The sequence below is a fragment of the Pleurodeles waltl genome, chromosome 7, assembly GCF_031143425.1.
Source record: "Pleurodeles waltl isolate 20211129_DDA chromosome 7, aPleWal1.hap1.20221129, whole genome shotgun sequence".
NCBI lineage: Eukaryota > Metazoa > Chordata > Amphibia > Caudata > Salamandridae > Pleurodeles > Pleurodeles waltl.
This window is the reverse complement of record NC_090446.1, coordinates 1,380,906,993-1,381,195,350: the sequence shown is the minus strand read 5'-3', so window position 1 is coordinate 1,381,195,350 and position 288,358 is coordinate 1,380,906,993. Positions and strand designations below refer to the sequence as shown.

General features: G+C 45.5%; 2 protein-coding genes across 9 annotated transcripts in view; both read left to right on the top strand.

Moving 5' to 3' along the window:
* LOC138246366 (testicular acid phosphatase homolog) overlaps nucleotides 1-1,469 on the top strand; it is an 82,325-nt gene extending 80,856 nt beyond the window's left edge. Inside the window, exon 11 of the mRNA XM_069200912.1 lies at nucleotides 1-1,469. This exon is cut by the window's left edge and continues 831 nt beyond it. The gene's annotated coding sequence lies outside the window, so the exon portion shown is untranslated.
* Nucleotides 1,470-138,141: 136,672 nt separating this feature from the next.
* Nucleotides 138,142-278,288, top strand: LOC138246364 (protein kinase C and casein kinase II substrate protein 3-like). Of its 8 annotated transcripts, none has more exons than XM_069200905.1 (10): nucleotides 138,142-138,285; nucleotides 231,756-231,841; nucleotides 232,551-232,707; nucleotides 251,519-251,754; nucleotides 258,327-258,482; nucleotides 262,452-262,627; nucleotides 263,927-264,047; nucleotides 265,274-265,371; nucleotides 268,531-268,625; nucleotides 276,574-278,288. In XM_069200905.1, the coding sequence occupies exons 2-10, from the start codon at nucleotides 231,782-231,784 to the stop codon at nucleotides 276,687-276,689; spliced, it is 1,215 nt and encodes a 404-aa protein (XP_069057006.1). In that variant the 5' UTR covers nucleotides 138,142-138,285; nucleotides 231,756-231,781; the 3' UTR covers nucleotides 276,690-278,288. The 8 variants fall into 8 exon arrangements, 7 of the variants coding, with proteins under 7 accessions (XP_069057006.1, XP_069057012.1, XP_069057010.1 ...); XR_011194268.1 differs by having other exon boundaries at nucleotides 138,176-138,289; nucleotides 265,274-265,336; nucleotides 276,574-276,627; XM_069200904.1 differs by having other exon boundaries at nucleotides 138,177-138,289.
* Nucleotides 278,289-288,358: the final 10,070 nt, after the last annotated feature.

Genomic DNA, 288,358 nt, shown 5'->3' with positions numbered 1-288,358 from the left:
TATAATAGGATCATAATATGGCAGATGGGAAACCCGTCATGTTTGTGACGAAGTAACCCCATCTGCCAGACTCTAAATCAGGCCCTTAGTTAAAAATGTCAGGACATGTTTTAAACCAGTGGTTCTTAACATTTTGACTTGGGAGGACCTCCTTGAATCATCAATGTGTGCCGGGGACTCCCAAGCCATTTCTGCAATTTGTACACATGGTATGAACTCAACGTATCCACGTTCCTCTGCCACTGCATGTTTTAATGTGAGAGAGATTACACAACAGTGCAAAATCCATCCATATTCATAAATCAGCAGGAAATTATGTGAAATCAGCAGAAGTGGCGTGGCAGAGGTAGTGACGGGATTGGCAGTGGCCTCGGACAGACACAGGGCACCAATCGAGCTTGGTATGGTTAGAGCTGAAGACCATTCAGGGTCTTTGTATTAAAAGCTAGAAGACTAGGTGCTCAGCATGCATTAGTACATGGTGCCTACTGGGAAATGGCTGTGGAAATACTTCTGCTGTGCCGAAAAGTGTAGGCATGCCTCTTTCCAATACAAGAATTGTAAGTGCTTGAGGTCTGTAAGTGCCTGACCATGTCAAGCACTGGGTGGGAGAACATGCAGCATGGAAGGACCCTTTGGGCAGCCTACCTCTCTGTGCATGCATAGACCACTGGGCAGGTAGAACTTTGGCTCTCTACGTCAGAAGATGCATATAATTTTCTAGAAAATCATAAGCAATTCAAAATAATTTTAGTCAGAAGCTGACTGCTAGTTCTGGTCAGAGCCTGTTTAAATTGAACCAGCAATCATCTTCTGACTACAAAGGTATGATTTTATAAAACTTATTTTTTATTGATTTTATTAATAAACATAACAAATACATTGGAGACACCGTGCATTAGACCTAAAGTAATTATTATTGTGACTTCATGAAACTAATATGCTTGTAGGAATATCCATCTTAGTACAGCTAATTAGCTGACAATGCTTATGATTATTGATAGTAAATAATGATTACAGATATAGGTCCTTGGCCCCACTCAGTAGTTACTGCTGACCCCAGGGGCTGCAGACCTCAGGTTAAAAACACTATTTTAAACTCTCACAGATATGGCTTTTTCAACAGTGTGTACATTTTACGCTAACTTAATGGAACAGAATACAAAACTAAAGTCTGTTTTTATTTTTTAATACTGTAAATGAATTGTATGTGGATATTTATTGTATGCTATGGCTTTGTAAATATCACTGGATTATACAAATAAATAAATTGATTACATTTGGGAGCCAAATCAAACTTTTAAAAAGGTATTATTTTTATTCTGTTTCTAAACATCACTCTAAACATGCCACTCTTGTCAATCTAAACATGCCACTCTTGTCAATCTAAACATTCCACTCTGAGCCGGCACTCAGCTTGGGCTACCGTCAACTAAAATGATGCTAGCAGGGTGGCGGTGGCGGTAGGGAAGGAGGAGACTGTGCCCCCAAAAATGATGCTAGACTGGTTAGTGTCAGAAAAAATGCCTCTAACCAGGCTAGTGCCATTTCCTGAGTAGTCCCATATTTATCTATTTGTTTTTACCCACCTGTGTAGGCCCTGTGTTGATCTCTCTGACCAATTGCAAAATGACCTACCATATTCATGGTTCATATTTTAGAAATGATTGTTGCATACTAGTGGCTGGTTATGCTGTATGAACATTATATGAAGTTGTTGAAAGCAGATGTTTACCACAGGCACTTTCCACTCAAGTGGCTGAATTGGTCACTCTTGTGCAAGTATACTTTCTGCTGGAAAGTTTGTTACCATATTTACTGACCTGCTTTTGGAGTGGTTCATGACTTTGGGATCCTGGATGCACCTGGGTTTCCTCACGTATGCAGGAACTCCCATTAGGAAGGACGTATGTCAAGGGTTTGCACAATCTGCTTGTGCTACCTCTCAAACTTGCTATCGATCAGTGTGCTGCTCATCAGCCTTCCCAAAATCAAGGGCTTAGGGTGGGGCGTTTTAAACTGGGGGGCGGCCCCCTTAGATATTTTAACTGCAATGTGTAAATAAGTCTATACATGTTCTCAATAGAATAATTGCAAACAAATTCTGAGGGGGGCCCGATGATTTTGATTTTTTAACTGGAGGGGGCGGGGCATTAAAACATTTGAAAACCACTGGATTAGTGTAATACTTTTGCTGCTCAGGGTGCTAAGAAAGCGGTACATATGCCACACTGCTGAATATATTGTACCAACTCTCAAAGACCTATCTGAAGCTGAGAAGCTGGCAATGATAAAACAAAACCGTAAAAAGGGCCCATATCGGAGTGTGGAGAGACACTACTGGAACAGATGCCTGTACAGAAATTTCAACTTCCTAACCTTGCCACGTTGTAAGATGGTATGGCCCACATCTGCAGATATGGCCACTTCCATAATTAGCTTCCACCACCTGTTTATTTGTTTACAGTTTCGTACAGCACAAACCAGGCCTCAAGGGCTTTGGAGCACTTAGGAGTAGGTTGAGTTACAGTGTTAGTTAAGATTAAATCAAAGAGAGGCACAACAGGATTCTGGTCTGATCTTGGGGACGTGCAGATCTACGATAAAAGGAGTACCACTTTGGGTGGTCCACAATACATCGAAAGAGTTGTGCACTCTGCTGGCGAGTAAGACACCAAAATCATGTGGAGCACTGGCAAAGACACTTTACACATGGAACATGTGCACCAGGGCCTTGACTACAGCCCACCAAGCCACCTGTCAAAGGCCACGTATTGCTGGAACATTCACAAGCTTCAGTGCCAATTGAATGGAAGTGGATTCGCCTCCAATCCCAATATAAGAATCTCACTTTAAACTTTAATTTTAATTTTAGACTGATGGACTTAATCTATCTTCACTGAGAAGATAAAATCAGATCTTGACACAAGAATCAGAGAGCCACCCTGTCGCCAATCCCTCCACACTCCATCCCTAAGCAGTAGTGTAGCAAGGGTGCCATTAAACCTAATTCAGGCACAGAATTTGCACCATCCCTTCCTGCTGTAGCAAAAACACCTATTAATTGGGGGTAAAGAGTACCACTCGCCACCCTCAGGAACTGGTGCCACTGCACCTGTTACACTACTGATATCAATACCCCGGTTTCCCAGTATAAACCTTCAACCTCCTCTCCCACCATGAACCTACCATGAAGACATTGTGCTTTCGTCCTTATTGACATCTTTTCTTTGGTGATGACCTCGTTTGGGCATGATGGTGAATCTCCATTTCCAGAGGTCTGGTCGCAAAATGAGGTGTCTGCTTGTATTGCAGTAAGGCTGACAGTGTGCCACGGAAATACTATTGTACTTTTAACCTCTGCAAAAGTAAACTATGTGCAAAAATCACTTCTTCCCTTGAAGCTAGCTTATCGGCATGCTAATAGTGCCCAAGTTTTCATTTGGCCTTGATAGGAATCATTCATCCTAGACTGCAGACCCTACCAGCAAAGTGAGCCCCATTAACAAGATTCATCTGCGTGGTAGGACCGCACAGAACTGAAATAGATCCTCTGAACAGACCGCTACACAAAGGGAGATTTTACGTACCTAATACTCCAGGTATTTTTCAAAGTTAGTACATGGAGTACGGTACTGAACAGTACTGAAAAGTGAATACTGAATAGTACTGAACGACAAGAGCGTAGAGGCATCTACATAAAACACATGACCTGCCACTAGGCCGGTATTCCCAGAGATACTCAAACTAAGAGATGAGCCACAGGTGATATCTACATAGACCATGTGGATAAAGGCTGCAGGTGCAGTGATGCCGGGCATAGCTCGAGTGCTGAAACATTTCAACACTAACCTCTAGTCACAGATCTGGGTTTAATCCATCGTTCTTTTGCTCACCATGACCCCAGTTTGGACCCAGCTATATGCCAATAAGTCTCAACCCTGCTCCCCATGGGAACAATCCAGCCCTAACTGCCAGATCCTCCTTGGACCAGGAACAAGCATCCTGGGACCAGTTTCAAGGTATCACCCCTCATCAGCCTAACTTGAATCGAGTGGCACAGTGAGCAAGGGACCCATGTCGGGCATACCCTGGCTACTTAGGGTAACTTTAGCAACACAAAAAGATGATGGATGGAGTGCTGAAGCACTCAGCCCCTGCCACAGATCTGGGTTTAATCCATCATTCTTTTGCTCACCGTGCGACCCCAGTTTGGACCCAGCCATATGCAAATCAGTCTTGACCCTGTTCTCCATGGGAACAGTCCAGCCTGAACTATCAGGCTAGGACCTCCCTGGACCAGATGCAAGCCATCTAGGACAAGTTTCAGGGTATCACCCCTCATCAGGCAGGTTAGCTTGAATCCAATGGCACAGTGAGCAAGGGACCCACGTCTGGGCATGCACTGGCCACTTAGGGCAACTTTAGTAACACAAAAGGATGATGGACGGAATTCAGGCTGGACATTTAAAGGAAAATGGGGTGCATTTAAAAAGGAAAAAATGAAACTTTGAAGTTTCATTTTGCACTTAAAAATATATTTTTTTCATTCTCAAAGGGGAAGGGGTGCTCTTTGGACCCCTTCCCATTTGCAAATGGATTACCAATTCTTTCAAGGAGTCGCTTAAGTATTAAAGTTTTGCAACCGGAATTCGGTCACAAAACATTAATACATCCCATTCAGAGTCAGTATTTGGAAGGGACGCCTAAAACACGCTCCTTCCAAATACCAAATCACAAACACAAATTGGGATTCAGTAACGTGTTACTGAATCAAAATTTGTGCTTGGAATGTATACAAAAGCATGTTTGCCTTCGGAAACGGCTGGAAACATTTTTGCCGTGGGAAATGGCTCTATTCCGACTGCAAAAATACTTTGTACATATGGCCCTAGATAAGAGGTCTTCAATGTGTGGGGTGCGACCTGAGGGGGGAGGAGTCCTAAGAGGCGTGGAGTCCTGGGAAGGGGGGCGCACATTTCCCCAGTCTTTCATCATTTTGAAAAAAATACATCCAACCGTCTGATCGTTAAAATGCATCAGCTGAACTTTCATTCATTGAGTCTCCTGTGTTTGGAAACGAAGCCGCTCAGACAGCTGAAGAAGCCTTTGTGCCAGGGTACCTGCTTCCTGAATGAACTGCACATGTGCGCTACAAGTTAATCTGCAAATGTAAAGAGTAAAATATGCAGATAGAAAGGATGTTTGGGAGCTGGTTCTGGCTTTAATTGCTCAAATCACACGTAGCTTTGAGATGACAAAGATTTGTTCTATTTGAGTGGTAGTGCAAAGAGTTAACTGGGCTGTGAAGTGCATGCTTTTATTTGTAACTGTATTTACTTTTTGCTTACTACCCCCGAGGCAGTGCTGAAGGGACAGCTATTAAAAACATTGTATTACATATGGTGTGGTTTTTATCGTAAAATTGTTTGCACATTTTATAGCAGTCTATCTGTGTGCAATGCAAGTACAAAATAATGACGTACATATTCACAGTGCTTTCTTTCACAGGCTGTGACCTCGTAGCACTAAAAATACACGTCACTATTCACCACTGCACCAACCAAGATTTAATTCTGTGGCTCTCTGGATACACACAGACCTCTGCAGTGTATTAACTAATAGAGGTTCCATAATGTACTACAGTGCATTTCCCACTGAGTAACAACTTTCTTTTATTTTTCATTTAAGCTGGCTGTTATTGTATATGTAGCTACCTGATGGTGTACATAAACGTACAGAATATTTTGGGGTTCATTTATGGGAGGCTTGCGCCACCGGAGCATCACTTTTTTTGATGCTCCGCGGCAAAAGCCTATCAATCATACCTATGAGGTGACGCAAAGCCATCCTGCGTGGCTTTGCATGGCGTCATAGATATGGAGTAAGGCAAAGCCGCACAAGCCGCTGTGTTGCCTTACTCTGCGTCAAGAAGGCGTTCCATAGGCGTTGCAGTGGGTGTTCCCAAGCAACACCCATGGATTTTGACGCTGCCTCAGATTTACAAAATCACGTAAACTGGGGCAGTGGCAAAACCTTATGCCGCCCCAGAGCAGGTGTAATGAGAAATGCCTACCCACATATTCCATTTCTCCTCATTTTTTTCTCTTTCCATGTGTGGTGCGTTCTGCAGCACACGCAGAAAGAAGAAAAAACCTCTCAGATTTGTTTTTGTGCAGGAAGGATAACCTTCCTGCACAAAAACAATCCTGCCTATGTTGGCGCTAGTCAGTGATTTTTGCGCCAGCACATGGGAAAAGGCACTGTATTTCATAAATACAGTGTATTCCTGCCCTTTTTTTATTTTGGCATGGGGCAGTGTAGCAAGAAGACTTGTGGCGCTGCCCTGCGTCAATTCCTCATAAATGAGCACCTTTGTTTTTAACTACACCTTTGACCATGGCCCCACATTCAGTGACCTTCAGTAAGCTAAACATTGTTTAGTATTTCCTCACTGTAAAAATGATTTTGCTGTGGGAATTGGGGACGTTTATGGTTGTCATGATGATGAGTACCAGAATCTAGAATTTTTTGTCAGGAGGGGGGTCTCGGCATCAAAAAGTTTGAAGACCTCTGCCCTAGATCTACCAATAGACTCTTTGCACCCCTGGCAAATATACTTCATCCTTTTACCCTCACATTAACACTTGGGAGACAGCAGGTGGCGCTGCCGACTCGTATTCTGTCAGGAGGAATTACAGCGCTCATCCCTGGGAGAAAGGCCCATTGCAGACGTGTCCCATCTCCCTGCATTGAGACCACGTGAGCAGTGGCTGGTGGAAAGCCAGCAGCACAAGGAACTCTAAGCAGGAACCTTACATTGGCCGATATGATCTCCAGCTCTACCAGCCCTTCCGAGGCACAGACCTTGAATGTAGCAGTCACTGCCTCAGACCTGGCTGTACATCTATTTTCCCAATTAAATCATTTCATCCTACTATGAATGCTTTATTATCGATGCGCCTAGTTTTCAAAAACTATGAGGGATAAGCAAGCTTAGGCCTGCTGTTGAATCTATATTGCAGACTTCAGAAAAATAGACAACGCTTCTGAGCCTCAGTCCTTAATTTTAATGCAAAAGATTCAGGCCCAGATTTACAAGAGGTCTGCGTCGCCGGTGCGCCACTTTTTTGACGCATGGGCGGCGCCGAATGTTGACCCATATCTTCTGGCAGCATCAATTATGTACTCGGTGACAGCGAAGGGCATGTTTTAAGTGTGCTAACAGGGAAATAAGATGCTTGTTTTAAATTGAAGTCACTTGAATACGTTTTAAACAAAAAAAAAATCCCTTAATTGTGATGTATTGCATTTGTAAAATGTGAAAATGCCATTAGATTTGTTTGTGTCGTTTGCAAGAATATAAGGGGTGCCAGTAAGTGTAAGGGGGTGTGCTGGGTTAATTTTGGCCAAGGAGTCAAATATTGCATTTGGAAAATGTGCAAAATGTAAAAATAGCATTAGATTTGTTTGGGTGTTTTGCAAGAGTATATGGGGTGCCAGTAAGTGTAAGGGGGTGTGCTGGGCAATTTTGCCTAAGGCTGCAAACACGCTAGGAGTGGCTCAGAGGGCACCTACCTTCTTAACATGTGACTTTACCCTGCCCCGCTTTATGGACAATTTAGAGGTACTGTCCTACTGTATGACTAGATGTATACGCAGCCACCAGCGGCCTTTCAGATGCACTAGCCTCAGTGCTTAATTTATGCTTGTTGTTTCCGGTGCTGAGCACTGTAGGAAAGTACCATCTTGCCTGGCATGTTACCCCCATATTTCACTGTATATATGTTGTTTCAGTGTATGTATCACTGGGACCCTGCCAGCCAGGGCCCCCAGTGCTCATAAGTGTGCCCTGTATATGTTCCCTGTGTGATGACTAACTGTCTCACTGAGGCTCTGCTAACCAGAACCTCAGTGGTTATGCTCTCTCTTTACTTTCCAAATTGTCACTAACAGGCTAGTGACCAATTTCACCAATTCACATTGGCATATTGGAACACCCTTATAATTCCCTAGTATATGGTACTGAGGTACCCAGGGTATTGGGGTTCCAGGAGATCCCTGTGGGCTGCAGCATTTCTTTTGCCACCCATAGGGAGCTCTGACAATTCTTACAAAGGCCTGCCACTGCAGCCTGAGTGAAATAACGTCCACGGTATTTCACAGCCATTTACCACTGCACTTAAGTAACTTATAAGTCACCTATATGTCTAAACCTTTACCTGGTGAAGGTTGGGTGCTAAGTTACTTAGTGTGTGGGCACCCTGGCACTAGCCAAGGTGCCCCCACAACGTTCAGGGCAAATTCCCCGGACTTTGTGAGTGCGGGGACACCATTACACGCGTGCACTATACATAGGTCACTACCTATGTATAGCGTCACAATGGTAACTCCGAACATGGCCATGTAACATGTCTAAGATCATGGAATTGTCACCCCAAAGCCATTCTGGCATTGGGGAGACAATTCCATGATCCCCTGAATCTGTTGATTATGCAGCAGATAATCGGTTATGTGGCAAATCCTTAACTATGCGAAAAAAGCCACAGAATCACATAATTCCAGTAGCCCTGGCAATAGGCCAAAAGAGAACATTGAGCAAAATCATCAAAAACAGGGGTGTCGCAAACCGCCTGCTTTAGCAGCTACAGTGAGGTTGGTGTTCTTTTTTAGGCCTCTGTGTCTGCGACTCAGAAGACAAATGCTCATCATAAACGCTGGAAACCAGCGTCAGTAGAAGAGCAAGCAGGAGCAAGGAAAAGGATGGCTGAGTAGAGGGATGGAAGAGCAGATGAAAAGATCAGTGACTGGCTAGCTGGATGGATGGATGGATGGCAGAGTGGATGAATGGATGGTACAGTGGATGGTTTGCTGAATGGCATAGTGGATGGATAGATGGCAGAGTTGACGAATGGATGGATGGCAGAGTGGATGGATGAAGGATGGTTGGCTGAGTAGATGGCAGAGCAGATGGATGGATGACAGAGTGGATGTATGAATGGATGGATAGATGGGAGATTGGATGGATGGCAGAGTGTAGAGATGGATAGATGGATGGTAGAATGACTGGATGGATGGCAGATTGTATGGATGGATGGGTGACGGATGGCAGATTACAGGGATGGATGGATAGATGGATGAATGGATGGAACGGGAGACTGAATGATGGATTGAATAATAAATGGATGACAGACAGCAAAGATGAAATACTGGATATCAGCAGGCGAATGGAACAGTGAAAGAATGAAAGGGTCGATGCATGGCTGGAAGAGACAAGGAAGCTGTTGTAACGAGGGTTCGACTCCATTGGTTCGTTTGCTTGGTGGCATCAGTGCTTTAGTTCAAAGTGGTAATTATTTTAATTTTCTGACTACTCCTTTGATCAAGAATATTCTATGTTCCAAATGAGCAGCAAAATCAGTAACAAAACAGACATTATCCATGGTAGGAAATCTTCTCACAGAAAAGAATTAAAACTGCAGATTCATCATAGTGTGGGCAAAGGAATTACAATTTTAGCCAATCAGAGCATAGAAGTAATAAACATCCCATTGCCATCCCACCTAAGCACTATAGCACTACATGAATATTGATTCAGCTCTCTCTTTGCTAATGTCATCCAGAAATGGCAGAACAAACTAGTTACAAAACAAAAATAAACAACTGTGAAAAATGCAATAGAGTGATCAGGCAGAAGAAACCTTGATGGTTGAAACATTATTGAGCCCGTGTTAGAGAGTTTTTTTGAGTACAGCATACACACCATTAGACCTGATTCAAGCGTGAGACTTCCCATTTTTGGAGAAAAAAATGGCTTTCTTTTGAATGCCTCCGGGTGAACTTGTCCCTGCTTTAATAGAAGTCAACAGGGGAAATACATTCTTCAGATTATTTTGTTTAAATCACCCACTTTCCTTTTCTAAAATGTTGGTACATAAGGTACAGCATCATTCAGAAATACACAAACATGGCTAGCATGAATACGTACAGCAGAAATAATAAACAGTGAATGTGCAGGGTGAGACATCCACTCTAAACACGATGGTGTAGAGTGCTAGCTGAGGCCTGGTTAGCATAAGCCAATAAAAGCCATTTTAACAGGTCATATCACAATTGTTTCAAAGGTAACAGCATCATGTAAGTGTGCACATGTAAACTCAAATGTAGATCCTTATTATGCACAGTGTTAATAATGCACAAATAATAATGATCCAGGGTCCCCCTAAACACAGTACACCGTGCACAGGAGGCAGCACATGACTGGGTCAAGTGGGAAGGGGGCCCCCTACAGGTACTTTGTGGGGGGGCCTCTTCAAGTTTTGTTACGCCACTGACCCATAGCAAATAAGTGCCTGAGTTGTCAAAGAGGGGCCATCAGTCAGTCCTTGCTTGTTAGTAAACAGCACTTTGCATAATTGAATTTTTAAGGCAATACTTTTAATAGTAAAAGTGAAACTCAGAGTCCCAGTATGCAAAGTGTGTTCAGCTACAATGTCAGCAGTGGCTGAAGGAGTCACAAGTGACATGGGCCACTCGGAGATATGGGGGTCACTTGGCAACTATGCAAATGAACTGGGCTAACGTGAGGCTTAGTCTGCCCTACCCTACCATCTATTTTTAAAGGCATTGGCCTTTTCTGGCATCTCCAAGATCCCCCACGCAGGGCCAGATTACCAGTTTGTCACACAGTGCAGTGCATCAGCCGCAAATGCTGGGCCGCGCTGCATGAGGAGGCGAGAGCAGGAGATCACTATATTCACAGAAATATGCATTTGTCTCCCCGCACCCTGATGCTGGTGCAGAAATGTGTGGCCAAGAGCCATGGACACACCTTTGCACCATAGTACAAGGGGGTCTCCGTGAGTCTAGCATAGGTTTTGTACAGGATCGATATCCTTCCAGTACAAAATACTATGCTTAGACTAACTTTACACATGTTCCCACTTTGTATGTATGCTGTACAGTGAGGAACACACGCATCGTGGGAAAATAAAATAGAATAAAGCATTTCCCCTTCATAGCGCCTATCTGAAATGGGCACTATTTTCTGACACTAAAACTTGCCTACTTTAAGTAAATAGGGCTTACCATCAGAAACCTGGGGTGATTGCATGAGGACACCCATGCACCACTCATGGTACGCCCCCTTGGCGCTAAGTAATGCAAAGCAGCTCTATGTGCTGCTTTTGGCTACTTTTGAGTGAATTTCCAGCACTAAACAAGTTTAGCACTGGAGAGTAACTTAGTGAAAAAAGATTTAGCATCGTTTTGTGTCACTTTTGTGAAACAAACACAGCGCTAAAACTTAGTAAATAGACCCCCCCAAGTGTCAAAGGACTGACAGTCAGGGAGGCAGAGTTGGTCGCTGTACTCTGCACAGGGTTGGATTGGCAGGCGGGAAATCAGCCAGTGCCCGAGGGGCCAGTGGCAGAGGCCAGCTAGTGGGACATTTTTTGCATCTGTGGATAAAGCAGCTCCACATACTAGGGCTGATGTTTCTAACAACAGGCTGCTGAAGATAAAGGCGAGAGTGAGTCTGAGTGAGCTACGAATTAGGCCTATTAATTGCTATTTGCTGTATGCATTGGGCACGGAGGATGCACATCGTGTGATGCTCCTTCTTCCATCCCTGGGTTCAGAGGTTGACAGTAAGCCTTTGAGGGAGGGTGGAAATTGAGGTGGGGGAAATATAGGGGGCGCTTTGAGTTTGCGCAAGGCGCTACTCGAGCAGACGCCGGCCTTGGAGAGATCTGTACTGGAATAATGGGGTTTCCAGTCTTAGATGATGCTATTGCCCTTTGAAACTTTAAAAAGAAAAATTCACCACACTTTTCTCCCCAAAATAGGCCCCTGATGCTAACCACACAATGATTCATGAAAGGTTGCGAAAACTTGCGATCCATAAATGTGGGCCACTTTTTTTTCTTGGGTGCCCAGGAAAATGTTTCCTCCCAATCCGACCCTGAGCGTCATCAGTTGTGTTTGCCCTCCTGTCTTCCCGCTCTCACGCAGCCCCCGCCGCTGCTGCCAGGGAACCCGACCGGAGGGCGGCACCTGAAACCCGAGAACGGTCTCGGGGCCCCCGAAATAACCCGCGTGGGACCCGCAGCGCAGCCCGGGCAGAGGCGGCGAGAATGAAGCGTAGCACCCGGTCACTCCCTCGGGCGGGGCAGGTCGGCTATTCTGGGGCCTGCAGCTGTCCGGTCAGAGCCCGCCTGGCACGGAATGTGCCCAGCGCCCTCCGCTCTGCTGTGCCTATATAAACCTATAGGCACTGTTGGGTGTACCTATACCGGCCGCAGAGGGAGCCGCCCTGCGTCTTTACGAATCTTAGTAAAAGGGACGAGACTGTGCGGCTATGGGCAACTCTTTTGTTATTTTTTGTGATGTTATTTAAAAACAAATATTATCTTTTATTTTTTCGATTCCTCTCATGATATTTTGTATAACCCTGTACCAGTGTTTCCCTCTTCTGTGTGGAGTACCATGTAAAACAGCAGAGCTGTTACAAGAATTTGAAAGCTCCAAGGGCAAAGTACATATTTTTGTGCGTGACTCCGAACCGATTTTACTCGGCATACTGAAAGGTCAGTTTTAGGTGGGCCCCTCGCACTCGGCCCCCCTTGTGTCCTAATGGTTGGCATTACCTCCCGCTCTGCGTCTTTGCACTTTAAATTCACGGGGGCGCTCTCTCCTGCGTCTCCAGCCCGCTCTGTGGCTGTATCCCTCCATCCCTCACTCTAGAATTATTGCTGCCCGCCGCCATTTTACGACGTTTATGACACATCAAACCCCCATCGATCAGACGTCACCTACGGCTTTTCGCCTCTTATGGATGCCATGCCTAACCGCTGTGCCATTCACCACAGGCCAATACCCTATTCAGGCCGCTTTATTTTGTCTGTCTCCTGCCTGAAATTGCCTTTGCTCCAAAGTCAGTGGAGGAAATACATTCTCCAGATTAATTTAAAAAAAAAATCTCCCTCAGAAATCCCATGGGGCAGATTTAAGAGGGGGCACACTATTATTTTTAATGGGCTTCTATGTACTTTGCAGGATTAGCGCCAACATTTTTGGTGCTAATCCTGCAAAGTACAACAATAGCGTCAAAAATTATGACATGAAGCTCCACTTTTCTTAAATCTGGGCCCAAATGTTATAGGGACAGGGGAGGGCAGGAGCAAAACGTGTGACTTTCACAAATAACATGGAGTGTCAATAGTAATGTTTCTCTGAAACCGCTGAATGAAGGTGTTCCAAATTTTAATGGCACAGATGCCTTCCCGTCATTCGGTACCGTTTCTTCTTTTTTTGCAGATTTTCTTCCAGCCTTTTTTGACCTAAAAACAGAAATGTGATTTCCAGTTTGCATATAGTAGGCAGAAGCATTCACCAAAAATGTCTGCAGTCAATTGTGATTGTGAACACCAAAGAATATACAAAACTGCGCATGTGCCATTTAGTACATGTGCACTGGGACTCACCTGATCCCTCACAATTTTCATAAATATTTAGGTTTCATATAAAGCAGCACTGGACAGCCGATGCTGTATAATGCAAAAGTAGGCAGGTCGCCCGTCCATTCATGGATTTCTCTCTTCAGTATGTGATATAGGTCTGGAGACATAGAAAACAACAAGCATTGGCAAAGCCAACAGGTTTCGCCTATGCAAATTCTATTGAGTTTGCAAATGTTTTTTATTTTACATATTGCAGAGCAGTTGAACTGCTCCGCAATATAACTTAAAGTTAAACAAGAAAAAAGCACCATGACATGAACAATAGGCAAAACCAAACCTATTGGCTTTTGTGCAGTAGTTTTGCTAATGAATTCTCGCTGAACTTTCAGCTTCTTGCAGCAGTTTTAAGATACATACGTGCAGCTTACAAAAGTAAAGTAGCAGCAGATAAGTGTATATGCAAGAAAGATGCTTCAGTGAAAGCAAGTCCACGAAAAATCGGGATGGGTGGGATTAGAATGAAGAAAGCAGCTAAGTGGGGAGTGGGCACAAGCAGCGATGGGATGGGTGGGGGAATGCAATAAAGGAATGTGTGCACTCACTGCACGTCTTCACTTATCGAGGAAGGTAGAGCTAAAACCAGCTGCATTTGAAATGGCCATAATAAATATGCTTTAAAAAAATGTTATCTCCTCTGTGAAGTAGCCAGCAGTACAGCTCACGCTCGGAAATGCGGCATGAATGCTTGCTATCGAACACCGGTGTGCATTAAGCAAGTCTGAGCAGGACAGTGCGATTTTGACTGGCTATTATTATTTTTTTAACCTTAACAACAAGAGTACCCTGTCTTCTCTTACCATGTCTTATCTGTCACCCCCAACTCACACCTGGAAAAAAAAACAGAACTGCGCACCACTGGCAGTTAAGAAGCTCCTCTGGTATGGACAGTTGTGTTTTTTCCTCGGTCTGAGCCATTAGTCCCCCCTTGGACGCACCGGTTGTATTGAGTGCAGAATGAGGTCTCTCCCGACTCCGTGCAGCATGCCAGTCCGACTTGGAGCACGGGGCTGCAGCCAGCTATGTGTTCTCTCACATCACTTAATGGTTGGGGGATGTGAGACTGCACCCCAGGGCCAGAAGTGCAACAGCTGAGAGTGTATATCGCAGCGGGTGGGCCACGGACGGAGATGGTGGTTGCATCATCTCCCTGCCCAACTCTGAGATTGGGGGAGGGAGGGGCAGTGGATTGAGGGAGTGGTCAGAGGGAGGAAGCAATTAATAGCAAGGATAGCACAAGGAGGGTGGGAGGCAAATGGAGTTAACTGTGACACCAACTGAGGGTGGGAGAAAGCAAACCATAGTATGGAAAGTTGGAGGAGAGAAACACACGCACTCCTGTGGAGTACAAGGAAAGTAATACGAGGTGGGTGGGGGAGGGAGGTTTGGGCAAACACAGGGTTTTAAAGGAGTTCGAAAAGCAAATACAGAGTGTGTGAGCAGACGGACTGCAAACACGTGCATTCTTAGAGAGTGCATTTGTAAAAGTTTAAAAAAAGTACCTTGGGAAGTATATGGTCAGTGGAAGGACACTGGCCAGTAGCGAGTGGCCAGTGACCAGAAGGACTACTTGGCCCAGGCTCCACACAATAGTATGGACAGCAAAGCAAACAGCAGGAAGTGAAAGTAGAAAACATGCTGGCCAATCAGAACCACAAAAATTTGAGCAACGTTGAACCAAGGCAGTGTTAAGTTCAGGATAATAAGAAGTAGGTTCTAAGCCCCTTTTAAGATTTTGTTTTTACTCACAAAAGATTTTGTAAGCACAGTGCGGAAGCGAATCCTAAAAAAGGGCCTTCCTTCCATGAGGGAGTTACAAATACCCTCCAGTCACAGTGGCAGCCGGCAGCTTTAGGAGGGAGGGGGCGGGCGGAACACACACACACACACACACTCATTCTTTCACTCACAGACACGCACGAACGCACATCCATTAACAACACTCATACCATTCAAACATGCAAGCACGCACCAAACATTCATTTTAAAAGATCGCAAACACTCATTCTTTCACACACACATGCACGCACACACGCACATCCATTAACAACACTCATAACACTCAAACATGCACGCGCGCACCAAACATTCAATTTAAAACATCACACACATACACACACACACACACACTTACCTTCAGCCTCCAGGTCCCAGGAGGGTTAGGACTGCTGCCTTCCCTCATTGGCTGACCTTAGTTCAGCCAATGAGGGAAGGCAGCAGTCCCAGCATCGTCACAGAGTGGGATGGGGTCAGTGAGACTGCTGACCCCACCCCACTCTGTGACGAAGTGTCACTGATTGACACTCGCCCTGAGCACTTCAGGGCTTAAACTGAAGCGCCCAGGGAGAGTGTCAATTGGTTACGCTTTCCTCGTCACCCAGGGGAGGGCCTCAAGGCACCTTTGCTGAGCTGAGGAGGTCACGCCCATAGGAGCTGTGACCTCCTCAGCCCAGAAAAGTTCAGCTCAGGCAGCCAGGAGTGTGCGCAAATCGCGCATGTCTGCTCCTGGCTGCCTGAGCTGAACATGGAGAGTGTCTGTCAGGCTGACCTTTGTTCAGCCTGACAGACACTCTTCATGAGGGGCAAAGGTGGGGGGCATGGCCCCTCCGCCCTAAAGGACGGGCCACCACTGTCCAGTCATCCTTTGTAGATAGGAGAGAAAAAAATTCTTAGACTTTTGTGATCAGTCTGTGAGGAGTAAGGTCCCACTTTTTTCTTTTGTAGCCCTCAGTCATTTCCAGGCATTTTCAAATATGTTATAACACTAGATTTTGTGAGAGGGTTAGCTATGTAGGTGTATGCGCTAATGTATATGTTGTGTATGGTCACTTGCACGGCTCATTTTTTTTTTAGCCCGCTTGAACTTTAATGTATTTATCACATCTGTTGTAAGGACTACAGGTTTGCAGCCCTAAGAGGAGGCAGGCTTATTTTTTTCAGTGCTATTTAGCGCAGCTTCAGAGACCACAACGTGAGACACACCCAAGCGAAGGTCAGGCCGTAATGGGCCTATCTACGCCTGTCAGAGCCAGGAAGAGGCTAGGCCACCCTCCTTGGTTCTACCAGGAACTTTGTGTTTTTTAAATGGGCAAGAGGAAGGCCCCCAGTTATAAAAGGGGGAAGGGACAAACTCGTCATGCCAACTACATCTATTGCTTCATGTCTTACCACTGCTGTAGATGCCATTACCTCTGAAATTGGGACAGTGGAAGAGCGACTTTCTTCTCTCCATCGAGAGCTGACCATGGTTACGTGTGATGGAAATATACTGATGAAAGAAAGAGTAACTCTGCAGCTCATAGAAAGGTCACCTCCACTTTCTGCCCTGTTCGACCCTGGCTGGAAGAAGGTGTGGCTCGGCCAATTTCAGGAGCTAATCCATGCATTCTAAATACCTCACAACTGGCTATCAAGGAAACTGATTCCCCCATAGCAACCCTGCAATCCTCCTGGTGAGGAAGAAAAGCATTGGCAAAGCCAATAGATCTTGGCAATGCGAGAGCTATTGCCTTTTTTCAATGTATGTGTATTTTAGCAGTCTACCTGGAGCTTCCCTTTACAGCTAAATATAAATCACAAGTGTGAGAAAATAGCCTCTTTCTAGCATGGTTACCCCCATTTTTGGCCTGTTTGTCAGTGTGTTTGACTATGTCACTGGGATCCTTCTAACCAGGACCCCAGTGCTTAGGCTCTCTCCCCTTTAAATTTGGTTGTTGGATACTGTTAACACAGTATTCCACTCATAATTGGCATACTGGTTCCCCCTTATAAGTCCCTAGTATGTGGTACTTAGGTACCCAGGGCATTGGGGTTCCAGTGGATCCCTATAAACTGCAGCATTACTTTTGCCACCCATAGGGAGCCCATGCAAAGGTTTCTACAGGACTGCCATTGCTGCCTGTGTGAAATGGTGCATGCACCATTTCCAAGCCATTTACACTGCACCAGGTCACTTATAAGTCCCCCATATACCAGGCCTTTCAACCCTGAAGGCTGGATGCAGAGTACCTGTGTGTGAGGGCACCCCTGCACTAGCAGAGGTGCCCCCACGTTGTCCAGGACCATTTTCCGGGACTTAGTGAGTGCGGGGATGCCATTTTACGTGTGCACTGGACATAGGTCAATACCTATGTCCAGCTTCAAAATGGTAACTCCGAATATGGCCATGTAAGGTGTCTAACATCTTGGAATTATACCACAATGCTGATTCTAACATTGGTTGTATAATTCCATGCACTTTGTGGGCTCCACAGTGGACCCCCAGTACTGCCATACCAGCCTTATGGGGTTTGCCAGGCAGCCCCAGCTGCTGCCACCTCACAGACAGGTTTCTGGCCTCCTGTTGCTCAAGCAGCTAGAGCCCAGAAAGGCAGAACAAATAAGTGCCTTTGGGAGAGTGGTGTTAAACCCTCTCCCTTTGGAAATAGGTGTTACAGGCATGGGAGGGGTAGCCTCCTATAGCCTCTGGAAATGCTTTGAAGAGCACAGATGGTACCTTCCTTGCGTAATCCAGTCTACATCGGTTGAGGGACCCCGAGTCCCTGCTCTGGCATGAAACTGGACAAAGGAAAGGGGAGTGACCACTCCCCTGTCCATCACCGCCCCAGGGGTGGTGCCCAGAGCTCCTCCAAAGTGTCCCTGGGTTTTGCCATCTTGGATTCCAAGGTGGTGGGGCACCCTGGGAGCAACTGAGTGGCCAGTGCCAGCAGATGATGTCAGATCCCTCCCCTGATAGGTGCTTACCTGTGTAGCTGACAAACCCCCCTTTCAGGGCTATTTAGGGTCTCTCCTCTGGGTGTTCCCTCAGATTCAGATTGCAAGACTCCAGCAAGAATCTTCTGCATCCTTTACTTCACCTTCTACAGACGAAACTACATCTGGACCCTCCAGGAACTCTACAAACTGCAACAAAGATGCAAAGACAACTTCTGCAACATTGTATCTTCAGCTCCTGCCAGCAACTGCAACTGTTTCCAGGTCGTGCATCCTCCGAGGACTGCCTGTCTTCAACCTGCACAAGAAGAACGAAGGAAGCCTCCTTGAAGGGAAGGAGTCACTTCCCGGCTGCAGCAGGCACCCATTTGCAGCGACGACCGGTGGCGTGGGTCCCCTCTCCTGAAGAAGTGCGTGGATCCAGCAACACAGGTGGTTAGCTGAAGTGGTTCCGATGGTCCTAAGGTCCAGTTGTCCAACTTTGGTGGAGGTAAGAACTTGCCTCCCTACGCAAGACAGTACCCCCATGCACCGCATGTTTTGCAGTTGCCAAGGCTTGTTGGCATCCTTCCACAAAGTTCTTTGTGCACCTTGCAGCTCCAGCTTCCTGAGTGGTTTTCTGGCAGCGTGGGACCACTTTGTGTAGTGCTGCATGGGCCTCCTTTTGCACCTTCTTTGTCCCCATGCAGTGGGACCCCTGTCGGTGCTGCCTGGTCTTCTGAGGGCTCTCTGAGTTGCTGAGAGCCACCAGGTCCCTCTTGGTCCCGGGCAGCGCCATTTTCCTCTAACCGCATGCTTTGCATGTGCCAAGGCTTGTTGGCGAAATCCAGTGATGCAAACCAGACTGCAATCATCCATCCGGCATGGGACATCATCTGCACCAACCAGGAACCCGCATCTGTCTTCTTGGGTGCAGTACTGACTGTTCTTCTTCACTGGTGGTTCTTCTTTTGCACCTTCATCTGGGTTAGTAGGGGCTCCTGTTCTCCCTGAACTGTTCAGTGGTCCTTGGACTTGGTCCCCTTCTTCCACAGGTCTTCAGATCCAGGAATCCATCGTTGGTGTCTTGCAGTCTCTTCTGGTTATTTCACAATCGTCTATCCCATGTTTTGTGTGTCCTAGGAAACTTACTGTGATTTACTCCAGCTTTCCTGGGCTCTGGGGTGGGTTCTATTACTTACCTTTGGTCTTTTCTTACACTCCCAGCACCCCTCTATACACTACACTTGCCTAGGTGGGAAACCGACTTTCGCATTCCACTATTTTAGTATATGGTTTGTGTTCACCCTAGGCGCATTTCTAACTGATGTGATTTTCACTACTTGCACTGTTTTCTAACTGTTTTTACAGCTAATTCTGCATTCTAGTGTGTATATACTGTGTATATTACTTACCTTCTAAGGGAGTATAGTTTCTAAGGTATTTTTGGCATTTGTGTCACCAAAATAAAGTACCTTTATTTTTGTAACACTGAGGGGCATATTTATACTCCGTTTGCGCCGAATTTGTGTCGTTTTTTTCAACGCAAATTCGACGCAAAACTAACTCCATATTTATACTTTGGCGTTAGACGCGTCTAGCGCCAAAGTTCATGGAGTTAGCGTCATTTTTTTGCGTGAACACCTTCCTTGCGTTAATGATATGCAAGGTAGGCGTTCCCGTCTTTAAAAATGACTCCGATGCATATGCGTCGTATTTATACTCCCGGGCAAAAATGACGCCCGGGAGTGGGCGGGTCTAAAAAACCCGCATTAGCGCCGGATTTTAGCGCCTGGGTCAGGGCAGGCGTTAAGGGACCTGTGGGCTCAGAATGAGCCCAGAGGTGCCCTCCCCTGCCCCCAGGGACACCCCCTGCCACCCTTGCCCACCCCAGGAGGACACCCAAGGATGGAGGGACCCACCCCAGGGACATTAAGGTAAGTTCAGGTAAGTATTTAAAAAAAAAAAAAATTGTGGCATGGGGGGCCTGATTTGTGCCCCCCTACATGCCACTATGCCCAATGACCATGCCCAGGGGACAGAAGTCCCCTGGGCATGGCCATTGGGCAAGGGGGCATGACTCCTGTCTTTGCTAAGACAGGAGTCATTTCAATGGGGGTTGGGCGTCGTAAAAAAATGGCGCAAATCGGGTTGAGGCGATTTTTTTGCCTCAGCCTGACTTGCACCATTTGTGGACGCCCATACGCCATTTTCCCCCTACGCCGGCGCTGCCTGGTGTACGTCGTTTTTTTAAACGCACACCAGACAGCGCCGGCGGCTAACGCCGGCTAACGTCATTGAATAAATACGGCGCCCGCATGGTGCTTCAGAATGGCGTTAGCCGGCGCTAATTTTTTTGGCGCAAAACTGCGTTAGCGCAGTTTTGCGTCAAAAAGTATAAATATGGCCCTGAGTATTTTCTTCCATGTGTGTAAATACTGTGTGACTACAGTGGTATTGCATGATCTTTTCATGACTCCTAGTTAGGCCTTGGCTGCTCGTCCACACTACCCCTAGAGTGCCTAGCTTCTAGACACTGACTACATTTAACTAATAAGGGATAACTGGACCTGGTATAAGGTGTAAGTACCTTTGGTACCCACTACAAACCAGGCCAGCCTCCTACAACAGGCCAAAGCATCGCAGAATCAAGGGGTCTATCTATATGAGAAGAAAGGGGAAAGGAGGAGGAGAGTGGAGAAGGAAAACTGAAGGAAGTGGGAGAGGACTGGGGAAGGTTAGGAAAGAACGATGGGGTGAGAAGAGATAATGAAGCCTGAGAAGAGTTATTGTTGAGGGGTAGGAGGTAGAGTAGCGGGTTGAATGGAATCACAAATGAAAGAAGAAACAGGGTAGAAATTAGTTGAGGGGAGAGGAAATGATCAGGGGAGATGTGGGTAGCAAAAGACAAGGGGAATTAAAGAGTTGGAATTAAAAGAAAATGAGTAGAAGGGATGAGAAAGAGGGGAGGAAGGGGAGATAGGTAGAGCGAGGTATAATCGAGGGTGGGTGGAAGAGGGAGGAAGGCTTCAAAAAACGAGAGAAGAAAATGGACAATGCGGTGCAGGCGGGAAGTAGTTTATGTGGTGGTCTCAATACGAGAGGAAGTGAGAGAAAAGAGGGGTATGGACACGGGGAGACAGAAAAGTGAGAGAGGAACAAAGGGGAAAGTATATAGAGGGAGAGCAGTGAATACGGAAGCAGTGGAAGCACGAGAGTGGCGTAGAGGGCAGATGGAGAAGAGAAAATGAAGGGGGGAGTTGCGACAGTAAACTGGAGATATTGGAGATGAGAGAGGGAGGTAATTGAGAAGAAAATTCAGTTGAGAAAAAGGATGGAGGGCAACAGAGTTTGTGAGTGAGGAATGGTGAAGCAGAGAAGGTGAGCAGAGGTCCAGACAGAAAATGGTAGAAGATAGAGGAGAGAGTAGGAAAGGAGGGAAGTCGATCAACTGGGTGGCTGAGGGATATGGAGGAAAGGAGATGAAGAGGGAAGGAAGAGGAGGGCTGCAGGGTAGTTGCGATGAATGGGCAAGATGGAAATATGGGACGTTTCCAAAAAAGATGACAGTAAGGGAAAGGATGGTGGGACGAGGGGCGATGGGTAGAGTGAGGTGGGATAATGCAGAAGGGAGATGGGAGACTAGTGGAGCAGGAGGAGGAATGGTAAGCAGGACAGGAAAAAGTTGGAAAGAAAGAGGGATGCGGGGAGAGGGGACAGACCTGGAGGTTACAAGAATGGAGGGAGGAAGAGATCAGCAGGGGAAAGGAAGGCGAAGAGCTGAGCACAGGAAAGACAGAACGGATGACAAGTGGAAGAAGTGAAGGTGACAGTGGTGGAGTAGAAAGGACGATGATAGTGGAGGTGGCGCAAGGCGAAAGTACACCAGAGAAGAAAGAAGTGGAGGAGGTATAAGACTGGGTAGTAACTAGAAAAGAATGTGTTAAAGTGGGGGGAGAAAGGAGGTTGACAAGGGTCGGGGAGTAGAATAAGCGAGGTGTAAATGAAGGAGGGATGAGAGATGTTGGGTAGAGAGGAGCTAGAGAAGACCAAAGGGAGATGGGGGTCGGACAGAGGAGGTGAAAGAAATTGTACAAAAATTGAAAAAAACAGAGAAAGAATGTTATGTTACATTTAACACATTTATTTCTTGCTCAATCGGCTTTGAAAGGGCCTCTTGGTGCTAGAGGCTGAATTGCAGTTCAAGGAAATATTTTTACTATTAAGAGCCAGATCAGAAGGAGGAGCGGTGAGTAATGCCAGATGAAAAGTGGGCGGGGTCAAGGGAAGCAGAGGGGCAAGGGGCAACACAAGGAACGACATAAGAAAAGTAAAGAAGAGGGGGTATAGACAGTTCCTGAGAGGAGTCTGGGAGGGAGAGTAAGAGGGTGTGGTGTGACAGGAAAGGTGACAAGAAAAAATAAGGGGTATGGAACAGACAGGAAGGGGAAGCTAAAAAAAAAAAGCACTATGATGCGGCCAGTACTGGCTATGCTATAGTGTTTTTTGCCTTATGATAGGTAGGGGAGGGGGCAGAACAGGCAACAGGAGTGTGTGGGGTGGGAGGGAAAAGACAGCAGATACAATTACAATGGGAGCGCAGGGTTGAGAGGGAAAAGGCTTCACGGATAGAGGGAAGATGCATACCAGTGCAAAGTTTCTGATACAAGGCCATGGGTTTGAGTGGTTGTTTCCTTACTTCACAGAAATATGTAGGCTCTGCCATTGAGAGCACCACTTAAATGTAAGAGAAGGATTATAAATAGCTGCGGGATGTTCACAACAGAGCACAACACGCACCAGCCTTAAACTGGTATTTAAGCTAAAACGTTGATCATCTCACATCATGATACTCCAAGATGAATTTATGCACTGATGGTACATCTTTCCTCGGGAGACTTTACCCAGTTACTATGTGCAAGTCAACCCGCCAAACCACAAAGGCACATTTTTTCCAGGTTTATGAGGTTTCAATACTGTTTCCACGTTATACCAAGAAATGATAGAGGAAGTGGGCAAGCAGCGATAGGGATGGGATGGGAGGACAGGTCAAGCAGCTAAGCAGGAGGGGGTTAAGAGATGGGCAAGCAACACCAGGACATTAAAAAAAAAATCCTCTAACTTTGAAGTCAGATAAATAAAAGTAAACAAGCGCCCTTGGAAAACAGCGTCTGACATTTGATCTCGGTATTTGAATGCACAGCAATTGTAATGAGAAAAGAACAAGATTTACAGACCCGTTTACGGAAATGTAGCTCGGAGCAAGTGAAAACACAAGCGCTCCTGTGAAGTGCTCAAAAACAAATAAAAAAGTAGTTCCTAAAACAGTTCCTAAAATGGGAGCAGTGGATGGATAGTAGTAATTGGTCCATGCTCTCCGGGAGGGCTAAACACAGGAAGAGGCATGATGATGCAATCCATGGACAAATGGGGTAAAAGAATATGATGGCGACAATGGATCCAGCAAATGGGAAGCCTATGGGTGGGCTGAAGCCCATATATTGAATACAACATGTGTCTTCGAGACAGCGCATGTGCTGTCTAGCCGAGTCCTAAAAAGAAGGGGCCTGCCAGGGGCACATGTGGTAAGAAGTTAACCTCGGAGCACATCCTCTCAGGAACGGCTCCGACCCCCTCAAGCCCCCCAAATCACGTTCAACTGCAGTTAAAATTTGTGATTTACATAGCTTGAAACAAAATGTAAGAGTTTTCTTTCAAAATCATTTTTGAAGTTAGAAGCCTTATTGATGGATTCACACACCATTATTGGACAAACCAAGGGTCTTGGAAAACAGGACCTTGAAACGCTTGATTTCAGAGAATATGGCACCAATCGAATGGAGGAGCAACTTCATTGGCCAAGGTAATGTAGCAAATGGAACAGACTTGCTTACCCTCCATCCACCCTGGCCGGATAATACCACACAGCGACCAGTTACTTTAGCAGGTAAAGGTTGCTGATCAGAACTGTTAGGGAACGCTTCAGAGTCTATAATCAAGGCCAACAGCAGCAAATTGAAAGTGCCCTGCATTAGATGGGTACCTCAGGATGTTGGTCTGAACTGCTTACAATTCCCCCCTGAATGCGCTCCCTACTTTATAGTTCTGAAAAACTCCTCGGTCCTTTCTTAAGTGCAGCAGGAGGGGTGGTTTGAGCTAAGAAATAAGGCGGCACATTGGCTCAAAAGGAACTCTGTTTGGCATAGAGACTTTTGTGACGAAGTAATCATGGTAAGAAGGATCCTGTAGACTGGTATTGGAACGAAAGTCTCTCCACGAAATTTGTAGTTAATTAAAAAAATGCCATGTTGGTTGAAAAGTTTCTCTTTAGATTGCAAGTTGGGGGCAATGTGGACAAAAACAATAGAGCCATGCCATAAGGCTATTTTTATAAGTGCATCAAAGGCCAATTAACAGCTATTAAAACAAATGGGTGAACGTTCCCTATTTGAGCGATTTAGATGACTGCTGTAACACCCCCATTAGAAATACCCTCGGACTGCTCCAAGATCGAATGAAATTGATTGACTCCTTTCACCTATGAAGGAAAGGTAGGAAAATCCAATTATGAGGGGTGGACGCATTCAGAAATCTAATAACAGTGGTAGTGGTAATTATATAAGTGCTGCCGGTTGCATGATAAGAATTGCCACAATGAAAGAGAATATCAATTTACTATCCTGGAACATAGCTGGAGAGCGTGCACAGTTCGGCAGCCAAGGCTGGCTTTCAGCCATGCACAGCTTTGACTTGATTTGCTGTCAAGAGACATGATGTAAAGATGACTTTCATATTAATGTATTTTATTCTATCTGCGCTCATGCAGTACAATTCAGTACAGGATACCTAAAGAGGGATTGGTGGTCCTACTGTCTGTAAATTGCTCTAGCCAAATTATGAGTTTTTTGTCCACCCCACCACACTATCAAAAATTGCTGTTAAAAGTCTGGTGGTATGAAAAAATGAGAAAAATGTTTAGTTAATCTTTATCATATTTCGATCACTCAAATACTTTTGTAGTCAAGAGTTTTGAGCACGATCTAGACAAACAGGTGAAATAATTCCATATACCCCGCCAATCTTATGAGTTACTGTGTGTAAACACCCTAGTAAGAGAGTCTGGGGGTTATTACAACTTTGGAGGAGGTGTTAATCCGTCCCAAAATTTACGGTACAGTGACAGATATACCACCAGCTGTATTACGAGTTCCATAGGATATAATGGACTCGTAATACGGCTGGTGGTATATCCGTCACTTTACCGTCACTTTTGGGACGGATTAACACCTCCTCCAAAGTTGTAATAACCCCCTCTGTGTTTTTTTTAGCGATGGACGGGCAGGGCCTGCTTAGTTTTAAACATGATCCATATAGCAAATCTTTAAATAATTTAATTATGAAAAATAATTTAATCAACAAATCCAACAATTCATGTTCGAGGGAAACGCAAATGGAAGAATGGACTGGAGGTCAAGTATTCTAAAAATCGAAATGTCTGGCTAAAATGGAATAAAATAGACCCTGTCAGTTTTCCGACAGACCTTTTGTCAGACAAAGGTAATCCCATAAGAATATGCCTGCATCCTAATGGCGATCCCTCTGAAATTATATGCGCCTTACCATCCCTTTGTGAGTCCATCGGCCATAGGTTGACTAGTAAATATCAGAGTTCTCGTAAATACAGGATGAGATGTATTAACCAATCGTGCTGTAGTGCTCATAAACAGCTCTTCTTTGCCCTTGAAAAAGTATCTCTGTTTAGGGTGGAAATCAGGTTTTATAGAAAGAATTATCATCAGGTGCTAAGAAAAAATAGAGGAAGGAAATTAAGGAAAGCATGGGATGATCTGGATGTGTCTGGCAAATGCAAAGATACTGGATCTTTTTGGAGGGTGGCAAATGCACCTTATTTTAATAATAACACCACGAGCTCCCCAGAAACTTTAATTCCTGTTGATAAATGAGTTGATCTTTTTTCACATTTTCAACTCTGTTGAGGATAATGACGTGATGGAACCCTATAAACATGTGGTTGAAGGGGAGAAGTCGTTGCAGTTTTCCCACTCTATCCAGGTTCCAGGTTTCGGAGGTAACTAACACATTGTTGACCTGCTTATCAGGTGAAGCCCCTTGCCCAAGCAGTGTACCAGTAGACGTTTTTAAAAGCAGTATTTATTTGTGGGTCCGTTGTTGGCAAATGTAATTTGGGAGGCCATTATTGGAGCATCCCTCCCCCACCTGGTCAGAAGCAGTTGTAGTTCCTGTCTTCAAAAAGGGAGAGAGCAACCGCCCCATCTCGTTGCTTGAATCAACGACAAAAAGAGTTCTACTCACAAGGTTGGAGGGCTGCGTGGAGGAAAATGGGACTCTCTGTGGGATCCAATATGGTTTCTGCCCAGGCCTGGGCATGGCGGAGATACACTAAGGATAAGAAGGAATCGATCCACATGGGATAAAATTGACTTGACAGGCACTTTTGACTCTGAATCGGTCTAAGCTGTGGTTGATGATGGAATCCTTGGCAATGGAGAAGCCTTTAATCTCCCTTTTAAGGAAATTACATCAGGAAATATAAGCAAGGGTACACTACTTTACTGATGGGACTTGCACTGGGAAAATAGGATTGTCCAAAGGGGCGAGACAGGGGTGTGTTTGATGCCTTTACTATTTTCTATCTATATTAATGATTTTGAAAAGTTCCTGATTCATCAAGGGAAAGATTGTCCACAGCTTGGGAGATGTCCCACCCCGGTATTACTCTACGTGGACAATGCTGTGTTGTTATCAAGGTCGGCTAATGGACTAAATTCCTGTTCGATTATTTCACTCTTTTTATGAACGACTTGGATTTGAGTTTAAATCTTTCCAAATCTTATGTTTTGACTTGTGGATATGGGAACTAAGATCAGACCCCACTCCAATGCTCATAAAAAACTAGAGAAAGTAGCCCATTTTACTTATTTGGGTTTACAATTTGCCTCGTCCCTAGACTGGAGATATCTTTAAGCCATTAGAACTCAACAATTCCTGAGATCAAACGAGGCAGTGTATAGATTTGCTACCAAGTTAGGAAAAGGCCTATTAAGCCCACACTTGAGATATATGTCTAAATTTACACTTCTGTGGGTTCCTGTGGGGCCAGAGACATTGATGTTGACGGAGTGGAGACATCCAGTTTTACCATGAGTGGAGTAGCATCTGTATGCATTTGAAAACTGACACCAAAAGACCAAATCAATCTTTTCAATGGACTCATAGATTTTTACAATGTTGGGCTCAAAGATGAGCCCGGTGGAACTCCTGACATAATGGTATTAAATTATTACATGAAAGTTGGAAAGATAACGTCTTGAGATCTATTTAATAGATAATTTCTGACCCGCTTAGTGCAGCGTCTCTTACCCATCCTTCATGTAGACGATCTAATAATATATAGTGGGAGATGGTGTCAAATGTGGGTGACAGATCGAGAAGGGAGAGCCATTGACTTCCTCCAGGCCGCCAACAATTGTGCATTATCACATACTGCCATTAGAACCGATTCTGAGCTGTAATTGGCTCGAAAACCTCATTGGCTGAGGTCCAGTATGTTTGACGACTCCAGCTATTCACTGAGTTGGGAGTTTACTACTTTTTCGATAATTGTTACTTTGAATGGTAGTTGTGAAATTCGTCTATAGTTGCTTGGATGGATTAGCAATTGTTTTGTTCAGCAAAGGCTTTACCAGTGCTTCCTTGCAATTTTGGAACAGTTCAAAAGATCTATTGCAGAGATACTGGATCAATGATGGTACAGTTTGCTTTAGTATGTTGAAATATGGATGAGGCAAGGATCTAAAGAGCAGCCTAGTTTAATTGATTGTATAACTGTTGAGTTTTGCTTTTGGTGATGGGCTTGAATTTCACAAGCTTAGACTTAGGTGAAAAATTCGAGCATGCCGAAAATGCATTCTCTAAACTGTTGGGTTTTAAAAGTCAAGTATTATTCTCTCTGAAAGTAACATCCAATAGTATCTCACGATTGCTGAGATGAGTTTATGATGTTTTGACAAAAGTTGGGTTTCGCCAACAAATGTATAACCTTACAATCTCTATTGCTGAGTGTTGATCATTAATTGTTTTGGCTGTGTAGGAGCATGATTTCTTTTTAACTTGGAAGTGGTAATGATCAACGTAGTACTTGGAATGCGGATTGAATATCTGGGGCATAAAACGTTCTCTAGAATCTCATTTACATTTAAGTTTGAAATCTCTCAATTCTTTGGAGTACCAGGGAGCTGGTTAGTGATGCGGTATGTTCCCTTTTGTGAAAGGTACTGGCGTTGTGCTAGTGGTTGTTAGCCAATTGTTAGATTGCTGGATTGCAATTGATGGATTTTCACAGAAAAGAAGTACAATTTGAGCTAATTGGCCAGGCAGTTCTCTGTGGACTCATTTACACCAACTGCTAGGTTACGTTTCTCAATAAATAGTTTTCTGGGTGCTGGTAAGATGAACTCAATTAGTGCTGATATGTCCAAGGAAGGGACATTACTTTGGAGACTGAGGCTGATTTATTATTACTAAACATCAGATGGATTGTGTGTCCTGCTTGATTAGTGGGGCTCTCTACTAGGTTCTTGAAACCTAAAGATTCCCAGGATTCTAGGCGATCTCTGGAATGGGTTGGCAACTCTGACATTAAAGTCCCTAATATAGATGTATTTTTTGAAAACTGAATATGTGGCATCAACAAGTCTTTAAAGTTTGAACCAAAGTGTATTGGATAGTCAGGAGGTTGCTAAATCATTATAAATTTAGTTGAAAAAGTAGAAGAAAATTCAGCTGTTATTCTAATGATTCCACATGGGTAATGGTTTTCGGGCTGATGTTGGTTAGATCTTAAGATCTTGTTTAAACCACACATACTCCCCGCGCTTCCCCCATGTCCATATACATGAGCCCTCCCTTCATATTGTTCCTGAATTTATTCTCTACCATTGAAGTAGCCTACATGTCTTGCTTTTACCTTACCTCTGTCGTTCCTCTACTCCCTCAATCCTCCTTCTACCTCCACACATCACTCCAGTCCCTGTTGCCCTGCCCTTCAGTACTCTGCTAGACTAGTATCCTTCCCATATTTCTACACATAATTAAATTATTTAAAGATTTGCCATATGGATCATGTTTAAAACTAAGCAGGCCCTGCCCGTCCATCGCAAAAAAAAACACAGAGGGGGTTATTACAACTTTGCCCTCCCCAATTGTGACATCCATATTGGGCAGTATGGATCCAGCTGCGTTTATATGCAGGGCAGTGGAATCGTATGAAATATCTACCTGTCCATGGAACAAGATACTTAAAAAATCTGTTTCTGTAAATAATCCAGTGCTCCCATTTGGTGCCATTCAGTGAAGTGACAGATTGTGCCATTGTACTCATTTTATCCAAACTACAATAATTCCTACTATAATTGTGGTGAATGCAAGGTGAGCCTCCTTTCACTACAGTGTCTCTTTTTAAGTCTATAATAACCCTACTTATAATGAATGTGGAAATTGTCTGGAAGGACAATCCAGACAGGCCGGATGATGCCGCCTCATGCAAGCTAGGAAATACAAGGCTCTCTGGGATCCCAGAAAAAGTACTCTGGTTGCATGGAGGGGTGAAGCCAGAAGGGTAGAACGCACCAGGCCAATTCATTCTTGGCATGTCAGAACCTCACATGTGTAGGGTGCCAGACTGGATAGGATCTCAGCCATGTCCTGACTAGAGCTTGTATGACTGATGCTCACCCACATTTGGGAGCCTTTGATGGCATGACAAGGGTTTTGGGTGCAAACCAACTCTTCAAAACTTTGTGCTGTTTCAGCCGAGCAGCAGTAGGTGAAATGTGGGCCTCTAAAGAGGGTATAGTTTCTGCACAGGTTTCCAACCATGATTACTCTTCTAGTTTGTTCCTTTCTCATGAGGTGTATTTGTACAGCAATAGGTGGCTTCCCTGCCTTGTAAATGGTGCATGGTTATCCTTATCACACCAACCAACATTTTGCCCATTAAGAATCATATTATTCATGTATTTGTCATTTTACAGGACCTAATTCTTGCACATTGCCAAATGGATTACTGGAACTACTCAGTTTACCATACCTTTTGATCTACATGCACACAGCACTCTTCTGACCCTCTGTCTATGTATATGCTGTGCAGATGCCAATTATATTTTGTGTGCCTGTCCCTCGGTCCTTGTCCTCCATCACACTGCTAGCTGCCGCACCCCAAGACAAGATAATGTCAAGTACTGAATGGTGAAAAGGCCCATGGTCAATTTAGTCACCTTCTTACTTGCTTGAGGAAAGGGTGGCGCCTCCCAGTAGCTGCAGTACCATGCACAGAATAGTCTAAATAAAAGGTGTCAACTATCTCTTTAAGAGAGTCCCAGCTATGAAGGAACAACCACAAAGGGTAAAAAAGCTCCTTGGTAATCTTGTAGCTCTTGATGGAAGATAAAGATAAACACAAAGGGGATTAGCAAGGCATCAAACTCCTCCTGACATCAGGGGTGAGAAAAAAGCCAGACATAATATTAATAAGTAGAATCCAGTACAAGTTCCAAGTGCAAGAACAAAAATGAGGTACAAAAATCGTTTACCATAAAAAAAATCAGGGAAGAAATGCATTGCAACACATGATCTTCTTGTGATTGCTTTCTTTATCTGTGCTTCTGACAGGACCTGGAATCGTAGGAAAGGACTCTACAACATCTTGGATTTGGACCCCCAGAAAACATGAAATTCACAGACCGCCATCTTTGAAGGGGCCGTTAATAAGGCCTGCTCACATCCCTTTGCAGGAATTTATTGCGTTCGTGTGGCAAGTGAAGAAGGACAAGGTTAACATCCTTTGCACTTTGTTGAATATTATAGTTGCGCTGCCGGTCTTCATGGTCTGCACTTCAGGTAGCTCCTGTAACAGTCCTCCTGGAGCGTGAAAACTCCACAACAATTTAGAGGGTAAGGACGCCCGGCCGGGTGCAGTGTGTGGCGTTCCACAACACTGCTGGGTGGGGTCTGGAGTATTTCTTGCTCCTCTGAATGAGTTATGCCCCTGGTAAACTGTTCTCAGCACTACTCTTGGTACAGATGTAACAGATAAAGGCATCGCTCTTGTCTCTAACACACAGCACCAAAATGCTTACTACATGGAAGAAATGCAATTTTCAATCACTCACTCCACCACAGTGTGGCATACTATGCGGGTCATTCCGACCCTGGCGGTCGGTGGCCGCCAGGGCCACCGACCACGGGAGCACCGCCAACAGGCTGGCGGTGCTCCTACGAGCATTCTGACCGCGGCGGTTTAGCCGCGGTCAGACGCGGAAAGCCAGCGGTCTCCCGCTGACTTTCCGCCGCTCGTAGGAATCCTCCATGGCTGCGGAGCGCGCTCCGCAGCCATGGAGGATTCCGACTCCCCCTCCCGCCATCCAGTTCCTGCCGGTTCTCCCGCCGGGAACCGGATGGCGGGAGGGGGAGTCGCGGGGCCCCCGTAAGAGGGCCCCTAAAAGTATTTCAGTGTCTGCAAAGCAGACACTGAAATACGCGACGGGTGCAACTGCACCCGTCGCACCTTCCCACTCCGCCGGCTCTATTACGAGCCGGCGTCATCGTGGGAAGGGAGTTTTCCCCTGGGCTGGCGGGCGGTCTTGCGAAGACCGCCCGCCAGCCCAGGGGAAAACTCGGAATACCCTCCGCGGTCTTTCGACCGCGGAGCGGTATTTCGGAGGGGGGAAGTCTGGCAGGCGGCCTCCGCCGCCCGTCAGACTCAGAATTAGGGCCTATGTGTCTGAAAATGTGCTTGTGCCCCCCACAAGTGGTATAAAGTGCTATATAAATGCTACATTACAATGTAACTCAATTATTCCAAGGCTTAACTCAATTATTCCAAGGCAGATGTTGTGGCACGCTCTGAGTCTCAGGGACACCAAAGACTTCAGTTTCCTCAACTGCAGCCCTGAGAACTGTGTGTTCTGGGCTGTAAAAGAAGAAAAACCACTGCGACGCAGTCAACAAAGCCACTGGCCTGCACCGCGACCTGCCGACGCCGCTCAGAGCTGCACTGCCCCACTTCACACCGCGACCCTGGTCTCACCGACGTCGTAATCGGATGACTTCACCAAGCCGCTGCTCGCACCGCGACCTGTGGGCCCCGCACTCCAACACCACCTGCTCACACCACAGCTTGGGCATCCCCGACACTGCCGCTCCTGTTGACACCAATGCCACTGCCTGCACCGTGGACTGTGGACACCGCTTGTGAGGAGCACGAAGCACAGCCCCGTCCCGCATCGCAGCCCCGGTCCACCGGGGCCAGCACCATCGACTCCAGTGTCGTCAACAGATATCTCTGTCTGCACCGCGACCCGTAGATGCCGCCCGGAGCCGTCCTGTGCCGCACCGCTGACTTGGGCCTACCAACGACAGCGCATCAGCAACAACGAAGCCATGGCCTGCACCATGACCTGGTGACACAGCAAGTCGCACCGCCCTGCTTTACACTGCAGCCCTGGTCTGACCTACGCTACTGGAAGCCGACACCGAGTCGCTGCCTGCACCGTGACCTGTGGGCACTGTACATCGCATCGTCCCGCTTCGCACCGCAGCCCCAATGCCATCCACGCCAGCGCTCCTGAATTCATCAGCCCGGAGTTCGATCGGCAACGTGTGTGACTTCAAGGGCTTGACGACTCCTGCACCGACTCCAGAACCGACACCGCGACGCCAGCAACACCGCTTTCCGGGGCTCACTGAGACGATCATGACACCCTGCAAATCCAAGTTACTGTTTGCGTGTCTTTCCAACACCGTAGTTGGCCTGCGATGCCACAGCCGGCCTGAACTGTTGGTTGTGTTGATCACAACGCTTTGATAGACCCAGGTGGAGCTATCGACTTCAAGGATCTGTATTTTTAAGTTAATTCTTGCAAAATTAATATCTTTATTACTGTATGTTGGATCTTTATCGTATTTGGTCTTGTTCTATGTAGATAAATATTGGCTATTTTTCTAAAACCCATGTGGTTTCCTTTTGTAGTGTTTTCACTTATTACTGTGTGTTATGTGCAAATGCTTTACACATTGCTTCTGAGATAAGCCTGACTGCTTGTACCAAGCTACCAAGGGGGTGAGCAGGGGTTATCTGAGCAGGTACATCCCTTATCCTGACTAGAGTGAGGGTCCCTACTTGGACAGGGTTCAAACCGACTGTCAACTAGAGATGCCATTTCTAACAGATCCCTTCTCAGAAGACAAAATTGAACCTGCACAAAACAAATAGGGATTTATCCATGGTGTTCTGCTCCCGACCTCCTCACCCCCTTCAAATCCTCCGGTTGCCACTGCCAAGTTAGATTTACAGTTAAATACTCATGCGGTCTTACAATATGACAAAACGCTTTTACAGTGCCTTTACAGTTTCCGTACTCGGATCCAAGCAACCTTACCTGAGTATATGACACAGGCATGCCACTCTTTCCAGGCCAGGGATTAGATTTATATTCAGTCTATTGATTTCTAAAGTGCTTGCTAACTTACATGGCTCTAGTAGGCCCAGAAGCCACGCTATTCGAGGTTGTATTGTACTGTATTGAAACATTTACATTTTGTCTCCTACCCCTATATGGGGCACTGAAGCACTTGCGTACATGGGTAGCAAGCTACACTGTGTAGGGTGTATGATTGGAAATGTGTTGTCTTTGTTTGATTTCTAATTAGGAAGTGTGTCCATGTTGTGTGTAATGACAACCGAGGTGTGGTTATCGTGTGATGGGATGTAGCAGTATGATAGAAGAAGAAGTGTAAGAGAAAGGTGTGCAGTGTATAGTTTTCCGTAAGCTGACAGCTTTGAACAGGTCTCTTTACTGTATTTCTTATGATCATAGTCTACTTAGCAGGTTACTCCACTGCATTATTCATTCTGGGACATTTTGTTTAAAGTTTATAATCTCAGACAGGCATACGTTGAAGGAAAACAGTGGAGAGATCTGCTGGGATTGACTTAGTTAATATCGTCCCCTATCTGAGTGTAATTGTGACCAATCAAAAAGCGGTCATATTATGTAGCTCATTGGGACCTACAGTGAGGGAATAGTTTAAAGTCCTTATTTGGCCTGCAGCATGTGGCAGATTTCTACAGTTTTCTCTGCCTGTCCAATGGGTGATGGACTTGATCTGTAGCTGTTTTATCTTAAGAGAGTGTGAGAGTGTCAGTCAGTATGAGGGAATTATTATGCATTCTGGGTGAGCTGCAATCAGCTGCCTGTTATGGTACTATTATTGGTGTGGGCCAGGAGTTTTTTATATTTTGGATTGTATAGCATTTATATAGTGCTCACTACTCCTGACAAGGCATATTTAATCAAACAAAACAAAGTTTACAACTTAGTTATAATTAGGAAAACTTAATATATTATGTCTTCACAAACCAAACTTAAACTACACATACATTAGAAATTCCAAAGTTATAGTTATACCTTACATTTATAATTTATGCACTACATTTAAATTACTGTAACTTTATTTCTTCTTTCTAATCAATCAATCAATCAATCAATAATTTATAAAGCGCGCTATGTACCCGTTAGGGTTTCGAGGCGCTGGGGGGGGGTTGCTGCTATTGTTCGAAGAGCCATGTTCTTGAGGAGTCTCCTGAAGGTGAGGAAGTCCTGGGTCTGGCGTAGTGAGGTTGGGAGTGCGTTCCAGGTCTTGGCGGCGAGGTAGGAGAAGGATCTGCCGCCAGAGGTCTTGCGCTGGATTCGGGGGACGATGGCGAGGGCAAGGTTGGCAGAGCGTAGTTGAGGGAGCGTAGAAGTTGAGTCTGGTGTTCAGGTAGGTGGGTCCGGTGTCGTGTAGAGCCTTGTGTGCATGGGTGAGGAGTTTAAAGGTGATCCTCTTGTCCACGGGGAGCCAGTGGAGGTCCCTCAGGTGAGGGGAGATGTGACATCGGCGGGGTATGTTGAGGATCAGGCGGGCGGATGCGTTCTGGATGCATTGGAGTCGTTTGATGTCTTTTGTTGGGATGCCTGTGTAGAGTGCGTTGCTGTAGTCGAGTCTGCTACTGACGAGGGCTTGGGTTACCGTCTTTCTGGTTCCTGTTGGAATCCATTTGAAGATCCTGCGGAGCATACGGAGGGTGTTAAAACAGGAGGATGAGACTGCGTTGACCTGTTTGGACATGGTGAGGGCGGAGTCGAGGATGAAGCCGAGATTTCGTGCGTGGTTGGCTGGGGTGGGTGGAGGGCCCAGGGCGGTGGGCCACCACGAGTCGTTCCAGGCCGAGGGGGTGCGCCCGAGGATGAGGACTTCCGTCTTGTCAGAGTTAAGTTTTAGGCGGCTGTTGCTCATCCATTCGGCGATGGATTTCAGTCCCTTGTGAAGGTTGGCTTTGGCGGTGTGAGGATCTTTGGTCAGGGAGAGGACGAGCTGGGTGTCGTCGGCGTAGGAGAGGATGCTGAGGTTGTGCTGGCGGGCCAGTTGTGCGAGGGGGGCCATGTAGACGTTGAATAGCGTTGGGCTTAGTGAGGAGCCTTGGGGGACGCCGCAGATGAGGTTGGTGGCTTTGGAGTGGAAAGGTGAGAGTCAGACCCTCTGGGTTCTGCCGGAGAGAAAGGAGGAGATCCAGTTGAGGGCTTTGTCTTGGATGCCGGCTTCGTGTAGACGGGTTAGTAGGGTGCGGTGGCAGACTGTATCGAAGGCGGCTGATAGGTCTAAGAGGATCAGGGCTGAGGTTTCGCCGTTGTCCATTTGTAGTCTGATGTCATCTGTGGCGGCGAGGAGAGCAGTCTCTGTGCTGTGGTTTGTCTGAACCCGGATTGGGAGGGGTCTAGGATGGAGTTGTCTTCAAGGTAGTGGGCGAGCTGTGTGTTGACGATCTTCTCAATGACTTTCGCTGGGAAAGGGAGGAGGGAGATTGGTCGGAAGTTTTTGAGATCATTGAGGTCAGCCTTAGGTTTCTTGAGGAGAGGTTGGATTTCTGCGTGCTTCCAGCTGTCCGGGAAGGTAGCGGTGTTGAAGGAAAGGTTGATGATCTTGCGGAGTATGAGGGCAATGGCGACGTCGGCTTTGTTGAAAACGTGATGTGGGCAGGGGTCAGAGGGAGATCCTGAGTGGATGGAGTTCATTTGGCGTCGTCTACTTGGGTCCAGGTGGTGATGTGGTCGGCGTGGGAGGAGTTGTTGGGGGTGGGGTCTGGCGGAGGTGAGGTGTTGAAGCTGTCGTGGATGGCTGCGATTTTCTGGTAGAAGAAGGTTGAGAGATCGTCGCAGAGTTTCTGGGATGGAGGGATGTCGTTGACGTTGGCGTTGGGGTTGGAGAGTTCCTTCACGATGCTGAAGAGTTCCTTGCAGTCGTGAGCGTTGTTGTTAAGGCGTTCTGTGAAGTGGGAGCGCTTGGCGAGTCGGATCAGTTGGTGGTGTTTACGGTTGGCTTCCTTGAGGGTAGCAAGGTTCTCGGGTGTGCGCTCGAGGATCCATTTTTTCTTGAGTTTCTGGCAGGTGCGTTTGGAGGTGGTTAGTTTGTCTGTGAACCAGGTTGTTTTTTTCTTTTCTTGGTTGGCGGTGGGTCTCTTGAGTGGGGCTAGGATGTTGGCGCAGTTGAGGATCCATTGTTGGAGGTTGATGGCGGCGGAGTCCGGGTCGGTGGGGTCTGGTGGTGGGTTTTTGGCGAAGGTGTTGGTGAGTTGGTCTTCGGTAACTTTTCCCCAGCGGCGGTTTGGCGGCAGAGGGGTGCGGTGGTGTTCGGTGTTTTTCTTGAAGGAGAAATGGACGCAGTGATGGTCGGTCCAGTGGAGTTCGGAGGTGTGGCTGAAAGAGATGTGGTTGCTTGAAGTGAAGAGTGGGTCAAGGGTGTGGCCGGCGATGTGGGTGGGAGTGTTGACCAGTTGACGGAGTCCGAGGTTGGAGAGGTTGGTGGTCAGTGATGCGGTGTTGACGTCATTGTTGTTCTCCAGGTGGAAGTTTAGGTCTCCCAGGAGGATGTAGTCTGAAGAGGCGAGGGCGTGGGTGCTTGCGAGGTCAGAGACGGTGTTGCTGAAGAGGGCTCTTGGTCCTGGAGGACGGTATATGAGGGTTCCTCTTAGGGTAGTGTTGGGGTCCGTGTGAATCTGGAAGTGGAGGTGATTCGGCTGTTTTGAGGGTGTCGCCCGTGTGGGTATGGATCTTGAGGGTAGCTTTGTGGGCGATGGCTATTCCTCTGCCGATTCCGTTGGTGCGATCTCTTCTGGTGATCTTGTAGCCGTCAGGGATGGCGATGGCGATGTCAGGGGCCGAGGAGTCGTTCCACCAGGTTTCAGTCAGGAAGGCTACGTCTGGGGCAGTGCTGTCGAGCAGGTCCCAGAGTTCGATGGCGTGCTTTCGTTCGGAGCGTGTGTTGAGGAGGATGCAGTGCAGGTGGTTTGTGTTGGTTGTTGCTGGCTTCGTTGTTCTGTTGCAGGTGAAGTTGCAGGTGCGGCAGGAAAAAGGTCCTTTGGTGTGCTTCGGGCTGGCCTGGAAGCACTCTGTGGAGGGTTGAAGGCGAGGAGTTCGCTGGCCGAGTAACGAAGGCATGGGGCGCGGGGGCGCGAGGACCAGGGGGGGTGGCGCTAGGCGCGGTCCAGGCACAGACGGGCGCAGACGGGCGCAGACGGGCGCAGACGGGCTTGCCGCCAGCGGCGCGCCGGCTGCGCGGACGCGCAGCGCCAGCCATTAAGAAGGGAGGGGGAGGGAGGAGCAGCTGGGAGGCGGGAAGCGGGAGGGAGCGGCGAATGGGGGCGCGAGGGGGGCGGGGCCGCAGGGAGGCAGCGGCAGGGAGAGAACTGCAAGGGGGAGCGCCCAAGGGGCGAAAACAAGAAAAACAAGGCACAAAAAAGTCGGGCACAATTTGAAAAACAGTCACAAAAATACACTAATGGCACAAAATACGGGGTACAGCAATCAGAGGGGCACAACGGGGGCAGATGCGCAAGAGGCAAGGCGCTTGAAAAAACAATAGAAAAGCACTTACAGGACGGCGAAAAGTGGCACAATCAGAAGGGGCACGACGGGGGCAGAAGCGCAAGGAGGCAAGGCGCTGAAAATATAGAAAACACTTACAGGACGGCGGAAAGCGGCACACGGGTCAAGTGAAGCCAGGACATCCTCGGCTTCATCCTCGACTCCGCCCTCACCATGTCTAACGAAACCAAACTTAAATTACACAAACATTAGAACTTGCAAAGTTACAATTATGCCTTAAATTTGTGTACATCCTTCACATTATTATTGCAAGCACACCTGCATACATACCAGTGGCTTTAGAAGGGAGGGGGGCGGGCGGGGCACACACACACACACACACTCATTCTTTCACACACAGACATGCACGGACATCCATTAACAACACTCATACCATTCAAACATGCACGCACGCACCAAACATTCATTTTAAAACATCACACACACTCAGTTTTTCACACACACACGCAAGCACGCACATCTATTAACAACATTCATACCATTCAAACATGCACGCACGCACCAAACATCCAATTTGAAACATCACACACATACACACACACACTTACCTTTGGCCTCCAGGTCCCAAGAGGGTTGGGACTGCTGCCTTCCCTCATTGGCTGACCTCAGGTCAGCCAATGAGGGAAGGCAGCAGTCCCAGCATCATCACAGAGTGGGATGGGGTCAGTGAGACTGCTGACCCCACCCCACTCTGTGACGAAGTGTCACTGATTGACACCTGCCCTGGGCACTTCAGGGCTTAAACTGAAGCGCCCAGGGAGAGTGTCAGTTGGTGACGCTTTCCTCGTCACCCAGGGGAGGGCCTCGAGGCACCTTTGCTGGGCTGAGGAGGTCACGCTCATAGCTGTGATCTCCTCAGCCCAGCAAAGTTCAGCTCAGGCAGCCAGGAGTCTGCGCAAATCGCGCATGTCTGCTCCTGGCTGCTTGATCTGAACATGAAGAGTGTCTGTCAGGCTGACCTTTGTTCAGCCTGACAGACACTCTTCATGGGGGGCAAAAGGTGGGGGAGCGTGGCCCCTCCGCCCTAAAGGACGGGTTGCCACTGATACATACTGTTTTCAGCACACTAACCACGCAACTGGAACTATAACGTGCTCGTTCTCCATTCACTGCTTATACCCTTTCATATTACCTTACTTATACCATATGAAATCATACCATTTATAACAACACTTCTAACATCTCAAATCACATCATTTGGGACAACACAGTGCATTGTAAAATGGCAAGTTATTCTTATAGTTGTATGGTTAGTGAGCTGAAATCAGTATGTATGAGAGTACAATAGTGAAGCAGTGAAGTGGAGTGCAGTAGTGTGTCAGAGTAGAATGGAGTAAATTGGGGTGGATTGACGTAGAGGGAGTTGCGTAGAAAGGAGTAGAGTGTCGTAGAGTGGCATAGACTGTATACTAGAGTGCTGTACAGTGAAGTAGACTGTAATACAGTGTTGTACAGTGGAGTGGCATAGAGTGTATTAGATTTGGTTAGAGTGGAGGAGAGTAGAGTGTCCTAGATTTGAATACACTATTGTAGAGCAGAGTAGACCACAGTGTTATACACTGGACTAACGTGCAGTGCAGTGTCATACAGAGTTGTGTAAATGAGTGTCGTATCGAGGAGTATTGTGGTGTAGAGTGTCATGGGATAGAGTGTCATGGCATACAGTGATGTAAAGAGTGTTGCGGCTTACAATGTGGTGGTGTAGAGTGGAGCGGCCTAAACTGGAATAGCTTAGAGTGATGTAGAGTGGCCTGGTATTCAGTAGGCCTGGACGGAGTTCATGGAGTCTGACTCCATGGAATTCCACGGAGTTGAAAAAAAACTCCATGGAATTCTGTGGAGTTCCATGACTGGTCAGCCAGGCCCGACCCTGCTTAGCGCTTCTGAGGCCAGGCGCATTCAGGAGGGCCATAGGCAGTGAAAGCTGCTGTTTCAGGCTTCTTGTGCACCTGCCTGTTCCATGTGCACTGCACATGCCGCAGGCCGGTGCACAAAAGGCAGGAAATGGCAGCTTTCTTTTGCTGTCTAAGGCACAGGCCTGAATTCAGGCCATGGCCGTAGGCAGCAAAAGCTGCCAGGCCTGTTGTGCACCGGCCATGCTCTGTGTGCGGTGCACAAAGGACATGCCAGTGTGCAAGAAGCCTGAAACGACAGCTTTCACTGCCTACGGCCCTGGCCTGAATTCATGGCCTTAGGCAGCAAAAGCTGCAGTTTCAGTCCTTGTTTGTGTGCCAGTCTGCACAAACAACGATAAAAGAGACGAGGACTTACCTGGGACTTACCGGGGGTCCTTCTCTCCTTGTCGTCCGATGGCGACGAGTCTCTCCCTGCAGTGGCTGCCTCCCTCTGTGCTCCGGTGCGTGCTGCAACCCAGTTATGGGCTTCCATTGTGCAGTCCATAGTGGGCTGCGGCACGCACAGGATGAGCTCTGCTCCGCTGGCGAGGTTAGCAGAGTTTTTGGACTTACTGCACACTCAAAGTGGAGCACGGAGTTCCAAAAACTCTGAGCTCTGCCAGTGGAGCGGAGCTCCCCATAGAACCTTAGTGTTCAGTGGAATAGCGTAGAGTAGAGTGGTGCATAGTGGAGTGGTGTAGAGTGGAGATGCACACAGTGGAATAGGGTAGAGTGGAGTGGTGTAGTCAGGAGATGTGTACAGTGGAATAGCATAGAGTGGAGTGACATAGAGTGGAGTACAATAGACTGGAGTGGCGTACACTGGAATAGCGTACCGTGCAGTGATGACCTGCATTGCCTTGCGTTTCTCCATATTTACCTAGCAACACAGGGTGACGCATAGTGGCCTTGCTTTACTTGGTAAATCTGACTTAAGTATTACGTTGCCCTTGTAACACCATGTGTGACGCAAGGATAACAACATACAATGATAAATGTGTCTCTTCAGGATATATTGTGACACGTGTAAAGCAGTAATTTCGCAGTATATCACCATCACATTCCAATGACAACTCAGAATATAATTGGCTTATGAGTTGCCTTTACAAAATAAAAAAACAGGCTTATTTTTTACAACACTTTAGCTGCGTTCTGGGCTAGGGCCTTAACTATTGTAGTAGTAGGTTTTATTGTTGTTTCCTACCTATTACCACTTTATTAAAGTGTTATTAGGTAGGAAAATATATTGACATGTTTCTAATTGTTTTTAAAAAGTTTACAGAGTATTACACTAGTACCTAGGAAGTACCATGATTTTTAACAAATGTACCTTTAAAAAAAAGATTTTGGTATTTTGTTGGTCCTCCGTACATTAAATATGTAAAAAATAAATAATGCATTGTAATACACTCATGTTATGAAATAGAGTGTATTACGGTGTTTTAAAAAAATGTTTACATGTATTTTTTTTAAGTACCACAGTACTTTCTCGGTAGTACTGACTTACTCTGTGATTTTTTTTTAAAGATATATAAACCATATATAATTCTTCCCTACCTGTTACCAGTTTAATTGAGTGGTAGTAGGTAGAGAATATTTTAAAGCATAAAACTTCCCTATATCTCAATCAATCAATCAATCAATCATTTGTAAAGCGCAGCTTATCACCCATGGGGTCTCAAGGTGCTATACCTAAGCCCCTAAATCAGAACCCAGGGAAAGTGGCTTTAAAACAACATGGCTGCCATTACCTTTTGTAAAGGCAGCCATTAGCCAATCACATAATTACCCGTCATGGCTGTGTACTGCAGTAGTTTGGCGAAATTACTTGGCCACAGATATCACTAAGTTTAAATGCCTTATAAGGTTAAAAATACTTACCCTACTTACCTGTAATATTAAAAAGGATCATCTGCACACCATAATATACAATTCTGCCAAATTTCATGCAAAACCAACTGGGCGTTTGGCCACTACTTATGAGTACAAAGTCTATCGAAAATGCTTTGGTGACAAAACACATTTTGCCCCCCTCCCTTTTTTTCTTTGCACCTCCTTGACCAGCCACCTCAAAGGTTTGCATCATCCGCCAATGTAGAAAAAAGAGTAAGGGGCTAAATATGAGTTTGGAGGATGGAAACATCTGTCTGCCATACTCCCGAGGTGGAGGTCGTTGTGGTGCTGGCTGCCTCCCCAACGGCTTCATTACAACTTTCCCACTGTGCTGACCGTCAGCACAGTAGGAAAGGTGCGGCAGCATTGTTCCCGGCTCATAATAGATCCGGCGGCAGTGCTCCTGCATGCAGGGGGCACCAGCACCCTCAAAATGCTCACTGTCTGCCCAACAGACAGTGCGCTTTTCGAGGGTGCTCGGCAGGCGGACACCTGCACTGCCCATGTCATGGGCATGGGCAGTGCCCCCGTGTGGCCCCTTGCACTTGTTCTCCGCCAGCCATTTCATGGGGGTCAGACCGCCAGGAAAAGGCTGGCGGAAAAGAAGGATGTAATCAGCAGGGCGGCACTGAGTTCTGCGCCGCTCTGGCTGATTACAACCAGCACCACTGTCAGCCCGTCAGCATCACCGATCCTGGCGCGGAGGACGGTAGGTTGGCGTGTCTGCCCGCCAACCTCGTAATGTGGCGGTTGGACTGCCACAGCTGTGGCGGTCTGACCTCCACCGCGAGGCTGGCAGTCTTCAGATTGTCAGCCTCGTAATAAGGCCCTAGGTCTGCAAAATTTCATGAGATTTGTCAAACAGGCACAATATTATTAATGGTCAAAATTTGAGGAATTCCCATCTCTGGCAACTCTAAATAACTATAACTACAGACTGACTACCGCCACTCTGTAAAAAAAAAAACGATATATATATATATATATATATATATGTTTCTTTTAGGGCTTAGGGGTGAGAAAGGGTATAGGTGGTAAAGATATTTTTAGGGTTTAGGAGTGGAAGGGGTGTGGGGTGGTAAGGGTATTTTCAGGGTTTAGGAGTCAGTAAGGGCATAGGATGGTAAGGGTATTTTCAGCATTTAGGGATGGATAAGGGTATAGGTGGTAAGGGTATTTTTAGGGTTTGGGGAGGTTAAGTGTGTAGGGTGGTAAGTGTATTTTTAGTTTTAGGAGGGTGCGTAAGGGTATATGGTGGTATGGGTATCCTGTTTTTAGGATTTAGGATTGTGTAGGGGTATAAGGTTGGTAACAGTAATTTTTTTTTAATGGGGGTCATGGAGGTTCTCGCAATAAAGAAAGAAAATATAATTATTTGTTAAAAAACAGTGTGGAAGGCGATTTTGGCACTTCCGCCCCCAAAAACTAAAAATAAATATATATATTTCACTGAAAAAACAAAGGTTACAGGCATGTTATAGTTAGGAGATAGAATTAAAAAACTAGAAATTCACTTAAAAAAACAAAGGTTACAGGGGCGTTATAGTTAGTCTCTCATTTTAAATGTACAAAGCCATAGAAATTCACCAGTTATAGTTGGAGGTATTTCAAGTAACTATTACTCTCACCCTAAGGTAACTATAACTTGCACCCCCGCCATGCACAGTTTTTTCCTCAAGTTTTACTGCAAATATTACACTCATATTATCAATGATGTTATCAAACATGTCATGAGTGTTGCAATGTGTGGGGTAATTAGCAGCGCATGGCGAGGGAACGAGTTATAATTAACTTAGAGCATGTGAACTGGAATCGCCAACTCACTTGGGAGGTGAAAATCCAACCACACATTGGGAAGTAGTAGAACCAAAATCTCCATCAGGAAGAATATTTATTGTTCCAAATACGGAAAAAATAGCGTTCCTCCAGATGGCGAGTTTAAGTAGTTGACACAAGAATCAAGAACGCCTCTAGTAAGGGGTCCTAAATCCTAGACTGGTAGAAAAAGACCCAAACAAAGATGGGTAAAAAGCAAAGAGGCAACAGAAAGTTTTGCTATTGAAGTGTCCACACCCCATCTCCCTGAATGCATGAGTAGTACCTGCCTGGACAGTGAAACTTGTAAGTAAAGAGGTGCATGCTCACCATTTGGATCATAAAACCCCTGAACACCCCTGAATTGGGTTCATGCGGCGAAAACAGGAACCGTGTGCCCCTTGGCAAAATGAGGTGGCATACAGGTGTAATCTGTTCATTGCAGCTAGGCTATGCACAGTAAAGAGAGAGCCCAGAAACAGAGGGCGTGGTGGGTTCTGTAATATTACATGCAACTGAAGCAAATACCGGAATGTCCATGTTGTCACTGCACGGATGTTAGTTTTATGCCTTTGCAATCGTGACTATTAAAGTGAAAATGCAAACAGCGGAAGCCTTTTCTGTACCAAAGAGGCCTTGGAGAACTGACATTAGGCACCGGCAACACTTTTGTTCATATGGTCCCACGTTGAAAAAGTATTCCAGTCTTTGTTAAAAGATCATTACAGGAAGGATGCCCGCACTGTGGGGTGCACGTGCAACCTCTTTCCTCTTTCGACAGCCTAATAATTTACCGACAGCTCTCAAACACAAATATCGAGTGGACAGAATATCGTGTCACAAATATCGAGGACAAGAATAACGAGAAGGTAAGTGCAAATAGGTAAGTATAGATTTACTATTCTTAACTCCAGATATACGTACTTTGGTCGATATATATATATATATATATATATATATATATATATATATATATATATATATATACATATATATATACACATATATATACATATGTATATATATATCATCATCAAGGTGCATAATATGTGGAGTTATATATAATAAAACTCTACTTACCCATAGAAAATGACGTTCACGATAATCTTGTCCTCAATATTTTTGACACGATATCCTGTCCCACGATATTTGTGTTTCCTATATTTTGTCCAAACACAGTCAGACTGGAATATGCTCATGGGTCAGTGGGTGACCCCAGATATTCCTTCCAGAATGGGAATTATGGGTGGGTGTACCCAGATGTATCTTCTATAAGAGGAATTATGGGTGACTGGGAGAGAAGCAGAATCCTCTCAGGTACCCCAACCAGTCCACCAACTAGCTCTAAAGGGGGATCCATTTTAAACTATTTCAATCCTGGAATAGGTGACAATGAGAAATGGGCCTGGGCAGCGGCACAAAACTGAAATTCAAAGTCCTGAAAGAGGTGCAGTTACAAGATGCCACCAGGAAGTGCTTCAACCCCACAAAAGCCGATGTGGTGGTGGACTCAAGGCCCCGTGGGTTGTAAACTATCCTTTCCCGAGAAGAAGAGACTGAGGTGAGCACCCATTGATCTTGTCAAAAGAGCTCTGACTTGGATTAATGAAGGATGTGATCGCCATCAAATAGAGCTGTCAACATTTCCAGCTCTGCCGGTGTGGACAAGTAATCAGAGTGATGATAGAGGGCAAGCTGCTCACCCTGCTAATTTCTATCTTAGTCCCCCGTCGTCCTCGTCAGATTGAGAAATGGGGTTTGCAGCACCAAGAACATGGCGAGATGTGCTGTCAATCAGCGACCTCACTGTTTATCCATTACAGCTTCCAGGGGCCCATCCTTGAGTGTGAGGTACCAAGAACACGTGGAAGACATTAATGTGAGCCTGACATGAGTTGTGCTTGACAGAAGGTTTTCTACTGCTGAGAGTTGACCGGATTATAATAACCATCATACTGCACATGCAGGTCATCACAGATGGCAAAGGCAAAGACTGGCCAAAGAGGCAGTTTCTCAGCATCACTTCTGCCAGGCTTTAGGCAATGCAGATCCCCAGGGTATTAAAGAAGGTACTATTCTGTGGTCACACCTAAGTGCACATTTCTCAAGACTATTAATGGCTCACAGCTAGCTGCTTGTGTTAGCTGATGCTTGGGCTGAGCATGTGAGGTTGATTGAAATCAAAAACATAATTTGAGATAATCTCAAACTGGCAAAGATTCCGGCCACCCATGCGATACTAGAAGAAATCAAGGCCTTCCTTTTAGCACACACAGCTTCAACATCAAACAGAGATGCATCATTGATGCATCAGATGATGAAGCCAGTGGCAAGGTGGAGCAGTTCATGCAGACACTCAGAATATGTGGAGAATAAACATTGATCTTGTGTGAACCACATTTAACTTTATGAGTGAGTACTGAAACTCTCCCCACTCCACCACCAACCAAATTCAAGCAACTGAAAATAGTGAAAAGTCTGCACGGATCCCATGTTCCTTGCATACCCTATTAGACCACCAGGTTTGACCCTGTAGATCCAAACACTAGGCACTTTCATACATATAAAGCTGCTGAAGATGAACCTTATAAAAACCTAGAAATTCCTGTAGGATTTCAAGAACACCAAGCTTGGTTTGGTGGACATTTATCACATGGAGTGCTGGTGGTTAGAATATCCCCTTTGGAAATACAGGGGCTACCTAGGCGAGTTGGCTAGTTTTACTGGGCATCCAGATGCCGCAAATATAACTGCTCTGTAATTAATATATATATATATATTTTAAATGTATTGAATTTTTTTAACATTTTATAAACAATGAAGTCAGACAATGTCATCAAACAAGAAGCAAGTTCAGCAGAGACCAGCATAAGAATGCTGGTGAGGGTGGGGGTGAGCATACAAATATCCAGGCTCAGACAAATGGGAGAGTGATCAGAGTATGTACATGGTAGGATCTCACAGTCCTATATACGAGGGGCTAACTGCTGGGAAAGCAGCCAATATTGTATACAAGTGTGTAAGTCGTGCACTGATGAGTAGTGGGTGTAACCAGGGATTCCCGGGTATTTGTGGGGACAGGCATCCAGCAGCCCCTCATACTGTATAATCTTATTACTGGGTCGGCCTGCTGCAGAGAGCCGCCTATGGGGGGCCTTCGACCTGTCCTGTTCAGGGTTGAGTATGCAGTTAACATCTCCACCTCATATCTGTGGAAAGTCACCCCATTGCCATAGTCTGGTGTTGAGGGAATGATAAAAGTTCGGATCATCATAATTGGGGCCATATATGCCCACTAATCTAATCATGAGAGTTTCTGAAAAGCATTTAGCAACTACCTGTAGTCAAAGGATTGCGCCTTTCCTGGGCCAAACCCCTGGCGTGTGTCGTGAATCGGGTCACACAAATATGTCACTGCATTCTACACTGTATCAGATTGAGCCTTTCTGGGGCTAGGTGCATCTACCTGCCCAGGTAGGCTACCAACATCCTAATTTTCCGATGGTCGTTAAGTCCTCGGACATTCCAAATGATCAGTCTTAAAAGTCTAGATTCTGTGTGACGGCCGATAAATGCTGGGCGAAAGTTGGACATCCGTCTGTTTAATGAGCGCTGGATGCCAATAAGTGTACAATGTGTGATTAAAATAGTACATCTGCCCTACACCGCTGAAAGCTCCGCTAACCCTAACAGCCTCCCCCTTCCCACACTGCGCTGCCCCAACCTGCGCAAGTTGCAGAATACCCCCCAAGACCCTCTCTTAAATAATTAGTGACTATATTTAGATGACCTCAAAAGCACGTTCTACAGATTGTAGGGACTGGATATTTGGTTTTTGGTGCTATACAAGAACTGTATCCTGTGTCAACAGACTATTAACGTGATCATACACAAAGCCCCCATAAAGCAAGACAAGATTTCATTTTGGATTGCTCGCAAAACCAATCAGTTGGAAGTGGTCTAGCCTCACACTACACCGCAAGACAGGATGCTAACTATGTGTGTTCCACATGCTATGGTACCACCCATAAAGGAGTGTACTACATTAGCAACAATATTCACTGGTGTTTACACTATTATACATGGACCACACACATTGGCAATGTTACCAAAGGGGGTTAGACAAATACAGACCAAGCATGGAGCTGCTCCGGCTGCTGTTTTAGATATGAAATTAATAGATGATTTTGAGACAGTCTCTTCATTAGTTCTTAGCAACATTCAATTAGAAAGCAGTGGCTCTGGCAGTGCACTAGCTCTTGACTGCTGTTTTGGTTAAAGATTATGAACAAGAGCTTCCTAAAAATTATCTAGGAAATATACACCATCCACCTTCCATTCAAGGTCACAATACTTTAGGTACTTGAGCCTCAAAACTGCAGCTGGAAACGGAAAACAAGTCTGGGGGTACCGGTAAAGTAAAAGCAAAAAACTAAACAAAAGTCTAGAACTGGATCTCTGCCACAGCAGGAGCCCACTAGGGGTGGCTACAACTTGAGGGATCATGGAAAAAGTGAAAGAGGTGGATAGGTACCAGTATTTTGTTCTTTACAGGACCCTTGGGAAGGTAAAAGGACAGAAAGGAGCAGGCAGACTGAGTAGCGCAGAAAATACCAATACGCCAGTTAAAAAAGAACCAGGACTTGATATTGAGTTTAGCACTAAGAAAGAAAACGAAAGCTCAGATTCAAAAGCTCATTTTAAGGAAAAGAAAGTAGCTGGATTAACAAAACAATCCATGCCTCAGAAACTGTACATCCTTCTGCAGAACTGGACTTGGATAGCAATGCTTCTGGACAGCTCAGAGGAAGTAACCCTACTTCGCCAGTCTGTCAAAGGTCCACCTGAAGAATACATATAGATAGAAATAACAGATGGACTCATAAACCCTCCTGATTGGATATATGGTGCAGTAATACAAACTGAAAGGGATATATTGTACAAGAATAAGATGTTATTCTGGTCACATCTATTGGATGTCTACAGCCTCATACTCATAGGGGATGATTGGCATCCTTCATTTATAAGAGACGCAAGTTGGGGAAAGGAGGTAATAATGCAAGCATTTTCCTCCACCGTATACCTGTATATCTGAAGAACTCAGGGAAACATATGCACACCAGTGGGCTTTAAAACAGGCTTCTGAGTTTTAAAGAAAACAAGTGGTATGGGACAAAGAATCTGCACCACATGTGATTTATTTACGGAGTGAGACGCAAGTCTAGGCTTAATATCCATTAAAGCCAGAAGTGTAGTGCAATTTAAGGGCTATCCTAGATCAACAACAGAAGCACTGTGTAATAGTGCTTTGTCAGTTAACCGTGTACACTCCTTTTTTCCTGGTGTTAGAGTCAGGCAAGTCATATGAGATAGTTTTATATTATAGAAATTTAGATGCAGACACACAATGCTCAAAATGCTCTCAGTACTGGACTCATGATGAATTTAGTCAAAATTACACTATAACGCTAGATCTTTCAGAAGAGTTCCTAGGCCAAAATATAGCACCTTAATTGCAGTTTCCACTTTCTTGTTCAATAGATTTCAGTAAGCTTATACAAGATTATCTCAGTGATATACGAACAGCTGTGGACATTTTGCTGCAAAAATTATGGATATCTTACAGGAAGAGAGCCACAGGTGTGATCATACATTAATGACATGTACACCAGAGATGATGATTTAACAGAACATATAGGTAGGGTGGACCAAACAGTGACTCTTTAAGGTGGGCATGGGTATAAAATAAACATCAAAAAAACCTAGAAAACAAGAAAGTGGGAATTGGGCGATATAGTTATTATACACCTCTTTGGTGCTCCCCCACGTTACCAGCTATCTTTCAAGATGAATACAGTATCAGGTGGGAATCGTTTGGAGTTGAGAAGATTGGGGATCTTTTTAATTTAATTCAGCTGAAATCATTTGAGGAACTATGGCCGAAATACAGTTTAGAAAATAGGGATTTTTTTAAGTACCTCAAGATTAGGGATTTTGTGCGTAAAACGGGATAGGGGAACTATGTTAGCAGCGAAGGAGCGCATATTGGAGCGGCTCAGTGGTGCATAAGGCTGCAAGATAAGGCAGATTTATGTGGAATTAATTCAACTAATGCCAGATGATCCGGAAAAACAATCTGAGAATTGGGATAGGAGGTTGGGGACCGAGGGGGCTAGCTTTTTGGAATCACTGTAGTTGGGGTAGTTAGTACTGTTGTAAGCCATCTTGCAAACCCAGCATTACAAGACACTGTTTAACCTCTATTACAACCTGGCTAAACTAGCTAGTCTGGGCTAGAAGTTCTGGGAATAGCTGTCCGGTCTGTGGCAGCCTTGAGGCAGATCTAGGGCACATATTCTGTAACTGCACAAAGCTGGAATTATTTAAGCAAGGGATTACCCATTTTTTAGGGGTGTCTCTTCAAACGCAGATAGTATTGATTACCCATCTTATGCTTTTAGGTGTAGATAACAAGGCTGTGGGCAGGGGAGAAAAATACATTGTACATGTTGATATGGCGACAGTCCAAGTTAGCATCATCACAGCATGGCTTGATGCAGACCCTCTCACTTACAATCAATGGCTTGCAAGACTGCTCTCAATATTTTATCTGAAGATTATTCTGTATCAGCCTAAGAGGCAGAAGGTAGAGAAGAGGGGAGTTCAGATATGGGCCCTGGAAGCAGAGTGGCTGGAAAAAAGGATTTTTTATTCATTTGTATTGTTATGTTAGAAATATTCTCTGGAAATTGTTTTTTTCTTGAAAGACGGAAGTGTTCTTGAAATTAATTATAAGTAGTGTTTGGGGACAGTGAGGAATGAATTCAGAGAGTTGTCATAGGATGTCATGAACAATTAATTATTTTTTTATTATTGTTTGTACTTGATTAATGCTACTCTTGTGAACATTTTTTTTAAAAATCCTAAAACTGTTTATACTAAAAAAAAATTTTGTATACCCTGGTAGGGGTAAGGGCTAGCACTGGATTTCCTGCAAAATTCTGCTACTTTACAACCTCCATATGCATTAACAATTTTGCAAGCTCTGATGAAGTTGCTGAATTTCGGAAGCGATTACTTGCCACATTATGCTGACGAGGTTAAGCCCGCATATGAGATAATTACTCCTATATTGTCTGAGCAAAATTGGACAAAGGCACACAGTACTGTCTTACGCGGACTGCAAGCAGACATGTTGGAGACTAAATACTTGCAAAGGTGGGACAAAAAGACAAACCTAGTAATTAGGGTTATTCCTAACACTTCTGGCTACCTGTAGGTAGTTAGCATTGAAGAACAAATGACCCCACACAGCACACAAATCACATTTATCTTCAAATGCTAAAGAAAGATTTCCTTCTACTGGGAAAAGACTCACTGCGGTACAGACCGCCATTCTGAAGGAGTTTTTGTGGCGCAGGGAAAGTCAATTGTTATAATTACCCCTATGTATACCCTTGACGTGGTTACAAAAGGTAGTATCCCCAATGGATGTTCTCTACACCTTCATTGGGTCGCATCACAAAAATGACTAACATAAAGTTTGAATATGATCCAGCACTTCGAACTCAAGAATTTCTACAGTACACACAAACTGTCCCACAAATTCCAAACGTCTTACGCATAGATGAGTACAAGAGTGTGTTCTACACAGATGGGTCTGCAAAGCCCATGATGGCTGTAAATAAAAATGATATGCAGATTGCGCTACAGTGCAGGGAATCTTTGAAGACTGCAACTTCAAGGCGGTGTGTAAATACACCAAATTTTTTGCTGACTCCACTGCATAAATAGGAAAAATACATGCCCTTTTGCTTGCTCTTCAGAAAGATGATCCATCGGTTTCCAGACGAATAGTTTCAGATTCAGCATTCTGTGTACATGGTTATACTACATGGGATTCTGAAAGCCCTGTTTAAAAACCATTCTCTAATTTCTTTATACTAGGCAACTTGTGACACACCCAGTCATCTAGTGTAATGAACAGATGTCAGAACTCAACTGTTATAACTTACTACATTTGTGTTCTGACTTCATAATGTTTGCTGCCAACGCCAGCAGCTGAGGAGAAAGGCAGGTCAGGTAATTGTGTATTATTAAAGCAGCTGTTTTAAGAAAAATAAAACATTGCCTTTCTTTCTTCTACTCTGTTTTTCTAACTTACAGTGACAAGACGAAATAAGCTATTTATGGCAACATGTTTATTTTTCGCACTACTAAGGTAGTTATAAAAAAGTTTGAATCTTTTCCAAGATTTTTCTTAAAAATTGACTTGTATTAAGCCGTTTCTAATATTAAAACATCTAGCAGCTTTTTTTATTTAAAATTTTGCACAAAGATTCTATTTTCCTTATATTTGCAAACATGCTTTCTCTTTCATATGAAAGAGCTATGCACCAATGATTTAAGTGGTTTGTGGGAAAGGCAATGGTGTGACCATGTACTATATGGGTTAAAGTACCCCTGGCTGTACATGATAAGGATATTGCAAGGCACTTCGGAGTTCCATAATCTTATAAAGAAACTTGGCCTTCGGCCTTGTTCCTCCTTATGGTAATGGAACTCCTCATGGACTTGCAATATCCTTATAATGTACAATAATGTAAGGCAGATGGTACCTTATTCCTTATGTAATGTGGACTTACCTCTTTGTTGCCTAAACGGAATCTAAGATTCAGAAGGCGAATTGTTAAAAGCAAAGTAGCTTTGTGGAAGGTTAGCAGTTCTATAGGAAAAGCTTCATTTGGAATTCACAACAAAGGGAACTGTGTGGCTGATATAACTGAGAGTAGTGAAAACCTAAAAACAATAGCTTCAGTGACTCAATTTCAAACTAAGATAAATCAAACATTATAATGGCAATACAATCAACATTGAGTGGCATAAAGCCTCATTCCAACTACTCTTACCGCCTCATTCTGAGGATCGATAATCCTATTGTGTCTCCAGCTTTACACCTATCCTCAGTACTGACCCGGACGAGATGCAAGCATCATTTTGATCAAGTAACCCTACTTCAGCCATAATGACAATCGCTGCTTTTGAATCTGTAATCTTATGTACACCTCCAAAAGATTCCACATCAATTGAAATTATATCGATGCAAGACACTGTCATTGTCATAAAATGAGCTAGATTTAGACCCTGAAATGGGACTGTCTTTCTTCTGTGATTAGCTGATGCTACCGATGGAATCTTACCTATTGCTGGTGCCATGACGGTTATATCCAGCCACAATGGTCCTAAATTTTGATCTTTGCCGCAATATTAGCATTGTAATCCACAAAAGGAATGATGTGCATGGGCACATCTTCCTGGGAGCTTACCACTGTCTCCTGTGGATCATGAATTCTAGACACATTTTACTTGTTGCAGAGCTAAAAGGGATAATCATGCTGTTAACATCACTGCTTACCCTTTACTTGATACTGAGTTATGGGAAAATGTCCCTAATTCAATGTAGGCCCTTCAGAAATTATTCAAGTTTATTATGTTTTAAAATCTCATTAGATGGTATTGTCACTCAAGGTCATTTTGCAAGTTCATGAGACATCAATACTGTTAAACAACAGATGACTGAGTTGAGTTCATATGCTTCTTTGGACAATGAACATCCCTATCTCGATGCAGAGAATAATCAGGAGCTTTCCCTTCTCTATCATTAAAGACGCCACTATATTTATTGATATAACACAGTTAAAGAATTAGAACAATGTTCACATATTTGTTTTAATAGTTTTAACGAACATATGTACAGTTTTAAAATATTAGATAATGTGTTTTGTAAATAGGAGATAACTTGAAATATCATTTAAAAATTAATAATATATAATAAATACTGTTAATAAAATATTTACTCATGTACTAAGTAGCATTAATAAATTTTATAATTGTACATGTTTTATTAAACTTTCTAAACATTTAATATACAATATTTATAAATTATAAAACATTTGTCTTTTAATAAACATTTGAAATAACTTTCAACATTCAGATCAATGTGAAGAAAGTATTTTGTGTATATTTCACCGTCATTTAATACTAACTGTATTTTTTAGTTTTTTGGGGCTACATGTACGAAGCATTTTGCACTCCACAAACGGCGAATCGGGCCATTTGCGACATGCTAAGTGCAATTTGGGATGTACAGACCCATTTTTGCGATTCGGTTATGTATTTACCGAATCGCAGAAAGGGTTTGTGAGTCACAATTAGGAAGGGGTGTTCCCTTCCTAATTACGAGTCGTAGTACCATGTATGATTGTTTTGTGACCACGAATGCGGTCGCAAATCAATCACAGTTAGCACCAGTTTCAAACTGGTGCCAACCCATTTGCAAACGGGAAGGGGTCCCCATGGGATCCCTCCCCCTTTGTGAATGGCAGCGAAAACATTTTTTCATTTTTTGTTTTTGAAATGCATCTCGTTTTCCTTTAAGGAAAACAGGCTCCTTTAAAAAAAAAAAAAAACTGCTGTATTTAAAACAGTCACAGACATGGTGGGCTGCTGTCTCCAGCAGGCCACCATCCCTGTGAGGGCGGCCATTCCCAATGGGGTCGCAAATTGCGACCTACCTCATGAATATTCATGAAGTAGGTCATTTGCAACCCCCTTGCGTATCGCAAACAGTGTCATTGACACTGTTGTTCATAAGGTTTTGTGACTCGCAAATTGCAAGTCGCAAAACCTGAATTTCGTACACATGGCCCTTAATTCTTTAATATGCAGAAGAATTTAGTATGGTAGGTGTTTTCAGGTAATTGGCATTTCGTTTTTGCGATCTTTTAATTGATAGTACTTTGGGAAGTGGATCAGAACTAAAGTTAGTGTTTGTTAGTTTAGTTAAAGTGGACAGGTTAGCTGAGGTAAGGAAATTGTTGTAATAAGTTTGGTAAGTACGTCAGGTCTATTTTTTCGCATATTGATTATTTAAAGTTATTTCTTCCTAAATAGACTGTTGAACATGTCTTATGTTGATGTCTATGGTAATTGTGTTTTTTTTTGCTTCAAGAATTGTTTGTTTTGTGGGTAGGAATGTATGTTTTGTTTATTTTCCAAAGAAAGTGGTTTGGATTTTGTTTTATATCCAAAGATTAACATTAATTTTCCTTTTTTTCAGTTTGGTGCATGTATGTTTTTTAAATATCGTTTTCTGGTTTTGGAAGGATTTAACTGATTTTATATGGATATGTTTGAAGGATTATTTTTTATCATGGAGTATATTTTTGCATTTATCCTTGTGGAGGGATTTCTCTTTACTTTGCATTTATACTTGTGGTTAAACATTCTGTTTGGATGGGTTTCAGCTTCTAAACTGTAAGTAAATGTTTATTATTTTATTAAAAATGAAATGTTGGGTGAGATAGATTTAAGTTTTCAAATTAAATTACAATGTATGTTGATGCTTCTTCCTTCTCTTGCAATAGTAAGGTAGCTAGTATAGTGGCTTTAACTGTTATATATTTTGTATATTATTTTCTACACTAATGTTGGCATTTTTTAGTTATGGTTTAAGTGACGAAGTTGTTAAGAATTGGTAATGTTTTTAATGTTCTAAAAATATTGCACGTACTAATTTGAATTCAGTTGGATTATTATATTTTGTAAAATTATTAAGAAATTGTTGTGCTAGGGTTTGTCTTTGGTGTAATCCTTGATAGAAATGTCCTTATTTTAAAATTTTTGTGAACTGTTAGGGTGGCACCTTCCAAGTTATGCTACTCTTCTACAGCGTTTTTAGTTTTGACTTTTGGGGCTAATATACTGTTGTACACATTTCATTTAGTCTAAGAAAGATGTTGTTTTTCCTTGTTTGCTTGAAAGAACGTTGATTCTAGTAGTCATTACTGATGTTGTGTTGTGTAACCTCTGTTCGTGGAACGTATGCTAGGGCATTTCGATTTTGAGTTCAAAGGGGAACTGAGTATTGCTAGAGTAGTCTATATTTCATGTTGATTTTCTGGAGATGACTCCATAAGACTTGAATTAAATGATAAAAACAGCCTTGCTTGTTGTGTAAGGATGTATTTTAAAGACTACTTGAATTATTGGCTGTTAAAAATCCATAATTTTTTGTATGTAGTAGCTAATAATCTACTTCTCTATCACTGTCAGTAATTCCTGTTGTGGTGCTTTGCTTTTTCTGTGATAGTGCATACATCAGTGGGATATTAATGTTTTGTTGCAGCCTGACAGATTGTATATATTGTTAAAGAGTGGTGGGCAAGATTTAAAAGTGTCATCCATTAACCAGGTAGTGAACTGTGTCAGGGTTAGCCTGTTGTTAAAACATCATTCTTTCTCATTATTCTCACCATCACTGAGAATGAAGATCTCCTTTTTGTGAGTTATTTTAGGTGGCCAGGAATATATTTTCTCCTAAAATCTTCGTCAGGCACTTTTCTGCCATTTGGGACCACCAAGGAAACTCTGGCATTTCTAAACATAAAAAATAAAAATGACCACAATATCCTTGGAGAAAACTCCTAGGGTGTCAGGGCATTTTTTTAGATTAAAAAAACACATTTGGGGTCTTGTTTTTAGAAAACAAAAATCTGCTGAGCACCTGCATTAAACGTGGTGGCCTCAGAAGGCATACATTCCCTTCAGTGGAGCCACTGTGGTGGCAACTCTTCTGCAGGCACAGAGATCTATGCCACACGGGTGGAGATCTCTGAATATGGCGAGCTGTGGACTACCAGGAGAGAAGAGTACTGCTTCAGCTGTCTTTGAGGAATGAAGTACAAACCACCAAACTCTAAATTACCCCCAAAGTATTTTAAAATCGTGGCATTTTTGCAGCAAGTTGTTACAAGGATCTACATGAAGTTGCAGCAAGACTGTGCTGGCAGATGAGAGCCACGCCTGGCAAACGCCGAGATCTGTTGTGAGAAAGAAAATGGCTCTGTCGACATGGAAGAGTAGTCTGGGGCCACCCACCCTGAAATCCACCAGCAAGTGTTGTTAGCTCTGGCTGCTGGGCAGAAGAGCCCTGTGAGGAGAGAGGAAAGATTAATGTAGTTAACTGATCTGAGTGAAGTGATCAGAGCAGAGACCATGTGACAAAGCTCGTGAAATTTTTAGGTAAAAAGAAAGTTTATGGCGGCTTGTGAACTAGATAAAAGGATCAAGAGCTGGAAGTGCTGCAACCTCATCAGATGGAGGATAAACCAGGAGGGAAGGGCTGAAGGAAGGATTCCTGTTGTACTCTTGTTTTGGGATTTAATGAGTGGCAGAACTGCAGTTACAGCTGCTGTAATTGTTAATTACTGTCAATATCCTATCATGGGCACTTGGAGACTCTCTGTTATTGCAGTTTGTGTTTTGGAAGTAAACTAGTGCACGAAGGCAGCGCATGGTACCACAGTGTATGTTGTCACTCTCTGCTCGCACAAGATGGTAGACTTGCCAGTGGGTGGCCCGGTAAAGCGCTGAAGCTAAGTTGCTCGCAACAGCGCTGGGCACCTGTGACCATAGATGTTAATGCACTTGCTGCTGCTGTGATGGTATTCACCTTGCATGAACAGCAATTACAGCAGGAGTCTGCAGTGACTGCATAATCTTACATGTCCAGTGCAAACAGAGGATGGCTCCTGTGTGGTCTACGAGCACCATGGGTGAAGATCTGGATCATAAGGTAATGAACAGCACCTCAATGTAGAGGACCTCCTAGCCTGTCTTCAGCTTGAGTCAGTCAGCTCTGTAAGCAGTAGCAATGACGTTTGAATCAGGGTGTGCGCTTGTATAGCAGCATGACCTGCTCTTTAAAGAGGGTCACCAATGTTTGGTATTTCAAGTCCTGCATGTTGGAGAGGAAGAGCATAGCCAACTTAAGTTGTTGTCTGCGGTGTACTGGAGACAATGGGCGAGCTACAGAGGAGTGCTGTGTACAAGTGCTGAGGATGATTGTGGTGTCATTGGTGGAGCCTGCTGACACTGAGAAATGTAAATAGGACTATCATCCAAGTGTCTAGTGACAATGAATAAAGAGTCCTATACCAGCTTAAAAAAAGAAATAAAAACTGTGTTTCATTGTTTTATGCATATTTGCTTGCATTAGGATGTGGGGCAGTTTTTGGTAACTGTTACATGATCATGGTATTACATCATTATGGTTGTAAGTTGTGTTACTTTGAGTTCCTTTGTTTTGACAATTCTATTGTTTCATAAAACAAGGGATGTGCATGCCACAGGTTGCACACTGTTTGGAGAAGTTTATGTACCAACTTATAGGTTGTGTAGGAAGTGGTATTACTGCATCTATTTTTTTATGCTGTAGGTTTTTATGCATTGAATTTGGTGTCTGCAATTGGGGTAGAACAGTACCGTTCATGTGTGGTTATGCGAGAGAATATCCTGTGGTGTTTGAAATAGGGATAGGGTATTACCCTGTTATGAGTGGCTTCACTGAAGAAGTACACCCTGGTGTTTAAAACTGAGGAAAAGTGGTATCCTGTCACGTAACCTTTAATCACGGAGTACCACATGGTGTGCAAAATTGGGAAAGAGTGGTACCCTGTTGTAAAAGGTTGCTTGGAAGAGTACTCTGTAGTGCGTAAAGTTGGGGAAGAGTAGTACGTTATTGTTGTAGGTTGCATTACCCTGTGGTGAACGATGTTGGAGAAGAGGGATATCTTATTCTAAAATGTTACATGGGAAAGTGCCCCACGGAGTGAGAACGTGGTGATGTGCACCACCCTGTGGTGTTGCAGATGGTAGCCACAAGTTTTGCCTAAGTAGGCTCTGGGACTAGTTGTCACTGTGTATGAATAGGAATCTTTGATAGGTGTCTGGTACTGGAGGTCATCATGTGAGTGTAGTGAGTCTTGGTTTTCTGTTGTGTTTTTGTTTCACCTATCTGTGCTCTGGAACCAGTCATGAATCTAGTACAAATAGGAAGATTTGGTTGGTGTGTAGTACTGGAGGCACAGTATGCTGGTGACGGTCTTGGGGTGTATTTTATTCAGTTTGCATGTAATAGAGTCAGTCAGTGTTGTGTTGCGATGGTGCTGTTTATGTATCTCTGGTGTGTTGTAGGGGAGTTCTTCCGTACACTAGTGCCAGAAGACGTTGGTCCATTTTGCTAACATGGACTGGGGTTAGGATTGCGATTTGTGGAACTGTTCTGGTGTTTGATTATTGTGTTCTGTCAGTTGTTTCCAAAAATGTGTGTACTGGAGGCTGTCATTATTATGTTCATAAGATGTTCCAACTATTACTTCTACAGTTTCCAGAGGGTGCTCTGTGTGCAGAATACATGCTTTCTTCGGTCTGGAACTTGGTCATGTTGGCTTGGTGAACTAATCTAACTGGGTATTGACCTTGTTGAAGTGCTGGGCTGCACTTTTGTGTGCCTAAGCATGTGTTGAAGTGTGTGTCCTTGTGGGAATGTGCACATTGGCTGTGAAAGATTAATAAGATGTGAGAGTTTGTTGTGTTTGTGTCACCAATGTAATTTGAATGTGAATGTTTGGTGACATTGTGTTTGAGTGTTCTTGTGATTACAGGTTTTGTGTTCGAGTATGGTCAAGGGAGTTTTGAGAGCAGGTAATGTATAGTTCAACTTTCCGTTTTCTGAGTTGTTGGTACCTTTAGACTTGAGGATGACTAGGGAACAATTTGTTGAAGGAGGCCTGAGGGTTCTGTGCCCTGTCGGGTGACTGGGCGTCCATGACTGCATATCCTGTGGATATAAATGTTGTATGGCATCTTTGTGAGTATGAAGACATGTGATGATAGGGTCTGATGTCTGAGGAGGTTGCAGGATTTTGCAAGTATTAGATCATTGTGCAATGTTAGTCACAACCTAGTTGTCTTTATTTTTTGTTTAACATGAGGTGTGTAGGAGATTGCAAGGTTTTCTTCTGCCCATCGCAGAGGAACTGTGAGTGCTATTTGTTGTCTTTGGGTGTCTGCATAGGGGTTGGAGAGGTTAACAGGTTATTGGGTGACTGTGTAAACTAGACATGCTCGAAATTGAGTTATTGTGAATGATTGTACCTGTTCTGTACGTGCAAGGGAATTACTTTTCTTTTTGTTGATGCAAGGAAGGGAGGTGCTTCTCAATTTCCTGTATGTCTGAGCTGGTATCTGAAATGCTGAGAGTGAATTGTGTATATGAATATGCTGAATATGTGTTGTATAAGCTGTTCGATGTTTACAGTTGGAGGGATAATGAAATCTTAAGAGGCACTATCAAGCTGTGACTGTAACCTGAAGGCCTACCATGAAGGAATTAACTTATCTACTCACTGAATGGCTCCAAACACTTGGGTGACCTCTAACCAAAACAGTCTGTTTGTTCTTGTTTTGCATTCAGGAGTTTGGTTTCTCCCCAGTTCCTGTCAGAGAAGATATGATGGGCTAAGAGCTGGATCTCCCTTCTCAGTTGCCTATTGGCTAGGGCCAAAGATTTAGGTCCATTAGCTGATCCCCATATATAGGATGTCCCCACCACCCTTCCTTCTCAGGTTTCTGTTATGGTAGAGTCTGCATCCAGTTCTATATTCTGCCCATTTGTCTTGTTGGCTCCTTAACCAACTGGAGTATGCTGCCCTAACTGCCGTAGTAGCCGACAAAACTCGATTCCTCTATGGCAGCATCTGAGTATGCAGTGGACTCAGCCATCTGTTGAGTCTCTGGAGGTCCCAGCAGTCGCTCTGAGCTTACCTCTTGCTCTGACTGCATCTCTTTACACTGCACATCTTTTTAATTTTCTACAAAGTTGGAAGCATTGGGCATTACATACATATTGCAGTCATTTGCTAAAAATATTAAGGAACATTGGGACTCATGTACAAAGCAATTTTATGGTTGCAAAGGTCAAATCACAAGGTTCAAACGTGCTATTAAGACGCCTACTAGATTTTGTGATTACCTGTTGAATTGAATTTTGTTTCATTTTGTTAGGAAGGGAGGTGATGTAACATACCTTGTTATCATGTTGTTACTATTTCTTTTATTATGCATACGTTTCTTGTTTTCCTTTAGCTTTGTGTTCTCGGGTCACGTAGCGTAGTCAAACACTCCGTTTTCGAGTGTTCGGGTCTGGTGTCAGTTGGTGACAGACTCTCGACTCGGATGGTTGTGGCTTTCGCTGTTGTGGGTCCCATTCCTTGGAATAAACATTCTTCTACGGTATTTGTGTCCTGGAGCATTTTTCTATTGGGCAAGTATAACCACCCATCTCGAACAGTGTTGTATCCATCATGTCGTCCCAGATAAATTTCTGACCCTTCTTGAGCATGGATCTCAAAGGTTGGACTATTAGTGCATACCCGGGCACACACCGTGCATAGTATCCGCACAGATCCATGAACGAACGCAAAGCATCCTTATCTGAAGGAGCAGGATAATTTTTGATGGCTTCTAAATTGCAGAGTTTAGGTTTTATTCCTTCTGCTGAAATAGTATGACCAAGGTACTCTACTTGTTCAGCCAGAATTTTACACTTTTCTGCTTTGATTGTCATACCATATGATTGTAGTATGCCAAAAACTTTGCTCAAAAGAGCAATATGCTCCTCTGTTGTAACTGTGTGAACCAAGATATCATCTTGGAAGGCTACAATATTGTCCAAACCACTAAACAAAGTGTCCATCATTTTATGAAAGACACTGGCTGCAGAGGCAAACTAAAATGGAAGCCTACGATATTTATACGCCCCAAAAGGGGTTACAAAAGTGGTAAGAGACTGAGAGTCTTCGCTCAAAGGTATCTGATGGTGTGCTGAGTGTAGGTCAATGGTAGAAAAGTATCTGGAGTTACCTATGCTAGTAATTAACTCCAATATGTGAGGGAGGGGATGGCAGTCAATTAGTATGTTTTTATTTAGTGACCTCAAATCCACGCATAATCTCAAGTCCCCTGATCTTTTCTTAGTAAGGACAATGAGTGAGACATCCTCAGAGGAATCTGTGGGGGCAATTATACCTTCACCAATCAATTTATCCAATAACTCTTTCAACTTTTGCCTGATACTCAGGGGTACTGGCCTAACTTTGTGAACTATGGGTGATGCCCCCTTCTTGAGCTTGATACTATGTTCAAAACCTTTAACGTTTCCAACTTTGTCCTGGAATACCTTAGGAAATTGAAGTTTCAGATCGCAAAAGACTGACTCGGAAGACAACACCAACAAAACAGGGTCACCACTCACCGGTAAAACAGCTAATATAATGGGCGTGTGATGGCCAGGACGTAAAATAATCCTGAGTTTGGCCAAATCCCTTCAACCAACGATATTTCTCCCATTGACAGCTACGTAGACTTTGGTATGCACACGTCTCTCTAAAAGTTATAAATCTGACAAGAAAAATCCTAACAAGTCTATATCTTGATCACCAAAAGCTTTTGGATTGATGTCGGGACACTGCAACCCAGATGACTCTGGCCATAATGTAAAATATGTTTTATCCGCTATTATGGTCCCTGGGGCTCCAGAATCTGCTATGACCATTAGTCGTTTCCCACCAATACTTGCCTCACATAGGGGTCCTTTGATGTTGGCCTCATTGGTGTCCGAATCTTTGTACGGTCAGTACAACATTAGAAAGTCTACTCATGCATTCAGAAACATCATTTTGAGGCTCTGTGGTATATACGTTGCTAATGCGCACTTTGGATACATTGTTGCTCGAACCTGGCTTGAACTTGCCCATTCTGCACATTTTTTGGAAATGACCTACTTTGCGACATTTCAAGCATTTTTTGTTTAAGGCAGGACAAGATGGCAATTTCCAATGTGGCTGTAAGAGCCACACCTGAAACAAACAGACATGCCCATACTCTGACCACGATTCCTCTTACCTTTCTGGAATTTGTCACTGATTGTGCAAACAGAATCTTCTTCTGACACTGTTAGAGTCACCAGATCCTCGGGGTCTGTGCACGTTCCCAACACGTCCACCACTGAACAGCTCCAAGACTCTGATAGATAAATCACAGAGACTGAGAGAGTTCAAGAGGGGAAGAGGGGATTAGGAAGGGAACAGCTGGGAAGGAGACCTGTAGTAAGAAAAAGGTTAGAACACACGATATGAAAATTATATCTCCTGTAATCAATACTAGACTATGATTCTAAGCCTAGTCACTCTGAAAACATGAACAATCTAAGAGTTAAGTTTAAAATGACTAAGTTTTAAGATGGCCGGATACCTGTAAGGGAATCAAGATGAATTAAATGAAAACTTTCTTATTGAAGTACTTTCCTTTACATGAGAATCAGAACAAACATTCTGACTACATCTTAAACCAGTCATATATATCCTGTTTTGAGAATGTATACTAGGACCATACAATATTGCATCTAGAAACTCTGGCCTTCTGTGTACTCTTAAAATGTTTCAACACAAATTGTGCATATTGCAGGTATATATATATATATATATATATATATATATATATATATATATATATATATATATATATATATATATATACTGTATATATATATAGTAAACACCATAAAAGGATTGTGCACCATGGCTAACACAACATGGATTCAGGAAACAAATCACATAACTTGTCAACTCGAATATTACATAACAAATATCTTAGAATAGTGGCATACGATAAACAACATGAAATAAACTCGAGGAGAGAATCGTGCGTCTTGCCGATTCGAGTGTCACCATGTAAAATACCAAGAAATGGTAGCACGCAATGAATATCAAAGTCAAATCATCATTAATCGAATCGCGCATCTTGCTGATTCGTAAAACACGATGTAAATGTCAAGAAATAACAGCTCACAATAAATAACAAGATCAAAGTACAATTAAACGAATCGCGCTTCTTTTGCCGATTCTTAAACCACCATGTAAATGTCAAGAAATGGTAGCGCGCAATGAACAACAAAGTTAAATCCTCATGAAGCGAGTTGCGCGTCTTGCCAATTCGTAAAACATCATGTAAATGTCAAGAAATAGTAGCGCGCAATGGACAACAATGTTTAAACACCATAAAACGAATCACGCGTCTTGCCGATTCTTAAACCACCATGCCAATGTCAAGGTAGCACGCAATGAATAACAAAGTCAAACCTTTATGAAACAAATCGTGAGTCTTGCCTAAACTACCATCTAAATGTCAAGAAATGGTAGCGCGCAAGTAATCTGTTACTCATTTAAGACTTAAACCAAGAATATGAAAATTCTCAATAACAGTGTCGGAACAGTCCAACCACCGTCTTACCCCCGGGAACAATGATCACCAATGAAGGATGAAGGGCAGAAGACTGGAAGATCCAAATAGGCTGCCGGGACAGGAGCTCAGGAAAAAGCTGCTGCTCTGCACCGGGACCTCTGAATAATGAGCACTGGGAGTTGGGCTGGCTCTCTTTTATAGAGTCTTGGCCCAGCCCAGAACCACGCCCAGGCATGTTGCAGGGAAAGTCTCTGGAAGGCCCTGGAAAGGGGCTACACCCTAACACACTCTGAAAACCTGCAGCAATACATTGCAAAGGAACAGTATTTGTAAGCATATTAAAAATACGTTTTCAGGATTGAACTCTGCAATGCAAAAGGTTAAACCACAACATATTAGCACAATGCATAAATTACGTTGTTTTGAGAGTGCTGGGTTTTTGCATTTTTGTCGCCAATAGAGCGCGTACTGCTCTGGTGTTGACAGTACTCCCCTCTCCCAGATGCGCTCTAGGGCCTGGTTTGCTTGGATTAAGACGATGAAAGCGTCTCACAAGTACTGGAGCATGAACATCAGATGCGGAAACCCATGAGTTACTTTCAACACCATAACCTTTCCATGAGATTAAGTACCATAGATTACGCCCTCTCAGTTTAGAATCCAACACTTTCTTGACTTCGTATTCTTCTTCCCCTTGTACTAGAACAGGAGCTGGATGAGGGTGGACCTTTTGGACTGCCTTTTTCAAGAGGGAAGTGTGGAACACTGGATGAATCCGTAAGGATCTGGGCAATTGTAGTTTATAGGTCACCGGATTGATTTGCTGAAGGATAGTATAAGGACCTATGAATTTGGGGTTAAACATGTGCTTCTTCTTGAAGTCTATATGTTTTGTGGAAAGCCACACTTTGTCACCTGGTTGATATTGCGGTCCCTCACAATGTTTCTTGTCATAATGCCTTTTATATTTTTGTTTGGCTTTTTCTCAATGCTGTTGAATCAGTTTCTGGGTTTGATGTAAATGCTGAATGGTTTCTGACACAGCTGGAGTAAGAGAACTTTCTTGAGGAATTGTGATGGGCAAGGTGTCAGTATGATAGCCAAATAAACCAAAAAAGGGTGTAACGCCAATAGAAGTGTGGAATGAGTTATTGTAAGCAAACTCAGCTAACCAGAGCATAGATGTCCAAGAATGAAGTGCCTTTTCAGCATAGGCACGTAGGTATTGTTTCAAAGTCTGATTTAGTCTCTCCGTTTGACCATCTGTTTGAGGATGGTGACTAGTAGATAGCCTAGATGTCACTTGGAGTGTTTTACACCATGTCTTCCAGAAATTGGAGGAAGATTGTGACCCCCGATCGGAGAGGATAACCTTTGGCAGTCCATGATAAGGAACCACTCTGTTCAGTAAAATAGTTGCCAATTCACTAGAAGTGGGCAATATTTTACAGGCGATGAAATGTCCATATTTCGTGAGACTATCTACTACCACCAGATTTACTGAATGCTGTTGAACCACTGGCAGACCGGTAATAAAGTCTAAAGAAATGTGCTCCCATGGACAACTTGGGGTTGGAAGTGGATGTAACAACCCTTTTGGTTTTGAATGACTTGTTTTAATGCGAGCACAAACTTCACAGTTGTTTACCATTGCTTTTATATCTTTTGTTAGAGTAGGCCACCAAAACTAGCGTTGGATCAGTTCAAGAGTTTTAGGAGTACCTAGGTGACCTGCCATAGGTATAACATGCAACCAATGAAACACTATCTTGCGAAGTTTGGTAGTGGGTACGAACAAACGAGCGTCATGAAAGGGTAAACCTTGCTTGATTGACCTTTTGGGATCTGCTTGGGCCCATGTTTGCCATTTTTCAACAGTGAAAGAGTTCGCAAATTTCTTCAAAGAAATCTTCAGTTTTTATGATACATAGAACCTTGTAAAGAGCAATGATAGCTCTGGAGGCTTGAAATGCAGGCAAAGTGGTAGACTCTTGACGGGACAAGGCGTCAGCCTTGCGATTATCTTTACCAGGCCGGAAGGTTACTACAAAATCAAATTCGGCAAAAAAAAGCATCCAGCGTAATTGCCGAGGGGTCAAAAGTCTGGCGGGACTCATGAATTGAAGATTACGATGATCAGTATATACTGTGACAGTGTATTTGGCACCCAACAAATGATGTCTCCATTCTTTAAAGGCGTCACGAATCGCCAGAAGCTCTTTTTCAGCAATGACATAGTTCTGTTCGGCTTCGTTCAACTTCCGAGACATATAAGCTACAGGATGAAGTTGACCAGTGTCTTTATTTCGTTGTGATAAGACGGCTTCTATTGCTACATCTGAAGCATCAGCTTCCACTATGAAAGGTTGATTCGCATCAGGATGAGTCAAAACTGGGACAGTGGAGAAAGCTTCCTTCAAAGTCGAGAAGGCTTGATCAGCTTCTGGGGACCATACAAACTTTTCTTTCTTTCTTAGTAGCTTAGTGATTGGAGCCACTGTCTGGGAGAAAGGATTTATGAACCTATGGTAAAAATGTGCAAACCCATTGTACATCACAAACAGTTTTTGGGGTGGGCCAATCAGATACGGCTTTTACTTTCTTTTCTGCCATCACCATACCTTGAGGGGTAAGAATAATCCCTAAAAACTCAATTGTGGTAACATGAAACTCACACTTGGTTAGTTTGCAATATAAATGGGGTTTCCGAAGGGCTGCAAGAATTTTCTTGACATGTTGGACATGTTCGTTTTCATTGTCTGAGTAGATCAAAATGTCATTGATGTAGACTATGGCAAATATGTCGAGGTACTCTCTAAGAACGTCATTCAAGAAAAATTGAAATGCTGCTGGAGCATTACACAGACCAAAAGGCATGACTGTGTATTCAAAAAGGCCATATCTTGTCTTGAACGCTGTTTTCCATTCGTCACCCTCTCTCATTCTGACCAAATGATAAGCACCTCCAAGGTCAAGCTTTGTGTAGATTTTTGCTCTCTTTACTTGTTCCAATAAGACCGGAATTAGGGGTAAAGGATATTTATTCTTGATGGTGACTTTGTTCAAACCCCTATAGTCGATGCAAGTTCGAAGTTCTCCATTAGCTTTTGAAACAAAAAACAAAGGCGAAGCTGCAGGAGACTTAGAGGGGCAAATGAAGCCATTCTCCAAAAATTGTTCTAGGTATTTTCGTAAATGTTGATTTTCAAGTTCTGACAGGGCATATACACGACAGTTGGGAAGTATCGCACCTGGGGCTAGATCAATTGGACAGTCATAAGATCTATGAGGAGGTAGAGTCTCTGCTCCTTTCTCATCAAATACATCTTTGTAAGATGAATACTGTTTGGGCAGCTGTATTTGTTTCTCCGCGGCAGTAGCTATGTAAGAGTTGCAAACTTTTGGTACTTGAATCTTTTGGAGACATTGTTCGTTACATAGCGCAGATGAGAACACGATTTTTCGTTCTGCCCAATTAATCTCCGGATTGTGGTGAGTTAACCATGGCAAGCCGAGGATAATCCCATTTTGGGGAGCATGGATCAAGTCAAGGATGATTTTTTCGTTATGTTTCTTTCTTTGATTCTTATCTTCACAAATCATCAACAAGGGGATAGTCTGAAGAGTTACCGGACCTCCAGTCAAGAGTTTTCCATCGACTGCCTGGATGATTTCTGGGGTCTTCTTTTCAATACATGGGATCTCCCATGCACAAACCAATTGGACATCAACAAAGTTCCCAGTAGCCCCAGAATCAACTAGAGCTTTTTTGAAATAGATCTTTTTCTTGACCTGAACTCTTATTTCCAGTTTAAGATGTCTAGATTGTGAAGGGTCCACAGTGACACTCAATAGCAACCCTTCTCTGCATCTTGGGTGTTTTAGTTTTCCAACTCGACTGGTGCATTGGCTGCGACCTTCTGAACTGGACCTTGCTTGTTCTTTGGTTTGATTGGACAATCTTTGGCAAAATTACCTTTACGCCCACAATAAAGACATTGTCCATTTTTTCTGCGTAGGTCCTTTTCATCTTTGGTCAAAGGTCTTCTGATGGTTCCAATTTGCATTGGTTCCGGCGTTCTTTCTTTCGTCGTTCTTGAGTCTCTGTTATCATGAACACGCCATGAATATTTTTCAATCTTTTTGCGCATTCCTTTACGTTGTGCTAAACAATGATCAAGTCTGAAGCCAAGATTTATTAATTCTTGACAGTCTGTAGGTTGTGGGTCGATTTGCGCTAAGATATCTTTTAGTTCCTCTTTGAGTCCCTTGTAAAACAAGACTACTTGTTTTTCTTCAGGCCAGGATGTCTCGGCAACCAGCCAATTAAAGTTGGCTAAATACGACACTAGGTCTTGATTCCCTTGGCGTAAATCTAATAATTCACGATCTGCTGACTGTGTTACAGTTCTACGATCAAAAACTCTCTCAAATTCACGAACAAAATTTCTCCAGTTGTACAACAAGGGACTATTTTTACGCACAAGAAGAATTGCCCAAGTAGCTGCATCCCCAGACAGATATGATAACAAGAAAGCTACTTTGGACTGGGCATCAGGGAAAGTATTTGGTCTGCAGGTGAAGTGTAGTTCCACTTGAACCAGGAAAGATTGCGCTTTCAAAGGGTCACCTGAGAAACGTTCTGGGAGAGCTAAAGGAATTGCAGAAGGAACATTTAGTACCTGGCCAAGACACACCTGTGGGATTTTGTTCCTTCTTCTCTACCTTATCTTGCAACTGACTCACTCTCTCTGCTAAGCTAGTTGTCAATTCTTTGGATGATACCACCTCTGCTTGGAGCTGGGTGATAGCCTTGACTAACTCGTCTAGCGTGGCCATGCTGAGAACATAGACAAGCCAGGAGGATAAAAATTTGTGGGCTCACTATTCTGTCAGAGTCACGAGATCCTCGGGGTCTGTGCACGTTCCCAACACGTCCACCACTGAACAGCTCCAAGACTCTGATAGATAAATCACAGAGACTGAGAGAGTTCAAGAGGGGAAGAGGGGATTAGGAAGGGAACAGCTGGGAAGGAGACCTGTACTAAGAAAAAGGTTAGAACACACAATATGAAAATTATATCTCCTGAAATCAATACTAGACTATGGCCCTCATTCTGACCCTGGCGGTCGGTGATAATGCGGCGGCCAAGCCGCCAACAGGCCGGCGGTCCAAAATATGCAATTCTGACCCTGGCGGGAACCGCCAACACAGCCCGCCGCATTAACACTCCGCCCGCCACGGCGGAACAAACAAACAGCGCGGCGGTCCCCGCCAACAGCCAGGCGGCAGACAATGTACCGCCCACCCTATCACGACCCACCAATCCGCCACCTTTTCCGGGGCGGGAGCACCGCCGATAAAAACACGGCGGAAACAGACTACGAACGGGAAAACGCTCACCTCTACGCACTCCACGCGAGATTCCGGCAGTATGGAACCCGAGTTGCAGGTCATCCCCGCACTCCTATACCTGCTCCTGTACCAGGAGCACGCCCGGCGGCGCGGAAGACATCGGTGAGTACTGCACCTACGACACAGGGGAGGGAAAAGAGTACCGGCACACACCCACTACAACACACACATCAATGCATTCCCACAGATCACTGTCACAACCCACAACCCCCCCCCTCCGAAATAATGCAAAGACCAAAAGAAGAGATCATAAACGGGCAGATATATTGAAATATGGACACCAGTAATCCCAATAAATAAATAAACTATGTACAAAATATATACAGCTACTAAATGTAGTCCAACCACTGTCCGTGGACCACAGGGGTCCTGTGCAAAGGGGCAAGGCCCAGTCCCACGACAAGAACTCCACGGAGAGAACACTGCAGGGGCATCAGAAAGAAAAGAGGACAGGCACCTCAGGGGGAAGGGAAGGGGGGGCACCTCAGCCACTTGAGTACACGACGCCAGATCCACGAGGGGACTCCATGACCACTGGGCCATCCTGGGGAGAGCAAAGCCACAGTCCATACAGTCCATACAGTGGGTGGCCTGCCCACTGGGCCAACCTGGGGAGAGCAAAGCCACAGTCCATACAGTCCATACAGTGGGTGGCCTGCCCACTGGGCCATCCTGGGGAGTGCAAAGCCACAGTCCATACAGTCCATACAGTGGGTGGCCTGCCCACTGGGCCATCCTGGGGAGAGCAAAGCCACAGTCCATACAGTCCATACAGTGGGTGGCCTGCCCACTGGGCCATCCTGGGGAGAGCAAAGCCACAGTCCATACAGTCCATACAGTGGGTGGCCTGCCCACTGGGCCATCCTGGGGAGAGCAAAGCCACAGTCCATACAGTCCATACAGTGGGTGGCCTGCCCACTGGGCCATCCTGGGGAGTGCAAAGCCACAGTCCATACAGTCCATACAGTGGGTGGCCTGCCCACTGGGCCATCCTGGGGAGAGCAAAGCCACAGTCCATACAGTCCATACAGTGGGTGGCCTGCCCACTGGGCCATCCTGGGGAGTGCAAAGCCACAGTCCATACAGTCCATACAGTGGGTGGCCTGCCCACTGGGCCATCCTGGGGAGAGCAAAGCCACAGTCCAAACAGTCCATAACAGACTCCACTGCCACTGGAGGAGGCATGTTGGCCAGAGGACATCCTGCAGCCCTGCCCGAGACAGATCCTGCCCTGCCACGTCTGCCAAAGGGCCAGCGGTTCTTGCCTTGAAGGGCCCAGTTCAGCGCTTCTTGCCTTGAAGGGCCCAGTTCAGCGGGTCTTGCCTTGAAGGGCCCAGTTCAGTGGTTCTTGAGACGGCGGTCCCCAGCGGAGCGGTGCTTGAGACGGCGGGGCCCAGTTCAGCGGTGCTTGAGACGGCAGGGCCCAGTTCAGCGGTGCTTGAGACGGCGGGGCCCAGTTCAGCGGTTCTTGAGACGGCGGGGCCCAGTTCAGCGGTTCTTGAGACGGCGGTCCCCAGCGGAGCGGTGCTGGAGACGGCGGGGCCCAGTTCAGCGGTTCTTGCCTTGAAGGGCCCAGTTCAGCGGTTCTTGAGACGGCGGTCCCCAGCGGAGCGGTGCTGGAGCCGGCGGGGCCCAGTTCAGCGGTTCTTGCCTTGAAGGGCCCAGTTCAGCGGTTCTTGAGACGGCGGGCCCAGTTCAGCGGTTCTTGAGACGGCGGGGCCCAGTTCAGCGGTTCTTGAGACGGCGGTCCCCAGCGGAGCGGTGCTGGAGACGGCGGGGCCCAGTTCAGCGGTTCTTGCCTTGAAGGGCCCAGTTCAGCGGTTCTTGAGACGGCGGTCCCCAGCGGAGCGGTGCTGGAGCCGGCGGGGCCCAGTTCAGCGGTTCTTGCCTTGAAGGGCCCAGTTCAGCGGTTCTTGAGACGGCGGCCCAGTTCAGCGGTGCTTGAGACGGCGGGGCCCAGTTCAGCGGTTCTTGAGACGGCGGGGCCCAGTTCAGCGGTTCTTGAGACGGCGGTCCCCAGCGGAGCGGTGCTGGAGACGGCGGGGCCCAGTTCAGCGGTTCTTGCCTTGAAGGGCCCAGTTCAGCGGTTCCTGAGACGGCGGTCCCCAGCGGAGCGGTGCTGGAGCCGGCGGGGCCCAGTTCAGCGGTTCTTGCCTTGAAGGGCCCAGTTCAGCGGTTCTTGAGACGGCGGGCCCAGTTCAGCGGTTCTTGAGACGGCGGGGCCCAGTTCAGCGGTTCTTGAGACGGCGGTCCCCAGCGGAGCGGTGCTGGAGACGGCGGGGCCCAGTTCAGCGGTTCTTGCCTTGAAGGGCCCAGTTCAGCGGTTCTTGAGACGGCGGTCCCCAGCGGAGCGGTGCTGGAGCCGGCGGGGCCCAGTTCAGCGGTTCTTGCCTTGAAGGGCCCAGTTCAGCGGTTCTTGAGACGGCGGCCCAGTTCAGCGGTTCTTGAGACGGCGGGGCCCAGTTCAGCGGTTCTTGAGACGGCGGGGCCCAGTTCAGCGGTGCTTGAGACGGCGGGCCCAGTTCAGCGGTGCTTGAGGCGGCGGGGCCCAGTTCAGCGGTGCTTGAGACGGCGGGGCCCAGTTCAGCGGTTCTTGAGACGGCGGGGCCCAGTTCAGCGGTTCTTGAGACGGCGGGCCCAGTTCAGCGGTGCTTGAGACGGCGGGGCCCAGTTCAGCGGTGCTTGAGACGGCGGGCCCAGTTCAGCGGTGCTTGAGACGGCGGGGTCCAGTTCAGCGGTTCTTGAGACGGCGGGGCCCAGTTCAGCGGTTCTTGAGACGGCGGTCCCCAGCGGAGCGGTGCTGGAGCCGGCGGGGCCCAGTTCAGCGGTTCTTGCCTTGAAGGGCCCAGTTCAGCGGTTCTTGAGACGGCGGGCCCAGTTCAGCGGTGCTTGAGACGGCGGGGCCCAGTTCAGCGGTGCTTGAGACGGCGGGGCCCAGTTCAGCGGTGCATGAGACGGCGGGGCCCAGTTCAGCGGTTCTTGAGACGGCGGGCCCAGTTCAGCGGTGCTTGAGACGGCGGGGCCCAGTTCAGCGGTGCTTGAGACGGCGGGGCCCAGTTCAGCGGTGCTTGAGACGGCGGGGCCCAGTTCAGCGGTTCTTGAGACGGCGGGGCCCAGTTCAGCGGTTCTTGAGACGGCGGTCCCCAGCGGAGCGGTGCTGGAGACGGCGGGGCCCAGTTCAGCGGTTCTTGAGACGGCGGGGCCCAGTTCAGCGGTTCTTGAGACGGCGGGGCCCAGTTCAGCGGTGCTTGAGATGGCGGGGCCCAGTTCAGCGGTGCTTGAGACGGCGGGGCCCAGTTCAGCGGTGCTTGAGACGGCGGCCGGTCTATGGCCAACTGCTCATTGCCTGGTGGTGCCCTCCTGGGCAGCGGGGATGGTGCTCCTTCAATGCCCACCTGGGCTGTGGGTGGTGGGGCCCTCCTGGCCAGCTGGGCTGGGTCCTCCCTGGCCAGCGGCTATGGGGGTGGTGGGCTCCTCCTGGGCAGCAGGCCTGCAGCCTGACCTCTCCGACTTGCTGCCCTTGCCCTCCTTAGTCGGGAGTCTGTGGCCCTTTCCTCCCTTTGGAGCTGTGGCTGGTGACTGTGTCTGGGTGGTGTCCGGGGGGGATGTAGAAGCCGGGCTCCTGTGGCGCCCCTTCCGCCTTCTGCTCCTCTTCCCAGGGGGTGGGCTGGCTGTCCCCTTGCTGCTGGGCGAAGATCCAGACATGCGGGCTGGTGGGCTCCAATACCCCTGCACCCTTGTCAAGGGGGCTGCAGGGCTGGTGGTGGGTGAGGTGCTCTTCTTACCCCGACGAGAAGGAGGGGGGGGCTCAGGGTCAGGAAAGAAGTTAGCAGTGGCGAGGAAGAGTTTCTTGGGACAATGGAGAGTGGTAGGTACAGTGGGAATGGGAGTGGAGGGAGAGGATGTGGTTGTAGGTGAGTCACGTTTGCTGTCTTTGGGTGCAGGTGCAGGAGGGATAGGCTGTCGTGAGGTGGATGGCTGTTGGGTGGGTGGGTGGCTGCGTTTGTGTGGTGTGGAAGAGGGGGTGACAGACACAGTGGGAGAGGACACAGGGGACGTGTAAATGGCAGTGGGGGTGGTGACTGCACGTGTGCGGACTGGACTGGAGGGTGTGCTGGTGATGGAAACACTGGCTGATGGTGAGGTGAATGGAGGTGTGAGTGTAGACGTCACAGGGAGGGAGGAGGGAGACGAGGAGGTGGGGGTCACAGAGGTGGTAGTGACTGTTGGCATGTCTGCATCGGAATGTTGCGTGTGTGAATGTCTGCGTGATCTGTGGTGCTTATGTTTGGATGAGCTTCTCTTGGGTGTTGAGGTGTGTGCAGGCTGGTCTGATGGTGTGGGTGGGACAGGCAGAGGAACAGGAGACTGGGAGGAGGGAGTTAGTAGAGGGAGGCAGGAGACAGGGACAATGGCTGCCGTCAGTGCTGAGGCCAGAGCCTGGAACGATCGCTGATGGGCAGCCTGACCCGAATGAATGCCCTCCAGGTACGCATTGCTGCGATGAACCTCCCTCTCCACCCCCTGGATGGCATTCAAAAGGGTAGTCTGCCCAACAATGAGCGTTCGGAGGAGGTCAATGACCTCCTCACTGAGGGCAGCGGGGGTAACAGGGGCAGGGCCTGAGGTGCCTGGGGCGAAGGAGATGCCCGGCTTCCTGGCAGAGCGGGCACGGGGCGAACGCTGAGGGGCTGCTGGGAGGGCGGAGATGGTGCGCTGGGTGGCGGCTGTACCTGTAATGGCGGGGGGCACGGATGGTGCCACCCCCGCAAGGGAGCTCCCTTCTGAGGACGTGTCCGTGTCGCTGCAGGGTCCAGTCGTCCCCGTTGTGGAGCACCCCTCGCCCTCCGTCTCACTGGTCCAGTCAGACTCTGTGGCATGGCCCTCCTGGGCCATGTGAGATGCAGCTCCCTCCTGCCCCGATGCCACTTCTCCTCCGCCTGATGATGCTGATGCACACAAGCACAGAAAGACAAACAAAAAGGGGGGGGGAGAGAGAAATAAAGGGATATTGAGTACATGGATCTCCGGTACAGTTAGCGGACATGACAGACACAGATGCCCCCTGCACTAAGTTGCGCACTTGGGGTCCGCTACGCATTCCGTGGAACATGCCCTACACGCCTAGAGTTGACAACTGCACCCATGGATGACACGGCCCAGGGATGGCTGTACTGACACACTACTGAGGGTGGTGGCTGGGGACACAGGGGCTTACGGGGGTGCCCAGCCTACAGATATCGCCCTGGCCTAGGGGGACCCACAGCCCTCCTCCCCCACCCAGACACCTCCACTGCGCGACAACAGAGTAGATAATGCTTGTACTCACCCCCTTGTGTCTGCTGTGCTGCCCTCACGCGCCCATCCAAATCAGGGTAGGCCACCGCCAGGATCCGGAACATCAGGGGGGTCAGTTGACGGCAGGCACCCCGCCTACGTTGGGAGGCCATCCCCAGCAGAGACTCGGCGGTCTTCTTGGTCCCGCGGCGGATGTCCTCCCACCTCTTGCGGCAGTGGGTGCCCCGTCGATGGTGGACCCCCAGGGTCCGGACTTCCTTGGCGATGGCACGCCAAATCCCGATCTTCTCATGGGCGCGGACCTATGTGACACGTACAGGGAGGGAGAAATACCACGTTCAAGTTTGTCTGCATTTTCGTTGCCAGTGGCCCAACGCCCCCATCCCCGCCAGGCCCCCCGCCATGCCCCCGCCAGCCCCAACATGCCCCCCATCCCCGCCAGGCCCCCCGCCAGGCCCCCCGCCAGGCCCAACATGCCCCCCATCCCCGCCAGGCCCCCCGCCAGCCCCAACATGCCCCCCATCCCCGCCAGGCCCCCCGCCATGCCCCCCGCCAGGCCCAACATGCCCCCCATCCCCGCCAGGCCCCCCGCCAGCCCCAACATGCCCCCCCATCCCCGCCAGGCCCCCCGCCATGCCCCCCGCCAGGCCCAACATGCCCCCCATCCCCGCCAGGCCCCCCGCCAGCCCCAACATGCCCCCCCATCCCCGCCAGGCCCCCCGCCATGCCCCCCGCCAGGCCCAACATGCCCCCCATCCCCGCCAGGCCCCCCGCCAGCCCCAACATGCCCCCCCATCCCCGCCAGGCCCCCCGCCATGCCCCCGCCAGGCCCAACATGCCCCCCATCCCCGCCAGGCCCCCCGCCATGCCCCCGCCAGGCCCAACATGCCCCCCATCCCCGCCAGGCCCCCCGCCATGCCCCCCGCCAGCCCCAACATGCCCCCCATCCCCGCCAGGCCCCCCGCCATGCCCCCCGCCAGGCCCAACATGCCCCCCATCCCCGCCAGGCCCTCCGCCAGCCCCAACATGCCCCCCATCCCCGCCAGGCCCCCCGCCAGCCCCAACATGCCCCCCCATCCCCGCCAGGCCCCCAAGCCAGCCAGTGGCCCCAAATCCATATTGAATTAAACTCACTTGTTGGTCTGGAGGACCGTAGAGTAGCGCATACTGGGGGAGGACCCCATCCACAAGTTTCTCCAACTCCTCTCCAGTGAAGGCAGGGGCCCTTTCCCCAGTCGCAGCAGCCATTGTCCCTTCCAGACCGAGGTCACAGCAACACTTGCAGTATAGGTCCTCTCCTGTGAAAGTTCAAGTCGCAAGTGGATAAGTAGATAGAAAATGGCAGTCACGTCCGCGGCGGTGCGTACCGCGGCGGTGCGTACCGCCGCCGCCGGCGCCCTTCGCCATTGGCTCCTGAAACCCATAGGCTTCAATGTTAACCAATGCGGCTTCGCGCCGCGGTCTTCGACCGCTGACCGCCGCGGTGTGCCACGCCAGCGCATTGACCTCACATCCCATTGTCACACTTCACAGGTCAGGCAGCCGCCATTTCGAGGGTCCACATGGCTCAATTTCAACTGCGTCACACAGGCCTAGGCCTTGCATAGCCACTCAGACACGCCATTCACTGCATAGAGAATCGTTTACTGTGCTAGCTGTGAGTACGTACCTGTGGGTTGCTTGACTGTGTGCTCCATGTTGTCCTTCCTAGGCACCGTCTGCTGGGTTTGGCGAGGAGACGGATGAATCCTCCCGTGTACCGACCGCTGGTGGACCTGTCGACAATGGAAGAACGCCACATTATCCTGACCTACCGTCTTGACCGTGCCACTATACATGAACTGTGTGCCCAGCTGGAGCCCGACCTGATGTCCCCCATCCGCCAACCCACAGGGATTCCCCCTCTGGTGCAGGTCCTGTCAGTACTCCATTTCTTGGCAAGTGGCTCATTTCAGACAACAGTGGGAATTGCATCTGGGATGTCTCAGCCCATGTTTTCGAAGGTGTTATCCAGAGTGTTGTCTGCCCTGATGAAATACGTGAGGAGCTACATCATTTTCCCTGAGGTGGGCGAATTGGCTACAGTGAAGGGTGATTTCTACGCCCTTGGACATATTCCCAACGTCATTGGTGCCATTGATGGGACCCATGTGGCTTTGGTTCCCCCAAGAGACAGGGAGCAGGTGTACAGGAACAGAAAAAGTTACCATTCCATGAACATCCAGGTGGTGTGTTTGGCTGACCAGTACATCTCGCATGTAAATGCCAAATTCCCAGGGTCAGTGCATGACGCCTACATCCTGAGGAATAGCAGCATCCCTTACGTGATGGAACAGCTAGAGAGACACCGTGTATGGCTATTGGGGGACTCTGGGTACCCCAACCTGTCGTGGCTACTGACCCCAGTAAGGAATCCCCGGACCAGGGCAGAGGAACGGTACAATGAGGCCCATGGGCGTACTAGGAGGGTGATCGAACGCACCTTTGGCCTCCTAAAGGCCAGGTTTAGGTGCCTGCATATGACAGGTGGATCCCTAATGTACTCACCTAAGAAGGTGTGTCACATCATCGTGGCCTGCTGCATGCTTCACAACCTGGCTTTGCGCCGCCAGGTGCCTTTCCTGCAGGAGGATGGTCGAGACGGTGGTGTTGTGGCAGCTGTGGAACCTGTGGAGAGTGACGAGGAGGAAGACGACGGGGCTGAAACAGACAACAGGGACAGAATCATTGCACAGTACTTCCAATAGGACACAGGTAACAATTCAAAGATAATTTAGTAAATCTGAACTACTCTCCTGCATCTCTGCTGCCTGTCTATTTGCCCCAGTGTATGATGACTGAGTTGTGGCTTTTCCCTCCCTATTTCAGATCTGGGGTCCCCACTACGAGTCCTGTGCTTCGTTTCCCCATGGACTACAGCTTTGTGGCAGCTGTTTGTTGACTTCACTATGTACAAGGACATATTTGCACTGTCATGTCAATTACAATATTTTGAAATCACAGCCAGACTCCAGATAGTTTTGTGCAAAATAGGTGTTTATTTCAGTGCTCAAAATGGGATGGGTGGTTTCAAGTGGGTGGGGGCTATGGTGAAGGAATGTCCATGGCAGAGTCCAGAGTAACAGTCACACAGGTGCATTGTCCAGAGGCCTGTGGAGAGATGGAGCATGGGCAGTTCAAGGATGGACAGGGTGACAATGTGGGACAGTGGGATGACATCAGGTGGTATCCTTTGCTGGCGGGGGTCTTGACATCCTACTCTGTCTTCTTGCGAGATCTCAGGGCCCTCTTGCGGGGTGGTTCTTCTCCTGCAGGAGGTGGGGGTCTGGTGGGCTGCTGTTGTGCGGGGGCCTTCTGTCCACTAGCGCCGGAGGAGGTGGTTGGCTGTTCTTGGTCCAGGCTAGTGGCAGGGGCCCTTTGTTGTTGTTGAGTGTCCGTCCTGGTGTTGATGAGGTCCTGCAGCAGCCCGACCATGGTAACCAGGGTGGAGGAGAGGGCTCTGATGTCCTCCCTGTACCCCCGATAGTGTTCCTCCTGCAGTACCTGGATCTCCTGGAACCGGGCCAGTACCGTCGCCATCGTCTCCTGGGAGCGGTTGTATGCTCCCATGATGGTGGTGAGGGCCTCGTGGAGAGTGGGTTCCCTGGGCCCGTCCCCCCCCTGTCGCACAGCTGCCCTCCGAGTTGCCCTGTTTCCCTGGGCCTCTGCCCCCTGGCCGGTGTGCCCACTACCACTGCCCCCAGGTCCCTGTTGTTGTTGGGGTGGTGGGTTATCCTGGGTGCCCTGTAGTGGTAGACACACCGCAGATTGACGCGCCCTGGAGACAGAGGCATGGGCCCGCTGGGTGGGAGCTGTGCTGGTGTTCCCAGAGGGGTTTGGGTCTGTAGTGGCCTGTGCCTGTGTGAGGGGAACCGACTGTCCAGAGGTCCCCGATGGTCCGGGCTGGTCATCGGTGTCCAGGTCGACAGAGCTGCTGTCATCGCTGACGGCCTCTTGGGTGGGGGGTGTGGAGAATTCTGGGCCCTCCTCGGCGGTGTGTTGACGGTCGGGTCCTGCAGGGGTATAGAGGTATGGTTAAAGTTTCAATGTGTGGCATATGGGTGTATCTGTGGGTTCCCGTGTCCCCAAGTGCTGGCATTCGTGTGTGGGGGCTTTGGTGAGGGTGGCTTGTGGGGGGGATGTGTATATGCATTGGGCATGCTTTGGTGATGGGTGTCCATGCTTAGTGGACGCATGCAGGCCTAGGTTTTGGGATGTGTGGGTTGTGATGGTGAGACATTGGCAGGGAATAGGTGTGCTGGGGGTGGGGGTGAGGATGGTGGTGGGGGTGAGGATGGTGGTGGGGGTGAGGGTGGGGGTGAGGATGGGGGTGGGGGTGAGGGTGGGGTTCGAGGATGGGGGTGAGGGTTGGGGTATGATTTGGCATGCAGGTGGGGGGGAAGCAGTAGTGAAGCTTCAACTTACCAGTATCCATTCCTCCGCCGACTCCTGCGAGGCCGTCAGGATGCAGGATGTTCAAGACTTCCTCCTCCCATGTTGTAAATTGTGGGGGTTGAGGTGGGGGTCCTCCGCCAGTCTTCTGCACGGCGATGTTGTGCCTGGATACCATGGAACGCACCTTCCCCCGTAGGTCGTTCCATCGCTTCCTGATGTCTTCCCGATTTCTGGGGTGCTGTCCCACAGCGTTGACCCTGTCGACAATCCTCTGCCATAGCTCCGTCCTCCGGGCAATGCTGGTGTATTGGATCTGTGTGCCGAACAGCTGGGGCTCTACCCGAATGATTTCCTCCACCATGACCCTGAGTTCTTCGTCTGAGAAGCGGGGGTGTCTTTGGGGTGCCATGGGGTGGTGTGTATGATGTGTGGGGTGGAGTATGTGTAGTTAAGTGTGTTGAGTGTGGTGGTGTGTGTTGTTTTGTGTGTGGATATTGTGTGGGTGATGGTGTTGAGTGGCTGTGGCTGCTAGTTTGTGGATGGTGGTGTCTCGCTCTGGCCTTCTTTCTGAATTTTTGGTCGTAGGGGTTTGTGGGTGATGTGGGTGTGTGTTTTATATTGTATTGTGTGTGTGGGAGTGGTGTGTGTATGTGTATCAGGTGTGTGGAATTCAATTCGGCCAATGTGGCTGAGTTTTGTTCGTTTGTGTGTATTCTGACCGCGGCGGTGTGTCCCGCCAATGGAAAACCGCGTTTGAAAGACCGCCGCGTGGATTCGTGGGTCGTAATGGCATGGGCGTATTTCTGTTGGCGTGACGGTGGAGGTTTTGTCACCTCCACTTTTCTGCCGACCGCTGGTCTGGCGGTCTGTTGTGGCTGTCGGATTTTCGGAGGTTTGGCTGCTGCGGGTCAGAATGACCGTGGCGGGTTTCCGCGACCGCGGCGGGATTATGGAGGATTTCTGACCGGCGGTAGGCGCCTTTTACCGCCGAGGTCAGAATGACCACCTATGATTCTAAGCCTAGTCACTCTGAAAACATGAACAATCTAAGAGTTAAGTTTAAAAGGACTAAGTTTCAAGATGGCCGGATACCTGTAAGGGAATCAAGATGAATTAAATGAAAACTTTCTTATTCAAGTACTTTCCTTTACATGAGAATCAGAAAAAACATTCTGACTAAATTTTAAACCAGTCATTTAAATCCTGTTTTGAGAATGTATACTAGGACCATACAATATTGCATCTAGAAACTCTGGCCTTCTGTGTACTCTTAAAATGTTTCAACACAAATTGCGCATATTGCAGATATATATATATATATATATATATGCAGTAAACACCATAAAAGGATTGTGCACCATGAATAACACAATATGGATTCAGGAAACAAATCACATAACTTGTCAACTCGAATATTACATAATAAATATCTTAGAATAGTGGCATACAATAAACAACATGAAATAAACTCGAGGAGAGAATCGTTCTTCTTGCCGATTCAAGTGTCACCATGTAAAATACCAAGAAATGGTAGCACGCAATGAATATCAAAGTCAAATCATCATTAATCGAATCGCGCATCTTGCCGATTCGTAAAACACGAAATGTCAAGAAATAACAGCTCACAATAAATAACAAAATCAAAGTACAATGAAACGAATCACGCTTCTTTTGCCGATTCTTAAGCCACCATGTAAATGTCAAGAAATCGTAGCGCGCAATGAACAACAAAGTTAAATCCTCATGAAACGAGTTGTGCGTCTTGCCAATTCGTAAAACATCATGTAAATGTCAAGAAATAGTAGCGCGCAATAGGCAACAATGGTTAAACACCATAAAACGAATTGCGTTTCTTGCCGATTCTTAAACCACCATGCCAATGTCAAGAAATGGTAGCACGCAATGAATAACAAAGTCAAACCTTTATGAAACAAATCGCGCATCTTGCCTATTTGTAAACTACCATATAAATGTCAAGAAATGGTAGCGCGCAAGTAATCTGTTACTCATTTAAGAATTAAAGCAAGAATATGAAAATTCTCAATAACGGTGTCGGAACAGTCTAACCACCGTCTTACCGCCTGGAACAATGATCACTAATGAAGGATGAAGGGCAGAAGACTGGAAGATCCAAATAGGACGCCGGGACAGGAGCTCAGGGAGAAGCTGCTGCTCTGCACCGGGACCTCTGAATAGTGAGCACTGGGAGTTGGGCTGGCTCTCTTTTATAGAGTCTTGGCCCAGCCCAGAACCACGCCCAGGCATGTTGCAGGGAAAGTCTCTGGAAGGCCCTGGAAAGGGGCCACACACTAACCACACTCTGAAAACCTGCAGCAATACATTGCAAAGGAACAGTATTTGTAAGCATATTAAAAATAAGTTTTCAGGATTGAACTCTGCAATGCAAAAGGTTAAACCACAACATATCAGCACAATGCATAAATTACGTTGTTTTAAGAGTGCTGGGTTTTTGCATTTTTGTCGCCAATAGAGCGCGTACTGCTCTGGTGTTGACAGACACACAGCTGACTGCCATATGAGGATTATGATTGGAAAGAACTTTGGAAGACACTATAGACCTTTCAATACTTTTAGCAATGTCAATGGTCTCCACCAATGTTGGGTTGTGACAAGCTAAAAGGCGCTCCTGATTTTTTTTTGAGAAGCAATAAAAGACAAATTGGTCTCTCATGTATAGATCAACATTGGCACCAAAATCACATTTGGCTGCTAGCACTCGTAACGTAGCCACATATTCCTCCACAGACTCATCAGCAGCCTGCTTACGCATGGCAAAGTTGAATCTCTCCAATAGAACACTAGATTAATCTACATACTGTCTCATCATTCTCGCTTTTCCTTCCTCAAACTCATTCCACATTACATCATCAGAAAGAGGAGCAGGCACTGGCGGCAAATTGTCAAAGACTCGTTGGCCTACAACCCCCAAATGATTAAACAACAATGCCATCTTCATTGCCGGCGAAAATGCGTTGGCATCAATAGCTACGAGATAATTCTCAAATATTCTCAACCACTGGGACCACTTCAACTCGGGCCTCCCATTTTTCTGTAGGAAGGGCAGAGGCTGGACAACACTTTGAGAAGTAGCCATGATATGGCAGTATTACCTGCGCATGGAACTAACTAATGGCATGTAGGGCAGAGTTTACATAAAAATATTATTTACATGCACCATAAACATATGTGGTCTGCTCCAAAGTTAAGCATATGCAGACTGTCCCAAGGTTAAATTAAGAAGTCAACTCCTGGTGCACGGTGCACTCCTCCTCCTGGTGTCCATACAACAGTGAGTACCCGGTGTCCATACAACGGTGAGGAAAGTTCCTAACCGGTCCTTTAATTAAATAAAGCAATAACCCACACTGCGATAAGAAAACTTCCGACTTGTATTCAAATTAAATAAACAACGTCAGCAATTAGTACGCTCACCATGGGTAGTAGGAATATTATCCTTGGAAAAGTCTTGTAAGCGCAGTGTAATGAGGCGGCAACCAGGCAGCAGGAAGAAAAGTGGAAACGTCGGCGTCAACAACCTGCGTTGTTGCTAAGTGTCCTTGCTATGACGCGTGCCCCTGGTTAATGAGCCTGCGTTGTTGCTATGCGTCGTTGCTATGACGCGTGCACCTGGTTGCGCGCTGACGCGCGCCGTACCTCGGTACGACAAAACAAAGGCTCGTGGAACACGGGACGATGGACTACAGCTCATGCAACAGGTGAGTTATGCTGCACGAGCACATCCAACGGTCTGCATCCAAATAACAACAAATATGCTGCGTGAAATAGCCTGATGGATGGTAGTGTAACTCACGCAAATTGCCTTCGTTGCCGTTCCTTCTTCTTCCCTCGTTGGTTCTTTCCTCCTGCAAAAACTTTCCGCTTCCGACCTCCAGAACAGGCGGGGTGACGGCAACTGGGTCGGTGGGTCCCTGGCACAGCAACGTCCTTCGGAAGTACACCTTTCAACAGCACCCCACTCCTGGTACCAAAATGTGGAGATGGGCGGTTATACTTGCCCAATAGAAAAATGCTCCAGGACACAAATACCGTAGAAGAATGTTTATTCCAAGGAATGGGACCCACGACAGCGAAAGCCACAACCTTCCGAGTCGAGAGTCTGTCACTAACTGACACCAGACCCGAACAGTCGAACACAGAGTGTTTGACTACGCTACGTGACTCGAGAACACAAAGTTAAAGGAAAACAAGAAACGTATGCATAATAAAAGAAATAGTAACAACATAATAACAAGGCATGTTACAGAATCCCTAAAACTGTCCCATTTCGGTAAATCAGACAATCCGTATTTGTTTGTTGAAGGTTTCAGGAAAGGTTCCTCCAATAAAACTATGCTGGCATGTCATGCTGTTTTCATGTTCGTAGGGACCGGACACCCCCTCTAGCGGGAACAGTCAACAACACAGTTTACAGAGAGTGGCTAACATTGACAAAACAGCAAGTTAGTTGTACCTCTGTTGAGGACACCAGCCTGGGCTCAGCGCCAGGTCCCTGAAGTGGGGGCCTATGTTATAAGACCCTTTTCTTTCTGTGTTCGGTGTTTACGCTTAAATTTCTGTCAATTGCCATGCAAGCCTGATGATGTCAGGCTCTGATTTGGGAGGGCTATTTTAAAGCATAGGACATATTGTACCTGTGTCTGAGCCGACGTCCCTGCGGCCGCCCAGAATATTACCGCCCCCTTGGCGGGGTCAAGTCCTGTTGCCCCTCTTTGGACCTGCTGATGGTCTTCATGTCCTGTGTTAGGTTCTCATTCTCCTCTAACCACCCCCAATACAGTCCTGTTTTCCTTGGACTTGAAAGGTACTCAAAATCAGACACTGAACTGAGGGCGTGAGACGGCTGTCCCTTTTATTACGTCATGCTGATGTGACATACACATTCCTTGATTAACCCATACTCTTCTCCAGATATGTGTAGGACTCACCTAGAGTCCGGATTCAGCTGAAATCTTCCTTTGGGCTGAGGAGGGAGCTTTGTGTGTCCCTTTAAATACCCTTAGGCACGTTAAATCTGACCTTGGACTTGCTGATGTCCTTTAGCGACCTCTTGTGCCAGATCTTGGTATCACACCTTGAGCTACCCCATCATCCCTGCTGTCATTGAGTGAAGAGCTGGAAGTGAAGTCCTGGAAAAGGACGGGTGCACTTGGTGCATTTTTTGCGCCAGGGCTGGTCTGTACAATTTGTGCTCAACTCCGACTCTTATTTCAACACCCAGCCATTCCATACGTTCATTGCAATCAGAAAAAAGCGTAGCCTGGTCCTACTCTGAGCAGACTACAGGTCTCCTCTTTATTCATCAGCTGTATGACTTCGTACCATGTGCTGGGCTCTCATTATCTCTCTCTACCTGTGCACATGCTCAATCAAGTCAGAAAGTGGTTATAAACTACATCCCTGATACAGCGAGGGCCATTTTGCTGGCTACAGGAATTCACTGTATTTGCATAGCTGTGCCAGGCATGTACAACTACCTTAGAAATTACATTTTCCATGCAAGACCCTAGTGATCATACTACTCATCACATCAAGGTTCTAGACAGTCGTTGGCATACTTACCCTCCCAAACTTATAAGGGGGTTTTCACAGCGTCTTTTGTGAGAAGGCAAAAAAAACTTTTCAAACAAATGCAAAATCATATGAACCAGTGTGAGGGATAACACTTTTGGGTCCAATGACATTCATGAACGGTCTATGTTGCGCCCACCCCTTGATAAAGGAGCACAATATCCACTAACTCATTCTCACAGTTTGGATCAGTAGCCTAAAACGGTTGACCTGCCATGTATGTCTCACTTGGTGCCGTGCTGCCTCGAGACCCTCACGGGTGATTTTCCGCACTTTATAAATGCTTGATTGATTGATATCTGCGATGCAAGAGAATCTGATGATCACCGATACAGTGCAGTGCCACCAGGTCAGTCCTCACCCCTGCCAGGCCTGGAGTCCTACAGCACAATGTCCCAGGTTAAGGCCATTCCAAAAAAGAAACCTCCCAGGTAAGGCAATTCAGAAAACAGTACTTCAGCCTGCCACCCCTCATCCCATTAGGCGTGCAGAACCAAAGCCTACCAGTGTGTGCCCATCTTGCTTGGCACCTCTCCAGAATTGATTGATTATACCAATGTGAAAATTCTCTCCTCAAACATACTTTGTTTCTTCTCTTCAGGCACCATCAGTCATACCAGGATACTGCTCAGATGTAACAGATATTGGTAAGTGGGTGATTTATCTGTATTGCTAGAGTCTGGGGCATGTGATGAGTCGCTTCCTTGAACACTCAGACACATGAGTCAAGACACCCAGTGAGCTATGCTTGGTATCTAGTTTCTGTGGAGCTGTTCGTATGACTTTGATCTGAACCATTCCAATATTTTTTCGAATCTATCTCTCGTGAAAGGCTTGCAGGAGCACCACTTTCACAGGCACACACAGCAAGGACACCGATTACCCAGGCATGCACACTTGTAAGGAAAAGACTCCTAAATTCTAAGATAGATTTCAGTTGTGAACAAAGTCTTAGAAAGGGAAAGTTGGAGAATATGAACAGAGGTTTGTACATAGAATTTGTATATCAGCAAATAAAGACGACTGAGACTTCACTCAGGTCATGATACGAATATACAACTAATATGATGGGCTATACCCAGGACATAGGATTCCAAAAAAACGTTTGCAGACTTGCAAAAGTCATAATATCTGTCATTGGGATTACATTCAGCATCCATACTTATCTCTGGCCTGCGTCGAACTGACTCGACCTAGCAGTGGCTGGCGCAGGCTTTGGTGTGCTCTTTCCTAAAAGAAGAGACCGCGTAGCTAATCCTCCTGTGCCATTGTGGCGAGTGTGACAGTGCCCTGGGAGATGGGAGTGATGGAGCCTGGACTTCTGTGTGTCTGCAGGTAACACGGGCTTTTATTGGAGCAGACCGCAGGAGATCTCGAGAGTGGGCAGTTTCAGGACCAAGGAAAGATGAAGTGGAGAAATGGACCGCTGATGTTTGAAGAGACTAGGTTGTTGGAGAAGACCCGAATGAAACAAAAGCAGTTCACGCCTAACATTAGGCAGTGTACCCTTTTTTCATGCACCAGTCTGCCCACTTCATAAGAGTTTCTTTGCTGCAGACAGTTCAAGAGTAAAATATGCAGATACTTCTTCCAGCCCGAGAGACTCCTCCATGCAGACCATCGGCCCTGGAAGAACAAGCCAAATGGTGAAATGTACTGATCCGTCTTCCACCAAGGGACCATCCCTGGGTGCAGAGCACCCTCCCTGGAGGCTGCAAGTTTCAAAAACCCAAACACTGTTTGTGGTAGCTCTTAAACAAAGCAGCAGAGAACCTTTCACAGAAGCTTCCAGTTTCATTCAGTCTGTACAACTCACACTCTGGAGTTCCCCTGGAGACCTTTAACGGAAGTGAAAGATCATGATGTCAGGAAAGTGTGATTAGTAAACGGTTAACTACTTAAGTGGAAGGAGATTAGCTCATTAAATATAAGTCGGCGTTTCACTGTTAAATGGAGACTGAAAAGTGAAATGAAAAATGCTAAGATTGCATCTAGCATAATGCTATGGGGCCTAGGAGCAGCCTTACTGAAGGCTAACACCTATAAAAAGTTTTGTGATGCTTACTTTGAGTGCTACCACAATCTGTAGTAACATCAGCAGGTGCATCTTAGATGGAGGTGCTGGAATCCCTTTATTCAGTGATATTCTTGCTGTCTAGGGTGGGTTAATCAAGAAGGCTTATGGATTGCCCTTGCTGATGCAGATATCTGAATTAGAAATTTCAATGAGTGTTTATGCATTTTGAATAATAATAATAATAATAAAATGTAGAGGAAAATTATGTAGAAAAATAATGTGCACGTTTGAAAATGTGCCCACGGAGAGTGGTCATCACGATTCACAAATTATACTAAAAATGACTAAAAATATGTGAAATGTTGAAAATGCGTAATAATAATGTAGTAATATGTCATATTGAGATATCTAACGTATGTTTTACATTATATTGTAGAGCTAACAGCCGAAGTTGTAACCTAGTTTTTGCCAGGCCTCATGCAGAAGTTGAGTAATCATGCAATGTAGGGAAGCTGCTGAACTGACCCTGATCTGTTCATGTTAATAACGTCTGCTTAGCTAGAATTTTCTGCAATGAACCAACAGACAGGAAATGATGGAACTAGAGTATGCATCAAAATCGGTGTAAAGCAGACGAGATGTACTTTCCCAGGACTCGAACAATAGAGACACTGACTGGAGAAGAAGATGCAACATTTTCGGTACCTGATGAGCCGGGTGATGAGGACAATGTACAGTGAACCAATCGACACCCTGAGAATGGTGTAATATTAGAATTCATAGATTTGTAAAATTAAAGTTATTGGGTAGGGAAGTAACTGGTGATCAACTGACCAATTAGGAATTAGGGTTTGGACTGGGCAACTTTGATATAATGTCGTGACAAAGGGAGAAAACTTCAGATGTCGGATGTCAGAGGTTAGGCGTGGATGTTCGAAGAGATTCGAGATTCTGTCATTGGGCTCATGCTCCTGAGAGCCTGATGCGTTGCTGATCGATTGATGACCTGAAGACGAAGACTGACTTTGTTGCTGATCCATACCGTGGATAGGTAGCTATGACAATGTGACTGATGTAATCTTTGTGCCTTTTCTTTCTAGGTACCAACTGAGCTGTTTTATAGTTTTTCTCCTAGCTAGATGTTTTTCCAAATTCATATTCCAAACTGTTTTCGCATGAAGTCCCACATGCTAATGCTAATCAGGGTTAGGTAGGGATCCTATTCTGAAACGCTGACATATACGGTGACAAATGATTGACGGACTGATTTGCTGAACTCTGCTACTCAAGATTAACATATTCATCATTATTGACTTATGTTAAGGCATTAGAACGCATATTTTCTCAAGTTCTGATTAGGTTATGGTATTGGTGGTCAATAATGAATTAATCTTGAGTGGATTGAATAAAGTTTGAATTAACCTCAGACCCTGTGGTGAATGATGTTGGAGAAGAGGGATATCTTATTCTAAAATGTTACATGGGAAAGTGCCCCACGGAGTGAGAACGTGGTGATGTGCACCACCCTGTGGTGTTGCAGATGGTAGCCACAAGTTTTGCCTAAGTAGGCTCTGGGACTAGTTGTCACTGTGTATGAATAGGAAGCTTTGATAGGTGTCTGGTACTGGAGGTCATCATGTGAGTGTAGTGAGTCTTGGTTTTCTGTTGTGTTTTTGTTTCACCTATCTGTGCTCTGGAACCAGTCATGATCTGGTACAAATGGGAAGATTTGGTTGGTGTGTAGTACTGGAGGCACAGTATGCTGTGACGGTCTTGAGGTGTATTTTATTCAGTTTGCATGTAATAGAGTCAGTCAGTGTTGTGTTGCGATGGTGCTGTTTATGTATCTCTGGTGTGTTGTAGGTGAGTTCTTCCGTACCCTAGTGCCAGAAGACGTTGGTCCATTTTGCTAACATGGACTGAGGTTAGGATTGTGATTTGTGGAACTGTTCTAGTGTTTGATTATTGTGTTCTGTCAGTTGTTTCCAAAAATGTGTGTACTGGAGGTTGTCATCATTATGTTCATAAGATGTTCCAACTATTACTTCTACAGTTTCCAGAGGGTGCTCTGTGTGCAGAATAGATGCTTTCTTCGGTCTGGAACTTGGTCATGTTGGCTTGGTGAGCTAATCTAACTGGGTATTGGCCTTGTTGAAGTGCTGGGCTGCACTTTTGTGTGCCTAAGCGTGTGTTGAAGTGTGTGTCCTTGTGGGAATGTGTACATCGGCTGTGAAAGATTTATAAGATGTGAGAGTTGCTTGTGTTTGTGTCACCAATGTAATTTGAATGTGAATGTTTGGTGACATTGTGTTTGAGTGTTGTTGTGATTACAGGTTTTGTGTCAGATTCTGGTCAAGGGAGTTTTGAGAGCAGGTGATGTATGGTATAACTTTCCGTTTTCTGAGTTATTGGTACCTTTAATGTGTAGACTTGAGGATGACTAGGGAACAATTTGTTGAAGGAGGCCTGAGGGTTCTGTACCCTGACTGTCGGGTGACTGGGCGTCCATGACTGCATATCCTGTGGATATAAATGTTGTATGGCATCTTTGTGAGTATGAAGACATGTGATGATAGGGTCTGATGTCTGAGGAGGTTGCAAGATTTTGCAAGTATTAGACCATTGTGCAACGGTAGTCACAACCTAGTTGTCTTTATTTTTTGTCTGACATGAGCTGTGTGGAAGATTGCAAGGATTTCCTCTGCCCATCGCAGAGGAACTGTGGCTGCTATTTATTGTCTTTGAGTGTCTGCATGGGTGTTGGAGAGGTTAGCAGGTTATTGGGTGAGTGTGTAAACTAGACATGCTAGAGATTGAGTTATTGTGAATGATTGTCCCCGTTCTGTATGTGCAAGGGAATTACTTTTCTTTTTTTGTTTGTAAGAAAGGGAGGTGCCTCTCCATTTCCTGTATGTCTGAGCTGGTATCTGAAATGCTGAGAGTGAATTGTGTATATGAATATTGCTGCATATGTGTTGTATAAGCTGTTTGATGTTTACAGTTGGAGGGATAATGGAATCTTAAGAGGCACTATCAAGCTGTGACTGTAACCTGAAGGCCTACCATGAAGGAATGAACTTATCTACTCACTAAATGGCACCAGACACTTGGGTGACCTCCAACCACAAGAGTCTGTTTGTTCCTAATGGCTGATTCAGGCGTTTAGTTTCTCCCCAGTTCCTGTCAGAGAAGATATGATGTTCTAAGAGCTGGATCCCCTTCTCAGTTGCCCATTGGCTAGGGGCAAAGATTTAGGTCCATTAGCTGATCTCCATACATAGGGTGTCCTCACCACCATTCCTTCTCAGGTTTCTGTTATGGTAGAGTCTGCATCCAGTTCTATATTCTGCCCATTTGTCTTGTTGGCTCCTTAACCAACTGGAGTATGCTGCCCTAACTGCAGTAGTAGCCGACAAAACTCAACTCCTCTATGGCAGCACCTGAGTATGCAGTGGACTCAGCCATCTGTTGAGTCTCTGGAGAAGGTCCCAGCAGTCGCTCTGAGCTTACCTCTTGTTCTGACTGCATCCCTTTACACTGCACATCTTTTCAATTTTCTACAAAGTTGGAAGCATTGGGCATTACATACATATTGCAATCATTTGCTAAAAATATTTAGGAACAGTGGGACTCATGTACAAAGCAATTTTATGGTTGCAAAGGTCAAATCAGAGCCTTTACCACAGCATAATGGCATTTTTAAATGAATAGAACACAAATTGTGATTCAATAACAATAACAAGTTACAGAATTGCAATTTGGGTTTGCGTGTAAAAACAGAATCGGTATTAGTAAGGGGCATGTAAAGGAAGTCCCTTTCAAATACAGATTCCTTAAGTTATGCATTAATATTTTACTAGCAAGTAAACAGAGGAGGCAACCATTCGCAAATGGGAAGTATTCCCCAAGGAACCCTTTCTCCTTTGTGAATGTGGACAGATCCCTTTTTTAGTAGGAAATAGTACCTGGGGCCATTGTTTAATCCTAAAAAACAGTTGTAAAATGTTTTTTTTTTTTTTTAATGCATTTAAAAAAAAAAAGATGTCTCTACTTAAAAGCAATCACAGACATTGTGAGCTGCTTACCCCAGCAGGACTCCATGCCTGTCACTGTGACCAATCGTAGTGGGCAGCAAATCTGTGACCAACCGCATGCACATCGATAAGGAAGGTGGAATTGCAACCCTTTGTGATTCATTAGGTTGGTAGATTTTTGGAATACTAGTAAAAGAGGCCCATGGCATCCAATACTCACACCTAGTTGGTGGCTCTGTAGATAACAAATATCCCCCGCCGTCGTGTCTGCTTTGCAAAGGAAAGGTGAGTGTTCACGTAAGAAGCACAGCCGGAAGATCTGGTTGCTGAAGTATAAAATCACAGACCCTAGCTAAGAAGCCATGAGGGAAAACAGACTTTTGGGGCAGCTTTTGTTAACTGCTGTGATGTCATTGCACTTGGTAATGGATTTTGGTGGCAGCAGGGGTGACATTATGATCCTCCAGTTCCAGTCCACATTCTCTATGTGCTGGGAGAGAAAGTTTTTCTCCAGTGCCCCCCCTGCTAAATGGCAAGGCAGCCAGCTGTCAGGGCCCCCTAGAGCAGTGTCCACCTCACACCGCATGGTACATAGATTGGTCTGAGGAAGAAGGGCTGGACAAATGAAATTACCAATTCTGGCTGAACAAGTAGAGTACCTTGGTCATACTATCTCAGCCGAAGGAATAAAACCTAAACTCTGCAATTTAGAAGCCATCCAAAATGCTCCTGCTCCTTCAGATAAGGATGCTTTGCGTTCGTTCATGGGTCTGTGCGAATACTATGCATGGTTTGTGCCTGGGTATGCACTAATAGTCCAACCTTTGAGATCCATGCTCAAGAAGGGTCAGAAATGTATCTGGGACGATATGATAGATAAAACACTGTTCGAGATGGGCGGTTATACTTGCCCAATAGAAAAATTCTCCAGGACACAAATACCATAGAAGAATCTTTATTCCAAGGAATGGGACCCATGACAGCGTAAGCCACAACCATCCGAGTCGAGAGTCTGTCACCAACTGCCAACAGACCTGAACACTCGAACACGGAGTGTTTGACTACGCTACGTGACTCGAGAACACAAAGTTAAAGGAAAACAAGAAACGTATGCATAATAAAAGAAATAGTAACAACATAATAACAAGGCATGTTACATCACCTCCCTTCCTAACAAATTGAAACAAAATTCAATTCAACAGGTAATCACAAAATCTAGTAGGCGTCTTAATAGCACGTTTGAACCTTGTGCGTTCTTCTTTGTCTCCAATTGTGCCAGTATTAACACCCAGATGGGACTGATCAGATGGGATGGTTTCAGCTTGTGTTGAAGTAGATGGCGTAGTGTCCAGAGAAGTCTGTACCGATGTTGACGGCATGGAGTCTAACGTTGTCAAGATAGCACCCGGTTCAGTATGCACATTACTATTACCAATAGAAAAATCTGTGGAATCTGAGTTAGCTGGAAATGAAGAACTACTTCGATCAGGCTCAGAGTAAACTTTACCAAATATCTAAGCCTGTTCCTTAGATACCGGAACAACACTGTTCCTATTCCACCATCCCTTCCCTTCTAACAAAAGAGAATTTTTATTAACCTTGATGACTTTAACAGGTGAAGAAAACTTGGATTCCCCTTTCATGACGTTATGTGTTTTTTTGATTAAAACAAAGTCCTGGGCATTGATATTGATTTCTTTGACTCTGTTCCTGAGGTCATAGTTTTTCTTCTGTGCCAATTGTTTTTTTTCCACTGTACATCTTAACTTATTTAAGTCTATCAAACTTTCCCCTTCATTTTTAGATTTCCTGTTCTGTAGAAGCCAAGTGAGAGTCAAATTAGTGATAGCTTCCCTTCCTCTAAGAAGTGAGAAGGGAGTCAATTCTGTGGTAGAATGAGGTGTGGTATGGTACGCCCAAATCTTTTCTTGAACAAAATGTGCAAAATCTACGTTCATAGCAATAGCTGTCTGTATACCCTCCTTCAAAATACGGTTGTCCCTCTCTACCAAGCCGTTCGAGGAGAGACTATACAGTGCTACTTGTGAGTGCCTAATACCATACTTCTTGAGAAAGGCCTCCATCTTATGAGACGAAAAATGAACACCATTGTCAGAAATTATAGAAGTCGGTGAACCCTCTAGATGGAAAAATCTCTCTAGAAATATTGTAACAGATTCAGAGTCAGCAGATTCAACAAATGAATAATATAACCATTTTGAGTAATAATCAACAAGTACAATCAAAAACTTAATTTCTCTCTGTAAAATGTAGAAAGGCCCATAAAAATCAATGGCTAAACTGTCCCATGCTTTAGTGGGGAAAGGGACAGGATGCAAGGGTTTGGTGTGACTCTTCCAGTGCTTGTCAGACACAACACAATGTTCACAATTATTGATAAAGTGTGTAACTTGCTCATGTAAACCAGGCCACCAATACGATGCTTTCAGCTTTTTCACAGTAGCTGAGATTCCCAAGTGTCCTAGATCGGCAATTTTAATAATCTTATGACGAAGATCACTTGGAGGAATGAATAGGTCACCTTTCATGCAAATTTCATTATTACATGATAATTCTCCCAACACTTGTTTGAATGTTCTCATTATATTATCAAGAGTTTTCTCTGTCGGCCAACCACAATTAATGAAATGAGCCACACGAGACAGTACTTTGTGGACATGGCTGTTTTCCACTCATCAACTGTGATACTGCCATCACAAGCTGAGACAGCCTCCACTAAACCAACCACAAATTCATCCTCATGACCTTCCGTTTCACCACCAGAAATTTACAGCGGCATGCGGGATAAACAGTCAGCATGAATATTCATACCTCCTTGAATATATTTGACATTTAAATTGTATTCTTGTAATTTAGATAAAATACGCACCAAACAAGCAGAAGCTTTCCCCAAGCCATTGCCACTAAGAAAATACACTAATGGCTTGTGGTCAGTGAACATGTCACATTTTCTACCCCATATGTACGTTTTGAACTTTTCCACAGACCAGGCACAAGCTAGAGCCTCCCTTTCTATGGTGCTATAATTTCTCTCTGCTTCTGAAAGAGACCTAGAAGCGAATGCAATCGTGTTCTCTCTTCCATTAACCAGCTGCCCGAAAACAGCTCCTAAACCTTTTAGACTGGCGTCTACAGCTATGAATGACTCACCCGAAGTTATGAAAGATTTTACTGAAGGTGCAGATAACACTAAATCCTTCACTTTTTGGAAAGTTGTATCCAACATGTCATCCCAGATAGATTTCTGACCCTTCTTGAGCATGGATCTTAAAGGTTGGACTATTAGTGCATACCCGGGCACAAACCGTGCATAGTATTCGCACAGACCCATGAACGAACGCAAAGCATCCTTATCTGAAGGAGCAGGAGCATTTTTGATGGCTTCTAAATTGCAGAGTTTAGGTTTTATTCCTTCTGCTGGGGTAGTATGACCAAGGTACTCTACTTGTTCAGCCAGAATTTTGCACTTTTCTGCTTTGATTGTCATACCATATGATTGTAGTATGCCCAAAACTTTTCTCAAAAGAGCAATATGCTCCTCTGTTGTAACTGTGTGAACCAAGATATCATCTTGGAAGGCTACAACATTGTCCAAACCACTAAACAAAGTGTCCATCATTTTTTGAAAGACACTTGCTGCAGACGCCAACCGGAATGGAAGCCTACGATATTTACACGCCCCAAAAGGGGTTACAAAAGTGGTAAGAGACTGAGAGTCTTCGCTCAAATGTATCTGATGGTATGCTGAGTGTAGGTCAATGGTAGAAAAGTATCTGGAGTTACCTATGCTAGTAATTAACTCCTGTATGTGAGGGAGGGGGTGGCAGTCAATTAGTATGTTTTTATTTAGTGACCTCAAATCTACGCATAATCTCAAGTCCCCTGATCTTTTCTTAGTAAGGACAATGGGTGAGACCCACTCAGAGGAATCTGTGGGGGCAATTATACCTTCACCAATCAATTTATCCAATAACTCTTTCAACTTTTGACTGATACTCAGAGGTACTGGCCTAACTTTGTGAACTATGGGTGATGCCCCCTTCTTGAGCTTCATACTATGTTCCAAACCTTTAATGTTTCCAACTTTGTCCTGGAATACCTTAGGAAACTGAAGTTTTAGATCGCAAAAGACTGACACGGAAGACAACACCGACAAAACAGGGTCACCACTCACCAGTAAATGGGCGTGTGATGGCAAGGATGTAAATTAATCCTGAGTTTGGCCAAATCCCTCCAACCAACAATATTTCTCCCATTGACAGCTACGTAGACTTTGGTATGCACACGTCTCCCTAAAATTGATAAATCTGACAAGAAAAATCCTAACAAGTCTATATCCTGATCACCAAAAGCTTTTGGATTGATGTCGGGACACTGCAACCCACCTGACTCTGGCCATAATGTAAAATATGTTTTATCCGCTATTATGGTCACTGGGGCTCCAGAATCTGCTATGACCATTAGTCGTTTCTCACCAATACTTGCCTCACATAGGGGTCCTTTGATGTTGGCCTCGTTGGTGTCCGAATCTTTGTATGTACTGTCTCATCATTCTCGCTTTTCCTTCCTCCAACTCATTCCACACTACATCATCAGAAAGAGGAGAAGGCACTGGCGGCAAATTGTCAAAGACTCGTTGGCCTGCAACCCCCAAATGATTAAACAACAATGCCATCTTCCTTATCGGCGAAAATGCGTTGGCATCAATAGCTACGACATAATTCTCAAATATTCTCAACCACTCGGACCACTTCAACTTGGGCCTCCCATTTTTCTGTAGGAAGGGCTGAGGCTGGACAACACTTTGAGAAGTAGCCATGATATGGCAGTATTACCTGGGCATGAAACTAACTAATAGCACGTAGGGCAAAGTTTACATAAAAATACTAGTTACATGCACCATAAACATATGTAGTCTGCTCCAAAGTTAAGCATATGCAGACTGTCCCAAGGTTAAATTAAGAAGTCAACTCCTGGTGCACGGTGCACTCCTCCTCCTGGTGTCCACACAACAGTGAGTACCTGGTGTCCATACAACGGTGAGGAAAGTTCCTAACCGGTCCTTTAATTAAATAAAGCAATAACCCAGACTGCGATAAGAAAACTTCCGACTTCAAATTAAATAAACAACGTCAGCAGTTAGTACGCTCACCGTGGGTAGTAGGAATATTATCCTTGGAAAAGTCTTGTAAGCGCAGTGTAATGAGGCGGCAACCAGGCAGCAGGAAGAAAAGTGGAAACGTCGGCGTCAACAACCTGCGTCGTTGCTAAGTGTCCTTGCTTTGACGCGTGCCCCTGGTTAATGAGCCTGCGTTGTTGCTATGCGTCGTTGCTATGACGCGTGCACCTGGTTGCGTGCTGACGCGCGCCGTACCTCGGTACGACAAAACAAAGGCTCGTGGAACACGGGACGATGGACTACAGCTCGTGCAACAGGTGAGTTATGCTGCACGCGCACATCCAACGGTCTGCATCCAAATAACAACAAATATGCTGCGTGAAATAGCCTGATGGATGGTTGTGTAACTCACGCAAATTGCCTTCGTTGCCGTTCCTTCTTCTTCCCTCGTTGTTTCTTTCCTCCTGCGAAAACTTTCCGCTTCCGACCTCCAGAACAGGCGGGGTGACGGCAACTGGGTCGGTGGGTCCCTGGCACAGCAAGGTTCTTCGGAAGTACACCTTTCAACAGCACCCCACTCCTGGTACCAAAATGTGGAGATGGGCGGTTATACTTGCGCAATAGAAAAATGCTCCAGGACACAAATACCGTAGAAGAATGTTTATTCCAAGGAATGGGACCCACGACAGCGAAAGCCACAACCATCCGAGTCGAGAGTCTGTCACCAACTGACACCAGACCCGAACAGTCGAACACAGAGTGTTTGACTACGCTACGTGACTCGAGAACACAAAGTTAAAGGAAAACAAGAAACGTATGAATAATAAAAGAAATAGTAACAACATAATAACAAGGCATGTTACAGAATCCCTAAAACTGTCCCATTTCGGTAAATCAGACAATCCGTATTTGTCTGTTGAAGGTTTCAGGAAAGGTTCCTCTAATAAAACTATGCTGGCATGTCATGCTGTTTTCATGTTCGTAGGGACCGGACACCCCCTCTAGCGGGAACAGTCAACAACACAGTTTACAGAGAGTGGCTAACATTGACAAAACAGCAAGTTAGTTGTACCTCTGTTGAGGACACCAGCCTGGGCTCAGCGCCAGGTCCCTGAAGTGGGGGCCTATGTTATAAGACCCTTTTCATTCTGTGTTCGGTGTTTACGCTTAAATTTCTGTCAATTGCCATGCAAGCCTGATGATGTCAGGCTCTGATTTGGGAGGGCTATTTTAAAGCATAGGACATATTGTACCTGTGTCTGAGCCGACGTCCCTGCGGCCGCCCAGAATATTACCGCCCCCTTGGCGGGGTCAAGTCCTGTTGCCCCTCTTTGGACCTGCTGATGGTCTTCATGTCCTGTGTTAGGTTCTCATTCTCCTCTAACCACCCCCAATACAGTCCTGTTTTCCTTGGACTCGAAAGGTACTCAAAATCAGACACTGAACTGAGGGCGTGAGACGGCTGTCCCTTTTATTACGTCATGCTGATGTGACATACACATTCCTTGATTAACCCATACTCTTCTCTAGACATGTGTAGGACTCACCTAGAGTCCGGATTCAGCTGAAATCTTCCTTTGGGCTCAGGAGGGAGCTTTGGGTGTCCCTTTAAATACCCTTAGGCACGTTAAATCTGACCTTGGACTTGCTGATGTCCTTGAGCGACCTCTTGTGCCAGATCTTGGTATCACACCTTGAGCTACCCCATCATCCCTGCTGTCATTGAGTGAAGAGCTGGAAGTGAAGTCCTGGAAAAGGACGGGTGCACTTGGTGCATTTTTTGCGCCAGGGCTGGTCTGTACAATTTGTGCTCAACTCAGACTCTTATTTCAACACCCAGCCATTCCATACGTTCATTGCAATCAGAAAAAAGCGTTAGCCTGGTCCTACTCTGAGCAGACTACAGGTCTCCTCTTAATTCATCAGCTGTATGACTTCGTACCATGTGCTGGGCTCTCATTATCTCTCTCTACCTGTGCACATGCTCAATCAAGTCAGAAAGTGGTTATAAACTACATCCCTGATACAGCGAGGGCCATTTTGCTGGCTACAGGAATTCACTGTATTTGCATAGCTGTGCCAGGCATGTACAACTACCTTAGAAATTACATTTTCCATGCAAGACCCTAGTGATCATACTACTCATCACATCAAGGTTCTAGACAGTCGTGGGCATACTTACCCTCCCAAACTTATAAGGGGGTTTTCTCAGCGTCTTTTGTGAGAAGGCAAAAAAAACTTTTCAAACAAATGCAAAATCATATGAACCAGTGTGAGGGATAAGACTCTTGGGTCCAATGACATTCATGAACGGTCTATGTTGCGCCCACCCCTTGATAAAGGAGCACAATATCCACTAACTCATTCTCACAGTTTGGATCAGTAGCCTAAAACGGTTGACCTGCCATGTATGTCTCACTTGGTGCCGTGCTGCCTCGAGACCCTCATGGGTGATTTGCCGCACTTTATAAATGCTTGATTGATTGATTGCTGCGATGCAAGAAAATCTGATGATCACCGATACAGTGCAGTGCCACCAGGTCAGTCCTCACCCCTGCCAGGCCTGGAGTCCTACAGCACAATGTCCCAGGTTAAGGCCATTCCAAAAAAGAACCCTCCCAGGTAAGGCAATTCAGAAAACAGTACTTCAGCCTACCACCCCTCACCCCATTAGGCGTGCAGAACCAAAGCCTACCAGTGTGTGCCCATCTTGCTTGGCACCTCTCCACAATTGATTGATTATACCAATGTGAAAATTCTCTCCTCAAACATACTTTGTTACTTCTCTTCAGGCACCATCAGTCATACCAGGATACTGCTCAGATGTAACAGATATTGGTAAGTGAGTGATTTATCTGTATTTCTAGAGTCTGGGGCATGTAATGAGTCGCTTCCTTGAACACTTAGACACATGAGTCAAGACACCCAGTGAGCTATGCTTGGCATCTAGTTTCTGTGGAGCTGTTCGTATGACTTTGATCTGAACCATTCCAATATTTTTTCGAATCTATCTCTCGTGAAAGGCTTGCAGGAGCACCACTTTCACAGGCACACTAAGCAAGGACACCGATTACCCAGGCATGCACAATTGTAAGGAAAAGACTCCTAAATTCTAAGATAGATTTCAGTTGCGAACAAAGTCTTAGGAAGGGAAAGTTGGAGGATATGGACAGAGGTTCGGACATAGAATTTGTATATCAGCAAATAAAGACGACTGAGACTTCACTCAGGTCATGATACGAATATACAACTAATATGATGGGCTATACCCAGGACATAGGATTCCAAAAAACGTTTGCAGACTTGCAAAAGTCATAATATCTGTCATTGGGATTACATTCAGCATCCATACTTATCTCTGGCCTGCATCGAACTGACTCGACCTAGCAGTGGCTGGCGCAGGCTTTGGTGTGCTCTTTCCTAAAAGAAGAGACCGCGTAGCTAATCCTCCTGTGCCATTGTGGCGAGTGTGACAGTGCCCTGGGAGATGGGAGTGATGGAGCCTGGACTTCTGTGTGTCTGCAGGTAACACGGGCTTTTATTGGAGCAGACCGCAGGAGATCTCGAGAGTGGGCAGTTTCAGGACCAAGGAAAGATGAAGTGGAGAAATGGACCGCTGATGTTTGAAGAGAATAGGTTGTTGGAGAAGACCCGAATGAAACAAAAGCAGTTCACGCCTAACATTAGGCAGTGTACCCTTTTTTCATGCACCAGTCTGCCCACTTCATAAGAGTTTCTTTGCTGCAGACAGTTCAAGAGTAAAATATGCAGATACTTCTTCCAGCCCGAGAGACTCCTCCATGCAGACCATCGGCCCTGGAAGAACAAGCCAAATGGTGAAATGTACTGATCCGTCTTCCACCAAGGGACCATCCCTGGGTGCAGAGCACCCTCCCTGGAGGCTGCAAGTTTCAAAAACCCAAACACTGTTTGTGGTAGCTCTTAAACAAAGCAGCAGAGAACCTTTCACAGAAGCTTCCAGTTTCATTCAGTCTGTACAACTCACACTCTGGAGTTCCCCTGGAGACCTTTATCGGAAGTGAAAGATCATGATGTCAGGAAAGTGTGATTAGTAAACGGTTAACTACTTAAGTGGAAGGAGATTAGCTCATTAAATACAAGTCGGCGTTTCACTGTTAAATGGAGACTGAAAAGTGAAATGAAATATGCTAAGATTGCATCTAGCATAATGCTATGGGGCCTAGGAGCAGCCTTACAGAAGGCTAACACCTATAAAAAGTTTTGTGATGCTTACTTTGAGTGCTACCACAATCTGTAGTAACATCGCCAGGTGCATCGTACATGGCGGTGCTAGAATCCCTTTGTTCAGTGCTATTCCAGCTGGCTTATGGGTTAATCAAGAAGGCTTATGGATTGCACTCCAAGAAAATGAGGATAAAGATGATGGTCGAACTTTTATTATTAGTGATTAGGAACCCAGATCTATGAAAGCCCATCTTAAAAGATGTAGCCATGCTGAGACACAATCTGAAGATGGAAGATAAACGTATTCATTTGTTTGCCTACCTCAGCTCTGTACTAAGGTATACAAAAGGTGGTGGATGGAACCACTGAATTAATATGCACCACTGGCAATTACTTAGGCCGCATCCCAATCCTTTGTTAGTTTACACACCATACACCTCAATGTAGATTGAGCTATATGCAAATCATTCTTGACCCTGCTCCAATGGGAACAGTTCAGCTCGAACTGCCAAGACAAGTCCTCCCAAAACAAAAACAACCCAGGATTGGTTTCATCCTTTTTATGGGCTCACCATCTAGGTATAGCTTGATTCCATGACACAGTGTGAATGGGACCCATGTCTGAGCATACCTGTCCCACTTAGGGCAACATACTAAAGTACACAAAAAGTGATGGATGGAATGCTTGAATTAATCTCGGCCACTGGTAATTATTCAGGGCTGCATTCCAATCCATTGTTATTTTGCACACCATGCCACCTCCGTTTGAACCCAGCTATATGCAAATCAGCCTTGACCATGCTCCAGTGGGAATGGTCCATCCCGAACCTCCAAGCCAGGTTCTCCCTGAACTGGAACACATGCAAGCCAGGATCATTTATGCCCTTGTTATGAGCTCATCAGCTAGGTATAGCTTGGTTCCAGTGACAAAGTGTGCACAGGACCCACATCTGGGCATAACTGTCCCACTTAGGGCAATATACTACAGTATACTCAAAGTAATGGATGGAATGTTCAAATTAATCTCAGCCACTGGTAATTACTTGGGCTGCATCTCAATCCATTGTTATTTTGCAGCATGCCACCTCATTTTGGACCCAGCTGTATGCAAATCAGTCTTGACCCTGCTCCACTGGGAACAGCGCAGCCCAAACTGCCAAGCCAGGCCTTACCTGAACTGGAACATGAGCAAACCAGGACCGCTTTTGCCCTTGTTATTGGCTCAGCACCCTGGTATAGCTTGTTTTCAGTGACACAGTCTAGACAGGACCGACTTTTATATATATCTATACTATATAGGTTTCTGTCCTAAAATTGGGACAAATGGATTAAATGAGGATTATGGTTGTAAGAGACTATAATGAAATAAACTTTCTTGATACCATTGATTAGTGCAGTAGTTTTATAAAAGTGAAAACCATGACAAAAGAATCGGGTGAAAGTACTATTATCAGTTCTATGCTGTACAATCTTACATATAATTTACATAAGATTTCTTTGCTCAAATTGTTAGTTATTCAACAAAAATTGTTAGATTTTACAACTGTTAATTCAGTTTGAATAATAAAGAGTAGGGTCCGCAGCTGTGAGCGTGGTGGTAGCCTGGAGACCAGTGACCACTTAAGTGCCTTTTTTAGCAGAAACAAGAAATAGATCATTGACTTGCAGAACATCAAGTTTCAAATGGAAACAGAGCAAGAATTTTCAGAACGCTGACATTAAATAGTTCAGTATCACTCATTCGGAATGTTTATTACTGGGTAATTACCCCATAAAACATGAACAAATATAAATTAGCAATAAATAAGCATAAAATGAATATTACTCATACAGATCAAAGCATACAGTGCAAAAAAATAATTTAAAACAACACTAGATTAATTAGGCATTCAAATCAATATTTTAAAGAAGTAAAACGCGATAGAAATAAGTACAAAATGAAGAACTTCTATATTTATGTACTAAAAATTGTAATCGTGTCAAATTCACAATTATTGCACAGAAACATAGAACTATCTCCTTACTGATGCAATAGATTCTGCGAAAAATTAGCACAACATTTTTATTTCATAAGGAATACCCCATCTGCTTTCTCCTTAGCCAAACAGCATAATGTCACGACTCACGTGCTGCTTGCGCCTGGAAACCGCAGATCTAGTGGCGTGGGTCTTGAAGGTTCGGCTTTGGCCCAGAAAGGGGCGACTCTTTCTAGTAGCCACGGTGCTGTAGGCAATGGAACCGCCAAGAACAGACCGTGCCCTTTAGAAATAGTGCCAGAGGGAAAAAAACCCTCAAAAGGGAAAAAACCTCCAAACAGTCGATCCCTGAAACAAGAACAAAACCAGGAATCAAAAAGAAACAAAAATGCAGGTAAACACGAATTTGACAAGATTCAGAACCAAAAGCTAAGAATCAGGAGCGAAGACACAATCAGAGCAGATAGTGTTGCAGCGCAAGGAAAGGGAGAAAACAGAGCCCTTATATACCAAGAAACAGGAAATGACCAACAGGAAGTAAAAAGACACCATCTTAGATAGGGAAGAAGTACATAGGACAGAATAGAACCATAGAAAATAGGGAACAAGGAATGCTGGGAAGAAAAAGGTAACATGGGAAGGGGGGAAAGACATAAAGAAAGGACAAGAAAAATGCCTCAGAAGCAAAGAAGAAAAAGAAGAAAAAGAACAGGTAAGGAGGGGTCAGAGGGAAACAGGGGCGCAACAGAAAGCAGAGCGAGGCCCCAAGTAAAATCTGGGGCCTCGCACCGTACACAGAAGGCTCGGGGCGCGCCACGTCCTGGGGACTCGCTGCGCGGCGCGAGCCAAGCATTCGGCTCGCGCCGCGTGGTGCAGCGCGACACATAAAGGTATTGGGTTACAGAGTATACAATAACTGGATTAGTATTCGTCCAGAGTATCCTAAAAGTTGCTTGGTATTGCCTAATGCCAAGGCTTAAGCATAGTGGTCTAAAACAAGATCTCCTGGCACTTTTGAACGAAGGTAAAAAAAATAGCAAATATTCAACAGATCTGTAGATCCTGCTTAGATTTCCATTTGTTGGAGACTTCACTTCCCTGCAAAGTTCCTAGTCTAAATTCAATAGCATAATAAGGTCTTATAACATCCATATAGGTTTCAATTGCTGGTGTCAATTTAAAAGATAGGAACCTCACGGTAAGGCTTCCAGATCTAGCATGTCTGTGATCAAGCTCGATTATATGTGCCCAAAAAGCTGATTTAACAGCTACTCCTGTTGTGCCCCTCATTAAAGAAGGTTCACTCCATATTTTTTCATGCCTAAAGTCAGTGAGACAGGTTGTATATGGTGGAATCAAGAGATGGCATTTGAGTTATCCAAATTTAAGACATCAGTTAAGGCATTCTTACAAGAATATTATTCCGGGGTTATCCACATCCTAATCCAAATAAGTAATGGTCTTAAAGCAACAATATATCCTATAAGCTTTGACCCTGTGTAGGAAAGTCCTCCTTTTTGCCCTGGTCACCCCCAAACCTTTTGGACAGGGCAAGTGCTTTGTGTGTGTAAAGTGGATATGCAAATTAGGCTAATTATAACTGGCAGTATCAACCTACCTATAAGTCCCTAATATATGGTAGGGCAGGTAGGTTTAGGGACCCCAGTATAGGTAGTGCACCCATAGGTGCACTGCTGAGGTGCCCAGTGCCATTTTATAGGCAGGCCTGCATTGCTGGCTGCTTTTAAACTAAAGTTATATGCAAATTCGACTTTGGAATTAAAAGTACTTCAGAAGTCTCAAACTACTTTATTTTTACGTGTAAGTCACCCCTAGGGTGTGCCCTAAGTGCCCCTAGGGTTGGGTGCCATGTAACTATAAGATGGGATCGTTGGGACATACACAAAATGTTTTATAAGCCCTGGTGGAGCAAAATAGCCAAATTTGTTTTTCCCTCACTGTAGTGAATGGGCTCCATAAAATGGGGAGACTTTATTTTAAATAATAAAGTCCCCAGAGGAGCCAGATATTTCGAGTTTGGTATCAAATTAATTGTTATATTAAATCCCACAATTTGCCGTTTTTGGATTTAATATAACTAGTGCAGGGACATTTTTTTAAACTGTACCTGAATGTTGCCAACTTCAGCTCTGTAGTGCCCTTCTCTGATTGGCCAGCCTGTGGCACCCTGGCCAGGCTGCCTTGAGGTGTGAAGTGGCCTGGGCTGAACACAAAGGAAGTGTCTAGGGGAGGAGATCTGCCTCAGCAGATGGTGAAACAGGATGGGGTAGAGCAGTCAAACTGGTCTTCAAAGGAGGGAAGGACATTTGGAGCAGCTCGCGACCTCCCCTATTTCCTGAAACCCGAGACATTAGGTGCACTCTTTATTAGATTAGGAGATGGCAGGAGAGGGGTGTGTTAAGGATTTTTAGCCACACCAGTGGGTGGGCTTAGCCTGACCTACCCTCCAAAATGTGTTTCAGCCATGTTTGATTTTTGCCACACTTCCCGGGAAGTGGTCATCAAACGGGGTAGTGGCCTGCCTGCGATTGGACAGTTGCCCCCCATGCTTTTCACCCCAGGAGCAAGGTTAAATATGGTAGAGCTGCACCCACACCTCAGATCCCTACAAGGAACAACATCAGAAGGACTACCCTGCTGGACCCCTGACCTGCACCTGGACACTGCACTCTAAAGGACTGCACCAGCTGCACACTTGGGCTTCACCACAAAAAAGGACTTTGCCTGTCTTCAACTGGTTCAAGAGGGACTCCCTGCTTGCTACAAGTGAAGACTAGCTACCCAGAGTCCCCTGCATCAAATCCTGAGGAAACTGACCAGCTGACCACTGTCCAGTAGTCATTTTGGAGTTTAAGCCAGGTACATTCTGGGAGTTGGAGTCCTAGCCCTCAAGGAGCAACTCAGAGCTTCTGGAAACCTTGGGTGAGCTGTGGACTCCTAAAGACCCCCTGGAAGAAGATCCAGAAGACTGGAGAAGATTGGAGAACTTTACTCACGGTAAAAAGCTCCATAAAGGGACGGACCCCCCGTTGAGAGTCAAGCATCCTGACTTGCAGGTTTGTCCCGCTGAAAAGCTCCGGAGCCACAGGCTTCCAGGATTTCACCAGGGGCTCCTGGAAAGGCCATCCAATGATGTCGACTTTAAATCGGCTTGCTGTGGAGGGTCATCCAACGTCAGAGAGAAAAAGCTCAAAAAAAGTGACAAAGTCTGAACATAAAAAGTTGACCGGGACTACCCGCACAGTGTATCTGAGGAGGGCTCCAGGAACATCGGATCAAGATTCAGCTTTGGCCTGGATGAAGATTTCCGTCCTGAAAAATCACCTAAGACCAAAGGAAGAGGGCTCCAGGGAGGTTGGATCGGCTTGGTGCCTTCGTCCTGCTGAGGATCTTCAAGAAAAAGCTAAGTCCAAAGGTAAACTGTTGACCAAGGCCTCCCGCTTGCTGTAGCCAAGCAGGGCTCCATTGCAGTCAGCCTGAAACTTTGACTTTGCCCCGGTCGAGGTGTGACTAGATATCCCGAGTGGCCCTTTTAGTTTCTAAGCACTAAAAGACATGAATTCTTTTAAAATTTTTGGATTTTTAAACTGTCCCTGTATTTTATTTTATTACTGTTTTTGTGATACTTGAATGCTTTACACACTTGGGGCCCCAGATTTAGTAACCGTTTTGCATGGCGCAAACTGCGAAAATCGCAGTTTGCGCCATGCAAAACGGCCATTGCGTTGCACATTACCATTTTGCAAGTCGGTACCGACTCGCAAAATGGGAATGCGACTCGCAAATAGGAAGGGGTGTTCCCTTCCTATTTGCGACTCGCACCGCGATGCAGAATTGCTTTGTGACCGTGAAAGCGGTCGCAAAGCAATTCGCAGTTACCACCCACTTGAAGTGGGTGCTAACTCATTCGCAAAAGGGCTTCCCCTTTGTGAATGTCGCTATAAATGTTTTTTCAGAGCAGGCAGTGGTCCAATGGACCACTGCCTGCTCTGAAAAAACAAAAACAAATGGTTTCGTTTTTTTTTTGTATTGCAACTCATTTTCGTTTAAGGAAAATGGGCTGCAATAAAAACATAAAAAACTGCTTTTTGAAAAAGCAGTCACAGACATGGAGGTCTGCTGTCTCCAGCAGGCCACCATCCCTGTGAGTGCAGGGAATCTCAATGGGGTTGCAAATTGCGACCCACCTCATTAATATTAATGAGGTGGGTCTTTGCGAGCCCCTTGAGATTCGCAGAAGGCGTCTGAGACACCATTCTGCATACGATTTTGCGAATCGCAAATTGCGAGTCGCACCGACTCGCAATTTCCGATTCGCAAAATCTTTTTTTGCTACATTTGGCTCTTTGTCTCCTAAGGTAAGCCTTGTTGCTTGTTGCCAAGCTACCAAGGGTTGAGCTGGGATTAATTTATTGAGACCTAATTGAACCTAGTGGGGGGTGGTGGACTATTGCTAAGTGTAGGTACTTGCCTGCCCTTACCAATAATTCACTTTCCAACACCCTGTACCAAAAAATAATGGGCCTGTAGTTGTAATCTGGGGTAGGCTGAACAAGGATCTTATAAAGGTATTCTCTCTCACTGTAAGCTCATTCGTGTTATCATGCTCCCAAATATCCTCCCCGTACAATGCAGCACTCTGAACTTTTGCGCAATAAATCTCAATAACTGATGATACTAATCTAGGAGTAGTTATCTTATATATTATGAATAACCCAGAGGCACGGTGTAACAAAGTGGTACTGCTCCTAAATAGTTGTGAAGACCAGCAAGAAGAGTGATGCCAAGATAATCAAAGCTGTCAACCCTCTGCAGTGATGAGCGCTTTATCTTGAAGTTACCTTTAAAAGACTTATGAGGGTTGAGGGTTAGCAGTGTTCACCTCCAAACCCCTATCATCACAAAAAGCTGTGAACTTGTTTAACAAATTTTGTAACCCACAGGTGTTTGCGAGATTAAAAGGGTGTCATCAGCGAACACAAGGGCAGGTATAAAACAGTCCTTGAGTATTGGCAAGTCATGGGTGCAGTCATTCAAATAGCTTAGTACATCATTAATATAGAGGGAGAATAAGGTTGGGGCCAACACACAGCCCTGTCAGACACCCTTCCCAAAGGTATTTGCTTTGCTAGCTCCGCATTAGGTCCCCACCTTACTTGTGCATAGTTTGCTCCTTGCAATCTCACAATGATTTGTAACAATTCCAAACCTAGACCCATTGATCTTAATGGTAACCATAACTTCTGCCTTGGTACTAGATCGACAGCCCCCCAGAGGTCCATGAAAGCCACTTATAAGTGATCTTTCATCAATTGTAAATATTGCCAGCAAATTAAAGTAAACTGGAATATCTGATCAATCATTCTTACTTTATTACAAAAACCAGCCTGTAGAGGGGAAAGAATCTCATTAGTGCTTATCCATTCATGTAAATTTTCCAGCTCTTGGGAACAAAACACCTTGGGTGTTTTAATCAAGCTAATAGGGCGGTAATCCCCTGGGCTCCCGTTTCACCTTTCTTATGTACGGGAATGATCTCTGCCCCCGCCAGGAGCCGGGAGTACCTTCCACTTCCATGATCCTATTTGACAATTTATCAGTATGTACAGACCAGGCAGATAACTCAGATTTATAGAGGTCCCTCGGTACCCTATCAGGGACAGGCGCTTTCCCTCTTTGTAACCGGTTAGCAGCTGATTTTTGTGACCTACAATATGGCTCCAGCCATATAGCTCGGTTTGTGAGCATGACTCTTTCTATGGGACGGCTTTCGCTGCATAAGAGCCACCAATGGCAGGCAGGAGCAATCAATGAAAAGGTCTCAGCCCTACCAGACTGACGGAGAACTATATTCTCAGTAGTACATCAAGAGGGAATCGCTAAATTGCAAGTAAGAGTGGAAGGTGTTTTTTTTTAACAGGGGCATTTTCCCTTTATCAATGCTTGAATAAAAGTGTGCCATTTTACCAGGAGCTGGGGGCTGTTTGCTTTCCTTATTGAAAATATCTTCAACCTCTACAATTAGATTGTCAATTTGTTTTAAAGTGCAATTTTCTTGCTGATTTTGGTTCCTTGACATTCACTTGAGGGACCTCAATCGCCTTTCTTTTCCCAATTTTTCGGCAAATATCCCAGTGACAAGTAAAATACAAAAAAACATAAATGAGCCTCAAATAAAGAAAGAAAAGAAGAAAAAGGTGGGAATAGCAACATGACAATCAATGCTTGCTAGGACAGTCACATATAGAACCAAAAGGGAAGGCAGAAGGAGGCTGCAGGCTTACCAGTCTGGTTTAACAGCCATGATGCAAACCACGCCGATGCAATAAAATTAAATACTGTAGAGCCGGGGCAAAGCGGGGGTGGGGGTGGCTTGCCCTGCCTCTTTCTGGCACTGACGGGTGCAGGATGGGTCTGCTTCTGTCCGGGGCGCGGCCTGCGCACGTCCCACGCTGCAGGTGGGGTGAGGGCCCTAAACAATGCCAGGTGTTTGCTGGGGCCTCCTCTTTCAACCTCCTCTACAGCAGCAGCAAGATTTCTGGGACAGGTATTCCCCTCCACAATAGCGTCCTGCACTGCGGTTGAGGTAAGTACACTAAATAGCGCCAGGTGTTTGCTGGGGCCTCCTCCTTCCAACTCCTCCCCAGCAGCAGCAACATTTCTGGGACAGGTAGCCCCCCTCCACAATAGCGTCTGTATCATACAGCCCTCTGTTTGCTATAGTAAACTGGATTTAGAATCAATACTGTGTTTAAAGAAAAAGTGAGTAAGGTGGGTTGCAGAGAAATAAGTATTTTGAATTACATCTGAGAATAATTGCTAGAGATTTGTCATCAGCTCTCTCTTGAATTTCTGGGACTGGAGGGTTGCTCTAAGAACTAGTAGTGATAGTATCTAGCTTACCACCAAGGACACGAGGATCTACATTCAGCGAGTGAAAAATACTTTCCTTGTGGAACTTGTCTTCTGTAGCGGGAGAGTGAAGAAGTTTCTGGAACAGACAAATGGCAGAAACAAGTGGATTAGTTGCAGCATCCCAATTCTCAGCCTGCACCTGTCAAATGTATCCCTTGTGCTTGCAGAGAGCAGATGGCCTTATAGAAAGAGGGAACTAGTGCTGCTGTAGAGAAATCCCAAGAACCAGTTGGGATAGGCTATGGACCTCAATAGAAGTTGTGAGTAGCCCTCCGGCAACTTAAACCCCTGGATTGGTGTCCAAGACATCTTTCTTAAAGTGTTTGAGACTTTTGGAGTAAAGAAACTGAAGTTAGAGAACACTTAGCAAAGCTGGGATTTCAGAAGCCGTTCATCTCTGGAGGACATGGGCAAGGTGCCAACCCTCCTTACAAATGGGAATTAAGCACCTTCATATTGCCAGTTTTATTATTATGAATTCTATAGTAACATATCTAACTTCATATAATCCATTTCAGTTACAAATTCTAGCCCAGCACTGCTCAAGATACTCAAGTAAAACCTTTGCCTGGGATAAACCACCAACTTTGATCTCTCCACGTTCCAACTTGATGGTGTGGCCCCGTAGTGAGCCAAAGTCTGACTCTATCGCACTCCATAGACTACAGTTCATTTTTCACTTTCTTGTTGTTTTTAATGAACTAGTTATTCTTCTGCTATGGTTTTTATCCATATGGCTGTTTTCATCATTTTGTGTTATTTCACTCATTTTTTTTCTCTTTTAATCTAACTTGGTTTCCACGTTATCGACATTATGGGAAAGGGTCAAGGTAGGCTGCGATCTATCACAAAAGCTTATCACCGGGAAGGGAGGACAGGACGGTAGCACCCGGGTAAAGGCAGTAGGAAGTCTGACAGCTACTCTGTCTGCTCTTGCCGAGGAGGGAGGAAAGAAAGTACACACTAGTGTCTGTTGCATTGTCATGTCCACCGGCACACTTCCAATCCGGACACAACCTTGTGGAGTTCACAGAGGACCCAGGTGTAACAATTAGTCCATGACACAGCTAGGTATATGTTGGTTCTTTATTCAGAGTATCCCAACCACTCGCACACGACAACAGCTATGCCAAACTCCAGCCTGGGGACTAGAATTCCCCTTACATTCTACATTCCAAAAGCGAGGTAATACATCTCATATACCACCCACCTTCTCCCCAAGACATTTGGACATATGGAAATACATAATATGAACTACAAAGAAAGAATGATAACACAACTCAGAACACTGAATATGAAGAAAACCTTAGTAAAGAGGAACAAATGAAAAATTAAGTTGACAATTTCAAGAAACTCTTTTTGATATCACAACACGATTGAGGTTCGATATCCTCCCATTCTTAATTTTGACAGCATTTCTGAAAAATTTAATGACTTCAAATGGACCAATGAACTTACTTCCACTCTTAAATAAAGAAGGTTTTTTCACCAAAATTTTGTCCCCCACCCCAATACTAGTGTTTACTATACTTTTCTTTTCATCATAATATTCCTTTCTTCTTTCCATACATTTCTTCTCACTTTCGTTCCCCCCTTTCATCCCGGACCAGGAAACACTGTCATTTTTACCCCATGATACCCAACCCGGAGCCAACTGAGTGTTACCCTTGCGACCTCTGAACATTTCAAAGGGAACCTCACCAGTCGTTGAATATGGTGTAAACCTGTAAGCATGCAAACATTCTTTTAGACCTTCTTACCAACTCCTACCCGCAGAAACTTCCAATTGTACATATTCTTTCACACATTTATTGAATCTCTCAACAGTACCATTACCCTCAGGATGATACAAAGAACATGTTTTGTGCCTAATGCCCCTGCACCTTTTAAATTCCTTCATCTCAAAAGACACAAATTGTGGGCACTTATCAGTAACAATTGTATTAGGCAATCCTTCACAACTGAAAATCTCAATAAAAAACGTGATAACTCTACTGGTCTCAATACTGCAGACAATGCCTATTTCAGCCCACCTAGAAAACTAATCTATCAAAACCAAGATATAGTTAGACCCCCCTTTTCCATGTATCAGACCCACAATGTCGACCGCCACTACATCCCATGGCTTGATAGAAAACTCCCCAACACACATCGGAGTTACTCTAGTTTGGTATACTTTGTCACTGTTGCAACAATCAGGACATTTTCTGACCAGCCTTTCAATCATCAGGTCCATGCCTGGCCACCAGTAATTGAGACGAATTCTGGCTTTCGTCTTACTCATCCCTTGATGTCCCACATGTCCCAACTCCATAATTTTGTCAATGAACTCAGATGGAACAACTAATCTCAAACCACGCAAAAGAAAACCACCTGCTACTAACAATTCATCCTTTACTCTCCAATATCCACCTAGGACCTCATCACGCTTCACACTTGAACTCCACCTACTCTTTAGTGCTTCACAAACTCGCTGTAATACAGAATCTTCCACTACAGCTCTCAACCATTCCTCTTGTTCCACTATCCCTTCTGTAACACTACACACTCTGATTACATCCTCCTCATCTTCTGCAAAGCAATTTTCAACTTCAGAACTAAGGGCCTGATTACAACTTTGGAGGAAGTGTTAATCCGTCCCAAAAGTGACGGATATACCACCAGCCGTATTACGAGTTCCATAGGATATAATGGACTCATAATACGGCTGGTGGTATATCCGTCACTTTTAGGATGGATTAACACCTTCCTCCAAAGTTGTAATCAGGCCCTAAGTCTTGACAAACAATCGGCAATTTTGTTGTTCGGTCCTGGAGCAGAGAAAATTTCAAAACAAAAATCTTAAAGACCAACAATCCATCTGCTAATCCTACCAGAGATTATGTCTAGTCCCTTCCTCATAAAAACCACCACAAGTGGCTTATGATCTGTGAGAATAGAAGATTCTCTTCCCCACATAAAATTCTTGAACTTGTTGATTGCCCAAAACACACTCAGAGTCACTCGTTCAATCGTTGAATAATTCATCTACGCTCCTCGCAACGTTCTAGAACTATGCACCACAAGCCTGAGATCATCACCACTTCCAATATCCTGCAACAGCACTGCCCCCCAGACCTTTCATACTGGCATCCGTCATAATTACACATTTTTTCCCAGGTTCAAAGGAATTCAAACAATCAACTGTCAACAATTCCTTTTTTATACATTCAAATTCCCTCTTACACTCCTCATCCCACGTGAATTCAATGCCCTTCTTAAGCAGTCTCCGCATGTGTGCCGTTTTGGAGGATAAATTAGGCAAAAACTTTGCATGAAATTCTACCTCTTTCCCTTCAGGATTATGCAACATTAAAAAGATTGCCACAAGATCATCCTTTGGATATAAGCAATTTTGTGACCTAAAAATTGAATCTCTGTTTAATTAAAAGAACATTTTTTCAGTTTGAGAGTCAAACCATGATCTCTCAATATGGTTGGAACTCTTTTTACCCTCACTTCTTGCTCTATTTTAGTCTGCCCCTGAATCAATATGCCATCTTGAAAACGTTTAACCCCTGGTTATTATGCAAATAACCCATACATCATGCGCTGGAAAACGGAAGCAGCTGACACTAATCCAAATGGCATCCTTATGAACCGAAAAGTACCAAAAGGTGTGATAAATGTGGTATAATCTCTTGAGTTAGGATGTAAAATGACCTGATGGTATGCAGAGGTCAAATCTAGGGTACTGAAAAACTTTGATCCATGTCCAATAGCCTGCAATAGTACTTCCCCCAGACCTTTCATACTGGCATCCGTTATAATTACACATTTTTTCCCAGGATCATAGGAATTAAATAAATCAAATGTCAAACAGTTCAAACAATCAACTGGTCGTATCCCACCCTTGTCGCCAGTGTAACAATTAGTCCATGACACAGCTAGGTATTTGTCAGTTCTTTATTCAGAGTATCCCACCCACACTCACACAGCAACAGCTATGCCAAACTCTAGCCTGGGGACTAGAATTCCCCTTAGATTCTACATTCCAAAAGCGACATAATACATCTCATATACCACACAAGGTTACCTGAACTTGCACCCTGCAGTCAACAGCATTCATCTGAAAGGGGGTATCCTGGGGACCTGGACAGTCATGTCCAGTGGTGGATACCGCCAATCAAAAGTGGTGGGATGGGGGGTGTAAAAATACACTTTAAAAAACATAGCTGCCACTCTTGGTCCCGCCTCTGGCTGCCTCGGTGCTCCTCTCCTCCCGGCAGTCACTGGGGCACAAAAGCAAAGGCTTCCAATCCATACGCTGCTCTCATGCTACATCAAGTATTGGAGCAGCGCCGGGATTGGCCTGAGAAGACTGGTCTGATGCTCGCTCAGGCACAGGGAGCCTGTGCCCGGTCTCCGCCCGGCTGTGCAGCGCAGCTTGGGTTGGAGAAATGTAAGTGCACATGTCAGTTTGGCTGTCCTAAGACAGCGGCCAAACGGACATGCGCACTTTACAGTACCCACCACTCTTCCTCCCTGCCATGGTCCGGCCCTGCCCCGCCCTTGATTCCATGGCTGTCAGAGAGACAGTGTTAAATAAAATGAAAATAACAATCTTTTATTATCATTTTACTTTTCACTCCCTGACACTGAGTAAGGGGGGGGCGACGCTCCTCGCTGTTACAGAGAAGCCGCCCCTGGTCATGTCATTCCTCACCATCCTCCAGTTCTTCTTTGGATTCACACTCCCACCTTTAGCTTCTAATAATCTAGCACCCTTCTTCCTGCGCAATGGTTTTATTTTATCATTTTCTCCCAACGTGTCTTTACACCATAATGTAAAGTAACCAAATAGATATGATAGATCAATAAATGGAAAAAAACGATAAGCATTCAATGTTCAAATTACGAAAGAGCGTCTGGCCTGGTCAACAAGCCGAGCCTCATGAACACTCCCCCTTAGATCCCGCACGGAGAAGACTCTCTCCTAACTTTGTCGTACCTGGGTCGTACAGTGGAGGTTTGTCCCTGACTCAGCTACTACCCTGGGCTTACTTGTTCCCGGCCAATACACCAAGAAGATGGGGGGAGAAAACGACAACTTAAGGTTTCAGTTGAGTCTGAAAATAATTATATTAAAAATGTTTATGTCAGCAGATAAAGGAGTGAGGAGATCTACTAGCATCTGAAGTGGAGCAACCCTTGACCCTGCTTCTGCAGGCAGGTCGCTCCCTGCTCCGCCGCCCGCGCCACCTCCTCACCGTCTTTTCCATCAGCCTTTTTCCCCAGCCGCTACGTCCGCTGCGGCCCCTCCCACCTCCCCCTCCTCCTCACCGTCTTTTCCATCAGCCTTATTCCCCAGCCGCTGCATCCCCTGCGGCCCCTCCTCCTCACCGTCTTTTCCATCAGCCTTTTTCCCCAGCCGCTGCGTCCCCTGCGGCCCCTCCCACCTCCACCTCCTCCTCACCTCTGTTTCTTTTTTTTTTCCCCACCGCTGCCTTCCCCTGTGGCCCCACCCCCCCAGCCTTCCCATTCGACCAGCCCTCCCTCCTCCCAGCTGCCACTCCCACCCTCCCCTCCTTTTATGGCAGTCGCGGCGCGGTAACAAGGAGCAACCCTTAAACCTGCTTCTGCAGGAAGGTCGCTCCCCGCTCCGCCGCCCGCGCCACCTCCTCGCCGTCTTTTCCATCAGCCTTTTTCCCCAGCCGCTGTAGCCCCTGCGGCCCCTCCCGCTTCCCCCCTCCGCCTCACCTCCGTTTCTTTTCTTTTTTCCCGCCGCTGCCTTCCCCTGTGGCCCCACCCCCCCCAGCCTTCCCATTCGACCAGCCCTCCCTCCTCCCAGCTCCAACTCCCTCCCTTCCCTCCTTTTATGGCAGCTGCGGCGCGGTAACGAGGAGCAACCCTTGACCCAGCTTCTGCAGGCAGGTCGCTCCCCGCTCCGCCACCCGCGCCACCTCCGCACCATCTTTTCCATCAGCCTTTTTGCCCAGCCGCTGCGTCCCCTGCGGCCCCTCCCGCTTCCCCCTCCTCCTCACCTCCGTTTATTATTTTTTTTCCCGCCGCTGCCTTCCCCTGCGGCCCCATCCCTCCAGCCTTCCCATTAGACCAGCTCTCCCTCCTCCCAGCTGCCACTCCCACCCTCCCCTCCTTTTATGGCAGCCGCGGCGCGAAAACGAGGAGCAACCCTTGACCCTGCTTCTGCAGGCAGGTCCCTCCGTGCTCTGCCGCCAGCGCCACCTCCTCACCATCTTTTCCATCAGCCTTTTTCCCCAGCTGCTGCAGCCCCTGCGGCCCCTCCCGCCTCCCCCCTCCTCCTCACCGTCTTTTCCATCAGCCTTATTCCCCAGCCGCTGTGTCCCCTGCGGCCCCTCCCACCTCCCCCCTCCTCCTCACCGTCTTTTCCATCAGCCTTTTTCCCCAGCCGCTGGGTCCCCTGCGGCTTCTCCCACCTCCCCCCTCCTCCTCACCTCCATTTCTTTTATTTTTTCCCACCGCTGCCTTTCCCTGCAGCCCCACCCCCCCCAGCCTTACCATTCGACCAGCCCTCCCTCCTCCCAGCTGCCACTCCCACCCTCCCCTCCTTTTATGGCAGCCGCGGCGCGGTAACAAGGAGCAACCCTTGACCCTGCTTCTGCAGGAAGGTCGCTCCCCGCTCCACCGCCCGCACCACCTCCTCACTGTCTTTTCCATCAGCCTTTTTCCCCAGCCGCTGCGGCTCCTGCGGCCCCTCCTGCTTCCCCCCACCTCCTCACATCCGTTTCTTTTCTTTTTTCCTGCCGCTGCCTTCCCCTGCGGCCCCACCCCCCCCAGCCTTCCTATTTGACCAGCCCTCCCTCCTCCCAGCTGCAACTCCCACCCTCCCCTCCTTTTATGGCAGCCGCGGCGCGGTAACGGGGAGCAACCCTTGACCCTGCATCTGCAGGCAGGTCGCTCCCTGCTCTGCCGCCAGTGCCACCTCCTCACCATCTTTTCCATCAGCCTTTTTCCCCAGCTGCTGCGGCCCCTGCGGCCCCTCCCGCCTCCCCCCTCCTCCTCACCGTCTTTTCCATCAGCCTTATTCCCCAGCCGCTGCGTCCCCTGCGGCCCCTCCCGCCTCCCCCCTCCTCCTCACCTCCATTTCTTTTATCTTTTCCCACCGCTGCCTTCCCCTGCAGCCCCACCCCCCCAGCCTTACCATTCGACCAGCCCTCCCTCCTCCCAGCTGCCACTCCCACCCTCCCCTCCTTTTATGGCAGCCGCGGCGCGGTAACAAGGAGCAACCCTTGACCCTGCTTCTGCAGGAAGGTCGCTCCCCGCTCCACCGCCCGCACCACCTCCTCTCCGTCTTTTCAATCAGCCTTTTTCCCCAGCCGCTGTGGCTCCTGCGGCCCCTCCCGCTTCCCTCCACCTCCTCACCTCCGTTTCTTTTCTTTTTTCCTGCCGCTGCCTTCCCCTGCGGCCCCACCCCCCCAGCCTTACTATTCGACCAGCCCTCCCTCCTCCCAGCTGCAACTCCCACCCTCCACTCCTTTTATGGCAGCCGCGGCAACGAGGAGCAACCCTTGACCCTGCTTCTGCAGGCAGGTTGCTCCCCGCTCCACCGCCCGCGCCACCTCCTCACCATCTTTTCCATCAGCCTTTTTCCCCAGCCGCTGTGCCCCCTGCGGCCCCTCCCGCTTCCCCCCTCCTCCTCACCTCCGTTTATTTTCTTTTTTCCCGCCGCTGCCTTCCCCTGTAGCCCCATCCCCCCAGCCTTCCCATTAGACCAGCCCTCCCTCCTCCCAGCTGCCACTCCCACCCTCCCCTCCTTTTATGGCAGCCGCGGTGCCGTAACGAGGAGCAACCCTTGACTCTGCTTCTGCAGGCAGGCCGCTCCCTGCTCTGCCGCCCGCGCCACCTCCTCACCATCTTTTCCATCAGCCTTTTTCCCCAGCTGTTGCGGCCCCTGCGGCCCCTCCCGCCTCCCCCCTCCTCCTCACCTCCGTTTCTTTTCTTTTTTCCCACCGCTGCCTTCCCCTCCGGCCCCACCCCCCCAGCCTTCCCATTCAACCAGCCCTCCCTCCTCCCAGCTGCCACTCCCACCCTCCCCTCCTTTTATGGCAGTCGTGGTGCGGTAACGAGGAGCAACCCTTGACCCTGCTTCTGCAAGCAGGTCGCTCCCCGCTCTGCCGCCCACGCCACCTCCTCACCATCTTTTCCATCAGCCTTTTTTCCCAGCCGCTACGTCCTCTGCGGCCCCTCCCGCCTCCCCCCTCCACCTCACCTCCATTTCTTTTGTTCTTTCCCGCCGCTGCCTTCCCATGCGGCCCCATCCCCCCAGCCTTCCCATTCGACCAGCCCTCCCTCCTCCCAGCTGATACTCCCACCCACCCCTCCTTTTATGGCAGCCGCGGCGCGGTAACGAGGAGCAACCCTTGACCCTGCTTCTGCAGGCAGGCCGCTCCCTGCTCTGCCGCCCGCGCCACCTCCTTACCATCTTTTCCATCAGCCTTTTTCCCCAGCTGCTGCGGCCCCTGCGGCCCCTCCCGCCTCCCCCCTCCTCCTCACCTCCGTTTCTTTTCTTTTTTCCCACTGCTGCCTTCCCCTGCGGCCCCACCCCCCCAGCCTTCCCATTCGACCAGCCCTCCCTCCTCCCAGCTGCCACTCCCACCCTCCCCTCCTTTTATGGAAGCCGCAGCGCAGTAACAAGGAGCAACCCTTGACCCTGCTTCTGCAGGCATGTCGCTCCCCGCTACGCCGCCCGCGCCACCTCCTCACCATCTTTTCATCAGCCTTTTTCCCCAGCCGCTGCGTCCCCTTCAGCCCCTCCCACCTCCCTCTTCCCCCCTCCTCCTCAACTCTGTTTCTTTTCTTTTTTCCCGCCGCTGCCTTCCCCTGCGGCCCCACCCCCCCAGCCTTCCCATTCGATCAGCCCTCCCTCCTCCCAGCTGCCACTCCCACCCTCCCCTCCTTTTCTGGCAGCCGCGGCGCGGCCACGCCAAAGGCAAGCCGTCCGTGCCAAGACCACGCCCAGCGCCAGTCCCCCTGGCCCTCTCAGACAAACCTACTCCCCCCTCACCCTCCACTCACTCAACCCAGACCCCCGCCCCACGTGCACCCCTTCCAGCCCCACACACACTCATGGCCCCTTCACCTGCCACACCTGTCATTTCTCCTGCTCCTCATCCCTCACACCACACACCAACCATAGCGACCCCCCCTTCAACAAACACAACACCCCCAATGCAATACTCACCTGCACTGCCCCACCCCACCAACCAACTCCGCCGCACACCAGCCCACAACCAGAACACACCCTGCAACAACACCCTCATGCACCACACCAATACCACCCACCACAACCACCTCAACTGCCTGCTCCTCAACACCCGCTTCCTTCACAAACATGCCATAGAACTCTGGGACCTCATCACATTACACTCACCTGCCATCGCCTTCCTCACGGAAACCTGGACCAACCCCTCCTCAAAACCCAACATAGCCATCGCCACCCCCAAGGGATACAAACTCCAAGGCAAAGACCGCCTCAACAGGCCAGGTGGTGGCATCGCCATCCTACACAGGGACACCATAAAAGTCACCACCAGCTCCCAAGACACTATCGACAACACAGAACACATCCACTTCCTGATCCACATTAACAACAACTCCACCCTCAGAGGTACATTAATCTACAGACCACCAGGACCACGCCCTGCCTTCTGCGACGCCATCGCCGACACCATCAGCTTGCACGCCCTCACCTCCACAGACTACATCCTCCTCTGTGATTTCAACTTTCACTTGGAAAACCTACAAGACCACAACTCTACCTCCCTCATAGACAACCTCACCAACCTCAGACTCAAACAACTGGTCACCGCACCCACCCACTCAGCAGGACACACGCTTGACGCAATTTTCACCTCAAGCCAACACATAGACTACACCCACACCACCAAACTCCTCTGGACTGACCACCACTGAGTCCACTTCTCCTTCACCAAACCCCCCACACACCACCATCAACACACCACACCCTGCTGCATGTGGGACAAGATCCCCACAGAACAACTAAACTCCCAACTGGCTCACAAAACCCACCCACGCCAACGACCCCAACACAGGAGCACACAACCTCTCCAAATGGATCACCACCTGCGCAGACACACTAGCCCCCCTCAGAAAACACATCGCCACCCGCAACATCAAGAACGCCTCATGGTTCACCCCCGAACTCCAAGACTCCAAGCGCAAATGCCACCAAGCGGAGAAAATATAGCGACTAGAACCCTCCACAACCAACTTCTCCACCCTCAAAACCACCATTCGCACCCATCACCAACTCATACGCACCGCCAAAAGAGATCATTACAAGACACGACAACAACTCTCAAAACAGCAAAGAACTCTTCACCATCATTAATGAACTTGCCAAACCCGAAGCCAGCAACATAGACCCCTCACACACACAACCCCTATGTGACGCCCTCTCCAACCACTTCCACCACAAAATCCTGGACATCCACAACAGCTTCATACCACACACACCCACTGCACACACCCCTCACTCACCCAACCCCCACTCATGGCCTCCCCACCACACTCACCACCTGGGCCCCCACCACTTCCAAGAAACCGAAAAAACCATGAACTCCATCCACTCCGGATCCCCCTCCGACCCCTGTCCACATCACATCTACAACAAAGCCAGCCCAACCATCGCCCCCATACTTCGCAACATAATCAATTCCTCTTTCGACTCACCTACCCAGACCCTTGGAAGCACGCGGAAATCACCACTGTCCTAAAAAACAAACAAAGCCGACCCGGAGAGACTCTCCAACTATCGCCCCATCTCCCTCCTCCCTTTCCCCGCCAAGGTTGCCGAGAAACTAGTCAACGCCCGCCTATCCCATTTCCTCGAAGCAAACAACACTCTTGACCCCTCACAATCCAGGTTCCGCAAGAACCACAGCACGGAAACCGCCCTCATCGCATGCACTGACGACATCAGGACCAAAGTCGACAAAGGCGAGACCGTCGCACTCATCCTCCTAGACCTCTCCGCAGCCTTTGACACCGTCTGCCAACACACACTCTGCACAAGCCTCCACAACAAAGGAATTCGCCACAAAGCCTTAGACTGGCTCACCTCCTTCCTCACCGACCGGACCCAGAGAGTCTGCCTTCCACCTTTCCACTCCACCACTACCAAGATCTTCTGCGGAGTCCCCCAAGGGTCCTCCCTCATCCCCACACTCTTCAACATCTACATGATCCCCCTAGCCAACATCCTCCGAGCACACGGAATCACTATCCTCTCCTACACAGATGACACCCAACTCATCCTCTCCCTCACCCGCAACCCCACCACCGCCAAAACCAACCTACATGCTGCTCTCCTCGACACCACCAACTGGATGACTACTAACCACCTCAAGCTTAATTCCAGCAAAACCAAGATCATCATCTTCGGCCCCAACAAAACCACATGGGACGACTCCTGGTGGCCCACCGCCCTAAGCCCCGGACCCACCCCCGCAAACCACGCACGCAACCTTGGCATCATCCTGGACCCCACCCTCTCCATGACACAGCAAATCAATGCTCTAACTTCCTCCTGCTTCCACACTCCGCACTCTAAAAAAATCCTTCCAATGGACTCCCCCAGAGACCAGGAAGACAGTCACCCATGCACTCATCAGCAGCAGACTAGACAACGGTAACGCCCTCTACGCCGGCACCACACTCAAACTAAAACGCAAACTCCAGAGAATCCAGAACACAGCCGCACGCCTCGTCCTTGGCCTCCCCTGCCACGAACGAATCTCACCACACCTCAAATCCCTTCATTGGCCCCCCATAGACAAGAGAATCACATTCAAGATCCTCATCCACGCACACAAATCCCTCCACAACACCGGCCCAACCTACCTCAACGAAAGAGTGAACTTCCACACTCCCACACGCAACCTCCGATCAGCTGACCTCGCCATAGCCACAGTCCCTCGCATCCAATGCACCACCACAGGAGGCAGGTCCTTCTCCTACCTCACCCCCAAAACCTGGAACTACCTTCCCACCAACCTTCGCAAAACCAAAGAACTCCTGCTCTTCGGAAAGAACCTCAAGACATGGTTGTTCGAACCGTGACCCTCCTTGCCCCCTCCCTCTTGATCTCCCCCCCTCCCAGCGCCTTGAGACCCTCACGGGTGAGTAGTGCGCTCTATACATTTTTTTGATTGATTGATTGATTGAAGCTCTCCGAGGAAAGAAGATCACACATTTATATCCAACAGGAAGGCTGATGGAATCTGTCAAGTCCTGTTCAGTTTCACTTGAGCTCAGTCACAAATTACAACTCACATAATTACTGTGGTTTTTCTCACCCAAAGCCTAACAAATCCAGTTAGCCACAAATAGGATCCTAACCTGCAGTTTCATATTTGAAAATATATATATGCGTTAATAGACAGATTAACATTTTTTTTCAAAATACCTATAGCAATTTTCACACACCTATGCGTTTCTTCAATCGTGTAGTTAAATTAGTAAAATATGCTTGTTTTACTTTCAGCAGCTTCAGTGCACACTTATTTGCGCAGGTCCAAGCTACACCTTTTTGCATGACTTCAGTTGAGTGGTTGGTGGGAATCGAAAAAAAAGTAAAGCCGTTATAAAAATACATAAAACTGGGGACGAGTGGCGTGGACTCTCGAACGTGCGAAAATATCTGTTACATCACCTTGGCATTCTATGTGTCTTAGCTTATACCGTTTAAGTGTCTAAGGTCCTGCAGACAATTAAACAATATATCTGTGCATTGTGACCCACTAAACTTTAAACTGGTTTATCAGCATCGCACTTAAAGACTAGCGAAATCAGTCTTCTAGGCGCTTCTAAATTTTAGCAATTATTGACCCAGAGACGCGGTGAGATAACCTGCCTTTCCCAGGATCACACAGTTCTGTATAGTGCAGACTGGAACACAGGTCTTCTGCCGAGATTAGAATGTCTGCAAAGCTTTTGTTGAACCTCGCCTTTCAATTCCATTTAAAACTGAAAATCATACGCCTCACTGCCTTCGTGTTTCACAGGTAGATTTTTTCAACCTAATTTTGCGATTTTTTTACCGTCCAGGTTCGGAGCAGGAAGAGTTAATTGAGGGAGGGGGGAACTGAGCGCAAGCGCGTGCGCGTGGAGCGCTGTACGCTTAACGTGCCAAGTCCTGTGCGCAGCTGCCAAGCAGTGAGTCATTCACTGGTCACTCCTGTAGCCCTTGGATTCGGAGTCCGGAGAGGCAGGGTGGGGGTGCAAGGCCGGGGGCTCTCCTGCCATCCTGGGAGACGGTGCTAGGGGGGCAGACAGTCATTCTAGAGCCTGGAACGGGGCCGCCTTAGTGCTGATAGAGTCCCATCCAACAATCTTTTTTGGCGACCCCAGACCTCCTTCTCCACTGATCCCCTCACTACCACACTTCAGCAGTGCCCCCCCATCTCTCCATAACTCATCTCACATGCATTCCATTTGTTTTACAGTGTTACTCATAGCATTGTGGGGTGTCAGAGCACTGTACATCACACACGTGTTATAAAGAGACAATGCATCATACATGTGTAAATCAGCCTGTAGCAAAGTCCCCCACCCCCCTCCCTTGTGTGGGCTGCTGAAGCTTCCAGAACACATGCTGTTCTTCTGCTCAGGTGTTGGATTTCGCAGGAGAGTGACTGCTTAATACATAGGGGCATATTTCCAAGCCCCGAGCGTCACCCTGCGCTCTCCTAGCGTCATTATTTTGATGCTAAGGCGGCGTTAAGGAGGCCTTTCTCCCGTGCCGTATTTACAAAGGGTTGCAATGCTTGCATTGTGCCACTTTGTTAGTCCTTGCGCCACACTATGCCTGCGTCAGGCAAAGTCAATGTAAGGGGGCATTCCCATGCAGGGAGGCCCAAAAAGAATGGCGCAGTAAAATTTATATTTCACTGCACCATGTTTTCCGTCATTTTTAACGCTTGCTTAGAGCAGGCTTTACAACAACGCACCCATTTTAATTAATGGGCCTCCCTGTGTTTTGCTTTAGTAGCATCAAAACATTTGACCCTAGTGCAGAAAAGCGCCACATTAGCATCAAAAATGTGGACGCCATTGTCCTAACGATCCCTGTAGTGCACGTATTGTAAATACGGCGCAACCATGGTGTCTTTAGGTGGGGCAGGGGCGACGCAAGAAAAGTGGTGCATCGGGACCTATGCACCACATTGTTGTACATATATGGCCCGTAGTATTTTGCAATTGATCCAGGGGTTAAAGTGCATAAAAAGTATAGTTACTGCGTTAAAATAATCAGTGATAAAATGCATTCTTTCATGTTAAGAAATCTCAGTTGTTTAATGCAGTCACTGCAAATACCTCTGTGGGTATCCATAAACAGAACTGAATCCTGGTTAGTGCACTGTGGAATAGTGCTAGAAGGTCCCATTTGCCACTTAAAGCACTGTGAACATGTAAGTCATTATTAAAAAAATTATTGCACACAGTATAAAATAGGTTGTCACAAAATGTACGAAGAGATTTAAGCCCAGATTTTCTATCACTTTTGTGACTCAACATAAGCGCAAGGTGTTGTGGTGTGATTAGCTTTCTAATGCATTTCATGATTTTCATTGGAAAGTTGCCTAAAGTAACGTAAAGTAGCACTATGCATAGAGGGGGGCGTAGTATGAATAGTACATGGGAATTCCCTATATCTATTAACTAACATTGGTAGATAGGGGTTTGTAGCAAAAACGTATGCCTTCTCGAGGCAGGGGAAAGCGTGAACCTTTTAAAAAATCGCCTAATTTTTAGTGCCCGGCTTAACAGCACAGCTGTCGCCTGACAATTATGTGAGAATTACCAGGAGAGGGGCTTTGGCTCTGCCCACATATTGGGAGCCCTGAGGACCTGTTTTGATTGGGCAGAGGTTGGGTGCTTCCTCACAAAAAAGTGTTTTCCCTCCACACAGCTCTACACAGCTGTGATTATTTTATTTATCCAACTGCCTGAGTGAACTTTCAGGGGCACAAACATGATATTGTAATGCTGTTAAACTGTCTTATTAACTAGATAATTTATGGTGTTTTTTCCTTAGGAGCAGCACAGATGGGAAGAGGGCAGTCATTAACCTATATGGCTTTTTAGGTCTCCTTTGACACTGCAACTAATGGGCGGAGAACAGTCATTAACCTACTTGGATTTTTAGGTCTGGCTTGAAAGTGGCACTGTCTACTGGCCTTTTAACCTACACCAATATTATTCTACAGTTCTTTGCACACAAATACATATCCATTCTCACGTTGTCCACTTGTATTTTTCACATTACCTTACTGCATTCCTTTAACGCCAGACCTATTAGAGTTGCCAATGCTTGTTCCATTTTTGCATGTGTGCTGTACTGAACTGTATTAAATTATTGTTTTTATACTGGAATGGTTCCCTTCCAACACAAATCCTATGCTTGCCATCACCCATGCACCCTTGCACTAAGGTGCATGGGTGTGCGCCTGCTTCAAGGCTTCCTAAAGTGCACCAGCACACGGAGAGAGGGGTTGTTTTATCCAGTATAATAAGAAAACCCTCAAAGAACTGGGGATGAGAGATATATATTGAGAAGATACTGAGTATAGATAGGGGATGTGGTAGAAGATTGGAGACTAAGCATGTTTGAGAAGCTGGTGAGCACAAGTGACTTAGACCCTGGCCAATTCCTTTTGTACCCGGCCCTCCGTGGGGTTGTAGGCAGGATGTGGGGATCTGAGCATGAGTTATCACAGGCTGCATGTCAGCTAGAGGTGGTGCTTGACAAAAACAAGAAAAGACAGGTGATCACAGGGCTATATGGGGTATTACTGCATGGATCCGTTATCCCAGAAGTACAGGCACTCAAGGGGTGGTGGAAAGGCTGGCTGGTGGTAGGAATATCGGAGGCTGCATGGCAGCAATGCTTGGGGTCCATCTAGACGATATCTAGGAATGTTGGCTTTCACTTCACCCAATTCAATTATACACTCCATGCGCATCTTTACTCAGGCAGAATGGGGAAGATATATGTGGATGGCAGGGCCATCTGTCCTAGATGCCAGGTAGAGAACGCAGATTTTATACATACGGTGTGGGCATTGCCAGTAATAACCATGTTCTGGAGGGAGATAGCGCAGTGTATCTCGGAAGTGACTGCCTTTATTTTACCGCAGGATCTGCTTCGATGCTTGCTTAATACAGAGGTAGCAACCAAGAAAACGAGGCAATTGGCTGGCTTTCAGATATTGGCTCTGGTGCTCGCTAAGCGCTGCATGGCCATGTCGTGAAAAGCAACTGCGTCTCCGTTATTACACCTGTGGCGTAAAGATGAGATGGGTTTTGACGGAGCTTGCGGTGTGTGCAATCACTAGGACAAGGGACGATAGGTGCCAGCCCTTGGACCATTGGTCAAGCTCACTCTAAGGGCGCAACCAACCCCGGTAGGACAGCGACTCATGGGCACTGGGCTGAATCTTTGGGGCTCTGTGATGTCTGGATGATTAGAAACCCAGATGCATTCCTTATACTGTTGTACAGATCCAAAAGCCAGACTCCACTTTTAGCCTGTTAAGTTAGCCTATCTGCCTTTGGCCCATATAATGCATGTCATTATCTTTTGCAGAGCTTATGAAAGTGTCAAATCATCCAAGCACGGATTTTGATAAACACCTAAGGCGGCATAAATCTGCTAGAAGGTTCCTGATATCTACATCTCAAGATTTCAAGATCGGACATTGAATGTGCAAAATAAATATGTAGTCAGAATTGGAGGTTGTTTTTGTCAATCTAGTTCATACCGGTTATTTTTTTGTTAACTAAGTGGAAAGTCCCCTACCATGGGGTAAAAGTCAGTGATCAATCCTATAAAAATGCCATAAGGTGACCACTGATTCAGAGATGTCTTCGGCACAGATTATTGCAAAAGGCCCTGGAAGACTGACATATTGCTGCAGCATCCATTCCTATGATGAGAGCTGATACCAAGCCAATATCACGAGGCGAGGAACTGAGCTCAGCTGATGTGTGTTTTCCCTTTGAGTGAACGCACTCTCCTAGCCATAGTCTGATAACCACAGCTTCTCTGCTGTAAATAGGTATGCAGTGTGTTGAATCTCAAGAAACTCTAGAGGCAAGTTGGCTCCTCCATGCACACATAGTGTAGCGCATAGGAGTAGTCTTTAGGGTGTTATGTTGCCATGTTAAAAGTTATGACATTCTTGATGTTTGTGACATGTATTGTAAAAATGTAAATTAGCACTTGTATAGCGCACTACTCACCCGTTAGGGTCTCAAGGCGCTGTACTCATACCGCTATGGAACCCCTCCTGGCTTTTCCCTGTGAGGCGCCCACTCCTGAGCACCCCCAGGGTGAAGCCAGGCATCCAAGCGCTGTTGGGGCCGTTGTGGAGATTAAGCAAGCTGTATTGCACTGTACTGTGCTGTATAAGTACTGTTCTAATTATATTTTTTGTTTTCATTACTCATGTACTAAGCAACAGGATGAGACCATTGAAATAAACACTTTTAATTATATAGTGTTTTTTTCTTAGTGCAGTACTTGCATGTGATATTCTACAGCACAAAATTGGGTTTGAATTGCTACTGCATCCCTGTCCCAATGCAGGACTATTAGTAACCCAGAAAGCATGGACACCACACACCGACAAGTATGTTAAGTAAACTTCATGCTCAAGCATTGGTTTGCTGAAGTAAGTTCTGCTGTGGGTGGGAAAGGCAAATCCCTAGCCCTAGTTTGCCCACATGGCACCTGACATCAGCACTCAGATTTCTGGACCTCTGAGAAGTCTTTGACTGTGCACACACTAGAAAACCATCATTACTAGAACATGGACACTTCCGTAGTAATCATGGTTGGTTACCTCTTAAAGGGAAAAAGGAGGCACCTATTACTGTAGGTTTGTTAAGCTTCACTCTTAAAAGTTTATTCCCCATCTGTGTTTTTCTGTGTTTTTGATGAATCATATGTTTATTGAATCCATTCAATTAAAATGATGGCTCCAGTTGCAATAGGAGTAAATTACTGAGAGGCAGTGACACAACAGAGGTGTCCCTAATGCAGTGGGGAGGCAGTTATATTTAAAATGACTGCACCTGCAAAGTACACCTTTGAAACATTTTACTCGTGGGCGGAGTTTGAGGTTGTAGACACTGCCTTGGGGAGATTTCAGGCTTACAAACTGGCAGCACTGTCTGCACTCATATCAGTATCTGGAAATCACTATAACTTACCAAGAGCTCCAATACTTGCTGGTAAATTGCCACACAGACAGGAATGTTAGATTCAGATTACACAGTTTCCTTATGCAAGAAACTCATCCAATATGTGCTGTGCACCATGAACACTAGACCAGCTCTAGTAAGACCAGTAGTATAGGAGCAGTTTGCCATACAACCCTTCAGTTCATAGACTGCTAAAGCTATCATGGAAAAGATGCTCATGAAGCGTGCTGGAATTGCCTTTTGGATCACTCGCAAGACCAAACAGTTTTAGACAGTTTACCCTCACACGACACCCCAAGATAAACATAGAATTCTTACTATATATCTTCCCCTTGGAATGGTGGTATCCAAAGAGGAGTTAAACACCTGGGGAAGTGTATACTTTGAACGTATGCCCTGGGGAGGCAGAAGATTTTCCTGGGGAACTACGCTTGCCTGGATGGCCCTACCATTCTCCATAAAATCTTCTCCCAATCTATTGGCCTTCAGGAAACCCATAGAAACTCGGATGTTTAACACCGATCAAGAGTACTTCCACCTCTAGGCCCCTTATATCTGATAACTGAAACTTTTTACCACAATGCTTCAAGCTAGTGCCAAGACGCCTTTGGTTATTCGTTGCGCTCTATAAGTTGGCCTAACGTAGCATATGTGCATGCATTTACACTGACACGCATGGCTCACCTTTGCTATCAGTTCTCTCTGAGGTACTAAGCACAAGGCTGCACTGGCTCTGGACTTGAATGTGAAGTTCATGAGGAACTTCTCTACAGTTTCCTCAATCATCCTAAACAATATTAAGGTAGAAGCGTCAGCTCTGGCCATATGCCAGTGGCTTGCATGAGTTCTAGCTTAAGCCAGAACAGTATCATTATTCTGATAGCCACTCTTTCCGATCTTTTCAGGACTCTGAAGGTAAATGAGAAGAGACAGTAGGTGACTGAGATCAGAATAAAGAGAGAAAGGTTCAGAAACCAAATTTAAAAATAAGAAATTAAAAGTAAGAAAGTAGCAGGACTTTCTAAGAAACTTGTTATGTCAGCCTCAGATACTTCTGTGAACTAGATTTGGGTGGCATCGCTTCTTGACAGTGCAGCAGAAGTAACAATAGCACATCAGACTCTCCAGAGGTTTCTGGTGGCGAGTCCAAGAGATGTGTTCATTCGGACTGAGACTCCAGATAAACATTTAAATCCTCCTGATACCATTTATAATTTAGATATACAATTGAGGGGATATATTGCGCAAGGTTAAAACAGTCTTCTGGCCACATTTATTTGAAGATTATGATGTCATAATAGCAGAAGATGGCTAGCCCCCAGTCTTCATTAGGGAAGCACCCAGAGGAAAGGAGGTAGGAAGAGTAGCCTTTTCCACTATAGTACCGAGGACATCATGGAAAGTTGCACATGCCAGTGGACGGTTAAACAAGCTCCATTCCCTTCTGCAGCGAGCCCCAAGCACAAACTCAATATCTCTTGAAGTTAGAAGTAAAGCATGATGTAAAAGAAATACCAAATCAATTGCGCTGTCGTGGCATTATAGTGCCTTGTCTTTCACCAGTGAACACTCTACTTTTTCCTGTCCCAAAACCTGACTGATCCTAAAGAATCGCTTTAGATGATAGAAATCTATACACACACATGGACATATACCATTCAAAATGCACACAGCATGGGTTTAATGATAAACCTATTATGACAAAATGCAAAACAATCCCGGATATTTCCACTGGGTTCTTCAGTCAAATCATAGTGCCTGAAAGCGAGTTTCTAACTCCCTTCAGTTTCAATGGAGTGCAGTACTTGTTCAAGTGATTGCCAATGGGGTATAAGAACAGACGTGGCCTATTCCCAGTGCGCACAATGGATATCTTACAATCAGATCCTGAGGCATTTCCATACAATGATGACATCTATCTCACAGATGACTATTTAGATGCAGATCTAACTAGGGTGGAAAAGATAGCACTATCAGGTTACAAAATTAAGTGATGGTAACTTTTCTTAGATATGAAAACTGCAGCTGTACAAACAGTTATTTTGAAAGAGTGCACATTGGCACCAGGAAAACTAATTGTGGTTTTCTCCTTATTGGCACTGGAGGCAGCCACAAAGGCAAGCATTCCTAATGCTCGCGCTCTGCAGTCAAGATGGGTGCGGGGCACCTCTTCATTAAGTGCACTGGATGTAAAGTTTCAGAATGGTCCGACTCTTTGGACACAAGCTTTCCTACAGTATGAAAAAAATGTCATTCCAACTCCAAAAGCCTTACCCATTGAGTCATACGAGAGTGTGTTCTACATGGACTACTCAGTAAACCTGCCGCAGAAACTTAGCAAAAGTGAGCCACAGGAGCGCAGGGTGTTGTTAAAGAAGATGAGTTCCACCAACACTGCACCTCCAACAAAATCCTAGTTGACAGCACTGAACAACATGCAGAAATTCATGCTGTGGTACCTGAACTGCAGGCTGACCCATCAGTTCATACACTAATAGTGTCCGATTCATTCTTCTGTGTACAAGGTTACAATGTAGATTTTAAAGACTGGCGCCTCAATAGATTCAAAGATTGAAAAAGGAAACAGATTAAGAATAAACAGCTCCATAGAAAGGTAGCTGTAAGACAAGCTTCCAATTGTCCATGTGTCGCCCACTTAGGGCCATCAGCGTGATGGGATTCATGCCAAAGGGAACTGCACGGCTGACTTAGCTGCAAAGGATGCATTACAGACTGTTAAATTAGTGGTCTTAACAAATCTCAAATGAGGCTAGACACAGATAGATGAACAGTGACACAGACAGCAATGAAGAGTGAAATACCCCCAGCCAGCTTTCCTCCTAAATACTCCTACCCCCTCAATTCAGGTAATAATCCTGTGGTTACTATACTCAAAATTAGAGACAGGATAATTCCTAATAAACTGCCCCAGGTTCACCTAAATAAGAGTAGCCCATGAGGGGTTGGTGTCTTCTTGTGCTGGGATAAATGCAACTGTAGCAATACTACAGCAGTGCTACTGATGGACATGTCAGGTCAGCGGTTCCGATCGACAGTGTGATGTTTGTCAGCAGATTAAAGCTTGTATTGTTAGAAGACCGAGCAGACTCCCTCACAGTCTCCAGTATATCACTTAAGGTTTTATATTTGGATCACGATGGGCCAATAAATTCTGTTAACCAATATAAGTACATATTGGTGGCGACTGATTCATGTTCTCAATTTCAGTAGGTGTGGTCTCAGAGAAATGTAGGCGCTCGAGCAGTCAGAAGAGACTTACAGTTTCTCATACCCATATGTACCTATCTTTTAAACAATGGTCCTGCATCCACCTCATATTGAAGCCTCCAAGGCTTACAGGGATGCTACGCCCTGACAGCTAGGTTACTCCTGTTCAGATATTGGTTGGTACTATCACATGAATGGAGTTTAGAGAGCATTAAATAACTTACCTAGATGAGTATTGGGAGGACAAACTCCATATGAGGTGCTCTTCATGCCTATGTATGTACCTGGCCTAGATAATCCTGGGAAGGTGGGGAGAGAAAAGAATTTGACCTTGACCAGTGTTTGAATGTCTATAGAGTATCCAAGAGGCCAGAGGCAAGCTGACCAGTTACAAGCATTCTGAAGCTGCTACCAGCTAAGAGAAGTATTCAACAACTGCTGATGGGTGGGTCCCACAAGTAGGGGATCCAGTTCAAGAAAAGATCCACGGTAAGTAAGTTTATGAGCCAAAGTAAAGACCCTCCTCACAGTTCATGGGGTAAAAGAAGAACGAACTGTAATCCTGCCTTTTTTGTCTGGTTCAAAGAAAAAACAACAGATGTCCATTGACCACCTTAAGAGGCATTGTGTGGCTGATTCTTTACAGACGACCCTCCTAGGTATCAAGAAGAATTCAGAGTAGAACCCTTCAGCCTCTCCCTACTCTAAATGAAGTACCCCTAGAAGGGCTCAGTAACATCACTAGTTTGAGTACTCTGCCGGGATAATTGAGCATACTGTGCCAACTTTATGTCGAGCAATGGATTCCATGGAAGAACCTGATGCTGCAATTACTACAGTTGCAAATGTTCCAAGCAAGACCATGGTTTATTATGAACCCATGCATGAGTGAACATTGATGGAAATTATGCATTTTTGGGAAAAAACGCTTTATGAAAATGAATCTAAATTCTACACAGAGGAACTTCCATCCTCCCCAATCACTCTGCACTATTGATTTGTTCTTGCTTATTATTGGTTCCATGACAGGTACTTTATACGACTGTGGTCCTATGTTTGGATTGCTATAGGAGTGTTTCCTTTCATAATGCGGCTGATAAGGCTGACTGACTTTCTGCTGCTACTGAATGGACAATATGGGCCTCATTAGGAGTTCGGTGGATGGTTTACACCGTCCCCCGAACTTCTGACAGTGTGGTTACCACCACACTGGTTACCTCCCCGCCGAACCCATTAGGAGTTTCCCGCTGGGCTGGCGGGCAGAAAACGAGGTTTCTGCCCACCAGCCTAGCGGGAAACAGGCGGCAGCATTGTCTCCGGCTCGTAATCAAGCCAGAGACAATGCTGCCACCAGAGGGTGCACCAACACCTTTGAAATGCTCACTGTCTGCACAGCAGACAGTGAACATTGCGATGGTGCTGGGCAGGGGGACCCCTGCACTGCCAGTGCCAAGTGCATGGGCAGGCCCCCCCCCCCTGTGGCCCCTGCACCTGTTCTCCACCAGCCTTTTCATAGTGGTAAAACCACAATGAAAAGCCTGACGGAGAACCAGGTCGTGATGATCAGGGCGGCGCTGCATGCATGCAGTGCCGCCCTGGCTGATTGCGATCACTGCCAGGCCGACGGGATCATGGATCCCGGCAGTGCTGGTCGTCTAACCGCCAGGATCTTAATGTGGAGGTCGGACCGCCACAGCAGCGGCGGTCCTGACCGCGAGGCTGGCGGTCCTGAGTCTGCCAGCCTCATAATAAGAGCCTATGTCCCTGAAAGAACTGTTCCACAGTCAGTGGTTGGCAAGCTTCAGCTCTCATCCCACAGAGTTCGATGAGATATCTATGCTGCAAACTTCACAGTTTATCCTTTGCCTGAGCGCCTAGTCTGGGAAGGGGTTCCTTTCAGCTTGTTGGACCCACTGAGACATTGCAATTGCAATATGTATTGAACTTTTCAATTGATGATGTGATTTTTCCTGGTTCTGAGTCACATGACAGAATAACTGCAACCATAAATTTGTATGATGTCTGATTTGCAGGTGTATACCACTCTAACCAATAAGGATCCTTACTTAGATGCATTCAACTACCAAGAAATATATTATTTTCATTATTATTCACACTTTTACATACATCAAACTAGGTAGCCTAGAAAGATATACAATTACACACAGCAAGAGCATTGTGAAGTTTCACCCCTTCATAGTCATCCAAATGTCTCCATTTCCAGAGTGGGGACGGGGCCCAGCTCTCAGCTTTCTATTTTTCACAACGTCCACATTAACTCCAGAAGAAGTAAATTACCACTAACAAACTGGTTTATTTAGAGGAATTGAACTGGAATTTGGCCACAAAGGGATATGAGTATTGGAAAGGAAATAGTGATGAGAAACGTATTTGGGAACCAAATATTAGAATGATCAATGAAAAGAAACCCTATTCCAAGCATGCATTATTCCCAAAGAAATGATTTTTATGAATGAAAATATCTAGTAGACTACCTGCGTTGGATTCAGAACCATGAAATGCTTCACAAAATAGCCTCTATGCAAAAGGTTAATTCAGCACTGTTCACAAATTGGCATCCAAAAATAAACCTTTCCAACTTTGAAATAAACTCTATGATCCAAAATTAAACTTCTACTTCCCCTCAATTCCCTCCTGAAGGTTTAGCCTTATGGCCGTATGATTCCAATACATGTACCCATTGTTTCATTTCTAAAACACCTGGTCCTAAACCTCATCACCGTGATCCACTATATAAAAGATGCATACCTCTAGGCATTATTACATATAGTGTGAGTAAGCTGGCCAACCCTGGTTAGCACATTCCAGTCTCTTGGCTGTGAAGAATGATTTGTCCCTGATTGAAAGAAATTTGGATTTTTCTAATTTCCTCTGGAGCCCCCATCTCACTAGAATTAAACAGTTATAGTGAGAGGAATATATGCTATTTAGAATGAATGGAACAAATACTCATAAAGAGAAGCTGCTCAAAGAATTTGAAAGATAAAAAAAACATGCAAGTAGTTTTCAGAATTACAGTAATTTTTTAACTTAACGCTAACACAGAAAACAATGGCTAAAAGCAAATTCACTTACATTCTGCTAAGCATTGAGCAAATGGAGGGAACCCCATTTTTTGTTACTGAACATCTACTTGTTACATGGCTGGTACTCAAAGTTATTTATCTGACAATTACAACTTTTCATTTTCACGATTGCCAGATATACATATCATTGGGCTGGTACAAGAAAATGCACAGTTCACATTTGTTTATTTGTGGAAATGTCCTTTCTCTTATATGTGTTTAAATAAAGGGCACCCTGTGTCTATCAGTGTTTTCAGCTACGGAAATCCTCTAGGGCTGTGATACTCAAAGTACAGCCCGGGGGCCGCATGCGGCCCATCTGAGCTTTACATGCGGCCCCCAGTCAACAGCAGCACTAGACTCGACTCAGCATGAACATTAAAAAGATGTTAAATAAACAGGAAAACATTTATTTAAAGGTTAATTCAAGTTAAATAAAGGAAGTAACTATGGTGTTCTGCACAGCTTAAGTATAGAAACACCCTATTTGTTAAAGACATCTTGCAGCAAAACTGTAAAAATATGATAAAGGCTGTTCAAAATTCAAAAAGAGTATATAATTAACACGCAGTTCCATGTCACTTCAGTACATCAAATCATATATGTGCATTGAGAAGTATTTTTTTAAACATGAATTTAACAACTTTCATTCTCCACCCCCCACATACCCCCCTGCCCTGACAACAATGACAATAGTGAACTAAGAGGCAAGTCAGTTGTTGTCTGCACCATTTGGGCAGTCTGGGCCTATACATGAACAACATTATGGTTTATTAAATCAAACACAAAAGAAGGTTTTGTACAGCACACATCCTGAAGTCATGTATTTCAAGATCCTCATATGTGATCATGAAAAAGGGGGAAAGTGAAATAAAATATTTGCCTATGATCACACAATTTAGTTAAGTGGAGAAGCCGAGATAATCCCAAGTTTCTGGTTTCAAATTGTGCAATTTCGATACTAGATGTATATGCTTTGCTTCCCCTACACATACCTTACTGCCAGTCACCCCGACTCCCTGAACGTCACCATGCTGGCATCAATGTGGCCCTTTGTCACATCACAGACCAAACGTTGTGGCCCCTGGGAAAATGTTTGTGAATATCCATGCTCTAGGCTACTCACTACTACTTTACATGAAAGGTGTAACACTTTGATGCCTGGACTGAACTGTGTGTCTTATCAGTAATTCCAGCTTTGTCGATCCTGATGCATTACACACTTATAAATAATGATTCTGATTTAATGTTAACCACCATCAGCTGTTACAGATTGGAACCTGGCCAACTTTGTGTGATTATGGTTTGTAAAACAATACAGTGTTGTGAAAGAATCTGTACCCAGCACCTCAACACGTTGGTGTCCCTTGGCCTAGAATTGATTTGAAAGACGTGTTTTCACTAAATTAGTAAACGGGTCACAGTTTTACTACAAAAAGAGGTCCCTTTAACTTCTGTGGCAGGATCTACAAGATGCAGATAGCCAGAACTGCTTTGTAAATACAGAGGATGTAAAAAACACAATACTCAACTCACTTTGCTGATATTGAAGATATGATTTTCGGCATGTTTAGTACAACTGGTAGTGTGCATTTTTTCAAGAACATCAGATCTGGTCTGGTGATTGGAATTAAAGCTGTATTCAGACTGATACCACCGTTCTTCCACTTCCTGTTGCAAGTCTTTTTGGAGGATTCCCCAACATCCTTCTACTTATCGGCTGTAATATTGTCATCATCCTCCTCATCAAACAAGGAACTCGACAACATGGAGTACACGTCTTTACCTGAGCAAAAGTGCAGAGAAACCCTAGTGCACTATTTGGGACTTAAGTGGCTTTCTGAACTCAGAGCGAGTTGAATGATGTCCTTTCGCAAAATGGATGCTGGGCGAGTGAACTGTCTTCTGCTGTATGGACGGTGCACCTGACGTCATCCTGGAACTACATCTGTAGCTTCCCCCATTGCCTTTCCTAGATGAGGAAGCGCGCCTGCAACGGCTGCAGTAACATCAGAAGCAATGCCAAGCAATGGGTCTGTCCATGCTGCAAAATGCTTGCCATGATGGACCGGCATCACCCTTTGAAGAGCTTCCTGAGGATTGGCTCGCACCACTGATATCATGAGGGCCATTGATCAACGCACTCCCACCACCTCTGAGTCCTCTGGAACCACGACTGTTCATCCACTTCATGAGCCACTGGTCACATGTCTGCGTCACACATCGGTCTCATCCAACCCTTGTATACTGTCTGTGATACCGCTATCATAGAAGTATATTCAGATGACGACTGGGATGAGTCACCACTGATTCAACAAGAAACATGCACAAAATCCCATATCAGCTATCAGGACTGTGTCATGCAGAAGATGTGTTAGTAAAGGACTATTTTTTTCTTTTTTTTTTTTATTTCCATTTTTTTCCAAGCTGCATTATTTTTTCCCACTCGGCATATTCATTATCATGCCTAATCTACTTAATTATCAAAAACACATCTCTTCCTAATAGAAGTCACAATATGATAAAGTATTTTATGATAATGTTGTTTAGGTTTTAAACCTATTGCTTGAAACATGCAAGGCATAAAAAAAAGTCCATGCGAAGCGTACTGCATCATTTCATGCTACTTTACATATTTTGTGATATTTTACATATATTCATTTTATTTTGAGTGCATGCAGATTTTTATGGGTTTATTTTAGATAAGAAGTTTTTATGACTCCCTTCGCAAGCTGTTGGTGGTAGATTGAAACTCGATGGTTGGGGCTCAATTGCTCAATGATCACTTTCACTAGGGTTAAATTTTGAAACCTTAAAATTTAGGCTGAATTATTCGATTCCATACCATCTATGGCAAACATGGTAGCGATCAAATCACTGTCAGCATCAATTTTTCTGATCCTGTACTATCACTTTTCATGTACTGCTTGAACAATTCCTCACTTTACATCTTAAATGGGCATGGACGCGTCCTGGTGTGATCAAGGCCACTTTGAAATGTACTTACTTCGATGTAACTATAGCCTCGTTATATTTGATTGCAGCCTTGAGGACGTCCGATGGGATGGAACATCTTTGGCTAGATTAATGCTTGGTTCTCATCTGTTTATCAAGACAACTTTGTTTCACTAAAATAACTCTGTGGACTATTGATTTTTTTTCTGTACAAGTTGATTTGAGTGCTCTGATGCAAAACCTGCTAAATTAAGGATAGCCAAGACCACACTTTCGGGCGCTCAAATGACACCCTTATGTGCAGGGTGTTTCTCATCGTTGAGGCACTGTTTTTTAATTTATTGTATGTCTAAGAATTTAACATACGCTTGATGTTCTGTTGGATTTGAAGGAGGCTTTTTCCCACAGCTGCTTAAATTCGCATGTGATACCTTCTTCACATAGGTTTACATGGAATCACATGTACAGTGGTACACCTCATCATTTATGTGGGGGCTCTGCAGAGAGGCCCAAGAATGGATGAGCATGTGTAGGGAACCCCTTTATCACTCCCTGATGGGTACTGCCTTTGATCTGCATTCCACAGCTCTCAGTCGTAACCTGACAGTGAACTCACAGAAGTGACTCTTTCACACATAACACATGAGATACATGCTGCATGAAAAAATACACACTAACACAACATCGTGGGAAATGCAAATACTCTTAGGGAATGTAAGAGTAAGAAAACACGAAATGTAAACATAAACATCCCTGTTCGCAGGCTGGGAGGGTAGTGCCGCCCCAAACCCAAGCGACCGACAGGTGGCAGTGACAGGTCTTGCAGTGACAGACATGCCAGAGGCAGATCCAGTAGGGCTCAGTGACATATCCGGGAGTGACAGACCCAGTAGGGAGCAGTGACATATCTGGGAGTGACTGACCCAGTAGGGAGCAGTGACATATCTGGGAGTGACTGACCCAGTAGGGAGCAGTGACAGACCCAGTAGGGAGCAGTGACAGACCCAGTAGGGAGCAGTGGCATATCTGGGAGTGACAGACCTAGTAGAGAACAGTTACATACCTAGGAGTGACACACTCAGTAGGGAGCAGTGACATGCCTTGGTGTGACAGAGGTAGTGACAGACCTGGCAGTGGCAGACCCAGTAGGGCTCAGTGATATATCCGGGAGTGACAGACCCAGTAGGGAGCAGTGACATGCCTGGGAGTGACAGACGCAGTGACATGTCCGGGAGTGACAGGCCCAGTAGGGAGCAGTGACATACCTGGAAGTGACAGAAGCAGTGACATATCCAGAAGTGACAGACCCAGTTGGGAGCAGTGATATGCCTGTGAGTGACAGACCCAGTAGGGAGCAGTAACAGGCCCAGCAGCGAGCAGTGACAGACACAGCAGAGTGGAACCCGCAGTGACAGGACCGCCTGTGAAAGAGCCGCAGTGACGGAGGCGGCAGGGAGCACTGAGAGGTCCTGCAGGGAGAGATTCCACAGTGACAACCCGCAGTGACAGACCCAAGGGGGAGCAGAGACAGTCCCGGCAGCAGCTGTAGGCCCCGCAGTGACAGGCCCGGCTACAGCAGACCCCGCAGTGACAAGGAGAGCGCCTGAAAGCCCTGGGCAGGGAATCCCCGCCCGGCCCCTCCCCTCGGCAGTCAGCTGGCAGCGGCTCCCCCCGCCGCACTCGGAGGCTGCAGGAGAGGAGAGGGGACGCCGAGCTTCGGTGGGTGAGTGCCGTCCTTGCCTTCTCTCTCTGCCCCATCCCTGTGCCCCGCAGGGGCGCCCTGCTTGAGCTGGTGCCAGCCTGCCCCCCGGTGCCAGGGACTGGGGGCTGTCCTGGGTGTGCCAGCCTGACCCCCGCTCCGAGTGCCAGGGACAGGGGGCTTTCCTGGGTGTGCCAGACTGACCCTCGCTCCCGGTGCCAAGGACAGGGGGCTACCCTCGGTGTGCCAGCCTGATCCCCGCTCCCGGTGCCGCCCTGGGTGTGCCAGCTGACCCCCGCTCCCGGGGCCAGGGAAAGGGAGCTGCCACGGACTCACCGAGCGCTTCACTTGACAGAACCCGGGGGCGGGGTCCGGTGCCCCCTGGCACCTCGAGTACTTTTCATAAAGGGAAAACTTTCGTTCAAAGTAACTCCGAGCACTCTCGGGTAACGGGACGGAGACCCCGCCTCCGCCCAGCCCTCTCCGGGGAGGACGTGGCTGCCGGTCTGGGCTCGGGGTGTCAGTCCCGACCCCCGGGGGTGTCCTGTGGGGAGCAGGGTAAGAGGGCGCCGGGGCCCCTCCTTCCCGTGTTCCTGAACGTCGGTGGAAGGCTCGGGAGGGGCAGAGCAAAGGAACCTTTAGCGCAGCGGAGCGAGGCGCGGGGAGCTGCCAGGACGGGAAGAAGAGGTGGAGGGAGAGGGGGAGAGAAAGAAACGTGGGAGAGAAACGGGGGCGCGAGAGAGAAAGAAAAGACGGAAGAAGCGCGAGGGAGACCAGAGGAAGGTGAAGGGCAGAGAGCGAGAGAAGAGACAACAATAGTCGGACAGAAACTTCAGATACTGGGGCAGGGGGGGACAGAGGGGGGCAGGGGAGTGGGAGACGCCGACAGAGCAGGAAGAAAGTAATCATTGTGTGTGTATTTATACTCAGAGAGAGAAATACTGAGAGGGAGGGCGAGAGAGGGAGCAACTTTATAAAGCCCGGGAAGTGAGAACGCACGAGGCGTGTGAGCGGACAGACAGACAGTGATGCGCGGAGCTAAGTGCAGTGTTTGTGGCCGAAGTGTTGTTGCTGTTAAGTGACCCGTGTCCGGTTCCCGGTCTGTGCCGTACCGACTCAGGGGAGCTGAAGCCTGGAGTGGGTAGTGAGGTGGCGTGGGGGGGAAAGGGGGGAGCGGGGGGGCTCCTCTTCTCGACAGTGGTAATTAGTAGCAGATTGCAGCTCTGCACCGATAGCCCATGCGGGGCTCTTGGACTGAGGAGGTTATTCCAACTTTGGAGGAGGTGTTAATCTGTCCCAAAAGTGACGGAAAAGTGACGGATTTACCACCAGCCGTATTACAGTCCATTATATCCAATGGAACTCGTAATACGGCTGGTGGTATATCCGTCACTTTACCGTCACTTTTGGGACGGATTAACACTCCTCCAAAGTTGGAATAACCCCCTGAGTGTCTATTGCTGTAGGTGCAGTTCACATTTTAATGTATCTAATCGATAAAGTTTATGTGTAAATATTATCTGTGCTTCTTTAAATAATGTTTATATGTCTAATTTTGTGTGTGTAAAGACTGTTGTGTTGTGTTCGATGTTATGAGTTTTTATTCCCAAATAATTCAGAATCAATGGAACTGCTATGTTATTTTGTGTCATAACTCAGTGGTTCCCAACTTTTTGACTTCCGTGGACCCCCGCTTTATCATTACTGGAACCCAGGGACCCAGTGAATCATTATTGGAATCTGGGGACCCCCCCCCCCCACCCCCCCACTGAGTCATTACTGAAAGCTCGGGACGTAATCTGTTAATACTATTTAATTTTCTAAGCAGTCACGGACCCCCTAGGAGCCTCCGCGGACCCCCAGGGGTTCCTGGACCACAGGCTGGGAACCACTGTTATAACTTATTGTTTGGCACCCTGCTGCCTTGCGTATGGCCACACAGCCCTACTGCTAAGGGTGTCTTCTCTCCTTCGTTTTAAGGACTTGATGGCAGACTGGATCGTTCATTGTTTGTGGGCAGTGATTTGTGGAGTCAGTGTGACAGTGTCTGACTGTTGACTGCTATATGTGTTGGTTGTCTGCTGGGTGTGGCTGGATGTCTCCCCAAGAGGCCTATATGCCACTGGTTGTCTGGTTCGTTTAATATCACACAGGTTTCTATGTATGTGTTTTAACTTGATGCAGCAGGGGGTGTTTGTTAGCTTTCATAGCCAAATGATGGTTTTCGTGGGCTATGTTGTGTGGAATCGAGGAGCTCTATTTACACACATTCTGTTGCTGTATACATCTAGGTGGTCGATCTGTGCAATGCTGGAAGTGTGTTAAGTGTTCCATCTAATATTCTGTATTTGAGGATGCTCTGTGCTATTTAGAGCTGTTGTGAGCACGTTGACATCCAACTATATGACACATCCGTATCTGAGCTGTTGTTTGCTTGCCCAGAGCTATGTCTAACTCAGTTTAGTAGTTTGACTAATTAGTAACATTGTGTAACCGAGTGTGCAATACCAGATTGTGGACATTCCATCTAACCAAGGCAGTAACCAGAAGAAAAATAAACAACCCCTAGCCTCACCTTCTCACTTTAAACTAAAAGTTTCAGGGGTATGGAATTTTATTCAGTACCTACTTACACGAGGAAAAAGATGCTTCGGAATTAATCCACTTTTCCTTTATAGCGCCATGAAGCGAGGAGACAGACTAGGGCAGCGTTCTCTTTGTATCAGAAGTCTAACAAAAGCCTCTTTCATTATGCAGTGGCTCCTGTTATATCTGGGTTTGGATTCTAGCAAGGTTGAGAATTTGCCTCCTTTCCACAATTCTACATCCAGGGACTGGAGGTAGGCAGGAAGTGCACATCATCAACTTACTATGGAATCTCTTTCTCCACTGAAAAAAGGTGGAAATTTACTCCAATAAGAGAAGGGGTAAATGTTTTCCAAGGGGGGAAGAAAGGAGGTGTAAGGACAGTGAATTTGCAGTCTTTTAGCAGATTTTTGCTCAAGCAGTATGCATGCGTGTATTTACTTATGTGAAAATGGATTCACAAAAGTTTGCTGAGGGTGTTTTAACATTCCTACTTCAGCAAATGTGTGTACAGTTCTTAAATATGTAAATTTGCTTCAACGCAAGGACAAATTCCTGCAGGTGCTCTTTTGTGACTTTTTTAAAGAATTGGACCTGTAATGTATTTTCATTTTGTCTATAATATTGCTCATAAAAGTTTTACACTGATTCTACATGAATATATGTTTTTAATATTGTCACGTATCTAACATGTTTTGCTAAACAATGCCTCAGAGAAATAGTATCTACATTTGTACAATAGTTTTGAAAATCATTTTTTTCCAGTTGCAATTTTTTGTGCATTATTATATTTTGAAAGCAAACAATGACCAACCTTTTTTTCAGGCCTCTGGTTGTGTTAACATAATATCAAGGAGCATTCTGGGAGAATTATAAGTAGTGCCAAATTATTAAATTCCCCAAACTTGTGTTCACATTTTTTGCCCGAACCACCGTCAGGATATAAGCTGAGCCCCCATCATGTTAGCTGAGCCCCCAGCTCACTGCATTCCTTTAGAGCACTAGCCCTTATAGAAACATCCCTGCATTCCTGAATCCTGGATACAAGTTTGGACAATGTATACACATGGATACACACCTTACCTTGGTGGCATTCAGTACTTTTTCACATAGCCATACTGTGGTGCTGTAAACTGGCAGCCAAGCGGGTTGTGCCACAGAGAGTTCAGCTTCTGTGTCCAGTGCACGAAAACATATTTCTTTTGATCCCAAAACACATGCCCTTGGTATCATCCGTTCACCTTTCCATCATTCCATATATCCATGTTTTCATCCCACCATCTATCCTTTCCGCATTCCATCCATCGACTATTTTATCCACACATCCTTCAATTCATCCATTCATCCATATGCTCTTTCACAGTTACATACTTCATCCTTTCATCATCCATGTAGCCACCCATAATTCTTTTACAATTCCAACTACCCACTGACATTCCGTTCACGTTGATCCACCCATTCACCAACCAACCATTCTTTTGCTCTTCCTTCCAATCATTATTCCATCCTTCTGCCCATTATTATACCCTCCTGTCCATTATTCCATCCGTCCATCCGTCCATCCATCCATTCATCCATTCATCCATCCATCCATCCATCACCAGTTGACCCTTTCACCCATCCTCATCTATCTTTTCTCCCTTCCATTCATCATTCGTTGCAGCTTTCCTTCCTTTTTTACACCCTTCGTTCCGTTCATGCCTTCCTTTCACGTGTCCTTGTCGCCACCTTTCCTTCCCACCATCCCTCTCTCATTTCCAGTTTCTTCATACCCACCTTTATGTCTGTTCTCATCTTATGTTTGCTTTCTTCTCTTTCCGTCTCCCGATTTCTTTATCTTTTAGTGAGACCCAGCCTGCCGGGCCATAGGGTCCGCGGTGACCTCCACTTTAGCTGCTGGGGAGTTAGAACACCAGTAACCCATATACCATTATTATCATATAATAATAAACCGTTGTTACAAGTCTCTCAAACAACTGCGAGTTGTTACGTTGTGCGACATAAAACCCCTAAATAAGTGCATTGTAAATAAATGCGCTCTTTGGGAAGTTGTGTTGGTCTTGAACGCTCTTGGCCCAGCGGTAGAACATGTGAGGTGTGTGCGGTGTGTGCGGTGTGTGCGGTGTGTGCTCCGTTGGTCCATCCTGTGGAGCAGGGAACAGAAAAACCGTGATGCTTTTCACGCTCAAAGATAGATATAGCAGCTATTTAAATTGAGAGGCAGCATTGAGTGAGACACAACAAATATTACTGCATGTTTACACGCGGAAAGGGCAGGTGATTGGTGCTATGGCTTTGACGTCCACCGGCACTATCAGGGGTCCTGTATCCAGACGCTGCAAGGTATTTGCTATTAGACCAACAATTTACATCCGGAACCCAGACCTGAGTCTCTTGCTTCAAGAGTACTGGACGTTCGTGGTGCCTCGGTCAAGAGGTGGTTGTATCTTTGCTACGGAAGCAGCACGTGCATCATGGGATTAACTTTTGATCAAACTCAGGGCATGATTTAAGTTGGCTGCTGAGGGTGGGTAGTTGAGACGTAAGAGTGAGTAACATAATGGTGATGGAGAACGTGGAAGGTAGAGATTGAAGGGAGTCCTGAGTGGGATAAACACAGGAGGACATATAGGGTGGAAACACAAGTGTGCTTGGTGATAGAGCCCATTGCTCTCGCGAGGTGGGCGTTTCTTGTACAGGTGGCAGGGGGGTGTTGGTCTGAGGACATAAGTAAATTATCACTTATGTGATGTACAGTGTTTTCCTGCATTAAGAACTGGGTATTAATGGCTCATTATGAAGGAATCAGCTAATGAGGGTATGTTGGTATATTCGTATAAAAAAGGTCTTATGTATGTTAGCGGATGTATACAGGCGTGATAGACATGTCTTTTTGTCACTGTGCAGTATTATGCAATCCCCTTGAGAAGATGCTCTCCTCTAATATTAGACAGGGTAGGTACTGTCATTCCTCATTACACAACATTACTTACATCTATTCATGGCTTTTCAGCTATCTTGTTCTTTGGTTTAAATTTAGATTAAAGGTGATAACCCTTGATTTTAGAAAATATGCGTCTTCAGGAGTTTTCTGAATTTGAATTCAGATCAGTCCATTCTGAGGACGGAGGGGAGGTTGTTCCATAGTTTAAGGTGAGATAAGCGAAGGAGCAACCACCGCATCTCATCTTGTTTACTTTGGGCACAGTCAGCAGGCTCTTGGGAACGTAAGGGTTGAGTAGTTGGTGAATAAGGAGTGGGCCTTTCCCATGCATAGCCAAATGGGCGGTGCATAGTGCCTGAAACGGAATTCTTTTCTGCACTGGAAGCAAGTGCAGGGCGGCTATAGCCGGAGCAGCCGACTGATGTTTGGGGATTTTTTGGAGACTCTGAGCTGCTGCGTTCCAGATGACTTACAGTCTTTTTATCACATATTTGGGACTTCCCCATAGAGAGAGTTTCCATAATCAAGTTGAGAGTTGATTAGTCCATGTACATCATCTGGTTTACATTGTTCTTGGGTGGGACAGTCCTTCAATCTGATGTGGTCTGAGTTTCCATTTGTTGTCACTAATGTTGCTTGTTTTGAGTTGGGAATCTTACTATGGCAATTCGGCGACCAGGATATCCGTCACATTTGTGATGGAATATTCCATCCACCAAAATCAAAATCAGGCCCTTAGTTATAAACTTTTTAAGCCAAGAATTGCAGTTCCAGATGAATGAGAGGAGTGCTAGAATCCTTGTATGGTGTTAGGTGATAGAAGGAGGTCTTGATTGCTTTGTTTACTTTGGGAATTTAAGTGAGATTGGCATCCATGATGAAGCATCAGTCCTTACCGCTTGGGTGGGCACTGCCTCACACGGAGAAGGGCCAGTGCATGAAGGAGGTTTCGCCAACAGTGGTTAATTTGTGAAAGAATAAAAGCTGGTGCGCAAAGTTTTGAGCAGAAGCCTGCCACCCATGCTATTGAATGTTGCGAGGTGCCGAATGCCAAGGTTGCATTGTCTCCATTCCAATTCAAGCCTCTCTAATCCACAATCAGACACTTCCTGCCCCTTTATCCCTCTCTATTGGGTTCTTTTGTATCATCAGTTCTTTCTTTTTCACTGTTTTCCTATCTTTCTCTTACTCCCCCCCTTTTATGTCTTTCTCTCCCTTGCTCAAAATCTTAGTATTGAAATTAAGAGCTGGTCCCTAACATGAGTGCCAGTGGGCCCACCTGCAATCACCGGTTCAAATTAAGCAGTGAGTGCCTATTGGTATAATTTCAGGTTCCATTATATTCAAAGGAAAATATATCAAATGCAAAGGAACTAATGCCAAAAGAGTTATTAGTAATCCACAACTTATTTCCTAAACACTTTTATAACTAAGTTCTAGTGACATTTTATCAAACATGACAATGCACAACCACCAACCATACACATCAGTCTCACTCCTCCCACTGCCAACGCTCCCCCAAAGCCTATCGGTTCTTGCGAACAGGTGCCTCAATCTCAGCATCGTCTGAAAGCCCATAGTATTCCCACCTTTTACCCGACACCGGTGTATGCTTCCTCGGGCAACCCTCTTCTTTGTAAATGGAGTCTTCTTGTTTTAAGGACCAGTCCATCGCACACCAGTCAGAGTGTCGGAGAGTGTCAGGGATTTCCATTTATGTGCAATGTCTCGCCTGGCTAACACTGTTGCCATTCCCACCAGCACGCATTCCCCTCTTTGTCCCCCAATGTATGGGTCCGGTACAGCGGAAGCATCTGGGTGTAGAGAGCCTTTGGACGCACCAGAGGTGGTGGGGTGGAAGGTAAATTGTATACAAGTAATTCATCTGAATGAGTCAGAGTCTGGAGGATATTGTGATCTCCAGTGGGTGATATGAATGTATCTCAAGTAGGAGTCGTCAAGCTCCCCCACTCGTGCCTTACATTTCCATTTTAGGCGCCCAAACCTGTCTGGCGCATTATTAACGAGGGAGTGACACATCTTGGACACTCTGCCTCGGCCCTAGCTGCCCATCTGCAGTTGCACCTCCGGGCAGCTGTACTCAGGGAAATTGGAAAGGCCTGAGCAGTGCCCAGCCAGAGCATGCCTAATCTGTAGGTACTTATGGAACTGGGTGTGGCGTAATTGAAAGTGTGTCTGGAGTTCACCAAAGGTCTTTATGTGAGCCCCGTGCCACGCATCACCCAGTGTCACAGTCCCAACCTTGTTCCAGTATCCAAATCCCTCCAGCCTCGATGTGTGGCGCGGCCAGTCCACCACGAGGATTGTTGTGTCAATTTTTGATCCCATTGTCTAAAGAGGAGCACCGCACGCCAGCATAGTAACACCACACTCGTACGCTCCAACGAGTGAGAAGGGATGGGGCTCCCGTACAGGAATCCCAGCATCTTGTCTAGGTCCACTAAGGTCAGCCCTGGGCAGTATGCTGGATCACTCCAGCCCCTGTTCATCCAGCCATTAATGGCCAAGACCTGGGATGTGCAGTAGTAAAGCCTAAAGTCCGCTAGCCCTAACCCGCCGTTGAATGGCAGCACTTATCCCAGACAATACACCCTCCCCGAAGGAAGGTCCGGAGCAGCCTGTTGTGGTGTTCATACCCAAGTACTGGAGGGCGGGAGTGGAATGTTTTGCAAGACATATAGGTATTGCAGGAGTACTATCATCTTGAGTAGGGCTACCTTACCCATGATATTCCAGTATAGTCCAGTTCTGTAGAGCTCATTTCATGTCGGCAAAGAGTGGGGTAAGGTTGAGATGGGGTGTAAGTTCTGGGACTATCAATACGTAAACCACAAGGTACTTAGGGCCAGATTTACCAAAGGGTTTTACACATTCTGTGTCTATGGGAAAAAGCTTTCGTACATATGGCCCTAAAAGCTTAGCCACTGAATCGGTATTTAACCAGTGTCCCACCTCAGTGGAACTATAAGGGATTTGTGCCAATTTGGCATGAAGCCATGTTGGTGTGGATGAAGGAGATCTGACAAGATCCATTGCAGCCTATTTCCCAGGAGTTTGGTGAAAATCTTCAGCTCAGTATTAATCAACAAAACGGACCTATAGGAGCTGCAGATATCAGTGGTCTGACCCTGTTTGGGAAGGAACTTATTTATTAAATATTAGGAGCAGGGCCAAGGTTTTTACTTTGATCGGAACATCACACAGCACTTTCATGTTGGTGGAAACACTAAATTGCTGCATGTGGCTCAATCAGTTTGTAATGCTGCCTCTTTGGAGAATATATTTTCATATTATGTGTATATATATATATTTTTGAGGGATTGTGATTTAGGAAATTCATTTTTGTAACATGGATAACTTCAGCACATTGACGTGTCATTTGGAGGATAATTGATAAGCCTAATACAGGCCCTTTGTTCCAAATTTGGCACAGACTGACCCTAGGGTTCCCAAGTTATGCAAGCAAAACGCTTTTGGCAGACTGGATCCAAAATCCCATGTTAAATTTTGTTCTCGTATGCAGTCCAAACCACGGGGTAGATTCACATCAGATTTGGCAGGAAGGCAGGAAACTTTCCAGCCTGGACCCTTTTTGTAGTTTGTGTAGGTCTGTTCACTATGTTGGAAGTTAGTTGAGTCCACACTGTAAGAGGTTAAAAACAGTGCCAACATCTGTATTTCTTTACTTTGTATCATCTGCAGTGTTTTACGCTGCCTATAAAGCACATAAAGATGTGATGCTATGGTTTATTTACATTGGCTATGAGAATCTGATATTTTTATCTCCATTGGTCATATTGGATCCTTGATTCTTGCAAGTCAACTTCAGGTCCACATTGCTGACAACAGTTTCTGGGGCACCGGGGTCTTGTCCGCGTACATAAGTGCTAGTGGTGATGAAGATGACTTCCAAAAGGGCTGAAAATGTGAGCATCCCCAGAAAAATAGAAGGAATGGGTGATTAACCATGAAAATATTTCCAGTACCTGAAGTGCCTTGGAATGCATGTGTTGTCCACACAGAACCTTTGAAGTTGAATTGACTCTACAGCAAAAATTCTTACACAGTTTCATGGAGTCTTTGAAGATTTTGTCTGGATTTTGCCCTCTGCTGTCCTATTTTCCCACTCCCCTTAGCAAACTTTCCAGGGCTCTGGTGGTTGTGGTATTTACCCTGGTAGGCTCTGAAGAATCAGGAGGGACGGACTACGCCCGTGGGACGGCCGAGCATGGAAGGGACCCTAGTACTGGTCACCTGATAAGAGCAAGAAAGATATCTTCAGGGACAACAAAGTAGAGAGCTTTGGGAGGAGACCGGTGGTGCCCACTTGTCAACGGGGATGGCAGGGAAGGGGAGTATTAAAAAAAACATAATAAAATAAAAAACACTTACCTTTATGTTGGGAGAGACGGTTCCACCTCCCCTTCCTCCTCGGACTCCTGGAAGCACAAGGCTTCCGGACTCCCCTCCAATCACCATGCTGCTGTCATTAGCATAACAGCAGCATCATCATAGGTCTGAGTGCCCTGCTTCGGTGCTCAGACAGGAAGCAGGGCCCTGTGCACTTTCTTCTCCAGGCTGTTCAGTACAGCTGGGTAGAGAAATGCAAAGTGCGCATGACTATTTGGCCGGCCCAACACGGCCGACCAAAGTGTCATGCACACTTATGTGCACCTAGCCCTCCTCCAACCCAGCCCCGCCCTAACCCTGCTCCCGAGGAAAAATAAAATGATAATAATGTTACGTTATTATCATTTTATTTTTCCCTTTCGTCCACTACATAAAGCAGTGGGGCGACACTCCTGCGCGTTAGCAGAGGATCCGCCGCTGGAGGAGACCTCTCAGCACCCTATGAAACACCAACACTTGATGAGAGATGAGGCACCTGATGAAGACCACCGATACAGAACCAGTCTGTGCACTTGAGGGTGTGTGCACACATGTGCGCATCAGTGTGTGGATGCAGGTGAGTGTAGTGCACAAGCGTATCCATGTGTATGGATGCATATTAGTGTATGCGCTGGTGAGAGTGTGCACATGAACGAAGTATGCTCATACTGTGTGTTGAGTGTGAGTACTGGAATTTCACCTTGTGGTGACAGATTTTAATCTCGGTAACTCTACTCAGTTTTACATCCTTCTGAGGTAGATAAAATGAATACAATTGAGCTGGGTAGCAGTAAACATATGTTGCTCTGTGCCAAGATACCCACGTGGTGAACCCGTGCTTCCATAATCATGTATTTTGTGTGTGCATGATAGGGTGTGCATGAATGTGCACAAGTATCTGCGTTGGTTTGTGTCACAATGGCTGAAATAGCACCCAGCATTTCAAATTGAGTGCATTGGCAAAATTATTAGTTCGTCAGTCACAAATAGCAAACTGAATGGTTTCTCCGGGATGGGTTTTATGTGCATTGGTAGAGTAACTGTGTGTATGTCAAACACAGGGGAATGCAAAACGTTTGCTTTTGTATACTTGCATGACATTTTGGAGAAATTATGTGAGATGCAAATCCACCATTTTGTGCTACATTTTAGCACGAGATGCATTCCCTTGTCCAATTTTGACAGGAGGACCCATTTTGTGCCTCAAATAGTGCAAAAAAACAAAACACTGTCATATGCTTGGCTTCTTGCATGGTCTAGCATTTGTTTATTATTCAACTAGGTTTTGTCACATGTTATCACTTAGGGGTGTGCAAAGTTGTTGTTGTCAGTGGATGATCATATCTATATATCAATTCTGTGCAAAAGTATTCCTTCATTTTCCAAGCTTGAAAACAATTTCCCTAAATTCGCTCACACCATGTCCTTTTCAGTTGGGTACACGGTGTAGCTTGTTAGGAAATCTTAGACCCACACCCTCTTGATATCACTGATTAACTATGCTCCTGTTGAGTGTGCTTCGAGGCTCTAGGCTGGGGAAGGAGCTGAGAAGAGCAGGGTCGGTGTAAGGGTCAATGTGGAGAGTCAGAGAAGAAGACAAGAGGGGTGGGTGTAAAGATGGCCGGCACATGAGAAGGGGACGGGGGTGGATCCGATGGTGGGGGAATATGAACAGGATAAGGGAGGTTGTGAAAGGGGGTTGGACAGTGGCATGACACAAAATGACGGCCCCACCAAAGCGAAATGTGATGACGGGCCCGGGAGTCTCCTACATCCTAGAGATACTCACTCATTGGTCTTTGGCTGAATGGGCGCCCTCTTGAAGAGTTGGGGGGGATCTAAGTGGTTGGGGCCTCCCTCCGCAGCAGGGGCTGCCGGGGTAATGCCTGCATGCCCCCCCGGATCTGGAAGATGTGCTGTGCTTGTAATGCTGACAACAACAGAACACATGCCAGCAGAGGAACCGGGGCCCAACTGTGTTTGGGGGGTGGGGGTGCGGGGGGGGGGGGGGGGGGGGAGAGAGAGAGAGAGAGAGAGAGAGAGAGAGAGAGAGAGAGAGAGAGAGAGAGAGAGAGAGAGAGAGAGAGAGAGAGAGAGAGAGAGAGAGAGAGAGAGAGAGAGAGAGAGAGAGAGAGAGAGAGAGAGAGAGAGAGAGAGAGAGAGAGAGAGAGAGAGAGAGAGAGAGAGAGAGAGAGAGAGAGAGAGAGAGAGAGAGAGAGAGAGAGAGAGAGAGAGAGAGAGAGAGAGAGAGAGAGACTGTCTGTTTTTTTTCCGAGGGAAGCAGTTGGCTGCCCCGAGCCCCCTCTATCTCCCTCAGTGTCAGCAGGCAGGCCCTTCCTGCTCCACGCGTTTATCTAAAGCCCAGAGCTGTAGAGTGTTGAAGGAAGGAGATGGGGGTCTGCCAGGCGCACTTTCCCAGTGCTTGGGGCTTGTGAAAAGACAGTTAGGGGAGAAACAAATCCTAGTGTGTAAAGACTAGAGCCTGGGCTCTAGACCCCCCTCTCCCTCCCCTTCTCCCACAAACACCATGTACTTCCAAAGCTCGAGGCCTAGTCCTTGGCGGCCTGGATAGCAGCGCCTAGAGTCTGTTCCCATATAGTGCTCAATGTAAATCTTTTCATTATATTCTTCGGTGAGACCCCCAGTGGCCTGGGCCTGGCGCAGATCTCTGCCGTGATTTCTGGGCAACAGGTGCCAGCAGCGACAAGATGCCAAATGCACGGGCTGAGGCCAGAAGGCGTGGTCTGTGCAAGAGAGGGAGCGTTACCGCACACACTTTATCCCGCGGGAAACTGGCTGCAAATAGCTGGGGGCCCACCTGGCTTCAAGGAGCTAGAGCGGCCGTCTGTTTGCCTCAGTCGACTTCTTCATGAAGTGGTGCCGTGGTGTTTGCTCGAGTCGTAACTTTTTAGTGAAATGTTTCAGCCGGGACCAAACTGATGTCAATAATAGTGTGACCTGCAACCTAAATCAGAAAGTGTATTTTTTTCTCAGTAGACAGTTGTAATGTTGATCCTATTTCAGCTAATTTAAGGTATCTTTCTATTCCATTGCCTCTAGATGAGATTTCGCCTTCTGCCCCTCCAACCAAGGGCTCCTTCCAAATGGCAGTGACATTTGTTCCAGGCTAGTAAGGTTCACTACCCTTTTCCTGCAAGCTTGGCTTCCCTTAAGAAGTTAGGGACTTTAGAACAGATAATAATTGCACATGGCCAGATGGAAATGTTTTTAATCGGGCAAACGGGGCTGTAACACTGAGCACACTTTATTCAATGGTTCAGTGGTTTTAAAATGACCTCTATTCACTGGCAGGTCGCTTCATCCACACAATCAACTCACACACACACAGAATTCAACATCCACGATTGTTAGGTTGTCTGCGGCACCACCTGTGAAAGAAATGTGGACGATGACAATCTCAAAGCCTGAAAATGTTTAATTAACAAAATAAATATAATATGTTTATCACATGGTGGGGCAACACGCCCCGCCCCGCAAAATGCTAAAAGCACATACATAGAGCACAAATTGTTATTTTTTCATACGCAAGGCTCAAGTGGACTTCATGTCACACAAATGAAACACAAGAGTGTACAGTTGCAGAAAATGAAAACCTGGGATAGTGCACAGTTGGCCTTCAAACTCGTACATGAATGTAAACTTCCAGAGCTCAGCAAGCTATTTGACAATTCTTGCCTCTGATGGCACAAGTGTGAAGCTTTACACAGCGTTTCTGATTACAGTTCCACAAAGGCAATATTTTTTAATTCCACAGTCCTGGGTGTAGCAGTCCTTGAGTATTCTATGTTAAACACTAACTGGATGTCGGTGGAACTAGAGAGGCTATAAAGAATATTAAATATGGATCTAACCTTAGGCTTTGAGTATGTAACATAGGGCAAAGGTTATTCATAAAGTTCTTGTTCATCCTGTGGACCTCTTTCTGTTAGAATGGTTGAAGAGGTTTGTGGACATTTGTAAAACATTCAATAAGAAGCTATACTCATAGCGCAAACAGTAAATATTTACACCAGGTAGGTCACAGCACAGGAGAAGAAGAACTACCCCTCCTTTTCCTGCTATTTGATTAGATGAGCTTAGGCCAACCAAAAAGGTTGGAGTTGAATGTAAGAAAGAGCTCAGTGGGGATATTATCACACAAGTGAGGTGGATCCCGCTCAAGACCTTGAAGTCAATGGAGGACGATCCAGGAGCTAATGAACCTTCTTTGAGAGTAATGCTCAAACGTGTGTGCAGAGAAGAGCAAATGAGCAGCAACATTGGAGATGATCTGAAGACCGAACATGAAGGTCTTAGAGAGATGTAAATGTAGAATATTTGCACTAATTAAGGCTTGAGCCAATTACAGTGGTCACTGACAAGAACATCTACATGACAGGTTAAGATAGAGCAAGATTATCTTGAGCTATTTACATTGGGAAGGAGGGAGGCCACTGCAATGACCTAAGGTATCAGAGCAACCTCAGAGCCATGCTGCAACATTTGAATGTATAGTAGTCAAGCACTTGTAACAGAGTTGGTTACACTAGCAAGAACCATTCACCTCATGCATTAGAGGTTTAAACTCCCTGAAAGCAATCAGGACACTCCAAAAAGTATTTTGATCTTGGATTGGTCTCAGGGGAACAATAGATCCCACTGCTTGGGCCTCTGCACTGTTAAACAGCACCTCATGCCTGACAGTTTTTACAGTGGGGCTCCTCCACAGCTGGGTCCGTGCCTGATTTCAAGTAGGGCAAAACCTTTACTTTGTCTTTCTCTCACCTGCTTTTTGCTGCCCTCTTTACACTTTGTGCCTTTGTGCTATTTTTCCCATGTTTCCCTCTGTTGCACTCCTAGCAGCCCCACACTTTTTTCCACCTCTGGCCCAGTGGCATAACACTAGCCCCACAGCCCCCGCGGTGCAGGGGGGCCCAAGCTGCAGGAGGTCCCTCAGCACATTACACTGACTGTGTCTGGGACCAGTTAGTTTGATATGCTCGTGCCCTGTTTGGCACTGTGCGCGGGCAGCAGGCCCCTGGCCTGAGAGCTACTGACTGGGTTGGGGGGGTCTCCATGTATGTTTCAGGGGGAAATCTCAAGTTTTGTTATATCACTGTTTCTGCATCCCTCACTCCTTACCTGCTCTCCTTGATGCTCCTTGTGGCTCTGCAGCCCTGCCCACCACTCCTACACTACATCCCCCTCACAGGCCCTACTTAATGTCAGCCACTGTGCAAAACGTTAGCTGTCTGTGCCCATCCATGCCTGGACTGCACCCAACATGGAACATCTGCACTTCAAGCTCAATATCACTGAAAAATTCACCCTGAGCTGAACCCCTGCTTAATGACCACCTGGACCGCGAGCCACCTTCACCAATCTCATCACCAACTTCATCACCCCACTCACCATTGACTCCAGAGCTTAGGTACTTCTCAGTGACCTCAATTCCCACACTGAATATAGAACCGACTCCGGCTCCATGGCACTCCTCAAAAGCCTGGGCAACCTCAGACTTAACCAGCTCATCCCAGGACCAACACACACCATGGGACACAAACTAGATCACATCTTCACCATCAGCAACAGCATCAAATACAAATCCACCTCACTGCTCACATGGACTGACTACTCCATCATCCACTTACAAATCAACACACCCAAAGACAACACATCCTCCAGTATCAGCCTACTAAACCACACCTGGGGCAAAATCTCAGAAACAGACTGGCTCAGTACCCTTAGAACAGATCAACCTAACCCCACAGGCAACCTCAACAAGGACATCACTAATTTCAACAACTGGATTACGAACTGTACAGATTCCCTCATACCTATTAAACCTAACAAGCAAAGAGGATGCAACCAGCTGCAGTACAAGGCTGCAGACAGACGCTACTATCAGAAATCAAGAGACACTGAGAAATGAGCACTAGCAGAATGCATCAAAGGGAGCTCCAACAGCAGTAAGGAGATCTTGATTATCAAAGACTTCACCACACCGTCAGCCTCCATCAACAACATCACCCTCTACAAAAAACTCTGCAACAACCTATCAAATGTCTTCAACAGCAAAATCGCAAACATCCACAGCAATTTTGCATACCAACCTGAACATAAGAACTCATAGCCAATCTACCAAACACCAATCAAGATGGCCACCTGACCGAAATCAAAAACCTTAACCAAAGACGACACAGCAACAATAATGCAGTCCATCTACTCAGGGGCCCGATAGATCCATGCCCCCACCACATCTACAACCTGGATACATCACCAATTAGCACCACCATCACCCACACCTTTAACACTTCCATCAACTCCTCCACATTCCTGGATGACTGGAAATGTGCTGAGACCAATGCTCTCCTTAAGAAACCATTGGCTGGCCCAAACCAACTGAGCAGCATCCGACCTATCTCTCTGCTCCCTTAACCAGCCAAAGTAATTGAGAAGGCCGTCCAAAAACAACCCCGAACCCACCTTGAGCTTTACCACCTTAACAATGAATTAGGATTCAGAAAGAACAGCAGCACTCATTGGGGCCACCAACACCATCTGGACCATCCTGGACCAGGAGAAACAGCAGTCTAATCCTGCTCAACCTATCCGAAACTGTCTCCCACAACACTCTCATCAGAAGAGTCATGACATAGGCATCCAAGGATCTGCACTCAACTGGATCAGCTCCCCAGTGGTGATGTTTATCGCTCCCAGACAGTGGTCAAAGACCTCTGTGCATGGTCTCCTCCCTTGACAAGATGGCCTGGGACTGTGCTCAGCGCCTTCCTGGGAGATTCAAAGGATGCCTGTCTTTTACTGACAGGTGAAGCTCACACCTACACCTGCCTCCCATTTGACTCACTAGTCAGGTTGGCTCTAAACCCAGTGGGAGCTAGGACCAACATCAATACCCACTGACCATGCAAGAAATCTGGGGATCATCATAGATGACAAGCTCAACATGATGACATGTCAAGACAGTGAGCACCTTCTCATATATATATATATATATATATATATATATATATATATATATAGAGAGAGAGAGAGAGAGAGAGAGAGAGAGAGAGAGAGAGGATGTTGAAACAAACAAAAGCCCACACTCTGGGATGTTGCTTCGAAAACAGTGTTTATTAGGCTCAGGCTCACTCGTAACAACCTTGCGGTCTTCCTCCGAGCGAGCCACAATGCATATATACATTGATAGATATAGATGCAATGATGAGCGTTCCTAACATTGGAGTGATTGGTGCAGCTATTAACCATCAGCTGGATCCTCGGCTACTGTTGCCTGGCATCAGGAGTTCTTTGCGATACATGATGGCCTTAGGAGAGTTAGGAATCTGTTGGTGTGATGGAGATTTGAAGGGGTGCCAATAGTTACTTCATCTCGTGCATCTAGCCAAGGCCAATCCACTGACACACGCCCATCAGTGTAAATCACACACAGGGCTGGAAGCATCTCCTTGCTGTCCCCTCTCATGAATCTTAAGGAATAACAATGCTGACACCATGTGGTGCAAAGACCTTTTTAACTCATAATCTTGAATATCCTGCTGCTTTGGCAGCACAGGCCTTGAGAGGGCTAACAGCATTTAATACATTGGTCGCTCACAAGCGCTGCAGCAATGTGAGGTCTTGACATTGGCAGACGGGTCTATTTATGGAAAGTATGTGTCAAACTTAGATTAAAACTGAAGAGCTGAGCCACAGCCCTCTGCTCTGTGATCACATTCCTCCTGGCTGTGCAGCAGTGCAAACCAGAGGGGCATGGGACGTTCTCCCGTGCTTTCCACGTCATCCTTTGCAATTCCCGTACTTGTGAGGACCTCGCGCCTCACATTTAGAAGGGATACAAAACACCTGCTTTTCAGAAGCTGCCTCGTGTACAGCGCAGTGATGCCCTATGAGAGTTTGTAAGCGCTACCTAATTTTAATCTGGCCATGATATTCTGGATAAAATACTTGTAAAGTGGGAACAGTTCAAAGAGGGACAATTAAAGTATTGAAAAAAGTTAGAAACTCGAGTTATAAAGAAAACCTGAAATATTGTGGGTGCTTTTCTTACAGTAAAGAGAATTGTATTTGATGCACTGTTAATTTGTAAAAACAAATACATACATTCGTAAATTGAGAGTCAAAATATTTTCTTAGGTGCCCCGTAGGAGCATTAGCAAATCCCAAAGCTGCTGACTAACGAGGCTGCTTAGTCTGGATTCCACATCTTGCTTTTTCTTCCACCTCCCTGCACCTTCAGTCTCTTCATCTCTGACTTGGGGCTTTTTTCCATTCCTGCTCTCTCTATTTCTCACTCTTTCCCTTCCTTTCTCTTCTTCCTTTTCTCTCTTGTTCTGGGCCAGAGTCAGATGATGAAAACTAAGGTCTGGTTCCCTAAAATGAGAACCAGGGCTCCCTACCTTCAACCACCAGCACTAGTAAAGCACTGGATGGAGCTGCACAAGTAATGAACCCGGCAACAGGTACGTACTGGATGGACCTGCACAAGCAATTAACCTGGTACCAGTTAAGTACTGGATTGACCTGTACAAGTAATTAACCTGGTACCAGTTAAGTACTGGATTGACCTGTACAAGTAATTAACCTGGCACCAGTTAAGTAGTGGATGGACCTGCACATGTAATTAACCTGGTACCAGTTAAGTACTGGATGGACCTGTACAAGTAATTAACCTGACAAAAGTTAAGTAGTGGATGGACCTGAACAAATAATTAACCTGGTACCAGTTAAGTACTGGATTGACCTGTACAAGTAATTAACCTGGTACCAGTTAAGTACTGGATTGACCTGTACAAGTAATTAACCTGGCACCAGTTAAGTAGTGGATGGACCTGCACATGTAATTAACCTGGCACCAGTTACGTACTGGATGGAACTGTACAAGTAATTAACCTGGCACCACTGAAGTACCGGATAGACCTGTACAAGTAATGAACTCGGCAACAGGTAAGTACTGGATGGACTTGTACAAGTAATTAACCTGGTACCAGTTAAGTACTAGATTGACCTGTACAAGTAATTAACCTGGCACCAGGTAAGTACTGGATGGATCTGTACAAGTAATTCACCTGGTACCAGTTAAGTAGTGGATGGACCTGTACAAGTAATCAACCTGCCACCAGTTAAGTACTGGATGGACCTGTACAAGTAATTAACCTGGTACCAGTTAAGTAGTGGATGGACCTGTACAAGTAGTTAACCTGGCACCAGTTAAGTACTGGATTGACCTATACAAGTAATTAACCTGGCACCAGTTAAGTACTGGATGGATTTGTACATGTAATTAACCTGGTACCAGTTAAGTACTGGATGGACCTGTACATGTAATTAACCTGGTACCAGTTAAGTACTAGATGGACCTGTACAAGTAATTAACCTGGTACCAGTTAAATAGTGGATGGACCTGTACAAGTAGTTAACCTGGCACCAGTTAAGTACTGGATTGACCTGTACAAGTAATTAACCTGGCACCAGTTAAGTACTGGATGGACCTGTACATGTAATTAACCTGGTACCAGTTAAATACTGGATGGACCTGTACAAGTAATTAACCTGACAAAAGTTAAGTAGTGGATGGACCTGAACAAATAATTAACCTGGCACCAGTTACGTACTGGATGGACCTGTACAAGTAATTAACCTGGCACCAGTTAAGTACTGGATGGACTTGTACATGTAATTAACCTGATACCAGTTAAGTACTGGATGGACCTGTACATGTAATTAACCTGGTACCAGTTAAGTACTAGATGGACCTGTACAAGTAATTAACCTGGTACCAGTTAAATAGTGGATGGACCTGTACAAGTAGTTAACCTGGCACCAGTTAAGTACTGGATTGACCTGTACAAGTAATTAACCTGGCACCAGTTAAGTACTGGATGGACCTGTACATGTAATTAACCTAGTACCAGTTAAATACTGGATGGACCTGTACAAGTAATTAACCTGACAAAAGTTAAGTAGTGGATGGACCTGAACAAATAATTAACCTGGCACCAGTTACATACTGGATGGACCTGTACAAGTAATTAACCTGGCACCACTGAAGTACCGGATAGACCTGTACAAGTAATGAACTTGGCAACAGGTAAGTACTGGATGGACTTGTACAAGTAATTAACCTGGTATCAGTTAAGTACTAGATTGACCTGTACAAGTAATTAACCTGGCACCAGGTAAGTACTGGATGGATCTGTACAAGTAATTAACCTGGTACCAGTTAAGTAGTGGATGGACCTGTACAAGTAATTAACCTGGCACCAGTTAAGTTCTGGATGGACCTGAACAAGTAAATAACCGGCACCAGTTAAGCACTGGATGGACCTACACAAGTAATTAACCTGGTACCAGTTAAGTAGTGGATGGACCTGTACAAGTAATTAACCTGGCACCAGTTAAGTACTGGATGGACCTGTACAAGTAATTAACCTGGTACCAGTTAAGTAGTGGATGGACCTGTACAAGTAGTTAACCTGGCACCAGGTATGTACTGGATGGACCTGCACAACAAATGAACCCAGCTCCAGTTAAGCACTGGATAGACCTGTACAAGTAATTAACTCTGCACCAGTTAAGCACTGGATGGACCTGCACAAGTAATTAACCCGGAGTAAGTTAAGTACTGGATGGATCTGCACAAGTAATTAACCTGGTCTTATCAAGACTTAATAGAGGTCTTGGTTCATCTCAGAATGTATAAGGGCATGACTAGCAACCCACCACAGCTGGGAGGAAGATATTTAATCAGTCAGCTCAGAGGTTGGTTTACAGAGCTACCACTTACATAGTTGGATAAAACTTTGGTAAACATGGATGGCATTTTTCCCACATTCCTCAACGTAATCGCGTGATGCCTTCTGGGAGAACGCTGAAGTCTATGAGCCGCGGTTTGACTTTGAACATTACTAACCATATCAATGGTAAATGTGTAGCGGTGAGAGTAAAATTTAACTATGTGACTGTGTAACTACAATACGTATATCATAGTTTATCTATGCGAGTGGGTAAATAATACTTTCATGACAGTGTTATCTGCAAAACACAACTCAACTAAAATGTCTCTGTATAAATAGGTAGGGATCTGTGCAACTACCATAACTATCTCGGTATGTGAATGTATGTTTGGAATACAGCACTCTGTAACCAGTCTCACAACGACCTATGATCCCTTAACTAGAAACACAATGACTGTAACTGTGTGGCAATACTCAGTGATTGTCTGTATACTGTAAGCATTTGTGTGAGTGTGCAGCTGTGGCATACAAATAACTGTAGCTGTGTAACTATAAACACAATGTGACTCTGTGCCTCCTCAGATTGTGACTTTGTAACTATGTGTAGTAACACTTGTGTTAGTCTGTATTTCGTAAGCATGTCTACCACGTAACTCTGTAAGGATACTGTATCATTGTGTGAGTGTGCCGCTGTGACATACAGCGCTCTGTAACTGTGTAACTATACACACAATGTGACTCTGTAGCTCCTCAGACTGTGACTTTGTAACTATGTGTAGTAATACTTGTGTTAGTCTGTACACTGTAAGCACGTCTACCACGTAACTCTGTACGGATACTGTATCATTGTGTGAGTGTGCCGCTGTGACATACAGCGCTCTGTAACTGTGTAACTATAAACACAATGTGACTCTGTAGCTCCTCAGACTGTGACTTTGTAACTATGTGTAGTAATCCTCAGTGTCAGTCTGCATACTGTAAGCACGCCTACCACGTAACTCTGTACGGATACTGTATCATTGTGTGAGTGTGCTGCTGTGACATACAGCGCTCTGTAACTGTGTAACTATAAACACAATGTGACTCTGTAGCTCCTCAGACTGTGACTTTGTAACTATGTGTAGTAATACTCGTGTTAGTCTGTATACTGTAAGCACGCCTACCACGTAACTCTGTAAGGATACTGTATCATTGTGTGAGTGTGCCGCTGTGACAAACAGCGCTCCCTAGCTGTGCTACTGTACGCTGTGTTACTGCTGTGTTACTGTACGCCCGTGCTGTGTTACTGTACACCCGTGCTGTGTTACTGCTGTGTTACTGTACGCCCATGCTGTGTTACTATACACCCGTGCTGTGTTACTGCTGTGTTACTGTACGCCCGTGCTGTGTTACTGCTGTGTTACTGTACGCCTGTGCTGTGTTACTATACACCTGTGCTGTGTTACTGTACGCCCGTGCTGTTACTGTACACCCGCGTTGTGTTACTGTACACCCGTGCTGTGTTACTGTACCGCCGTGCTGTGTAACTGTACACCCGTGCTGTGTTACTGCTGTGTTACTGTACGCCCGCGCTGTGTTACTGCTGTGTTACTGTACGCCCGCGCTGTGTTACTATACACCCGTGCTGTGTTACTGCTGTGTTACTGTATGCCCGTGCTGTGTTACTGCTGTGTTACTGTATGCCCGTGCTGTGTTACTGCTGTTACTGTATGCCCGTGCTGTGTTACTGCTGTGTTACTGTACGCCCGTGCTGTGTTACTGCTGTGTTACTGTACGCCCGTGCTGTGTTACTGTACGCCCGTGCTGTGTTACTGTACACCCGTGCTGTGTTACTGCTGTGTTACTGTACGCCCGTGCTGTGTTACTGTACACCCGTGCTGTGTTACTGTACGCCCGTGCTGTGTTACTATACACCTGTGCTGTGTTACTGTATGCCCGTGCTGTTACTGTACACCCGCGCTGTGTTACTGTACACTCGTGCTGTGTTACTGTACCGCCGTGCTGTGTAACTGTACACCCGTGCTGTGTTACTGCTGTGTTACTGTACGCCCGCGCTGTGTTACTGCTGTGTTACTGTACGCCCGCGCTGTGTTATTATACACCCGTGCTGTGTTACTGCTGTGTTACTGTATGCCCGTGCTGTGTTACTGCTGTGTTACTGTACGCCCGTGCTGTGTTACTGTACGCCCGTGCTGTGTTACTGTACACCGTGCTGTGTTACTGCTGTGTTACTGTACGCCCGTGCTGTGTTACTGTACACCCGTGCTGTGTTACTGTACACCCGTGCTGTGTTACTGCTGTGTTACTGTACGCCCGTGCTGTGTTACTGTACACCCGTGCTGTGTTACTGCTGTGTTACTGTACGCCCGTGCTGTGTTACTGTACACCCGTGCTGTGTTACTGCTGTGTTACTGTACGCCCGTGCTGTGTTACTGTACGCCCGTGCTGTGTTACTGTACACCCGTGCTGTGTTACTGCTGTGTTACTGTACGCCCGTGCTGTGTTACTGTACACCCGTGCTGTGTTACTGCTGTGTTACTGTACGCCCGCGCTGTGTTACTATACACCCGTGCTGTGTTACTGCTGTGTTACTGTATGCCCGTGCTGTGTTACTGCTGTGTTATTGTATGCCCGTGCTGTGTTACTGCTGTGTTACTATACACCCGTGCTGTGTTACTGCTGTGTTACTGTACGCCCGTGCTGTGTTACTGTACACCCGTGCTGTGTTACTGTAGGCCCGTGCTGTGTTACTGCTGTGTTACTGTACGCCCGTGCTGTGTTACTGTACGCCCGTGCTGTGTTACTGTACACCCGTGCTGTGTTACTGTAGGCCCGTGCCCTTCAAGCGCCCCTGCCCCTTCACTCGCTTGTGTTCATGCCTTGGGGTCGCCACGCTGGCTTCCCTTTCAGCCTCCACAGGATGTACCTCCCCCTCAGTGTGGTAAGCCCTGACACAACCAGACAAACACCGCAGCAGTCAGGACACGGAGCTGTGGGTGCTGCCCCGCTAGCGGGTTTAGGTGCATTCGAGCAAGTGCATCAGAAACGGCCTCATATTGGCTTTGGTCCGCTGTATAGTTACCATAGCATGAAGACATTGCACCAATGCATTATTTACACTTGTTGCATCTCTAAGATTAACACGGGTGTTCACCTCTGAGCCCATGCAATTCCTGGCCTCTCCCGGAGAAATGAAATGTAGAGATGCAAGGGAGTTGGGGCTCCAGCCGGAGCTGTCATGAACCCCCACTTCAGCAGCTTCAGCAGGGCGGGTACCCCGGGGAGTGTATATCAAATAAACCTATAAAATGTTGTTTATGGCTCCTCTGACTGGAGGAGCTGGCATCCAAAGAGAAGGTCATGAATAGTGCAGCAAGAGAATAGTGTGCTGGCACTGTGAGGAGAGGGGACCACTGGAACAAGGGAGCACAAAAAGAACGAAAGAATGGGTGAAGAGATGGATGAATGGGTGGATGGATGACCTAATTATTTCAGAACTGCAGTCTAAAATGCACCAATTCGCAACAATTCATCCATAATGTCCCCACGGATGCAATAAGTGCCGGACTCACTCACCTCAGTCACTCACGCAGATATTCAGCACATGGCTACTCCCTTGCTCCTAGCACATTCATTTCTTGTCTCTTCCTGCAGAGATCCACTTTCGAAACATTAGGGGAGTTTGTGCCCATTCAGTCCAGGGACTCTCATCGGTTATGACTAGAGAACACTAGAACCGTGTGGATGCCGCTGGACACTGAGCACCACTTCCCGAGTTGGGGATGGACAAAGGTTGGAAGCAATGGAACAGAGGACATTCCAGGCAGCGAGGGATGGCATAGGGCCAGCAGGGAAGGAGGTCACCTACCCCAGAAGCAGACAAACAAGCAACAGAGAAGGGATGACTAATAAAGAATAACTGAAGTACAACTACCTGGATCTGTTGTCATTCCTCCTGCAAACAGGGAGAGGACTTTGTCTTCTCTGCCAGGACTGCCACTGCTAATACCCATGGGCCCCCAGGGACCATGGCTCTATCAGCCAGAGAGGGTTAATGCCAGGCAAGGACATTCCAACTGGCATAGTTGGAAATAAAAACAGCATCAATAACAAATTATACATTAACATTTTTTTCAGGGCTTAATAAATTATAATTTGTAAATGGCAAAATGCACTTAGATAACTCAGTTAATTTGAGGGAACAGAACAGGGCTTGCAGCAGCACCAACCACACTCCTAGTTCCAGCTTCCTTGCCAAAATCCCACAAAGGCCTCAGGGATCCCCGGCCTGAGGTCTCTTGCGGGCACAGCCAGGCCTGGCAGTCACAAGCGCACTGACAGTGTTTTTGAAGCTCGGAGGGAGTTCCTGCTCTCAGGGAGATTGGAAAACTTGACTTGCCCAGGGCTGGAATATCTGAAGTCTCTTTTGTTCTGGGCTAATGTTTATCTGACCCGAACCGACTCCCAGAGCCTCGGCTACTGGTGCCGGCCAGATGTGGACATTTCCCAGGGAAGCATAGCTTTGCAAAGAAAAAATAAATAACTTCGAGTCGTGAGCATGGTGGTAGCACAGTCTAAGAGCGGTACACTGGTGGGGAGGGCAGGAATCAATATTTTCTGAATGGGAGGCTCTCGAGAAGAGTTAGCCCGTTTATCAGTAGGACTTCATTTTGAGAAACGCCCAATATTAGAGAAATAATAAAGTGAATTAGAAAAAATTGTATATTTTGTGCGTGAATGCCTGGACACGGGAAATCAGGTGTATTTGATCTACCCACATAACGTGGTTAGCAGCCAGAATAGGACTGAAAGGGGGACGATCAGATTTGATGAAATAGCATCTTGTTTCATTAATTTCACTGCTTTTCCTTTCAACCAATCAGAATAGGGCTCTGTGTTGGGGTAATCTTGATTGCTTGGACGCAATCAGAATAGCTGAGGAACAAATTGCTAGAGACTTGTGCTAAGAGTCCTTGAGGAAACACTGCCTCTTGTTCTAGTATTTTTTTATTTTGCGTGTGCGCAGTGACGAGAAGCATATTCCCTCCAAACAAAGCATATTCGCCCAGGATTTGCTTTCACTTGCCATGTACTAGACTCGAATTTCTTACTGAACTGGTTGAGACAGTCTAGCACTGAGGAAGGCCTCTTTTCAAAATCTAGGAGGATTGATAGGGGTGCCTCGCTTGGGCAGTGATTCTTCGCTGCACGGAACTTGTCAGATGAAAAAGCACCCTGGAAGATGACCTTGAAGATGGTACAGTACATCTTGATTCAGATCAGCCCCCCCACCCCTCTCCTCCCCCCGCACCCCGTATGGTGGAGGAGCGTCGCTCTGCTGCTGAAAGCAGAAAAAAAGGGTAATAAAAGTATTTTATTATCCCTTCATTTTTCCGCCGCTTTCATAGGGTGGGGTGGGGCCACCATCCTCCACGTCGACAAGTGGAGGAGGAGTGCTGGTGCACTGATAAGTGCGCATGTCAGTTTGGCCAGCCGTCCAAGGCCGGCCAAACTGACATGCATACTTAGAACTCTCCACCCGGCTGTATTTTACAGCCAGGAGGAGACCAAGCACAGTGTCCCACTCCTTTCCTGAGCAGCATTTATGCATGCTAAGGCCAATCCCGGCACTTCATTCATGCTGTATAACAGCAAGAGAGAAGTGTTGGGATTGGTTGGGGAGAGACGAAGAAGAAACAAGGCGGCTGGAGCAGGAGCGGCGGAACATGGAGGCCGCAGGTACTTTTTTTTTTTACTGCACCCTCCCCGTACACCCCACTCCACGCATTACCATCCCCCACCCTTTCCTGGCAGTAGCCACGACTGAGATTGATTCATACTTGGAGCCAATTTGTGATGGGTTTAATTTTTACTAATAATTGAGTGAAGCACACCTTGAAAGATTGCCTTCAGAGGGCCAGAGTACAAGTAGGGAGGCCAGATAGGAAAGCGTTCGCAACATCAATCAGAATGAACATCAGGGTTAGAGGAGCGAATGTTGGACCCAGGAAAGGTGCTTCTGTAAGGTGAAATAAGGCAGCATACTGAAGGTGGCAACTATTAGCGGCGTAAATGACTGGCAGAGGCCCCAAAATCTCGTTTTAAAGAGAATTTGCTCGCTCCAGTAGCCATTTTTTATGGGCGAGCGCAAAGCGATCCGTCCCATTCTGTAATCTCTCTTTGGGCTTCTAACCACGCCCATGTCAAGTCAGTCACTTACATTGGTTTGTGGGCTTGCCTTTTAAAACCCACTTGCTTTCATTTGTGAAAGGCATGCATAGGTCATGCCTTTTCCGGTGTTTAGCCCACCTACACAGCACTGGTAAACTACTAAAAACATACGAGGCTCGATGTTTTCAGCATAGTGCCCGGACTACTTTATCTGTTTATTTTCCACGCAGCACGATCGCGCTGCATTTTACATAGTGCGATCACGCTGCGTTTTGTTTTCTTTACAACGCTAATAGCTCTAACTTGACCAAATGCGAGACCCGTTGCATTGAAAATGCCTGTTTATTTTGCATTCAGTACTGAAAGTCATTGCACCATTCCTGGTTGCAACCAGCTTGCTTGAGACTTCTTGCTCGCAAAGGGATTGGAAAAAAGACACGTTTCTTCTCCTTTTGAGATCAGGAGTGGGGGAAGAAATTGTTGTAGTGTTTGCCCAGGTTGGTGATGAAAGCGCCTAGAACGGTGTCTGGGTCCACTATTGAGGTTGTTGGTAGTCCTGCGGTGCCTGTTGAGTTTTCATGATTAATTTGGTAGTGTTTTTTTGGGTTTATCTTTGTGCCTTTGTCATTGAGATAGTGTTTTCAAAGGAAAAATAACCCTCTTACCTGTGTATAATTAACACCTGGCTTATCCAAATCATCCTGTGTTGGTAAAACCCAAGGAGTTCGAGTTGAGCGATGAACCCACTTCTCTAGATGCGGACAGAGGAGACATAAAGGCAGTGACAAATGCCTGGTCATTGACCATATAAATCCCTAGGGTAGACACAAATAAATACACAGGTAACAATTTGACTACCATATGAAGGGAAATCTGTTTGGTTGAAGTTTATGGAGAAGCATATAAAACACAGGTGACCTATCTAAGTTCATCAAAATGTGTTGCTCCTAAAGTTAGTTTATACTGATGCACACGTGTAATTTGTAGTATATGTAGCAGAGTAGTAAATGTTTTTGGTACAAAATACATGAACCTGCACCTTTAGTGGTGCGAACATGAGGTTTTGCAGAGTCAGAAGCCACGTTATTAAGAGATATCTGCAATGATATTCAGATGGTAGAGATGCATAAGCAGTGATGCATTTCTTGATGAGCCACAAAAAATGAGATAGAGTTCATTAAGTATTGACGCAAACGGCCAAGAGGATATACAATTAGATTTCTGAAAGATGTTATGTTGGTTGATGATGAGCTTTGTGTAAACCCATGTGAATCCAGCACCATATATCTATTCTCATAGTGAGTGGTGTTGCTTTGGTGTTTTGAGGGTACATGTTATGTTCTGGAGTGTGATGATTTGTGGAAATATGTTTTATAGCCGGCTTCTGTAATACAGCATCATGTCCCAGAAGGGTGTTACATCCGAGATGCACAAAAGACCATGGTTCCTTAGGATGATGCCTTTAGGTATGTATCGGGAGAATTGATCACAGCAATGCATGATGCACAATACTCCAGCTGGGCACTGAGGGTGTGCCACATTTTTTTGTATGGAAACACAGGCTTCCTAAACTTTGGGAGACGGAGGGTAATGTATTCATGTGAATTCTATGCCACCAACTGCAGTTGAAAAAACCCACAATGGTGTCAAATCTGCTTCTGTTACATTGATGGTCTGCTGGTTGTGTGGACATCTGATGTTTTGATGCATAGGCCTTAACTGTGCATGCTTTGCCAAAGTAAGGATATGGGAAAGCGTGGGCTACGACATAGCAATTGGCAGAAAATGCAGGACCAGCAGTAATTTTAATATGGGTGTGAAAGATTTGTTTGGTTCGATTTAATTTTGGATGCTTGCCTGCAAACCATTCATTGTGTCCACAGCCATCTGGTAGGTTATCATGTTCCATGGAGTTATTCTGATATGAAATCCTATTATATCCCTCCTCTGATGATAAGTCACAGTGCTGTTAGCTTTCTGGCACTGCTCCCCAGGGCATTCTCTGCCTCCTTCTGCCTCGCATGGAGCAGAAGGTTGGGTATTTGCTGCAGAATTAGGATGAGCCCGGCTGCTACCTCAGTGCAGCTTTGCGTGCATGGTAGCTCAGTACGTGAAACGTCATAGAATTGTTGGAGTACTCAATTGTTGGCTGATTCTACTCTGCTTCCTCTGTACTATAATATTTGTATAGCACTGAAGTGCCATTCGGCACTGCAGGTAAAGTTCTGTTCAGCTTGCTGTGCATCGTTGGTCGAGTGTATGCTCATGGTGTTACTGCATGTAGGATTTCTGTGTTGAGGAGGTTCCCCATGTATAGCAGGGCTTGTGATTTTAGCACTGAAGTTCACAAAAAACAACCTGCTTCAAATAAAGCTGAGATTCCGCTGCCACAGTGCCTGGCACATCTCTTTCAATAATGCCAACAATCTGACACTTAGGAGCTGACTCACAAATATATTTCTGATCATGGAAAGTAACACTACAGGAGTACTGTGTTCTGTACTATTGCAAGCCTTTGTGAATTGGACCTGAAACTTCCAGCTGATTGGTAAAAGGGCAATGAGGGCCCGGCCTTTCCAGTTGTGCTAATTCTACCTGAATAGTCCCTCAATGTCCAATCCCACTGAATTCCCCTGTTAGATGTTTTAGGTCCGTTTTACAATGGCATGTAAGAGCATGTAAATGAGTATTACAGAACTATTACTTTACGTACTCCGAGATGCCTTATTGGTTGTAGTTTTTAGATGATACCTTGTGTATATACGCCATTCTCTCCCAGAGATCTCCTGGGTTGCAATTAGTCAAAAACCTAGATGGACACCCAAGTGTGAGTGAGGTTCAGGTTACGCTGTAGGCGCTCCACCCCTCGAAAACCATTTCCCTGGACTCATTTGTCCAAGGACATTACTGGCCATACCCCTAGACTTGGAGGCCAATGGCTACTTTAAAGATAGAGGATATTCAGCTCTAGAGGGAAAATATTCGTTTTTGCTGGACTCCTCCTCATCCTTTGCTGAAAATGCAGTTTAGGATGTTGCATTGCTCCTTGGTGCCATCTGGTAGGGACAGTGTAAGGATACTGGCCAACCACAGGCTTCCATCTCAGGACCTGCTCTTGAGTGTTTTCTCTCTGGACTTTTCCTCAACCTCCCAGCCTGAACATTGGGTACAGTACTATGAAGGAACTCCTCCCGTTCGTGCTGTGACTCGTGGGTTGGTTCATCTCTGGAAGACTTGAGAGAGCAGAGCTTGGGGCCAGTTGTGTGCAGAGCAAAGTATGATTGGTCAGGTGCCTGGATGGGAGTTCTAGAGGACCTCCTGCAGTCATATAGGAGATACTCCATTCAGACAGCTTGAGAAGGAAGAAAGTAATCTCTTAGGAAGTTGGTGTTTTTTTTCTCTGGGGAGGGACCAGCCCGGAAAGCATTCTGCAAGAATGGGACATGACCTGGACCCAGCCTGAGAGTGTGACAGGTGGGCATTAGGCCCATCCTGACTCTCAGAATAGTGTGCTCTTCGGATGACCTAGTCCCCTAAGACTTCCAAAGGACAGAGCAGGCCAGACACAGGGTCTTGTGATACTGAAGAGTAAGGGGTTGCTGTTTCACAACATTAATTCTTGGTTTTTGTAGGGTTTTGCATTCTATATAAATGAATGTTACTTCAGGATAGGGGTGTGCAGGGAGCTCCACATCTGTCCTTCATTTGTCCTAGACCAGAGAAGTACTCCAGTACAGGTGCACTAAGGCCCATATTTACACTTTTTTAGCACCGCATTTGCGTCATTTTTTTATGCAAAAGCGGCGCAAACTTGCAAAATACAATTGTATTTTATAAGTTTCCGCCTTTTTTGCGTCAAAAAGCGGCGCTAAAAAAGTATAAATATGGGCCTAAATGAGCTGCAGTGAGGACCCTCTGAAGACCAACATGAGCAAGAACATAAGAAGCCTTGTATTTTTCTTGCCAATGCTTTTCTCCATCTGATGTGTATGGAGAGCCAGGAGGGCCAGAATGTAAGGGTGTAATCTCGAAATCAGAGAGTCTGGTACACGCGTTTCGGTGGCTCGTTTTTGGGAGGGGAATGGGCAGTGATGCATTCATTGCACCACATAAGCATTAAGTAGAGGCACCATGAGTGGTTATGGTGAAGAGGAAGCACTGCACGTCAGCACAGGGGACAAGGCACAGGGCACAGCCATCACGGCACGCACCCACTTCCAACATAGGCACCAACGACCTTCATTTCTGTTAATGATTTTAACAAGTTTTAGGCTCCATCCATCAACAGTTCATGAAGTTGACTTGATCTGTGGGACAGAAGAGAGATGGTTTCTCCTTCCACCTCCTGGCCTGGCTGTAGCCTAGGGCCATTCGCTTTTCTATCCCCACTGACTAAGTATTGAAGGCCCTGAGCCCTCCCACCACACCCACCAATAGAAACTTGAAATGTCCTAGCCAGGGACGTAACACAGGCCCTTGCAGCTCCTGAGGGTGGCGTGGGGCAACCTTCAGGGGGAGGCCCATTAGGTCTACAGCCTATTAAGAGTTGGGAGATCTGGGAGTCTCAGGGAGCCCTCATCATCACCTGCAGGGGGCCTTGTTATTCTGTGCCACGCCAGTGGCTGACGTTTTGTTACATCCCACCCGCAAGTGATCTGGAGACTTGTTGGACCTATTTTACTGTCTGGTTTAGATGACTAAATTCTATAGCGCCTTTGCAAAAACAGCTGAAGAATAAACCACATTAGAAAAATATATGGTTCAGTACTTAATGAAACTGGAAAAAAACGTAATGGAGCCCCTCCTATGACTCACTGGCAAATATTAAAAGAGCTTTGCGATACCACGTAGACCAATCCTTCCCAAGAATTGTTTGAGACGGCCTGTGCTTAATACTGCTTTGTGGTGAAAATAGAGGCAGGTGGATCCGCCAAACTGCTTCCTTGCAAATATACCCTACAACGTGCACTGACCATAGAAACATCAACATACACCTCTTGTTCGCACACACTACACCACGAGCAGGGTCCCTACGAAGGAGTCTCTGAGGGCCACCTCTTCCAATAATGCATCTCCATTTCTACAGATCTCAGCTGTCTGCACCCACTGCCACAGGACTCCAGAATCCCAGTGCCATGGCATCACCCTGATATATCATTGTCTTGAGAGCTGGGCTGGATGTACTGACAGCAAAGCTAGCGATTCATTGTATGATGTCATAAGACAGCAGCTCGCAGATTTTAACAGGTGCACGTTGCCATGATGGAGCCAGGCAGCCTGCCTGACCTTAGCGGCCTGCAAGCCCAAACGTCTCAAGTTTCCCAGTTCAATGCGGAGTATCTCACCCAGTCCAGGAATTTTCTTTGAATTTTGAGACTTGTTCTGGTTTTATACCAGGTTAAACATGACTGAAAATCCCAGCATGTAATGAAAACACCCTGGACTGGATGAGCTACTTACACATGGAGCTAGTAATTTGAGAGCTCTGCGAACCAATCCCGGAATACCATCATGCCACAGTGCGTGACATGCCAGGCAATACGTCAAGTCATGAGGGTGTGAGAAGAGGGGCGTGGCTGCAGAGGCCGGGAGGGTGGTCGTTAGGACGGAAAGAAGAGAAATATATTGCTGCATATCAGCAGTTGACTCAAGGGGACACCAGCAGCATTTCTCCGCAGACCCGCGCAGCATGTCAAGAAGAGGCAGAAACAAATGGCCACTGGGCCCAGCTCAGCGTAGCCTTATCATAATAACAAGAACCCTGGAGCACAGGGGCCCTGCCGCATGTCCCAGAGATGCGCTCGGCAAGATGAGACTCTGAAGTGGGAACGCAAAATATAATCCTTAATATTAATAACACAATCTGATTCGATATAAAAGGCACCTAACTTCAAGCAGGAGACAGATGTACAGTGTGGTTTCTGGATCTCGTGGCTGAGGAGGGCGATTGATTCCAGTGAGACGGAGATATTTATATCCCAGTAAGGGGCAGGGGGTTATTTTGGTAGAAGTATTGCTTTGGAAGGGCCCGTGTAGTTTGCCTTTTCTAGGATTCAATCTCGCCCTCAGTTACTAATGACAGAATCAAGGACCTGGCCGCGGGGGTGATGGCACAGGGTGGTCCTAGAGAGGCATGTAGCTTGGTGTGCGAAGTTTCGCAAACTTGCATGTCCGAAGGAAGAAACAATATCTCTGTGATATATTTCTTCTGTTACTTGTTTCCTATTTAGGACCCTCCTACCACGGTTATGGTCTTGTTAGGTTACTGTCCCAGTGTTGGTGCCAGTATTTTCCTGTCCCAGCATTGTCAGTATCTTCCTGTCCCAGCGCTGGTGTCAGCATCTTCCTATTTCACTGTTGTTGTCAGCATCTTCCTGTCTCAGCATTGTTGTCAGTATCTTCCTGTCCCAGTTTTGGTGCCAGTATTTTCCTGTCCCTGCATTGTCAGTATCTTCCTGTCCCAGAGCTGGTGTCAGCATCTTCTTGTTTCACTGTTGTTGTCAGTATCTTCCTGTCCCAGAGCTGGTGTCAGCATCTTCCTGTTTCACTGTTGTTGTCAGTATCTTCCTGTACCAGCGCTGGTGTCAGCATCTTGCTGTCTCAGCATTGTTGTCAGCATCTTCCTTTCTCACTGTTGTTGTCAGTATCATCCTGTCCCAGCGCTGGTGTCACTAACTTTCTGTCCCAGCGCTGTCAGTATCATCGGTTGGTGTCAGTATTTTTCTATCCCAGTGTTGGTGTCAGTATCTCCTTGTTATGCAGCAATTACAAGGAGGCCGGTAAACTGTGATCCATACGGAAACCCAGGGATTGGAATGATACATTATGTGGCAAAGCTACAACTACTGCAGTTTTTCCGCTGTACGCTTCAGCAAGCCACATCTGCCAACATTTAGGATGGAAAGTGCCTTGTAATTTCAGATGAATTTGGGACATAGCACACCAATTTCCCATGGAATTCCCTAAATATCGGGGGAATACTCGGAATATGGGTCATTTGCTGCTGTGAAAACAAAATCCTCAGGCATTGTTATTTAGAGGGTGTGGTGAATCACAAAGTTTGCCAGAAGCTTTTGTGGCACCCAAGTCAAAAACGTGATGCTAAGCCCCTCTGGGTTTCCGGTAGCATGACAACCTCTTTCAAAATAAAACAAGCATTTTCAATGCAACGAGTCTCGCATTTGTTCGAGTAAGAGCTATTAGCGTTGTAAAGCAAAAAAAAAAAAACAGCGCAATCGCGCTGCGTGGAAAATAAACAGATAAAGTAGTCCGGACTCTAGGCTGAAAACATCGAGCCTCGTATGTTTTTGGTACTTTACCTGTGCTGTGTAGGTGGGCTAAACACCGGAAAAGGCATGACATATGCATGCCTTTCACAAATGAAAGCAAGCGGATTTTAAAAGGCAAGCACACGAACCAATGTAAGTGACTGATGTGGCATGGGAATGGTTTAAAGCCCAAAGAGAGATAACAGAATGGACAGAGCACTTTGTGCTCGCCTATAAACATTGGCCTAGGAGGAATTTCGAAAAAGCTCTGCAATATACTGCCACCTAGTGGTGACTGTGGTTACTTCCCTCATCATGAATATATCATTAAAGCTTGCTTTTACGATATATATGTTCATTTAGTAGTAGGAGGCCGTGGGCAAACAACCTTGACTGAAGTGCGGTGAAACCTTCTTGTTCCAGTTTCTCACTTTGCTAGGTATGCTCTGAGTGGTGTTTATCAAAGGTTATAAGGTGGGGCTGGTGTGTGACGGGAGGTATAGGATTCTCAATATATTACGATATTTATATGGTTCCCTCATCTTCATCGCTTGATTATTTCTAGCCAATAAGTGTCCCTCATAGTGGTTGAAATGTCAATCATAATTACACTGAAATTATGAAAATGTCACACATAGCAATCTGAAACCTTGGCAGCTATGTGTGTGTGTGTGGTGTGTGTGTGTGGTGGGTGTGTGGTGTGTGGGTGTGTGTGGTGTGTGAGTGTGTGTGGTGTGTGTGTGTGTGTGTGTGTGCTGGTAGCTTTCAGTCTTAGTGTGGCTGTGTTAAGTGTTTTCATATTTCAGCTACTTGCAGTGTTTCATAGCCTTAGGATCAGGAGTCTCCAGGGACATCTTAAGGATTTTGGGGTACCTGGGTCAAATGTTTTTCGGGGCCCTGTTCAGAATATGTTTGAATTTATGATTCAGTATCAGCTCTTTTATGCCCGCTTTGGCCAGGTCACTGACAGTGCACAGCCACACGTCCAAATTCTAAATGCGTTCACCTCTAATATTCAGGGATAGTGATGTGTGTTTTCGATATTGTATAATGCAGCAGAAGCTCACTAATATTATCGCAAATAATCTCTGTGACACCCTTCTCATTTCTCGTAGCAATCCTGTTTTAATGTAAAAGAAACTTTTATGTCTGTTGCATGAAACATAAACACATTTGTCTGCAAAATGTCTGTAATAGACTCTCACAAATCACCCACATTAAAAATAAATTCAGGGAAAAGACTAAAACAATCTGTGTCAGTGGCGGCCGCTCCCTTAGGGCAGAGGAGCGTCGCCCCCCCCCCTCCCCCCCTTGCTGGCAGCGCCGCCAAAAAGGTGAAAAATAAAATGGTCATAAAATACATTTTTTACCATTTTTTCCCTTTCCCAGCCATTCTTGTTTGTGGGTGGGGCCACTGCTGCTGACTGGCAGCAGGGGAATGATGCTCACTCCACAGTTTACACTGCGCATGTCATTTTGGCTGGCCATCTTGCGATGGCCTGTTTGATATACGTAGTGTAAACCTCTCCACTCAGCTCTCTGAGACAGCTGAGTGGAGAGCAGGCACGGGCCCCTAGTGTCTGCTGGAGCCCCGTGCCTGCTGGAGCGTTGAGACAGCCCGCTCCAGCCAATCCTGCCGCTGCTCTCATGCTGCTTACATTATCAGCAGCATCTGTACAGTGTCTAGATTGGTGTGCAGCATTCAATTGCTGCATTCAGAGCACCGGGGGACGAGGACCGGAAGAGGCGAGCCAAGTGGGTGCGTACATTTTTATTTTTCACATGCGGCTTGTACCCTAAATGTTTGGTTGGTTGCCCCACCAAATGTTTAAGGTACCAGCTACTACTGAATCTGTGAATTATTCAAGGTCATCAGGGCAAGACTATCTGCAGAACAGAGCTGGCTCCATGGGGGGACCCTGAAAGCCCACTTTGCCTATGCCGTAAAACATCTCGGAAGCCCTGCCCCTAGACCTTATTTTGACTGTCGTAATGCCCGTTTCTCATTGTCCCAATGACAGTTACATGTTTTCTTTTCTCTCAATATTTTTCTTCTTTCCCTCACATCACTTAACATTTTTTAATTTATATTTCAATCATTTTTATTGAAATGTTACACTATAAATATCAAGATATGGGCATAGCCACCTTAAAAAAACACGCCAGGACCCCCTCTCCCTTTCAACTCCACCCCGGCCATAGCGTTGCGGTGCTGTAACACTGTGGTCCCAAGACTTCTATATCCTACTCCACGCCCACAGCCTGCCTCCTCTAGCTGCCATTCAGATAGTCTCTTTCACTAGTCAGAAGATCCAAGGTGCGTAGTGTTTGGGCGCGTTAAGTCTCTGTTGTCCTTATTCAAATAGCACAAACCAGGGCCCCATATTTTATTAAATTTAGTTGATTAATTCTTCATTTCATACACAACTTTCATATATGTTAATAGATGCCACAGTCTCTGAAGCTATAAGTCTGTGTTTGGTGGACGATCCACGCCTACCTTGCATACATTATACCTGGCGCAGATATATTCAATCAATCAATCAATCAGTCGCATTTATAAAGCGCGCTACTCACCCGTAAGGGTCTCAAGGCGCTGTGGGGGGGGGGGGGGGGGGTCAATGCTCGAAGAGCCAGGTCTTGAGCTGCCTTCTGAAGTGAAGGTGGTCTTGTATGGCGCGAAGGTGGCTGGGAAGGGAGTTCCAGGTCTTCGCTGCTAGGTAAGAGAAGGACCTGCCTCCGGCGGTGGCTTTGCGAATGCGTGGTACGGCTGCCAGGGCTTGTCCAGTCGAGCGTAGGGTGCGAGGAGGAGTGTAGAAGGAGATGCGGTGGTTGATGAGTTCTGGTCCGCGGTTGTGCAGGGCTTTGTGTGCGTGGGTGAGGAGTCTGAAGGTTATCCTCTTGTTGACTGGGAGCCAGTGGAGTTTCCTCAGGTGTCCGGAGATGTGGTTGTGGCGGGGTATGTTCAGGATAAGTCGTGCAGCGGCGTTCTGGATTCGTTGAAGTTTCCTCTGCAGCTTGATGGTGATGCCGGCGTACAGAGCGTTCCCATAGTCCAAGCGGCTGGTGACGAGGGCGTGGGTGACGGTCTTCCTGGTGTCGGTGGGGATCCAGCGGAAGATCTTGCTGAGCATGCGGAGGGTGTTGAAGCATGCTGAGGTCACAGAGTTGACCTGTCTGGTCATGGAGAGGGAAGAGTCCAGGATGAAACCGAGGTTGCGTGCGTGGTCGGTGGGTTGGGGAGTGCTGCCTAGGGCGGGAGGCCACCAGGAGTCGTCCCAGGCGGTAGGTGTAGGGCCGAGGATGAGGACCTCCGTTTTCTCTGTATTCAGTTTAAGCCGGCTGTCTGTCATCCAGTTCGCTACTTCCTTCATGCCTTCGTGTAGTCTGGTTCTTGCTGAGGTGGGGTCGTTGGTGAGGGATAGGATGAGCTGGGTGTCGTCTGCGTAGGATATGAGGTTGAGTCCGTGTTTGCGTGCGATGTTCGCCAGGGGGGTCATGTAGATGTTGAAGAGGGTGGGGCTGAGGGAGGATCCCTAGGGGACGCCGCAGATGATCTCCGTAGCCGTGGATCTGAAGGGGGGAGGCGGACTCTGAGTTCTTCCAGAGAGGAAGGAGGTGATCCATTCCAGGGCCTTGCCTCTGATGCCGGCGTTGCTTAGGCGACGTATCAGGGTGCGGTGGCAGACCGTGTCGAATGCTGCAGAGAGGTCCAGGAGTATGAGGGCCACGGTTTCTCCTTTGTCGGTCAGGGATCTGATGTCATCCGTGGCTGCGATGAGGGCGGTCTCGGTGCTGTGGTTAGCTCTGAAGCCGAACTGTGAGGGGTCGAGTGAGTCGTTGGTTTCCAGGGCGGTGGTGAGTTGAGCGTTGACGATTTTCTCAATCACTTTGGCGGGGAACGGTAGGAGCGAGATGGGCCGGAAGTTTTTGAGTTCGGTGGGGTCTGCTGTTGGTTTCTTTAGGAGGGCGTTCAGTTCAGCGTGCTTCCAGTTCTCCGGGACGGTGGCGGTGGAAAAAGATGTGTTGATGACGTCTCGGAGGTGGGGTGCGATGATGTTGTCGGCTTTGTTGAAGATGTGGTGCGGACAGGGGTCGGATGGTGATCCTGAGTGGATGGAGTTCATGACGCGGGTGGTTTCCTCAGTGGAGGTTGGGTTCCAGGTGTGGATGGTGGTGTTGTCGGTGGCGGGTTCCGGTGGGGGGTTCGAGTTGGTTGTGGTGAAGCTGTTGTAGATGTCGGTGATCTTGTGGTGGAAGAAGGCTGCGAGGGAGTCGCAGAGGTCCTGTGAGGGAGGGATGGAGTTGTTTTCGGCGTCGGGGTTGGAGAGCTCTTTGACGATGCCAAATAGTTCCTTGCTGTTGTGGGTGTTGCTGTCTAGTCTGTTCTGGAAGGCTATATTGTGATGCAAGGCTTTACAAACAGATGCATTGCGCCCAATGCATCCGTTTGTAAATGTGGAACTGTGCAGAGCACTGCTAGCGCCACTTCTGCATAAAACAAATTACACAACAGTGATGCAAAGGCCTTGTAAATGAGGCCCGGAGTGTTTCCTTATATATCCACCCTCAATTGGCCTATGGTGCAAAGGATTGAGTTTCAGAAATTACCAAGTTTAGGACACAACCATAATAAATGAAGAATCCTGCCCATCTCTCCACAATGTCTCCAGAACATTGCTGTGCATGTGTTGTCTATGATGTGGATTCCCGCTAGTGGATAATGCCATTGGTTTCAAATCTTTTAGATAGTTTTTCATTCTTGTGCATGTTAGACATAATTATCTGATTCTGATCTACGTAACACTCAGATCTCTTCTTCTCATAAGCAAATTTATGCTGCAGAGGACGCACATTGAGGGTGGAGTTGATCGGAGAAATCAAGTGTTTTGTGTACATGTTTTGGAGGAATTTTTTTAAAGCAAATAAGTGGTTGCAAAGTGGCAGTTTTAATGTGTGGTTGTCTAACCCAATGTCTGAGTTGTAATCATCGTTACCGCTCCCTTTCAGGGATAGTTACATTGTCTTAATATTATCAAAAGAGCAGACTTACCCATTATGATAAAAGTTGCTTAGTCTGTAGTACCCCAGCATTTTCCATGATTGAAAGTGAGATGTGTCTAGGCCCGGGGAGATGTATCTAGGCCCGGTGAGATGTGTGTAGGCCCGGGGAGATGTGGCTAGGCCCGGGAAGATGTGGCTAGGCCCGGGGAGATGTATCTAGGCCCGGTGAGATGTGTCTAGGCCCGGGGAGATGTATCTAGGCCCGGTGAGATGTGTCTAGGCCCGGGGAGATGTGGCTAGGTCTGGAGAAAAGTAAATTTTCCCTAGGTCCGGGGTCATTGGGACGCGACATGTAGTAATCCCCTTGTAGCAAGTTAGGTAGTCTCAAGATTCCATCGTCGTTCTTATCACTGGTGAAACATCAAGATTATGGCACATTTGTCTCTTGGAGACCAAAAGAACTTCACCTAGTGACTTGGCTGTCATGTTGTGATCTATAAAATACAGGTCTTGCCTGTCTCCTCGGCAGACATTCCACCATGTAATGTTTTTGTGAAGCACAATTATAGTGGTGTATATCCAGAAAACTCAGGCCTCCCTGTTTAGGGTGTAATTTATATAACCATTAGTCCAGTCTGGGTATTTTCTCCGCCCACATACAGTTGTTTCAGAGGTCTTGTAGTTGAAAGATCTTGCATTTCAAATGTAGGCGAGGGAGAGCCTGAAGATGTATATTTTCAGGAAAATCAAAGGATGCTATTCTCCCTAGCTAAAAGAGGGTGTGTAAACACCAAGGCCCAGATTTATGCTTTGTTTGCGCTGAATTAGCGTCATTTGTTTTACACTAATTCAGTGCAAATTTAACTCCATATTTATACTCAGACGCTACACTAGTCTAGCACCAAAATATTAGAGTTAAAGTCATTTTTTGGATGCGTGAAACCACCTTGCACCAATGAGATGCAAGGTGGGCGTTCCCATTCAAAAAAAGGCCCTAGTGCCTTATTTATCCTCCTGCGCAAAAATGGTGCACGGGAGGGAGGCAGGCCTAAATAATGGCGCTAAGCCTGCTTAGTGCCATTATTTAACGCATGGGTCTGGACAGGCGTTAGGGGACCTGTGGACCCATTTCCATGGTCAAACACCATGGAAAGAGCCCACAGGTGCCTTTCCAAAACCCCAGGAACACCCCCACCCACACCAGAGACACCACAGGATGGGGGACCCCATCCCCAGTAAGTATAGGTAAGTATTCTGGAAAAGTTTTAAAGTGCCATTGGGGGCCCTGAAATGGGCCCCCCTACATTGCACAGGGTGCCATGGCAATGCCCATGGGACCCTTGTCCCCTGTGCTGGCCATTTGGGTTGTGGGCATGACTCCTGTCGTTTATAAGACAGGAGTCATGTGGTATGGATGGTTTTGCATCAAGAAATTACGCTAGGCTGGTTAGAGTCATCTTTTTTTACTCTAACCAGCCTAACATCATTTTTTGGTGCAAAACACCATTCTCCCATACCGCCAACCCACCCGGCTAGCGTCATTTTTTATTTTTTTACACTAGGCCACCCTTTGCACCATTCCATTAATATGGTGCCTGGCTGGCGTCCTGGAATGGTGCAAGCTGGCACTATACTTTTTGTTTTGCGACAAAAAGTATAAATCTGGACCCAAGAGTGAATCAATGCATTGGCAGACCTGAACAGTTGAACAGTGTTTTACAGCTGCTCCTAGTGCATTCTTTCTGGTAGTCAAATATTCTTTATTCAGTTAAAATATAACCATAAAAGATGCATCAGCTTTCTAAAAATACGCAATGCAATGCATGAATATGAGCCAATTTAAAGAACATCTACAATTTGAGGAGAGTTAATCCAATGCACAATAAGCAAAACATATATTCAGTTCACAAAGTATTAATTTCAAAAGCCACAAAAAAAAAACAATCTAAAATAATACAAACCATAAACACAAAAATAGTACTCCCATGTAGATCTGGGGATATGATGATTCTCAAATAGGTAAGACCTGCGAGTGTCCATTGAAAGGAAGTCTTGTTTTGTAAAATAGTGCCTAGTTTTTCCCCCTCGGAAATTACCAGTCCCATAGATTTACCAAATTGAACTTGGAGACCGGACAATGCCCGGCATTCTTCCAGAAGAGGAATCAGCTCTAAAGGAAGCAGCTATGCTAGGATAGAGTTGGGAGAATAGCATCAGCAAAAGCTGACACTTTAAAGACGTCCGGGAGGAATGGGATGCCTCGTGTCCCTACATCTTCTGCGGGAGAGGTTCTAGATAAGGAGCAAAAAGCATCGGGAAAAGGGGACAACCCTGCCTCGTGCCGCTCTGGATCATTATCCTTTGGAGAGCTAATGCCATTCACCCGTCCCAATCACGGAAACACTCTCCAAAATCTGCTCTAGTTGGTGTTGTCTTTATCATACCGAATGTGAAATGCTTTCTCTGCATTGAGTGGCAACAGGGTTGCCCCTTTGTGGCATTTCCATACTAATCTATTAAATGAAGGACTCTTTCTGTGTTCTTGCTTGTTAACCTGGATGGGATAAAGCTGGTTTGGTCGGCATGGATAAGGAGTAGTAGGACGAATTCCAACCAGTTTGCATGGATCTTGGCCAATATTTTTGTGTCCACATTCAACAGGCCTATCGGTGTGTATGACTGACAACTAGTGGGGTCTTGGCGGGGCTTTGCAATTAGAGTAATCGTGGCTTCAGCCATCACTGAGGACATTTTATGTGATTGATTCTTGTCTTAAAAGGGTTGGAAAGCAGGCGAGCTATGTGTGGGGCAAAATGTTTATCAAAGGCGTCAGTGAAGCCATCAAAGCCTGTGGCTTAGCCCAACTTCAAATTGTATCTTATTGTATTGTAATAGTATTTATATAGCGCTTACTACCCCTGATGAGGTGTCGAAGCACTTTTCCACGAGTAGCGCGCTACTCCAGAACCCAAGAGGAATTAGTGGTGGATAGTATAGGGAAATAGGAGTACAGTTTTAGTATTATTATGAGTTATTTTGAGCAGAGGATATGTGAGTTTGTTAGTTAGATTGACTAGAGTAATGGAGGGATAGAGGAGTGAAGAATCCAGAAGTGTTGATTGGGAGTTTATAGTAATAGGATGAAGCTTGGGATGAGTAAAGGAGAGGTGGAGGAGGGAAGAGTCTGTGGAAAGGGATAGGGAGATCATAGTAGCAGAAGGGGTTTTTAGATAAGTCAATATATGGGTAAGAGCTGCATAGAATAGACAGATAGGAAGATATAGAGGGATAGGTAGTTTATTTAGGGACTGGTGGAAGCTTCCCTCACACAGAAGGAACAATGCAAGCTTCTCTCACACAGGAGATACAAAGCAAGCTTCCCTCCCACAATGTACAATGCAAGCTTCTCTCACAGCGAAGGTACAATACAAGCTTCCCTCACACAGAAGGTACAATGCAAGCTTCCCTCACAAAGAATGTACCATGAAAGCCTCCCTCACACACAGCAGATACAGCACAGCGTCAGTGTAAGCTCCCCTCACACACAGCGCAGATACAGCACAGAAGCAGTGCAAGCTTCCCTCAGACACAGCAGATACAGCAAAGGCAGCAGCAGTGCAACTTCGCTCACACACAGCAGATACAACACAGCAGATTACAAGCTTCCCTCTAGGAGAATGTACAATGCAAGCTTCCTTTACACAAGGAACAGATGTAGTGCAGGCATAACAAGCTTCCCTCACATACACCAGAAACTGCACAGCAGCAGTGCATGCTTCCCTCACAGAGAAGGTACAATGTTAGCTTCCCTCACACAGAAGGTACAATGCAAGCACCCCTCACAGGAGGTGCAATGCAAGCTTCCCTCACAGAGTAGGTACCATGCAAGCTTCCTTCACAGAGAAGGTGCCATGCAAGCTTCCCTCCCACAGAAGGTACAGTGCTGGCTTCCCTCACAGAGAAGATACAATGCAAGCTTCCATCACACAGAAGGTACAATGGAAGTTTCCCTCACAGAGAATGTACCATGCAAGTTTCCCTCACACACAGCAGATACAGTAAAGGCAGCAGCAGTCCATGCTTACCTCACACAAAGCAGATACAGCACAGGCAGCAGTGCATGCTCCCTCACAGAGTAGGTACAACACAAGCTTCCCTTACACACAGCAGATACAGTACAGGCAGCAGTGCAAGCTGCACTCAAACACAGCAGATATAGCACAGGCAGCAGCAGTGCAAGCTTCCCTCACACACAGAGCAGGTACAGTACAGGCAGGAGCAGTACAAGCTTCCCTCACACACAGAAGATACAGCATAGGCAGCAGCAGTGCAAGAGTCCCTCACACACACAGCAGATATAGCACAGCAGCAGTGCAAGCTTCACTCTCAGAGAATGTACAATGCAAGCTTCACTTACACAAGGAACAGACACAGTGCAGGGAGCAGTGCAAGCTTTCCTCACACACTCCAGATACAACGCAGCATCAGTGCAGGCTTCCCTCACAAAGAAGGTACAATGCTATTTTCCCTCACACAAAATGTACAATGCAAACATCCCTCACACTGAAGGTACAATGCAAGCATCCCATACACAGAAGGTACAAGGCAAGCTTCCCTCAGAGAGAAGGTACCATGCAAGGTTCCCTCACAGAGAAGATACAATGCAAGCTTCCCGTACATAAGTCATAGATACAGTGCAGGCAGCAGTGCAAGCTTCCCTCACACACATAAGATACTGCAAGGCAAGCCTCCCTTACAGAGAAGGTACAATGCTAGCTTCCCTCTCAGAGAAGGTACAATGTGAGCTTCCCTCACACAGCAGGTACAATGCAAGCATCCCTCACACAGAAGGTACAATACAAGATTCATTCCCAGAGAAGGTACCATGCAAGCTTCCCTCACAGAGAAGGTACCATGCAAGCTTCCCTCACACAGAAGGTACAATGCAAGCATCCCTCACACAGAAGGTACAATGCAAGATTCATTCACAGAGAAGGTACCATGCAAGCTTCCCTCACAGAGAAGGTACCATGCAAGCTTCCCTCACAGAGAAGATACCATGCAAGCTTCCCTCACAGAGAAGATACAATGCAAGCTTACCTCGCACAGAAGGTACAATGCAAGCTTCACTCACAGAGAATGTACTTTTGGTGATGTTTCTGGGCATGTTATTTTACCAAGTAGGCCTGCCGCTTGTGCCCTTGAGCCCAGTTACATTTTATTCTGCTTCATTTTTATTATTTCAACATAGGCCACATTTGTGGTGTTGTTTTATTTTATTTATCTAGTTGTTATTTCACCTTGGAAAGAATTGGGCTTCTTAACAAGACATTCTTTTCACTTTGTGCTTTCCTCAAGGCTGCAGCAAGATAGGGTGGCCGGAACAAGTGGTACACTGCATCTCCTATGTTAGCAGAAACACACACATCCTTACGTGGGAACATTTTCACAGAACATCAGCTGTTTTATTATAAAAATACTTCTCTGTCCCCTGCATGTTAGAGGGAGATTCCAGCCAGATGACTACAACTGCATACTGATTGATTCTGCTACAGCTGCTTGCTGAGACTACCGGTTCCCTGGCCTACATGGGAATGATTTCTCTATAGACAACAGGCTTCCCAGCTCAGGTTTGGGGATGATGTCTTTCCAGGGAGAGTTCTGAAGGGCACATTAGGGCTTATCATGCTGTGCTCTAACATAGCTTAGGTAGGAACCCCATATATTACGCACAGTGACAGTATGGTGGGACCTCTCCTGTATTTCACTTTCTTGTCACCATTTTGCTTCTATTATGTTTCATTATTCTAATTATTGCAATTCATGCCGTTTCATCTAAGATGAACCCTAAATGCAGTTGTTTCAATACATTTTACTGAACCATTTCTGCCTCTGTCTTTGCATGTGTGAGACTGATGTAACTAAGAGAAAAGGATGAGATCTGATATACCACGATTTCCCTAAGAAGTCATCCTGTCATGCGCCAGGTTGCCATAAATCATCCCTGTTCTTGGGTAGAGATGAGGCACTGTTAGCTGGCTAGAAACGATTAGGCCAACAATTGTCACATGGTGTGGGATTGGACCCAGTTCCCCACAATTCAGGTAATGCTGCCGCTCAAATTCAGCAGCCTCATTAGGATAATGAGAGCCCACGAGACATGGCGCCGCCAACGTTTGGTCAGGCACTGATTTTCGGATTCTCCTGATTATCTCTGTCTCACTACGTGCTAAAGGCACCTCAATTCTATATACGTAGATGTCTGTGGTATTGAGGATTTTCTCCTCAGGTAGGTAGGTAGTACCTATCCAATGCTGTAGGATGTTCATGCTTAAACTTCAAAAGTATCAATCCCCATTTGGTGCCCTTATCTCTGAACATGCATATTCACCATGGCGAACCCTCAAAGGGTGGAAATTGCAGTAAATATGCAACCTCCCCTCACTGCCCATTTGCTAGCAAATTGCCTCACAGCCCAGGTGGGTCCTGTAACATTTGCAGTTGATGCTCATCCAGCCTACAGAGCAGAAATATTTTACTCTTGGGTCACCTTTTCAACAGTTGATGGGAACACTAATACATTTCATCACTGCACACCTGCAAACATATTTGCATAATACAGACCTTATGCATACTCTGAGATGCCTCTATCTTTTCAAGACCATAATAACTGGCTTGATGGTGCCCTACCACACACAATACTAGGTTAGGTCCTCTGATTAATGATGGCCCTACCTAGCTTTTATTGGCCACATATACACAGCATCCTCATGCGGCCACCTTGGCAGTAGCTGGGGTTTGCTCCTAGTATGTTGAGCTTACAGCGATATGGAGACGTTAGTACAGTTTGTAATGCAAACATTAAATACTAACCCAGGAAAAGCTGCCCCAGCGCAACCATATACAGTCACACCAGGCATTAACCCTGCCACTGTACATTCGATCATGGGTAAAGTACCCGCCAAAAGGGAGGAAATTCCTTTTTGGTTAGCTCAAACAATAAATGCACTGGAAGCAGCTTTTCCCCATATGGGACCTCAGGATAAACATAGAATACTCACTATGTGCTTGCAAACAACTGCAATACTTGGGGCAAGGTATTTGCCACACTCTATACTACTGCACATGGTACACCAACACTTGGCAATCTTCCGGAAGTATTAAAACAAATTCAAGATTAATATGGGGCTGCCCCAGCCCTGGATTTAGGGATGCAATTCATGCGCCATTTTGCCACTGTATCTTCAATAATATTAAGTAATCTTAAAGGGGAAGCAGTTGCGCTAGCAGGGTAAATCCAATAAGGATTCTACCAAGCAAGCACCTGAGGGTTCTAAAAACGCTGGGATAAACAAAAACAAAGACCTAAGAAAGAAAGGGGAGAATCTTTGCATTTGGAGACCCATCAAAACCGCTATAATCTTAGAAACACAGATATTATAAAAATGCCTGAGAGATATCAATATACTGATACACGCCAATCTCGTTCCTTTCAGGACTCACCAGAGAAACGCAGTGAAAGAGGTGGGCAGTCAGAGCAGCAAACGGAGTATGTGAAACCGAGAAAGAACTCCCAATGCTCGTCAGAAGTTTCTGTTAAAAAAGAAGAGAAACTTCAACAAAAAACATAATTCATAGAGGGAAAAAGTGACATTGATTTTGATACAAAATGCCACTCAGGATGAGAGTTTTACAGAACAACAGGAAGGGGGCACTGGCACTGCTAGACAGAGCGACATAGGTCACAACAGTTTGCCAGAATTTTCGAGAGCATCTGGAGGTGAAAGCAACTGATGACTTCTTACAAGTTGAGACTGCGGACATGCCCATCTCCACAACGATAGGCTGTATAAACCAAAAAACTATTAGAAGGAGACACTGAGCGCATAATAGACATCATCATTTGGGATCGCGTCGTTACCATTTATGATATCTTATTGGCCGAAAAAGATTGGCTACCACAATTTGTACGTAATCTCCCATATGGGGAGGAGGTAATTGAACCCTCTCTCTTGCCCCTTATTCCCAGAGATCTTAGGGAAGCTTATGACATTGATTGGGCAAAGGCGCAGGCACCTGCATTGTATTGCAACCATGTACCCCTACCTTTAATACCAATTACATTGCAACCCCACCTCAACCCCAAAACCCAATAAAGCATGAAGCTAGAGCACTTGTGAGGAAATCCACACACAGCTAGAGTACCAGGGCGTAATTGAACCCTGTGTCTCACCACTGAACAACCCAGACCACTCATATAGTATAGTCTTAGACTACATACATTTAAATAGTCACACACACACACATTTGCCATTCAAAATGCACACAGTACAGCACTTATTAACAATATAGGGCCTTATGTACGAACACTTTTTCCCATAGACACAGAATGGGTGAAAACCTTTGCTACATCTGGCCCATAGTGAGCAAAAAATACAAAACAACCGTGGATATTTCCAATGTTTTTTCTGTCAAAATATAACACCTGAAAGTAGGGACTTAACAAGTTTTAGTGCCCTAGGCTCACAGAAAAATGTCGCCGACTCCCAAAAGGGTATACAAACGTTTTACTTCAATTTTACACAAGCTTGAACCGGAGGCATTGTTCTATGTAGACGACATCTACCTTATGGATGATGATCTCGTTCAACATGTAAGTCGGGTGGGCCGCATTGTTGTGGGATTTGCTGAATTAGGCTACAAATTAAATTTTTACAAAAACAAAAATAGACTTCCTTAGTGTTGTGTTTTTGGGATATAAACTATCAAATGAAAGCATGAGCCTAGTGCCCCAATTTGTTGAAAAATGTGCACAACTACAACTACCAAATACAACAAAAGGCTCCAGTCATTGTTGGATCTTTCAAACTTTAAGAGAACATACATTCCAGATTATGCACAATGCATTAAACCATTATATGACTTAATACATCCTGATAAATATTGGACAGTCAAACACACATGCATTCTTAGAGCACTGCAACAAGACATGCTTGCAGCTAAACACTTACACACAAGAGACAACAAAACTCATTTGGTCATCACAGTAATTGCTGGTGCCATTGGTTTCACCTAGGTAATGCTCAATGATGGTGATACCATCGCTATTGCACACAAATCACATTTGTATTCCACAGCTGAACAATGCTTCACTTCCATAGAAAAAATTCTGACTGTTGTTCAGATGGCTGTCATTAAAGAGAGACCTCTGGCCCACAGGAAACGCATCATTGTCGTTTCTCCCATCCCAGGCTGTCACCAAAGCTAGTGTTGCTAACGGTAAGGCACTACATTCACTTTGGATTCAATGGGCAACATCTCTGGCGGCCACTGATGTTGACTATGTTTTTGACTCAACATTACAAACTCAAGAATTCCTACAATATGAACTTGAATACCCTGTCGCAGCAAACACATTGCCTATTGAACAATATCAAACAATTATGTACAATGATGGCTCAACTCAGCCCGCAGTAGGCACTAAACATTAACACTCCGCTGCATGGGCAGTCGTGAGTGGCTACATAAAGGGTGGTGAATTCCATCCACAACACACTTGCACGCGGACCTTAGGCAACTGCACAGCGCAATTAGCAGAGCTCACGGCTCTGTTGATGGCACTGGAATGCTTAATGAGTGCGGGGATCTCCGCTACTGAAATGAGTTCCCCTAATTATGCAATTTTAGAAGCTTGTGGGGGAAGGAGGGTAACTGGCTGCAAATATGCAGACATAGCCTCCTCACTGCAGGAGGCCAAAATGTAAAGTTTTCATAGTACGCATGAAATGCTTGGTTTTTCCTTTCCTTGGTCATTTGAAACCTCATTTGTCCTTGATCTCTTTAATAGATCTCTGGGCTTGTGCTGAGTAACCTGGGCTTGTTGACACCCTCATGAAAGCAAGCCCCACCCTGGCCAGAATGTAATTTACTTCGTCATTTTCGAGGGCGCGGAGCTGGCCTCGTATGGTGGTCAGCTGTCTCCACATTTTTTTCAAGGGATCTGTTTATGTTTTTATTCCATGGGAATTAGCTCTTTTCTGAGACAGAGCAGCACAAGCTCCCTCATGTGATAGAGGCTGTTGGCCTCCTGAATGAATACCCTCCCTTATGACAGCGTCTGAGGCATCCCAGTCCACTCCTAGACTCAATTTCCCCCTATAATTAATACTTTTATGGTTTCCTTTATTTCATGGAGGACGACAGGATTTTTCAGCAGGAAGTCGTGTAATCACCAAGGACCTCACAGCCTAGGGTCACACAGCTCTGCCCATTCTATCGTAAGTTTAATGGGGCTATGATCTGAAATGGTCAGTGGGCCCTCTTCCAGACTCTGTAGGGCTAAGCGCTGATCAATTAGAATCTAATATATTCTTGCATATGTGTGGTGTGCAGCAGAGAAGAATGAGCAGTCAGCATGGGTGTCTGTAACGCCAAGTGTGGACTAGTCCACAGGTCATCTATTATAGTTTTACTTGCCACTGATAGGGTTGAGGGTTTCCCCAATTTTTGGTGCAGCTTGTCCAATGTGGGAAGTATCACTCTGTTGAAGCCTCAACAGATAATAAGAGGGTAGTTTGATAAGCCTACAATCCTCGTACAATGGAAATTCGAAATTATTTTGGCCTACGTTCAGTGTATATGGTTGCTATCATGATTGGAGTGTGATCCCACTCTTCTATGATGATTAAACATCTATTCTGTTTGCCCCCTTTGGCCTCTCTCTATTTATAAATTTAAAGTTAACTTTGAATAATTTTGCTACCCTCGCTGTTTTCGTTGGGGACGATGCAGCCAATTGGGAAATAGTTAGACACTGTTTATGGTGAGCATTGAGATGTGCAAATAAAGGGCTTGGAGACTGTATCGATCTGGTGCCCAAAGGAATCGGCTTCTCAAGTTTTTAGCTGTATATCATAAATCCCCCTCTCAATCATTCTCAGTTACCGTCAAACAGATGAAAGAACTGAACCATAAGGCCTATGGGGTCCTTGAGACAAGGGGATCTACGCATATGGTCTTGCTCAATCCACCCGCTTCCGGAGACTACTATTAGAATTCACCGATATAAGTGTAAGGTGGGGTTAGGGCAAACGTAGGGCCTGATTTAGATCTTGGCTGTGTTACCACCAAGCTGCGCCCGGGGTGGACCCAAAAAGACTGTCAAGTCAACGGGGTTCCACATGCCGTATTTAAATGTTACAGCTCTGTGAGCTGATTGACTGGCGACGGATTGCTGATGAAGGGAGATGGCGGCAGGACCCAGTGGACTTTGTACAATGGCAGGGGGCATGGAAGAGAGGTAAGTGACACACACACACACTGTCCCTTAGCCATAAGTGTCCCCCAGCACTACACAAACACACACTGACATACATCCATGCAACAACATACACACACCATTGATACTACACCCACACACGCCACATTCACAACCAACACAACTACACACTCAGTTACACAAACACCCTCACACACAAGCACAACTATACATAGCATGATAACGTCCGCCACACAACAACACTTACCTGTATGTGTCATACAGCAGCACAGCATACACAACATTAGTCTCACATGCAAGTCACACACATACAGACACATTCACACCACCCACTCCAGCTTCCTCCACCTCAAACAGCCAATCAACACACACACACATTCACATACACAACATATAGCAGAAACCTACCTATAGAGGTCCCCTTGCAATGCACAAACATGGACACCGTTGTCCCGTGTCAGTGTACTATCATTGTGGTTCCAGCATTCATTTTGCAATGAATGATACCACAATGGCAGTTTTGTATGTGTGCGATATACATGTTGTGCTAGTGTGTTCCCAGCCATGTGTGACACAATTTTCTCCCCGATATATGCATGTCACAGTGGTTTAAAGAAATTACTGTAAACAGGCATATACCTGTAGTGGTCCCAACCTCTTGTGCAGTGCCCAGTCAACGTACCCTGGCAATGCAGCAGCCCTATTTTTGAGTCCGGCTACAGGGTGGGATCGTGTTTTCTGCGTGTGTCTGTGGCAGTAGTAACAGCAGGTTTTGATCAGTCGTGTCCAGTCAAAGACGAAGGTGGAATAGGGAAAAAAGTTGAGTTTTTACCCCTTTTCCCTCCCCAATCCGCTAACTCAGAAGTGGAGGTCAGACTGCCACTTTTTTCTTGGTGGTAAGGCACATCCAAATATGCACAGTGGAAAGGGTGGCTGAGGTCCCATCAGCATCCACTTTTCACTCTCCCACCGTCAATGCGAGCAGTATTTCTTGGTGGAGACAGCAGTTCGGATGCAGGCTTTCGTCTATGGGACCGCCAACATCTAAATACAGAGGGCGGAGGACAAGTTTTGAGTGGAAACGTCGACGGCTGGACCATTACCGCTAACATCTAAATCAGGCCCTTAGTTTCCCAGTTCTCCTCTGTTTGCTAAGCTCCATACTATGAAGCCAGTTCTACAGAGGCTGCTGGCATCACAAGAGCGCTGTCAGCCACCTGGCGGAGGCATGCTTGCTGAAATTTCCTTGCTATCAGGCTTCGGGTGGCATGTTTTGTGCACCACACTTGTCCAGGGTTCTCTTGCGTCCTACTTATTGGAGAGGAGGAGGATGTGTCTCAAGTTTTAGTGAGATAAGGAAGACAGCTTGCTTCTTCCAAAGAGGCAAGACAGCAAAGCTTGTCGTCACCCTGAATGATTAACCAGAAGGGGTGCCCTGATTTGAATTTGATCTCACGGGATCTCAAAAAGTTTGTAATTGTCTGGAAAGATGTAAGTTTGGTCAGTGTTATGGGTGAGAGATCTTAAAATAATTGTAGGGCATCCTTGCTGTAGGAAATAGCACTGCCCTCTCAAGCTCAGGACATAACTGCTTATTCTAGCTACCATGTCGCCTTGGAGGGGCGTTGATGATTTAATCTGTGGGTTCAGTCTAGTCTGATGCAGGATAGATCAAGTTCTTTCATAATGGCTTTGAAGAGAATCTGGAAGTATTTCAGGAGGGCTGCCACTGAGACTTCCTGTGGGATTCCTTGAATACATTGTTTAGGCATGACCTATTTTCAAAGTTTTTACATTTTTTCTGCAGGAGTATGTTTTACTCTTCGAGGGGGAACATTCATTATTAGAGGCGATCACAATTATCTATCTGATCATGCAGACCTTTTTCCAGTCCCTCAACACAATACCCTAGGTCTGTGACATATTTTTTGCACCTCTTGTCAGTCAGTCTGTAGGTCTGAATTGAGAATGTGGATTTCCTCTTTAATTACCTGGAAAGCGGCAAGGAGGAAGTCTTTGGTGATCCATGGATCTGCAATGGTAGACCTTAGTGGTCTACCTAATGCATTCTTCTCTGCATCTTCCGGTGAGTCCATGGTGGCTCAACAAGGTGATAATTGCTGCAGGAGACTTTTAATGGATTTATCTTTTTCAGCCCTGCCGCTTGTTATGACTGAGCTAAAATTGGGAAGCCAATCTGTTCACAGCAGTAGCTCTTGCTTAGGTGGTTGTGACCAGAGACATGTTCTGCTATGCTTTGGTGCACCAGGGACCACTATGGCGCATCAGTGTCAGTTCAGTCAGAGGTTACCAGTCAGGTGACGCAGTGTCCAATTCTAGGTATCCACCCGGATAGGTCTGTGTACTGGGTGAAGGTGATTGGGGGGCACCTCCAGAGCCCATAGCCCCACCAAAAGGCAGGATCACATATAAGGCCAGATGTTGTTCTTGGATTATGTTACCTGTGGACGCACGGCCTCCCTCGGAACCAAGCACTGTGAGCCTCTACCAAGTTCCAGTCCATTCCTCAGTTATAGAGGCGCAAGTGTGCTATTCTGAGCAAGGTACCAGACACCATCCGTCTTCAGTACAGGTGAACGGGCGGGGACAACCTAGGCATTCAATCAGTCAGTCATGGAGCTGGCCAACTGCCTAACCGGACTATGTCTGGGGTCTGGGCATTCACCCCTGCCTGCCCATACACTATGTTTCCATGTCTAACGGCCTTGAACGTGCCTCTGCTACTGCTCCTCTTGCTGATTCTTCACAGCCCCCTGGTCATGATGGGGCAGTGGCAAACATGATCAGGCCCAGAGCAGGGAGGTCATCTGGTCCACCTATAGACCTCCGTGGGTGGCACTTCGGGTGGGCTGTGAACCTCCTGCTCCCACTGTGCTACCTACATTGGGCACTTCCCTTCTGCATGGCAGGGCCATGCCTGGTCTCCTTCTGGCTTCTTTCTGCACTAGCCCCTACCACCCAGGGGCATCTCTTGAGCATCAAGTGTCCCAGCATGGGTTCCAATGTAAACCCTAACTGCTGGGTGTAAGGGGATTTGATGCCTCGATTTCAGAACTCTGGGATCAGACAAACACCACGTTCAGCGCCTGGCCACCACCAACTCCCCTCCCCCTCTCAAACATCCCCCATCCCCACGCCATATATTTTTATTGAATATTTCATATGGTTGAACAGGAAGTGCAAGTGGAAGGGGTGAAGCTCCCGAGCCCTGCGAAGGATACTTTCTTATAGGACTAAGTTGTGCACACACACTAAGATATCAGGAGGGGGGACTCAGGGACTGGCACGGTTGGCCCACTCTGTGGAAGTGATCAAGTTTAATAGTCGCCGTCTCCCCCAGAATGAAGATTAAAGAGGGCCTTTACGTAAGATTCTAGGTCCATTCTCTCTGCGGATGTAGGGACTTCCTGAATGTAGTTATTGTTCCATTTGAAGTGGTTCTCCAGGTCTTCAGCATGGGATTGGAGCTCTATTTGTTGATCCTCAAGGCGGAGGAATTCCTGTTGCATCCATTCTATTTCATGGCTTCGCTCATTGTCCTTGTGTACCAGTGTCACAACTCTCTCCCCCACCTCATCCAGGTCTTTGTGCGCCGCCCTCAGGTCAGCGGAGAGGATCTTCTTGACGGTTTGTAGGTCTTGTTGAAGGGAGGTAAATAAGGCCTCTAAGAAGGAGCACATCACCGGACCCTCGGGCTCCTCTGTGCCCAAGGAGCGGTCCTCATTCTCTCCCCCATCTCTGGGCCCCCGTAGGCTTGGTCAGCATGTCCCATAGGGCCCATCCTTCTTGCTTTTGGCTGCCATGTTCTGTGTGCTAGCCACATTGGCCCAAGCTCACAGCCAGTGGTTCTTGAGCATTGCCAAGGAGAGCTTGGGTATACAATTGGGCCCTCATCCACTCAGTCCTATCTAGGTAGCGCTCCGTTTGATTCATGGTTACTGGTCAGCAAGGCCCAGGCACTGCCAGTGTGGAGGCCCCCCCCACCTTAGTCTAATCAGCCAGGCCTCTTACGTTCTGTAATTCAGACCCCCTCAGCGGTGAGCCTTGCCGCTGCAGTGTTCAGTAGCCTCAGAGGCCCGTTCAGGGTGTCGTCTGGGGGCCACTCCATCCGTAGTAGGGCAGATATGGATGTGTGGGCAGGCCCAGAGCCATTGGATTTATGCGTCGTATGTCTCAATCTGGAATACAGGGGGGCCTGTGACACATGAAGCAGGGTGATTGCCCATGCCCCGGCAAAGGTGTCAGGCCCCTTCACAGCGCGGTCTGCAATGGTGGCTCGCTGCGGTCGGTGGGGGCTGCATAGGTTCAAGCCACTGGAGGAATTGCAATGGGGTGTGCACTGATCGCTGATGGCCCCTCTCACCTGCTAGTCCCTTCTTTGAAGCCGTTCAGCCACGAAAGGGCCCGCCCGCAGGTGCGGCCTAATTCAGGTCCAGGAGGCCACGCGAGTAGTCCAGAGAAGGCTGCTAATGGAGCCTCCGTTTTCCCGCTCTGGTGCGCCGCCCCCACCTCGGAGATGGATCACTGGAGCCGCCGCATTTATTTGCTCATCACGGTCGGACCAATCTGCAGGGTCAGGGGTGCACAGGCCCCCAGGACGTGTTCGGGAGGCCGCGCTCTCCCAGAATATGGAAGGCTCGCCCGCATGTAACAGGCCCAGCCACGCTTGCCCGGTGTCAGAGCGATTGCGGCCTCCGCACTGCTCTCAGGAGGGCCATGATGTGTCCTCGGCACTCTCTGGCGGATACTCCCTGGGAGCAGGTGGGATTCAGGCGGTAGGCAGGGCGCTATCGGTAGCTATGAGGCGGCAGGGACGGAGAGACTGTAACCTACGTCTCACCCGCCGCCATCGTGGCCACGCCCGATGTCTTCGTGGTTTCAAGTATGCATTCAGGTATTCAGGCTCCCAAATGAATAGTATTATCTTCTTATTGTACATTTTTTAAGAGCTGTCCTGAGGTACAGGCATTCTAGACCTGAATGATTTGTTTAGATTGTAGTAGGATTAATTTATATTTTAACCCTATTTATTATTTGTACTTGTTTTATACCCATAAAATTGTATGGTTGTGGTTTTGATGCTCTTTTATGGATATTGTTTTTTGTAACTGAAAAAAGAATTATGAGAGTAAATATTCAGGTTACAGTAATCTGAAGACAATAATACCTACACGAATTGAATTGTATTTTTGTGATTTGCATTCAACTAAACATGGATTCTTCATCTGTTCTCACTACACCTGCCTGCTAGGAAGCACCCATGCACTTATATAACATTTATACTCAAAGGTTCCTATTTTCTAATTTAAATATTTTGTTGCATAGCAGTATTTTTCTTCTTCTATTTAAATCTGTATGATACTGACAGCATAGCTGTCTGTTAGATCTATTGTTACCAGTTATTTAAAATCCACACAGTGTGCTCTCGCTCCACCCAGAGAAGTACTCATCTCAGCTCTTGCTATTGGCTGCTTGGTGTATCATTCTGCGTTTTTGGAATGTTTGCATAGCAGTGCACAAGGACTGTTTTACATCTCTAATGTAATCAGATCACATATTCTTTATCTCATGCATGCATTATATATAGAAAGCAAATGCTTTGCTTGTGTTTTCATTGCTGCAGACTCGTTTAATGTTTTACTCAGGACTCAAAATGCGAGCCAGACCTATTGGTTGTGCCAATGCTTGTTAAGTGGATGAAGACTAATGACTTCACTAGTACCGACATTGCTGGCCCCAAGGCTGGCTGGCCCCTATTATGTACTGGATACCAACTATACTCAGCACTAGTTACGACCACTGTAAGACTTAGACCACATACACACAACAGACACACCTCTCGCAGAAACTCTTCCCACCCATCAGCTGCTTCCCTAAAAAAAGAAAAAGTAGTGGATGAAAAAATGCTGTTGGGGCTCTCCCTTGGATTCTTCCTCTTGCATACCTCCCACCCCCGCTTTTGATGTGAAAACAGGTGCAAAATTCAATATTTTAAGCCCCGATGGCTCTCAATTACTTCTAAATTCTTCAACGATGACTCACTGTGGATGGGCCAGCCAAGGCCATAAATCCACAACCCCCACAAGCAGGAAAACGTAAGCAGTGCAGAGGCCCATGGGAAATGCATGCTGATGACAGCATGATGTCACCGCGCTACTGATGCCCGCGCTCAGGGAAGCAGGGTGGGATTGGCAAACTGGGCATTTTGAAATGTCCTGGTAGTGGCCAGGGAGCTTATTATAGTGCTCTGATAGGATGCCATGATTCAAGCATGACAGTGTATACAGCCCTATTGTAGTCACAGCCACCCAAATGCCCTGCTTACTGCCAACTAAAAATGGCACCCACTGCACGTAATTTGGGGCATATTTACAAGCCCTTTGCGCCACCTTAGTACCGCCATAGCGTTATTCTTTTAATGCTAAGGCGGCGCTAAGGTGGCTTTACTGCTGCACAATATTTACAAAGTGGGGCAATGCTTGCGCCACATCAAACCTGCGTCAAGCATAATATATACAAGGGGGCGTTCCGGCGTAGGGAGGCCCGAAACAATGGTACAGTGAAATTTCACTGTGCCATGTTTTCCATCATTTTTAACGCCAGCTCAGAGCAGGCATTAAATGACGCACCCATTATATTCAATGGGCCTCCCTGTGCTTTGCTGCACTAGTGTCAAACGTTTTGATGATAGTGTAGCAAAGCGCCACAATAGCATAAAAAATGTTGTCCAAGTTGGGACCACAATCCTAGTCAGGGTAAGTCACACACAATCCAAATTATCCTGTGCTCACCCTTTGGTAGCTTGGCACTGAGCAGTCAGGCTTAACTTAGAAGGCAAATACTAACCCAGGGGATTGCCTCTGAGTAGCGGTGGCATGGTCCACCAGAACCAGGATAAACCTATTGCCTAGGGCAGTTTTGGGGTCCAATGGACCAATGACATTGATGCCCACCCTTTCAAAAGGGGTGCCAACGAGGGGGAGTGCGATCAGCGGGGCATTGAGCCTTTTTCCTGTCTTCCCACTGTCCTGGCAGGTGGGACAGGACCTACAGAATTCATCTGAGTCGTCTGCATTCGGGGCCAATAGAAGTGGGTGACAAGCCTGGCAAAGGTCTTGTCTTGCCCTAAATGTCCTGCCAGGGAACTGTCATGAGCCAGGCCCAATAGGAAGGCCAGGTAACATTGGGGGACCACCAGCACAGATGCTGCCCCAGCCTCCGGTACCTTAGGCTCACTGTAAAGGAGATAATTTGCCCAATAGATAAAGTGATCACCAGAGGCTTCACCTGCTGCTTGGGTTGAGGCCTGCGGCCTCAGACCCTCAAGAGTGGGGCACTATTTCTGCACCCTGAAGAATTCTTCCCTGGTTGACCACCCTCAACTTGCCCCAGCCAGCAAGCTCAGGTAGGTCACCTAGGGCAGCAATGTCTTCCCCGGTTGGCTCAGGGGCCTCCTCAAGGACCCCATCAACCATCGTGGGACTGGTGTCCTGTGCCCCTTTCCCCTCTCCTTGGCAGCTGTGTGGGCCATGTGGGCTTTTGGCACAATTTCTGCATCCTCCAAGGACACTAGGGTCTATCTGTTCCCCAAAACTAACTGAGACTACCTCCTCCTCGAGCACTACACTAGCTAACCCAGGCGTCTGCCCTTCATTGGGGGGGCTGTGCCTTCTTTGGACACTTGGAGTCACCCTTAGATTGACCATACTTTGTGCACTCCATTTTATTGGGGTACACACCTCCCTGTCTTATGGTCAAAGAACCCTTTCTTTTTAGAATCAGACTGGGACTGGTTACCACTATTCCCTTGAGAATTATTTTGGGGGCCTTTTGAGAACGCCTTTTTTTAAAGTTTTTCTCCCCCCTCTTTGTTTTGGTGGGAACCCTGACCACCTTTGTGGGTTCCCCACCCCACCCCAGATACCTTTTTGGCCACTCTGTGCTAGCCCAGAGGTCTGCCTCCTCAACAAGCTTCCTGGTATCAGTCAGCTTACTTTTAATCGGGGTGCTGGAACAACTATGTAAAGCAAATACTGAGCATATGCTCTCTCAGGATCAAATTATATAAACCCATATAATCATTTACTTTACTGGCTGCACTCATCCATTCAGTGCCTTGCTAGAAGAATCATGAAAGTCTACCCAAGTTTGGTTGGGGAGTTTGGTACTGTCCCTGAATTTCTGGCGATACTTTTCAGCGGTCAGTCCACACTTGGTAATTAAACTAGCTTTCATGAGCATGTACGTGTTCTGGTCCTTAACTTATAAAGTGAGAAGTGTGTCCCTCCCAAGTATCTGCACATGCTTCTACAAGCCCGCCCCCCCCATTGCTCTTCAGGAACCCCATGAGCCCATAGTGCAACTTCATAAACAGCAAACCTTTTGTCAATGTCATCTCCCACTACATAACTTGGCACCACATCTTTGGGTATACAAACCTTTTTGTCTCCTGTAGGTCCTGTATGTATGCTGCCACCATCACTGCTGGACTCAGACTGTCTAAACTTGAGGTCCAGCTCTTTTAGACTCAGTTCATGAGCCAGAAGTAGTTTCTTTTTAGCCAAGGCCCTTTCAGCTGCAGCCTTAGCTTGTTCGGCTTCTCTCTCAGCTTTCCGCTCCTCTGCCTCCATGTTTAATCGTGCCAATTGCATTTGAAACTCTATTTTCTCCCTCCTTTCCTCTGCAGTCAGGCTGTGACTTGAGACACTGCTCCCTGGTTTAGCAGGGGGCACAGATCCTGGGCTGTCATCCGCCACTGCTGTTGGCAAATCCTCTGGATAACACTCCTCTTGTTCTCCCAACTCAACATGTTCTTGTAAACGGGCTTCTGCCCAGGACCTTAGCGCCCTTTGGCATTCATCCTTCTTGGCGGCTCCCCGAGTAGGTACTCCCATCACCTTGCAGAACCCTTTTAGCTGGCTCAGTGTATGCCTCCAGCTTGGCCAGGTCAAACTCTCCAGCTCCTCCTTGAGACCCAGCCAGAGACATATTGGTTAGGATTAGATTAAAATGTCAAGCAGGAAAATTGTAGCAAAAAGAGAAATAATCAAATTGACCTTTAACTGTGGGTAGGTAGTGTACACTTAGATATTGTATGTCACTGCACAAACACAAGTCCTAGCCTCACTGCTGATCACCAATGTTAGAAATGGGGTCTCTAGGTGGCAGAGTCATACACCTTTGTCCAAGTAGGGGCCACAATCCTAGACAGGGTAAGTCACACACAATCCAAATTATCCTGTTCCCACCCTTTGGTAGCTCGGCACTGAGCAGTCAGGTTTAGCTTAGAAGGCAATATGTAAAGTATTTGTGCAATAAATTATACAGTAACACAGTGAAAACACCACAAAAATACACCACACAGGATTAGAAAAAATAGATGATATTCATCTGAATTAAATAAGGTCAAAACAATAGAGATTCAATAAGCACAAGTTGGAATATCACTTTTGCAAGATTAAAAAGAGTCTTAAATCTTGAAATCAACAGTTGCCTCTTGATCACACAAAGTATCTGGTTTGCGTAAAAAAATAACACGCACGGAGACCGCAGAGGAGGAGATGCGTGGAAAAATAGAGTGTGCGTCATATTTTCTGATGTGGCACAGACGATGCATTGTTTCTTTCCATGCTAAAAGGGGCTTGAGTCGTTTTTCCGGCGCGCAGTCTTGGTTCCTTAGTGCGATGCAGGGATCTTTTTGATGCCCAGGGATGATGCGGGGAAATCCTGGACGTGATGGAAGAGGTCACAGGTGTTGCATCGATCTGTTAGGGTGATGCATCGAATTTTCTGTTGCATGGAAGGCGCTGCGTCAATTTTCCACTCGGGGAATTGGCTACAGTGTTGCGGTTTGGCTGTGCGTCAATTTGGTAGGACGGTGCATTGAATTTTCAGTTGCAAGGCAAGCGCTGCATCGAATTGTCACCCGGGAAGTCGGGCTGCGCCATTCCAGTTCGGCTGTGTGGTGATTTCTTGGTGGCAAGGCAGGCTGTGCGTCGTTTCTGGTAGGCTGTGCATCGATTTTCGGTGCACAAGGAGTTTCCTGAAGTGATGAAGTCTTTTTGGTCCTGAGACTTCAGAAAATGGGAAGTAAGCTCAATCCAAGCCCTTGGAAGGCACTTCTCAGCAAAGCAGTCCAGATGAGTCCTTTGGGCAGCCAGTCAGTTCCTCTTGACAGGTTGCAGGTTCAGGTCCAGAAGTGTTTGAGTTGGTGGGGTGGGGTTTTATATACCCAAACATGCCTTTGAAGTGGGGAAGACTTCAAAGAGTGGTTTTGAAGTGCACAAGTTCCCCTTTCAGTACAGGTCTGTCTGCCAGGGTCCCAGTAAGGGATTTGGCAGTCCACTGTGTGAGGGCAGGCAACTAGCCTTTGATATGTAAGTGTCAGGCTTTCCACCCCTCCAGCTCAGGAAGACCCATTCAGTATGCAGATGAGTGCAGGTGTGACTGAGTATCCTGTGTTTGTGGTTGTCTGGGTGAAATGCACAAGGAATCTGTCAACCATCCCAGTCCAGATGTTGATTGGAGACAGGCTGTAAGGCACAGATGTTTTTTAAGTGCAGAGAAATGCTCACTTTCTAAAAGCGGCATTTCTAAAATAGTAATATAAAGTCCAACCTCGCCAATAAGCAGGATTTTCTATTACCATTCTGGCCATTCTAAATATGACCTGGTTACCCCTTTCTGATTAGGATCTACCACTCAAACAGTATTTGAGGGTAGTCCTAATGCTATGCTATGAAAGGAGCAGGCCTCACACTGGTGGAAAACAAACATAGGAGTTTTCCACTACAAGGACATGTAAAACACACATGTACATGCCCTGCCTTTTACCTACATAGCACCCTGCCCTAGGGGTTACCTAGGGCCTACCTTAGGGGTGACTTATATGTAGAAAAAGGAGAGTTTATGACTTGCCATTACTTTTAAATGCCAAGTTAAAGTGGCAGTGAAACTGCACACACAGGCCTTGCAATGGCAGGCCTGAGACATGGTTAAGGGGCTATTTAGGTGGGTAGCACAATCAGTGCTGCTGGCACGCTAGTAGCATTTAATTTACAGGCCCTGGGCATATGTAACGCAATTTACTAGGGACTTACAAGTAAATCAAATATGGCAATAGAAAATGAACCAATATTACCATGTTTAAGGGAGAGAGCATATGCACGTTAGCACTGGTTAGCAGCGGTAAAGCGCACAGAGTCCTAAAACCAGCAAAAACAGTGTCAGAAAAGTGGAGGGAGGCAGGCAAAAGCTGGGGGATGACCACCCTAAGACTGTAAGGTCTAACAGACGCTATTGTGCTAACAACAGCCATGGTGCGTCGTATTGTAAATAGGCACAACCATGGTGTTGTTAGGTGCCGTGGGGGGGGGGGGGGGGGGGGCACAAAAAAGGTGGCGCATCACCTATGATGAGCCACTTTCTTATAAATATACCCCTTTGTTTTTCCAAGCTAGAAAGCGAAACCTGTAGGAAAGTGCTACAGTACATGGGTGTTAAAGGCTTCCCCTGTGAGTGATCCTAGCAGGGGCCGACCCTCTCTCTCACCAAAGGAGCACAAACAGAAGCACAAACAGAAGCACCACAGAGGAAGATGAAAGCACAGGCTGCTCTTTAATCGTAATAGCACAGAATTTGCTACTCTTTGCCCAGATTGTGATGGGTCTTGAGGGCCCAAGTGCCTGCACTCAGAGGTCCGTGCCTGTGGTTGACAAGCTCCCTGCGAGTGGGGAGAGGCAAAAATTGGTAATGAAAGGAATGGTGAAAAGAGACAAAAAAAGTGGAGAGTTGAGGGTAAGGCGAAAAGATGAAGGAAAGTGAGGAGACAGTAGAGGAATGGAGCAATTACATTTACTTGTTTACATTGTAATGGTGCTTTATATGGATTCCGACATTACTGTGGGGGTTTACATGCAAGCTCGGTGTGGATTCTTGCATGACAATGGTCTTCACATATGGAATAATATGGATTCAGGCAGGACAGAGGTGTTTTACTTATGGAATAATGTGGATTCTGGCATGAAAATTATGCTTTACCATGGATTCTGGCATGACAGTGATGCATTACTATGAAATAATATTGATTCTGACAGGACAGTGGTGCTTTACTATGGAATAATATGGATTCTTGCATTAGAGGGATGCTTTACTATGGTATAATGAGGCTTCTGACATGACAGGGATGCTTTACTATGGAATAATGTAGATTCTGAAATGACAATGGAGGCTTTCTGTATGGCATAATGTGGATTCTTGCATGACAGTGGTGCTTTACTATGGAATAATTTGGATTCTGGCATGACAGTAATGCCTTACTATGTAATAGTATGGATTCTGACAGGCCAAACGGTGGTGCCTTATGTATGGAATAATATGGATTCTGACATAACAGTGAAGATTTACTTGCGGAATAATATGGTTTCTTGCATGACCGTAATGCTTTACCAAAGAATAATATGGATTCTGGCATGACAGTGATGCTTTAATATGGAATAATATGGATTCTGGCATGACTGGAGTGTTTTACTATGTAATAATATGTATTCTGACATGGCAGTGATGCTTTACTAAGGAATAATATGGATTCTGAAAGGACAGTGGTGCCCTACGTATGCAATTACCTGGATTCTGACATAAGAGTGATGCTTTACATGTGCAATATTATGGATTCTGACATGTCAGTGACGCTTTACCTACCTAAATGGGGTTCCGGGCATGTTTTATATACAAGAGCAATGCAGAAATGACCATGGCAAGATTGCCTTTCATAGCGGGGTAGTACAGACACGGACATCTTGGCAGTACACATAACGTAGTGGATACCAGAAATGTGTGAGGCCTTAGCCTGTGTATTGAGTAACCTGCATCTGTGCTGCTACACTGGGCCGCCTCTTGGCACAGGGACCAGTCTCCTGTCACAGTGTGGTGCGCTGGCCTCTTGAGTATCAGTTGTCACACCCGACGGGCTGGCATTTCACCCGTGCTCTGGGATATTTCAGGTGCAACCCTGGCAGCGAAGGATGTTTAGCAACATATAATTAGGAACATAAACCTCGAAATCCTAGCCTAGCACCAAAATTAAAAACCATTTCATTGAATTATATTGATTTACTAAGTGGGGCGCATAGTGCGAGATGGGCAATGCATCAGCTGTGGCACAGGAGTTTCCCTGCTTTGAATCCAGTTTATGATATGTGACACATCATTTGTTAAAGTATATGTTTGGTTTTTGCTTTACAGTAAGATTGTTACTGTGTATTGTAGTAGACCTTTAAGAGTGGTTTTGTGACACTTTTTGGATCCCCTCTGCCTGGACACCACCCAAACCCACAGAATAAAGTCAGGTCGCTCACTCGTTCTGCAAACCTACACTGTAGATTGTGGGTTCTAGCTTGGTTCCTTCAGGGGAGGACAGGTCTTCTTGAAGTGATCCTCCACCACCCAGTACAAAGTATCCCTAGGCAAGATGGCAGTGCATGGGTGCGATGGAAACGCAATCCATGTTCTTGCACTGCAAGGATGTGTCCCAGTATGACCGCGAAGATGCCATGAGCCCTCATGCAAGCAAGGAAAATGCCCCCCTTGACTGGTGTTCAGGTAGTAAATTACAGCAATTGTTCGGGTTCAACAAGCTCTTTAGGGCTCCAGGCCCCCGGTGCTGCTGCACCTGCCGCTCCTATGATAGCTACAACTCTGGCCTGACTCCCTCCTCTCCGTTGAGGCTCAGAACCCGTGTTGCTGTGGTTGGATGTGCATTCCCTTTACTTGGAGAACCTAGTCTTGTGTTATTCTATAATTTCCACTAGTGTCCATGGAGGTACTTTGGCAGTGGAAGACAAAGGTATCATATATTCCCTTCTCACTTGCAACATGGGCACATTGTTAGACTCTAGTGTCCCTTTGTTTCTCTTGCCTATCTTTGCAAAGTTACAGTATATTTATAAAGCAATGATGAAATGTCCCTGGCACGAGCTTCTAGGATCTGTTTACAGGCATCTGCTAACAGCCCCAACCCACGTCAACCACAAACCAAAATATTACATTTGTCTTTGAAGTGGTGCTCTATATTCCTTGGTTAGATTACGTAAATTGAAACACAGCTGGTGCGATCTTGCATTTATTTACCTACATTATATACAATGCAATGGTAACTGTGCAAGTCTGCATCAACACACCAGTGTCTTGGAAGCCCTAAAGCATTTTACATCAGTTCAAATATCTGTGGAAAGTTTTGTTGAAAAACGTTGTGTTCAATCTATCTAGTCCAGAAATGTTGGTAAAAAAACTGAATCAGTACTATGCAAGCTACACAAATTATGTATGTAGATTGTATTTGTATTGTGGGAAGTGAGAGTCTCAGCTCCACCCCTAACCAACATCACTGCCAGATCCTGTACCACCAAAACTTCAAAACTTCAAAGGGGAGCGCCTCATGTGTTGGCTCCAGATGTCTGTGCTTCCTCCCTTGTTCAGTGGGCCTTGGCTGGCCCAGCTCAGGTGCAGTATGACAACTAATTCTTAGATGCAGATTTTCCTCCCCACCCTTTGCTTCTCAGGAACTGAGTCAATCCCTAATAATTGCTCCCTTTGTGCTGATAAGCCTTTCTTTCCTCTGCTGGGAAGTGGAGCAATTAACTTGGCCCAGCAGGTGGGACAAAGGTCTGGAATCTAATTGTGAACTGAACCAAAGAAATATGACCATTGTTGACGTCCTATAAATTGTGTTTGTATGTCTTGGGAACTTGCAAAATCAATCTTTCTATGCATGTTTTACCCCCGTTTGGCATCTCAGTGGACTGTGTAGGTCAAAGTGGAGCAGGTTTCACTTATGTGTCTAATACAGTGAAAGCACTACTGAATTGCCAGTAAAACCTATCAACCTATACATGAATGCCCGCTAATATCATAAGGCCTAGTCTAGGTCAGTACCTATCCTTGCAGAGTTCCTTCTGATGCGGACTAACGATACACAATTGCAAGACTGTGCATACGTTAGACTCACTTGTGCAGCTCGCACACTGGCACACATGCATGTACACATGTTCAACTGTAACCAGCCTAGTGTCACTTACCCTTGTTGCACTGCAGTGGCTTTACTTTACAGGGTGGACACGTGGTAAACATGCTTAGTCCAATTACTGTGAATGAAACTCAGGTACGGAGACTTACAAAGTACGTATGACAAAGGAAAACTGTCTCAAGCAACATCTAAGATGAGGTGCTACAACTTACGCATCCTGGGAAGTCAGTGAAAGTTGGTGGACCGGATCTGGCAGAATGAAAACCACCACAGGAGAAACGGTGCTGTAGTTGGGAAGGGGTGATGAGGAATTTCACAAATGAGTAGCCATCATCCTGATAGAGGGAACTGAGAAATGCCTAATTGAGTGGAAGCTAGTCAACAGCAGACTCTTGATAGGCAAGTTAAAAGGCAGACACATCAACACCACGATTAGCTAGTTCTATGCTTCAACAAATGACACAGAGTAAACAGGCAAGGACATATTCTACCAACAGTTGCACTTTGAGCTTGAAGCAGTGCTGAACCACGACCTGAAAATTGTGATTACAGACTTGTATGCTGAAGTGGGAAATTACAACATTAATTATGAGAGAGCCATAGGAAAGGAAGCTTGTGGAAAAATGAACTACAATGGAGGAAGACTTTTGGAATTTTGCACCACAAATGATCTGGCCATGAGAGGAACTCTATTCTCCTACCCTGATATTCATAAACTAATTTCGTGCTCACCCAATGGTAGAAACAGAAACCAGATTGACCATTTGGTGATAAGCAGCACCTGCAGACGCTCACTGCAAGACATCAGAGTGAGGATGGGAGTGGACATCGGTAGTGAATATCATCTGGTGAGTGCTCCAGTAAAGCTTAAGCTCGGAAAAAAATAATGCAAAACATCAAGATAAGAGCACTTTGGTGTGGTACAATTGAAGGACCCCAAGATCACGAAGGCATATGCCTTACATGACAGCCTCTGGCTATACTGAGAGCCAATGGCATACCGAGCACACAGTTCTCCTCATCAAGAGCTTCCATGATAATTTTACCTCCAAGGTGGGTAACAGTGAATATAGTTTCGGAGTTAAGACCAATGTGAGACAGGGATGCGTGATGTCAGCGTTGCTCTTCAGTTTAGTCACTGACAAGTTGATGCCACGCACTACTGAAGACCAACCCGGGGGCATCAGATGGACCTTATTCTCTACACTGAAGGACCCTGACTATGCAGATGACCACTTTGCTCTCTCACACACACCGGCATATGCAGAAAAATATCTATCTTCAACATCTATGCACAGCAAATGGGCTTGAAGATCAACATGAAGAAATCAGAAGTCATGCCACTCAACACCCTAAACCCATCACCAATCTAGCTAAATGGAGAGGACCTAGCCATGACTGAAGTGTTCACCTACCTAGGCAGTGCTCTCAGACATGATGATGGGTCAGGCAGTGACATCCAAAGCATACTGAACAAAGGCAGAAATGCCTGCAGGATGCCGAACAATGTGTGGTCAACTCAGTACAGCACCAATACCATGCTGAGGCTTTATCAAAGCTGCCTTCTGTCCACGCTTCTGTACGGAACAGAATGCTGATGGATGATAAAAAGAAACATCACCAAACTATTAGCCCTCCACACCAGTAAGCTGAGAAGAATCTTGCACATTTCATGGCCGAAAACCATCTCCAACTGTCAGCAGTTGGCAACCTGAGATTCATTCAAGCTCTTGGTGATCTAGTCTTCCTTCCGTGGCACACACCAGGATCATGCTGGTAGCACTGGTACTGTAGGACTCTAGCTAGCCTCTGTCCATGAACAAGGAAGTAGCCAGACAATTAAATGGCATCACATGAGCGAAGCCCATCCCTTTTCTTCCTTCTGTCCATCAGTTGTTTTTACCCTTCCATCCAATGACTCTTTGTTCTTGTTCCATTTTACCCTTCCTTTAACACCTTTTCCACTTGTACTTCCACCATTCATACTTTCTTCCTTTCGCCCCCTCCTTCTTTCCTCACTCTTTCTTTCACCCTTCTGCCTCTTTTCCTTTCACCGTCATTTTCTCCTCCCTTTCTTTCTTTTCTCCTCCTAATTTTATCTCTCTCTCTCTCTCTCTCTCTCTCTCATCCTCTCTATTTGTCTCGCTGTCCTTTTTAGGGTACAGGCTGCGAGTGCATGCGCTAGCCCATGCGCCTCGCTTGTAGGACACTATTGTGTACAGTAAAGGTCCTGGACCCCACCTGTCAACTACTATTTGTTGGCTTGTGTGGCACTCTGCTTTAAAGCCTCGTAATTCATCACTGCAGGCCTAGCATATTTCCGTTCCACTGTGTGGAGCAGGGACCAAGCACTTATTAATTCAACTTCATCAGTGCTCGACCTCTGCTCCATACATGGCTGAGGTACTATTTTGTTATTTTTTTACTTTTAGTGCTCTACAAAGTGAGACTGTCAAAAATGTGCCCAGCAGGAGAAACAAAATTGCAAAGTCTTTTTTTTATAGCTAACTCTTTTATTTTGCCAAGTCGTCTTTTCTCACTTTGCACTCCCATTTTATTTTATTTTTGCTTGTGGGCACTGTTCTAAAAAAAATATGATTATCTTGTTCCAAATATTTCAAAGCAAAATTGTTTCTTTCTTATCTGTAAATTCTGAAATGATGCATTAACACATAATCATGCAGTACACCCCAATCCAGCTCACTCCAACCTGCCCCACTCCAATCCACCCCACCTCACCCCCTCATCAATCCACCGCACCCTAATCCAATCCACTCCAACTCACCCCACTCCAGTCCTCCCAACCCACCCCAATCTAATATGCCCCACTTCAGTTCACCCGACTCTAAAGTAAAATAATCTACACCACTCTAACACAATCTGCCCCACTCTAATCTGCCCATTCCAATCCAAAACATTATGCTCCAATCCCATCTACCCCAATCCAATTTGCCCCACTCCAGTCCAAAACGATTTGCTCCATTCCAATCCGAAACAATAAGCCCCACTCCAATCTGCCTAATCCAAAACAATCTGCCCCACTGCAATCTGCTGCTTTCCAATCCAAAACAATCTTCCCCACTGCAGTCCAAACAATCTGACTGACTCACTCTGCCCACTTTAATCAAAAACAATCTGCTCCACTTTAATCTGTCCCACTCTAATCTAAAACAATCTATCCCACTCTAATTTGTCCCGCTCCAATATGCCTCGTTCTAGTCTTCCCCACTCCAATCTGCCCCACTCCAGTCTGCCCCACTCCAATCCAAAACAGTCTGTTCCACTTCAATCCACCCCACTCTAATCCAAAACAATCTATCCCACTCTAATCTGTCCCACTCCACTCTGCCTCGCCCTAGTCTTCCCCACTCCAATCTGGCCCACTTCAATCCAAAACAATCTGTTCCACTTCAATTTTCCCCACTCTAATCCAAAACAATAGGTCCACTCCAATCCAATCCATCTCACCCCAATCCAATTCACCCCACTCCATCCCAATTCACCCTACTCCAATCCACTCCACTCCCATTCAATCCACCCCACCCCACGCCTATCCAATCTGCCCCATACCAATCCAATCTAATCCACCTCACTCCAATCCATCCTAGTAGGATCTGCCCCACTCTAGTCTGCCTCACTCCATTCCCAAACAATCAGCCCCACTGCAATCCAAAACTATCTGTCCCACTCCAAACCACCCCTCTCCAATCTGCCCCGCACCACTCCATTTCAGTCTGCCCCACTCCAATCTGCCTCACTCCAATCAGTCCCACTTTAATCAAAAACAATCTGTCCCACTCCAACCTGCCCCATGCCACCCTGCCCCACTCCAATCCCAAACAACTCATTCCAATCCAAAACAATCTGCCCCACTCCAATCCAATCTATCCCAATTCACCCCACTACAATCCACCATAATCCACCCCACTATAATCCAGTCCACCCCACACCAATCAAATCTACCCCAATCCAGCCCAGTCCAATCTACCCTCTCCAATACAATACACCTCACCCCAATCCAATGCACCCCACTTCAATCCACTCCAGTCCAATCCACCCCACTCCAAGTCAACCCACAAAAATGCATCTTATACCACTCCATTCCAACACACCCTACTCAAAGACAACCTACACCACTCCAATCCAATTAAACCAATCCACCCACTCCAATCCATCCCACTCCAATCAAGTCCACTGCTACCCAATCTACTTCACTCCAATCCAATCCACCCACACCAACCCAATCTATTCCCACTCTAATACAATCCACATTAATCCACCCTACTCTAGTCCAATCCACCCCACTCCAAACCATCTTAATCTACCCCACTCCAATCCAGTCCATCCCTCTCCAATTAATCCACCCCACACCAATCTAATCCACTCCACCCCACTGCAATCCAATCCACCCTGCTTCAATTCACCCCTCTCCCATTCAACCCACCTTACTCCAGTCCATCCCAATCCAATCCATCCCAATCCACTCCATCCAGCCTACCCCACTCCAATCCAATCCACCCCACACCAATCCATCTCAATCCAAACACCCCATTACAATCCAGCCTACCCCAATTCAATCCACCCCATCCCAGTTGAGTCCACCCCCTCTAATCCAGTCCAATCCATCCACTCCACTCCACCCCACCTCAATGCAATACACCCCACTCTAAGACACTCCACTCCAGACCACCCTAATCCAATCCAATACACCCCACTCCAAACCAATCACCACACCCCACTGCAATCCAATTCTTCCCACTGCAACCCACCACACCCAATCCAATCCACCCCACCCCAATTCAATCCACCCACCCCACTCCAGACCACCTCACTCCTTTCCACCGTCTTATTCCAATCCACCACACTTTACTCCAATCCGCCTCTCGCTATCCCAATCCAATCCACCCCACCCCATCCCAGTTCAGCCCACTCCAATCCAATCCACCCCACTCCATTCCATTCCAACCCAATCCACTTCACTCAAATTCAATCCGCCACACCCCAATCGAGTGAATCCAATCCACCCCACTCTAAACCAATCCACTCCACTCCAGTCTAATCCACCCCACTGCAATCTACACCACTCCAATCCAACAGACCCCACCCTTATCACTCCAATCCAAACCCACCGCCCCAATCCAATCCACTCCACCCTAATCCAGCCCAGTCCACTTCACCCCATTTCAATCCACCCCATTGCAATGCAATCCACCCCACTCAATCCACCCCTTCTACCACAATCCAATCCACCCTACTCTAGTCCAAACCAATCCACCCCACTACCTCAATCCACTCCAACCCATTCCACCCTATTCCACTCCACTCCACGACACTCTCTGACACTGAACCACTGTACTCTACTCCCCACTACAACACTCAACTCCCCCTCGTCCACTCTAAGACACTCCAACAAATCCACTCTACAACACTCTACTCCCCCACTTCATTCTGACACTCCACACCACTAACTTTTAGCCATGCTGGACAGCAGTCACACTGGTGTACAACATGGCAAAACACAAGCCGCTAGCTCATGTGCAGGTGAGACCCATTGGCTTTGCCAATGCTTGTATTTTCCCCATATGCTTCGTTTCTTTGTATTTGCCTGTGCCCTGCCTCCCCTCAACCCCAACTATCATGGGATATCCCCTTCAAGTGTTAGTTATCAACTTTCGTCCTCAGGCATCAGACAAAGGAGGTTATTTTGTGTGAACCAGCTTAGCAACTCATTTCACCCCACAGCATCTCGCACTATAAGTGCTAAAGTTGGGGGTTCATGAAACCACTTGCCGTGATTGTTCTGCTGACCAGGGGATCTCCCCCAAAGTGTCATTTCTTGTTCAAGCTTTTCCTATAGGATTCGCCTGGGCTCCGATATGCGGGTCATACTAGGATATTTTGTGCTTGCCATGATCACTGCTGCTGTTGTAGATGTTCATCTATTAAATGAGACACTGTAGGCGGATATGCTTTAGTGCTTGAGGTCCCGGGCACACTCTACGACATCTTCTTGGATGTAGGCAGATCAGAGGGATGGGGACCCTCCCTCATGGCCATCTTGCATGCCAGTTGCTTCCGTGCTCAGGTAGACTGCTGCCTGAGACAGCAACTCACTGAGACACCTCCTTCAGATATTTCCTTATTTTGGAGTTTTTATAGTTCAGTGGGTATAACCTTTTCAGTTAGTTCAGATTGTCGGATGAGTAGTAAACAATACACAGTCGAAAGAAAGAAGGGTTATGGTGTAGCTGTCCATAGCCAATGTTCTACAACTGGGCTCAGTTGGAAGAGAGGGTAAGGTGTGCCCACAGTTGATTTCTACAATAGGACATAGTTGGTTGAGAGGGTGGGGTGTGCCCATTGTTGATGTTCTACAATTGGGCTCAGTTGGAGGAGAGGGTAGGGTGTGCCCACAGCTGATGTTCTACAACTGAGCTCAGTTGGAGGAGAGGGCAGGGTGTGCCCACAGCTGATGTTCTACAATTGAGCTCAGTTGGAGGAGAGGGCAGGGTGTGGCCACAGCTGACGTTCTACAACTGAGCCCAGGTGGGACGAAGGATTGCCATTAACTGATGTTCTATTATTGCTCCTCTGGGAGTCCAGATGATCCTTTAGAAACGAATTAGAAGTTTCCTCAAGCACTTTAGAAAAGACTCAGATCTGGGTGAGGGCTTGCAAGCATTTCAGTCTTGGGTCTTGTTAGGAGTGTCGCTTCCGCTGGTGCAGCAGGTGCAGTGGCACTGGGCCCAGAGGCATGAAGGCCCCACTGAACCGTGATTATTGCTGCATTTAAGAGCTCAAACAGTGGTCAGAGGGTGCACTTCCTTCCTTGCACTAGGGCCTGAGACACACTGTCTACCCCCCCGGGTCTTGTGCCGCTAGGGTTCGGTCTGTGTATTGCCTTGTTGAGCTCCTTGGTTCTCTGACTGCAAATACGAAAGTATTTAACACAAGGTTTTATTTGACAGTGATTTACAGTGGCGTTCTAGCGTGTATATTCTTGTTGACTTCAAGTTTTGGCCTTAAATTTTCTAAAATCGTATATCGAGGAATTTGCTCTTACTTCTTACTTCCCAAATCTCTCTGGAGAGGGTCAGGGTTGCTTAATATAACATGGCGTTGGCTAGCAAATTTTTTTTTTTACATTTATTATTTTGGTTATGAGTCCAGCTTTGCTTACTAATGACATCATACACTGATATCCAGCTACAGACCACAGTACATCACGGGGCCGAACACTGTGGATGCTGTCTAGTGGAAACCCAGCGGAGAAGCTGGAGACTATCAGGGGCAGACACTATTAGTCGAAATAGCAATTGAAGAGACTATTTCTGGTCTACCCAACACTAAAGATCGGTCGTGGAATCTTGCTTCCTGAAAGCGGGAATGGTGGGAAAAGAAACCGGATATGATGTCTTCTTGCTTCACAAATGCCAAAACGCAGGGTATGGTGGGTAAAACTGATGCAGAGAATCTAAGACATCCCTCAGTGCCAAACATGGCTATGACAGCGACAAAACCCATCACTACCACTCGGAGGCAAGGGTTGGAGATCAATCGCCATCTTGAATTTCTGGTAGAAAATGCCACACCCTCCAACAAATCCTCTCAGAGTCTTAACTGTGAAGTTCTTTTTAGGACAATGACGTTGTAGTAGAAGTCGGACTGATTAACAAAGAAATGAAGAAGTTCTCTGATGGATTAGTGCTTCAACCAGACACTCTCTAGTGGGTTTTGCAGCCTGCTCATTCGCGTCAGGACCCCATGTTTTTGTCACTGACTTTTATTTTACAAATCGTTATCAAATGGATTCGTGTAATTATTTCAGAGGAAGCAAAACAAAGACTATGACTCACAAAATGCACTGCTTTCTTAAATGTCACCCGGAGCTTAAAACTTTGTGTCCTGTGATAATATTTTACTACAGCTGCTCCTCAGGTTATAGAGCCTATGTGCTTCCATAAGCTTTTCAGGTTACTTACTTTCCCAGAGTTTAATAAACTGTCCCAATCTTGTGCTTAGAAGCCGCAGGCTTAGAAGTGAAGTGCTGTGCAGACATGCCAGGTCCACAAAAAATTCTCGCGATTTAGATCATAGGGGGCCCAACCATTGATTGTATTACAGAATATCAACATCTTTGATGTACAATAATATCACATCATCCTCATGGACCTATCACTACACTGTAAGGTGAATACATATTTTACTATTGATAACTCCACTCACACTTACCTTGGGTTGTCTGTCCCGTGTTCTGCACCCAGCTGAGGATGGGAGCCAAATGCCCCTCCTTATTTTTTGCTGTTTTATGTAGCGCAACCTCGACTTGAAGGTATTAGCACACTTTACATGAGCACCACTTACATTACACAAGGATGCATTCATTTTATTTATTTATTTTTATTTATTTTTAGGCACGGAGCTTAAGGGCGTGATTTAGATATTGGCAGATGGGTTACTTTGTTACAACGGTGATAGACATCTCGTGCGCTGAAATCTAAATCCCATAGGATTGCAATGGACATCAGCTAAGCAGAGCCTTTAAACACAATTAGCTGGAAACCTGCTTTCTGCAGGGGTCTTCAGCTAACCTTGTGCACACCGTGAGATATCGGCTCCTCACCGGGTGACCTTGTGAAAGGATCCAATATTGTGTGACACACAGTGGCACCGTGTGAGTTGTTAGGTCTGCCAATAAACTGTGAGACTGGGTATTGTCTCAGCATGGGGTTACATCTGATGTATGTTGTGTTCAAGTATAGTGTTTTTATCACACACTTACTACTGACTTTTCACCCAATTCTAAGTACTTCCAAGCTTGACAAAAAATAGGGACAGAAGAATAAGCACAAGCAGTGATTGCCCAAGAGCACACAATTCGACTGCACAGGGAAGCTGGGATTCAAAAAACATGTCTCCATATTTCATAGTTTAAATTTTTACCACTAGACCTCGTGGGGTGGCAGTGATTCTGATAGCTCCCTATTCCTACAGAAATGCCACTCTGTACAGATACCTGCTCAGATTTTTAATATATTAGTAGCATATTTTGATATGTTGAGAAAGCACGATTAGATGTCAAATCTCCGATTAACACCGTGAAAATGTACCAGCTGTACCATATCTATTGTGGTGGTGCCTGCCTGCCCCAGTGAATGTTTTTGGGGGTGATGTCAAGGTTTTTTCTATAGCACTTGCTACCTGAGTTGGCCCTGAGAGCTATGTCCTTTGCGCCCTCTTGCAGTAGGTGGTGAACGAGCAGTGTCTGCGTTGGATAGTGTGGTTCACCATTAGTGCCCTGGGCCTAAGGTACTATTTTATTGCAAATGGATAACAGACACATTTACTTTGTACTGTATCGTTCTAACTGGGTTAATATTTGTCCAAATTGTCCTACCAGCATTAGCAGTAGGGGGCAGTCAAGGGCTACTCCTGGAGGAGGTATAGCAGATGCCCACATACTGATGCTCACAAAGAAGACAAGCATTTGCAGTGCAATGGGTCTCGCGTTTGCTCGAGTTAGAGCTATTAGCATTTTAAACTCCTAACCGGACTTTTCTTGCCACATAAACTGAAAAGTAAAACAGTTTCACACAAGCGAGCCAACGGCTGCCATGAGCGGAAAGCAGACACACAAAAGGAAACAGAAGTTTGGTCGCAGTGAAACGTATCGACAAAAGTGCACTTATCCGTGTAACCGGTAAAAGTGCACTTATCCATGTAACAGGGTCAATGTCATGCAAAGCGCTCAATTACTGCTCAGCGAGATTGCGCGGCCTACGAAATAAAAATAAAAAGTAGTCCAGAAACCATAAGTAAAACATGGAGTCTCGTATGTTTTCAGTAGTTGGCCGGTGCGCTAGAGGAGGGCTAAACACCGGAAAAGGCATGAAGGGCGCATGCCTTTCACAAATGAAATCAAACGAATATTAAAAGTCAAGCCCACAAACCAACCAAACTGATGGGCTTGACATGGGCGTGGTTAAAAGCCCATAGAGAGATTACATCAGGGACAGAGCGCTTTGCGTGCTCGAACCTAAAAAAGGGAGATATATTTTCCCTATCGACTTTTACTGAAGTGGGTTCAAATTCCAGGAGGAGTAAGCTAAATGAAATCATTTTTTAGCTTTAAAAATCGCGAACCAAATCTATTGGAATATTTTAGATTGGAGTTTAAATAGAGCACGGCATTGTAACCGCACTTGATAATCATGTCATAGCTGCATTTTTATGAGCCTAGTGGTCTGATTTACAGAAAAACTTTATGTGATAGAGAACCTAAAATGTTTTCCGCGACTCAAGGTCTATACCCAGCAGATATATTCCAAGATCTGTGCGTTTATAAACCTTCTCCACGCGCAGAGTTTCTCATGTGCCAAATGACAGTGAAAGAAGTTCATAGAATCTGACCTACTTTAGGGGCCAGTGTGTGGTGTTGGATGGGGCGGGGGGCTGAGAATGGGGCCCAAGGCCCGCACAACGCGGCTTCTCGGGTGCCTGACTATGGGCGGGGCCTCTTCCCTGAATAATCCGCCCATCTCGTGTGGTCCCGGAGCATCAGCTAATGCCAAGCGTTTGTTTCCGCCAGCGAGGCAAGGAGACGTGGCAAGGCGCTGGTGCCCCTCCACGGGCAGGGAAGCCGCTCCACGTGGCGGGGCACTGGTGCCAGCAACATCCTAAGGCCCATGAACCTGTGGGCACTCGTGGCAGCGCTGCGAAGGGACCTGTCCACCGCCAATGCCTATCCAAGCGCCCGTGTTACCTCAGCATCAGTGACGCAGCATGTCTGTCCCACGAGCCTCGTCTTTACGCTGCGAAGAGCCTTAGGAGAGGTCACCTATGACATAATGGTGGTGTGTGCATAGAGGCTTGAATCTCTGTATTTCCATATGCTTTATTGGTGATGACCCTGGTTCCAATATACCAGTGTGCATAGATACGGCCGCCTCTGCACAGCAGCGACCCTCGAGGGTCCCTCGTACATCCCAGCCTCATACTCACGTGCTATCTTACCTAGCTAAGACTCATACATCACTACAGCGTGGCGCCCAGAACAGCCCAGCATATAGCCCCTGGGCTATCTCCTATGGAGGAGGGTAGCCCAAAATTAAAAAGAGGGTTGCCTGGGCCGCACCACCCTCCCAATGTTCCCCTTGGGGGGGGAGGCGCCACATGCCACCAATTTGGTCGGCTGCCTCCCCAGTGGCACAGGTGGCCCAGGGCCAGGAGCCTCAGGCGTGGTGAGCCTGGCACCGATACCAGCTGCCTTTTAGCCTCTCTTTGTGACAGGGTACTGGTGCCAGCAGTCTTTGAACCCACCTCTCCCGATGGCAAAGTACTGGTGCCAGCAGCTTTTGGACTTAAACCTCTTCTATGTGGCTTGGTACTGGTGCCAGTAGTCCTTGAGGCCATCCTTGGTACTGGTGTCAGCAGCTTTTGAACCTATCCTTGCTACTGTTGTCAGCAGCCCTTGAACCTATCCTTGGTACTGGTGTCAGCAGCCCTTGAGGCCATCCTTGGTACTGGTGTCAGCAGCTTTTGAACCTATCCTCGCTACTGTTGTCAGCAGCCCTTGAACCTATCCTTGGTACTGGTGTCAGCAGCTTTTGAACCTATCCTTGGTGCTGGTGTCAGCAGCCCTTGAACCTATGTTTGGCACTGGTGCCAGCAGCCCTTGAAGCCATCCTTGGTACTGATGCCAGCAACCCTTGCACTCCTCCTTGATACTAGTACCAGCAGTCCTTGAGTACTGGTGCAGTACTCAGAATTAGTGTACCATGGACATTAATTGAGGGCAGACACCCTCCAAGTAACCTGATAGCAAGCATTAAGCATTCTGTAACACTGAGAATGAATTCAGTTTTCCACGCACAATTTGATGAATTTATGTGAATAAAGTGCTCTAATTATGTTAATATTCTTGCTTTAACAAGCATGAACATATTGCCCATGGTTCCGACTATTAACCTAAATTCGTAAGCAATGCACTAAAATAAGTACTTATTAGGTATGCATAGATCGTGAGTTGATTCTTAATAGCTAGCGACTAACCCCTCTATTGACTTTGATATAAATAATCAATAGAATCCGTCCCTCTTTGTAATGAGACTTTATATACCCACGCTCACATTGGGCTATTTGGGTACTTCCATATAACCTTGATGGGAACTGTTGCCCATCAGCTCATGAACCTTTCCTTGCAACTGGTGCAACCATCCCTTCAACCTCTCCTGGTGGCAGAGCACTGGTAGAAGACGCCCTTCTACATCTCCTTTGTGTTTGAGTACTGGTGCCAGCATGCTCTTGAGCCTGTCCTTGGTACTGGTGCCAGCAGCCCTTCAACCTCTCCTGGTGGCAGAGTACTGGTAGAAGCAGTCCCTGAGTCTCTCTTTTGTGGTTGGGTACTGGTCCCAGCATGCCCTTGAACCCATCCTTGGCACTTGTGCCAGCAATCCTTGATGCTCTGCTGGTGACAGAGTACTGGGGCCAACATTCCTTGAATATTTCTCCTAGTGGAAGAGTGCTGGTGCCAGCAGCCCTTAAACCTATCCTAGGTAAGATTCTGGTGCTGGCAGCCACTCAGCCTTTCCAGGGATATTGCAGAAGAGTCTCTCCCTTTGGCAATCGGTAAGATACACGTTTCAGTATCTCCCTTCACCGCATGGCATCAGTGTCAGCAAGCCTTGAACTTCTCCCACTGGTACGGGGTCAGGGCTAACACTCAGAGGCCCCACCAAGTAGAAGATGACCAGTGACAGCAGCAGTTGGTGCCCTTCAGCATACACTATACAGTTCTGCCACTGGGCTTCTGAGATCTGTCTATAAGGCGACAGTGTTCTCAGGATATGTCGTGTGGTCTCACCTTTCATAAACATCAGCAAATCAGATGCAAAATGTGCCATTCCAAATGGCAGAAAAAACAGCTTTGTGGCGGTGGGCCCACTGTAGGAGGTTCATCATCTGTGTGTGCTAGGTAAGTAAAACCAGTAGAGACTGGGCCATTTATGAGTTGTGGGTATAACTTCAAGGGCAGCATGCCCCCTGCATCAGTCAGTTTCATCAGTGTAAATCATTAGCCAGGACTGAGTATGGTGCCTAGACCTGGAGGTTACATCTCTGGTGTTGTAACCCAATCTAGATGCCACAACTGGAGTATTGTGCCAGACCTGGAACTCACACTTGTATTGTACTGAGACTTGGAGGTTACATGTAATGTATTCAGGTCTCAGGTTTACAACTAGAATAGTGTGATCAGATCTGGAGGTTACATCTGAAATGTAATTTTCAGATGTATAGGTCACATCTGGAGTATTATGCTCAGACCTGATGGTAACTCTAGTGTTGTACACTGATCTACAAGCCACTACTGTAGTAGTGTGCCAGAGTTGGACCTCAGATATGATGTACTGTGCCCAGGCCTGGAGGTTACATCTAAGGTAATGTACCCAGGTCTAATGGTTTCAATTAGAGTACTGTGCTCAGACCTGGAGGTTGCATCTGTAGTGTTGCACCCATATTTAGAGGCTACAACTGGAGCAATGTGCTAGAGTTGGAATCAACATGTAATGTATTGTGTCTAGACCTGGCGGTTACGTCTAAAGTAATGTCAGATCTAAAGGTTACCGCTGGAGTATTGCGTTCAGGCATGAACGTTACACCTGAATTGTAACTTCCAGATACAGAGGCCACAACTGGGGTGTTGTGCCAGGCCTGGAACTCAATGCTGATTTATTTTGCTCAGACCTGCAGGTTACATCTAAAGTAATGTACCCAGATCTAGAGTTTACAAATGGACTATTGTGGTCAGTCCTGGAGGATACCTTTGAGTATTGTGATAGAGCTGGTACTCACATCTGATGTATTGTGCTCAGACCTGGAGGTTAAAGCAAAAGGCATGTAACCAGGTCTACAGGTGACATGATGGTCACGTCTGACCTACTTTACCCAGATATGTTGATAACATCTGTGTTTGACATAGAGGTCAAATACTGAGTATCGAACCCATGTCGCAAAGTCACATCTGGAGTATTATGTCCAGACCTCAAAGGAACATCTGCAGAATTGTGCCCAGTTCTGTCGATGACATTTGAAATATAAGCTATCTGGATATCACAGATATAATGCCTGAATCTGAAACAGCTCTAGAGCGTTGTGCCAAGACCTGGAGGTCAGAACTGGAATACTGTGTACAGTTTCAGAGGAAACATCTGGAGTCAGAACTGGAATATTGTGTACAGTTACAGAGGAAACATCTGGAGTTTTGTACCATCCACTGGACCTCACAATTGGAATATTGTGAACAGATCTCTAAGTCACATCTGGAGCAGTGTGCCAAGACCCCGAGGTCACAACCAAAATATTGTGCTCAGATCGGGAGGTTACATGAAATTAACCAGAATGCTAAAACTAGAATGTTGTAGGGCAGTGCTCGAGTCACGAGCCTTTTTTGTGGGCTTTGAAAGTTCAAGCAATAAATAAAGATGCCGTTTAATTTCTGTATTTATCTTGACATATTTGCTGAGCTTCAAAGACCGAGGTCAAATGTCAGGCTCTACCTTATGACATATTTCAACTTTTTTTTAACACGGGGATGGCGTTTACAAACTCCTATCACTTTGCAGTCACAGAAAGAAAAGTAAAGTGAATTATGTGACAGTCTTCCTGGGGTACAGGGAGTGTGAACGGAAAGGTTGTAGGATGTCATTTTTTTATAACAGACAACACAATGTAAATCCTGGTATATGATCTATACACGTTCAGCAGTTAGGAACCAAAAAATGAAGCATATTTTTTCTAATTGTGAAGTGTGATGGGGGCTACGAGTTTATTATGATCAAAGCAAATCAGGATAATTTAATTAATAATGCAGAAATGGTAAATATTCACTGAAACCCAATTTCCACACAGTATCATTTGTGTTCATTATAGGTATATAAGTAAAACTGTATGTATGTGCAAATACAGTGGCTATTTCAATAGTAAGTGTGCTTTGTAAATAAGAGTGTGCTGCCACACAATGCTTTTTTTTCTAAATTTGTTTATTGGCATTTCAAAAAGAGACAACAATGGATGGAACGGGGGAGGAGAGGTATGGGAGACAGCTTACATGAGTTATATATCAGATCTTACGTACATCAGATCTTACAGCTTACATGCGTTAAATATCAGATCATATACTCTTGTATTGGAAACGAGGGCAAGTAGACACCATGAAAGATGGGACATCAAAATTGAACATTACCACAGAAAGCAAGGTGCGTATGTTGCGCAGACCCATGAATGAAGACAGGGAGGGCAATGAATCGTCCGGACGGGGCCTATTTCCTGGCGGAGGCGTAGTCTCTGTGGTTGGCGAGGTCACAACAGTGGGCAAAGTTCCATTTGTTTCGCTTAGTCCCGAGTGGAGCGTCAGAGGACCCCAGATGTCCTTCGGATGGGATTGCAATGGCATACGCTCCCAGTAATTGGAGAACCGCTCCTGCCAGTACGCAGCATCTCGTTGCCAGTACACATCTTTAGGTGCAGGACGTCTACCCAGTGAATGGCCACTTGCTGTTTAGCCAGAAGCAGTAGCATTGCAGTGAGGCTTCGAGTTCTGGGGAGGGGCAGTGGCAGGGGGAACATGCCTGTCCAAGTCCAGGAGGCCCACCAGTGGGGTCTGTGGCAGCGAGTGCCCAGTAATCTGGGCCAGTTCTCTGCAGTGCTTTAAATGGGCCAGTACTGAGTACCAGCACTTTTTTATTTTGAGAGAGAGAGTACCTGCACTTCTCAAGAAAAAAGTAATACTTTTAATGGGAGAGTACCGGCACTTCTCAGAAAGAAGCAGGTACTCTAATGCAGAGTACCTCTACTTCTAGTTTTCCATTTCAAGCACTGGCTCTCTGTAAACATTAGTCCCGTAACTGGCTACATTCAGACAATCACATGCAAGATGGAGGATTGTAGCCTGTGGGGCAGCGCACCGTGAGCAGAGTGCCTCCTCAGCGAGACCCATGCGGTGCAACTGCACAGGTGTGCGATATAGTCTGCAAGAACCTAAAGTGGATGAGCTGAAGCCTGTAGTTGGGCGAAAGGGCAACAGATTGGCCACAACAGAATGTCCATTGCGCCTCAGAGATGGGAGGAGTTGTGTCGATTTCCCAGGCCGCGTGGGCTTCAGGGACGCACACCAGCGGCCTCTCCAGCATTGCAGTGTATACGTGGGTCCAAAGCATGCAGTGTGCGGGGTGCCACAGGGAATGTGTCATGCAGCGTTCGGAACGTGGCACAGAGCTTGTGGTGAAGAAGCGTGCCGAGCGCAATGGACCGGGGGTGTGCGTCTACTCCAGGTGAGGCAGAAACTGACCATCTGGGTAAAGATCTCCAAACGCAAGGGGGTTTCGGCAGCGAGTCCGCCGTCCAGTGCCTGGATAGTGGGAGCATATAAGGCATGAGAGCTGGGCACATTGCCACAAGTAGCGCCATGCCCAGCAGCCACAGGCCACTGTGTGGATCTCCGCACTTAGGGGTCTTTAAATCTGGTATAGTGTAGAGGCTAGGGGGCAAGGGGCTACCTGGTCTGCCCCCCCACCACCATATGAGGCTGGAGCAAATGTGGCATATAGCCAAAAGTGTATGTACGTATATATGTATGTATGTATATAGGAGCATGTCAGGTGCATTCAGGCCTCCCCATTGGAAGGGTAATGGAAGGGTAATGTAAGCGTCTACCACACAACCCTTAGTCGTTTACCCACCCAGACCAGAGAGATTAGATTTGTGCAAAGCTGTTTCAGGAATTGTGCAGTGAGTGGGTTATTGCTAAATAAATAAAGTATCTGAGGTAGGACAACCATTTTGGCAATGTCAATCCTACATTGCCATGGAAAGGGGTATCCGAGACCAGGCTGGAATGAGCGTCTCCAGCCAGGTCATAGCCCTGCCATAATTTGCCTTCCAAATCTCATTAATTTATCTGCTGAGCCATATTCCCAGGTATCGGATCGGCTCAGTGGCCCTGTGCAGTGAATATTCGGAGCCGGATGGCTGAGTGTTTGAGGTGAGAGGGAATAGAGTGGATTTTGACCAATTAATATTAATCTAGAGTATTTCCCCAAATCCAACTACCTACTGTATATTAGGGGACAGGTCAGTTCGTGGTTCCAGTACATAGAGTATGATGTCCACGTACATGGATACAAAGATCCCTCTAGCTGTGAAGTTGAGGCACTGTGGGCATGATGCTGTTGTTACCGAGCTTTCTAGGGGTACGTTGCTATGTCAAATAAGATGGGGGATAAGGGACATCCCTGTCTGGTCCAACAAGTAACTGAAAAGGGGGCATAGGTAATGCTGTTAATGCAGAGGCGCCCTGTTTGCGAGGCATATAGGAGGCCAATTAGGAGCTGAAATCTAGGGCTGATGCCAAGCCGCAAGAGCAGGCTAAATAGATATGGCCACTGTAGGGAATCACGCACCTTAGTGGTATCTAGCAGTGCTGCAACAACTTCCAGTTGGGGATCTGTGGTGTGCATGAGGGCAAACATCGCTCAGAGGTTGTGGGCGGTCGACCGGCCTGGCACAAATCTCAAGTGATCTGGGCATACCATGTCAGGTAATGGAGGGAGGAAACGACTGGCAAGTAGTTTAGCCAGTATCTTCTTGTCGACATTTATCATCGAAAGCGAGCGGTATGAATCACACCAGTTGGCGGGCTTATCAGGTTTCAATATTGTAACAATGACCACTTCCCATAGAGATGACGGTAGCTGGCCTGAGGACAGGGAGTCCTCATACACTGCCAGGAGATGTGGGGCTAGAAGTGAAGCATGTTCCTTATAGAAGGATGTAGTGAGCCCAGCTAACCCCAGCGCCTTGTCTCAAGGTAGCCTTTGTATCAGCAGAGTTATCGCTTCCGCTGTAAAGGGGGCTTCAAGATACAGGTAGTGTGCACAGTTGAGCAGCTGGACTGGGGCAAGATAGGCACCTAGAGCCACTGCACCAGGGGTGACAGATGCGCGGTATAGATGGGAATAGAACAAAGTCATGGTCTGGAGTAAGTCATTGGGTTGTGTGTGTATGGCTCACTTGCTGGTCATCCACGAGCTCTATGACACAGGCGTTAGCCCATGGCATACTGAGCAAACTTGCCAGCATCCTGCCTGATCGATCGCCCTCTCCACAGCACCTTGCGACTGCTTCCCTATGGAGGTAATGGGTTTCCCCGTGAGCCTCCTTTTCATATGTCGATAGTACCACACAATGCTTTACTTAAATTAACAAATTGCCCGTCTTATGGCCATTAAAGCTTGGCTGGCCGCAAACGTTTTTCGTTCTAAAAAGTGGGTCATGGTTCTAAAGGTTTGGGAAGCACTGTTGTAGGCAGATCTGGACATCATGTCCACAAGCATCAGCTTTTGTGGGGCCCTGGGCTCAAACATGAGCAGTATTTCAGCTGAGGGGGATCACCAGAGCGCCCCAGAGATTGGCTTTGCATTTGTACACGGGTGCCAGAAGTGAGTCTTTCATCTTGTAAACTCACACACATTCAGATGCAGCTGCTACTGCCACACAGCATGATCACAGGAGGGGTGAGGGTCCAGGTGGTGCTATGACATGAGGCCAGAAATCCCTGGGGCTCTTATTCCCATGAGCAGCAACATTTTTAGTAAGCTCCATTATTTTAGAGACGTGTGAATGTATGTTCATTATCATATAAATTCTAACATCTGCACATAAAATGAGACAAAGTGTGTCAAAGTATCTGAGTACGTGTGAAACACAGTGTGTGTGTGTGTGTGTGAGAGAGAGAGAGAGTTTCTATGGTATGCCATTAGTGTGCTGCCGGCCTTGGCATGCTGGAAGTAATTTGTGTTTTCTAGACAAAGATGTGATTGGCAAATGGGGATTGAGGTGGTCATACCCTTGGCCGAATGCAGGCTGTGGCACACTAGAGGTAAGTCTTGACATATGGTTGCATCGACCGTGAGATGCTGCGGCTGACTTATTTGAAGAAAATCATGGCACAAAAGAAGACACCCATGCTCTAGAGAGAGACATGGCAAAATGCTGGCTCTTGCAAAGTTAAGGTAATTACCTTGTACGTCTTAAGAATGAGGCGAGGATAAGGGGAGGAGCCACTGGCTGGGACCATGGGACTTAAGTTCATTAGTCTACACTTGTCCGCATTCCAGTCATGGAGTTCACAACAGCACTCAAGGAGGCAATCATTCCTAGGCTGTTCTGCGATGCTAACAAGATTGTTACACATTATATGTATTTGTAAATATTTGATTTGAAGACATTAGCCCAGGCCTATATTTTTATGATAAAAAAAGTGTGACTTTCTATGCTCCTTCGATTTTTCCAGGATGTAGAGAGAAAATTAACAGAAAACACATGTAATTGAGGGAAGGGGAGATCCGTGAATAGAAAATTAATTTAAATTCAGTTTTAAAATGTGTTCTCAAACGAGAAGTCCCATTTTACAACTATTTTTCCTGTTTTACCTGAGTAACACTATTTTTTTCTGTAATATGCTCGGGCGGTAATTTTGGCTGTTAATGCGAATGCATTACAATTATTTTAATTAATAGAGCTATAAAATATTCATAAATTCACTCTCTCTTTGGAAAATAATCTTTCCAGGTTGCATGTTTGTTAATTGGGTTGGTAGCAGCTACTCTTCATTGTATCATATTGTAGCATTTCTATGGCGTTGTCTTTCCCCTTGGCACGACCCCAGAATGCTTTACACTTGGTTAAGTTGCTATTCCCTTTATCTTGTAGGTTCGAGGGGAGGACCAAATTATGCGGCAGGGTTGACCAAATTTGTGGCACGAAAAGGCAAATTATGTAGTGCAGTATATTTTCTGATAGTATTTCTTCATTATTTATTCATTTTTACTCATGTTAACACTGTCTAGGAGAAGAGGTCACCTTATTAGTACTAATTTATCACCCAAATACAGAAATAAGAAACTGAAAGAGACCAAGTCAACCTTTGAGAAGGGGTTTGCGCTGCTCAGTGACAACCATAACCATGTTTTTACTAACTTTTGATCCGTTTAAGCTAGAAACAATGTTTTTGTTAAAATCTGCATATTCTGCTGAATATGATGGATTATGTGGCAAATGTGGCAAATCAATACTTATGTGGAAAACAACATGACTGCAGAATCCCAGTGGCCTGGCTATGAGTGCAGTGTTTTAATGGCGTGTGAGTGGGCCACAGCCATGCTCCGCACATGGCTCAGTGTGTAAAATGAGTGTAAGGGATAGTTTATGCCTCATTTGTGAGTTACTTAGATGCATACTGTGCCCAGGAGCCCCATGTTTTCCCGCAGTCTCTTGTAAATTAAAATTATTGTTACCTGCAAAATAAAGGCGGAGTTTCCTGTTGCAAGGAAAAATAGTGAACACTTGTGTAAATGTGCCATGCTTACTTCTGTAGTAAACAAATTGTCTGCAGCTTCCCCCAGCAGTTTAGTTGAGCCTGGCAGGCATTGGAGTCAGGCGGAGGCATAGCCAGGGTGCCATGGGCCCTAATTCAAGAAAGAAAAAGAGGGCACCCTGCAACCTGGGTTGTTAACAAAATGGAGTGCCGTGGGCCCTCACATCACTGGGCCTGGGTGTCACTACCCCTACTGCCCTAATGGTGTCTAGAGCAGTGGCTCTTAAACTTTTTCGAACCACATCCCAATTTGTACAATGACAAGCTTTTGCGACCCACTTAGCTTTAATGAACGTGAGGCAGGGGAATATCCTTAATATAACTAAAGAAGTGCGTGGAAACGCAGTTTCATTTACAGACTGCATATTTTGCATTGAAATGGCCACTAAATTTGCACAGGTACAAGTTTTACTGATAAAACTATACTGCACCCAAAATTTGCAGAAACCGTGTTTCAGTGAATATTTATCACGTATGCATCGCCAAGTGAAGTGTCCTGATTAGTTTTGACCCTATTAAAATCTTTCTTTCCATCACACTTCAGAATTACAACAAAATATGCTTCAATTTTGCTTTCCTAACTGCTGAATATATACAGTTCATTTGCAGGTATTACATTTTGTTGTGTGTTACAAAAAACAACATCCTACAGCCTTTACTTTCACACTCTTTGTACCCCAGCAAGACTGTCACATAATTCACTTTACTTTTCTTTCTCGTCTTTCTCTGACTCCAAAGAGACATTAGTTGTAAACACCAATACCCATATTAAAAAAATAAGCATCAATTTGTCATAACAAATAGCCTGACATTTCACCGCTGTCTTCAAAGTACAGCAAATGTGAAAAGAGAAATACAGAATTTAAAGTAATCTTCATTTATTACTTGGATTTTCACGACCCACCAAAAAACAGCTCTTTTGGGAAATACTGATCAAGAGCTCTCTAATTTGCTCATTCTATCTGACATTCACAATCTCCTCTCTATTGCTCACCCTGATTCCTCCTTGTCTCACAGTACCTGCCCATTTAAAGCATTGACTTCAATCATTCAGACCTGGTGACCTGTAATCTAACTGCAGCTGGGCCCTCTTACAGCTCTGGGCCCTGGTGCCAGTGCACCGCCTGCAGCACTGATATCTATGCCGCACTTCACTGCACAAGGGCAGAATTAAGGATGGTCCCATATGAAAGGAAGAGCTAAATGTGTGGGAATCCCCTCCTGCCTGCATACTGCCCTGGTGTGAGGCCATTACTCTGGTCTCGCTTTGGGTCTGACTGGAACACTAGGCTCAGCAGAGGTTGTCACGGTGAATCCAGAGTTGGCCTACATGTGCCACCTCCCTCTCCTAGTCTCTCTCTGAGACACAGCTTGGATGTCTGACTGCCTTGTACTTGCCAGACATCTCCAGACCCTTGACCCTCTCTGCCCCAACTCTACTAAACGATGCTTTGCCACAGAGCCCTGACATTTGGAACTCTCTTTCAAGACACATTTAAGCTTGTATTTCAAGATGCAGTTACTTAGTAAAGACAACCTCTCATAACTATTGTGAATATGATGATCTGATGTTTTGCCAAATTATGGCCTGGTTTATATACGTAAAACCATTACGGATTTCTATAGTTTACTAATTTACTGATGTCAGGTGTTGGATTCAGGTCACACACATTATCTAAGTCGTGACAAAGGTAGATACCCAGCTACTGGAAGGACTCTGCTCTAATCGATGTCAGTAACCCCAGAAGCTCGCCCACAATCGTGTTTGAGATAGAGTAAAGTAGTTACTTGTTTAAATTCATCCATAAGTCAGGCACAAGCCAACGTACTGCGTTGCGTGAGGGCAGGAATGCACCGTATTTAACATTATAGGGCGCATTCCTGCTCTCTGCCTGCGCTTGTGCACAAACTGCTGCCTAGCACCAACGCAGGCATCCTTGCAGCATGGTTCAAGTGTGTCTGCATTGAGGACAGGATTGTTCCTGCACAAAAACAATCCTCAGAGGCATTTTTCTTTCTGTGTGCGCTGCACAATGCAACACACCTACAAAGAGAAAATAAAGAGGAGAAATAACAATATTTCTACTCGTTGTGCCTCTGGTGGGGAGGTGTACAATTCTGACGCATTCCAAGGTCTACCAGTGGAGGTGAATCTGGGACTGTATGAGGATGCATGGGTGGATGTGTGGGAACACCCACGTTCCACCCATGGCACACCTCCCTCCCGCAGAGTAACGCAAGGCAGCACAAATCGCTGCCTTCCGTTACTCTAGATTTATCAAGTCACACATTGCCAACCAAGGTGGTCTTGCATGGCTTGGTAAGTCTCATTTAAGTTTTGCGTCATCTTCTGTGGTGAAAGGGTGACGCAAAACCTTGACACATATGAACCCAAAGGTGCAGACACTTGTCACATTTTGTGGTCAGTGTAAAGGAGTAAGATGTGGTGGTGTCTGCTTCTGCATGTCTCAGATTATGTCTTCATTGTAAAAGAGAGAGATGCGCTGGCATCTGTTACTTCTAGGCCCTCCGCAGTCTGCTGCTGCCCTGCCTGGCGTGCTACTTCCATGGGGAGTGTTAAGGATGTCATCTTGTATACGTGTGGATGTGAAGATCAGTTGGAGGTGGAGACTGAGCAGGAAGCTACCCATTTTGCGTGTGGCATCTAGACAGCTACTTATCATCATCTGTACCTTGTTACTAATAAATGAGACCTACATAAATGTGCAATATCTTTTTCTCTTTTTCATCACATTAAAAACAATTATTTATGCAAAAATGCCTTTCCTTACTCTTCAACCCTTGTAAAAACTTGCGTTTTTTGGAGCAACTTTCTCACACTCATTACACAATTATGCCTGCTTAGTGTAAGTGTAATAGAAACAACCTGAGTCTTTTGAAAAGGCACTGCATATTTTTGTGAATACAAACTAAGCCTCCTCTGTGTTTGTGCTCACTACAGTGTCAATTCAATTCCCCATTCACTCTTATAAGAACAGCCATCTTCCTGTTCCCCAAACCACGCTTGTGACAGTGGAAAGCCATGAAGCTAGCAAGTTTTCATAAGTTGTAAACACAATCTACTCCTAATGATCCACCTTTTTTCTAAATGCTATCCAAATGGGCAGTACCCATTCAAACCCTGGAATAGGAAAAGGATAAACTAATCATAAATATATAGATGACCTTCACCTTGCAAAGCTTACCCACATAATCATATACCTAGAAATTAGAAAGACATTTTGGACAGTTGTGTATATTTTACAAAAAATCTGGGTTGTTTTTATATGTTGCACACATTTCTTCCTTTAGTAGATAATAAGTGAAAAATAGTTTTTCAAAGTATTTACTATCATTGATGTAAAATTGACATCTTAAAGAAAAGTATCCATAATATAGTTAAACTAGAATTTTAGTTAATTTGATCCACAGCCATAGTTATATATTCTGCTCAGTCAGATCAGTTACTCATATTTATCCATGTCATTTGGAAATTTGAGTCAAAAAGCTCAAAACATATGCTTTCAATGCCAGGTAGTTTGCTCCAGTTGATTTATGTATAAAAATAATATATAGCAGCTCATTCCGCCTAGTACAGTTGTCCCCATTTCATATGCAAACAAATAGGATTATTTTGACAACTGCGGTTTCTAAACATATTATTTCATACGCCTGTCTTCTTCAGCAAAGCAAAACGTGCAGAAATGTAGAACAATATTGACAAAATAGGAAGTGGAATAGTATGACATCGGATCCCAATGTTAAACCAGAGATATGTCTTACAAACAGAAAGAAAGGCATGAAAACATCTTTTCTGTGAATCCTTGTCCAAGGATTACACACAGCATACTACAATGAAGCGCATTTTAATTTAACAACGATGGAAATAAATGCATTAAGAATGTCACTCAGAAAGATATTTAATTTCTCTCAATGAAAGATAATTTATATGTTTCTGTCCTTTTCTAAACAGACCACTAATTTCCAAGCACCATATCCATATTTAATAGGATTCTACCAAGCGCATGGCAATTATTTCATCATGTATAAAATCCATATAATTACTAGCTTCTGTATCACTATCTTGGAAAACTTACATTTCCTGGTGGGATTGGTATCACGCACATAACAGCTTTCTTATTTGTTTTAATTATTAGCACTTGATTGTGAAGTTTCATGTCAGGCTGTTTATGTAATTATGGCTCATCTTGATCTATGACAGATGAGGAGAGGAGCACATGAAATTATTTTCTTTCAGGCAAAGAGAAACCAGCCAACATATGACTTATTAGCAATTTGTCTATGCAGTTTCCCATTATTGGTCAATTATTTGACCGCATTGATCATCCCATACATAATGTGTTCTCATTCATTTCTTATGTAGGAGTCATTAAACCAGGAAAATAAAAACAAGGCAACAGGTGATGATAAATCCAACAAATCATAATCCTGAAAAGGATAGGGTGTTTTCTAACTTTAGAAACTACTAACCTCCTAAAGACATATGAAATGTGCACAGCCACAGAAGTTTTAATGAGCGCATAATCATAAAACAGCTATTTAGCTGTTAGACAAGGTGCGCTAAAAATTCTGGACATTAATTTAAATTTAAAAAACTCGATCATGGACCACAATATAAATTCACTAACAGTTGCAATTTCTTGACTATGAATCACTAAAGAAAATCGAATTTGTTTTTACTAAAATAACAAAACATCCATAAAAATGTTTTGGGCAGAAGAGAAATGTGTGGAAAGTGCCCCTTAACAAGCACGTGGATGTGCATTTATATTTAATATTAACTCCCTCGCAAATTGTCTACAGTCATACAGGGCCACGGATTCTTGTTTAAACAATTAGACCATTCCAGTTACTTTCTGGTTTAATTCATTAGCAAGAGATGACAAGTGATAAATCCATCTCTACTCTACAAATAAGGCACTTTTCTCTAGTTTCAGCTTGTGGGGATCAGTATACCTCCCCAATGGCAGCTCAGAGTGAATTATTTTCTGTGTGTTCCTTCTCCTCAAAATGTCGACCTAAAGGTGCTTTTAACTCATTTTGCTGTAACAGGATTCCAGCTCTTACCAACCAAGTTGATTGTTGAAAGTAAACCAGATTGCATGGCCACAATAGACCATAGATGGCATAGTAAATGATAGAGGTAATCAATTTGTGGAATTCCCATTTGGAATTTTGTAATGGAATGCCTCCCCATTTTGGTAGTCAAATCAGGCAGCCATTTCCCTCTTGGGTAACGGCCACACATCTTGTGCATTCCCCATGCTTCTATGGTCATCATACTTGTATCTAGTTTCTACTTATATGTTCTAACAAGGTGTTAGTACAGGTTCAAACACTAAAAAAGTTCCCAAGGTTCCCGGCATACACTATTCTGGGTTTATCTAACCCTCTCACCTTTCCCCTCCGTTCTCTGCGGGGTCGGCAGATTGCCCTTGCCCTCAATGCGGCACACCAGGTGATTCTCGGATTGTGGGGCACGGAAGGGGTCCCGAGCTATACCTCCTGGCTTTATAAGCTTTGGTATATTCTGGCCATGGAGAAGCTAACTTTAGTGGCTGATCAGAGGGCAGATGAATTAGCTCAGCTGTGGAAACCTTTCATTCAAATTCTATCTGCTGAATTTAACAAGCTCACATGCCCTGTATATCTGAGGGTGTTGAGGTAACTGGGAGCTGACTAATTAGGGAGCTGGAAGTACTGCTTGGGGGGGTGTTGGACAGGTGAAGCAGGAGGCCGGGGGGATCCGGGTTGGTGCGGGGTGGACCTTAGCCGAGCACTGTTGTGAGGGGTTTGGTTATGTTTCTTGTTATGGTTGTCTGTGACCTTTCTTCTGTTTCTTTATTTTTAAGATGGGGCTTCGGCACTTGCTAGGTCTCGTTCTAGTTTGGGGTTCTTAAGGTGGGAGGGATGGGTTTGCACTTAGCTGTGGCTGTATAGCCCTTTCATTGGAGCTTCTTCCTGGGGCATGTTGACAGAAGATACGAAACGCCGCCAACCCATGAGGTTGTAGACGCATGGCTGTGTAATATGTTACTTGCACCTTAAACTGCTAATAAGCAGATTTGATCCATAAAAATGTTTTCTTTAATTACACAGTACTAATATTGAAGATGCGTAAATATTTCTATGATCACATGGAGTGTTTGATTTCAGGTGTGAAAAAGAGTGGCTACGCAGGCACGTGTGTCTGTGTTTTTTCAATTTCAATAGAGGTTAATACAACTTCTCTTAAAGTATTGTTTTTAATGCGCTTTTACACAGATGCTTACGGTTAGAAAATGGGTGCTTTTTGTGCAAGATCTCTGCATGTTTCTTCCACTCGTCTATGTTGGTAGTAATAGGTCCCACTCGTCTATGTTGGTAGTAATAGGTCTTTACTGAACACCTGAATGGCAAGATAGTTGTCCTTAAGGGTCCCTGCATACAAGCTATCATAATGCAATAATGTGTTTCTGCCTGTGCAGTATTGATTAACAATACTTTGCCCTGACATGATTCACACAACTTTAATAATTCTTTATTTTTTACTACTGTGCAGACATTTGGACTGTATGACCCGAGTCTTCAAAATTAATGCCACCCATGTATGCAAAATAGTTTCACTCCTAACTTGTGTGTATTTCATACACAAATACAACATATCAAATCTTTGCATGTAGGTAAATCAATACATTTATTCTTGATACATATTTTAAGTTAAATTTCAGTTCAGCATTTTTCCAAAGCCTTTCTGGATACATTCAATAGAGAAGCATCTTTATTTTTTAGTAGTGATTTGCTAGAACAGTGGTTCCCAACCTTTTGACTTCTGTGGACCCCCACTTTATTATTACTGGAGCCCGGGGACCCCCACTTACTCTTTATTGGAATCCGGGGACCCCCCACTGAGCCATTACTGAAAGTTGGGGACCAAATCTATTAATAATATATTTTTTTTTAAGCAGCCACGGACCCCCTGAGGAGGCTTCGCGGACCCCCAGGGGTCCCTGGACCAAAGGTTGGGAACCACAGTGCTAGAAATTAAAGCACAGGAACATAAACATTACAATAACAAACTGAAACAGAAACAGCTGAAACTGAAGCAGCCTAAACATTTCTAGAAAAGAGGCATTTCATACTTTGCTCACAGAAACTATACCCAATAAATTGGTTGTCTGTGAACTAAGCAAAGTTTTAAATAAAATTCATAAGTGCAATAAACCCAAAGCTTTGAGAGTTTTTAAAGTTATCTTACTGTTATATTTTCAAGAACGAAACTCTAAAGAAGTTTCTGTCAGTGTCCTGACATGTTAGACCGCTTTGTGGTTCTTGTAGAAAGCGTCTTGTGCTGATCTGTTTACTGTGACCCGGAAATGCTTACATCATTTTTTCTGGTTAGAACATTCACATCAGGGCAACAGGTGTGTTGTAGCGTATGAGCACCACAAGTTTGATACCTCTGAAACATAACAGGATGTGCATTATCTAGACCATCGTTGCCATTTACAAAGTAGCGCATAGTAGCACTAACCTGTGTGCAATAATGAAATATAGTCTGGGTTCTCGTTCTCAATCCTCTCTCCTTCTTCTAGGCTTGAAGATCTAGGAGGAGGTCACCATGTCTGACATCTACAGCGAGGTGGCGGAGGATGAGGTCACCACCCACAGCTTCTGGATGGTAAGAGCAAAGAGAATGAGCATATCGTTATAATAGTGGGAGGGGGCACTACTGGTTTAGCAACCACATGAATTACCCTCTAGAATGGGCACAAATCCATATATGCATAGAACATGGGGAACCCCATGACCTTCAGGAAAGACTTCTATGGATACACCCACGTGCTTGGGTACTCAAGAATATGGAAAACACTCAGCACTCAAGGACGTCTCTGGGGATATGCTAGGTCCTCGGGTTCTCCAGGATATGGAGAACACCGGGTATTCGGGTAGGTCCTTGTAGGACGGGCCAAATTTCTTGAGGGCTGCACAATATGATGAAGTCCAGGTTGTCCTGGAGGGTATTTAGAGCATGTCTGATAACACACTTTGGGGATTTGGTTGCAGATGGACACCCAAACCCAGACATGAAACTATATGGACATTCCTTGACTCCACTAATAAAGCAACCAATTTTGGTCACGTAGAGGACTAAATGAACAAGGGAAAGATACTTTAAATCAAACTACAAGAGCCTCATCACTCAGGCTCCTCTGACGCAGGTGTGCGTGTGTGTGAGTGCTTATGTGTAGGATTGGGAACTCAAGAAGAAGGCCAGAAGGAGAGAAATATGTAGGCCGTGGTCCAGTTCCTAGAAAAGCAAATATTTATGGCAGTGGATCCAAGTCTAGTTATTCCCACTCACAACAGGCTTCATTCCTCTTTTCCAGCCAAACCAGTACAGCAGCACAGTGAAGCGACTGGATGAGGGTTACCGGGTGTGTGACGACATTGCAGCCTGTTTTCAGGACAGAGCCAAGATCGAGAAGCAGTATGCACAACAGATGGAAGAGTGGGCACGCAAGTGGAAGCCACTAGTAGACAACAGTGAGTACCTCACCTACATCACTTGAGAGGATTGGGGAAGGGCAGACATGACATACACCTGTACACTAAGGGATATGTTAACTAGATGGTGCTGCTTTGCCTTTCACAGTACCTAGCATGCTTTGGGGAATGTGGCTGGAAAGGAGTTATTGCATACATGGATATTGTCATACTTGTATAATTAAAGTAAATTAGTTACATCAACTAGAAATAAAGAGTAAAAGCTACCAGTCGTTGAAGGAACATGATTATAGTGCTGATCTGAATGGTAGCACAATGGAGCATATCTGTCCAAACCTCATCTCCGGGAGACAAGTGGGTAGCCTGTTTAATTCTAGCTTTTTCAACCACCCACTGCCAGTGGAGATGATGCTGCACCATTGGAGCACTTCTGAGGCACCAGAGAGTCTGAAGGAGTAGGCGTGGAAGTGGAAGCGGTGTGCGGTGTTGACTGGGGCTCCCGCCATAGCAGCACAAGATGGTGCAGAGGTAGAGTGGCACAGAGGGGTGAACCCTTCCACCACTGAACACAGTGTCGCAGAAGAGAGGTGGAGGCAAACAGCCATGGTCTTCACTGCCCCAACCAGTGGGGGAGGGCTTATGACTGAAGCAGACTCCCAGCAGGCTGCCCCATCTGTTTCCTGGAATCCCGTTGGGGGGGCCCAGCCTGTGCTACTCCTGCCTGGCACAGTAGAGTGACTCCTGGATAAGGCGGATGTAAGCACAAGCCATGGAGTGAGTGGGGCTTCTGTTATCTCTGTGGCCTTTTCTCAGGACCTGCCTGTATAAGAGGAGAGGGAAGCCATCTCAAAAATTAATCTCAGGGGGGACAACCCTTTCTATTGTACTGCATGAGAACAGAGGAGCCATGCCGGGTTGCATAGGGGAAAGGAGTTGGATGCTTAGGGAGGGGATGAAAGCCTTTCCCCACCAATGTAACAACGTCTTAAAATCAGAATTCATCATAGAGGGTTCCCGCAGACAATGACCTGCACAGCGTTGTGCCCCAGAGCATGAAAAAGACACCCCTCATGGACTATTACAAATGTATGATAGGATCAAGAGACACTCCCTTAGGTAAGGCGGCTTGTCCGCCTCATGAATACCTTGCACCACAATTTCAAGCAATTAATATATTACAATGTGAAGGACTTTTTGGGAAAACAGTGTCCCCAGCAGTAAGCTGTGAAGAAGCAAATTTTGCATATACGATTGGTGCCATGCCCTAAAGGCCTGTTTTCATTCCACCAAAGGTTCATGCACACAAACAACAAGGGGTGCCCTACTACTTTGACAGTGAGAGGCCCCAGGTAGAGCGACAATCACCAAACACTCAGGGTCCAGACAGGGGAAGTGGCGTTGCAACACCTGCCACAATGGTGTTATTAAAGGAGGTCTTGATCAGCCGCATTGCTGCCTGACCTATGAGAAGAAATAAAACCCAACTTATCTAGAGTCCTCCAGAACCTCAAATCAGAACTGAGCACCAAGACTGTTACTCTATGCACTGATGTATACTTCAGAAGCACCAGAGTCTTCATGGAGTGCTTGAAGGAAATAAGCACATCACATCAACCTACTTTAAAATATGTAAAGAGTCAAGCCACCACTGCCATCCTGCAATGCGTGGACTTGGAAAACTGTTCCTGAAGGGACCACCTCAAAATGAAGGTCAGCAACAAGGCAAAGAGAGCTTGGATCTTGAGTTATTCATGATGGGCTGTTCTCATTTCATCTGGGGAAGGCTCCCCTGAGACCAGGTTGGAGAGGGCTGATCCTCCAGGACTGATGGTAGAATGCCCACGACTGAAAAAAGGGATCCAATGGTAAAGTTTCATAGCTTCATAGTGAAGGAAAGAGTCCTCAGGGCCTCAAGGGTGAGGCTTGCAGTCTAAATGCAGGGCTTTGGCTGTGCTATATTTTGGGGCATTGCACCAACTACCATAAAGCGGATTGAACAATTCCTACCCATCACTGAGAAATTGAAGGTAGAAAACAAACTGCAGATGGACTTTCCTTTTCATCAGTATTTTTGAATATACAAACAAAACATGACATTTCATGATCAAAGAAGATGCGCCAGCCTTACTGGTGATCCAGATTGGAACAGACAAGGATGGAGACTTAGAGGGAGAAGCTTGTAATGAAACTGCTACTTTTTTGGCAAAAGCCTGGATAATCCTTCAGTACAGGCTCAAAACCTTGTCTGGTAAAGAATGTATGGAAACTCCATGACCTTCAGGTAAGTCTTCAATGTAGAAGCGTGGGCCATTAAGTACTCCAGAACATGGGGAGCCCCAGGTCCTCAAGGGTGTCTTACAAGGATATGCTCAGGTCCTCAGTAATTCAGAACATGAAGAACTCATGGGCCTCAAGGGCTGCACAATATGATGAATCCCAAGTTCTCATGAAGTTTATTTAAAGCAGATCTATCAACAAGGCTGTGGGATGTAGTTGCAAGTGGAGGCCAAAAACTGAGTAATCATGGAACCAATTGACAGACCTCCAGTAGATGAGAAACAAGATCACAGAGAAAAATGGTAACTGGAAATAACTGACAGGATAAGAAGTTGAGACCTCATATCTTGGACATAGAGGAATATATCTTGCTACTTTTATTTGCAGTAAAGTTCCCTCCCCCACCAATCCGAACAATCCTAACAGCAGGCAAATGTTAGGTGGAAAGTACCGCAATTTCAAAAAAATGTGCTTCTCCTCAACAATGGGCATGGGAATTAGATAATACATAGGTTTACCACATGTGCTCATTTTTCATGGAAGCTAGAGGATTTAGGGGGTTTCATCCTCCCACATCTCTTTTTGGGGTAGTATTTAGCCCTATCTCTGCCTGCAGCTGTAGTGGAGAATTCCACCACATTTATTGACATGACCAGACTGGCCTCACTATGGGCCTCATTTACAAGAATATGACACATCACCATTGATGCGTCAGATTTCTTGCTCCTGCTGCACATCCCCTAACGACACAATGGATGCACTGTATTTACAATACAGAGCTCCATGGAGCACGTTTTCACAGATGCGCCAGAATTTCTGACGCATCTGTTGGTGTTAAGCTGACACATTGCTGGAGTTGCGTCGTTAAACTGACGCAACTCCAGCAATGCGAGGAAAGTCACATAGGAAAAAGCCCTGCATCAATTTTACGCCTGCTCTGAGCAGGCGGTAACATTTTGACACAGTGAAGTCGTAGAATGATGTAATGAAAAGTTGTAAATTACACTGCGTCAGTTCTACATGGCTTTTTCTGTGGGAATGCCTACCCTGCATACATTATACCTAGCACTGGTATAATGTGACACAGGGATTTACAAACTGATGCATTGGACCCAATGCGTCAGTTTATAAATATGGAGCAGTGCAGTGCAGTGCACTGCTAATGCCACCACTGCATAAAATAAAAATTACGCAGGGGTGGCGCAAGGGGCTTGTAAATGAGGCCCTATGTTTTTAGTTTGTGGCTCAAGTTGTGCATTAAGGAGAAAAAGAAAGGGGTAGGATTTCTTTCCAGTTGTGGTCACATGCCTTTAGTTGTGATTTATACACCTTTAGTTTATCACATTTTATTGGTAGGGACATCCACTGGATAGTCCCTGTCCATCTAGGGGAGTGATACACATAATTTCACTCACCAAAGGGTTGAATGCCCAGAATAAGAGACTATACCTGTAGCTTGCCGTCTCAGAAAGGAAATATGGTATTATAGCACTGCAAGAAACCAAGTAAAAGAAGGATAAGATCTACCTACACACTTATAAGAGTCAGTCCGCAACTGGCTCACTTGATCATACAGGGGCTTACAAACAATTGTTTCAGAGACAACCTCCTAGGAAGGACTTTGTACATTGAGGAAGAACACAACACACCAGCTGATTATGTGAATTGTCGCTTTATTTGGGAAGCAAGCAGAGCTCATCCATTGGCTCAACCGCATATAACAAATATCCATCCCAACATTCCAACAATGAAACTCTATCCCATCCCACTTCCTTTAAACACTACCTACTCCTCAAGGCTCTCAGTCTTCCTCCCACTCCTCTAGCTACCAACAATATTTACAGATCTAACCTAATGCAGATTCTGCATTGGCTTTTTGTTCAGCCTGTCAGGCTACCTCCAATTTATCCGATCCTAGCTTCTCCTGCTCCCCCTTGCCTTAACAAGGACTCGTTTACCACCCTGTCCCGAGGTGTTGTGTCTGTCTCTCCCCTTCAGCATATCTTACTCCACAGTTTCCATCACCTTCAATAAATAAATCTTTTTCCCTAACAGGAATAAATGCACGTTATTGTGTCACAACGGCATCAACCATGTGTACCCATTGTCCATGTATCTCACAACACCTATGTTATGCACCCCACAAAAAACATGACAGTCCATGTTCACCTCCTTATGAGCCCTGATAATGGCCTCCAGTTTACGAACACCCTTCCACATCCTTCACTGCGACAGCTTGGGGCAAGATGTACAAAGCATTGGTCGTAATCCGTATTTTTTTGACCAGTGCTGTAGTTTGCAAACTGACATATGCACTAATAGGTCAGTTCACAAAATACTGAATCAGAGTGGGTCACAATTCAATTTACCTCATGAATGTTAATGAGGTTGGTTGCAAATTGGGATTGCTACAATTCACAGCCATCACAGGGAGTGTGGCCTGCTGGGGTCAGCAGACCATCATGTTTGTGATTGCTTTTCAATAAGGTATTTTTTTTTAATGCAGCCCGTTTTCTTAAAGGAAATTAAACTGCTTTATTAAGAAAAGATTATTTTTCCTTTTTGTTTGTTTAAGACGGGGCAGTCTTAAGCAAATGTTTTTATTTTTTTACATTTACACAATCACCAAGGGGAATGTGTCCAAAGGGATCTCTTCCCTTTAGCGAATGTTACCATCTTAACTTGGGTGTCAGCAAAACATCAATGTTTTGCGGCTGAAATTTGGTCTCAAAACATTGATACAAACAATACCAACTTGGTCCTGGGAAGGGACACCTGCAAACTGCCCCTTCCAGACACCAAATCGGTATCCATTTTTTTGGTGATCTGGAAAAACGTTCCAAAATTGCCAAATGTGTTTAGTACATAAGTAAAATGGTTTAGCATTCGAAAACACTAATTTTCCGAATCAGAGGGTTTACGAACGCTAAAGGCCCCGAGAGAGTGCCTCCTCACACCATTGGCATTTGACCAGCACTTGGTCATCATCCAGTCTCGACTGCTGTTCCTACAAGTGCTGCATCACATGATCACTTCACAGTAGAATGGCTGCTGATCCATATTACTGTCTTCTTAGTCCCAACTGGTCCCTCACCTGCCAAAAATAAATCTCGTTAGTCACCTCCTCAAACCTTACATTATACTACCTCAGGGCCTCGCATAACCCTAGGTTCCCCTCGACCTCCACCTCACCGAATCCTTCCGTTTAGTTATCCCCATCCTAAACCATGTCCTTCCGTTGCTGCCTCACTCCTAAATGAATGCATCCCAAAACAGTCTTGTGGCCATCCTCCTACCTGCAACAGGACCTCAACACTCCCAGTGCTCACCTGTCTATCACCCTGATGCCTAAATGCTCTGTCTGGCTCAGATCCCCTCTCGCCCTAGTACTCCCCATAGGGCATTACTTCCTGATCACCCCTTTCTTACCCTCACGCCCCTTCTCTTGTAGTCCTGAGCCCCCATACCATTAGCCTCATCCTCCCTCCTTCTACCACGAGGTCCTCTGCCCTCAGTCCTTCATATTCGGTAGTCCCCGCCACGTCAGGTATCCTGAAGCTCTGATGCAATAGGCTTTCAAAGGCGAACACGCATGTGGAACATGCCTGTTCCCTTATGCCCCCCAAAACTCAACAGCAATAGTTCACCTCTTGTTGTTCCTCTTCCCCTTTTCTCTAGCCTATCATTCACCTGAGTCACAAACTGAGATACATATCTCCCCAAAAATACTCCTCATAAAAAGCTACCCCTGGTAGTTTTCTAATTGTTGTCACTGTGGACAGATTTCTGTCTAACATCAACAACACAAAATTCACTCCATGTCTTCCTCACTGTGATGCACCCTCTATGTCTCCCCCTTCTCTGAGTAAAACACAGTAGTAGATTATCCGATGCCGGCTGATAATAGCTTCGTGTTGATGAGGTCAGAGAACTCTCCAGCCACACCTCCATTGGTGCTGTCGCCCCGTGGAGGTTCCCATCCAGTACCAATGCACACAGTCTCGACCACTGAAACTGTGACACTGCACCCACACTTCACTGTCCCAGCCTGGTGTGTGCTTCATTCGGAGTTGAATGTTCAGTCATAAGCAGGTCTCCCACATCTTTCTCAGCAGCCTAGGTACCCAAATCTCATTGGCCAAAGGTATATTAATAACACTCACCATTATCGATGACGAGGGTCGCTTTTTTATTTGAAAGTTCCTGTCCATACATTCTCACTGCAGTGTTACTAAAATAAAATAGAAAGCCAATACTATTCCCGTAACTTTTCCAATCGTCTGGCCACTTGTCCATCTTCCAGTGTCCTCTCCTAAGAAGGCCAGACACCAATTGCTGGCGCATGTAATAATTCTCAACCAATCTAGATCCTTAGCAACATGTTTTCCCTCATCCCCTCTGAAATTGTAATCTTTTTATGTGGATTTAATGCTCCTCCCAAGTGTCTCAATTGATCACTCTAGTGCATCACTGCAGAGAGAGAAAGAGAATAAATGCTTGAAAGTTCCAATTCTAACTGTAGGCCTTGCATCGGGACTATACACCAACCATAAAAAGAGAGTGTAAGGTCTTCCATTCTATTTTATCAAAAAAGGTCCATGCTTGACGAGGGGTATATTCCAACCCATACTGCAAAGTAGCAGAGATCTTAGATTTATATGCAGGGATTATTAACTCCATAAAATGCTGTTTTCCATCTAATTTAAAAACAGCATTTAAGACCCCTCCATTTGACAATGCTTTAGGACTTTGTTGAGCTATGTGTGTCTTTGGGCTAAGATCATATGAAAAAACTTTAGCAATACTTTTTTACACACTCCATTTTATCAGTGCCCAACACACAAGTGAATGTGCCTTTTTTAATTCTAGCGTTATATACCACAACCTTGCTTTTTTGAACATTCATCTTAAAAAATGTTATCTTTAGAATGGTGTAGTGCATTTGAATCACACTGTAAACCAATAGGGGTAATATCAAACAGTAAAGAATGGTATCTAAGGGATGCTATCTGTGGGTTTTTACTTGTTCAGATGAGAGAAAATTCCTGGTAAACAAATATATATATAAGGAAAACTAAAGGGGCTGAGAGGCAACCTGTTTCAATCCATTCTGTGTATTTATCTGGTCTGAAAGCCTGCTGTCTCCATGTAGTAATACCTACTTTCAATGTCAGCAAATATCAAATTCGACAAAGTCATTCGAATGACCAGATTCACCAATGTGTTCAAGTGGTTTGGCCAATTAGCACACTCAAAAGGTGCTAACAAGTCTGTGAAAGCAGTGTAAACTGGGTGATTTTATTATTTCATATACGTTTTAAGAATAGTTTGCGGTACGACTATATTATCGAGGGCAGAACATTTAGGTTTGAAACTGGATTGTTCACAAGGGCTAATATTTTTCTCAGTAGCTCATTTTTTAAGCTTTTCTAAGATGTTTTTGCAAACATCTTCCCTACAGAATTTGGCAATGCTAGTTGTCTGTAATTTGGTGGTAATTTTAAACATTTTTTTTTTAAATAATGCAAGATTTAGGCTTCCTGCCTACGATTTTGGTAGGATTCCTGTTTCATAACAATGGTGAAAACCCACAGCCAGTAGGGCGCCCCACAGATCAGAGTCTTTTTCCAGTAGTACTATTGGGATCTGATCAAGTCCCATCACACCAGAGTGTCCTACCTTCCAAATATAATTTAATATTTGTTTAGCTGATGATGGTGATATTTTGGTGTTGATATGAGGGGAGTCTTTACCCATGAATAACTTTGAGCCATCCTGTTTATTATTTGCGGAATAGAGATTAGAAATGTATTCTGGCCGTTCTTGTTGCCGAGTTGCAACTGCTGAGTTATTTGTTGTGACAACAGGATCGTGCAGTTATTTGCCAAAAATACCTAGAGTTGTTTTTTGGGCTGTGTTTTCAAGATCACACCAAAGTTAGGCCCTGATTTAAAGTTCAGTGTAAATGTTACTCTGTCACAAACATGACAGATATCTCGTCTGCCGCATTACAAGGCCCCAAGATATAATGCACCTGTAATACGGCAGACGGGATATCCCTCATGTTTGTGACAGAGTCACGCGTTCACCAAACTCTAAATCAGGCCCGTAGTCTGCTTGCCTCTGCTTCAGAATCTATTATATTTCTTTCATAGCTGTTTTATCCTATTTGTTTGTTTTTCTATAGGATGTAAAGTTGTTTATTTATCAAATTGTTCAGCTCAGTTTCTCCTGTGTTCTTATGCCTTTTTTTGTATTTTGTTTTGCTCAATGGCTTTTGAAGCCAGGTTCAGAAGACACTGTTCAAACATTCCACTATCACCTTCAGCTTTATATAGCTGTTCTGTGTAGACAATAATGCATTGTAATTCCATATTGTTTGACCACCCACATGATTTTATGAGCTCTGTGCATTCGCCCTTCAAATTCCAGTCATTAATCCTGTGATGAAAATTGCTATTTTGATAGATAGAATGGATTCATCTCTCAAGGTGATTCTTTTCTGACCATTGTTAGCAAGTTAAAAATGTGTTGTTTGAAATAATGTAGTCGATTATTGTAGGGTCAAAGGGGCCTCACCTTGTTAGCCCAGCAAGCATGTCCTCTTCAAAGTGGCCATTATTTATTATGCTTCCCATTTCCCTAATCTTTGAGAGCAGAAGAATGCCACAACTGTGTGCAATAATTTGGGAATGTTCCTGCTGGGACTGACAATTCTTCTTCAAGGTCCCTGCATCTATAAACCTCCAGTTGATAGTTTAAAATGTTTTCATTAAAGTCCCCCATGATTGAAATCCAATCAAAGGTATGAGTGGGATAATATATTCTAAAAATGCTAATCGTTTTGTGTTATTCTTAGTACCAGGAAGAAGGCAAGGATTCATAATAAACATGTAAATTGTTTTTTAGAAGAGGGAACATTAAAACAAGCATTGTACCATGCATCTGATTACTTGCAGGAAAGAATTGTATATTTCCATACATAGTCAACTGATAGCAGAATTATTATTCCACTACTCAAGTGATCTTTTTATTACTGTACTGAGGCTAATAATCATGTAATACTTTTATCAAGTGTAAAGCTAGTAGTAGTACACAAGGTTTCCTGTAAGTAAATGATATCATTGTTAGAATGTCAAAAAGGTGTTTCTTCTCATCGTTTGCTTCTTCCTGGACTGATTTCTCCAGTAATTTACTTATTTTTGAGTCCGATGTTTGAGACCTACGGCCTGATTTAGAGTTTGGTGGATGGGTTACTCCGTCAGAAACGTGACGGATATCCTGTCCGCCGTATTACAATTCCATTATAGCCTATGGAAATTGTAATAGGGCGTATGGGCCATCTGTCACATTTGTGACGGAGTAATCCCTCCTCCAAACACTAATCAGGCCATTAGTTATAGTTCTGTTTTTCTTTGCTTGCTTCGTAGAGATTGGATACACAGGTATACTAGCTTTACCTTCGGGGGCAATACTAAAAACATTTGTGACTTTTCGTGAAAGAGTTTTCTTAATGAATAAACACGATCAGGTGAACCCAGAGAGTTGGTCTTCAAAACTGGAGCGGGTTTTCCCCTTCTTGGAGATGAGCTAATAGCTTTCTATAATTAGACATTTCTTTTCCCCTTTTCTGAGCAAAGCCAATGTGAACATTTTGGACTCGATTCACAAAGGTAAACTTTGAGCTGAAGTCTAAGTTTAGATCTGAAGTCTAACCTTAGAACTTAAGTCTAACTTTAGATCTGAAATCAAAGTTTAGACCTGAAGTCTAACTTTAGACCTAAAGTTTAAGTTGAGGCTTTAGGTCTAAATTTAGGGCCTGATTCACAAAGGTAAACTTAGATATGAAGTCTAACTTTATACCTAAAGTCTAACTTTAGATGTGAAATCAAAGTTTAGAGCTGAAGTCTAAGTTTAGACTTCAGGTCTAAGTTTACTTTTGTGAATTGGGACTTCAGGTCTAACCTAGACTTCAGCTCTAAAGTTAGACTTTAGGTCTAACTTAGACTTCAGGTCTTAAGTTAGACTTCAGATCTAACAGACTTAAGGTTCAAAGTTCGACTTCAGGTCTTACTTACACTTAAGATCTAAAGGTGGACTTCAGGTCTAAAGTTAGACTTGTAAGTTTACCTTTGTGAATCAGGGCCTTTGTATTTTATTTAAAATGTTTGTACCCATATTGCCGATAGATAATACCGAAAAAATGCAAGGCAGCATTTCAAGGAGGTGATCTGAATTTAACAGAGTTCAAATCCCTATTTAAAGCTTGTAATGCCTCGGAGAGTTGAATGTAGGCTCTTGGAAAACTAAATGAGCCTTCTAAGTGAAGGTGCTGATAAGTTAGATTCAGGGTCAGGTGTATTACTTGTGATACTAATAACAATGTTTACTATTACTTTAAAGAGTTGTGCTGTGAGTTTAGGACTTGTTTGATTAATGTCAATGTCTGGGTGGGTAAATTCCACTGATCCTAAATTATTAGAATTTAAAGTCTCTTTATCAGGTAATGAATCTGAAATAATCACTAAACCAGTGTCTTCCATTCTGGATCTATGCTCTGATTCTGCTCTATGTCGCTGAGTTCAATGTTCTGATTTGCCAAATTCTTACTCTCATCTACTATATTCAGTACCTGAGATTCTTTTAAGGCCTTGCAGCTTGAGAAAAAAGAGAGAATAGTAGGTGGACTGAATAAAGAGCCTCTGTTTACGTTTTTTCTTCTAGGCACTTTTTGATACTGTGATAATGAAGAACTGTGTTACTATTGTTCTACTGCATACATTTGATAGTTAATTGTGCACTACCTTATTTCAATTAAGAAATATTTATAGATATAGAGTTTCTCTCACATAAGGAGAGGAGATAGAGGGGATATCACATTGAGGAGGTTATATAGTATAGATATACAAGAGAGCTGTGACTGTAATTGTAATCATAAATTTGTCAGACTCCTTGTCCAGTTAGACATCAGATCACAGTGCACAACAGAAGGCAAAATCTGATCCTGTGGCTTCCAACACATCACTGAAGACACATGCAGCTTTTGCGATATACAACTGAGACACACTATGCTGTAGGAGTGCTGAAAAAACTGCAGGATCTGACCCGAAAGAACTGATATCCATGAACATGTATGGGGTGGGCACGAACAGGGTACAGAGAAAGGGAGGAGCACTGCTGACATCACCCACACAAAAATTGTTTTCCTCAAGTCCTTCTGCCTTTTACTCATACAGAATATCTGGCTGTAGTGTGAAGTGTTTCTCTTCAGTGACATCTACTAAGTGGACACAGGAGCTCTGAAGCTCTGATGACCGAAAGTTATTCATACAGTTATTCAGTACCTTCGCCCCTCGACGTCCAGGGCTTGCTGTGCTCATGCTGCACTTCAGCTGGTTGATGGATGAGGAGTGGGGCAGGCGGAAAAGAGAACGGCTCTGAATCCAATTCAGTGCCCAGGAATGTGATGATCATTTGGAGTATTTCTTTTTTGGAGAGTTGTCCAATCTTTCCTAAATGTAGTCTAGTCTAACAGCTTCACTGTAGCTCAATTAATAAATGTGGCAGATATTTCTGTCTACTTAGTCAAACGCTGCAGATAGATCAATGTAAACTTCGTGTAAACTGACCATCTTTAATATGATATACATTTCTTCTACCAGTTTCAAAATCATACAACCATCCATAGCAGAGTGTTTTCACCTAAACCCAATCTGTAGATTCTGTAAAATATCTTTCATTAGATATTTTGAAAAGATCTTCACTCCTTAGGGCAATCATTCAGTTTTTTTTCTGGATTAGTTAAATTTCCCTTTTTGTAGATTGGAATACAGATAATTTCCTTCTATACAATACAATACAATACAAAGCATTTCTATAGCGCAACAGGAACCAAAAAGGCGTCCCGGCACTTGCAGTAGAACTACTTCAGTGAGAGGTCTCAAAAGAATAACTAATAGGAGTCAAACAAGATTTTTTTTAGATTCTGCCTGAAAATCGATTCAGATGGTGAACTTCAAAGGGTCAGAGGCAAGGCATTCCAAAATCTGGCTGGCAGGTAGGAAAAAGAGCGACCCCCACTCCTGGTCTTAGATACTAGTATTGGAAATAGTTTGCAGTGGTTGGACCGCACAGAGCGTGGTTGCATCGAAACTTTAAACCTATTCCTGAGGTAGCAGGGACCGTTCTGGTTGAAGATTCGAAATGCAAGAGTAAGAGCCTTAAATTGTATTCTGCTTTTATTAAGCAGCCGATGGAGTTGTTGCAAGTAATTTGAAATAGAGATTCAAGGAGGAATCTTAAAAATCAACTGGGCCACCGTATTTTGAATAATCTGAAGACGCTGGATCAGGGAATTTAGGAAGCAAAAATACAGATAATAACAATAGTCCAATTTTGAAGCAATCAAGGCATGGACAAGGGTTCCTTGGTCATCCATAGGAACGAGGTATAGCATACCGCTAAGTGATTTCATAGTCTTGGAACGAGAACTAGACAAGCCCTTGATCTGTGACTCAAAATTTAGCTTAGAATCAAATTTGACATCCAGGTTCCAGACCACTGGGGAAGGACAGGGGGAGGATCCCATCACAGGAGGCCACCAGAGGCCTGAGTCTGGAGTGGATTTAGCACCGAAAATAAATATCTCGGTTTTGTCTGAGTTAAGCTTCAGAAAACCGGAATTCATCCACTCCATGACCGACTTGAGACATGCCTTGAAAGAGTCCAAGGTGGATTGGACTCTCTCTTGAAAAGCCAGAAAGAGTTGTGTGTCGTCAACGTGAGACACTAACTTCACTCCCAGGGGTTCTACCAGATTGTCCAGAAGAGCCATATTAATGTTAACGAGAGTCGGGCTAAGGGCAGAACCCTGGGGTACTCCACAATTATTAGGCTTAGCCTCTGAGGTGAAAGGAGGGAGGTAAACGACCCGAGTTTGACTGGCCAAAAAAGAATTAAGCCATAACAGTGCATGACCTGTGATGCCAGACCTTTCCAGCCTTTGTAGCAGAAATATATGTGACACCGTGTCAAATGCTGCAGAGAGATCTAAAAGAACTAAACTAACCTGGAAGTTGCTATCCCTATTAGTTTTAATAAATTCAGATACTTCAAGTAAGGCCGTCTCGGTGCTATAGCCTGGTCTAAAGCCTGATTGGGAGTCATGTAGTGTATGGTTTGTCTCCGAAAAGTCTGAGATCTGCCTGTTAACCATTTTTTCTATTAATTTCGCCATGGTAGGGAGGAGTGAGGTAGGTCTGAAGTTACTCAAGATCGTAGGGTCAGCTGAGGTTTTTTTTAACAGAGGGAGTAAGAAAGCCTTCTTCCAAGCCAAAGGAATAGTCACTTCTTTGAGGAAATCATTCAACAAAATGTTGATATTGGGGTTAACGACAGGGGTCCCTAGTTTGAGAATGGTTGTGGGACAGGGATCAAAAGGGGAACCAGTCTTACAATTGGTAAGTTCCCTAGCTTATTCACCTCAAGATATAGGAGCGAAGCAGGACACCATCAGACCTGATACCGGTGTAGAAGGTGTGGAGATGGTACTCAAAGACAGTGGAGAAGAGTGAGTAAATGGGCCCTGAATAGTTAGGATTTTATCATCAAAATTTGAGAGATCTTCAGAAACTTTACAGAAGGAGTAAGAATATTTTTACTTGCAGACGGGGTAAAAAAACTCTTGACCACTTTAAAAAGTTATCCCAAGGCATTATGGCGCTCATTACGACCCTGGCGGTCGGCGTAGAAGTGGCGTTAATACCACAAACTGGCCGGCGGTAAAAAAAAATGAAATTACAAACATGGCGGTTACCGCCATGCCAAACCGCCACTTCTACACTCTGACTGCCAGGGTGGTAACGACCGCTGGGCTGGAGACTTCGGTCTCCAGCCCGGCGGCTGTCACTAGACCGCCGGCGGTATCACGACCCCACATACCGCCATTGATTTCGTGGGGTTCTGTACTGCCATGAAATCCATGGCGGTAGGCACTATCAGTGCCAGGGAATTTGTTCCCTGGCACTGATAGGGGTCTGGCCCACTCCCCACCCCCTCCCCAGAGGCCTTCCCCCAACCCCACGACCCCCCTACCACCCATCAAAGGTGGCAGGACCCCCCTTCTTCACCCCCCAAAACATTGACACACACACCCCCCACTCCCCTACATGCACACTCATACAACTACTACACATACATGCAGACATACACGCACAGACATACACACACACATGCACACAGACATACATGCTCACATTTCCCATACACACAGCACCCCCCCGCATGCATACACGGACTCACACACCCCCTCTACACACTCACATGCACACCCCAATGCACGTACACATCACAAAACATCCCCCCCACCACGCCCTCCCCTAAGGGGCGATCACCTTACCTTGTCCGGTGATCCTCTGGGAGGGAACGGGATCCATGGGGGCTGCTCCGCCGCCAGCTCCCCATCACCAGAACACCGCCACACCGAATCATGGGTTGTGATTCGGTGGGTGGTGTTCTGATGACGTGGCGGTGGAGGTGGAGCAGCCTCCACTTCACCGCCGACCGCCAGTATGGCTGCTGGCGGCTCTCTGTCCGAAAAAGGGCGGAGGGCAGCCTGCAGTCATGATACGCTGGGCGGAAAACCGCCTGAACTGGCGGTCTTCAGCACGGCGGTACAGTCCAAATGAGGGCCTATGTTCCTTAGAAATAGAATTTGAGATAAACAGGCTGTGTGTCAAACAAATGGCTTTATGATATTCCTTTTGGGCAGAAAAAATAAAGCATTTTTGCCTCAATGTCATATTTGGCTCTTTAGGCCCTTGCTAGGTTTTTACAGCTGGACTTCTGAGCCTTTAAAGCCTCAGAGAGACAAGGGGCAGACGGCCTAGTACGTTTAGAACTATACAATTTTTTAGGTGCGACAATATCCAAAGCCTTAACCACACACTCCTCGAACAAAACTGTATCATGGTCAAGCGAACAAGTCAGATTTAAGGTGGATGATTGGAGAGCTTCGATCAGGCGCAAGTCTTTAACTTTATGCCAAAGTCTGGACAAAGATTGAGAACAACCGGTGGGGAGAAAAAAGACATCTCCTAAGAAATCAGTAAGTGATCTGTCCATCATCAATTTATTTTTGTTTCCTTCAGAATTTTCATTTACTTTTTACATGTTCTACATGTATTTTATCCATTCCTCTTCTTCAAGGGGGTTGTTATACTTTTGCTGCGCCCTAAGTAACTTCCAAGTTTGTCCCAAAAACACTTTGTTCTTTTATTTCTTAAGGATATTATTATCTGTGTCCAGGAATTTTTTTCTCCTGGTGTTTAGTCAATCTCACGTTTTCCTGAGTTGCAGTCATAGATACTTAATACGTTTTTATCTCTTTGTTTTTTTGTACTTTATATGCCATTCGGATTTATTTTTCCAGTAATGTCCTTTCTTGTTGTTTCATTTTACTTTCCATTTAGGTCCTTAGGATTTTCTCTACCTTTTATCTCTTAAAGATTATCCACAGATGTATGATAACATCCAATCATTTTACTTAAATTTGCATATTTTATTTCGTCAACTATTCATTCTAATATTTGCACATGCATACTCTCTGCCTTTTGTGACTAATAAACTCTATTAGTATTTTGTATTTTCAAAGAGGAGCCCCCTAAATTATACTCACACAAAACTAAAATATAAATGAACCAGTTCATTTTTGCTTCCATTTAATTATTTCATCTGCATAACTACTGCTATTTAATAGAAGTTGTTGGATATATTATTAATAGATTTATAGCACTAAATCTCTAAGGTATAGATAATATTAGTATTTATTTGTCAATTCCATATCGAAAAACATAACAAGGTTGTCCATCCAACATTGTCATGGTAATTCAGTTTGAAAAAAACCATTTTAGCACCTGGATTCATTGTATATAATTATGCCTTTATTTTTAACTTAAGAGATCATTATAATGTTTATTTGAAACTACGTTATCCAGAATGCTTCATTACTAGCCTCCAGGATTGTTTTTATATAAGTAAAAATGGTAAGGGGACTCACTATCGTGATCAAGACTCCAGGCGAGTTGAAACGTGTTGGTGGCTGTGCAATCGAAATAAAGGATAAATAATTGGACTTGTGGAGTGCTGTGAAATTTCTTTATCTAATCACATATATGTATATGTGTGTGCTCTCTCTCTCTCTCCCCCTCTCTCTCTCTCCCTCTCTCTCTCTCCCCTTTTTTTTTCCAGTAAGCTCTCAGCACTTCGTTTCTGCCTGGTTTAAAAACTAAGGGAAAGATTTAGTACAGAGTACAGCGCCACTTTCCCTGCGCCTCTTAGCCATCCCCACCCCTGGCGCTTTGAATCAGCTCGCTTACCTCGACTTTATTACTTTTCATTTACAATTTATGCGGCAAGAAAAGTCCAGTTAGACCCATTGCGTTGCAAATGCTTGTTGTACAGTGGATCAAATGAACGCTGCAGAAACTTTTTACCCTCGCCAAACCGTAAAAAACCCAGAGGTGCCAGTCTTTGGGTAAAACGGCCTCGTTTAAAGTGGTACATTATCCACAGCTTTGTGCGGATACCTTTTTGTTCTGAGGAGAGCTGTAAATATTGCCCTTTACTTGAGCCTTCTTTCTTGGGCGAAGCTGCTCGTAAAAGGGCGCTGGATGGAAGTTGATATATGTTGCGTGGTCGCGGGGATACTCGCGGAAAATGTGTCCTCTTATTCTCTAACCTAGGAATTTTACTTTCAATGGACATGACCCTTTCTTGACCAACACTGCCACCTAGTGACAATTTGCATCATTTTCCATTATTGATATTTCATAACAATCTGTATTACATAAAGATGATGCACTTAGAAGAAATTCTGTACCCCGCACCCTGGCTCTGCGCTGAGGATTTAGAGCTACAAATAAGGCATATGGTAAAATATATAGCATGCTAATTCTCACAAGGGACCGCCTATATTTTTTATTCAACAGAATACACAGTATTAATTTCATTGTGGATTTCTAAATGAATCAATTATCTTCTGCTTTAAACACGGAGAACTGTCATTTCCTTCTCAGTGAATGAATGAATGAATTTGATTTAGTGAATGTAGCGATTTTAGCGCTTTCCTGAAACGGAATCGCCTGCCAACTGGGGATTCAGGCCCATATTTATACTTTTTGACGCAAAACTGCGCTAACACAGTTTTGCGTCAAAAAAATTAGCGCCGGCTGACGCCATTCTGAAGCGCCATGCGGGCGCCGTATTTATTGAATGACGTTAGCCGGCGTTATCCGCCGGCGCCGTCTGGTGTGCGTTAAAAAAAACGACGTACACCAGGCAGTGCCGGCGTAGGGGGATATGGGGCTTGGGCGTCAAGAAATGGGGCAAGTCAGGTTGAGGCAATTTTTTCGCCTCAACCCGATTTGCGCCATTTTTTTTCACTCCCAACCCCCATAAAAATGACTCCTGTCTTAGCAAAGACAGGAGTCATGCCCCCTTGCCCAATGGCCATGCCCAGGGGACTTCTGTCCCCTGGGCATGGTCATTGGGCATAGTGGCATGTAGGGGGGCACAAATCAGGCCCCCCTATGCCCCAATTTTTTTTTTTTTTTAAACTTACCTTAATGTCCCTGGGATGGGTCCCTCCAGCCTTGGGTGTCCTCCTAGGGTGGGCAAGGGTGACAGGGGGTGTCCCTGGGGGCATGGGAGGGCACCTCTGGGCTCCTTCAGAGCCCACAGGTCCCTTAACGCCTGCCTTTTGCAGGCGCTAAAAAACGTCGCAAAAGCGTCCGTACGTCATTTTTTTTGACCTGCCCACTCCCGGGCGTGAATTTTGCCCGGGAGTATATATCCGACGCACATGCCTCGGAGTCGATTTTTTAGACGGGAACGCCTACCTTGCATATAATTAACGCAAAGTAGGTGTGCACGCTAAAAAATGACGCTAACTCCATGGACTTTGGCGCTAGACGCGTCTAACGCCAAAGTATAAATATGGAGTTAGTTTTGCGTCGGAATTGCGTAAAAAAAAACGACGCAATTCCGGCGCAGACGGAGTATAAATATGCCCCTCAATGCTTGCGTATGGTGCAGGAGTAACAAACAACACACTTTCATTACATGTGACAACGTCGACTGAAAAAAACTGACGGAAGACTAAACTCAAAATTTGCATTAAGTAAATACGATCAATAAATATTTCTATCTGTTTTAAATTCGTAAATGCTGGGTCCTAACGTCGGGACACTTCTTGGAGCATCTGTGCACTTTATAAATCTAACTATGCTCATCATCGTCAAATGCAGTAAAAACGTACTTCCTAGCTATTGGAGGGCGATATTAATTTACTATTCTAAGTCTATTCGTAGTATATTTCGGGGCAAATGATTAATTGTGAGTCCAGATGAAGTTCATTTTGTAGAGCAGTATTCGTGTGGCGGGCATGTTTGGAGCGCCTGTTTCTGTTTTACGCGCATGCTCTGCTCGCGTGCAGTGTGGTCCCTGTACTGCCTGCCGCAGCTCTGCGCCTTCGAAGCGGGCAGGACTAGACATTAACCAAGGTCTCCCTCCCTAGGCCCCATGTACGGCTCGCTGCTGACGGCCTGGCAGGCCTTCATGACCGCAGCCGAGCGCCTCAGCGACCTGCACGTGGGCATCCAGAAGACGCTGGTGACCGACGACGGCGACAGGATCCGCACCTGGCAGAAGGACACCTACCACCGGAAGCTCTTCGGTGGCTTCAAGGAGTCATACGAGCTCGAGAGCGGGTTCTTCAAGGCGCAGAAGCCCTGGGTTAAGAAGTTTAAAAAGGTGAGCTGCAACCTCGAGGGGGGTCAATATGGGGTTCGTCGTAAGACACAAGATGGAGGAGCACAGGTGAGCTTGTAAGAACTGGACTGGCCGATGGAGAAGGCCCGGAGCGGCCTTTTATTCCACCAAGCTTTTCCCCCGTGGGCAGGAGCCCCTGGAGGTCGGTTTTGAAAGCCTAGGACCAGTGGCGTAACAAAGGCCCCTGCAGACTCTGGGGCTTGTGGACTCCAAGGGGGGCGGGGTCGTCTACAGGGGGTGCTACCTCAGCACAGTACTCTGTACAAAAGACACCTTCACTGCCTTTTATTTGAATGCTTTTATTTCATTTAAGCATACTGCGACCGACCCTGGCAGTTCCAGTGCACAACTGTCCCTGCCTCCCACCTTCACCTCACGTTCCATCTCCATCTCCATCCCGCGTTACCAGGCGATGCCCGGTTGCCAACATTCTAATCATTCAACGCAACACATCTCCCTCCCTATACAAACAATACATTTAAAATGTTGTTTTATAACATAACTATCTCTCTAAACAAATTATAAGCACAGTACATTCTACATACCTGAAACAAATGAAACTTGTGACAACAACAAAACTATAACAATAAATAATATACATATAAGTATATAACCCAAACTTTTACACAAAAAAACTCTCAAAACACAAGGCAAATATTGCTAGATGCACCATTAAGTCACATAATCGTTCAAATAATAAGGTTTCTTTACAGATCTCTTCTCCTTCCACTCCTCCTTTCTCCCTACATTCCCACCCTTGCAACCCTCCTCGATGCACCTGCACTTTCGCAATTCCACTTCATTACTCTTGACCACACTTCTCACATTCCACCTCTTGCCGTCATCCAACTCTACACTATGTCCTCTCACTTTTGCTACCCGCTTAGACACAGACCACCTGGACAAACCCTTTTTCGTTTTTTCCCACATCCAATTCTCACCCAATCTCCCACTGCCAATGAACACTTCTTCAGACTGTCCATGCCTCTACCATCATATGTTTTGTGCCTTTCAACCACTCAACTCAATAATTTCCCCTCATTCACTTTTCCCTTACCTGCCTTTCCCATCTAACCCGGTACTGCCTTGGTGCTTGGCTTCCTACCTTTCAACAACATAAACGGCATTTCCAAAGTGAGAGAATGCGGGGTGGTGCGATAACTCCACAACACATTCTTAATCTCTTTCTTCCAACCCAAACCACTTTGGACTGATAACTGTATGTTCTCACTCAGCACCCTGTGGAACCTTTCCACTAATGCGTTCTCTCTTGGATGCGCTACAGTCGTTCTAATATGTTTAACACCACAACTTGACACATAATCTTTGAACTCGCAAGATGTAAACTGTGGACCATTATCTGTCACCCCTGCTTCTGGATAACCTTCTCCCCTCCACACCTCTTCACAAAATTCTATAATCACACTTGATTTCACATCTCTCACTATGCTCACTTCCGGCCATTTTGAATGGTAGTCCATCATTACAATAGCAAAAGTCTTCCCATTCCCATCCAGCTCAAAAGGACCACATACATCCATACCCACTTTCTGCCAAGGTTTACTTGGGAATTGTATCAGAACAACCGGGGTTCTCTCTCCAACATGAGTCTTATCACTGCATACACAGCATTAACAATTTCTCACAAACCTCCCCACGTCCTGATCCATGCCTGGCCACCAAAAATCCTCTCAAGCTTTTCTCTTCATACCGAACATTCTGCCATGTCCTTCATGTAACACCTCCAGCACCTTTTCTCTTAACTTATATGGAACAATTAATTTGTCACCTCTCTGCAACAAACCATCCTGTTCCCATATCTCTGACCACACATTCTTAAAATTCGGTACCACGCTGGTAATTCCTTTTAAATCTGACCAATGTTTACCCAAATTACTTCGTAATGCTTGCATTTCTACATCCTCATCCACCGACGTTCTCCATATCTCATCAGAAATAACCCTTGTCTTTGTGTCTTGTATGTCTGCAACCATCCACTCCTCATCTTCCTCAACTTCTGTACCCTCAATTGGTAGTCTTGATAAGCAATCCACATTCACATTTGCTACTCCTGGAACAAATTTCATTGTAAAGTCATACTCTTGCAGTCTATACAGCCATTTCGCTATTCTAGAAGACGCTCGGCCAGCGCCCCTTGTGGTAAACATGTCAATTAAAGGTTTATGATCCGTACGTAGTTCGAATTTCCTTCCCCAAACATGTTTCTGAAATATGTTACCCCCCCACCAACAAGCAAGAGCTTCCTTCTCAACTGCAGAATACGTTGCCTCTGCCCCCCTCAACATCCTAGAAGCAAATGCTATCACATGCTGTAGTCCTTTATGTAGTTGCATTAACACCGCTCCCAGACCATACATACTGGTGTCAGTCGATATTATAGTATGATTTTCTGCCACAAATGGTATCAGCTCTACAGCATTAATTATATTTCTCTTTAATTCAGAAAACGCTTGTTGACATTTTACTGACCATTCAAACCTTTGATTTTCTTTCATCAACAAACGGTTGAGCAATATCAGCAAAATTCTTCACAAATTTTGCATAATACTCGGCCAAACCCAAGAATGACCTTAATTGGTCCTTATCGCCAGGATTCGGAGCTTTCTCAATCGCGTCCAATAAACAAATCTTTGGATTTATGCCTTCCACAGACACAGTATGACCCAGGTACTGAACATTCTGACACTCAAACTTGCATTTCTTCACCTCCACAGTTAATCCCGCCTTTTCCAGAATCGAACATACATCCCTCAACACCTTATCATGTTCCTCTACATTCTCTGCCCATACCAATACATCATCTTGGAAAAAATTTACGTTGTCGATTTTACCCAACAAACTTTGCAAATTCTTTGGAAAACTGCTGACGCCAGCCCAAAAAGCATGCGTATGAATCTAAATGCCCCTTCTGGTGTTGTAAAAGACGTCAAATGTTTTGAATCCGGATGTAGCATAATCTGATGGTATGCACTTGACAAATTGAGAGTTGAAAATATATTTCCTCCTCGAATACTCGTTAACAATTAATTTATACTAGGTATAGGGCGTCTATCAATTCATATATTTTCATTAATCCCTCAAATCCACACAGATCCTGATCTTGCCATTCGGTTTCCGAGCCAAAACCACCGGACTCAACCATTCTGAATACTCAACTTCTTCTATCACCCCCATTTCTAGTAGCCTGGTCAGTTCAGCTTTCAGTGCATCCATTAGCACTACTAGTACCCCCCTTACTTTATGTACCTTTGGTACCGCCCCTTCTTTTACTACAATTTTATGTTGAAATCTTTTGAGACATCCCAATCTATCACCAAACAGCATCGGAAACTCTGACTTCCACTTTTCCGGTTCTTGATTCCCACGCACAATGGCCAAAACTTGTTCCTCTGTATTTGGATTAAACATTATCTCCAATGCTTTTTGTTCATTCCACCCTAACAAACACCTGCCATTCTCCACCACATAAACACAACAGGTGATTTTTCTCTGTTTGAACACAATTTTCCCTTTGAAACATCCCACAATTGGTGTTTTGCTCCCACCTTACCCAATCAGTTCAATCTCGGACATAGATAAATTTTCCTTTCCTACTTTCTGCCACGTTTCTCTATCAATTAGCGTATATGGGGAACATGAATCTGCCCACAAGCTGATTGATACTCCATTTAAATTCACAACACATTTTGGTGGTCTATACAAATTGTTTCCCAGCATTAAAATATCACTTTTGTGCAGAACGTCTTCTGTGGTGACATCATTCAGCATCAGCACCTTTATGTGCTCATCATCATCTCTGACGAAACACGTCCACGACTCTGATCATCGCTACGCAGACAATTCACACTTTTCTTTTTATCCAAAATATTCTTCTGATTACATACTTTAGAAAAATGTCTCAGTCTGTTACACTTGAAACATTTGGCATTCTTGGCTGGACAATTCACTGAAAATGCCAAATGTTTTATACTGCCACATCTATAACATTTTTTTCTTTCCATTGCCCTTACTGTTGTCTTTATTGCATTTGATTTTGTCTATCTCCTGAACAGTCATACCTTCCACTTACTTTTTTTCCAGGTCCTTTATATACCTTGACGTGTCTTCCATGCGCCTTGCTATAGATATCGCCTCATCTAAATATGGATCTTTCAAGGATAACAATTTCTCTTGAATCTTCATATCCCTAGTATGATTTATCAATTGATCTCTTATTATTTCCTCATGTAAATCCCTAAACTTGCATGTATTAGCTAAAGACCGCAATGCACACACAGACTGATGGATTGACTCATTGGGCACTTTTACTCTAGAGAAAAACCTATGACGCTCCACAGTAGTGCTTACTTTCCTACTATAATGATTTTCCAATGCCCCCATGGTCCTTATATATGTCATCACCCTCTACTTCCTCATCTGACCACCTCATCATAGGGTAATGTTTTCAACACTTTCCTACCCTCTACTCCCAAATTACGTTTCAGCAAATCCAGTTTTCTTTTGGCAGTAAAAATACCCCCCCCCCCCCCCAAAGCATCTAAGTAAGTCTCAAAAGCCTCTCTCCAATCTTCCCAAGGCATACTCGGTTCACCAGGCACATTTAAAAATGTGGGTGGTGGCACTATTGACTGCATACTGTTCTCTCCACCAAAAAAAAGAAAAATTCCAGAAAAAGAAAAAATATATATATTTTACTTTCTTTCCTTCTTAAAATAGACACTATTAGTCACTATTCTCCTTGAATAGTTTCCTTGTGTTCCTTAAAATTTTAGGAACAATGTTCAGTTAAAATTTCTGCAGAATAATCCAAGCTTGATGCGCACTCCTCACCAGTCCAAAATCAAACTCTGGGTTTAAGTTTCCTTAAATACCCCAATTTGGATCAAACGACATTGTCCATACACCAAACACAATGTTCCTCTTCTGATACCTATGTATCGTCGTTATTCATCAGCAATCCATTCGCTTTTGAAAGTTGGTTCCCCTTGTTTCGGGAACGTGCAGTTTTGACGTTTGTTTCTATGGTGAGTTCCGCTTTCACACACCACAGACTCTCAGGCTGACTCCCTTGCATGCGGACCTGCGAGCTCGAGCGTGAGACAGGCGCAACGGTCTTCCCTTCGCAGCGCGAGGTAAGCGCTTTAACGTATTGCAAATTCACCAACCCCCCCAGTTAATAATCAAATACAATTTTCAATGATGTGCGTCATAAACTGGCACAAATCTCCACCGTAAACTTCCTAAAAGTCTGGTCCGACACTCCTCACCACATCCACGATTTCGGTGCACGTCGCTGTGCCTTGGCTGACTGGCCAGCCCTACCGCCTTACAGCACTACCCAGCATGTATCTTTCCAGCAGGCTGCCTTCATTAGACTAATGTTCCTCTTCCACTCAATACGCCAAACCTTCCCTGGCTCCATCAACTTTTGAACTCCGACAGCAACACCCCGTTCCTTCTTCTTTCTTCTTGCCAGGGTTGGTTCACCATGTGTATCCCATCCTCGTCTCCATTGAAAAAGACACCTTCACTGTCTTTTATTTGAATGCTTTTATTTCATTTAAGCATACTGCGACCAACCCTGGCAGTTCTAATGCACAACAGTCACTGCCTCCCACCTTCACCTCACATTTCCATCTCCCGTTACCAGGCAATGCCCGGTTGCCAACATTCTAATCTTTAAACCCAACACTCTGGCCTCCATGTAGTGTGCAGGGGGGCCCATCAAGTTTAGTGACACCACTGCCTAGGACCCCTGCTGGCATCTCTGTCACTTTCCCGCGCACCCTGAGGTGGATTGCAGCAGGCAGTGGGAGGCGTCAAGAGAGAGAGGAAGGGCATCAGGCAGGGAGCAGAAGGTAAAGAGAAGGTGATCAGGGATGGAGGAGAAAGAGAGGAGGAGAGAATGGGTAGATGGTAAGACAGCGTGCGCAAGGAGAAGAAGGGAGCTGGGATAATTTGAGCATTGTTGCCAGGGCTATTTCTGGTTCCCAGCCCAGACCTGCTATGGAGAAAACAGGAGATCAGTAGTCAGCAGGCATCGGTTGAAGGCTAGTGGGACTAGGGCGGGGGCTCGCTGTTTAACCACAAACCTAACTCTGTCCTAGCCCTATTGGTCATTCAGAGGCAGCAGCCTGCTGGAACATCTCTAGATTCACTCTACCTGGGTAAGCAGGGGTGTAACTTTCAATAGTTCATCAGGTGCAGTGGCACCGGGGCCACATCTTTGAAGGGGGGGGGGGGGGGCTGGCACTTTCCTAATTTGCATTGGGGCCAAATGCACTTTTGCTATGCCTCTGTGGACATGTCCTACAGCCACTTTCTTGTAGTGGGGTTAGACCCTTCTGATGGCTTCTATATGTTATATTGCTAAAGCAGTAACGTTATGAAAGTATAGGGTAGTGGATGAAAAACTGCACTCTATTGTAAAATCGCAGCATAACCCGGGGTACGCCAGATGCCCCTGTTGTTTGTGGACTTAAACGTGACCTTCATGCATGTGTGAATGCAAGTGCTTTGTGTTTCTGCCTCAGGTCGAAAAGTCTAAGAATGCGTTCCACAAAGCATGCAAGAAACAGCAGGTGGCGACGATGAGAGACAACCACAGTAAGGGCAACCCGGATGTGTCCGTGGACAAGCAGAGAAAGCTGCAGGAAGAGCGCGAGAAGTGTGACCAGGTCACGGAGAAGGTGAGGCACATGGATCCTGTCTGACCAGTCAGCCATCTTACTTCCAGGGCCCTCTTCTCTAGGTCAAATGAGCCAACCAAATTATTGGGGAATGTGGAAAACCCTCCCTCCCGGCCAGTGCCTATTAAAGGTCACATGACTGAGAGCGGAGTCATTTAGACAAAACTTGTCTTACCAACTGATATGGGCCATATTTCCAAGAAAGTGTTGCATGAGCATTGATGTGCCACTTTTCTTGCGCCCCCTACCCACACCTAACGACACCATGGGTGCGCCATATTTGCAATACGCCGCACCACAGTGCACGTTAGGACAATAGCGTCAACATTTTTTATGCTATTGTGGCGCTTTGCTCCACTAGCGTCAAAAGTGTTGACGCTAGTGCAGCAAAGTGCAAGGAGACCCACTGAGTTCGATGGGCACGTCCATTTAACGTCTGCTTTGAGCAGGCGTTAAAAATGACGCCAAAATTGGTGCAGTGAAATCTTGTAGATGTGGCGCAAGGAGGGCAAAGTGGGGCAATGCATGCATTGCGCCACTTTGTAAATCTGGCATGTCGGAAATTGCCTCATTGAGCTACATTAGTGTAAAAAAAAAAAGCCGCTAATGTTGTGCAAGGAGGCGATAGGGCCTTGTAAATCTGGCCCTGTGTGCGTTGGACTAAAAAGCTGTGGTTAAAGAAACAGTAAAGATTTATTAGTGATAAAACCTACAGCCATTATCATGTAAACATGTATAATTTATACAGGGAAAAAAGGAAAGCATACTCACTCTGTACTGCTTATTTGCAACCCCGAAGATCTCAAGAAGAGTCTTTATATTTCAGAGGAGTGGAAAAGGGAGCAGTCATTCATCATGCTGCACTGTGAAAGGAAAAGATAGCTCTATGGCAGAGATGAGTAGGTCATCAAGGGTTCCTCTTATTGCTCGAGGTGTGGACACAGAAAAGGGGCTGGCAATGTATGGCCCTGCTCTGTTGTGGAGATCACATCAGCAGGCATCTGGTGCAGAACAGTTCTATCTTTGGAAACACACAGAAAAGATGCAAATGGAGAAAGAGAGACACGAGAGTGAGCTGAGACCTGTTCTGCATCATGGGGAGAGTCTCTGCATAAAGAATGCCGATGAAACAAAGGGATATATTAATCATAATGTCTGTATGTCAGAAAGTTTTCACCTGTGTACCTTATGTCACAATATCATGGTTTTAATATTTACATGCATAAGTAGAACTCTAATGATACTGACATACATTCCAACACATCTGTTTCAGACAGGCTTCTGACCGGGCAGGAGCACTGGATGCTGTGAGGTTTCAGCTATTGAAGATCTACTTATAATCGTTGACAAAGAATGATTAGGTGCCCTAGTGTTATTGGACTTGTCTGCAGCCTTAGACACCATTAATCATTATATCACTGTCTACTGTGAAGAGTGGCTGGTATAGGTGTCGCTGGTAAAATTTTAGAATTATTTGCATCTTTCTTGTCAGATTGTAGGCAAACCCTTACAGAGTGAGTGCAAGAACTATCAGTCATGGTGTGTCCCCTAAGGCTCGGTCTTATCATCAGCATGATTTAATATCTACATGCTTACCTTAGCTAAATTGCTTTCTGCTTTTAGAACCTGGTTTTACATGAATGCACAATATGCATTTGATTGTCAAACCTAGTGATGTCCTCCGTGGATGGAGTCCACTTTGACCAATTCTGTAGCCATCATTCACTTGTGGATGTGCTCCAATTTCACTGAATTCAACCCTGAAAAAGCCGAATTGCTGAGGGTATCCACTCAGGTGGCATCTTCGGGTTACGCTGCATGGTTGGAGGCTATGGGCAGCTGTCCTACACCTTCCCCGGCGGTCCATTATCTACTCACCATGTTTGATACCAAACCATACCTGAAAATCTAAAGCATGTTTTTGGCAACTTAAAATGTTAAAATCATTGTTGCCAGTCACTGACCACATTTACCACATGACAATAGTAAATACCTTGATTCAATCAAGGTTACACTACGGCAATGCTATATACCTTGCGGATCCACATGTTCTTATTCACCAATCTGTTAGTACAAAATGCTAGTGGAAGGCTGCTCACCCACACCTCTGAAAGGGCACATATTACACCAATCCCACGTCAGTTTCACTGATTACCAGTTAAAACCAGGATTTTCTTTAGAGCTATGGTAACTGCCCATAAGCCAGTGTATCAACGCTTTTGTAACCTTTTAGCCAATACATTCTCTTTTTAGATCTCCTAGAGCAGTGGTTCCCAACCTTTTGACTTCTGTGGACCCCCACTTTATCATTACTGGAACCTGGGGACCCCCACTGAATCATTATTGGAATCCAGGGACCCCCGCACTGAGTCATTAATTAAAGCTGCGGACCTAATCTGTTAATATTATTTAATTTTCTAAGCAGTCACGGACCCCCTGAGGAGGCTTTGCAGACACCCAGGGGTCCCCGGACCACAGGATGGAAACCACGGTCCTAGAGAGCTCTACAGTCTGCTCAAGTGTTGTTACATTTCAAGTCTACCCACTGTTAGTTCAGATATAGCAGTTAGTGCTGATTTTAGTCTTATGATTCCGCGACAAGCATGCACTTTATAAACGCATCTTCACATACCAATGACCACATGCCATGCAAGTCTTCTGATTTTTAAAACCAAAAATGGCTTTATTTTACCTTTCTCCATCCTAAATGTGCTTCTGCTTCATTACAAGATAGTGAGAAAAATACATTTCCCCAATTTGTTTTCAAAATCTCCCTTTCTGTTTTCGAAAGTTGGCATTCATGAACTGACTACTGACTAATATATTGTCAATGTAAATAGACGTGGAGTTTTCAATAGTAATTCTATAATTTTACGTGAATTTTACCTTAATAATAATTTGGCAGTCCGTACCACAAATACAATATTTTAGTAACTCAATATTAAAACCACAATATTGTGACATGCATTTGTTTTCGTCAAAAAAGGTTTGACAATGACCGTTTCATCACTGAGATCTTTATCATTCACAAACTGTTGTGCTTGACTCAGTCACAGACCATCCAGTGAAAAGTTACTGACCAGGTTAGGGGACATATCCGGATTTCCGATAGATCAGTCTGACACCAAGGGCGAGATGAACAAAAGCATTAAGCATTTCTTAGCAGACTGAATCACAATTTGGGACCGCTAAAAAATGCTAAATGGCCTTTCCATATGTGCAAAGGCATTTAGGGAATTGCAAAATGCGATTTCTACCCATTAGTAATCGCGTTTTGCGATCCCCTAACAGGAAGTCACAAATAGGGATTTATTATTTGCGATTTCCTACGCACATGTACAAAACATTTCCTAAATGCGAAATGGGCCTTCAGGAAATGCTATTACCATTGACTCCAAGTCGATGGTAACCATGTGCAGTTTAAAAAAATGCAGCCAAAATGCATTTTCTAAAGTTACATGTAGCGCGCACATGCCCCTGGGGCATTTGTGCACGTTACATGTGCACCACCTGTTTTTGGGTGCATCAAAGGGGGCCTTATGGCCATAGTCAACCTTGGTATTGCATTCTCTAATTTGCGATTTCTTGTTAGGAAATCACAAATTAGGAAACGCAAAACCATTCCTACATATGGACCATTAGGCCCTCTGGAAGGAATGGTTTAGCATTTCCTAAATAGAGATTTCCTAATAGTGATTCCTACTCTGGAGGAAACGCTATTAGGAAATCCCAATTTTTATACATTACATTTTACATTTCGTACAATAGCTATTTCTAAGGCGTTGCTATTTAGGCAATGGAAAATTAGAATTTCGTACATCTGGCCACAAGTCCTTTTTTTCTTGGAGATTGCAAGGTCTTGCTGTGTTATTCGTCCTCCGTTGAATATAGGTGGTCGTGTCTAGCGGGTGCTGTTCTGCAGGTCAGTTGGCCATGCTGTCAGTACTTCTATACCTCTTCCTCTTCCAGGTGAAGCAGCGATATGAGAAGGCCTTGCAGGACCTGAACCGCTATAATCCCAAGTACATGGAGGAGATGGAGACGGTGTTCGAGCAGAGCCAGCAGCACGAGCAGAAGCGTATCCTCTTCCTCAAGGACGCACTGATGTCCATCCACGAGCACCTGGACATCACCAGCAATGAGAGGTGCACCATGGCATGGGGGAGGGAAAAGAGAGGTGCTCCAAGGAGTACACTAGATGCACATGCAACATATTTTGTTGCGCTAGGTAAAGAAATGCCTCAATCGATCATGAGGTGTTCACCATTGTGAGAAGTTAAATAGAAGGATTAAGAAGGAATGGCATGAGAGGGGGCTGAGCAGGGACATGAGTGAGCCATGGAGGAAATTTAACTCTGTAGGTGGGGTAGGAAACCACAAGAGGGTAACCACAAGAGAGTTAACCAGGGAACTGTGGCGAACCATGTGAGCTGCAACAAGGGTGGAGAAACTGGTAACTGAGTAGAGACACGATTACTGTTGCAGACAGGTGTGACTGGACAGGCATAGAGGGCCAAGAGAAGTGCTCCTTGGCAAAAGAAGAAGCTACTCAGAGACTTTGGTGTACTGTAAACGATGCTGTGATCTGGAATAAATGGGGCAGAAAACACAAGATTTGGCAGTGTGACAAGACGGATGCCGTGGCACATAGAGAGAGAGAGGATACTTTGGGACACAAAGGAAACAAGAGAAGGTTATACTTGTGGAAGAAGAAAGGCAGGCAACTCATAGTCACAAGAGATGTGCTGCAGTTTAGGGGGCAGGGAGAAGTGACTCCTGGGAGAAGCAGAAGAATTGTGGGGTGGTGGAAGGAGAGAGAAGAGAAACTGTGGGGAGCTTAGAGGACTCCAATGAGAGGGAACAGAATCAAAGGGTAGAAAGAAGTGACTTACGTAGACACCATGGACTCATGAGAGGTGTGCGTTGTGGAAGGGGAGGGACTTGGCATGGGGAAGTAAAGCCTAAGGAATAAATAGTGAAGCAAAGTGGCACAAATGTGGTACTATAAGTATCTGTAAAGAATCTGTCAAGGCTGGAGAGCTTTTAAGAAGTTGATTGTATAAGATGAACCTTGGTACCAATACAAGCGCGGAAAGCGCATAAGTCAGCTCAGCTCTCTCCAACCCACTCTCATACATCACCTATTAGAACCTCCAAGTATGGAAGCTACCAAGGCTAATTTAGAACTTAGAAGATAAAAGTCTCCAAACACTAAACAAGTAAACCCAACCATACATCCAAACACAGCTCCAGGTTTCACTGAAGAACAGTACCAATGGTGTGTGCAGAGTGAGGGATTTCCTGGGGAGCTGAAGCTACTGTGTGAGAGGGAAGTGGGTTTGTTTTACTAATGGCTCTTGTCAAGGTGTTTTGTTCACATAAATGGCTTCCGCAGGAGGCCCCATCACCGTCTCCAGCTCAGAATTGCCCTCTTCTATCCACAGCATCCAGGCTGTTTATCAGGATCTGAAGCAGGCCATTCTGTCGGTCAAGGACCAGGATGACCTCAGGTGGTGGCGGAACAGGCATGGCCCTGGGATGATGATGAACTGGCCACAGTTTGAGGTGAGACATGCTGCTGTAATAGGTGATAGATGACCCAAATTTACTAAAGGTTTGTGTTGCTGCTCAAGCAGTGGTAAGCACCAACAATGGCAGCATTGTTGAACTTTCCAGTGCTAAGGGTTTTCAACTTTGAAAGTGGTCATTCGAGCAGCATCAAAACCACTTGGCACCATGAAGGGCCAACCCCTGGTGATATATGCAAAAGGTGCAGCTCAGCATAAACACCCATAGGTTTTAACACAAATAGTGATTTAGCTTTACAACAGAACAAGGCCAAGTGAAAACAGGCGCAAATGGTGGGGCAAGCAAAGATTTACACCATAAGAGGTGACGTGTGGGCTGGATGCAAACCACCCACACTCTATGTTTGATCCTTCTGCAATTATCTCCGTGTAGGAATTTTTACAAGAGGGTGTACAACCAGTATAAAGATTATAAATAGCGAAAACTCGCCTCCTTTCCATGGCAAGAGGATGTGCATCATTAAAAGTAGCCATTTTTAGGTCAAATGCCACCAGGTGACTCTTTGAATATACAAATTTTCATGATGCGCTCCATTGCATGATGGATTTAAGTCACTGCGCAGAGTTGGAGGTGTCTCCATTTAGCAGTTACCAGGATGTGACTGTGCTAGGTCCCTCAGATCTGAAGGGGCTTAAGCTTACGGCTAAGGGAGGCCTTGGCCAAGATTCTAACAGATGAGGGAGTCTCCAAAGTGGTGCACTTAAGTGAGAAGGGTGACGCAGCCGTAACCGACTCCAGGCGTGGACATAACCCTCTCGTACCCGACAGGGCACTGGCTAAGGGATTTGTCCTTGTGTCACAGGTGGCTCCTAGCAGGCAAGAATGAGACCCTGCCATGTCCCACCATGCTTGCAACAGGCAAGGTCAAACCGGTGTTGTGCCTCAGTGTTATCTAGACTTAGAGCAAGCCTTTTAACTTTTGGTGGAGATTATGTTAGATCGAGCACTTATCCTTCAAATCATCTGAATAAAAAAAGAATGGATTTTGTCTGAGTTTTGTGATAGAGGAAACAAGAACCAAAGGCCGGCCTGTTACCCTGACTAATCATCAGTCATTCCTCCTCCTGAGGTGGGCAATGTCAAAATGTATTCTGATTTGATAACAAGGAAATGTGCAGCTCCTTTCAAATAAAAATGCTTTTAAACTCCTCCTCAGGAGTAAATGTAGTGCATCTAACACGTGTTGTCATCATCTTCCTCAGGAGTGGAACCCGGAGAAAGAGAGACAGATCGTAAAAAAGAAAAAAGCGAAAGAGCCGGACAAGGTGAGACTGCGCAGCATCACCCCGACCGAAGGCAGGTGAGAGCATAGTGATGCTGGGGCAGCGACTGGGGAAAGGGAGCCAGTGTTTGGAGATCTGGGGCTATATCATTCCCTTGTGAACGAAGGCCAAGCTTTACTGATACTTTGAACTGCTTTGAAGTTGTGATGCAAATCAGTGCAAAGTGTACTTTTCAGAGCAAAACTTGTTTTGCGCTGGAAAGTAACCGTAAGGTAATGGAAAGTAGTCTTAAGCTGTGCTTTGCATCAAGGGGTCATAGAATGGGTGGTACATGAGCATTTCCATTCTACTAACCATGGATTTTGAAACATAGTCCCTAATGTATTGCAATAGAAGCACTCTTCATCAAACAGAATGAAACAAAAACTAAGTGAAAAATACTCGCCTGTGAAAAGGTAAAGCTACAATTTGTATATTTCAAAGAAATGCAAAGCAAATCAAGGACACCATGGGTGATGGAATGATACACAAACAGCCACTAGTGTGGTGAGAGAGAAATACTGTTCTGGGAAGTCTGATGTTCTCTTTTTGTCCCTCCTAAAAGCCCATGCAGTACTCGCGAGTTGAAACCTTCCCTTTGTTTTGACTTAAACACGGTAATAGTAGTAAAAGTAGACTGGCCTGGATCCCAAAATACACTAATGATAACGATGATGATGATGCTGCAGCCTAGCTGTCCTTGTCTTGGGAATCTCCCAGTTTTTCTGAAGTTGGGGCCTGGACAGAGCCAGTGCTAGTAGCCGTTAGTGACTGGTTGAATGGAGCAAGGAGGGACCAAGTGCAAACCCAGCACTGGTTTTTCGTCTCATATCAGCCTTTAAGGCTCGCAGTCAGCCCATTTTACACACATGTACCCGGTAGCGTGATCTCCTCTGCTGTCACAAACGGAGAGAGGACACATAGTGCAGAAGGGGGCAGACCATCTCTTTAGATATTAAAGTGTCTCTTGGCCTTTCCCCTCTCCAGACATCCCTGTAGGAGCCTGGACGGGCAAGAGAGAGATCGCTTAAATAGAATTGGTGCTCAATAGTTTGACAAACTGGGGAGTAAGCCAGAAAATGCCTTTTTTCTCTGGCTCCACATTTGGGAACAAATATTGGGGAATACAGTAAATCTAAGTCTGGCAGGTCTTCAGAACAATAAAACACCTGGCATTAGATTAATACATTTTATTGAGAAAGTGCATGAATGTGGATTATGTATGGATTAGTTTGTGACACTGCATGGTCTTGGGCTAAAAAAGAGAGGTCTTCTGAGATTACAAAATTTGAATGTTGGACAAAGTAGTTAAGAGGCACAGTAATAACGATATGGGCAGGCATTCCAATGTTTGTCCTTCTATTTTTCTGCATGTAATGTAGAACTTTTTACCCTCATTATAGCTCCTCTGTTTGGGCAATACCCATCAGTAAAGGCCTTTTACAAGGTCTTAGGCTTGCTGCTCAGACCTATAACTCAGGTAGATAGCCTTTAATAACAGCATTGCCCTTGGCAGAAGGATATATGGAAGCTTGAAATTCCTGCATAAAAGCCTGCCTCTAATGTCCTTAAAATGGGAGACTTGTGACGCCTCTACTTGCCTGTAGAAATGGCGAAGCAGCTCAACTGTAACAAGTTATTACAGTCGAGTTATGGCATCACAATGCCTGCAGCCAGAGTGAAAAGAGGTCACAGAGCATAATTACCACTGCAGTTTAAAAAAGGAAAACAAGGAACTGGCTTTTACTTCTTCTCATATATATTTTTTTTAAAAGGAAAAGTGAACCGAAAATAGGAGAGCTGTATGGGAACATGTTTATTTTTTCCACATTTTAGGTCATTAAGAGAAAAATAGAATCTCCGCATGTTTCTACAAAAACTAAGTCATAGCATTTTTAACCTAACTTACATTAAACTGATTCTAATGTTTTGCAAAAATCACTAACTGCTTTATGGTGTGTTTAATTTCTCATACAGATTCTGCTTTTATTCCCATTTTCTGTTAAGACCGTGAAAGAGCAAGACAGTAAGGAATTTAGCAATTAATGAGAAGGGTGATGGTGTGACCATGTGTTATAAGGAATACTGCAGAACATAAAAAATATATTGAATGTCACTTGGTGTTCAATGGCATTATAAAGGAACTTGACCTTCACCCTCATTCCTCTATACATACTGTTAACGTGCAATATTCTTATAATCAGGGATAATGGAATTATGCACGGGGACCAAATTCTGCAGCAAAGGTTGACCTCATTAGTACGAATCTGACACCCAATAAGCAAATTACATTATGCAGAAAACACCTCAGCCGCAAAATCGCCTTATTTCACTGGCCCTGCTTATAGTGTATGGCAGGAGGTACTTCATCCCATTTATAATAAGGATCTAGGAAATACAAAGGCATTTGAAACAGTCACACACACTAAGGTTTTCATAAATCGATATGAAACAGGGCTGGATTAACAACAAGTTAAACAGCAGTTGGCTATTTGCTGCAGTTGGCCATTTGCTGTATAAGTGGGTTCTAGGTGTTGAATTAGTGGATGATACGAGTTTAATCTGCGGATTCTAGGTTCTGCATTGGTGGGTATTAAGGTTTTCAATAGTGAGTGCTAAGTACATAATTTGTGGATTCTGTGTATTGCATTAGCGGGCATTAGTTGGTTCTAGATGTTGCAGTTGTGGGTTATAAATGCTGTATTGGAGGGTGTTAGGTGTTAAAGTGGGGAGGGTAGGTGCTCCAATTGTGGCTGTTTGGTATCACATTGCATGTGTTGTAGGTGCTACACTGGTGAGTGCTTGGGATTACAATGGTGAGTGCTGAGTGTTGCATATGTAGGTTCTAGGTGCTGCATTGGTGAGTGCTAGATCTTTCAATGGAGGGTGGTAGGTGTTGCTAAAATTTTGGACTTGGCTGCTTTTGGGTCTTTCTGATCCTAATTCTTTGGAACAGGAACTTATATGTTGGTGTCCTTTTTTGTAATGAAGTGAGCTAAGGTCCAATGAGGGTTTTTGTCACTGCTCCTCAGGGCCAGCATTAGAAGCTCACTGATGCTTGCTACTTCAGTACATTGTTTGGGTTATCGTCCATCATTAATAACTGTGTGACTCACCCGGGGAGAGGATGGGGTGAGCTCTCCCTCCTTGGGCTGATTGTGACTAACCCGGCTTATGTCCCTGTGTTTGACTTGCAGCATGACTAGGCCGCCTGTGAATGTTCCCGGAGTGCGTGTGCGAGCCGTGTACGATTATGTGGGGCAGGAAGCCGACGAACTCAGCTTTAACGCAGGTAAAACAACATAAGCCACATCACTGCTTCCTGCCCTATTCCTCCCACTGCTGCCTGGCCACAGCGGACACCTGCCCCTCCTGTGCCCACAGCTCAGGGCTGCAGGAGATGCGCATGCCTCGGGGCAGTCTGTTCTGCGCAGCTGCTTCGGCCGTGCTGGTGTCCATACCTTGTGCTGCTACTTCCTGTTATGTACAACCCTTCTACTCCTCAGTGCTAAGCAGGATGTACTGCTTCTGCACAGCCCCTCTGTCTCTTCTGTCCGCTGCCTCATCTGTTCATCCTCCGCTGCACTGGATTCTGCATGACTAAGCTCAATACTGCACACTGCATGCCTGCTTCTACACAGTTTGCCTACTGCTCAGTACTGCGCACTGCATGTCTGCTTCTACCCAGCATGCCTGCTGCTCAATACTGCATGCCTTCTTCTACACAGGTTGCCTGCTGCTCAATACTGCACGCTGCATGTATGCTTCTACACAGCATGCCTGATGCTCAAAACAGAATGTTGCAGGCTAAATTTTAAAGAACATGCCAGATTCTGTACAGCATGCCTGCTGCTCAATACTGACTGCTGCATGCCTTCTCATGTACACAAGCTCACCTGCTACTTCATGTACATTTCTCTATGCCGGACAGTGCAAGGATTTTTGGTACAGTGTCATTTCTTGTTGAACATCTACCACCCACTTTCCCCCAAAGGGCAAAGCATTGATTGTTGGTTGTAGAGGAAATCTGCCGTCCCACCGCTGGCAGCCCTAGCCCTTCTTGAACAGAAAACACATCTTCCATGCCTGTTTCCATAGAGCCAAATTGATTCTTTAGCAGTTCTAAACTCACATTCTTTGTACATTCCTGCCATCTATGCAGCATGTTCCCCAGCCCGAGAGCATACAAAGGACCACGCCACACACGGAGCTCTGCAGCATACATCTTTATTCCTCAGTATACAATCACACACTGCTCTCTGATTCCATCATAACCATTAATCACCACACCTTTACACCTCCCAGCAAGCTACATAATCCCTCTGTTAAATCCGCCTAGAACCACAAAGGTCCTGGCGCACAAATGCTAACGACTAAACATCTGCCCCCCCCCGTTACATAAAAAGTACAAACAATAGACACATTATATTTCTTCAACAAGTCATTGAGGTGCTCGCACTAGTCGGCCAGATTGAGCGGCATGTGATAGTTGAGATGCACTCGGGCTGTGCACTGATGGCGCTAGTTCTGATGCTTGATCTGGACTGCTAGACGAGATCGCCTCATTCATAATTGCAGGAGATGATGAACGTCGAGGTGGGTGCTCCAGACACCTTAATTGAAGACAACGTCTTCAGCTTGTTGATGATGAACGGCATATGTTTTCATTTTGTACTTTTGCGAACTGTCTGTGACACAAACCTTATCAGCATGAAAGGATCGGACCACTGGCCACTGTGGCAGTTTGGATCCAATGGCTCTCCCAAATAACAAGGTCGCAAGAATCCTACCATTTGTGGAGTGAGAAGTTGAATGATAAGCACAGAGGTCTTGACACAGGGCCGGATTTAACTCGATCCCCTCCATCGATGGTCATTGAATTGCCCTTTTGAGGGTACCCACGAATCGTTCCACAACACCATTGGTTTGAAGCCACAGAGGCGTACTCTTTTGATGCTGTTGTAGTTGGACTCTCGCTCTAGGCGAGACTGCTGGTTTAGGGATGACAGCTCTTTTGTTTGTAGGTGACCAAGCCACTCCTACAAGTTGCATCTGTTGGCCCAACCCTCCCTGCCCACAAGCAGAACCTCACCAAAAACCCAAATAATAAAAGGTGATTTCTGGCAGCCTTTACTCATGGTCTCTAGAGGGCGACATCTCAGGGGAGTTGTGCTGGAAAGAAGATGACCCTTTTTTCACTTTAGCAACAAGTTTCAGTCACACACAGGCAATGAAAGAGATGCAGGAGAGGTTTCAATATATTTATTGAAATGACGGCAACCTACGGTAAAATGCATGAGCTGCAATGATTAGGATAATTAACAGTGTAAGAAGCATAATTGTGAAAATTTGAGTCATGAATACAAAGACCACCACCATCTTGCAATAAACGTGAGATGTACAAAACCCTAAAGCCCTAGCACGGAGAACGTAATCTCTAACCTAATAAGAGCTAGGTGTGATAAACCTAATCTGTCAGTACTGTGTCCCTGAGAAGCATCCCCCAACCCTTGTTACCTTAGAATGAGACCTCTAGGTCAGACTTTGTGAGGACATGGAGGCTGAGTCTGCATCAAGGTGACGTAGCGTAGATAGGGTTGATGACATCTGGTAGGAATCCCTTGTCTGCGTGAGATTATAGGGATTGAGTAGGACTCCTGACGCAGGTATGTTCCCAAACAATAGAAAAGGAGGCATGCGTGGGGTGGAATTATGTAAACAATTCCCTCCAAAAGTACATTATGTTACTGTCGCACATAAGTGGGAAAGGGACATGATGTGACTACCTACACACATCACTTGACTTTGCCGCTGATAGTGACGCCTTCACAGAGTGGCACTGATAACGTCAAATCAAAACATTTTTCTAACTATAAACATAGCAGCCATTTTGAAAGAAATAATTAAATAAATAGGCTAAGACAGAGAAGGCTAAATAGTTAAAAGTAGGTTGCAAGCCAGAAGGCTAAGAGAACTCCTGATTCCCATTAAAACTAAATAGGATCCACTACAATGCTTGACATTTACTCTGACTAGAAACTCCTTGCATTCAGCCCTATTGAACGGTGGACTATTCTTAGAGTGGAGAATGGTGGGGATACCACACGCTGCAAATGCTGCTCGATTACCTTGTCACGGGTATTGATGATAACTCCTCCACTAGAGGAAAGCGTGAATACTCATCAGTGGCTACCATGAGATGATGTCCGTTTTCTAAACGCCCAAAGGAGTCAACTGCAACTGTTTCCCAAACCTGTGCAGGAAGGTCAGACAGTGTCAATGGCTGCTGCGTCACTTTAGGGGAAAGGCAGTTGCAAACATAGCACTCTTTCAGTTCCCTCTCAACTTGCTCGTCTAGGTGTGGGAACCACACTCTTAAGTCTCTTTTTGTACTTACAATGCCACAATGTCCTTCATGGGCTAGTTCAGTGACTTGCTGCTTTAGGCTTTCTCAATACAACCTCTTCACTGGTCACAGACAGTTCATCCTGCACATTTTTTAAATTCAACATTGTCAGCAAAAGGTCAAGTGCTCCTCTTCCTCGTTTGAGTTTAAATGATATCTGAGGATAAGCATGTGCTTATCAGCATTAGTAGCAGCAACAATCTGTTGAATGAATAGGGCTTCTGGTGTGCTGGACCTCACATTGAAGTTAATGTACTACTCAGCAGTTTTCGATGTCCCACTGTGACGATGTAGTGGTACTCGTGAACAGTAATCAGCAAGGTTCTGATTTTTACCCGGCTTGTGTACAATGGCATAGTCGTACTCTTTCAGCTGAAACCCTCACCTCACAATGCAAGGAGGCATCTTGGTTTTGGGTTTCCAAAAACAGTGAGCAGCGCTTGGTGGACTGTAATGGCAGCAAAATGTTTTCCATATAGGAACAATGAAAACGTTTGCAAGCTTACACTACAGCCAAGGCTCTCCTCCTCTGGCTGACAATAGGCATTTTCTGTTTCCAGACAGGCTTTGACTGGCATAGGCCACAATGCATCTCAGAGCATTCAGATGACCATTATGTTGAGCAAGGATTGCCCCCACACCTAATAGGCTCGTATCTACTGTGATCTCAGTTTGTAACTTGGGGTCAAAATAGGCCATTTAATTTGCATTCTCAAACGCATGTTTCATTCTTTTGAAACTTTGGCCACATTCAGCAGACCATTTTAAAGGGACATTTTGTTCTGTCAAGTCCCTCAATGGGGGACTCACTATAGCAAAGTCACAAATGTACCTTAAAAATAACCGGCCCTGCCTATCAAGAATCGCAGCATGGTGACATCTTGTGGGGGGGCAAGTATAGCGCTTGCACTTTATCTGGGTCAGGAGTCATTCCCCCATATGAAAATATATGTGCCCAAAGAATTTAAGTTTGGTCTTGTGAAACTGACACTTTGCTGCATTCAAATTGAGGCGTGCATCAGCAAGAAGCTGGCACATTTGTGGAACAGCCTTGTCATGTTCCTTTTGCGTTGCTCCAAATACCAGAGGTACCTATTTTTGGCACACCCCTAATTGTGTGGCACTCATTTTGATGGCCTGAGGAACTTGGTCTCACCGGTCTCAGATGCATCTGATACAGGGATAATATTCAATAACTCCCTCGTCTTCTTTAAACAGGTAAACCAATAGGTTTCCTGTGCTTTTTTCTACCTGCCTGCGCTTGGCCTGATCCTACTGTATCTTCCTGCTTATTGTTGCAAAACCGTTGTGCAATATTTCATCCTTTCACAGCTAGATTATTGCAATTGCTCCATATTACTACATATCTGGTTCATCGTCTTTAAATGGCCCTTCTCATTCTTGGTCTCTTCTTGTGCCTGTGGCCTTTCATATTACATCTTTGCTTTGTTTGTGTGGCGAAGTGTTCAATATTTAAGGTTCTGTGCCTGTGTCATTCAGCATTTATTTTATTTATTATTATTTTTTTAATCTAATAGGTCCTCTCGGCCTTTAACATCTAAATTTTTCCAACATTATTCTCCTGTCTCTCCTCTCCATTCCACGTCCACCAACATTTTTCAGATATGCAAGGTCAAGAGAGCTTGTGTATGTACTCGGTCCTTCTACTTTCTATGAGTGAAATACTGGAACTCGATTCCCGCCAACAACTTTATCTAACCTCAAACCGCTTACACCAGCTCCTAAATCCTGATGTTTCCCATTAAGGCTCTTTTGGCAATTCAGCTGTGTTTCTCATTTCTGCCTCAAGCTTCAGGACACCGATTCCCTGGGTAACAATTGAGCTATACAAATATATATTCTTCAAATATATATTCGTTCCTTAAAGCCGTAGTAATTTTGGGTAGGCAATGCAAAGACTATGCTATTCACTGCCCACTAAGCTCTTAGCCTCCAATTTTCATAACTCCACACTCGTGCATTTATGACCAATTGTTTGTCACAATTTGGGACTGGTCGTCTGCATTCATCTTGCCCTGGGAAACTTGGTTGGAAGTGTAAGATATTAGGGTTGTATGTCGGAACAACGCATTCCTTTACAACACATGCTGTTACTCCGCATTTTTTTTTTTAACAATGAATGCATCTTAACCATGCATTCCTTTACCACACATATTGTTTCAACACGCCTTAGGGAAAGCACTGGACTTTGAAGAGGTATAATTTACTATTCCAACCCCAGTCTGCGCTCTAGTAAGGAAAGTGTTGGACTTTAAAGTTCAATGCTGCTTTTGCTAAGGCATGTTGTTGTAATGAAATGCGTGGTAAAGGAATGTGTGGTAAAGTAGCATTCATTGTAATGCACGCATTCTAACAGCAGAGCGAGGTTCAGCCATCGTGTTATAGGCGGTTTCTCAGGTATTATTAACCTTTAACATAACACGATGACCAAAACCTGAAAAATACAATCAAGGAACTGCATAGTCACAAAGCACACACACACCGTGGAAACAAATCGTTTAGATTCCGGGGAATTCAGACGCCTTGATACCACACATAAAGAAACATGTGTTTGATGAGGCAAGATTTACCATTCTGGAACCTGCGGGCTTGAGTTAAAGGTGAACAAGGGTTCCATGTGCCCCCTTAAGGCACGTCATCACTACCATGCCCTGGTGAATACTAATAAACCTCAAGAAGACAACAAACATTAACAAATATCAGGAACTGGAGAGGTGAAATGTAAACAAGGAAATTAACAACTTTTAGTAGAAGCGAGTGACGGACAAATCAATTAAGAACAAATAAAACTTCTCTTGAAGCCAAGAAAATGCTACAGGAACTATGGCTAATGGAACAGATAATTATTTGAACATTTCAATCTCTAGAATCATTGTGTCCGCCATCCTACAAACTTTCTATTACCACTCCCAATTATTCTGTTACTATTTATTATTTTTGTTAGGATAATCATTTCATATCTCATTTACATAAGCTCCTTCTTGCTTATCCTCTTGTAGATAAAGACATGAGGAACGAATGCTTCATAACACTGGAAACTTCAGTGCAAAGAGATTCAGTGTCCTGCAGGATTGCATTAAACAGTGAGGGCAAATTCAACCTGATGCGACAGATAACAAGAAATGCGCACAAGATGGGTTATGTCCTAAAAGACGTGCACTTTTGCAGAGCTTGGGCTGCCCAGATTGGAGCTCCTGCCTAGGGCTCAACAAAGTCACCCAACATTCTAGGAGTCATAGGATGGTGACAAAAAAGCCGGGCCAATGAGTCAGAGACGTTGGTCAACCTCAAACAAAAGAACCACAGTGCAAGCCACTTTGACTCCCTCAGCCCACATATTTAGGTTGTGGCCAGCACCAGGGCCAGGCTTGCTCACATAGGTTTGGTTCAATTGAAACTAACTGCTCACTTCCCTGTTGCCTCGAATTCAGATTATTTTCATAGTACCTATTCATCACTTCAGCCAGCTTATCTCCCTCCAGGAGACATCTTTGAGCAAGCATGCTTGGAAATCCAAGATTACCACTGGACGGACATTGTGCATCATCAATTTACTGGTGTCACTGCAGATCAAGGGCCGGATTTATTTTAGGATTGTGCTGCCCTTGCACCGGGGTGACGCAAGGGCAACACAATCCTTAGGTCAGATTTACCAAGTCACGTAAAACCACCTTGCGTGACTGCATGGCTTGGTAAATCTGGAGTGATGCAAGGCAGCGCAAGTCACTGCCTTGCGTTACTCTGTGCCGGGAAGGTGTTACATGTGTGCAACGTGGGTGTTCCCATTCATCCACCCATGTATTCGGTGCATTCCCAGATTTAACAAGACTTGTAAATCTGGGGATGTGTTAAAATTGTACAACTTCATAGCAGAGGAGCATAGAGGAGAAATATATTCATACTGTAGCACACTTAGAAAGAGGAAAGAGTCATTAAAGATTGTTTTTGTGCAGGAAGGAACATCTGCCTACAACACAAGCAACCTTGCACAATAGCCCAGTGTGCCTGCATTGGTGTTAGGCAGCAACAAGTGCATGCGGCTCAACGAGTGAGCAGGAATGTGCCATATCTTGATAGATATTGCATATTCCTACCCATTCCATTTGACGCAGTACAGCAAATTGTCTTGCTGCATTGTTCGAAATTTTTGTTAATCTGGGCCCGCACTTCCAGACTACTCAAGGTCAAATCAGTGCCTTTTAACAACACAACGCCCTCTTTTTTTTAAAGTTTTCAACTAACGACCCTCTATCCGAACCAATTCTCTAATAAGCCAGGCTGAGGTCGGTGCCAAAGATGGGCCAGTGTACCCCAGTTGTAACCGTGAGGATGATAGGGATGAAGAACACGTTTATAATGTGAGGCTTGATAGCGCACAAGTGCAGCTGTTGAATACACAGCAACACAGACATGATCAGTCTAATACAGACGTTCAAACACATGATGGTGGAATTACAACTGGGACGCATCTGACTATCCTGATGGTGTAACGGTTCAACAAAGAAACAATCTTCATTTAACTAACAGGTTTTCCAAAAGAGTTTTTTTTTTTTTATCACTTTTGTCTGAACCACTAGGTAGCAGGAATATGCCAGGTATGTATGTGTGATGTGTGTGACACTAAGCTGCACAATAGTGCTATGCATAAGTATCCTTTTTCCTCTGCTCAGTACTGAATGCTGCTTGCTTGTGCTTCTACAGGTCACCTGCTGCTCAACACTGAACACTGTGCCTGTCCTAGCACAGAGTGATTTCTGCTCAGTAAAGAGGCTGCCTTCCTAAAATACTTTCACTTCTCTCTCTCTTTCTTCAGGGGAGGAGCTGACCAAGATTGAGGATGAGGATGAACAAGGCTGGTGCAAGGGGATCACCACCCGTGGCCAGGTGGGCCTCTACCCAGCCAACTATGTGGAGGTGGTGCCAAAATAGAAGAAGCTAGACTACAAAGCGTGGATCTGAAATTCCCCACATGAGGACAAAAGACATGGATTTGTAGCTGGACTTGTGTGTGATACACAGATCTGTCAGAAATTAACATACAGTGATCCTGCTGTGACATGGTGTTGGGGAGATCTTGACGGTTAACAAGCTAAAGCCTGATTCAGCAATGGAAACTTCAAATTTTTATTTGGTCATCTAGCGTTGTGTGATCTGTAGCAGATTACATTCCACTCTGCGGATCACTCACATCGGGAATGACTGGAATTCCTCATAATGTGGCAAGAGGTGCTAGGCAAATATATATTTTATGTGCATGCCCGTCTCACTGCTTCCCAGCCCACCTGAAGGTGCAACCATTATTCAAAAAGCCATATTCCAATTTCACCATTAGGATAGCTTTGCAGGATGATCACCTGATGAAGAGATCTGTGCGGAACCTGCAGGTCACAGGTTCCAACGCTGAAGGAGTCACTTAAACCTTTCCGCCTTCTGATACAGATAACATGAGAACCACTAAGTTGGGTAGTAAGAACATCCATTATTAAGTGACAAGAGACAGTTCAGTTTGTGGTGTTTGCTCTACTAATGATCAGTATTATCATTTTTATGACAAGGATGCCAGTGCCTTTCAAGCAGGGAGCTACAATAATGTGGTTCTGCCAGGAGCAGTCAGTGCCCCTCTCGGCTGCCTTTTTATTGTGCTTCCTTGGGTTGTACTTGCTTTTCCCTTACAGACCAAGGGGCAGATTTACAAAGAAGTGACGCAATGTAGGGCAGCAACAAATGTTGCATCAAAGAGAGACAGCAGAATAGAGCCATATGCATTAGGATACGGTAGTGATTATCTCTACCCCCGGCAGTGGCGCAATTTTGTCTGTCTTTTGCCAGGGACACACCGTTGCACCTAGGTGCAAATGTATGTGCATGACGTCTAGCATAGGTTTTGTGCTGGAAGTGTAGCATTCCAGCACATAATCTTATTCCTAGACATAGTTTAGAACTTTCCTAAGTTTGTCGGCTGTACAGTAAAGCACACTTCCAAAGTTGGAAATATTTGGAATAAAAACATTTCTCCAACATTAGGCCTACCTCGAGGAGGTGTAATTTTTGATGCAAATCCCTGTCTACCAAAGATAGACGGTAGGGCTTTGAATGAAACTGTGTGGCTGGTTGCATGGGAATGTCCATGTGCCACCCTAGGTACGCCCCTTGAAGCAAAGTAGCACTATTTAACAATACTTCAGGGTACTTTCCAGTGCAAAATAAGTTTTGTGCTGGAAAGCGGCAAACAATACAACCCTTAGCTCCAGTTTGCATCACTTCTGAGACCCAGACCTTGCGCAAAGGGTTAGTAAATCTGCCCCTAGCCCTTTTTTTTTCTCTCTCTCTCTCTGCAACCTAAGAGATACCTACCACTGTGTGCCTTTTTTTGCTGTGCTGTAAAATTCAGAAACTCTCACTTGTTCTACGTCAGCCAGCCTGGGCGAATACATCTCTCCTGTCATGTCTATTTAAAAACAGGGAAGATTTTCGTGACCAGTCTTGGAAACATTTTTGATTATTAAAAAGCTTTTTGCCTAAGGAAAAGTGCCTCTCATTCCTGCTGTTTCACCAATTAAAAAAAACAGAATATGTGGCAAAATAGAAATGCATTACTACTAATCCTTAAGAATAATTGCACATTGAAATTTCCACCTGCTCTGGGAGCGGCATTTAGGGCAGCGGCAAAGGCCATGAGGCTGCTCTGCAGATGTCCTTCATCGAGACGTGCCATTGGACAACGTGGAGTGAGCATGAACACCTCATGGGATATGTACCCCAGGGACTGTGGGGGAGTGTTATGTTACAGTTTTCTACATCATAGTGTTCATTACAAGATGGAGATCTGGGAGTAAATAGTGGTGTCCTCAGATTAAGGGTTTTTCCCAGTGGAGTGGCTAAGATGCTGCAGAGGGCTGCAGCCTTCCACCTTACCCATGATGGTGTGGTGAGCGCCATAGGCCGGTTGTGGGTTTCACCGTGGATCTCCATGTGAGGTAAGTCCAACAACCTTTCACCTAACCTGAAGGAGTATGAACAAGTTGACCTGTGCTCCACGTCCTCATGTCCTGTCACCGTGTCCTTGTGTGCCCTCGTCCTGCCCACCACTCGTCATTGGATACACAGGAATCACTCTTTAGATACCAAAATCCACCTATCAAGCTAGTTCTCCAGGGCCTGTGCAACTCATCGATGACTATCCTGACAAGTCTTGTCCTTGGAACCACAGAAGCGAGGCACTACTGAAAGCTCATTGAGTTGTTAAGTACGTCCCCTGAGGCGCTGCCTTCCGGTGTGTAGGGAGGTTGAACCGTCGTCACTGCTTACTCTTTGAGGAAGGTGTGGGGTGGAATGGTCAGGCCAGCTGGTACACAGATTATTCACAATAAATATTATCCAGCCAGTGTTATTTCTTTATAAAACAAGATTACTACTTATGTTTATTATTCGTGGTAATTCAGCTAATTTAATGGTACTCTTCTCTACTCCGAATACTATTCTGCGAACACTGTGTTAAAGCCATGCTTAATTTGTGCAGGACGCGTTTGTAGCAGGGATACAACTGCAAGGGGGGAAGGGCACTGTAAGCTAAAGCACAGCATCTAGTTTTCACGTGAGCGTAAGGCTCACAGCTCAGCCTTACCCAGACTTTGCAGATGAAGGGGATCCTCTTATCGGAGTCCTGCGAGGAGAATCTGGATACCCAATGTCTCCTTGGCATGCTGGAAGAGCATATTGAGAACCACGCGAACTAGATCTCGAGGGGCAGCAGCACAGATGGACCAGTGTGGATGACCACAGTGTCAAAGGGGACTATGGGAAATCAGGGGCACCTTGGCTGTCCGGGTCAAAGCTCTGTCTGGAATAAGAGTTAGGGGAGGGTGGCGCAGCAACAAAAAGCCATGCAGAGAAGCTTCTGTCCGACAGGGACATAACCCTAAGTTTCCAGAAGATCTAACATCACCTGCCAATCTCTTATCAAAAACTGGTGGGGTTCTTAAGATCGAAGATATATATCAGATCACCAGTTTAATTTGGTCACAGACCTGTGGTTGGAGGGAACATCCACAGAGCAAGCAGGGAGGCCACTTGGGGTCACAGACTTCCTGCCCCAGAAAGAGTTTGTCGCACATCAGATGTACAGCAACTTCTGGGCTACGGGTAGGCTGTTCCGATGACTAGTTGTTAATTGCACCACCAAATCTAGTAGAGACGGCTTCGTTCTCCATGCTGTTGGCCTGAGAAGCCAGAACATCTTCATGATCTGAAGGTCCTCACCGCGCCAGGATGATCAGCTGGGCCTGGAACACTGAACTGAGTTCAGGCAGATCCCAGACAGTCTTTCTCCTCTTTTTATTAGTTCTTAGCACAGTCTTGTCCTAAGTCTTAGACAATACTTCCTTCTCACCCAGGAGCTAAAGTTCTTTTCCTCTTAATAGGCATTTTCTGCACAGAACTCCAAGCGAGTGAAAAGGCGAACTGGTAATAACTCAAAAAGACAATGTCTGTAACCATAAGGGCTAGAAGGACCGATTCACGTGGTTCCAGAACCTCTCGACTAGTGTGTGAAGCCATGTACACACGCAAGGCTTGTGGCCCTTTAAAGTCTGCTGGTTGTGGGTCTGTGAACACTACCCACCCATTATCGATCACAGGGGACTTGATTCGTTAATCTGCAATAATTCTTTGAATTAGTTTGCTTTTTCTCAACAGAACAACTCCACACTTCTTACAATATCAATCTCATTAGGAGATACTTATGTTGCTCTTATTTTATGTTTTCTATTTTTTTGCATCTAAACGTGTTTAATTTGTGCTCAAGAAAAAACACAATGTTATGAGTCACCGCTGTGACTTTTCACAAGTTCATAACTGTTACACACGATCCAAAATAGATCACGCTCACATTAAACATTATGGGGGTGATTCTAACTTTGGCGGGCGGCGGAGGCCGCCCGCCAAAGTTCCCCCAACAGAATACCGCTACGCGGTCAGAAGACCGCCGCGGTTATTCTGTGTTTCCCGCTGGGCTGGCGGGCGACCGCCAGAAGGCCGCCCGCCAGCCCAGCGGTAAACCCCTTCCCACGAGGAAGCTGGCTCCGAATGGAGCCGGCGGAGTGGGAAGGGTGCGACGGGTGCAGTAGCACCCGTCGCGATTTTCAGTGTCTGCATGGCAGACACTGAAAATCTTTTAGGGGCCCTCTTATGGGGGCCCCTGCAGTGCCCATGCCATTGGCATGGGCACTGCAGGGGCCCCCAGGGGCCCCACGACACCCCTCACCGCCATCCTTTTCCTGGCGGTCACAACCGCCAGGAACAGGATGGGGGTCGGAATCCCCATGGCGGCGCAGCAAGCTGCGCCGCCATGGAGGATTCCTCAGGGCAGCGGAAAACCGGCGGGAGACCGCCGGTTTTCCGTTTCTGACCGCGGCCATACCGCCGCGGTCAGAATGCCCTTGGGAGCACCGCCAGCCTGTTGGCAGTGCTCCCGCGGTAGTTCACCCTGGCGGTCAATGACCGCCACGGTCAGAATGACCCCCTATATCTACATAATATATAAATACATCTTGTATCGCTACAATTTAGGTTGAAGATGTTTGACTCAAATGGATTAAGTAGCTATTGAACAAAAACGTTTTGTGCATCACATTTTGTCCCTGTGATATCAGGGTACAGCTCTGATGTTGATCAAACTCTCAAAAAAACAGGCAGTGGCCATCCGAAAATTGAAACAGGAAAGAGTGGCACAGATGCACAAAGTCATGAAGACAACCTCAAGTCTTAACAGAGACATGGAAGCAAGAATGCAGATGCTCTAACAGCACGAGGCACTCTCTTCAAAGTCTCCTACCTCTGAATCCGTGTCATCATCTAGGTAGACTCAGAGCCAAAAACTGGTGTGTCATTGGAACTCAGATGGATTATCAGATTGCACTTTAATTCAATAACGATATAAAAAAATATATCACTCACGCTAGCTGATGGTGTAGCACCAACCCTGCAGACCCAAAAGATAAATACATTTAGGGCCTGATTTATACTTTTTTAGCGCCGCATTTGCATCAGTCTTTCAATTATATTTTGTAAGTTTTTGCCGCTTTTGCATCAAAAAATGACGCAAATGCGGCGCTCAAAAGTATAAATCAGGCCCTTAGACTTTTAACTTGTCTGAGCAAACCTTCTAAAACTTTGGAGGGAGAGGAGGAATAACCAAGAGTCATGAAGAGTACATTTAGGCTGGATTCTTCTAAGCACCTGTGGCGGCTGCAGCCAGGAAAGGCTGGCGGGTAGCATGTGGAGCTGGGGTGGTTTTCGGGGGGGGGAGGGCCATCTCCCCTCAGCCGCCTCGGTGCTTCTGGGCTTGACTTCTTCATCCCCTCCCCACACAATCTAGACTCTTTCATGCTGTTACACAGCGTGAAAGAATCGCCGGGATTGGCTTGAGCAGGCTGAAATGCAACCCAATGATGGAGTGGGAGCCTGGGCTCGGTCTCCAACCAGTTGTGCAACACAGCCAGGTGGAGAATTCTAAGTGCATATGTCTGTTTGGCTGGCCAAACCGACATGCGTACTTATAGTCCCCCTAGCCACTCCTCCCCCTGCTGACGCCGGGGATGCCGGCCCTGACCCACTCTACCCAAGCGGAAAAATAAAATGATAATAAAATGCTTTTATTATCATTTTATTTTTCTGCTGCCTTTCAGCAGGGAGGCGACACTACTCTACCATAGCAGAGAGGCCGCCTCTGCTAAGCACTAAGTAAAGAGCAGGCCCTAACTCAGCATGCGCCTTGCAGAGATAACTAATGTAAACCCCACGGAAGAGCGTTCACAATACAGTGCAAAGTAATACAAGCAGTAAATCATACTAAAAACATTCACAACATAGTGTAAAGTAATACACACAAGCAGTAAATCATACTAAAACATTCACAACACAGTGTAAAGTAATACACACAAGCAGTAAACATTCACAACTCACTAAGGTAATACTGAGTGGTAGTAAATCACACTGTAGAACATTCACAACACAGTGTAAAGTAACACACACAAGGAGTAAGAAGAAAATTCATAACACATTGTAAAGTAATACACAAAAGCAGTACACCTTACTGAAGAACATTCTCAACACAGTGTAGAGTAACACACAAGAAGTAAATCTCACTGAACATTCACAACACAATGTAAAGTAATACACACAAGCAGCCAACCTCACTGAAGAACGTTCACAACACAGTGCAAAATAATACACCCAAGCTGTAAAGCTCACTGAAGAAGATATACAACACAGTGTAAAGTAACACACACAGAAGAGCGTTCCGAACACGGTGTAAGGTAATACACACAAGCTGTAAACCACACTGAAGAACATTTACAACACAGTGTAAAGTAACACACACACACAAGCAGTCAACTTCACTCAAGAACTTTCACAACACAGTGTAAAGTAACACACACGAGCTGTAAACCACTCTGAAGAACATTCACAACACAGTACAGTAATACACACAAGCAGTAAACCTCATTGAAGAACATTTACAATATGGTGTAAAGTAACACACAAGCAGTCAACTTCACTCAAAAACGTTCACGACACAGTGTAAAGTAATACACACAAATAGTAAACCTCACTGAAGAACATTCACAACACGGTGTAAAGTAACACACACAAGAGTAGTAAACTTCATTCAAGAACGTTCACAACACAGTGTAAGGTAATACACACAAGCAGTAAACCTCAGTGAAGAGCGTTCACAACAGCGTAAAGTAATTCACACAAGCTGTAAACCACACTAAAGAACATTCACAACACATTGTAAAGTAATACACACAAGCTGTAACCCAGACTGACAAACATTCACAAGACAGTGTAAAGTAATAGACACAAACAGTAAACAACACTGACGAAGGTTCACAACACAGTGTAAAGTAATTAAAGTAATACAAGCGGTAAACCTCACTGAAGAACATTCACAACACGGTGTAAAGTAATACACACAAGCAGTAAACTACACTGAAGAACATTCACAACACTTTGTAAAGTAATGCACACAAGCAGTAAACCTCACTGAAGAACGTTCACAACACAGTGTAAGGTGATACACACAAACAGCAAACAACACTGAATAACGTGCATAACACAGTGATAAGTAATACACACAAGGGTCACCAGATTCCCAACAAGCCAGAGTAACGCACAGGGTCTCCTGTGATACTGGTACAGCCTCCTCTTTGGTGAATTTCCCCGCCTGCTATGTTCAACCTAGCAGCAATCACAGAGGACTGTGCTGTCGTCACTGGGTGCGAGAGATAGTTGAAGAGAAGAGGCGGAGCAGAGGTGGTTGTCCTACTCTGGGTGGTCCTTTGCAACTGAGAAACAAGAAGCTATCTGTTTATGTACCCCGAATCTGTCCTGAGGCTTACAGGTGTGTTGTTCCATTCCAACACTGGCGACGACTGGAAGAAGTGGTGCATGCAGAGACGGACGACCACCCTTAACAAGACAGCCCCACACTCGCTATATTCCGCCCACATATATTTGTCTCACACGCATCCATGTCAGTGGACCACTCCCATGCATCCATTCGGAACGAACGTGTGAACCACTCACATGTAGTGTCCATTCACTTCGATTATAAGTGAAACACTCACAAAAATGCATTCATTCAGGTCAAGCAAACGAAACACAAATGAACGCATGCATCCTTTCAGGTCAAACGTAAGTACGACACTTACAAGAACACATGCATCCATTCAGGTTGAACGTAAGTAAAACACACCCACGTAAACACATGCATCCATTCAGGTTGAACGTAAGTAAAACACACGAACACATGCCTGGGACGTAAGTAAAACATACTTACGTGAACACATTCATCTATTCAGGTTGAACGTAAGTAATACACACGAACACATGCCTGGGACGTAAGTAAAACACACTTACGTGAACACATTCATCTATTCAGGTCGAACATAATTAACACACTCACATGAACACGTGCATCCACAGAGGTTGGACGCGAGTAAAACACACACTAGCACATGCATCAAACGTAAGTAAAACACTCACATGAACACATGCACCGATTCAGGTTACACGTAGATTATGCACATTTACATGCACACATGCATTTATTCAGGTTGGACGTAAGTAAAACACAGTCACATGAATACATGCACCCATTCAGGTCGAAAAGAAGTAAAGCACATTAACACGAACACATGCATCAATTCAGGCTGGACATAGTTGAAACATTTATTTGAACACTTGCATCAATTCAGGCTGGACGTAAGTAAAATACACTCATATGAACACATGCATCCATCCATTCAGATTGGACATAAGTAATACATGCATCCTTTCAGGTCTGACATAGGTGAAGCACATTTACATGACCACATGCATCTATTCGGGTCAGAGGTAAAAGCAGTGCTTTAAATGGGCAGGTGCTGTCCTACACGGAGTACCTGCACTTCTATAATTTAGAAGGGACAGTACCTGCACTTCTCAGTCCTGCTGCAATACATTCAATGGGAGACAACAGCACTTCTCAAGAGCAAACATGTACTCAGACGATTGAGTGCCTCCATTTAAAGCACTGGGTAAAACACGCTCACATGAACATGTGCATCCATTCAGATCGAACATAAGCAAAACACACTCACATGCGGAGACGTTTTAAGGCATAGGCAAAGGGGTTCAGGCCCAGGGCCCCAGCCTTTAAGGGGGGCCCTGCCTTGCTGACTTTTAATAATTCTTAAACAGATTGTTTTAACCACTGTTTTCCCTACATTTATTTTTTATGTGGGTGATGTCTGAGAGTCTGTAAAAGATATTTGCAGAGAAATGCGTTTATGTTACACGCAACATTCACAAAAACATTATTATATATTCAAAGCTGTTCCGAACAGGGGCTCCCAAAACGCGTTTGTCCCAGGGCCCCCAGAATCCTTCAGATGTCCCTGCTCACATGAACACAAACAGCTATTCAGGTTGAACCATAGTAAAACACACTCACATACATCTCTTCAGGATGGATGTAAATCAGTGCTTAGTTTAATCTGCTGGTTTCCTGTGCTAGGCACCTGCACTTATTTTTTGAGGGCCAGCACATAGGTTTTTTTCATCTGGCATTTCACTGCGAGCAAAAGACACTCATGGGAATTGGGAAAGATGGAGGAAGAGAAAAACGAAAAAGCGTCACAAAGGGAGAAAGCAAAAAGCCGAAAGAGTGAGCTGAAGGGGCAGGGAGTGGCTGTAAATGGATTCAAGAGGGCTGAGAGGTTTCAGGATTATGCTCCTCAGTATTCTGTGCTCGCACATTTAAATGCAGCAGCCGCGTGTTCCAGAGGAGGGCTTTGGGCACCGGCACGTTTTTATTTCCAAATTAAGCACTGATGTAAGTAAAACACTCACATGAACACACGCATTCATTCTGGTGGAACATAAACAGACTCGCATGAACAGACGCATCTATTCTGGTCGCATACAAGTAGAACACCCATGAACACATGCATCGATACAGGCAGAATACAAGTAAAACACTCACATGAAGGCATACATCCATTCAGGTGGAACATAAGCAAACCACACTCACATTATGCATCTATTCAGGTCGGACATAATAAAAACATACTCACATGACTCGGACGTAGGTAAAACGCACTCACATGAACACATGCATCTATTCAGGTCTTCCAGGGTTGTACTTTTGCACTTTCAGTTAGTAATTTGTAACTTGTTCTATGCTGTTTTAACTGTACCGTTGAATACTGTTTTGACAGGATCTAATTTAATTGGAATGTATAAGAGATTGCCGCAAACAGGGGTGGGACAAAAGCGCATCACTTCAGTTACGGGCCGTGTTCAGTGCCAGACGCCATTACCAGGCGAACTACAGACACCATTCTTATTAGCGCTACAGTTGTTCAATTTGGCCTGGCTATTTAATCAGCGCTGGCTTCCAAGCAGGCACTTTTGCACTTTTAGTTCGTAATTTTGAACTCGCTCTATGTTTTAATGGTAAATTCAATACTGTTGAATACTGTTTTGACAGAATTAGATTTGTTGTAATCAGTGGGGGGGGGTTGCAGCAGCCAAGGGTGGTACATCACTTTAATAACTGGCCATGTTCAGTGCCAGACGCCATCATCAGGACAACAAGAGATGCCATTTTTGTTAGCGCTCTAGTTGTTAAAATCTACTTTGCTATTTAGGGAGCACTGGGGGCACCTTTGTGCATTAAAACAATCCTGGGAGACGTTTTCCTCTAGCACACGTAGAGGAAAAAGAATGAGGAGAAATCAAGATATTTCTCCTCGTTGCGCCTCACCTGGGGAGGCCTAAGGTTTTGGCGCATCCCCAGGTTTACCAGGGTTGGTTTATCCTGGGATGCGTCAAAATCCATGGGTGTTGCGTGGGAATACCCACCGCAACGTACATGGAACGCCTCCCTTGCGCAGAGTAAGGCAACATAGCAATTGGCGCTGCCTTGCCCTACTCCATATCGATGAGGCCATTCAAAGCCATGCAAAGTGGCTTTGCGTCGCCTCAGATATTGTTGCAAGGAATGCGATGCTGTTGCATCACAAAAAGTGATGCAACATCAGTGCAAAGTGGTCATAAATATGCCCCCGAATGCTTTAAGGGAAGTGTGCCTTTCCACCTCCACCAGAGAACTACGTTTAAGATTAAACACTAGAAGAATACCTTCCTGTGGCCACCAAGGATGAACTAGAACGAAGTACCAGTCTGCCCTCAGACCAGTGACTGAAGGGATGCTTCTTTAACAATGAGATGAAGTACTCAAGGTAAGCCTTCTTAGCTCAAACTTCTTAAGGGATTCAAGAGGAGACTCCTTCAAGATATCAAGGATTAGAGATCTACCACAAAGGATAACCCAGTCAAGACCCAAGTCTAAGTTCAAGACACCTTCTACATAACATCTGAATAAGAAAGACTATTCTCATCTTAAGTAGTCCCCCAAAAGTTCTAAAGCCCCTAATAGATGACATCAAGTTTCAAGGGAGGAAAAAATACCAACCCTAGAAAACCCCTCGCACAGGAAGTCTCACACCCCAACTAGATCAACAAACAGAGCTATGAAGTGTTTGAATTCATACTATATTTGAAATTAAGGAATTCAACTCCCTTCTCCTTAAAAGGTAATGCAGGAATTAATCCTGGAAGAGAATGGAGTCAAAGTGGCTTTTTTATATATCTCAAGAGAGAGGTTTTGATCCCAAATAAATAAAACTGGATTGCGCATGAAAATACATTTGCTCTGGTATAGGTCACTGCTTGCTACATCTCATTACGTAATTAATTGTGACGAAAACTTTACAATGATTTACTGGTAATTACATTACCCCGAGTATGTGCCTAGATTAATTAACCACATCCTCCCCCTCCCTGTGGTGACCAGGCCAACGGTATTTTTTTGGGGGGAGGGGCTTGAGTCAACTAAAACAGGAAGTTTTGAGAGTGGGAGAGGCCTTAGTATTGTGTTTGGATTTCAAAGGTCTGAGAGTTGTGCCGGCCTCATTACGTAATTAATCTGGGCGAAAACATACTCAGAGTAATGTATTATCGCTAAGTAATTGGAACGTTACTGGCTA

Bases quoted from the DNA above. Each gene is read 5' to 3' on its own strand.
- LOC138246364 (XM_069200905.1), top strand. From the start codon at position 231,782: ATGTCTGACATCTACAGCGAGGTGGCGGAGGATGAGGTCACCACCCAC. The intron at 251,755-258,326 runs GTGAGCTGCAAC...TTTCTGCCTCAG, and splicing joins GGGTTAAGAAGTTTAAAAAG to GTCGAAAAGTCTAAGAATGC. The intron at 258,483-262,451 runs GTGAGGCACATG...TTCCTCTTCCAG, and splicing joins GTGACCAGGTCACGGAGAAG to GTGAAGCAGCGATATGAGAA.